The 243,793-nt window shown below is 42.1% G+C and overlaps 1 protein-coding gene and 4 long non-coding RNA genes across 31 annotated transcripts in view; 2 read left to right on the forward strand and 3 right to left on the reverse strand.

Annotated features, from left to right (window-relative positions):
• Nucleotides 1-8,802, forward strand: part of LOC138066091 (uncharacterized) — a 13,971-nt gene extending 5,169 nt beyond the window's left edge. Inside the window, exons 3-6 of one of the 2 annotated variants that reach the window (XR_011139328.1) lie at nucleotides 5,390-5,530; nucleotides 6,045-6,271; nucleotides 7,552-7,603; nucleotides 8,264-8,802. This is a non-coding gene — a long non-coding RNA (uncharacterized lncRNA). The remainder of the gene's footprint in view (nucleotides 1-5,389; nucleotides 5,531-6,044; nucleotides 6,272-7,551; nucleotides 7,604-8,263) is intronic. The other variant, XR_011139327.1, reaches the window with a different exon arrangement.
• Nucleotides 8,803-43,782: 34,980 nt separating this feature from the next.
• LOC138066221 (uncharacterized) lies at nucleotides 43,783-59,323 on the forward strand. Its single transcript, XR_011139459.1, has 3 exons — nucleotides 43,783-43,924; nucleotides 56,390-56,923; nucleotides 57,912-59,323. It is a non-coding gene; the product is annotated as an uncharacterized lncRNA (long non-coding RNA).
• An 8,039-nt stretch (nucleotides 59,324-67,362) lies between these two features.
• LOC138066093 (uncharacterized) lies at nucleotides 67,363-72,938 on the reverse strand. The gene is made up of 3 exons (XR_011139331.1): nucleotides 72,804-72,938; nucleotides 70,061-70,139; nucleotides 67,363-67,422 (listed from the first exon to the last, which is right to left on the reverse strand). It is a non-coding gene; the product is annotated as an uncharacterized lncRNA (long non-coding RNA).
• A 40,312-nt stretch (nucleotides 72,939-113,250) lies between these two features.
• Nucleotides 113,251-129,551, reverse strand: LOC138066092 (uncharacterized). 2 transcript variants are annotated; one of them, XR_011139329.1, is made up of 5 exons: nucleotides 129,092-129,551; nucleotides 124,888-125,078; nucleotides 121,906-122,317; nucleotides 118,100-118,174; nucleotides 113,251-116,253 (listed from the first exon to the last, which is right to left on the reverse strand). It is a non-coding gene; the product is annotated as an uncharacterized lncRNA (long non-coding RNA). The 2 variants fall into 2 exon arrangements; XR_011139330.1 differs by having other exon boundaries at nucleotides 113,257-116,253; nucleotides 121,875-122,317; nucleotides 129,092-129,396.
• A 10,298-nt stretch (nucleotides 129,552-139,849) lies between these two features.
• On the reverse strand, nucleotides 139,850-241,683 carry CYRIB (CYFIP related Rac1 interactor B). Of its 25 annotated transcripts, none has more exons than XM_068933292.1 (14): nucleotides 241,052-241,214; nucleotides 185,309-185,388; nucleotides 173,263-173,299; nucleotides 158,087-158,169; nucleotides 156,954-157,036; nucleotides 150,910-151,031; nucleotides 149,058-149,163; nucleotides 147,827-147,963; nucleotides 147,078-147,155; nucleotides 146,866-146,982; nucleotides 145,647-145,726; nucleotides 144,439-144,565; nucleotides 143,534-143,604; nucleotides 139,850-140,727 (listed from the first exon to the last, which is right to left on the reverse strand). In XM_068933292.1, the coding sequence occupies exons 5-14, from the start codon at nucleotides 157,024-157,026 to the stop codon at nucleotides 140,664-140,666; spliced, it is 975 nt and encodes a 324-aa protein (XP_068789393.1). In that variant the 5' UTR covers nucleotides 157,027-157,036; nucleotides 158,087-158,169; nucleotides 173,263-173,299; nucleotides 185,309-185,388; nucleotides 241,052-241,214; the 3' UTR covers nucleotides 139,850-140,663. The 25 variants fall into 25 exon arrangements, with proteins under 25 accessions (XP_068789393.1, XP_068789384.1, XP_068789396.1 ...); XM_068933283.1 differs by lacking the exon at nucleotides 158,087-158,169 and adding an exon at nucleotides 219,817-219,905 and having other exon boundaries at nucleotides 241,052-241,164; XM_068933295.1 differs by lacking the exon at nucleotides 241,052-241,214 and adding an exon at nucleotides 218,712-218,998.
• Between the last annotated feature and the right edge of the window lie 2,110 nt (nucleotides 241,684-243,793).

Raw genomic sequence — 243,793 nt, forward strand, 5'->3', positions numbered from 1 at the left:
TAGAGGTATAGATATAAGTTATACAGACACATATGAAGGTATCACTAAGAAAATTCAGATAAAGGCCAACAGAACTAGTCATGTACTCACAGTTCATATGTTTTTTGTATATTTCTGAATTGGAGCCACAAAGCAATCATCCATGCTCAGCACATCTACCAGTCTGGAGGAGGACTGACCCAATAGTTAGGATATTGCCCTAGCACAAGAGAGACCTAAGCTGGCTGTTCTCAGCTTGTGTGACAGTTTGTTTAAGCTTTGTTCTAAATCTAAACAGAAGAAATCTGTTGCTATTTCAGGAGACATAATACATATTCTTCACATCTGGTTGCTTCTCTTTTTCTTCCCCTGGTCATGTATACAAGAGAAAGCATGAATAACATAGATGTGAATCCCTGTTGCCTTTCCCCTCTTTTCTTACACAGAATCCTCTGACCACATTGTTTACAGTCAAAAGATGACTCAACACTATGCTAAGGTCTCGCTTTCTATGAATAGAGAGTATACTCAGGCTGTATTTGCTTTGTCAGAGCAGGAAAATCCTCAGGATTATGTCTCAGTTGAGAGAGATGCAAATCACTGTAATTTACTCATAACACGGCACCTAATAATCAGGATGTTTTTTTCTGAGATTGCCACAGTTACATTAGGAGAATGTCTAAATGGAATATAAGACACATGTGACGGGATTAGATAACCTCCTGATGTCCCTTCCAAACTAGAGGTTTTTCGGAAAGCCTTAAAGAAATATAGTGTTATAATAATTTTCAGTTAAGGTGTTTGCTGACGACAGAAGAAACCAATCTGCTTCAGAGTAGGCTGGCCAAACATTTCAGGCAGGGCTGCTGGGTGACCACTCCCCCATTTTAGTGTCACGGAGACTTCAAACCTGCCACTCAGTTTCTGCCTAACCAGCTATTTCCACAAAAAAATTTCTAGCCAGCCCTGTCCATGAGCTAGGAGAAGCTCTAGTCTCTACCAGTAGTGATGGCTCAGGCATCTGGTGAAGTAGCTTGTTAGTATTCTCAGCAATACTAACCTCTGTCCAGACCTGTGTCTGGCACAAATCTGAGTAACAACTTGTAAGTTTGGAAGAAATAAGCCACAAAAGAAGGTCTAGCCACAGACGAACTTATCTATTGCAAAACTTTTTTTGCTGTGTGTATCACACTGGGGAAAAGATAATAGTAACAGCAGCTCTAAGAACTGTTATAAGTTGCATCTAGTGCTGCCAACAGCTGGCATAGCAAACAAGATAATCACGAGTGGAAATATATCCTCAAATTAATTTTAACAGCTTTTGCTGGACTCCTCTTTTCCAGATGTCACAGAGCTAAATGACAGTTGCTAAATATTAGAAAGGGAGCACAAAATTGGAGTTGTCTTTTTTTTTTTTTTTAATCAGTCAGCACATTTGCTTTACAGCAGTTTTGGCAGAGTAATTGTCTAAATAGAGGTTAAAAAAAATTATACTATAATCAGAGATTACATTATATTAAGTTATGGCACTAAAAGAAACTTGTTTGGAGTTTTGTTCATTGGAGTATTTCAGCTGATTAAAACATTTGTGGGACCTTGCTTCCTTTATTAAAAAAATGAGAGAGAAGTTCTGTAAGAACAGATGAGGAAGGATAGTCAAAACTACACGAGGAGATTATTAAATACCAGTACTACAGAGTTTTAATGGAATTTAAGCTCCTGTCTTCTGAAGATGCCACCTGCTCTCCATGCTGCAAACTTTATCAATTTACAATCCACTCTCTACAACACATGCAACGTCACATGTTTGCGTAACATTAGTCAAAATGGCAAAGCCTTTGAAAGAAGCTTGCCAAGTGTGACTGCCATACGTAGTTGGCTTTTTTGTATATTAAAGTACCACCAAGAATTGCACCTGCAATTAGGAGCATCTACATACAGCGTGATTGTGGTCTCTGTAGACAGAGGAGCTGAAAGAGAAGAAAACGAGAACCAAAGAACATGTCCAGACCTTCTACTGTAGGTGCCAGACCAGGGGCTGAGACTAATTCACTCTCCACTGATTGAGGAGCAAAGGTCTAGCAGCTTCAGATAACTGACAGCCAGAGTAGCTCACCGTTGTCTTGAGCGTAGATGGCAAACTAGCAGTCGTAGCATTACTGCACAGCTATAGCAGAAATTCTATATATAGCCTGTATAATCTACCTCCTACTGATCAGCCTCCTACTGATTTCAGAAGGAATCTTAACTGCACTGAAAGTGATGAGCCTAAGTGAAGTGCAATGCCTTTATCCATGATCACCCTTCTTCTTTGGAGATGATTATTAATGATTTTAGTGATGAAAATATTTTAGTGGAAGCAAAGACCTTATATATGTCTTAAAGATTTACAATCTAAGAGCCAGATCCTGCAGTTTGCTCCATGTCAGATGGCCTACTTGTCTAAAGGCATCTTTTTTTCTTTTATTGCCAGGATAGCAAATTGTGCAAAAAATACACAGCACAACCTGTAGGAAGGAAAGAAGAAATCCAACACTTTATTCATATGCTTTGCTCCAGAAAGATTACAGTGGTCATCCTATGTAGTAATGCCCAAACGGTACTAAGTCCCATAATTCAGGTTTGTACTCTAGTGCATATTTTGGAAAGATATGCAGTCTTCATGGTAAGACTTCCAGTGACGGAAAATCTAATACTGCTAACTACGCTCCAAAAGCTATGAAAAATCTTCAAAATATCTATAAATCTACCTATGCTCCAAAAACTGTCCCAGATACCACCCTCAATTCCACACAAAAGTTTCCACTGTAAGTTTCTCACTTAAAGAGTCTAGTAATATCAGCTAGTCTCTTCCTCTTACAACCAATAAGAAAATCTTCTTTTCAAGACAACAAGGCTGAGCTCTTTCTCACTGTAAAAACCTTCTTCACGTTCTGAACGTTCTTTCAACTTTTTAAAATTGTGACCGTGCAGAGCAGGACTCATTTCACCTAACATTAGCTATCTAAAAGTAGTCATGAAATCTAGGCATCTTATTCTCATCACTTCTGGGTTCAGTAGAGAAAAGCATCCCAAGAGAGTAATTCACCTCATTGCCAGATAGTTGCGATGAATCACTCTGCTGAGGTACTAATCTTTCCAGTGACTGTAGAAGGAGCCTAGGCAATAGATTTTGACTAGACATCTAATTTTTCAATTGAGACGGAGCCCATCCTTTAAGTGGTAACAGCATTCCAGTAGGAGTGAAAATACTACTCCAGTACCTTGTCTCCCAGTTTTCCCCAGGAAAGCAGACATTATTTCCCAAAGAGATCGTGGCTGGCCTTCATCTCCAATTAGCTTGTTCTGGCAGGAACACTTGTCCCAGCCATAGATAAAAGACTGAAGCTGACTGGGAAGAAAAAAAAAAAAAATTGAAAAAGGCAGACAGCTCACACAGCATTTGTGAGGCAGTGAAGTTAATTGCTATGTAATTACCACCCAAGTAAATTGTTTAATGTGGTAAAATGTGACCAGGGTTGTTACTTCTGCTGCAAGCAGTGGCTCATGATGCCATCTGCAACCCATCAACAGATCACATAGTGAATTTGCTGCAGATGTAAAGCAAACCCTCAACATCTCCAAGCATGTTGTTAAAAACCTCCATCAAGTGAATACTAACATTTCTGTTGTTTCAGATGTCTCTGTGGCTATTTACATAGGGCTCAATGGTGCCGCACTTGTTCATGTTGATGAGGGAAGAATATGGTTAGTTAAGAGAAGAGCAGGTTGGCAATGGCTTCTGAGGTTAGAAACGAAAATAAAAGGGGGATAAAAGACACATCAGTGTTCAACCATAATTGGAAATCCAGCTATGCAGCGTGGAGAGGGGAGCGATGAGGGGGAAAGGAATGTGGTCTGTCATGAAAGCAGCATTCTGGCAATTTACTGTGGGATCGTGAGCAGTTCGTATAAACAGCAGGCGGCTGTTGCATCAGCTACTGGCTCCTTTTGGGTGTATTCGGTGCCCGAAGCTAGTCGTAACTGTGCCAGGTCAGTCATAACCCCACAGGACACCAACGCCCAGATGTGCAAAGCTGAGGCAATGCACTGAAAGTAGGGTGGCATGCAAGTGCCCTGAGATCCTCCGAAAGGTGCTGCGACACAAACTGCGCGTGGAAAGGAAGCACCTCCAGCACAGCATCGTAAGGGTGCGCAGCGCTCCTCGGGAGTCTCAAGGCTTGGGCACGATCTGCTGCTTCCAGAGTTATACGTATGTGGGAAGAACCCTTATGTCTTATTTTAACAGTCTTATCGAATTATCTTAAATCTTCAGCACAAAAGGTCATTATAAAAAAAAAAAACAAACAGAGACACTTTCAACCCGTGCTTCAAAGCACCGACCAACTTCCCATCGCTGAGCTTCCTGTCCCCAGACCACATATCACTTGCCACATGTAAATACTTGTGATTGTTTCTCACCTCTTTCGGTTTTCTGAATTTTATTTATTTATTATTTATCTTAAAGGCAGCATTCCAGAAGTAGCGCAAGCATACAGGAACCACATTTTATATTGGAACTTCTCGGTGCCTGACGTGCTTTTGAAAATGTCTCCCATGGCTCCCAGTAACCTAGATATCCAGCAAATCTCATTCAAAGCAGAAAGCTGAACCCTGTAAAAACTGCTCTTCCTGCTGAGAGGTCTCCAGGATGATCTGCACGCATAACTTCATGAAACAGAAATGCTTCCCAGTTCCACCGATTGTCACACTTTAAGCCTGTGTCAGGGGCTGTGGCTTGATTTTACTGCTTTGGTTACTACACACAGAGTTGTAGGGAACATGAAGGAAAAAGAAAACAACCTGCAAAGCACTTTTGTCTTGTCCTGTTTTTTTCTGTTTGTTTTTTTTTAACCGAGATAACTATACTGCCTTCATACCACTTTTAAGAATCTGGTGTGAACACTGAGCTCCTTGGAGAACCTATACCTGCAGAAAAATTGGGAACTTCTCAAGTTCATGTGCTTGACTTTATGCATCCAAGTAGGCACAGGTATATATTATCTGATACACACGTTTGCAAGCACAACATGCACATATACTTCCAAAAAATGACCCACAACAGCCTGACTTTTTGATCTCATAAAAAATGAGGCTGAGTTTGACTTACCTGGGGCTAAATTCTTCCTTCAAATGGATGCACACATTGGTATAAAACAGAAAAAGGTTTCTCTTTGTGAGGAATAAGAGTGACTTCTGGATTTTCCCAGTTATTTGCTTGCTTTCTTGGAACTGATTGGAGAAGGAACAGGTGTGCATAAAGCTGCATCATTTTGCACTGCGGGAGAATTTGTCTTAGTGAGAAGGACAGAGAGAGAGAGAGAGAGAGAGAGAGAGAGAGAAAGAAAGACTAATCCACAGCTCTTTCCAGCCCAGGGGAGCTTCATCTGAGTTGGGGCAGAAATCTTCCAATGGAGAACATTGCCACGGTTTGACTGATTACAGTAGCTGGAGAGTTATTATCTCAGGTTTTGGAGGACAGCAGCAGACTGGACAAGCTCCAAATTGTCGGGTAATGCTACATGTTTATAATACTGGCTTTTGGTGCTCAGTTGTGTGCACACTACATGTCATTTTAATGCACAGCATAGACTGGCAATGCTTGACATATTCTAAGAGTAGATAAGGCTTATGCCCTCTCGTATTTTTTCCTTTTTTCTTGGAAGAGCAATTTATAGTGTGCAGTAATGCACAGTGATCTTTTCTGGCATTACTGTGGGAGCAAAGCAGTGTCATAATGATGTTTACTATCATAAAATAAACTAATAAAAAACAGAGACTCTAGCACTTGATGATCTCTTCCATTACAGAGAGTTTCAGGAAACAGCCGCCTTAGCAGATCACGCACCAGGTAGGCGAGTGACACTAGGCACACTCGGATCATGACAGATCCCCTGCAAGAGCCCTAAACATTTACTTTCTTTTATGACTAGTTTTACCAATGGCAGGAAATGGTATTTTGCTATCAAACTCATTGTGCTAGCTGATCAAGCTGTATTCTTGTTTTTATGATCCTCTCTTAATAGGTTGAAAAAGATATTGCCGCAATCCAGACGCTACATCGGCCTTGGGTAGCTGTTCTCGTCCATCAGCAGGCTGGTGCTGCGGAAAATGCAGCGACCATGCTGTGAGCTATGTCATTCCCGTCAGCTGAGATCCAACACGTGACAGATCGCCTGTGTTGCAGAGGTGTACCACTGAATTAAGTGGAGCAGCCCTGAAACTGTAAAAGACAAGGAAACTTTAAACAAATGTGAGTAAAGACAGATCATGCCCACTTTTGAGAAAAGGTGATTGCCTTTCCTGGATCTCCTGGATTTCCTACACTAAGAGTAGTAAATTGGCTTGGAAGAAAATCTATTTTTACTATCTGTAAGATATAACCAGTGTCTTAATGAGAGTAATTCAGGATTTTTATGTATTTTGATGGAAACTAGAATTATTATTTTCAGTGGGAAAACGTGGCATTTAGCCAACCTTTTTTTTTTTTCAGTTTAAAGTCACACAAGAAAAGTCACGCATAGAGAGAAGGTAGGCAGATGGCCGTTTCATGTGGAAAATTGTTTTCAGCTTCAGTGTCAAAGTAAAGAACGTTTCGCTGTTTCCAAGTAAAAATATTCTGCAATATTTTTTTCCACCAGTGATATTTAGACTTCTTACCCTGAGTGAAAACCAAAATGAAATATAGATATTCCAGAATTTCATGTAGGTTGTAAATTCTGTTTTCTGGCTAGGTCTAAGTATAATCAAAAGAAACAAATTAAAGTGTGAATTCTTTTTTCTTTTTCTTTTGAAAATATATTGGTTTTGCACAGAGTGTAAATCAATATATGGTGTGAATCAATCCTTACAATAATTATTGTGAGGAATAACAGAGCACCACGAAAATAAAGACAGATATGTTTATGGCATCTTAATTTTCCTTTAAGAAACCAGAAAAAATAAGCCTTAACAGATGAAGGCCAGTTTTGCATTCTATTTCCTCCTAGATTTTTTTTTAGCATTTTTTAAAGTTCACAAATCAAGGCCAGGGCATTTTCTGTTGTTCTCAGTAGGCAAAGCATATAGTTTTACTGCAAGGGGAAAAGGGCAGCAAAGTTGATCTGCAAATATCTTTCTTGAGCCTTAGTAATTTTAGACAGGTGCCCTTTGCTTAGCGATACTTTTTTCTTGAAAGAATGTATCTTGGCACAAAGGGGAAAAAAAGTAATTGTAGACATCTGGCCTTTAGGAAGCCAATGGTTCACAAATTAATTTTACTGGAGGCTGTAGCAATTACAAGACTTGATACTGCCATCTGGATATTCACCTGAACCTCACTGCAGATACCATTTCTCTGTCCAGGTTTCTATTGCAATTTATTGAGGAAATATAGTGCATTCTGACATGTCCTAAAAGCAAAATATTGTGTCACTGTTAAAGACAATCAAGTTCCCGGTCTCTGTGCTGATACTCAAAACCTCTCAGAGGCTGGCATTCATTACACGAAAGTTCACTTCTCACTGCGCAACTGCTGTTTCTCTCTTTTCACAGTCGTCTCTGCCGAGATCCGTGTTGCTGCTGCTGGGAAGGAGCTCCCGTGTAGGTGAGGCAGACTGCTCTCCGAGGAGCTTGCAACATCTCTAATTAAACCTTTTTTTTTGTAGACTAGAGAGAGAAAAACGTTAATGTCCAAGATGACATCGCCCGTCTTGGAAACAAAATCTTTTCTGAGGAAGATACTAGTTCCAGTGAAAGATCTACCTGTGAGGGTCAAATTTCTGGCCAAAGAGAGGGAAAAGAAAAATAGTTTGAGAACAAGTCAGTAATCCAGAAAATCCTGGTTCAGAACCGTCCTCTGCCCAACAACCACAGCCGGGCCCAGTTCCCATACCCAGAGTGCCCCAGTCCACAGGCCATGGGCAGAATGTCTGTCGCCACTTTTTACGTACAAAACGCCAAGGTGTGGAGAGCCTTCCTCAGAACGAAACGGGAATGTTTTCAAAACGACGAACCATTCTGTATAACGAAAAGAAACATTTAGACCCCAACTCCAGAGCTAGCGCAAATAGGAGACAATACAGTACAGGGCAATACAATACAATAACTCTTTTTCTTGGAAAGAAGAGGAATCCAGAGAGCACTAGATGCAATGAAAGAGAGCGCAGTGCCAACAGCCAACTTAGAGTCTACTTTATACTACCATAATACAAAGCTTCTCCAAATCGGAAGGCCTCTAAATCTGTAATCTTACTTTTGGCTCCAGGACACAGCGACAGCACCATGTCCCACTCCAGAAACTCCTTGACTGTCCTCAGCGCAGTGTGGGACACTGCAAAGGTGATCGACGCATAGGCAGCACGGACCAGTCACCAGGGCCGTGACACCTTTCAGGACAACTGCATCGTGCTCACCCAGTCAATATCCTTCAAAGCCGGGGTGGGCTGGAGGAGATTCAAAGTCTGTCGTGGTTCCCTGGGAACTTCGTCCACATCTGTACTGAAATTGCCTGCATCAGGCATTGTAAACCCAAAACTGATGGCACGTTATGTGAAAGATATTAACATGTCATGATTCCTTCTCATTGCTTAAAACCCCTTGGCAGTATTTTTCCTGGTTACCTAACTCTTAACTTACAGAGTTTGCTTGATGGCTTTCTGTGTTTCTTACATGTTTGGATTCTTGTTACTTCTATGCTTCTTTGGCTTGTTAAACTGTCTGCTGCTGAAGTGCTTTTATTTCTAGTAAATAAATCTGGAATTTAAATAATGATTAAACAGTAATTCATAAAAGAAGATAGTTGTGACATGTTGACTCAAATGTAGGTTTATTTTGCGTAAAAAAAATACGTCAATGTTTATCCATATTTAAAGCTCAATTTTCTCATATAATAGAGTCAATATGAAGGGAACTATCTATCTTAGAAATATATAAGATGCCATTCTTCATTGTCTGGAGATTGCGAAACTGAGAAATATTGCAACTGCTGCTATATGATCATAGCTCTTGAGTCAGCTTCTATAGGAAGGCATGAGATTTTTCCATTAATCATTGTTTTACTGCTACTCAGTTTCAGCCATTAACTTGTAATGCCCAGAAGGCTTATAGCACAGAGGATTTGACTGCTGCCAATGTAAAATCACCGATAAGAGGTTGGAGTTTTTAAAAGATCTGTAGCAATGTGCGAAGGTCTTTTACACCAGAATCTAGAAGGCAAATAACTCTTAAAGGTTTTGAAAAGCATGAAACCAGATATAAATTCTCAGTATGAATATTGATAACATTATTACACTATCAAGATGCTTACATTCAAAGCCTGACTGCTTTTCAATAGCGATGAAACCAGCAGAGGCCTTGAATCAAAATCCTAGACCTATACAGACTGAAGTAATGAGATGTTAAAAAACGCAGCTCTGAATTTCAGTCCTAGCTCTGTTCTACACTTTGGGTCAATTTTGCCTCATTGGAGTGCCAGAATGAAGCCTTACAGTTTGGTCATCCAGGGAAGGAAGAAGGATGTTACTGCTTCATTCATCTCAGCACAATGAGGCAGACAAGCAGTTTTAAACAAATCAGTGTTTCTGAACGCTTAGCTGGTCATTTCCCAAAGAAGAAGAAAATCTTTGCATTCAGGAACAGTATTTTTCTTCATATAGTTAATTTTACCAAATTGTTTATGTATCAATATTGATGAGAGAGTAGCAATCTAAGCTCCTAGGTAATTATTATCAGCCACATGACACAAAGTCATCAAAAGCTACTTTTTTGTTTGCTATCTGGCTAGCATGCAGTTAATAATTGCAGTGTCCCAGTCTGAGCTGAAATTCAGCACTAAGGAGTAGTGGGCAATACCTAGGTGTCATAAGACCAGAAGTAAAGCTGTTATTAATAGCTTTGTGTTTGAGGAGTTTTGCAGGAAAGAATAGTGGCAGAAATTCATCACGCTGCATAGGATTCATGCGAGCCCTCATTTTCCGCATGTGGTACAAAATGTCTTATACGGACCATGTGCACAAGCCTGAATTTCAGGGGCTCTGAATTCTGACACATAACCCAAATAAAAGGCCAAATAACTCCAGATGCCGTGAAATAAATCTATATTCTCCTACTCGTAGCTACTGTTTCAAACAGACCAGCTTGCTGTCGGGGCCAAAAGTGTATGGTGAATTTGATTTTAAGGTGAATGCTCTCCTTTTTTAACCTAGCTAATTTGTATGGAGACCTTCCTGCTGATGGCTATCTAAGGTAGAGATTACATTTCACTCTGGTTTCAAGTGGAGACCTCAAATGGCTCTCCCGCAGAATATGGAGTAAGTAACCTTTCACTGGCAGAGAGATGACAAGAGGCAGCCTAACATTTTTTACAGCAAACATCTGTCTGTCTGTTTTGCCAATACCCGTTGAGTTTTTAGGGACATTAGTGAATTCATTTGTTGCAATTATATGAGATTGCTGTGAAATTCTGAAGTTGTTTTCAAACAGGACCGATGTGACCCTCTGTAAGTGTATATGAGTCCCCAAACGTACAGGAGGCACCAGCCTCCACCAGGTTTCAATTTGACCTTCCTTCAGAAGGTACATTATTATCTACCACAGAATAATATTACTATCAACTTCATCATTTAATGAGGAAAATTTCCCTAATTGTCTCCCACTTTTCCCTAGGAGGATGCAACTATCAGGGCTTATCTCTTATCTCCCTAGCAGTCTGGAGTGCAAGCCCAGCAAAACTGATGCTTTCAAAATTGCACACAAGAGTGTAATTTTTAAAAGCAGATGCATTTGTCCTACCCATGTGGGAGCTCTCCCAGCTGAAAGAAATGTTTCTGCGACATTGCTGCAGCAGGCAAGTTTGCTTCACTTTCTTGGTGAAAGAAAACTGCTCAGCCCTGTTCACAGCTACGCTGGTGCACTTAAGGAGATGGCAATGGCTGCACAAAAACATGAGTTTCCCATATTTCAGCCTACCAGCCAGGTGTGGACGGTTGCAGGACCTGAAAGAACTCCGACTACAGCTCATGGTTTAGATTATCCCTTGCAAACTCCAAACTATTCCTATGTGCACTCAGTTCCTGGAGGGCAGATTTACTGAAGCTTTGTCACATGATGGAGAAAAAGCTGTGATGACTCTCCTCCTCTGTTTGCAAAGTATGTCCCAGCTATCACTGAGACAGTTGCCGGGCATTAGCATGTGAAACCCAAAACAAAAACTTGAGCTGAGTTCAGCCTGCAGTAGGAAGGTTTTTGGTTCACTTCTAGTGACCTGGGTCCAAATCTGCTTCTGGATGGAGCAGGCAGGAACAGGATGGAAGGGATCACGAATCCTTTGCAAGTTGAGCACCACACATCTTTCATTCACACAGCTATTTGGCGCTGTCCTTCAGAGCCAGGCTCCCAGACCAAGGGCAGATGCTCAGAGCACTCAGGGCCCAGTAATGTGATAACTCTGCTTCTCCCAGCATCTGAGTTCAGTATCACAGGGTGGCATAATGGCACAAAGCACACAGAATCAGAGAATCATAGAGCAGTTGAGGTTGGAAGGGATCTCTGGAGATCCTCTAGTCCAACCCCCCCGCTCGAGCAGGGTCCCCTAGAGCATATTTGCCAGGATCGCATTCAGAAGGGTTTTGAATATCTCCAGGGAAGGAGACTCCATAACCTCTCCGGGCAACCTGCTCCAGTGCTCTGAAACTGGCTGATGCAACATCGCCACTCAGATCTGTGTGGCCCTTGCACCTGCCTGTCCTTGCTCTGATAATCAGGGTGGGAGGAAAAGCTGATCGGAGGCGCTTACACAGATTTCATCCTAAACCCCACATGTGGCATGTGGGTAGCGTACACCGTAAATACATAGCCTAAGTTCACCACTGCTCTTTGGCCTTGCAGGTCTCGCTGTGCCAGGCAACAACAAGTCATGGCTATGTGGTTGCCTTCTCCAGATGCATCCATCATCAGCTTCCTTTCCCATTTCTTTCCCACTTTAAGGGCCTTCTTAATGAATCGAGCTAGCTTCTGAGGCTCTTAATTTTAACTCTTTCTTGTCCTGCTGGGGGAAAGCACAATGACTGTCACGATCACCATGGGTGTATTATTATGGGGAATATATTAATAGCAGCACGTACATTATGCAAATGGTACAGGATTATTATTTGAACACAAAAAAGCTACACAAAATCAAAGCACGGTAGGATCCAGCCAGGGCCACAGGAAGAGGAAAGGGATGTTCCTGCAACTGAGGCAGAACCTCAGCTCATCGCTAGCAGGAGATGGGATTCAGGATGGACGTGCTGTTCGAGCCCTGGCAGCACCATCTGGAGCACGTGACAGCCCAGCAGGGAGTGCTCAGGTCATCACTGTCTCCACGGGTCATATCCTCTTCCCTGGATATAAAATGAAGGGCACTGACTCAGGTTCCCTTTTACATTGACTTAGGGTAGAAGAAGTGGCTACTTGCCTCCCAAGCAGGCAGAAGATTGCTTGGGGAATCATCTCATTTTAAAAACTACCTTCTAAGACAGAAATTGAGTGGGGTCAGTTTTGAGGCATCAGACAATATAAAGATATAACTGAGGTGAAGAAAGCAAAGGTTTAAGAAAAGTACCAAAATATGAACGTTTGTGACTTTTTTGTTTTCCCATGCATTTAGTAACGTTTCAGTTCTGTTGCTCTGTTATCAGCAAGATGCTTCATCAGAAATCAGAAGCTGCCAGATCGAGCGTGGAAAGCAGGGGTATGGCTAGAAAAGGTGCTGCAATAGCCTTCAAAAACTGTCCCAGTCAGCCATTACCTTGTGCCTAAGCTGAAGGAAGCATTACATAAGGGAAGGGCAGTTAAAAGAATAAAGGTTTTAAAGAAAATCAGTGATATCTCCTTTCTGTTTTGAAATGCATTGCTGATTTACTTCCAGGAGGAATCAACCAGGTATGACAACCTGGTCCGAGAAACCGCACTTCCAATGACAAGTAATTCTGGCGTTTGGTATAAAAGACAGCTTTTCTTCCTCCTCCACTTTTCTGTAAAAAATGCTTTTATTCAGCATTTGGGTTGAAAGCGATAATTCCCTGTTCCGTGGAAGTGGGTGAAGAAGAGAAGGGTAAAGGAGCTCAGATCAAGCCAGGTGACAGAGTGGGAGCTGACATTGTCACTGGAGATGGTGTGGTCCTGGCCTGAAACCTGGTGCTGTGGGAAAGCCTAAGTTCAGAGGACGGCGGGGCTGGCACCTTCTCATTTTAATGGAGAGGTGAGGACAGGCAAGACAGGGCAAGACAAGGTCTGTGAGAGACATCAATGAGTTTTACTTCCCTTGAACAACTCCTTGTTTGATATTTATTGTGTCTGTTCTCCTCGACTACAGATCACCAGGCTTTCTGACAAAAATGGATAAAGATGCACCGTAACCTTGCAAGTAAACCCCACCACTTGCCCAGCCGTACAGCCAGCTAGAGGCAAAGATCTTAAACGGGCCACAAGGGCAACCACTGCCTTGCATAGAGCAAATATAGCACTGAGTAGGTGGTATCCTGTCTGAAAATGAGGCAAGGATTCCCTGATTCCACCTTTTAGACAGTCTGGAGAACAGGGGATGTGTCCCTTCACAGACGAAAGATGCCTACTTAAGCGAACTCAAGCTAGCATCTCTGCATTAGAAAGTATTCCACAGTGCACCCCTGCTGATTCCTGCGTCCACGGCTCTTTCCCAGCACTGCACTGCATCAATATTGTGTTGATTGCCTGGCCTTTCACCATTAATTTAAGCAAGATCTGGTGAAACATCTTTTGGCATACAGCTTTGCAGACAAGCAAATCTGAGCACATTTGTAAAGTAATTAACTTCCTTACAAATTGCTTAGATCTGCTTCTCTAATCAAAAAAAATAAAAAAAAACCCACAAATTACAAATAACACTGGCTTTCTCATTACAAAAATGACCCTGTTGCTATCCACATTGTTGTCATTCTGCAAGGCCAGACTATAATGCTCAGAAGTTAGAGTTATAAGCAACATTCTTCATCCATCCCTCTTAAAGGTGAACTACTTCTTAGGACAAAGCCCCAGGTTCAGTGAGACTGCTGTAAAACTAACGTAACGGCATTGTATTAAAAGAGGGAGAAGGAAAAATCTCTCTGCTGGTTTCAAAAACACTTGGCCTTTCTTTATTAATAATTAACACAGATGGGTAGTTTATTATTAGATTTGACTGCCAGTTTCTGCAGGAATCCAGCAAAGAAAATCTGCAACGTGGAGACATAATAAAATTAACTGCCCAGGTAAAATGATAGCCTACCAAAATCAAAATACAGCATGAATCCACAAGCTTTATTGTATGCAAACACTAACTTGAATAGCTAACTGGTTAAAAGGAATAGATAAGAAATATTGCTGTGAAAAATTAAAAATAGATTTTCGAGCTTTCTTTTGATTGCCATTCATAAGGCCATTTATTAAAAAAGTTCATTTCAGAGTCTTACCTTTTTAGTAATCCGTTGAAGCAAAGACTCACATAAGCATTGATATTTGTGTGCCAGTTGCCTAGTAAAAAGCAGAATTAATATGATATGACTTCTCTGGAACTCAAGGATATAGTTCATGTGATCGCTTGTGGGTCAGTTTTACCATGCTTATTCCTGGGGAATAAAATTTTTCTGCTTTAATTGTGACTTGAATTATGTAGAGTTAATAAAAGCCTCTGGTTCCTCTCCACATAGTCTTAAAAAAAAAAAAAAAAGAAAGAAAAGTCTCCTGCTGATGTCTCTCCCTTCTATTGTTCTTACGGATTTCCATATAAGCTTCAGATTCATATTTCATCAGTTGGAAAATAATTGTTAGTACAGCAAAAGGGTGCAACATGTATGATTTAAATAGCATGACTGTAGCACAGTATAGTGTCCCTGAACTGAGTTTTACATTCTGAGCTGTACTCAGCATGGGATCGTTTCCAGTTTGCATCACATAAAAGTTACACTGTTGACATCGTTGTGTTACTAACCACACATATCCTTGTGAAACATGACTTCTCTCGCTTTTGCGTTTGGGGATTACTGATACGGTGTCCAGGCTTCTCGTGTCCTACAGCTGGAGCCAGCAGAATTCTCTCCTCTCTGCATTTTCATCAAGTTTTATTCACATTCCACTTAAGTAATCGAGGTCTGAAAAGCAATGAGCTCTGGAGAATTTTATGGGGTTCAGAGGGAGAGTAGGGTGCTATTGAATAGATAAATAAAAAAGTAAATAATCAGCATATTAGTTACCTTGTACGGCGCAGAATAGTCCCATTGGGTCTCGGCCAGTACAGGCAAAGCTTAAGAGAATGACTCAATGTTTCAAAGAGAGTGAAACCGTTGTAAAAGTAGAAAGGCTACTAAGCACTACTACTGGATATTGGATACCCATAAATGTATAGATTAAATCAATGAGCACCTTTCAAAATCAACCTGAACATTGTCACCAATTACAGCAGACCAGATGTTCAGGCAGGCAGGCATAAAACCTGCAGCACTTGTAGGAATGTTAGCAAGGGTGTATTGTATCAAAGTCTTTATGTGTAAAAATACATGTACTTATTAAAATGAGTGCTAAATGACAGGTGAGTCACCAAGTATATACCAAGATTTAAGCAAACTCCTCTTATATTTACCGATACAGTCCTGAAGCAAGTGGTTCCAATGGGAAAGCAATAAGCACATCAGGCTCGTATTCGTCGACGAGTCTAATCTGTTTGCTCTGGCACTTTGCAAACAGATTGTAATGGAAATACCAGGTGGAAGATGCTTTTAGTTAGTGCAGTGTCAGTTATCTATCTGTTTTGTGCGTCTTAGTTCTGACTAAAATCCTCTGGTAAGGAATGGTACTCTAGGATTTGAAGACAAAAGATACAGACAAATGTACCCCACACTCTGGAGATTTCCAGATTACCGTGTTAGTGTGATCTCATCTAAACTTTGAACTAAATGCATCTTAGATAGCAAACAGAATAAACTAAAGAGAGACATCATCCTTCCAAACATTTCTGCCAGATTTACTATGCCAGTTAACTATTGTTACATATACGGACTTAACTGCGATAAGAGTCCTTTTTCACATGTACTGATTGCAGGCTCTGAGAGATAAATCCCAGTGCCCTGCTCTGCAATTAACTCAAGATTTATTAATTTATCAGGACTCCTGAAACAAGCATGTCTAATTGCATTCTTCATTAATATGTTCAAGAATGTTTAACATTTTACTGCCATTTAAACAAGAGTTCTAATAAGATACAGTATCAATTAATGGCCCTGTTAATAGTCAGCTGGTATTTTTACAATACCAGTAGAACTCTTTGTTAGACATTAAACATCATGGAGCAATCATAAGGTTTGTGGGTTTTGTTTGGAAGGTGCAGTGCAATGATACACTGCCAAGATTTTAACAAGGATCTCCCACTAGACATTTCTTCATTAAAAGGATGATAAAATTCCTCTGCTTTGGGCTTGCCCAGGAAAGAGGAATTCCATTAGTTTGTTTTTCTTTTAAAAGTAATATACTATTCCAAAACCCTAAGGATCTAAGTGCAATGCACTGTACTGCTTTTATTTGGTTATTTAAATGTGCTGATTTTACAGTCTGGATTCAGGTTCTTTTGGTTTTTGTTTTTTTTTTTTTTTTTTTTTGTGAGATCATCAGATTGAACTAAAGTGGGATTAGCATATATGACCACCCTAGGGTCCTTACTCTTGGCATTCCTCATCTCTGGAAGTGTTCTGCAGCACCTCAGAGACAGATTGACATGGAAATGCCAGGTGGAAGGCTAGTGCTGACAAACCTTAGTCAAAAACCACAGCTCCTTCCTGTGGATACAGCAAGCCCTTGACAGCTCACTTACGCTAGAGCAGTCTTCTTTTGGAATGAGAAATAATGGCATAAAGGAACAAACAGAGCTGACCAGAATGGCTTTTCAACAGAGTATACTGTTCTGTTGAACCCCATATTTTCTACAGGTGGCTGCTTCCGTTAAACTTTCATTAGGATATTTTTTTTTTCTGAAGCCCGAGACTTGGTGATGACATATGTATAACTAAATAGTTGACTAGGGTGTCAGGTAAGCATTGATCTGTGATACAAACAACACACCACGAAGTCCCTACACAGTCTAGTCACCAGACTGAATGATACATTATGATTTAGCAGTTAAACACTGTTTCTTATTTCAATATTAGTCAACAGACTTTTACTTACTCCACAGACCTACTAAAAGAATTGCTATAAAATTTATGTTAGATTCATTAAGTCATTTGAAAGTATTTTTATTTCCTTTGTGAATGTGTCACATAAGCCACTGAACACTGAAGAGTTGAACACAGAATAAACTAATAACTTGCTAACTCAGCCACAGTAGGTAGTATGTCCAAATACCACCAGCTACCAGGAGCTACCATTGCAGCTGCTGCAGTCCTCTGCAATTTCATCACCTGAGAAAGCCATTTGCAATGGTAGAAGATCCATACCTTCTCTACTGCTCTTGATTTCTAGTTGTCCAGCAGCCTCTTTTTCAAAGGCAGTTTCTGGGATGTGAGGCATCACTTTAGGAGGGAGGGAAGTAAACCATAGACACTTGCGTGTGGTGAGGTGTTGCAGCAGAGACAGGCTAGCTCATAGTAAATATGGTAAGTCTTATAAAGTTCTCAATTCTCAAAACAGCTAGTTCGAGAATCCCACAGGTACACAACCAGCTTCTTACCTGGTAAGTCTGCATTTTCTTCCCCGAGATGTGTATAACCCTCTGGATTTTGGTGCTGGAGATCTTAGGCTTTTTGAGATGTGTTCGAGTCCCTTTCAAGTAGGCCATAATGTGTTCCAATTACTAAAAAAAAAAAATGAAAAGTTTATTAATGAATGACAAGCATAACAACAAATTGGCAATTCTTAGGCTAATAATTAGCTGATGTTGAAGGAATTTAGCTATATCTTCCTCACTCAGACATTTAAGAAGCAACCGGATCTGCGGCTGAGCATACACTGCAGTTGAGCATATATATATATACATACATACATACATACATATAAATACATGTGAATAACTTTGTTTCATGAACTTTGCTGAAGTTTAGGTGTTGTGTTAGGATACTTAGCACCAAGACCTCAAGCCAAGAGGTTTCACCATGACAAAGTTTTCCTCATAGCATTGTGTAATATAGCGTTCACCTTCAAGCTGATGGTCACAAAATTATGAGGCAGGCCAAGAAGACGACAATGCGCCACAGTTAAGTGTCTGCCAGGGAAAATACTTTTCTTTGGACAATGTAGATCTGTGGTCTATTACTTGGAGTACCTTGATTCGTCTCACCTGCGGTTACCATATCCAGTGTAGATCTATCTCTTCTCATACTACAGTTGAGGAAGTCCCTAGCATGACTCAAAGGCCACACGTACCCGTGTACATGGCTTGACGAAAAGATAGAATGATGCTATAGAAATTTTCAGGAGCTACTTGCCTACAGGGGGATTGAGCTTTGGGCCTCCAGCTCTCCCTTGTGCCCCTGTGGTGATGATGCCAGGCAGAAGAGATAGCTGGCACCTTCTCAGGAGAGTTTTACACGACCTATTGGGGCAGCCTGCAGGCTCCTGAGACCACTCTGTCCCTTGGAGAGGTCACTCAGCCCAAAGGCACTATGCAGTGCTGTGAGGAGACACTCAATTCAGCGCTGAATAAGAAACAGCGCAGTCACACTCTGATCATCTTTTCCCATGCTGATGAGCTATCTTTCGGCTAGGCTGACTCACCTCAGTGCACACCACATTAACCTGATTATACCGCCACAGGACCACAAACTGGTTCACATAGAGCCAGTCCTTGACTGGGCCATATAAATAGGCACTGGGGTTTAGAGGCCTCCAAAATCTATCCCTGCTCCAGCCCTTAAGAGGAACAGATTTTTTTTTTTTTTTTTTTTTTGTGGTCCAGGAGTGTAAAGCCAAAGAGAACCCGTTCCCAACGTTTCCAGAAATACGCACACCAATAAACCAATGCAGACCCCAGCTGATCCTTGCCATAGTGTCAGGTTTTACATTCAGAGTGGTTTTGGTACTGAGATTCTATTGCAGTTTGAAAACAAAGCCTACGTAATTGCTGGAAACAAACTGTTTAACTGGGAGCGAATGACTTGTGCTGTTTTAAAACCCATTAAAGAATACTTAGCAATATTATTATCATCTAATTATAACATGATGACCTGTGGAAGGGATAGCCTGCCTGAAAGACTGGGTGTTTTTTCTCGCCATCCCAACTGGTCTAAGAAAAGATTTTACCTCTCGTTATAAAATGTGCTGCCTATGGCTCTCATACCCACCCATAAGAACATACGGTCAAATCCTCTATAACGGAAACGAGGCCAGAATAGTCACTTGTGTTTCTTCCAAAGTAATGAACCAAAGTGCTTGAGATTATATTATCTCACTTCCACAAATGGCTCTTTCTTTCTGCTTGACCAGTTGTATAGTGACTTTTCTTCAGATTATTGCAAAAAAATAACGTTAGTAGGCGATGGTAGTGAATGGGGTTTTAGATGATTTGGGTTTAGTTCCTTCAAGGTCGTACCTGCTTCTGTAGAACTCAAGCTTAATCCATCAAATCCTCATTGGTAAAGAGAGGATAGTAATTTATTTGTCTTACTAGTCTGCTTGGGTTAACACCCTGGAGGAGTTTAAATTCTTCCCTCGCTAAAGGGGCTCAGCTTTTGAAGAGGTTCTAAAGGCGTTATTATAATACACACAATTAATACAAGCTCCTTCTTTCCCCTCAGAGAAAAAGGTTCTTAATTTAAAATCATCAATGCAGTTCCAACTTCTGCAAGCATCTTCTACTGATGATTGCAATGCATGTTACAAATTTAACCTCAAAATAACTAGTTATGGCTGAGATATGTAAATACAGCCATCACTGAGCAGGGGAGCACATGCAATGCAATTTTGATCCCTATTGCTGCCACTGATCACTTCTTCAGTGTCCGTTAGCTTAGCTTTTAAATTGAGATAGTAACAATTACCTGTCCCATAAATCACTTTGGACAATAGACATTTCAATGCCCTGATGCTGATGACATTTCAATGCCAGATGTTCTGAAGAACATCTCCCTGCCCGCTAGTGGAGTCTTTAAAGCCAAGTTAAGCATCCTTGTTGTCTATACATTGAAAGGGATGAGTCAGTCATGTAAGAAAACGATTCATAGTGACACTGGTTGGCAAGCTGCCTCACTTAGCTAGCAGTCAATAGCAGAAAGGAGAAGTTTATATTCTACCTACTACTTAATGGCATTATCATCTTACTTCCAAGTTCTTACACGTCTAAATCTTGTTAAAAACTAGATTTAGTTTTTGGAGTTAATGATAGGATTTTTCTTCTGCTTTCAGGAGTTTGAGTTTCTTTTAGAGCTCAAGTTTTCCCTGCAAAATGTGAAAATGGCATATTTAGCATGAGTATAAATAAAAGTTGCATTTGTCACAGAACACTACTTAACTTTAAAAAGGAGCCATAATATTATGAGACAGAAGAAACTGACAAATTGAAAAGTCTTTTCCACTCCCCTGTGAATCCCTGAGCATCCCCTGTGTTTATAGCTGTCTTGTAGACTCTGAAGTCTCTGAGGCAAGCACAGTATTTTGGTGTCTACACAGCCGAGTGTGATCTTGCCACGCAGATAACAATATGGAAGAAAGCTGTTTGGTGTGTCCTAGGCAAAAGCACTTTGCTTGGGTCCATGACGGGCAGTGCTTGCCCTTTCCAGAGTCCTAGTGATAAGAAATCACTTCCTCTTATGACTGATACCACAAACTGAACGGTCCCAGATACAGGCAAACCTCAGAGTTAAAGGGAGTGTCTCCAGCCCAGTCCACTTGTTCTTTACATAGCCATTTCTCAACTAGCAATATCAGAGCAGCAGCTGATTAGGGCAATATGTCCTCGGCTTTTGGCTGCCTGGCTCAAAAGCAGTATTTTGGGGTCAGTGAAAAACACACACTTGCTGGTGTTCCACAGAGACCATAGTCATATATATGACGATTGGTTCTCCTCTTGGTGTCTGATGGGAGTAGAGGAAGGCTCATGCCAATGGCACAATTCTGTTTTTCAGCAGGGATGGGATGCTCTTGAATTCAAAAGGGCTAAAAATATTCCGCTACCTTCCTACCAACTGTGCTGAGTGTAAGCCATTGTATTCATTCCAAAAGAGTGTACTGTTAAGTGAGGAGTAGCTTATGCCACTGCCAAGGCATGGGTTAATAGCCGTGTGAATACATTGCTATTAAAAGGAGGTCCGCGATGAACAAAACTTAGGAACTACTGGAACCTGGTGGAAGCTGTGGAAAAACATCAGTGAGTCAGTAAATATCTTGGAATGAGTTCAATGCCTAGAAGAAGGGTTAAATGTCAGTTAACTCACTGACATTACTACTTTCTCAGCTTTGTGCCTCAAAAGGATTTAGAGAAACAAGTAAGTGAACTAATGACCTTTGATGGATCCATCACAGCAAACAGGCCATGAGTCACTGCACTTTGAGGTGCCCTGAGGTATCCAAGATGTCCATAGGAGGATGTGAGGTATGACGTAGGACCTACAGCAGACATGATCTGCAGGGTATCCACTGATATGTAAAATGACATTAACCCCCTACTTAGGAGACAACTAAATGACAACAAGCCTTCTTGTGTGAGATGCTCTACACAGTTAGAGAGCATGTCCTCCTAGAGAGTAGACAGACTTACAATCAAAAGGGCTGCATTAGGAGTCAGAGGAAAGTAGTTATCATCCTGATTTACATAAGGGCACACAAAGAAACATGATTTGCTTAGGGTTACTGAGGAAGTCTATGATTTATAGACCAGTCTCATCCTGGTGCATCGTTCACCAGATCACATTCCCATAGCTCCCCCTCTGTGTGGGCACACACCCCCTAGTACAGTGCACAGGCTGGCATGAGACTCTGCCTTACCCAGCTCTTTCTCAAATGGTGTAATAGGGCTGTGGGGATATAAGGGTGTGCAAAAGACAGAGCATCTTTAGGGTCATCCAAATTTCTCCAGTGAGAAGCTGTAACAGGAAGGCAACATAGATCAAGGGAATGTAGATGTTGTTTTAGGTGCCCTTGGATCCTCTCCATGATCTGTGTTTAGTACCATTGGCTGAACATGAGAATTTTATCCCTTCCCTCCCTGTTTTTCTCCTCTGACTGTGATGCTCCCATGCTGCTTTTAGGATGCTGCACATAACTGTCTGTCGTGCCAGGAGTCAGAACGTCCTGACTCCAGCCGTAATGTAGGCTCCCATCAGACAGCATCATTTATGTGTGGTTAACATGGACACAGAAATGCTCTGCTCCCAGCGTCAAAGAGATTCAACCAGCTCATTAATTATTTCCATTCCTTCAGAAACCTCACTTAGAAATAAATAGCCATGGAAGTTCATGCCAGCACTTGGACCTCACAGAGCAGAAGACACCCGGCTTCTCTTGTGCCCATCCCCTCAGGACTCTCAAGTTCCTCCCATGATCATGACAATTAATTCCCTGCAGACAGGATGGGCATTGATGGATTGTGTATCCTCACTGAGTTATTGCTAAGTCTTTTTTCCCCCAATCCTCTTATAATTTAAAATTTTCCCCCTTTGATTTTTTATTTCCTCCCTTCTAGCCATATTTTTTAAGCTTCACTTACACAGAAAAGGGTTTCTCTCAAAGCAGCTTCTCCTCCCCCGGCTCTTTCTCCTTCCTGCAGTACTCTGCTTCCTCCTCCCAGGGCTCACTGAGAATACGATCTTTCTGTCTAAGGCAGCAATCACTGAGGAGCCTCAAGAGTTCCCATTTCTCCGCTTCCTCTTGTTTTGATGCACTGATTACCCTCTTGCCGGATCAATAGCCCATCTGCTTTTAGGAGTTTTCTAGCATTCTGATGCTAAATTAAAACAGAGAGAATCAATCCTCAGTTAATTTCCCCAACCAAACAATTTATTTCTCTCTTCTGATCTGCCGTCATGTGAATTATATAACACTGACACACCATTAGGCCTCCCCAGACAAAGTAAGCACTTTTATAATGCTGAATTACCCTCTTTATTAGTAGCTCTCAAATGTGACAAACCGGGAGATTTATTTTATAATGTTGTATAGTCTTTAGTTGAACTTGTTAAAACTCCCAGCTATTGTAACAGAATAAATTGCTAATTAACAGTGGATTTAGCTTTGTTTTTAATGGACTTTAGGGATACATTTCATACTTAGATTAAGATTAGTGCAAAACAGAGTTCTCCTTAATTATTTCAAATCGAGTGTTATACTAATAGTAAACAATTACTTCTTTCCTGACTGAAAATTAATGTTCTATAAATAATTACAAAACCAGGCAGCTGTGTGAGTACCAAAAGGAGCTGCCAAACTTAGTGGGTTAAGAAACCCAAAGAAAGAGGCAAGGATTTTCTCCATTGCCTTGCACTTTGTGAAAATTAAGCATGTGCTTTGGTGATTTTCTAGCTTTTTTCCTACCCTGGCTGAATATATAGATAGATAGAGAGATATAGATTTATATACACATATACACATATACACATATACATGTAAAAACCTGCAGAGCGTATTTTTGAAAGCAAAGATGCATGGCCTTATGGTTTGCTCCCTCTTAGGCCCCTTCTCAAATAAAAATGCAATCAAAATATTAGCCTCAGTCCCAGTGGAGACTTCTCCTCTGTGGTGTTTTGTATGCCATTTTGCACAGGAAATACTGGGAACACAGAAAACTGAGTTATCACAACTGATACCAGTAGATGTTTAGTTGTTGAGGTATAAGGCCTTTACTCATCACGTTCCAGATCATCTAATTCTCTTGTTGAACCCACTAAAGTTAATATTTTTCTCTTTAGAGCTGCAAAGCTTTGGTGACTCCTCTTAATTTATACTAGCTTTTGACCTGGACCCTGACCTCTGCAGTCTCTTTCATGCCCTTACCGATCCCTTCTGCAGTCAGTGGAAAGAGAGAGGCACCTCTAGTGCCTTAATCAGTTCAAAGGTGGGATTTCTAAAGGCACTCACAGAGTGAAGGATTTCTCAAGATTGAAGGCAAAGTTCCGCTTAGCATGGGAAGCAGAGCAGTTCCTCCAGGCATCAACATCACATCCCATCCCTCACCTTCTCCGCAGATGCAGCCCTGCAACATGCACAGCCTTTTCTTGCTGCCGTGGGACAGACAGGGCTGCCAGGAAAGGGGCAGCTCAGGGGTCAAGTATGTCAGCACTTGTTAGCACTGCTGTGGGGCTTGCTTCATCCTGCTGCACAGAGCTGCGTGGGCCTGGACAGCCCTACCACTATCAACAACCCACCACAGTCCTCTTACACAGATGCTAGTACTACTCAGACACCAGAGGGGTCTCTCTTATTCTGTCTCCAACCTGTAATTTTGCTGTTTTCTCTCTGATGCTCTTGGCAACTGCCTACTTTGCCTTTGCCTTAAGCCTGCTCTAGTTTGTATTTTTGTGTTAGTGCACTAGAAGATAGAAATCAATAAAACTTGCAATAAGTTCTTGCTTCAGTTTTCTCATCATTTCTGAGCATTTACTTGAGGCCTGGCTCATGCCAGGCCTTTCAAAGTCCTGTGATGATCCCCTCCTTCCTTCCTGCTGCCATCTTCATCTGGCAAGAGGGAAGAAGAGATCAGAAATCCTCTGAACAAAAGTGTCATTCAGCAACACTTTGTTTCCTGCTATATCCCTTCTCCATTCAGCTTCCAAACCTTCCTCATGGTCGCCATTGTATTTGATCTTTTGCCTACGTATTAGCCATTAAAAAAATCCCACACCTCCATCACCTCTTATAAACCAGCACTTTGAACAGCCCAGAGACCTCTGTTAAAGTGATGATGACATGATGAGTCTTCATGCCCCTAGAAAGAACATCCAAGCCAAGAGAACAACCCAGTTCCTACACACCCTAGTCAGCATAGCTGCCAAAAAGGCATAACAGTGTTAACACAGAGCTTGATAGGTGTATGAAAGAAATTATTCAACATGAAATTTTTAATAAGATGGAGCATAACCCAGAAAGACCCTCCCAGTCCTAGGTTTCTGCATTAAACTCTCAGCACTCTACCCACCCTCCCTTAAACACCGAGGCAGTAGCAGGGATGAAGGCTAGGCTATGCACACAGCGTCCAGGGTACAGAGAGACCCTGGGAGCAGCAGAACATAAGCAGTAAGCCACGCATCCTTGATAAGCAGCATCCATCCTCTTACACTTGGTCATCACAAGCATGTAGTTCTCTTTAATAAATAAGTAAATTCATCCAGACTCATAACATATGGTGTATTCGCTCTGCGAGGTGATATAACCCAAAACTTTGCCAGTAAAGCAACTGAGTAACACACTGGCAATGAATTATTATTGTTGTATATGGTTCTATGGAGGAATAACCCCCTGCACCAGCACAGGCTGGGGGTTGACCTGCTGGAAAGTAGCTCTGCCGAGAAGGCCCTGGGAGTCCTGGTGGACAACAGGTTGAGCATGAGGCAGCAGTGTGCCCTTGTGGCCAAGAAGGCCAAAGGGATCCCGGGGTGCATGAGGCAGAGTGTTGCCAGCAGGTGGAGGGTGGTGATCCTGCCCCTCTACTCAGCCCTGCGGAGGCCTCACCTGGAGTGCTGGGTCCAGTTCTGGGCTCCCCAGGACAAGAGAGCCATGGCACTCCTGGAGAGAGTCCAGCGGAGGGCTACAAAGATGATGAGGGGCCTGGAGCATCTCTCCTATGAAGGAAGGCTGCGAGAGCTGGGCCTGTTCAGCCTGGAGAAGAGAAGCCTGAGAGGCGATCTCATCAATGTGTACAAGTATCTGAAGGAGGGGTGTTGAGAGGATGAGGCGAGTCTCTTCTCCGTGGTGCCCAGTGACAGGACAAGAGGCAACCGGCAGAAACTGAAACCCAGGCAGTTCCATCTGAACCCGAGGAAGAACTTCTTTCCTGTGAGGGTGACAGAGCACTGGAACAGGTTGCCCAGAGAGGTAGTGGAGTCTCCTTCCCTGGAGATATTCAAAACTCGTCTGGATGCGATGCTGGGCAATATGCTCTAGAGGACCCTGCTTGAGCAAGGAGGTTGGACTAGAGGATCTCCAGAGGTCCCTTCCCACCTAAACCTTTCTGTGATTCTGTGATTCTAAGGGGTATGCTATTAAAGGCTGCCTTTTCCTGGTATTCCTCTCAGACTGATGTCATTCCTGAAGTCCACCTCAAAGCCCTAGTTCTCAGATGGGATGAATTTTATCTGCTCTATAAGTAAAATAAGATTTCAATTTGCTGTCAGAACTTTAATTAAAACACTTATAGATCAACTTTACCATAGCAAATTGTCTGCACCACTATTACAATAGCAAGATGAATGTTAGCTGTGAAAACAGGGAAAGTACACTCCCCTAGACTAATGTGTAATTTCATAGCCATTGATTTTTGACTTTAAAAATTCTCCCACATGCTTCTGGGAATTGGAACTTGTTACAGGTGACCTGGCAGCAATGTTAGCAATTTTTTAAACCTTTTGTGAATGTGGGAGAAGAATCATTTTTGCCCATTCATGTTTTACTTTGGCAGGCATGACCCGCAACTACTCACCTCCCAGGTTCTGAAACCCAGACTAATTGTTGGATGACTATATTTAACAAATAATACATAATTTACAGCTTTACCTGATATGGGTATTGATGAAAAGCCATCACATCCTTTGTAAGATTAAGGATCTAATTCTGCAGTCAGTCTGAATGTGAACTTTCATAATGTCTTTTAGGTAATAATGAAAATTCAAATCTTAGATTAGGGTAGATCTAATTATTGGAATGGGTCTGCTCTTGCCAGTGAGATGTACTAAGAGAGCACAAAATATAAGCAACTATTAATGACTTGAGAGCAGATATATGGTGTAGTATATAACTGGCTATTTCTAGCGATCAAATAGTCAAATCAGCAGTTGTCCTGTAGAATTTAATCATTCAACCCAGATAAACTTTGTGATGGTTTTGGTAAATGCTGAACATTTAAAATCAGTCAGTGCAGCATCTCTTGGTACCTCAACAACCCTAACGTGTCTTATTCAAATCACTTACTTGGAATACCTACATAAAATATGTTTAGTACTTGTCTTCATTGACTCTCCTGTTTGGCATCCTCTGCCTAGGAGGAGGTCCACTGTCTCAGCACTCCATTAAATCTGGAGGAACTACTAGGCATGAAGACTAGACTGTGCACAAAGGGTATGAGGCACTGACAGACAGATATCCAGCTTCCTAGAGATTTTTAGGCGTCTAAGAAATCCTTTGTACACAACAAAAGAAATCAATGGCAGAGCAGCAGTTTTGTTTGAGACCCTGACCCTGTACCATCCTTCACGAGATGGCTAAGCTTTGGCTTGCTATAAGGATGTGTCACACATGGCTCCACCGTAGCAGTGTTCATCCAGGAAGGGGAGCTATGAGACAAAGAAAACAGGAATCTCCAGACGGACAAGGAAAGAGAAGAAGAGTGATCTTTTCTAACCCGAAAAAAAATGTGTTTGAGGTTGTACATTGCTACAGAACTGCTCAACAGTTATGTACTGCAATGACAGTACCACTTGAAAGTGTTTGCAATTAGGATGCAATTCCTGGAAGTCCCCACATGGTTCAGTTGTAACATGTCAAGCAGAATGAAAACAGACTGTGGTAGTTTCAGCATGTTGTTAGCGGTGGTAGGAGATGAAGGCCACCAATTAGACCAGACAAAACAAAGCCAAGGCACAGGACAGGGACTGGGGCAAAGGTTCAGGCTACCTAGAGAGAGTCCGACTTTGACACAAGGAGAAGAGCTGTTCCAGTGTGCAGCTCCCACAGGGCCATGGACAGCAAAACAGATTTGAAGGAGTTGACACAAAGGGCACAAAGGGGTCTCCCTGACCCTATCCACCCTTAGGACTCCTCTGCCACCCCGGCCCTGTTTCAACTCAGCCCAGGGCAGTACGGTAAAGATCAACCTCACTAGAAGAAAGGATGTGCCCTATGACTCCTCCCACAACTGTTGTGTGCCTGGCTTAGAGTAGAGGGTGTAGTAAGCTTTAGGCCTTCCTCATAACACAGGAGGCCCTTCACACCCCAGCTGGTCCACGTATAAAAGGAGTATTTGGGCTTGACCACATCTCCTTGAAGGCCTGTCTCCTTGAAGCCCAGAATGCTAAACCTTGAAAACTGAAGCACATCTAAGGCCTGATTGTAACCGCATTTACCTGAGATGTGAGTTAAATTCATTAGGAGAGAAGACATATCAACATAGATGTGATTACAGTCAAGCCCAACTGGCTAAGGTAAGGTTGAAGACAGCCTGATGGGTATGCAGCTGTCCAGCAATATCCACTGTTGTCTAGTATCCACACACAATTGAAGCAACTATGTATGTGCACCGGATATGCAATTGCATCATTCTATCTCAGCCACTCACTTTATTTACATACTTAACATCAACAGCAATTTTTTCCTTCTGCCATGGAGTTGTCAAAGGCATCCTATCCATCAGCGCAAATGTGAGGACTTATTTCCAGTTACTGCCTGCCTGGCCTCGAGGCACTGATGAGCAGAAAAATACTGTGGTTTGATTAACCTAGTTCCCGTCTATGTTGTCAGCTGAGTCCCCTTCTTGTGCAAACATAGTCCAGCTGTTTCTTGTGTCATTATGCATTTAGTTTTGCCTCTATTATACAATAAATGAGAAATCAAGGGTAAACAAAAAGGTGAGGGGTTTATTAAGCTTCTTTACTGTGACTACTGCTTCTATTGGCATTTCCTTTGACTTTTGACCTTCTCTGATGCAAAGGCTCTGGTCTCCTTGCAGCTAGCCCCGGCTTTCTCAGAAGTACATGGTCTGTAATGTGATACCTGCGGATATGGTACCTAGGGCAATTAAGATGTTTGTTGACTTTAGTTCTGCCCACACCAGTGTAACTATGCCTATAGGAAATCAGTGTTTGCTTGCTGATGAAGTGCCAAAATCAGTGCATAATGTCACCAGCATTCCTAGTTCTTAATGTTTCATGCCTCTTCATTACAAATTGAATAAAGTTAAAGTCAGCGAGTTTGCAGAAGAACACTCAAAGGGCCAGTTTACAATATGGGAAGTAAACATTTATAAATTGGTTATACAGTGAGGACAATATTTGGCTCGCTGTCTGATGAAGAATGCCTGTGGAACCGTAGAATTATGCAGTCTTGCAAGAATGAGATTAGAAAAAATTCATTCAGCCAAATATCAATTTCTACTAGAAAAAGCTGAACTGCACCCTAAACTCTGCTAATGCTACTGACTAGCTCTCCACAGACTATGCGGGAGCTCGTGTGAGTAGCCTAGCCTCACTTTTTGGTTACAGTTAAGTCAGATTAATCTTTCTTTTACATTATGAGCAGTTTTCAGTACCCTAATTTCTTTTCATTCTTCAGTGAGTAGTTTCATACTTTGAGTGCTTCATACACTTACTAACCTTTCATAAAGAGGAAATCAGGGCTTTCCTTATCTCTTGGATCCTCATCTTGCCGTCCAAATAGCCTCAGCCTTTCCCTTCCTCAGCTCTCACTCCTTATCTAACTCCCTATATTGTTACCGCCTATCCCCAGTTCCCAGCCTCTTACCCTCGCACTAATTCTCAGCCTCAGTTCCTTCTCTCATTTTAACATTCCCTTCTGCCACTCTCCAATTGGTCTTCCAGCGTTCAAATCAAGAAGCTTCATAATGTGAGCTGGAGGCATGGGAAGAAGGAAAGGATAAGGAAACCATAAAAGAGAGAATCTCCCTTCTTTCTGGTGCAGCTCAGAGATGCAAATGCCTGGAACATCCTGTCCAGTCCAAGATGTGCGGGACACAACGCATCTGCCCAAACATGCAAACCCACACCACAGATACCCAGAGTTAGGCTTATCATCTTGGAATACCTTCTGGAATAATTACCTTTAGGGTGATACGCGTCTCTAATAGATCAGATAGCTCCCCCGGATGGTGGGAGAGGGCCGTTTAAATGTAAAATTGATGGGCCATGTTTGAGAATGCTACCAGGGCTCATTTGAGCCAGTTTTTTCCATTCCTTCATAAATCTGTATCATCACAGTCCAAGGTGTTTGGTAACAATCAATGCTAGTCCTAGAAGGTGTCACATAAGCCATACATCAGATGAAGGAAGCCTGAGATTATTACGTAATATAGAAAGTTTGGTAGTAGTTGTTAAATAATCTACCATACTGTAGACACATTATAGTTGTGATCTCTACATGATCATTTCTTAGTTACTTAAAGTTCTTATTGTTCTAAAGCAAAAGTGCCTGATCGATTTATTGCCTTTGTAGACAACAGTATCATGCTTTCCACCCAAACCTATAGCTGAGACCTCTTGCCAAGGTAAACTATGAACACAGAGCAAGGTACAGGGCACAGGACTGGCTTGTCCACTCAGTAGCCCAGTGCTACAGTCAAGAACTAAAGCCTCTTCTCTTCCACACCACTATTATGGTGGTGTGCAGGGCAGCCAGTGATGTCTCCTGTGGGGAAAGCTCTGGAAAAGAAATCTCTGGGCAGACCACGATGGACATAGTGCAAAGAAAGTACTGCACTGTGCAGATAGATGCTTCCACACAGAAATACTAGCTCAGATCCCAAAATCTGTGACACTGCACTAGGGCAGAATGAGGCCAGGCTTACATAAGCCTAGTTGTTCAAGCTTTTCCTTGTTGCTCTAGAAGAAAGAAATAATGTGTTTTGAAACTGTTCATACTGTAAGGCATGCCGCAGGTTTTGCCTCGTGGTTTCATTGCATTTAATTAATTGGGGTTAGGAAGCAGTTCCTCCCACAGGCAAATTGGAAGAAACTACGGATGATTTTTACTTTTGTCCTAGCCTGAAGTATGGTCTACTTCCTAGGATCATTTTAGTCTTTCCACAAGCACATCCTTTGTTAGTTTGCAGACTCAGAACATTATTGATGCTCTTGATCTCCTCTGCTCATTTCCTGACTCCTCTCCTCTCTATCTCACTTTCTATGGCATGCTAGTTCTGATAGCTGTGAGACTTTTTTCCTAAAGGTCTTAAATAATTGAGAGAGCACAGAGAAGTTGTCATGGTTATGGTGTGTCAGGAACGGGGCAAACTGGATGCTCCATGGACCTTCCTTATCTGTGATTCCAAGGTCTAGACCAAATGACTCATATGATCCTTTCTGTCCAATGTGTCTAGTGTTTAATGGCATCTGCTAATTTCCATCCATTTTCAGTAGGATCCCATGGGGCTCAAAAATAAAGGAACTGCAGGTATCAGACATGATAGGAGCAGTGAACTTTTATAACCGTATCACCTGGATCTAAGAAATAAAAGTCCTTCCTTTGAGACAAGGAGCTAGAGGAAATGGTTGCAGTTTCTCTAATTGTTCCTGGAAGCAAGCATTACTGCAGAGAAATCAGACAGATTGAAATCTTCTTCAGTATTGAATGCGGCAGCCCCAAAGGCACTGGAAATGTACAGGATGATGTGGATGTTGTGGAGGAAGCATGAGGGGCTACTGCAAACCGCTAAGACAAACCGGCTGAAAAATAACAGTTTAGGAGATGGATTCATTAGACAGCAAATTATTTGTAGTTTAGCTGATAACTAGGTCAGAGCAAGGTTATTGCAGCAATGGACTTGATTCTACAAAAAAAAAAAAAAAAAGGTTGATATTTGTAGATTGAGTCAAAACTGCTTTTTAAATGAAAAGTTCAGTAAGACCAAAAGGAATTTCATTAAAAATGCATATTGAAGTGCAAAGATGGGCTGCAAAGGTCAGAAAATGGCCTGGACCAAATTTACTTGCAGAAAATGTGGCATTAATCACAACAAAATGCAAAGGGGTCTGGTGCCAGACGAATGTGACTGTGCAGAGAATACATAGAGGTTCCAGCCATGGGATTTATTTTTTTCTTCAGTTCTATCAGGCAACCTTCCAATATGTTACTTGCAGATGTCTACCTCTGAGCTAGCTGTCTGGGTTTCCTTTACCATCAGTGGAGAGAAATGCGCTCTTCTGGGGCATAATTCATGCCACAGTGAGGGAGATGCATCAGAAGGATAATGTTCTGAAAGGAACTATTTCTCTCCTTGGACTATGAAGAGAGCCAGGGGAGACTGGTTCATATGTATGTGTTTCTACACTGTGGACATCTGAAGCAAAGTGGGATTAATCAAACTTTTAGTGGAAAGGCATGAGCATGTCTAGCCCATCAAATGCACCAATTCTGGAATGAAAAGTTGTATAACCATCATTGCACCTAAACATTGCAGAGCTTTTGAACTTAGGCGTGAACATAGGAATCACAGTGATGTTATCACAGCGCTTTGGGGACCTGCTCATTTATTCTTCACATACACACAGAAGAACTCACATAGCTCTTAGATTCCCTCCTAACCTGCAGAGGAAAATTATACTTTTGGATTGGCAGCTTACATCCACTACCTAATGCCTAGATTTACGTCAGCTGCCACTGAAAGTCCTCCCAGCTCCGTCTTTTCTCTTCCTCTGTCCGTGACTCTTTCCATACAAGGAGGTGGCTTCACTTTTCTTACACTCTCTCTTTTCACTTGAAAGCAGCCAGTCATCTTTCTCTGAGGGCATAGTCTTTCCTCAGGCTCCCACTGAAGAAGCTGCAGCTAGTGCCTAACTCTCTCCGCCTTTAACAGTAAACAGGTTGATGGAGTAAACATATTGATGGTGAACACTACTATAGAGCATTTCCCACAGCCTTGCTAATCCCCTGGAGCCTGTTAGTGAAGCAGCTGTTGCCCAGACAATTCTGTACTGAATTTTCACCCACTGACTCTACTTGGGTTATCATGAGATTAACAAGGTCCTATGATAAAGGGAGTAGACAAGAAATTATTGCTTTTCTAGCTAACTAGCAAATCAGTTTGCTTTAAATTCTGCACCACAAGTTTAAGAGGCTTAGTTTAATGCTAGACTTAAATCAAGTGGTTTAAATGTGTGTCTGAGAAAACTAGTGTATTAAGGTGAGGAGAGAATGATATGCTACACACAGATGCATGAATATAAAATATACTAACTGTTATCTGATCTTGCTCACAGAGAACACTGCCACCGAGTTCAATGCAGTTAACGAGGGTGAAGAGGGAGGGCTAAAACCACTGCTGATAAAAGGAGAATCTAGTTCATGCTGTTTCAAAGTAACTGAAAAGTGACTGTTGCCCAGCCATGTTTGTTGAGGAAAACACTGACGTGCGCTCGAGAGAAGTAGTATATGTTGATTTGGGCTAAGCCTCACTGAAAGAGATAAGCTCCTTTATGAAACAACTTCAACCCCCACACCTACTAAGTGCATGAGCCCACCCCAGCCACGGGTGTATGGAAAGCATATGTAGGCAACAAGGTTTCCACTGAGAAATGTTTTGTCCAAGAGCGGCTGACAGAAAAACTAGCAAAAAAGCACCAGACCCAGGCCAAAGGAGGCCATCAAAAAAGGTTTACAACAGAGAGAGAGAAAATGCTCATCCAAAAAGAAGAGAAATTGTCAGAGAAGGCACTGTGTGAGGCAGGCACTGTTCAAGCCACTGATTTCAGGCATCTATTTTAGGGAACCTAACTCCTCCAGTGGGAGCCTAACCATTGCCGATATAGATATTCCTAAACTCCGCCCAGGGGTGCCCGCAGGCAGGCAGCTGGGCGGTCTGTCCTCCGACTGAGGCAGTAAAGTTAGGTGAAATGTTATGAACATCCCCAGTGTTTCTTATCGATTCCACCAAGGAAAGGTGATCTGGTCCTCCCTTTGTGCGCTAAGACTATAGCAAAGAGAAACCTAACATCCCTAGTTTCTCCTCCTAACTGGAGCAAGCAGTAAGACCCTGAATTTTGGGCCTCTTCTACAGCCAGTCTCCTGCACCATTAGAAGGAATGACACCCTGATAAAGGTGGTCACCTCCTTGCAGAAAGGATCTTATTCGGGAAAGAAGAAATGTAGGAGAAAGAAGGAAAATCAAAGAAAGGAGTACTTCTTCTTGTTCTTAAGTAAGTGGGAGGATGTGGTTTAAATTTTTACTATGCTAATTTTTAATGTAATGCAATTGAAACAAAGTCAGCCCACAAGACTGTGATTAAATACACACATTTGTCCCTTTCTTTGCTTCTGATCAGTCTTTGAGACCTGTGCAATTCAGCTCACCTATATCTGAATCTGCCAGCAGCCACCTTTCTCAATGGCTACATGAAAAGCCCCAGAGCTTGAGGAACGTTCTGCCCTTTCTTTGGCCATTCCTGTCCATTTTGGTCTATAATTATTCTCTATAGGCTAAAAAGTCATCAATGGAAAGCCACAGTTACATCTTTTGTGTTGATTTCAGTGAGCTAAAGCACATCCTGGAGAAGACAAGGGAGTCTCCCTTGACTGTATCAGCCTAAATCATAAAATCTTCCAGTTTTGCACCTGAGTAAAGTATGTAAAACTGGTGGATGAGCCTAGATATTACTGCTTATGAGTCTTAGGTGTCAGTGCCATGTTCAGGAGAAATTTTCTCTTTTTTTTCATCCTGGATTAAGCCCAGCGTGTTTTAAGGGACATCTCTGTCTAGAAAAATACAGTCGGAGATTTCTGTTTGTCTTAACAGGGACTTCTGCAAGTGTATCCACCTATAAGGAATCAATACTTGTCAAATGGTGAAGGTGACTGAGTGAAGGTTGCACAGGCCGTGTTGAGGGGTGTGATTAATTGTGGGTTGTCAGTTCCCCTATATCCTGCAACTGGGTGAAGGTGGCACTAATGCAAATTGGTCAGCTGGGAATAAACATCATTAATTCCATATGACATATCAGATAAGCAACCTATGGAGAGCTATGCATTTACGAAGCATCAAAAGACTAACTTGAGAAGAGTTTATACTGGGATAGTAATAACAGTAATCAATTTGGATTTAAACAGATTCCCAGGGAGATGATGAACCAATTGAGATGAATGATTAAACCATGTACCTGTTAGCTAGCTTCCACCATCATAGCACCATCAGTCAGTAATATTTGGCACTGAAAGGAGTAAGGTTTATACTCTACTGAATGCCCCTACCCCTTCATCCCAGAGCATTTGTTATGCAATGGTAATAGCCCACTACAATTTCTTTGAAAGCTGACTCCTCCAAATTCTAGGGAAGACAGTCTTAGCCCCTCTCCTTCTGTCTCTTTTCTTTTTCTTCTGCACCCATACAATGCCTAGGACACGGGTACTGAGTCATAACTGGAAATATTAAGTACATAGTTAATAAAAAATGTTTCCCATGAGTAATAAGAACTCTGCTACAGTGTGCTCATAATACTGTAATTAGTATAATTCTGGTGGGGGTCTCTTTGCTTAGGACAAGTGAAAAAATGAGATCTAACACTGGAGCTTTTCATGCCACTACATTTCTTTTATTAATATCTCTTGTTTTATGCAAAGAATTATCTTGCTTGTAGGTGTCCTAACAAATATTTAAAATACCTACAGAATAACTAAGCCCCATTTGTAACTAAAAATCACACACAGTTGATCAAGAGCTACAGACAACAAAAACACAGATGCCATCAGCTGGTGTAAGTTGACATAAATTTTGAAAAGCAGATGCTTTCCCTATCCTTTGTATTTGCAGCTCCTGTACTGTAGCATTCTGATCTATCATGGTGGCCTCTAGGCTATCACAATCACTAGTCCTTTGCTCTCCATCGTAGATGTGTATTTAAAACTCTGAGGATCCAAATGGGGTTATTTTGGAGGTGAAGCATACTGAGAAACAAGCCCTTGTTAGCACAAACAATTTTTTTTTTATTTTGGCTCATCTTTTATTAACTGAATTTTTTTTAACTGGATTATTCGGAGCATAAGAAATCAGCCTCTGCAACAAAAGATCATTGGCTCAGCTGCTTGAAAATTGATAGACTTGTATTAACACTGCAAATGAGCAATGAACAAAGAAGTCACTGACAGTATGTGGCTCTGAAATCTCTATTATCCTGTTAACATGTTCCTGTCTAGGAATTTACACCTCAGCTTGGTACCAGGGATATCAAGATAAAGGAAACAAGCAAATACCTCAGTGGAGAGGGGAACACTTTGCCCTGCTGACTCTATATAGATTGGAAATTGCTTGCTCTCCTTCTGCCCTGAGAACTGATGATTGAGAAAAGACAAATGCTGTTTCACTTGCGCTAGGAAGACACTGCAACGCTAATACGAGGACAGTGAATGCTGATAGTCAATTGGATCGCCTCATCCTACCAAGAATGAAAGAAGAGCTAGTTTCTTTCTGAGGCCTATGTAGGTTTCTGGTCAAGAGTATAATGTAAGAAATAGCGTTTACCCAATTCTGATTTGGAAAATATCTTGTTATTTACCTTTACCAGAGTGGGTAAGAATTGATTTCTGAAAGTTTTCAAGAAAGTAAGAAAGGAAGTCTTACTAGTGATGCCAAAGGCTCCTCTGTTTCCTCATAAAGAGGAAGCCTGAAATACTCTGAAACAGAGACAGTAAAAATGTCATCTCACCTGGCCAGAGGCACAAGAACGAGATTCCTCTCCTCTTACTCTATTATTCAGCAATGTATGCATTTCCATCTGGCCAGAGTGTCCTCTGCAGGGGGTACAACATATGAGCACAACACGTCTGACCAATGTAGATGACCCCCCTTAGGAAGTGCCCTAGACGCCCCAAGCTATGTTGACAGCTCTGAACTGACTGTAAAGGGGGACAAGGTGGCTAGCTCAGATATAGTTTCCTGCACTGTAGGCAACCACATTAGGCAGATAAATCCTCCCCTGGAAGGCCAAACACTCCCTTGAGGCCCTGTGCTGCTAGGAGGGGGAAGGACAGCAATGACCTGCACCACCAAACTTTCTTTGTTCTATAAGACTTCACATATCTGCATTTTGGGGGCATAAGTGATTGAGGGGCAGCTGGGAGATGGTCATTTGCGTCTCTGTTGTAGTGCAGGCATGGACCACATTTTGTGTCTGAGTGTTTAGGGGAGAGGGGAGTGGGCACCTTGGTAACACGGGGTTCAGGAGTGGGTGCGCATAGCTGGATGGTTAAAGAAGGAGATCCAAGGCTGAGTTCTGATTTGAAAGGAGAAAAGAATAGACAAAACCTTCTGCTTACAGAGTAACTGGGAGCCCTGGTTCCTTGCTTGAGGCTCCGCTCTCTAGCAAAAATCAAAAAAAAAAAAAAGTTCAGCTTTATTCTTGCTTCAGTCACCACTAACACACCTAAACAGAAGTGCATAGAACTCTTGGAAGAGTAACTCCTCGGAGATCCCCAGTAGCCCTGCTGTCGGGGGCAACCAGCACTTTACAAATACATAAGGTAAATCAGTGCCTGCTGTTTCACAGTTCATCTCACCAGACATCTCCCTATGAAAGTCATATATGTCATCACAGATCCCCCCTTCCCCTCCTTTTCCATTCACATTTCTGGGATTTGCTCTTTTCTTGCCTGGTTGATTCAAAAAATACAAACTGAGGTTGCACTGCAAATTAACAATTACAAAAGTCAGCAGCAACTGCTGTGGCTGTTACAGTTCCAAAATTAAGGAGAGTTTGCCATCTAGAGGGCAAGTAAGACAGGCATTTGGGTATATGGTGGGGAGCAGCTTTCAATTTGAGTAAAAACAGTTCAGTATTACAAATTAGGCAGCACAACAACGACAGGCTTGCACCAAATAAGGAAGAGGGTTAGTGGTTTCTTTCTGACTGAGTTTGGGAGGAATAGTCTTTTTCTTATTTAAATTGTGCAAGCTGAAATAGCCAGACAGTTTAATTAAGCTCAGTAGATCAACAGCATTCACATTTAGCAAAAGAAAACCTTGCTAGAGTGTACTTTTTTGCCCAGTCTGTTCCACTATGCATGTAGGCAGAGATACGATTATAACCAGCAGTGGTTAAAACCTTGTTTCCAGTGTAATCAGGTCCTGGCTGCAAAGTTCTGCTGAACCCCAAACCTTCATCCCATGAGAGTGGAAAGCTTTCATATTGCAGTTAGATAACATAGAAAAATAATTACTTCTCCTCAGTCCTACTCCTTCCTCTCCTTCCTCAGCTCACTATGTTTTCTCCATGTTAGATATGAAAACGTTCTGTTTTATTTTTCTCTGGGAAAACTACAGAGGTTTTTTTTTTTTTTTTCCTTTTCTTTTCCCTTCCTGTGTTTCTCGACCGCATTGAAATTCTTCATTTGTGAAGGCCCAGAGCTATGGTCCCGTTTATGTCATGGCTCTTCACTTGACACAGAAATAGTCCTGGGTCAAGAGGGAGGAAGAACTAGACAACCTCCAGAGTTCCCTTCCACCCACCCTTTCTGTGACCCTGTGGATAGAGCTAGGACCAGTCGCTGCTCCATACAAAGGGCCATTACACATCATGGGCTCCACATTGAACTAGGCTTGTAGGTCTGTAACAGAGACCATTGACCATTTCAAGATTTTGAATGCTATTGAAGCTTACGCCAGCCACTTGGACATCGGTATATTAGACAGATAGGTTTGCACACCAGAAAAGAGCTGGTTCTGCATACAGAGTTCAGTTGCTGTCATAGCTGTTTCTGTGAGCTTTTAATCTGCTGATTTTGCAAACCTGTCTGCTTTCCCTATGTCTCTTGGCACTCAGCTCTCAATATGCTTATGGGCTACTGCGGGCACTGCTGTCATGACCTGTGCAGTACTAATGAAACCATCTGCTGGGTCAACCTGTCACTTCAGTTGCCATTCCAGGCTCTGATCTCATGAGATCACACAGGCAAAGCCAGTATAGGCCTCACAGAAGTGCTTTCATGGGATTTTAGGAGACTGCTAAGCTACAGGAGGAGTTCTTTTACTGGATGAGACATTAAGCTGCTGTTGTGAGGGCTTGTGACCTTTAAAGATCATACACTGCTTTTCGTAACAGTGTATTAAAGGTAGAAGTGTATTAAAGTTTAAGTTGGAAGTCTCACTTCTGATTGGATAAAGGTAAATTTTGTCTATTTGCTCTTTACTTTCAAATAACACAGTAAACTGAATTCTGAAGTACCTCCAAGACCTCCTCTAGCTTATAAAATGTGTCCAGGGACAGCTAAATGAGATAACAATATAATCATTTAGATCTTTTCCATCACTTCCTTTTGGGCTTGGGTGCCTGAGTGAATTCAAACCGTTAATCAAGCTACTGATTGTCAGCTAAGCCACAGTAATGGTTGGTGCCTGATGGTGCATGTGTCCTTAGCATAATGCAGCTGCAAAGTAAATCATGATAGCTTAGATACTAATGAAAATGAAAGCCACTGTAGAGGCAGTTTAAGCTAACAGACTTCTCACTGGGTCAAGCTTAATGCAGGCACATGGTCAGTTAGCAGGTTTCAAATGATGGGCATCTTCAGTTATTTCCTATTGTGTGCTCAGGCCTGGGAATTTATCCTTTTGAAATTCTGGTGTAAGAGAGGGTTAAAAACTAGCTGAAACTGATCTGCACAAACTACTTGCATGGCTATAATTATATCTATGAGTAATCTTAACTAGAAATGTGGCAGATTCATTGGAAGTCTTTAAATCAAGACTGAATTGGTCTCTCTAAAAATACACAAACACTCAAATAGAAACTCTGGGCCTGATGTAGAACGCTTGGGGTGAGCATCTTTCACCCGTGTGACACAGGAGGTCAGTCTAGACAGCCACAATGGACTCTTTCTGACATTAAAATCGATAAAATTATGAATCACCATGGTTCAATAAGGTATAACTCTGCCTGTGCCAACACTCCCTTCACAACTCCCGAGTATCTCACTCACTGAGGCTACATTTCTGTCCAAAAGCTCTGTGACTTGGTTCTAGGATCAATGAATGGGAGAACGCATTCCAGAACCTTACCAGCACAAAGCTAAGACACCAGCCTCCACTCCCTCACGCACTGGTATGTGGAGCATTAAAGGCATTTGAAGCACAGACCCCACTCACATCAGCTCATGCATCCCCTCTGGACAACAGAGCAACATTCCCATTTCTTACTCTGTTGGTGACCTGCTTGGCAATAGCATGCTGAAGATCCCTAAACTCAAATAATGTTATATGTATAAGCACGCCATCCATCCCTGCCCCAAAGAACCCCCCACGGTCAGCCCAAAGATTCTCAGCTGAACCAGCTCATGTAAGAGACAGCTGTTATTTGTCACAGAAATGCATCATAGAGATACGTGTTTTCAAAATAGTTCAATAAAAGACATTAGCTGGAAAACTATTCTGGTGTCTTGGATTTAAAGGAATATTGTCATTATTATTAGCATTAACTAATAATCCTTTATTAGTCCTTTACTAAAACTATGAAATGAACTTGACTTCTGAACTTCAGCTGATATTTTGCAATTTTACCCTTCAGCCTATTTTTTTTTATTGAAACTTCTAGAATATACACTTTCTGTTCAGCTTTTGCAACTTCCTGCATGAGTGAAATATCCCCTAACCCTGACCAGAAAACCCTTCCACATCTCTTTCAGAAATTCACTTCAGCAAATGTAACATCCTTACCAGAAGGAAACACAAGCTATAAAATATGCTGCAGCCTTCCTTTCTGTCTGGCTTGCTTCAGACTTCATTCATAAAAAAACAGAAAGAGAGAGAGAGAGAGAGAGAGAGAATGAGAAAAAGTGACAGTTGATTCAGAAAGCTGTAAGATGTAAACATTCATCCACAGATGATGCATGGATGGTTAGTATTGCATATCTTTGGGGACAACATATGCCTGTCTTTCAGACTTGTCATATCCTAACGGCCACTGTTATCAGCCTGCAAAAGCTTCCAAATTCCTACCTGTCACTGAAATTCTTAGAAAATGAGAAACCATGACACACTGAGAAAATATAACTGTGATTATTGCTATCCTGCCACTGCTTGGGTCCCCGGCGCTTGCCTGTGCGCACAGTCCTTCCTCAGCGGAGCCATCTTATTGACACCCTCAAGATTTCTTGCTTCTTTAAGTGTTTGCAAAGCCAGATAGCCAAGCAAAATTTTCAGCCTTTTCAATGGGCGTGGTCACTTTCGTGATATTTTCGTCTCTAAGGCACCTTCGTGATATTTATATCGCAGTGGCCCCCTCAAAATGCAAGACCCTGCTGTGCTAATGGACATTAAAACACTTCCTACGTGACAGAGGAAGAAAGCACCATTCTTATTAATTCTCCTAGTTATTACTATTGTTTCCACTTTACAAAGGAATGAGACAAGAGTAACCTTCCCTTTCAGTCGTGCTCAGGGTCAGCGGAGCCAGAGTTGGCCGAGCATCCGGAGTCAGGACTAGGATGAAGCTTTTCACCTGCCCAGAGAAGCAAAAATTGACACTTTCTCCTGAACGTTGAGGCTTTATGAGGCCCTGCCCCCACTTAAGAGAGACATGCGATGCCCTTCGCACCATGCTGGGTCTGAGGAGCCAGGCCGATGGCTGCTGAAGCACAGAGACCTGCCATGGCTTGGCCTCTTGACTTCGCTTCTCCTCCCGACTCCACCTCCGAGGCCCTCTGTGACGGGAGGGCCCGATCTCCCAGAAAGTCTTTCCAGACCCCCTCCACTCGCTGGCTCGGTTTCACCCGCCGGCCAGCACATGGGATTATATTTCCCAGGGCGTTGTGGGGCCGGGGCCACTCCGAGCATCAGAGGTGACCCTCCAGACCCTTCGTCCCACCGCTCTCCCTGCCGTATCCGTCCCCAGCGGCGGGCGGCCCCGAACAGAAAGGAGTGCTTGGCCCAAAGCGCGTGAGCGGGAGCCGTGCCGGCCCCCTTCAGCGGGTGCAAAGGTTTCCTGCAGCCTCTGGGCCGCGGGAGCTGCCTTGTGAATGGGCTCCGTGTCAGCGGGCGGCAGGAATGCGAGGAATGCTAAGCTGCCGGGCAGTCCACTTGGGAGGATTAAGCCTCATGACTCGCAGACAAGAGCCATAGCCGGGAAGGCCAAACCCCACAAAGAGCGGTTTCTTCCCCGGCCCCCCAAGTTAGCTCGTGAGCCGTTGCCGCTCGGGCCAGCACGGAGGAAGTAGGAACTGTTTGCCTTGCATTTAGAGCTTCCTACTTTTCATTGAGAAAAAACGAGAGTGTGGTCGGTATCTGATAGATTATCTCTCCCCGGGCAGAAGACCAGCTCAGGAGACGGGTAGGGATGGTGGGGAGGGGAGGTATTTCTTCAATGAATTCAGTTTCCCACTGCATGTAAAGGTTACTTCCCTCCGTCACCTCGCTGGGTCCTGTCGCAAGCTTCCCGCTCTGAATGAAAAGCAGAAACTGCCTTTCTGAATGAAACCACTTCTTATTTCGCTGGGTTTGAAACGGCCAGGAGCCCCCATCTCGCCGCACACCGTGCTGCGGCTTGTTTAAGCACCGACGTTCCCGTGTCTTTGTCACAGGCCGTTGTGAAAGGCTCTTTGGGAGCTGTTTGCGGATTTTCTTACTACCAAAGTACGGGGACCGGGTTTGCTCTGTGATGCTGCGCTGGGTGCATCACCTAAGCCACCCGTGTCTCTCCCTCTCTCCTGATAAATCCCTGGCATTCCCACCACGCATTGTCCAGCAGGGAGGAAACCCTCTCGCACCTGATGCAGCTCCTAAACTATTTAGCGTGGTGATGTTAGTTAGCACCTGGGATGTGTTGGGGGCCAGCAGTGGGTAAATGGCATTGGTTTGAAAAGCTTGCGGAGAGTCAGGAGATAAAATGGGCTGGGGCAATGCAGGGAGAGAAGTAAAAAGCAACACAATAACCATGCTGGTCTTTCCAACTTTAAAATGTTTTTTTGGGGCGGGGGGGAACTTTGTCTTTTCCTCTCACTTAAGGAGCTTTGTTTCACAAAGCGTTTGCTGTGAAAACCGTAATGATCAAAATGTTTATAATTGCCATTCACGACCTACACCTGTGCTGCCAGCGAGACGGGATGGATTCCAGAGGAAAGGAGCTCTCCCCATCTTTAACATTTCTGACTTGGGGGGAAAAGGCAGCTTGGTGCCAGTTAAATATTAAAGACCTGACTCTCCTCTTTGTTACACTGCCTCACATCCACCAACCGCAAAGGAATCACAACCTACTAATGCACATGCAAATAAAAGCAAATTCACTCTCCAAGTTTTTCTTGGAGATTTTCAGCTCCAACAATTGTTTTGCAGTGGGATAAATAATCGATTGTAATGAAAGCTATATATCAAAGGGACCAAGTTTCACAATCCTACTTGCTTCTTAAGTGCTCGGTATCCAAGAAAGAATACCAGCTGGAGTAAATACACCGGAAGTTTAACATAGCTGAACTTATCTTTGCTGGGCAGAACTGGATAACTTCATGTTTGTAAGCTAACACCCAGATCATATTCCTGCTTGAGAATATGTGGCCACACAGTTTGCCAGATAAGCTACTGCTTTTGTGGGTGATAATTTACGCAGAAAGTGTGATGATGCACATCCATGTGTTAAATTTCATTCATAGATTATTAAAATATTGTTTATGAAGCACAGGAACTGTTGTGCTGGGTCAGACCAAAAGCCCAGTTACTCCAATTTCCTGCCCTGAACCTTAGTCCATGACAGATTTTTAAGGAAGAGAATAGAGCACGTTATGCACAGGATAATCCTTTTCATGTCCATTAGCTAATAAGGGCCTTCCTGAGATCGTAATATGTAATAGCTCCCAACAGAGCCCTGCTCCATGCGTTGCCTAAACCCTTTTTCTAAACACACTTATACTTCTGCCCTCTGCGACATCCTGTGGCAGTGAGTTCCACAACTCAGCGATGCGCTATGTGAAAAAAATGCTTCCTTTTCCTTGCTTTAAACTTAAGAATGTGAATATGCAGCTCCAGACAGCAAAAGGAGAAGCAGCAAAGGGAACTCACTGGAGGAGATCCTGGAGCTGATTGAACCAAACTGACCAAGACTGCGTGGAGGTATTAAGCCGGGCAGGGGTATTGCCAGGGGCGCTGACAGAGCAGACCTCCCTTTGCAGCCCTTTAACTTAGCGCAGTTAATGGCCCAGCGCCGTGGAGCTGAGGCGAGTAGGAGGTTTTGGCTGTGCAGGGGGTCTAAATGGGTCTATAGGCAGCTTACCCTGCAGCTTCATGTTTTCTTTAAACCAGCACAAGCCAGCAGGGCAACCAGAAGAAGTAATGCTCCTCTTCGTCTCTGGCCCCACCACTCTATTTCTGCTCTGGTACCCCCCTGCCTTGCTGCCCGTGTAAGTCTATCTGTGGCTGCCTGGTAAATCAGATCAGTTAAAATGACTTTTTTGTTGTCTTTGCCAGGATAGTTTTAAGCCAGATCACTTCCAAGACCCAGCTGACTGCAGAGCTGACAAAAACCTAGTCCTGGTGATGGTTGCAGGAAGGGCCAGAAAAGGCAGGGTTGCTTCTCCCTGGGGCAATGCTGGCTCCTGGTAGGTTACAGTGAACCTGAAAACCTTGCGCTTGCCTCCTGGGCACCCTCTGCTAGGTGTCATGTCCTTTGACTGCAGATCAGCTTAACTTGAAGCGCTTTGGTCACCCCGCTGAAGCAAATGTGCCAAATCTGCGAGCGGCGTGCTGGAAGCTGCTCCAGCTGGACAGGCGTTTGGAGTCGGGGTGCTCACTCGTTTGCTTCCTCTTGCTTTCTCTGACAGAGCTTTTTGTCAGATCTTCAGAACTGCATTTTGAGCAGTTAATACACTTATTAGGAAGTAACTGCTCTTTATTGGCACTGAATGACTCTCTTAGCCTGGCTGAGACTTGGGAATGTAACATGTCATTTACAAAGCTATCCCCAGAGAGCACAGACAGATTACAAAAATATGCCTTGTGTTCAGTCCCTTTAAATGAGTAAGATGACAGCACTAGCATTATGCTTCGAATCTACATGCTGAATGGTCACACTCAGAAACCTGACACATTGCCTTGGAAAGTGAAATAATATTACCTTAAAGCAGGGACAGTGCCAAGTGCTCGCCACTGGAAAAACTGCAAATACTGAGATAACCTTATCTACTTCAACTGAATTGTATAGTTTTAAGAAGGGTTCTTTACAGGTATACAAGGCACAGTCCCTTTGCTTACTAGTCAGCTGACTCCCAGCTTTAAGATACTAAAAGCAAAAAGGCAAATTCATTCTTGTTTAAATTGTATCCACTGATCTGAATTGGATTTAATAAGCATGGGGATCTGGTTACACAATTGTTCCTGTCTGTTAAAAAAAACCAACCCTCATGTGATTGCTGACACTTTTAATTCAGCCCATGTACATTTATAACAATATCCCGTGTATTGCTTCATACAGCCAAAATATGCTCTTACTCAGTCAGTGTCTAACCCGTGCTGGGTCTGCTGTAATTCAGTCTACAACCCTGTTTAGTATGATTTCACCATGCGATAATATCAGCCTGGAATAACACGAGCGATTAGTCAATGACGCTGTGTATCTAATCTCCACACATTTCAGTCCAGAAAAAAAACCTAACAACATGCCCATCTGCAGTTAGGAAGAGACCCACTGGATGCACGGAGGTGGGGCGCCCTGCACCGTAGCCCTGACTTTTCTTACCAAGAAACGTGGGTGCAAGTTAAAAGCAAAGGTTAACTGCTAAGCATCACTAAGTCAAAGATGCTTGACTTTGCTAAGAATTTGGTCCCAGTCCTTTGTCCTTTTCCACAAAAGGTCTAACTCTGATCTTATTCACAGCAGTTTGCACCCATGTACTTCCCCTGGCTTGGTTTAAATTACTCCAGTTGTGATGGAAATGAGAACAGGGTCAGGCTGGGGAAGAAGACTAATGTTTCAAATAAAGGACTGGTGAAATGACAGAAGAAAATGACGTCAAAACTCTCCCCTGCTTTTTTAATGTAGGTTAATCAAAGGACTAAAAGGACTCTGCAACTCCCTTAGCCAGCAGTGGAAGATCAGTGCTGCCGCAGTTTAGCTCAGACATCTCTCTTACGTTGCGTATGGAAAGCCAAATGAATGAAAATGAAGATATTTATTTACAAAGCACCGTTAAGAGCTGACATGATTGACAATGCTGTACAGAAAGGTGCCAACTCATGAATCAGTTGAATTTTCTTGATGCACAGCAATTCAGAGCAAGTCTGGAAAAGAGAGCAAAGGGAGGTTGGGGCTTTTTGGGGCAACAGCTCCCTCTAATGATGGCTGGGAGTTATTCTGAAGTAAGAAAAGTTCCTTCAATTTAGGAAACGTGTCAGGAAGATCCAAATGAAGTAGGTCCCTTTACGTTAGCCTGGAACCCAGATGGAGCTGGCATCTTTATTTACTGGTCAGTCTTTATTGACATCCAGCAATATAAACAGTATTTTAACAGGAAGAACAGATGAGGGAGTGAACTGCTGTAGTCATGCCTGTGCACTTTTTCACTCTGTCCCTGTCAGCTCGGCTTGACTTTTCTTCAGTCATTGATGGAAGCCCTTTTTACCCACACAGGGAAAACTAAAGAGGTCCCAGTAACAAGGCTGCTGATGAAAAGAACTAAAAGCAGAGCACTGTGTGGTTGCATTGAAGGGCTGCTCATTGCATATTTGGGAGAGGAGCATTTCTGAACAGGCTTGACCGTTTTTGAGCCAGCTGCTTAACAGTGTTCCAGCTTCAGTAAATGCATATTTTCTCTTGCTGCACTCTGCCTGTTTAGGGTAACACTTTGAGGGTTTATTTACAGGAATCAGCTAGAGTTTTTTGAACAACCTCAGGGAGATTAGGGCTAACAGCAGTTCTTGATCCACACAGCCAGGGCAGGTAGAACAAATGAGTAGAGCCTGAAGTAGTGCCCTGGCTGGGGAAGCCCCACATAACTTCTCATACACACAAGAAGTTCATTGGTCTCTAGTCTTTGTCTCACTAAAACCTTTAGGTTGGCTTTTCTAGAAGATTTTTGAACTCTTACTCTCTTTTACTGTCAAGGTTCCCAACTACCCAATGCTAAAGTTACTTTATATTATTAAATGCTGTATGGTCTCCATCAATCACTTAAATGATCTGGGATGGTCCCACCTAGCTATAGAAACTCAGTTAAGATGAGTTAGGAAATTTATCTCCTTTAAGTTTTGGCCTGAGTCAATCAGGAAAGATAGCCACTTAAAAGCTGTGGTACCTTTCAGGAGTGCCTGTAGAGCCCCGCGGACTCCAGAAAAAGCAATTGGAGTCTAGTGCCAAAAGTGAGCTGAGATTAATCTGGACTATGCAGTATGGTTTCCATGACTGTAGGGTAGGTGAGGTTCCTGACACTAGACTAAAGTGGATGTAAAATACTGTCACTGTGATGTCGCCGAACATCACGTTCACCTCGCAGCACTCGGGCACAGCTACTTTACACCCCCATGCACTGCACAGCGGAGAGTATCCTCTACTCCCAGCTATGGATCTTGTCCTGCAAACTGCCCCGTACATCACGTTCACCTCACTGCTCCACCTCCTGAGCGACTGCTGCCTGATTTGAAGGTTCTTATTAACTTGAAAGAAAAAAAGAAGTCTCCTGCAAACTCCATGACCTCCACCTTGGAACAGATCTTCTAGCTAACAGTTTTGACTAGGAGAGAGGATTTAATTAGAATTAGCTAGTTACTTAAAGATAAGTTAAGTGGGGAGGTAAATGCTTTTTTCTAACAAGTGCGTAAACCTCTGATTAACATATAAGTACCCCTTTCTAAAGTTAATTTACAGTATGCGAAAGATTTTTTTTCCATCTTTCCAAAATTATGCATCATAAAACAAAATGTTCAGATAATCTTGCTGAAATGCTTATGGAAGGAAAACTGAGGATTTATAAGAAGTCATTGGCCTACTTTTTTAAAGGATTTAGTGTCAGGAAACTCTAGTGAAAAATGTCTTGTTTTTAAGGTATCTAAACAGGATATCCAAATGCCCGAACTAGTTGCTCAAATCAGCCTTTAAATGCTATAGCAATTACACACCATCTTGATTCACTTGGCTTCCAACTTCATGTCTCCTCCTGGAGCTCACTTCTGGAAACTGTCATGTGGGAATTAGTCCTACATATAGTACTGCCTAGTTCTGCAGACCACAGAGAAAGGAAGGGCTTTTTAATATCCTATGCAAGAAATCCTTGGAAGTGCAAGGTCAGACTACATGATAACAGTCCCTTTTGCTTTTAAAATCAATAAATCCTAGAAAATGTGATCACGTTTGTCATGTAGTACAGGTAATTGATTGCATGTTTACCTCGCACATCATCGCGGGGAATCGCACACAGCTGCAGTGAGCACCACTGTACAGAAGACTCCTGGGGAGAAGGTTGTAGTGTCAACATCTTCTGGTTGCTCCTAACAAATGGCACGACTCACCGCACACTTGTACAGAGGCAGGAGGAAAGTGAGAACAGACAATGAGTGGAGAATGTAAATATCAGGCAGCCAAAGTGTAAAAGGGAGCTGGCTTTCACCTGCTATGTTTTGACTGCGGTTCTGGGATGGAAGGCAACATGTACCTTGAAGCAATCACATTATCACAAATAGCAACCAAAAAAACACCCTCAACTATTGCAGTTGTTGGAATCATTCATCTCAGCAATTCAGCTCCCCATTTTATAGAAGCAAAAAGGTTTACATGGAAGTAACAACGCTGCAAGTCTGACCTTTACCTTTACTGATAGCACTTGCTGCATCCCACTGTACACATTTGCTATGGAGCAGTTTGCCGTCCTAATGAAGACGTGTGGAGCTTCAGTGAACACAGCATTACCCCTGACTTGTTGAGGGCACATATGCACTGAGCTCTACACAGTGTGAGAGAACCTCCTTCCTTTTGTCTGAACTGGAGTGAACACCAAATGGGTCGTACAACGCACATCTTTGTTCACTGACCCAAAATTACAAGGTCTTGAACACTGCCTAAAATTAATATTCATTTTTCAGTTCATAGGCAGGGGGAAACACCTCATAATCTGTGCTTTTTGGAAGGAACCCTTTGGTTATCCTGCCTCATATTGGGCGTCTGTCTATGGGAATGTAACCTTCCCAAGCAGTCCTGTGGAGCAGCTCTGAACTTAGAACATCCACGCAACTGCCTGTGGTCCAAACAGACCCAGTTCATGCACATAAGCAGTTTCATAGGATTTTTCCCTATGTGCAGGCCCTTACGCTGTAGTACCTGTGGGGTAACTGCAGCAGTCAGCTACCACCAAAGCCAGGAAAGCCACATCAGAAGGGACACAGCATCAGATTGTCCTGTCAAGGGGAGTAAGGCAGGACAGCACAAAGCTGGACCTCATAGGTACTTCCTAACGGAGAAGCTACAGGCATGGAGTTGGGAGGTTTCAGGCTGGACGTGTCCAAAATAAAATGTATTAAGGTGAGAGGCAGGAGAGAGCAGATTTTCCTTCTTCTGGGCACTGATCAATAGAAAGGCCAGCACTGTTGAGGGCTGTTGGTCTAAACCTGCAATGAGAGCACTCTTCTCCGTGAACTGGGGAGCTAGGCTCTCTGCCCTAAGAATAGTTCTTCACATTTATGAGTGCTTTTAACAGTCCATCCAGCAATGCCAAATCCCTTGTCCAGCTTCACTGCAGACAAAATAAAATAGCTCTAGCAAGATAAGCATATCCTGGAAGGCTGGGATTTTCCAGCAGATAGGGCCAAGTCTCTGTTGGTGGCAATTGGCACAGTTGTGCTTAACTCCACAATCAGGTGCCAAATGACCATAGCAGAGATTTTAGCAGTAGAATAGTCGTCATAACAAACATCTCTGTGAAGTCTTGTGTGCACTTCACCTAAAGTACTGCAGCTTCCCCTGCCCCTCCAAAGCACTCCAGAAACGTGGGATTGTGCTTACCAACACAATAAGCCAGGAAAAGGCCCATCGAGAGAGTTCAGGGCCACCTTCAGCAGTGCTAAAACAGCAGCCATCTCATCAGCAGTGAGGAGAAACTCCAGCTACTTTTATAGAAGGCTCCCACGGCTCTGGTTCCTGAGCTGCCAAACCATTGGAAGGAACCGCAGCATCTGGGTCAGGCTCCACATGAGGAGAGGTTAGCACAATCACTGCAACCACGAATGAGAACAGTAAAACTGCAGTGGCTTTTGTTCTTCTGGTTGCACACCGAGAGGGCTCCCAGACAGCCATTCTCTTCCATCCCTCTGGGAAATCAGTGTTTGCAGAGAGAGAATAATCACCATGATTCACCATCAAGCCCAGACTTACCAAGGGATATTAAAGAAGCTGCAGCACTTAAGGGGGTATGTGGCATGTGCTTGAGCTGACGTGTTGAAGGAAGACTCATGCTGCTTTGTCCACTCATTGATAGTGTGGCTTTTTCTTGATCCAGGGTCATTCAGACATCTCCCATGCCCACACGTTGTCTAAGCCAGATTGTTCCTTACATTAAATCCTTCTGGAGCTCAGCTTTGTGCCTTCAGATTCCTACAGACATTTCGTTAGGAGTCCTGGATTGGCCCATCCCAAAGGTAAAAGTGATATGCAGGTCCAACCTGACGTTTACCCCACCGCTCCCCAATGCCTCATTGAAGTAGTCAGTTGCTGTTAAATTTGCCTGACAGACTGAGAAGCACAGAAGGGAGCAGGAAACAGGCTTGCCATTTTTTCACCATTTCAAGTGCTCACCATGCTAGGTCAAACCTAAACTGAACAACGCTGAAGAATATGAATAGAGTGCACAGGTGCACCCTTGTCTTAGTGAAGTATGTGGCCCTTCACCAGTCAGTCCCTGATGCTTTACACAAAAATGACTTGTATTCTGCATCCCAAATATACTCAGCATCTGAATATTTCTGAGAACCCCTTGTGTGACTGGTAACATCTTCAGTTGCCTACCTCCTCTTAGCAATCTGCCCCTAGCACCCTGTGGAAGCTGAGCCTCCACTCAGTAACTATAAGCATGATCCTACTGTATTTTATTTAATTAATCTCTACAGGGAGCCAAAGGCCTTCCCTGGCCCTGGAACCAGATCATTAGCTGGCAACCCAAACTTCACAGAAAGAAGCCTCATTACAGCGGTAATGAAAACAAGACAAAAATAAAAAACTGTGACCGTTTTTATTGCCCCTGGAGACATCAGCATCAATAGAGTATAAGCAGAGCTGTTAGCAACGCCTCTCCTCATTTGGGACCCAGTCAAAACAAAGCTCCAAGTCAAATTTCTTGCTTGACCGTTACGTCAAGTTTTAGCTTTGTTCTCAGTCATGGCCTGCCACTGATTGCATTATGAAATTCATTAGGGAAGAGAAAATTGCAGTTTCTTTGATGGAGCTGAGTGGTGCTATTGCAGAATAGCTAAGAGCAACCAGGGAAAACATGCCCATGGGAGGCTGGTGTTATCCCACTTGGAATCACAGCCAAGCAGTCACAGGATAAAGCTGCAATGCAAGAGATGCAGTGACAGATCACAGGGTAACTTTTTAAAAAGGAGGGTGTTATGCAAGACCCTGACTTTGGGGTTATATTGAGAAACAAATCTGCATTTATCTCAAGGAAATGGGAAGAGTGAGAAACTAACTATGTTACCAAGGCTTTCCTAGTGAAACAATGTGTTATAACAGAAGCAACTTGTGGCACATCTTATTATTAGTGGTTTAATTAGGAAACATGTCATGTCACATCAACCCATTCCCACCTCACTGCCATTACGTGGTTCGTTTCCTATTGTTCTCACAGCAAAGGTAGTATCAAAGCAATGAGGTAAATGAACAGAGGCTGTTCAATTTCATTTAGAAAGTGTTAGATGGAAAAAGGCACTAAGATCTTCATTACAGACTGATGCATTCGCAGAGATAAAAAAAAAAAATTAAAATTAAAAATCTCAAGAGAAGCTTTATTTCATTCCCACAGAGTGGTTGTGATTTAGCTCAGGTAGTTTCCCACAAGCTAATGGTGATCTTTGGGGAATTACTTTGAACACTTTCCCACAGAAAAGAGTCACTGTGCTCGAAAGTTTGAAACTGTAGTCTGAAGACCCTGAATTCGCATGACAGAGGAGCACCAAGCCTGCGCGGGTCCTGACCGCCTTGGATAAGAGCGCAGTGCAATTCTCACAAACCACAACTGACAAGGTGCACTGGAAGATTGGAGGGAACTTGTTTCTTCTGTTAGTAACCACAGGAGTTTCTCTGAGTGTCTTGTGGTTGCTAGTTCTGAGAACAGGAAGCTGGACAAGCCGTAGGTGCAGGAGAGTCTCACTGCCGCTTGTGTTACCCACCCAGCCAGAACTCAACTGATTAGGAGGGTATCAGAGTTACATAATGACTTTTCTGGGTTGTTTTACTGTAAAGATGGAGCGGGGTGGGGAGGGCTCTTCAAAGTGGGGATGAGGGTTGTAAATAGCAAAACCACAAGGCGTTGAATTTAAATGGTAGAATAATTTAACAAATTAGGATAATATATAACGTATTACATACCATAAGCACACATATATATGTGTAAGTAATGCCTAACAAGTTAGCATTTAAATCCTGTTGAATTTATTAGTCTATTAAGACTGGAAATTCTGCTTTTGAAATGCTTATAACATCACTTTGGATCCCTAAGGATCCATCTCCCCTAACATTAGACATCTGGAATATCAATGTCTATCTTTGACCTAATCTCTGAGAGCTCCAGAAAAAGAAATTAAAAATCTATTTTTTAAAAAACAGGCACTTTTAGGATGCTTGTAGGATGCCTATTTTTTAAACATCTCCTTTAGGATGCATTGAATTGTGTACTGGTCTCCAGTAGCTATCGAAAGTGCATGGTTACTACTAGCCCAGATGTAGATATCAGTGCTCTAGATCATTATATTTACCCACAGGAATTTCATCACAGATGTTCTAACATATGTTTAATAATACAACAGAATAATGAGAACTTTCAGCAATACTTTAATGGAAACTCATTCAGCTTCCTCTAGAAATTCCATCTGAGGTTTTCGTCATTATAGGAAGAATCTCCAAATTCCTTTTCAAATGGATGCCTTGTGCAGGATGGATTCACCAGAGGTCACTGATTTCAGGTTTTATGGGGCCAACAGGTGTCAGGAAACATTGCCATCCTGCTCTGTGGAGTTACTGCATATCATTTTCACAGCAAGGCTGTGATGTAGCTCAAGTGGTTTTGTGAACCCGGTGCTTTTCTGAGTGGAAGAACAGTGAGAAACTTCCTGCAAAAATGACTGTGAGGGATCAGGCTACCTGAAAACAGCTCAGAGTAGAGTCAGGCTTCATACCCCTTCCTGCCTCCTGAGGACAAGTGCGTGGCAGCAGTTTAAGCAACATACTTTTAGGCTTTGTTTGAACTGGATTTTTTTTTTTCATTATTTAGTACGGAATTATATTGAAACCACCCACATTTTCAAATGAGCCACCCGACTCCATAGGAAGAGCAAAAACTCGCTCATTGTCCTTCTTTCCTGTTAGGTCCTCCATTCTAAAGGAAAATCAAATCTTCCTTTCATATGTTTCACGCAGTGTTAAAATGCATGTATATGGATTTCAGATGGCAACATTCTTTAGATATTATCAACTCACATTGACACAGAGAAAACCTTTCTCCTTAATCTCATTGGATTAGGGAAATGTAACAGAAAAGTTGCAATTGTTTGGAGTTTTTGTGTGATAATACTTTGAGAGACAAAACATTTCCCCTCCCAGCTCAAAAGCTATTGAAGTGATTTTCCTGACACATTCTAACATGATTTATTGTAGGTCAGAGGGCAATCACAGGAGAAGAAGATCAATCACACAGGAAGAGATAAGTTTTTCCTTTGGTCTCCTATTTTTTTTTTTTTTGGAGTGAACAGCTTCTCTTGTAGACTTGTAGTGTTTTAAGAATTATTTCAGGATTCTAACTTCTGCATTTCTGCAACGATCATACAGTTTAGAGTTTGCCTATGGTTAAGCCATTTTATTTCAGAAGAGCTGAGTTCATTGTTCTGACCTTACAAAAGCAAAAATCTAACCAATGCCCTGTAGCAAATAGCTACGTAAGTTGTGAATACAATATTATTAGTGACTGAGAAAAGTTCTCTGTGGACAAAGAGAAAAATATAAACTGGTCTGTAGTACTCTGAAAAACAGCCCAATGGGATTCTCATAGAGTTATGTATTATGGCCACATAGATGCCACACGAATTCATCATGATTAATGTTGCAACAGCCAGTCCTAAGGGCTGCAGTAATGACTGACCACTTTTCATGAAGAGCTGTGAAATGGCTTTTTAGCTCTGCATGCTAAACAGAGAAGTCATTCAAGTGCAATAGATTGAGCAGAATCGATTGCACTCACCTACAGAGCACGCATATGTTTTCTTTCTCTCTACTATTAAGGGAAGAACATTGTCCTTACATTTCTCAGGGAATTAGCCATGCAGATCCCATTGCCTGTTGGGGAGAATAGCACGACTGATTCCTCAAATACTCAAACATAGTCCTACCTAGTAATTGACATTTTTGGTACTAGAAGACTGCAGGTTTAGTACAAATAGGGAGTACAACAGTTCTGCATTCATTGCAGTAACCACTGCAGTTGGGATTACTTTTATTAACCAGACATTACCTGCACAGCTATAGAGTCTACAAGTCCCAACATGAGCAGAACTATAGATGAACTCAGCAAGAGCTGAAATTTCCCACAAACAGTTTAAAAGCCAAGTCAAGAGAAGAATCATGGTATGAAAGCTGTTGTAGAAGCAGCAACAGGTGAAATGACTTACTTACGGCAATAACCTACCTAGCCAGTGAGAGACAGAGCTGATTGACTGTGTAGCCAGGCTCGCAGAAGGCCTGATCTAGCAGTGTTGCTTCTGGCTGTACTTCTGCTTCCCAGTCTCTCCACACACTGGACATCTGGTACTATGCTCTTCCTGGTCCAGGCCAGAGCTGAGGCCTCAGGTAATAAAGTCCAGGGTGTGCAAAGCCAGACAAGGATACTGTGAAGTGTAAGCATTTCTGCGGGGGTGGGGTGCCTGGCAAGGGTACCTTCACGTGAGAATTAAGAGGGATGAGCTTCAGCATAAGCCTGGGGCCAGGCTGAGACTCTTCTCCCAGATCTGTAGAGTAGCATCTTCCCTTTTGGCCCACAAAGAACTCATGCTAAGTAAGTCAGAAATAAACTCACCACTTTCATCCAGATGAGCCACCACCAGACACGTAAACCTGGATCGCTAAGAGTGTTTTGAACACCAGAATTTCATTTTTAGTTACAATGACATGGAAATCTCCAATATTTTTATCCCAGGCGATGCCTCACACATACTTGTTGGCTTGAGCATCACATTCCATGGAATGACATCACACTCTCGCCAAAAGAGTGAGTCATACAGAATTACCATCCAAGCCAGGACAGTATGCAAAGGTTTTACTGATGCTCATTCAGGATATCCCTCCTCTGCCTGGTCCACTCTAGCAGGTTGGGCACCCTCCAAAGAGCACAGGGTCCTGAAGTGGCACTTGGACTGCAAGTGCTAAGAGCCATGAAAGTAAATGCGGATGCTTATAATGCAGGCATACACGTCTGAGCACATCTCCCTGGGCTCCCCAAGCAGTTAGTAGAGAACTGATCAGCATGGCATACACTCTTTAAGGTGCAGTATATCTTAGCTTGAAAAGACTGAAATTCATGAGTCGAATCTCACCTTGAACTCCACTGGCTGTGTTAACCCCATCTCCTCTGACTGCCGTGGGAGTCTACAGCCAGCCAGTCCAGCTGTAGGCACCCACACTGTGAACACCTAAAGTTAGATAGCCTGAAATCCACCCTTAAAAATTGTTCTTATCTGAGTCTTGGTAAACAATGGTGATATATAGAATGAAAGGAAGACCACATGAATGCTGGTTTTCAAAAATTTGTTTTAAAAAGTAAGAATTTTGTATCACTAAAGAGAAAGGCTGTAAAAGGTTGAGCCAATAGTCACTACTGCTCTTCTAATATCTTTAACAAGATGGTAAAGGCATCTCATGAGTTTCCTCTACCTAGCATGTCCACGACTATGTTTACAGCCACTGCTCTCATTGTCTTAGTATTTTCTTCATGATAAATCATAATAACCTTCCAGGAATATTTCTTATTACTAGACTTGCTTTGTGTCTGCTGGCAAATAGCTGAGTAAATAATTTATCCTCTCAGATTTTCAGTAATGAAATAAATAATTCATCATGAATGAGTAAAGACTTACCTCTGCAGTCTCCTTCAGCTCTCTTCTGGAAGCCAGCTCTCTCCTAAACCCCACCTGTGTTGATTACGAGTTACCAAATGTCCAGGTTCACTGGCATTGGTCTTGCACTTGTACCTTTGCACTGTATTTTCGCCAGGCTGTCTATATTTCAGCAACATATGTATGTATGTGACCAATTAGCTGATCTTGTCAGGAGAATGGAAGCAGTTCTATCTCTTCCTGTTTTGTTTTGGTTTAGTTTGGTTTATTTTTTTTTTTCAGTAAGCGAAAGAAAGCACCTGAGTCATTTGGTCACCCTGGATATTTGGAACACCCTATCACATGAACGACCTCGATCAGCTACATCACCCCTCTTATCTGAATCAGTCTCTGCAGCTCAGAGTGGAGTTCAAAGCCCAAGTTCTGAGTCCCAATATCCTTGGACTGAACAAATTTATCAGCTCTGTATTTGTAAAGATAAAATACTTCATTAGAGAAACTATTTGTGATTTTTTTTCTACTAGCTAGATCTGAAATCTAACATACATGTGTAATTTAACTACGGTAGAGGTCTGTCCACATCCATCAATGATCATAACCTCCTGAATTTGCTGCTGCTGCTACTCTTTGCATTGCCTGGCTCTTGGAACACAGAATATGTTCTTTGACAACACATCTATGGTGGTCCAACTAGGCCCCTCTGTGGATGATCTGTGAGGAGAAACCCAGAGAGAATTTCTGAACACAAAGTGGCATGAATGTATTTTCCCAGCATTACATGATAAGAAGTGTGATGACATGATAACATGATGACAGGTAACAAATGTGGAACCATCTTGGGCTGTTCAATGGGAAACTGTAAAGGGAAGAAAGCAGAAAGCTGGGGTAGTCATAGTCCAAGAGTAGCCCCTGCTGATGACTAGAGGGACTGCAGTGAGTGCTGATACAAAAATTCATGATTTTTCACAGAATCACAGAATAGCTGAGGTAGAAACACCTCTGGAGATCATCTGGTCCACCCTCCCCCACCCCCACCCCATGCAAGCAGAGTCATCTACAGCAGGTTGCCCAGGACTGTGTCAAGCCAGGTGTTGATTATCTCCAAGGACACAGCCTCTCTGGGCAACCTGTCCCAGTGTTTGACCACCTTCACAGTGAAGAAGTGTTTTCATGGGTTCTGACAGGATGTCCTGTATTTCGGCTTGTGCCTATTGCCTCTAATCCTGTCACTGGGCACCACTGAGAAAAGTCAGACCGTATCCTCTCTGCACTCTCCTGTCACATATTTATACACATTTATAAGATCCTCTCAGGATTTTCACTTAGCCAGGCAGAGAAGTTGTGTTACTGTGAATTGAAAAGAAAGAGAAAAAGAGGAAGGCTCAAAAACAGTTGGGGAAGGAAAAACTAAAAAGGATTCAGTCAAATAATATGCTTTCAATTTCAGTTGGTTTTGCAATGGGCATTTTTAGGTTTGAAATATTTGAAAATTATTTTGAACAAATGAATTCTTTTATAAGACATAATCAGGACAACACATGTACTTGTGTGGTTTATTGACCTCTATTATAAATAAAATAAAACATAAAACAAATATCATTCATCAAATAGACATAATAGATTGAAAGATTGATGTGAAGGTCTGATGATTTCACATTGACTTAGTAAAACTAAAGAAAACATCACTTGTGTAGAATGATTTTATTTCCTTGCATTTTTATATATTAGCTGTTGAATATCATATATTCCTCTTCTCCTTACTTCTAATTTTATCCTTTGTGTGTCATTACTGTTCTTCATGCAGAGATCTGAAGGCTCCGGAGGGGCAGATTTTCCCAGTCTTGCAAGCATGGAACTGGACCATCGCTCTCCAAGAACCACTAATTTTAACTATAGGCAGCATAATCCTGCTTTTATTTGCTTAGGTCTCACACCGTTCTGACCGTGCAGATGAAATAGGTTGGTTACATAGTTATCCAAAGTCTGTTTATCTGAAGACAAGGGAAGGTCTAAACATATTTGCATTTTTAGTGGTTTGCCCAAGATCAGAAAGGAAATCTGTGTCCCAGGAGAGAATAAAGCCTAATTCCCATATTACCAGGCTCAGCTCCTCCATAGGGTCACAGGGAACATGTGACTGTCATATCTGAGGAACAGGGGCATACCTATGCTGTCCACAGATCCTGAAATCTCCTCATGACGGACAGACAGACTGGAAGCAACAGTGTTCTCCAGTCTTCTCCCTTTCTCACGTGGGTTTATAATCCACATGCAAAGGACTTCTCCTTGCTTACGCACTTGATTACATACAACCATTTCCACCTGAACTTATCTTGTCGTACAAATCACAGATGCATAATGTTGTCAGTCTTTCCCTATCACTGATGAGGAAAGCTCTTCTAGCATCTCAGTAACAGCAAAACATTCTGTTGCCAGTTAAAAGGGTTATGTGATGCCCTCATGAAGTGCTATGTAGATTTAAGGAAAAGATAGTAGGAGACTGTACAATCAGCAAACACAAGGATCATACCTATATATAAACGCATATGCACACAAGTAACATCGCCATCCCTTCCACGCATTGCAATCCATCTTAATAAGGAAAGCATATGGGCAGCAAAAGGCGTCAGAATCCAGATACAATATATAACAAGCTGAAATTCAATGTTTGATTTGGTGCCCAAGAAGTGTTAAAACTTACTAATAATCTGGGCAGGATGGCTAACAGCATCTACAATTCATTATGTACCCCACCTAGTGCCTGCAGACCAGAAGCTCAGAAGATGTTCTGACCTCCCTAATGCTAATGTGCAATCTACAGCCCCGCAACTTCACCTGACACACACAGTCATGGGACCTACTTTCTAGGATGTGTGTGCCATGTCCTCACAGCCCACCATTAAAATGGAGGATCTCTCCAGCTCACATCTTTCTGTGCATGTCCGTACTCAGAAGATGAACGATAAAGTTGCAGATGAGAAGGAGAGCACCCTCATCCTCTTGAGAGATCTTGAGGATGTAAGGGAGGAGAATACAAGTTACAGCTTAGCCATGATGCAGAGACTTGATACATCTGTTCCACTGCAAAATGCCTAAGAGATCTTTTACAAATGTGAACGGTCAGGACTCTCTTTTTTTCTCTCTGGTGTGTTAGCTAGCAGCTCCATCAGCTTTCTACTTTAGGTGCCAGTCTGTGCAGAAAGAAGGCTTCCTGCTATATCACTTCCCACTCCAAAATCTCTTCCATTATTCCCTAGAGACCAGAGTCTTCATGTAACTTGATCTGACTTAGATTTATATCTTATGATGCCAGTGTGAATGCAAATATACAAAGCTGATAAGGTTAAGAGCAAGCAAGATTTTTTTCCAAAATGGAATGATTGCGTGTATGATTACAATTCTACCATTCAACTGACTGCACACTACTCCAAACAATAGTATTAAAAAGATTCTCTAACTGTGTAAGGACTTGGGCATTCTAAGTAATGACATTGTCTGCAGCAAATCTTTTCAGAATTTTGCAGAGGTCACTGGGTCATTTTTCTAAGATTAGAACATACTGGAAAGTTTTCATCAAAACAGTCTGGTTTTTGGAGCTTTAATCCAGGGAAAGAAGACTATAGAAAGTGGATTCCATTAAAGAAATTTGCTTGCAAGTTTACATGAAATTCAATTTGTTTTTTGCCTGCAGGCAAAATCAAAAATTAAAAAGTTTATTAAAAATTAAAAAGTTTTCGTCATGGAAAAAATGTTGAAATTTTTCACTAGAGAATTTTGCAGAATTGTACACTTTACTACCACAGCTGTATTGCAATATGACAAAGAAACTGAAACATATTGGTACCTTTCGATCTGGGCTTTTTGAGCCATTAAGAGTGACTGAATGAACTAATCTTCCCTTGCTCAGTGTTGTATTTATATTGCAATTATTTTTCTACCCTATCGCCACATTTGAAATCAAAATGAATGTCAGCCTTTCCTGTAGGAATGGAAATTCCAAGTATCTCCCAACATAGATACCACCTTAAGTGTGTCTGTCCAAACCTGCTGCCTCCAGCTTCCTGCCCCATCTCTGGACAGGAAGAGCAGATTGTGTTCCACTCAATGCCGTACAACAATGACCTCCTCTGTGACAACTGAGGCAGTAACTCCCGTGTGCTAAAGTTTCAGTTACAGAAAGACAGCTGCCAGAGCGGTCTGTCACGGTAGGCCGAGGTTAAGGACAAGACAAGTAGACAAAAGGTCTAACTGAGGCCATTCTCTTATGGAGACAAAGAGAGACTAACTGAGGGGGCAACCTAGGGGGTCTTGAGCCCACATTCAGACTGGCCACCTTCTGTCATGGCCACCTTCATCTGAGACAGCCCCAAAACAGCAGCAGACTCTCCATCTCCCTGGGGAGGGGATGGTCCACCCCACACTTAATCCAGAGTTTCCAGATAAATATCAGAGGGCATCTGCCAAAGACAAGAGCATGCTTTCGATGAGCCACTGTTACAGCGTGGAAGACTGCGCTGAGAACAAGTGAGTAAGTTACACAACTTCAAGCTCACACGGCTGGAGTTCAGTGGGAAGTAAAAGTGCCATTTTCATGTAGAAACCACTTTTCTTTACATTTTTGGACCTATCCCTTGTAGATATTGAATTACACAAACTAAACACTGACGAGAGCAGGAACGGCCTAGCTACCCACCGGTGGAGACAGTCTCGTGCTGTTGCTAGTTCTGTGAAGACATACATATTTTAAACAAATGAGAAATGCTTAACCAGGAAAATCTGAGAGCAAATTGTCTCCAAAAGTGAGATCTGAGTTGAGTGCATAGTCCTGGGAGAGGGGGAGTCTCTGGAGATTTATGCATACTCATATTACTAGTAATAACAACTGTACAGCTGTTCTTTGTTGCTATTGAAGTATGAAGAAAGCATTTTTATGGATATATATATAATTAATATACAACTCCAGCTGTTTAAAGGGGATCTTGGACTCACCCCACATGTCCTCAACACATTATTCCTTATGAAACAACTGAACCGGAACTTCCTTACCCACAGGAGAGCCAGGGTTAGTGTACTCAGAGTTAGTCAAACAAAGGTGAATTAAGGGCACCCTAACTCTGAATGAGAGTTTCTGTCCTGGCTTTTAGTTCCACTTAACAAATCCATTTCCGTTTCATACTTTTTTTAGACTTAGATTCAGTTCCTCATGTCCTGATATCCTGTGGTCAGGATGGAGCTAGGAAGAGCTCATTAGCTTCAGTGAATGAAATGTCGTGGAATTGCAGCCTTCTTCATCCTACTTGTCCAAATTTAGAAATGCCCAGTGAACCACAGTGAACCAGCTCCAGATTTATCCTGATGCAACCTTTCTACTAACATGCAAATGTGTGACCCTTGCTCACTTTACTTGTATTGTACTTATATCAACCTCTTTGCTTTCCAGCCAGCTCTAGGCACGTGGGTTTTTCTCATGACCTGCGCTACCTGTGCATGGTATTAGAAATGCACTATGCATGCATTAGATCTGAAAGTGAGCCGGAACTGTCACAAATGTTCACCGTGAGGATGCGTTCTCCCTCAACCCCGCTGCACAGCTATTTGCTTGAGAGCATTTCATTCTCTCCTACTTCTGCCCGCCCAGAGCAAAATAAGGAAGCAAACAGTTCTACAAACACTAAATATCGTAAGACGAGAATACATTTAAAATGGCCTTCAAACGATTTCACTCTAGCCCTAGCAGTGTCACCTGGCTTCTCAGTATCCCAGGGACTGCAGCCAGATCAGGCACAAGGCTGGGGTTAGCTCAGCCTTTCAGCTCAGCATGAAAGAGGAGAATAATCTCAGGCCCAATGGGATGCTATGACAAGGGCATAACGCAAGACGCCCCAAAGTCCACCCCTGCACTTCCATTACCAGGCACAGAAAGCCCGGTCCATCTGTAATTTCAGATTTGCAGTGCAGGTGATGTGATACAGAAAAAAACAGAGCGTGTAGTCGTCAAAGGCAGGGAAGTAGGACTGAGAGTTCACTGGCAAAAACCTGGAGAGGTGATACCACAGACTCCTACAGATTGATGTTTGTTCTTGACGCTTCAACAAGCATCGCACACCTTCCCTCAAAGTTCTTTCTTTATGGGACACTTGCCCTTTATTGTGTGCTGGAAGTATACTTTAGTTCCCCCACATCACCCACCATGAAAACTATTTTCAGTTGCTGGTAATCTTTGCTAAATTTATACTACTTTGGCTCTATTTTTCATTTGTAGAGCCAAGGTTAATGTACATTTCTTCCTAGTTACAGAACTGTGATAGTCTTTACTTTGAAAAGTCTTAGTGCTCTCTTGCTTTGCAACAAGAGCATGAAATGTAGGGGTGTGAGACACTGCTTGTGTCAGAAGTGCCTTTTGATAACCCCATGAAGATCCGGAAAAAGCTGACCAACTTTTTGCAAATATTGGTCAAAAAACAAAAAACACAAAAAAACCTTTCTTTTGGTACTAGCAGGGTTTTTTTGTCGTTTTTTAGGAAATTCTGGGATCACACAAGCAATATGCTGAAATTGCAACACAATATAAGAAGTGCAGGTAACTACAACTGAGTGCATCTAGAAATGGGAGGTGGGGGAAAAAGAGCATGAAAAACATAGTGCTGAGAAGGCCAAAATAGCTCTGACCCTCTCAGCCCGCAGCAAGCAACCGAGTTAAGCTTTGTCCTTCATGAAGGCAAGCAAAAAAAAGGGTGACTAAATGCAGCATTTTTGCTTGAGAAGCACAAAACTTGCTTAATAACACACATGTAAGTGAAGATCAAACTATTCATGAGATTATGATCAAGACATCTGAAAAATATCATCATTCCAAACAGAATGAAACTTTTGAAAGAGGTCTTGTGATGTCTTACCAGATATCATATGAGAACTCAAAAGGAAAAAGAAAACCTTTTGAGGCTTTGAAAACAAGAGCTGAGATTGTTGAATCGACTGTGTCATTCGCAGGTCTTGTAAAATTCTTAATTTGAGGCAAAAATCAAGAAGAAGATTACAAAAAAGATTCTGACTTCGATTTAGAGAAGGCAATTAGACCACAAGTGGAGAACATCACTTGCAGATTGAAAGCTCTGAAGGAAAACAGGTCTTATTCAAAGGGCTGGGCCGATCGAAGTAAATCGAAATGAAAACTCAAAAAGGAACAGGTAAACTGCACACAAAAGTTTGAAACTGTACACAAAGTGGAAGAAAACACAGGCCAAATTTGTCTAGCCTTTAGACAGAACTGCTATATTTTTAGCAAGCAAAACAATTTTGTAAAAGCCTGCTGAAAAGACAGAATTTATCTAGGCAGGAATACATTGAATTATCTCTACACAAACAAGCATAATGCCTTATGGGAAAGATTCAAGATGGAATCTTGAAAGGAGTAGATTTTCACCTTAAACTTTAACACAGATCCATTATTAATTTTAAATTGGCTGTTACTGCACAATCAGAGCGATAGCTGAAATACTATAAGGAGTATGAATACAGAACCAATACCACCAATGCTCAGCTCATGCAGGGGAGAAATCACTCCTAAAGAGGTGGCACAGAGGTGTGGTGGGACATTCAACAGGCTGGAGAGGTGGAACTGCCAAACTCCTTTCCTTGCAGATACTGCCCCAAAAACATGTTTTATTTAAATAAAAATATCACTTTTTAAATTAAGAAAACTCAACTTCATGAGATAGGCCAGAAAGAGCGAAACTTACACACAGCCCTCCCCTGCTGACAGCCCCCTGCACTTCCAGAGGGTCTTTGCTTCCAGTCCAAATAATCACTTGCTACGTGGCAGCAAACTGCTAGTGCTCTCTGATCTCTGGGAAGGTTTTCCCATTCCTTCCTGAGGCCGAACCAAACTCATCACAGTCTCTGCACATGGTGCAGCCTCCTAGGGACCAGCTGCAGCCTGGATAATGCCAAGGCCTCTGGAAATGTCTATGCTCCCAAAGGAAAGGAGAAGAACGGGTCTTTACTGTGAGGGTGACTGAGTACTGGAACAGGTTGCCCAGAGAGGTGATGGAGTCTCCATCCTTGGAGATACTCAAAAGCCATCTGGATAGGATCCCGGGAAATGTGTTCTTGGCGACCCTGCTTGAGCAAAGGGGTTGGACTGGATGATCTCCAGAGGTCCCTTCCAACCTTAACTGTTCTGTGAAGAAAGAAGTCCAGGGATAGGAACAACATTCAGCCAATCTCCTTAACGGATCACAGGCATAACTGTGAACACCAAAACAAAACAACTACCCCAGCCACTATGATATATAAGCCGAGATAAAACAAAATATTTAAAAGACAAAGTGTGCAATTCCTTTAGGAAATGTAGCACCTGAAATGTATCAGACTGCCATGGGGAGAGTGCATACTAGAAGAGGACTGAAAAGGGACAAGAAAGGAGAAAGCAAACAATAGAGGGAGATAAGGGGAAGAGAGAACTTAGTTTAAAATATGGAAATAACAAAAGAAAACATCCGGGACATAGACAAATGTCATAAATAAAACAATACAGACTAAAATGCTTCGATAAGAGTCCAAAAAGGTAGTTTAAAAAGAAATACTAAAATGCTCAAACAGAACCAGCCTAGAATGATAACTCCAAAAGCTTTAAATCTGTGATCCAAGACTGATATCAAATCATTTGCGTATGCTGGAAAAAAAAACACACCTTCATTCCAGATTATTTTCCGTTTTATTCATAACTAGCATTATTATAACCACTAAACACGCAATCTCACATGTAACATATTTCTTTGTGAGCAATGGCATAGCAGCTGCAGTAATATTGGGTCACAGACCACAATTGCTATGAATCTAACTGCTTTACAAAAAAACATGTGATGTAAAAGTAACATTATTTTAAGTTCAGGATATCCACTTTTAATGCTGCTGTAAAGAATGTTGTTAAAAGGATTCTTAAAAGAGATGAAGAGTCAAATCCAGAGCTTCATCCGACCCTGCTAAATTTCAGAGTGGTACCTCTCATCTGGGCTGCCACCTGCCACACGGTTGGGTCAGATAGATAACTTTTAGGCCCAGACTCACAGGTTGTGTAAAGTACTGATGTTAAATGCTGGGACATCTTCATGAAAAACAGGAACAGAAAATTTACATGAATTAATGGGCTCGCAGGAGGGCAATAGTCTCTCATGAAGTATCCTCCCTCCTATGAGATGATTACTAGTGAAAGACAGACCGACAGCGTCCATAACAAAAGGAAGACGAAAAAGAAAGAATGAGTCTGAACCCCTAGATCAAACCCAGAATGAGAGAAATATAACAAGGCAAGGGACTATGCTGAGCAACGTGATATTAAAAAACTCATAAGGTGTCTCAGACATCAACATGACAGGCGCAGTCAGCTCAGAGATTGGTTGAGACCTGGTGGTGCCTCATTACGAATTTCAATTTTGCCTCTGAACGTGTGGTGAGGGGGAGCTGATAGAGTAATTGACTCTTCAGGAAGCTTGAGATAAAATAGGACGCACTCCCTTCCAACGTGTCTGAGTTCAAACCAGCTGTCGAGGGAGTCAGCACTGATGTCAGTGGCTTGAATAGCACACAAAGATTCCCTGTCCTTGCTCTTGCCTACAGTGCCTTTTTGCTGATCTCTTGTCGCATTAAAGAATCATCACAGTTCTACACTCCAGCCCAAAACTGTTGTCAGTTCTCACCTAAAAATTCTTCCCCTCTATGGTCAAACTATCTCCTTTTTCAAATCTCATCATTCCTCTGCTCATCACAAACATCTGTGACACTTATTGGCCACACGTTCCACTTCTTTCAAGGCAGTACAGAAGATGAGGACCTGCTGCTGTTGTGGATTACCCTGTTAACACACTTGGCAGAGCTTTACACAGCAAATTTATAGCATTCAGCCCAGCTGATAGCATGTTCAGATTCCTACGTGGTGTCACATGCAGCATTTCTGAATTTTTCAATCTATTAAAAATATAACCTAAAAATACACTCAAAAAGAACAAAAGAATGTTTAATAAGGTTAAAAAGTCAGTAAACACACTCTAGAATAAAAGTAATGTGCCCAGTCACTTTTTACACATATTTTACAAACTCAGTTTTAAATACATAGAGACCTCAACCTGTTTCTCCTGTGTTCATTCAGTGTACAAGATAAAACTGCCCAAGAATGCCTTCTTCCCAAAATATCCTTTCCTGACGTGTGGAATAGCAGAAGGCGGGCAGGGAAGGCTTCAGGGCTTCACATTGGCAGAAAGGAGGTGTCACAATTCAAGCACTTGAGTTTCATCCTCTCTTGGGCTCCGATGATCCTCCATGGTGCCGGACAAGTCATTTAAAAAGGTTCTCACTACATTTTCTTATTTTCCCAAGCACATAAAAATAGCCTGCCTCCTAGTCCTTGACACTGGTTTGTAGAACTGATGCAGTCTCAGCTGTACCTAGAGATGGAGGGACATAAACTCTGAACGCATGCAGTTCCCTAAGGACTCTGAAAAAATAGAGTCTGTAATTACTGGCTATTCAATCTCTTTGTGCCACTGAGAACGGGAATAATAGCTTAGCCCTATCTTTTGGGGTTACTGAGAAAATGTATTCTTTATAGCTAGCAGAGTTTGGCTGCTGCTATAATAGGAAAAGCTCTTGGTAGACAAACGATGCTGCACTCAGAGGACAGTTTGTACCAGTCCAGAAAAATAAGATGTGACCCTCACACACTGACCATGCTGAACTGCCAGGCACTAAATGAGCACTGTCCGTGGAAGCCCACAGAAATGCAGGGATCTGTGATTATATCATTAAAGACTAACCTGCTCACATAAAGAGGTCAAGCTGAGACTACCTAGGCAACGTTATTTGGTATATTTAAATTTGTGGCTACATTTGCCACCATGGCAAAGTTCTTTTAATGCTTGTGAAAATGACTGTTGTAAAAGTTTTAACAAATATTGCGAAAAATATTTCTAAACTACTGTAACTGAGATCACAGGTCTCATCTGTCAGAGCTGATGGCCCGTAGCCACTTCTTTCTGTCTTATGGTTGTCCCAAGGGTTGAAGTACGTTTAGCAGCAGAGAAGTACGCATACCTCTGTATGGCACTAAGAAAATACTCCTTGCCTCTGAGTTTTACCCCACAGACACAGCAAACTCTAGGGGTGGCGGGGCTGCGTAAGGGGATATGGGATTTTTTGACAGGAAGGATATTTCCCCCTTTCAAACGTAAGGGAAGATAGAAGAACAAACGAAATGTACTTACCCTCTCTGGCTCCTGCCAGGAAGGAGAATCAAGGATTAAGTCTAACTTCCGTTTCACCTCATGAGAGAAGTGAAAAATAGAGTGTTTGGTCATTTTTAAATCTCTATCAATGTTATGATAAAGTCATCTTTACAGCACAAGAAAACATTTCTTCACTGTGAGGGTAATTGAACACTGGATAAGGTTGCACAGAGAGGTTGTGGAGTCTCCATCCTTGGAGATACTCAAAAGCCATCTGGACATGGTCATGGATGATGTGCTCTTGCTGATGCTGCTTGAGAAGGGCAGTTGGACCAGAAGATCTCCAGAGGTTCCTTCCAACCCCAACTATTTGGTGATCTTAAGGGTTATTTTAAAGTTACTTTTGTATGACTGAAAGTGGATTAAAGCTGGCTATACTGGTCTCGACCACATCAGATATGTGATTTCAGCTTTGGCCAGGCCTTGGCTCTCCTGAAAGCCCAAGAAGAGCACGGACATGCCACAAAGTCACAGGAGACCACTAGACATCAAACATGTAGCGAGCAGAGAAACACTATTTAATCTGAGGGGAGAAACAGGCAAGAAAACGTGAAAGGATACACAGCAAAGGAGAAACATACCTCCGATACAGAGGGTCAAATATCAGTTGAAAGAGGGTAAAGAGAATTAAATATGAAGTTAGGATGAAATGAAGATAAACAAACAGGTCTGATAAGCTAAAGCAACAGCTTTTTTGTACATGCAGATACCAGAGATTTAAATTTTCATTGCTTTGCAATTTATTTTCACCTGTGATAAGGTGGGTGTAACATAATGAGTTGGTAATAATTTACAGGCCCTTTCAATGAGTGAAAGAGATGACTGTAAATGATTGCCAGGAATCAGGGTGAGAAACGCATTGACTGGCTTTCAACACTAGAAATAGCTCTTTTTTCTTAATGTTTAATAACTTCCCGGAGGGACGCACCACGCTTATTTCTGGTCCTGGGAAAAAACATTTTAAAGTTATGATATTATTATGTATCAAAAAGCTGTTTTGCATCATTTATTATTCATCGACTGAGGCTTGGAGAGCACTTTTGTTCCATCCATGAATAGAGAAAAGATAAAACTGGGTCCCAAGAAATTTATTAGGCAAGACATTTTCTATAACTAAACTTGCATCAGATTTACTTAATAGATTTCCAAATTGATTTAAATGTTGCAAACCTTTCTGCAAATAATGTAAAATTAACTTAAAAGTTACTTACAGAAATTTAGTATTCATAGATTTATGACTGAAACGAGGAAAACTGAACTGAGACTCTCAGATTTAAGATGCTTATTAAATAGGTTGCTATTCTGAGTGGAAAAGTATCTAAGATATATAACTGGCCCACAGAACTGGCTGAATTCCTTTAAAAATAATTTACAAACATATTTCAAAATTACTTTTGGTTCACAGTTCTAAATTACATTTCAAAAAAGGTTCCGAAAGGTTTTAAGCCTTCTTAATATTTGAATTGTTGTCCCTCCCTTTCTTGATAGATTTCTAGGATCTTTTTTTTTTTTTTTTTTTGGCCTACTAGTCACTTTTGCTCAGAAAAAAAAAACAGTGAATGGAGAAAGGATGGTAGTGCAGAAGACAAATACAGAAAAATAACTATAAATACACGAAAACTGTTTTCAAGATACCTTAAAGAATTGAGCCTGATAAATGTCATGCAAAACTTTTCAAAGGCACTATTTCTCTAAAAATTTCAGTTTTGAAAGAAGAAATCTTTTTACTTAGAAAACCTGTTGTAAAACATTAACCATCTTTTATCCCACCATTTTGCTGCTTGGCTTTATACTTAGCTGCAACTGACTAGGTTTTTATAATGCGCTAATATATCTACCCACACTATTTTTAAATCATTTGTCAGAGAAATGCTTTCTCATTCATGCTGTAAAGACTGAATCTGTCTGGGAAGCATTTAGCTGCTGTACAGATGGGCACTGTAGAAAACCCCTTGATAAAGATAACTGATTGTGTTGTAACCAAAAATAGTTTCTGCCTGTATTAAGGACACGCACTGAATGGAAAATCTGACAGCAAAGGGGTGCTTAACACCTGTGCTTGGCACTAGTCAGAGCCAAACCAAACGCGGCTTACAGCCTCTTTGTCCACCCCTGCTCTTCCTCAAATACAAATTTAGGTATAGCTGAAGTCTCTGTGGGGAAGGGGGATGGGCTAGATCACCCCCAAAGTCCCTTCAGGCCCTGATTTCTACTGCTGCAAACTGGGAAGCTGAAGCTTCCTAAGAGAAAAGACCTAGGGGTGGAGAGGGGAGAGAAAGAGGAGAGGGGAGTAGCCAAAAAAAAGCAGAGTACAAAGCATGGCTGATTATACAACAAAGATCAGGGTGCAACTTTTATATGATGACAGGTGATTGCCAGCCCCTACCGCAGTGGAGACAAGCTCTGACCACAGTGTCTAGAAATTATGTGTTTCTTGAAAAGTATGGATGAGATCTCCCTACCTTCCCCAAAAGTCACAGCTGCTTGCTGCAGCGGCCTAGAAAAGCCAGTCGTAGATAGCTGAGCTGAGCTTGTGCTCTGAATGTCTTAATAGGTTTTCTTTTCCATGTGCTTTTTGTTGAGGTATTGGAGTCAAAGGCCTTTATATCATAGTCACGTGCAAACTGCAAACTATGGCACCCCTCTCAGTACACAGACCTGAGGACCAGCATACCTGTGTTAGGTCCGACCACTGCGTTCCTGGGGAGTATAGCTGCCTTAGTGTCTGCCTCTTGAAAATCGGGTATCTGGACCTAGTTCAGAGAAATAAGAGCCATTTAATAGAACCGTCCTTCTATTGGACAGTTGATTAAGTGCTGCCCTAGGTAAAAAATTGTAATGTAATTAAACAACAACTGTATCAAACAGAGTACATGTGAGTTAGAATTTAATTTGAAAAAAGGGACTACGTGTGTATAATTTGGAGATGCAGGGTTCAGAAAGTCCCTACAGGGACATGTTCTCAGCCTAATTTTTCTCCATGTCTCTGTCACTGCTCCCTTCCATCCATTACACTAGGTAGTCACTGTGCTCAGCCCAGCTATTACTGATGGAGCAGGGGCGATAAGTCAGGGGTCCCCACTGCATGCCGTAACCGCTAGGTTGCACAGTCTCACTCACTATTCTTGCTCTCCTTAGGGACCTGTAAATCTTGTATTCTCAGTAGCATATTTCAAATGCAACTCGTGCCCAATCTTGCTGCAGATGCCCTCAAGACTTGTTGGGTAGGATGCTCCCACGAAACACTAATACAGCTCAGATAATACCCCGGGTTGACAAAGGCCCCAGCACAAGCATAACTGGCTGTAAGTCCCAGTCATTTGGTCCTGTGTGAACGTGGGAGAAAGGTATTAACTGATGAAATAGCTCAATAACCAGCTACTGTGTGAACTATGAAATGACACAGTTCTGCATGTGTTCACAGCATATTTTATCTCCTTATCTCACGAAGCTTTCTACATCCTGGTTACGTCAATGGAAACATACTCTACTGTCCCTCCCACCAGTTTACAAAGGTGCCAGTGAAGGTTGTGTTTGTGGAGCAACCTCTAATTTGTGTTGGTGTAAGTCAGAGATGACACCCTTGGCATCGACAGCTTCCTACTCAACAGGATTGTTGCAGTGAGAGTGTTCAGCAGACACGCAGCAAAGGCCAAGGAATTGAGCAGCTCCCCTGGGCTCACGCTATCTGCCTCTTTGCAATTCCCTACTCAGACACTGATCTTGCTTCCATTAAAATAGATGGAAAAACTCCAAGTGCTTTTGGTAGAAGCAAATGCCTGCCTCTATACACTCCAGCCTCCTGGGGTGTGTATACTGGAGACTGTATTCAAGCTACATGCCTCTATGTATTTCCTATGCAGTTTCAGTTTTTATAAACTTCTGGAGCTTGCAGCGTTGTCAGTAATGACAATGAAGAGTTTCGTTCCAACTGATGTGTTCCCAGGGAAAGTTTTCCCAATGAAAAAAAAATTGATCTATTGAAAAATTCTTCACCAGTTCTGTGTTGAAAGACTCCCTTTGCTTTCAGTCAGGAGCTCTGCATGTTTAGGAAATACTGAATCAAAACATCTGAATATACCGCAACGGTCTTACTTTTCAGTCTGCCTTCTACAGGAGTTAAAATGCATCATTGCGGATCCCCATACCAGTTTGGAAGGGATGATAGACTGTCTCAAATCATTTTTCTTGCTCATCTTGCACTGGCAGTTATAGTATAGGCTTTCAGTTCCCTTCCTGGCTTTTTTTTGGGATAGAAGTTAGTAAACTTCGGCAGGTCTTCTACATACAGTGCTTCAGTCCTGTCAATGTCCTCAGTACAACTATGAATCGCCAATAAGTGGCTTTTAAAGTTTAAAGGGAATTTCAAATGGCTTCTTCTAGCTTTGTATATATGCCTGATTTTGGTTCCTTGTACTTAACGCTACTCTCCCCTCTATGCATTTCCCAGCCTCTGCATCTTAATGCATAGCATACGTTCCTTAATTCCTGTTGGCATCATGTTTGCGGCAAAGGGAGAGCAAAATAGTCGATTTGAGAGAAAATATTTGTTTGCAAAACAAACTTTTTTTTTAATATTTGCATGGGAATACACACGATGACTTTGTATTATCTTTTGAGATAGATGGGTGTGCAGGAAGAATATCTTCCATGACCATTCACGATATGAAATAAAATTCATGTTTTATTGGAGCTTTTCTGACAAAAATCAGGCGGAAAAGCATGTGCTAAGGTGTATTTATAGTCACATAATACCTGTGTATTCCAAGTGTGCAGAACCAGTAGAATTCTGCAATGTCACTTGTGTCTTAAAAATGCAAGAAAAATATTACTTGAATAAATTACCTGATCTGCAATTGAAATATTCTTGAAAAATGTTTTAAGCTAACTTTTCAATGTCCATCACCTTTCTGAAAAAAAAGGCAAATCTGCAACTCCAAGTCCCAGCCTTTCTGGACACCTTCAGACAGGTAGGACCAGGAGCCTAAAGAGAGAAGAATGCGTACTAAGAAAGTGCTTGTAAATCTCATCCTTTTGAATGAAGGAAAGAGGTTTTGGGGGCAGGTGCATTCAAAGCCTGGGAAGAGTAGGTGTTAAAAGACTATAAATTGTGGGAGAGAGTAGGCAACTATAAAACTGGGCAGGAAGAATTTAGAATAGCTTTATGTCTCGTTTTCTCAATGATCATATCTTTGAACACTGATGTTTGCAAGGTTTTATCATATCCTACAGTACAAACTGATTCAGACCAGGTCTGGGATATTTTTAGCTGGGTATAAAGCCTCAAGAGTTGAAGGTGCTCTATTGATTCTTAGGATTTGGCCAAAAATGATTACATCCTCCCGCATTGGTTTTTGAGGGAATCTGTGCTGGTAAATACACAAAGAAAGCATCAAATGCACAGGTATATGAGGTACCTTCTTTCTCGAGATTAGGAAACACTCTGGAAATGTCATGGCTTTGGCTCCTGCAGAAATCCCAATGGGACTGATGTCAGACCAGCTCTTTGTAGACCATCCTGGCAGGGAAGGAGGCCTGTGAACTAGTATCACTGCAACCCTTCATGCTCTCTTGTCTTTACCAATATTTCTTGATGCCAAGCCAAAGGGTGGTGGTGGTGAAGGGGCGGGGGGGGGGTCCCTCCAGGGGAATGAAGGGGACAGCAAGCTCTTAATTCAGTTAACGATTGCAGGAAGTGGTTTGCCAGTTTAGAGGTAGTCCCTGCTCAAAGCCAGTGCCCTTCTCAGAAATGAACTTGCAGTTCTCTAAAGATAGATTGCGCAAAACACCAGGGGGCCCTCGGGAACCTGCAGCCACAATTCCCCAGACAAGGAGCTCCAGAAAAGCACTGAAATGCCCCCCCCTTTGTGCAGCTGCTCTGTGGACTAAACCAACGCTCAGTGGAGCGGGTCTCTTGTGCAAGTTCTCAGGTTTCATATCCGCAGTGACCAAATTTTGTTAAAAATATGACAGCTGCTCCTGTCATTTTTTTCCATGTAATTTTAACTGTAACTTCAAACTGCACATGCATTGTCTGCCCTTCAGAGATGTTAATGGGAGGTCTGCATAAAGTGGAGAACTTTTCAGAAGGTGTCAGCCTTGGGACCGAAGGACCAGGTAGCGTTGGCACAACTGACAGATTAGGTAAGAGAGTTTGCAAGTACTCGATCCACTAGGTAATATTCAGAGCAGTCTATTCATGCCTATCATGCTAGGCAGAATTCAGTTGGATATAATTACAGTGAAACAGGTAACAGGTAAGGAAATAAGATGGCACTTTATGGAATAACTCCCAAATTGTCCTGGGACAACAGTGAGTATATGTTCAATACGTCTACAGGGTACTAGGGCTTCTCACCCACACTCACAGGTACTGTAGAGTAATTGCCTTCATTACAGCTTCTAACATGTTCAATGAAAGCATTTTATTTACCAGTAAGGAAGGAATAATCCTAGCTAATCTATTTGAAGGACAACGTTTTGCACTGGGCTAAATTTAGAATATCCCCACAGGTGTTAATAGATTAACTCAGAGCTTAACATCCTTGCAACTGGAGAACAGAATCTTTGTATTATTTTCAACCTGATGGTCTTCAATTAATTTATATTCTTTTTGTTAACCCAAACCACAGAAACTGGTGAAGAAATAAAATGAGTGCTCCATCACCCAGTCTTCCAGCAGAAATACTTCACGAGAAGACATCTTAGAGTAGGTCCATTCTACTTCTCCATGACTGCAGGTCAGACACAGCAGCACTTCACACAACAGAAAAGTGTTATCGGGACCCTTATTGTCCCTTTTCCATCCCTACTCCCACTTCAGTAAATATATATCTGCCTTAAGCTACAACATCAAGAGGCTGACGGTCCCCTCGTCAGCGCAAGTGCTTGTAGGCGGTAACTGTATCTCAGGAGAGGAACATGTCAATCCACCAAGATCCTATCTCTCTCTTCACAATGACATCAGCAGTGACAGCTTGTTTGGTTTTTCTCCCACAGAGCACTTTTACTCTATTGTAGGCGAAACACTTCTGGCAAAAACAAAACAGCTTTGTTCCTTTTTCTGTTTGAGGTTTATTTTTATTTTGGTTTGGCTTTTAGGTCTTTATATTTTACCAATAAGGCCTTAAAAGTTGTAAGACAGAGATGGCAGGGGTTATTTCAAGGTGTAAGACACAAAGGTCACAAAACATGGCACTAGTCCTTCTTCACATAGCTCAGGCCAGAGAACAGCAAATGCTTTGCTGCGCAGACACACCTTCTCTTATGCTGGTTCAAATCCAGAGTTGTCTTCAATAGGCTAGTGTAGGTTTATGCTGAAGGCAGAACTTATCCTAAAAACTCTGCTGAGTAGAGTATTACAAGACAGGGACTTCTTTTGAATTCTTGGCTTCAGACTGGTGAGAACGTAATTTTGTTCTGACTGTTTCATCTCTAAATGTGATGTGCCTCCCTAATGGCTCACTATCCTCTTGCATTTTATCATGCCGACTGTCTTTCTTTGATTCCAGCTTTTTTTGTGAGCTGTAGCTACCTTCCTCTAATCTCCAGTGGCTGCAGATGCATGGACTCTCCTCTTCTCCTAACACCTACTAAGGCTAGTAGAGCCACTAAGACACTGGGGCAGGGGAGAGACATACTTGGGCATTTTGCGAAGAAATGAAGACAGGCAAAGAAAGGTTTTAAAAATAGATATGCAACAGCAATCGATCCAATTTGAAGTGAGTATTCCAGAAAAAGGGATAAATATTAACTAAGGGTTCAATTGGCTTATTAAAATATCTTTTCTCCATGGAAAGCGGGTATCAGCATGGCATCTCCGGCTTGCGGCACCTCCAGAGCCCATCTGCAAACTTTTCTCTTTTCACATCTCTCCTGAAAAATTTACCCTTAGCTTAAAGTACCCTCCTCATTTGAATGTCTTTTCCTTTACCTCTCTGCTTGTTTTCTCATAAACCAGTTATACAGGCCAAGAATCCTTTAAGTGATCTGCCAAAGACACCTGCTCTCGCTTCCCCCTCCTCTTCCCACATGTGGAGGAACTGGCAGACTTTTCCTATTTCATACCCTGAGCGATGGCTCCAGATCGCCCCATGATCCTGGCTGATGAGTCATATTTAGCACATGGGATCACAGAGCAGGAGTGATGCCATAGCCCCTTTCCACCCGGAGGAAACCTCTGGTGAAAAGAGCTCGTGCAGATGGCATAAAATCTCGACAGTCTCTTGGCACCACAGCGCTTTCCATTTCGTGACTGGGGTCCCCAGCTGCATCTCCCAGCACAGGACCTCGTTCCAGCCTCAGGAAAGAAGATGGTTGAAATGGTTCTGGCACACTCAGGACCACAAGCACCCAAGTCGGTTCTCTGTGGGGAGCAGCACATCACACTACCACTGTGATCCCGTCCCCGAATGTTGTTGCTCAAAGGCTATACACATGTGAGTAAGCACTCCACAAACCGAGCTGACACAGTGCACAATGCAGCTGGCAGATGTGTCCTTGAATCATTGGCTTGCTCGCTACCGAACCCTCCCCAAGTACCTCCCGCATCCTTTTAATGGAAAACATTAGCTTTCGGGAGAACTCATAGGATGATCATGTATCAACCCACGGGGGAAGGGAGTCTGTTGCGCTCCCCAGTGAATGAATCAGATTAGCGAATGAGTGGTCTCTGTCTTTCCAGCTTCCACTTTCCCAGTCATGGCCTATTCTTGTGTTCCTCGCTTACGTTAAAATCCCACACTGGGCCCTTCTTGTGTAATTTAGACTCAGATTTTCTCCCCTTTCTTTTCCCTCCCTCTCCTCCGCCCCCCGCATCCTCTGTACAACAGAGCTGGCCACACAGCAACAGAGGAAATGAACAACATCTGGTGAGACTGATTCCTCGTTCTTGTAAGCAGTGTGAGCGAACAGCTGTGTCAGGCATTTCGTCCAGCTCTGGAATAGAAAAGAAATCAATCACGCATTCTCTTTTTTACCACACCTCCTCATTCTGGCATCTGCACTGGTCCTGCGAGATAATTGCCTGGTTTACTTTCCTGAAGATATATACTGGAATCCCACCCTTTGCACAGAGGACACTCCTTGATGCAAATATAATGATTGCTTTAAAGTATAGGAAGGGGGGAAAAAAAAAAAAGGAGCAGAGCACTTAAGCACATGCCCACCTTAAAGCTAAGGAGCCTGCTGGATTAATAAAGCTGTGAGCTTCGAGTTATGTGTGGACTGAAGAAAAAGGATTTTTTTCCATGCTTTCAGATGCCTAATCGTTATTGTATCCTATTGCTTTTGGTAGTATTTAAGCACTTTGGAAAAGCAGCTCTTAAGCATACACATATGAGTGGTTGCATTACGTCCAAAGACGCCATAGTGGTGGCAACACATCTTGTTGGACTGAAACCGTAATGCTGACAGCTCTGGAAATCAGAGTTTGGGGACAGAAAAGATCCAAGACAGTAGTAGTCACAGGATGAGCAGTAGCCATAGCAAGAGAAGGGCAATTTTCTTATAATTTGGAGGTCCTGAGCCAACTCTGGAGTCAACGATTAAGCTCGTCTCTGTGAGTATTTCTGCTGACACTGAGAGGGAGCTTCCAGCTAACATCGACTGCCTGGGCAGTTTCTGAGATATAGAGGTCTGACCACTAAGAACTGGGTGAAGACCTACCACCAAGTCTTGCAGTAATCACTACTGTCCCACAGCCTCAGCTGTGACCATAGAAAGCACAATGCAGCTTAAGAAGGAAGATTCAAAGGTAGATTTTAACAGAGTTCTGGGACAGCTGAGCATCGGGCAGCTTGCCCTGTCTGTCCCACAGCTGTTCAGAGTGTTGCTCTTGCAGATAAACCAGCTGCGAAGAGCCCCAGGCCGGGAGAGTCTTCTTGTCCTACCCCTTGGGGAGCCATTCACAGGCGTGCTGGCATTAGACTCAATTTCATCAGGATTCTGGCAAAATGTAAGACTGCTGCACTCTAGGAAGAAAAGCCTGATTATCATCAGTCTGCCCAGGTATTTGGTCTATAATCAAACACTGAGACAAATCTTGGACCTTGACGGCTGATTAATTGTCCAGGCTGCAAACTGGAGTTTTCCGCAGAGGCTGAGGCAGTCTGTTCTCCCTATCAGACTGCTTTCTTAGGAGCGCTTCAGCGATCCCCAGTCCCAGATTTCCAAAGAGGTCCCCAGTCGCAGGTCTCCTGAGGGCCCTGCAGCATTAGCCACAATTGTGAGCAACTGAAAAGCAAAAAATGTTGCTGAGGAGAGACGTTGCATGCGGCATGCTGCCTTGCACAGTTTTGATAATACTGGAAACAACAAAACAAGAAAGTAAGAAGAATACATCCATTCTTCCCATCCACTCCCAGATATCGCCCCAGGTGTTTCGCATCCCCAAGTCAGGTCAGTGGACAGTGAATTTTTCAATGCCACTGAATTGACCTTTGTCCTGAAAATATGAGTAGCAGGGAGCACAAAACCTCCCTGAAGGAAAATGCAGGACATACATACTATATCTTCCATTTTCTGGTTATATGCACATGAACAAAGTCCTCTTCTCAAAACAATGAGATTCGCTACTGTAAAACAGCACAGAGAATTTAGAACTGGAGGGAGAAAGCAACCTAAGAGAAAGAGGGAAGCAGCCAATAAAGGACGTATATAATCAAGGGAACTGAGCTATAGTGCTAAGGATTTGCTTGGGGTTGAAGATTTTCCAATAAGCAATGTAACAGAACAGATTTATGATTTCACCATAAAGTTGCATGATACCATTTAATGAATTAAACATTCGCATACAGGTTCAGAGAAAATATTACTGACTGGGAGAGCATAAAAGCATTGGGACATTCTTCACGTTTATTACTCATGAAAAGCTAAAGAAAGAAAGCCATCACAATAGCAATGAAACATACTTTTCCACCCGCATAGCATCTGATCAGATATTCACAGACGGAATTTATATAGGGGTTGATGGTAGTTTTTTTAAGTTGCAGTTGAAACCTAGGTTCTGCTAAAATCCAAATATACACATACATCTTAGGTATTTATAGGAGTCCTATTACCATAATAATTGAGCAAATCATCCTTTTTAATGTATTTATCCTCACAGCATCCCTGGAAGGGAGGGTGGGCTGCCATTCTCAATGCTGAGGTGGGAATAAAAATGCACAGAGGCTACAGAAGATAAAATGTTTCAGCTGCCTTCAGTTTGGGTATTGCTATGCCTAGAAAGCTAGACGGCTTCCTAACCAGTCAGCGAGAAATGCTATGTGTGAGCAGAGCAGGGAGAGCTATCTCATATAAAAAGAAATGCCCTAGAACAGTCACATTCCCCTGGAATTCAGGTTCTCCTTTCAGGGCTGCATATGAAATTCTCAACCATGTGAGATGAAGTCCTCTCTTAATGGAGCAGGGTCCTCTCTTAACGTTCTTACAAAAAGATGTGTGCTCTTGGACATTACCCACCCAGCAGCAGCACTCAGGTGGGAACTAGGAGCCCTGTAGCAGCAATACCACCAACCCTGATACAAATCAAACTCACATGTCCACTGCACTGGAGTGGTTTGGCCATCCGGCTGTGGAAGAGTTTGTGTGGGAACCAGGGCTGACACCACCCTTCCTGTGGAAACATATCCATTGTAAAGCAAGGAAAATAATATTAACTGAGCCAGAAGGACACGGTGAGTGCACAGCACGTTAGTTAGGACACTTCACAATGATGGGAGAGTCCTGTCCCTAGGCAAAATTCAAGTAAAATATAGCTGAGGGATTTACGGCTCTAGATAGCAATTGAATTTTTGACCACTTGAGTAGATCACAAAGATCGTTAAGAGGTCTAAATTCTGCCTAAGTAGCCTCTATGAATTTCTACCCTAAAAGTTTCCCTTCAAGAGAGTGAGGAAGCCTGTGATGAACTCACGGTCCCCCAGGAGCAGCAATGGACCCATCAGCTAGAAGGGAAAATGCTCAGAGGTTGCAATCACGCACTACCGCCTTCGGTTCCACACCGTCGCGCCGGTGCCTGCATCCCATAAGCATTCATCTGTGCATTGAACAGTTCACCTGAGCAACCTAACTCAGCTCAGTCACACACCTACATGTTTCCACTCTGACACTCAGACCAAACAGCCCCCTGATGAAATACATTTATAGAAGCTGCCAGACTGCTATTTCTGAGGTTACTGAGTAGGAGCAAATAACTCTCTTTTTGCTGCTTCCAAGCACTTTTTATTTGCTTGGACTCATGTCACGGACATGAAAGCATCTCATTTGAGTATGGGTGACAGTAAGTGAGGGAAATGTTGCATAATGTGGACTAGTTTTTAAGAGCACAAGTCACCAAAGGAATGATGTTGAGCATGCGATTGAGAACCAGGAGGAGTCATTCGAGTTCACAGAAAGGTAGGGTTCGATGCAGATTTACTATGCTGCCATATTGCCAAAGACCTTGTGGGTACGAATTTTGCTCAGAATTGCAGAAACTCATAATCTCACACGGAAATACAGGCCAAAGCATCAAAAAGCAGTAACTGGCTCAGAGCTCCATGGAAATAGGCCAGAGCTATATTTGCTTCAGGCATAGTGGGAAATTATTCAAATCATAGCATCACTATTCTGCTCAGTTTGAAAATGTTGGTAAATTTAAACCATCTACCGTGTCGAAAACAAACAAAAGATTTTTCCTACTCTTCTCCTATCCCCCCTCTAAAAGATAAGCTCAGAACTCTTCAGCCTCCACCATTTAAAAGGGAACTATACTACCTAAATCCACTTGGGCAACCAGAGATTAAAGTACATCTCCATTAGCAAATAAGCTCCCTCCAGTTTCCAGTTATCAAATAGAAAAAGATGATGTACAACAAAACCCTCAAAACACACAGGCAGATGGCTAGAGTACCATCTAGCCTGGAATCATCTGTACTGATTCCTCCCAGACTCGCAAAGGCATCTTATTTGATCGCTGACCAACATGTAATACAGAAGAATAAACACTCATGCACAAGGATGAAGCAGAACGTCATTACTGTAGGGTGTTGGTGTACCTACCGTAGGTTGTCACCCAGCTCAGTAAGAGGTGACGTTGGCCATATAATACTCATGCTTTCAGATGTTAACTTCTGCGGGACACTGCTTTAGACTGCATGGCCTTTTCCAGCATCATATACCCTACAAAACCCTGGGACCAAGGGCTTATGATTCATGGGAGCTCACAGGTTAAACTCGTCTAGTTAAAGGAGGTACCTCGACTGCCCATTCAGCCTCTTTTCCAAAGACTGCTGAACTGCAGTAGATACGGTCAAACTATATGTGATTCAGTTTCCAAACTATCACCTACAACCTGGATTGTTTTAGCACAGCAAGATGCAAATGGCCATAGTCCAAAAGCTATTTCATATGCATTTCAGCTTCCCAGCAAAGGAGAGGAGCAACCTCTGGGAGAGGGAAGGAAGGAAATACTGGTGAAGGCAATTATCTCTGCCATCTAGGTTTAATCTTCCCTGTGCTTGTGAATCAACATCTTCAGGAAAAAATCTATTTGGAACTTCAAACCATCCTACTAAAAAATATCCCATTTGTTATGTTTTTAGCCGTATGTCTCAATGCGTTATTGGTGTCATCTTGTTTGTTATTCTAATTTTAAAAGGCATTTCATTGAAATGAGTGAAGAAGAAAAACCTCAGGCTCTTTTTCTTTTTTTTTTCTGTTCATTGTTTCTAGTCTAAAGTTGCAATACAAAAATCACTTCAGCTGCTTTTTGTCATTACTAGAAATAAAATAATGACTTAATGACTTACTATCACATGGCATTCAGATTACAAAAGCAGCACTTCATAAAAACCAGTGCAACACATTAAATGGATTAAAATTGAGCTAGATTTCTAATAGAGACTGTATGATGTGGTTAATTGAAATAGCTGGGGGTTAGACTCAGTGACCCAGGAGGTCTCTTCCAGAGCTGTACTCCTAAAAAGCAATTGTTAATGGGGAATCATCATCAAAGGAGGGTATTTTCTGTGGGTCCTACCGAGATCTCCTTTTGTCCAAAGTCATTCAACATCTTTAGCCAGGATGGTGAAGTTTGTAGAGGACACAAACATTTAGAGAACAGTAAACAATAATGGGAACGGGTCAATTTTACTTAGAGTTTGGTAAACACAGTATTCCTTCCTCAAATAGCAAAGCCACTCTTAGAGCATGTAAGTAGGTGAAGTAGGTGATCCCAAAAATCTGATATATGATCCTGTAAAATAGAAGATACAATGCTTGGTTATATAGAAAACATATTTTGCCAAAGTGAAATGTTACTACTATCTCTGCATATAGCACTGGTGAGACCATTACTGGAATAATACGCACATTTCAAGGAGGTAGCTGAAACACTGGAAAGGGATCAGAGAAAGGCTGAAACAATGATTCGATGTCTGGAAATTCTGCCTGAGAACAAAAGACTTAGAAACTCAACTTTTTTAACTTCTCTAAGAAAAACGTAAGAGGCAATGGGATCACAGTCTGTATTTGGGGGATGGAAAATATTCCTAATAGTAAAAAGTTCCTTAGTTTAACAGAGAAAAGCATGCAATATCTGAGCAGCTAGAATTTGAAGTTAGATTCAAATGAGGTAAGATACACCTTTTTAGTCGTGAGTTCAAATAATCACTGAAACAACTCACTAGGAAAGTGGTATATCCCTAAATCTCATAAGACCTGAAAGGCTAGGTATCTTCCATAATGACATGACCTGGCTGAGGGAAGAATTTACCTTGACCCGGGAATGGCAAGACCCCTTGACTGAGAGGAAATCAGCATGAAAACCCCTTTCTTGACTTCAAAACCTGTGCACAAACTAATCTATCCATGTTTATGGACCATCATACGCAGTCCCTGAACCACAGTGTAGAGTCTCACAGGAATGGCTCCATCCAAAGAGCATACTTATTTTGACCTCAGTGAGCTCTATATTAGGCCTTTTTTTTCCCTAAAACTTTCCATTCCTTGAGTTCTGTTTTCATATCTTCTTTTAAACCAATGATTCCTCCTTGTATCCCCAAAAGTTGTCATTTCCTTCAGATGCTCAGGCTGATGAAGAAGTGATACCAAAATAAAAGCTAAATGAGGTGAAAATATATCCCATAAAACCCCCCATTAGGGAATTTATAGAGGCATTTCCTACTCCTCCGACTCAGATAACCATATTTTATTCCTTCTATGAAACAGAAAACCCTTAATCCAGTAAGAATGTAGCCAGAATCAAAGAGCAAGAGGAGGCATTAGGCTGCAAGTGAGGAGGGAAAAGAAACAGGAATTTTGCAGTCAGCCCTTCAAGACAGCTTCAACGAACGGGCTCTCACGGCAACTACTGCAAGAAGTGCAGACACTGAGCAGAGTGGATATGGGAGAGCAATATGATAAACTGGAAATCTGTGGGTTAGCATAATGTAATAGACCACAGAGTGCCTAATGAGCCAGACTCTGTTAAAAAAATATGTGCATAAAAAGAGGGTGGGAAAAAAGCTGAAAGAAGAAATAAATGAATCGCTTGTGTTCAGTCACAATTAATTAAGAAATTGAGAGAAAGAGTAGATTTGACAATTTCTTGTCCCTCGGAAATGAAACTGATGCTTCTTCAGAGCAAAATATATTCTGTCCCCCAACTAACTTCCAGGTTACTGCTTCCCGCCTCCCCCCCGCCTTTTTTGTTTGTTTGTTTGTTTGCATCTGTTTTGTTGTTCTAATTGAGGTTTTTGTCTGTGTGAGTGTTTACCCTTCTGTGTTATATGCCTGCCAGTGGTCAAACGAGGTCAGCAACAATTCAATATAACATCCCACATTAAGGAAAACGAATATTTTGTGCAAAGTACCTAGTACAAATGTCACATCCTCTATCTGCTCAAGCAGTTACATAGTTTTGGAAGCAGCTATTTAATCTCTTTTTTTGAAATGAATATATGCGCTTTTTAAATATTTTTATACATAATTTAAATGAGATAAATCAAATTCTTGAACTTGCTCTTTTCAAGTCTTCTCAAGTTAGTAAGAGATAGAGAGGTTAAATCTGTGTCTGCATTTTAGTTAATCAATCAACTATACACTATTTGATACATGCAGCTTTTCCTAGATGTATTTTCATATCTTTCTGGGACAAAATCCTACCTGAATCTCTGGAAACTCCTATTCAAGGCAAGCAAAGGACCATATAGAAGAGACTTAAGCTTCACTCATGATTTGGACTTCCATCATTTCAATTACTTTTCTCCAAAAGGAGTCTTCATTATTTTTGCAATTTTTCTTGTCTTCATTGTTGTCAAATTGCTTCTAAGACACAAACATATGGAATACATTGAGCATAAAACAAAACCCACATTCAATTAGATGTTGACTGTCTTGAAGGATAACAGCAATAAAATGTGACCAAGGGGAAAAACAGTCCATGGATTATGATACACCGACCCAAGTGTTGTGGGCTAAGGGGAATGTTACATAATCAAAACAACAATAAGATGGGTGTGGGGAACAACACTGTCTCCTCCACGCCCTGTGATCACACCACTATTCCTGGAATCGGCTCTGTGATTTTTGAGAAAGATTTTCTCAAATCGGTCCCCCCAAATTTTCAAATTACCTTTGGCCATGTCAATCACAAATTTACCTGAGCTGGGTCTAGCTAGTTCTCTGCCATGAGTACAACACATTTTCTCACTCCATCGTCCACATCCACCTCCCTAGTCAGAGGCCAACAAAGAGAACTGTAGCCCTGTAAGTGCTGTTTCCTTAAAAAAAGATGCATTGCGCCCATGGTATGGACTAACCCAGAGAAGATCACCATACCAGCATCCACATATTACTAACATTTAGCATAGTCTTCATGTCATCTGTCTTTGGTTGCTCACAAAGAAGGTGCCTAGTCTAACTTTTGTCTGGACTCCATCTAGTACGAGGAGAGGGATTAATCTCAGAGCAACTTATCCCACTTAATAGAGAAGTCTCAAAGAGATGCTTGTCTTGCTTTGTCATCAAAGCAATGACAGCTGGGGACCCTGTGTGCAGATGGCCATGTTAGATGAACTGAATTACCTACTTACTTTCTCACTTCAGAGAATAGTTTTCAGTGGATGTGGTAATAAGCCTATTGGAATACACTTCATTGACTTGGCTTTGCTTTGAACCAGAGCAAACATCAGCCAACAGTATGAGGGAGGATGCTTAATCTCTGTTAGACCACCACGATCTGCGTCTTTCCCTCTCTCACTTGGTTATCAAAGGGGTCTAAAGTGATGAGGCTCCTAAATAAAAGTGCCTGAAATGAGGTGGGCTAAATCCCTACTCTCTCCCTCTGCATATATTTCCTTGCAGCATCCAGATCTGTCAGTTGTACAAATTCCATAATATAAGTGGTCGGAATCCCAGCCTCTTTGCAGAGAAACATCCTCCTACCAGGGACTGCAACAACACATTCCTGCATCAGGAATATCTCTAAAACTCACACACCTTAAAGCTCTAAGCATACTTTCTCCTGTATTCTCTTCCTCCAAATCATTTAATTCTTTTCTTCTCTTCTGACACTTTCTAAACCTACACGTCATGAAGTTCCCATGCCACACACTTTCGCCTTTCTCCTTTACCATGCCTGTAGGAGTTTATATTAAAGATTTCAGCCCTGTTGCATTGTGGCCTAAACCACAAGGCAGTCAAAAGGAACGTTCTGTACAAGACTCTCACTTCCTAGAATTCACTCCCACTTTCAGTATTTATTTGCAAGAAATCTTCTGTGGGAACGTATAAATAATTTTCCTTTTCTCCTTCCTATCTTAATAGCATGGTTGATAAAACCTTCCAATAATCCCCTTTCATCCCTTTCATAATATCTCAAATGTGGACCAAACCAAGCAGCAGCAACAGGAAAGTTCTGAAAACAGCTGAGAATATCCCATGCAGTAAATCTGCCAGCATTCACGGTTTTCTTTAGTAACTCGGAAACAGGACCGCTCCATCCCAAGGATTTTGTGGAGTACGGTTTTGTCTTGCTTTGGGATGAGAGGATGGTCCAGTTACAGCAATGATGACTTCCATCCAAATGGGTGCCTGCTCACAAGTTTGTGTCACCAGACCTGGTCTTTGGGGGTTTTGAATACGTCCACCAGCGCTCCATCGTTCAGCTATGAGACCAAGGACTCAGGTGGAAGCTGTCATCTACTGGAGAAGAATTCAACATTCCCACATGATTTCATAGAAATTTTGCAGGATGGGGATATACTTTTCACTGACGTTCTAATCTCATCCATCTCTCCATTGTGCAGCCTCCCTGGAGTCATACGGCTGAAACACTTTGAAGATATTAGCCTGAAGTAGGCGAGTCAAATCCCCTTTCCTGCTACAGACTCACCACTGGAATCAGCAATGCCTTCCCATCCTGTTTCCCAGAGGCAAGTTATGGTCTCTACATCATCCCACTCCACAAACCTGGGACATTGCCAAGGATATCTGCAGCCAAAGGAAGGGAATATAATTTCCTACCACAAGAAACAGAGCTGCTGGTGCAGATGTTTAATGCGTACTCTTCTCTGCAGATCTGTGCTAACTAGGGATGCATAACCCAGTTTCCATCAAAGAACTGACGTGAACTTTCATCCACAACTTAAACCGTCTATATACTGGCCTGAGAAGCATGGGAAAATGTGGACCGAGAGCAAATAACTTGGTCTTAAACACAGCTCCATCCTACTCCAGTGCTAACGATATTTACTACTTACATCTTACTATAAAGCCATTTCAAGGAGTGCCTTAAATCATTACAGAACAGCAGTGGCATGGGGGACATAATTCAACCATATGGTAGACTAGCCTCCTTCCACACTTAGAGATATAAGCCAATACCAGTAGTTAGCTCGTATGTGCAAGTTACCTGCAACACCACCTTCAGCAAGGCTCGGGAGTGAATGTGCGCAATGTATTTTGTGATTCAGACTCTTCTTTTTTAGAATCAGTCATGGAGGAGGCACTGCTCACAGTTTGCAGTACATACTTCACTCCTAATTTTAATTTCAATTCACCCACTGAGATGCATTATTTTGGTCATACGTTATTTCTGTGACTTCATGTAACACCTGCAGCTTTATAACCAACTTTTTCTAAGGTGTTGTGACATTCATGTATTTCTTGAGTCTAAACAATCTCTGTTTACTTATTAGTAAAAGTCTCAGTTTAGGGCTCCACAAATGGTCGCAGAAACACAGTCGTTCACAAAAAGCACATCAAGAAGTCAGGAACACTCAGGCTGATTTCTAGTTTAGGAAAACACTTGCCAGTAGAACTTTTTTTTCCCCCAGCTATCAGAATTCTGTACTGTGGTCTTGGCTTTCATATGTGCAGAACCATATGCCGTGAGAGATAGATCAACCTTCTCTGACAATTTTAGCTAACACATTACAGTGTAAGCAGATACAGCTGAGACGAGCACACTTGTTGTCTTCTGCTTGTCTCTCTGATTCTAAGGAGAACCAGAGAGAAATGTCCTAAAATATCGCATCTAGATCCATTGAAGGCTCATTTTTCAGAGCCTTTTCCTCCGTAGAAGTAAATTCTCTGAAGTATATGAAAATCTACCTATTAACATCAGTTGTCTCTGAATCAGATTTTCAGAAATCATCAAATTTTTGGCTCATGTAATCTCTGTCTCTAACAGAACATAAAGGATACTTACCCCCAATTCCAGTGCCTGCTGATGCTGGGGAATCAGCACTTCTTTAGGTACCTTTTTATCCCTTTGTTTATTTTATGTTATGCAATGCATCAAGGTTTAGAGAGTGATCCTTCACTATCTCACTCTGCTCACAGCCACCTCTACACATGCTGAATAGGTGCAACATTGAACTGAAATACAGTAACTGTCCTTCTCCCATCCATCCCCCACCCTCTTCCAACCAGTCCTGGATGCAAATGACCATACAAATAATTAACATGCTTGCCTCTCTTTAGATTGACTGATGAAATGGAACCAGACAAATGAATTTTTGGTCCCCACTGATCTTTGAGTGCACTGTGTTATGACAGGGTGTGAAGTGACATGTCAGATAACGTATCGTGTCACACTCCATGACTATTTGACGCCATTTAATGTAATGCCTCCTGGCATGCTATGATGGGATGACACAAAATGAGAAAGAAGCTGAACTGGAAATACCAATTACCCACTCTTAACCCTGAGGCAGCAGAGGAAAAATATGCCTGCTCCTGGGTGACCCCTGCTCTGCTTATTGCCTGAGCTTCAGAGTTCAGGGACTTTGCTTCGGATACTCTTCAGTCCAAGGTTATTACTAACTGTTCAGATGGCCAAAATGTCTGTAACCCTCAATTTCATCAGAAACCTAGGAGAAGTAGCAGAGAAATCAAGTGGAAAAATGTAAATCATTGTTCCCAGAGTGTCAAGTTGAGCTGATGTGTTGCGTCTAATGAGCTGCAGAGCCACAGGGTACAAGGAATAAAGAAAAGGCAGGAGAGGGCAGGGAGAAGGGAGACTGCATGGGCACTGAAGTGGAGCCCAACTGCAGGCTTGCATCCACAGGCTGCACGGATAGAAAGGAAAGAGGCTCATGACTCGTTGTCTATTAGAGTCCCCAAAATTTTCTAAGAGCAATCTCCACCAGCACCCCGAATTCCAAACAGATCATAGCATGAATGCGTTCACATTCAGGATACTCCTTCTGCTTGATCTAATCTAGCACACCCTATTTCCTCTTACACAGAACTTGCTGAGTTTGCGCTCTCCAAATACTCACGTGCCAGTCTTAACGACCAGTCCTTTCTCATCCCACTACTTCTTTTCCCCCCTCACCATTACTAATAACCTGAAAAAACTATCTGTGTAATGCCATTGTCTGCACCTTCATGCCTGTGTCAGTATGAATATCTGTGTGTGTTTGCATGTGCCTTGCTGCTATTTGCCCCTCACTTTCCCAAAACCCATTATGACGAGTTGGCTAAAGACACCCGTTCCTCAGAACTGGGGCGTATTTTGATGGGAAGAAAAGAAGTCAAGCTTTTAGGTAGAATGCAGAACACATGTCATACAAATTCTGCCCTGAACATGCATTTCGTAGAAATCTCTAAAGGAAAAAAATCTTTCAATCTTCAGTCTTTCAATTTGAAAGATTATTCATAATTTTCCTTTTTGAAAAACACCATTATTCAAACAACAAGTATTCCTCCATGAGTAATGTCATAAAGATCCGAGATCTGCAGTCAGAATATCGGTCTGAGGTCACCTTTGCCTGTTCCCATGCAGGCTTGCAGCACTCTGGAAACAAACCGTGTTTAATGGTCTATTTTCATTAACTCCCTCCATGGTTGGAGAAACATTACCCTAGCTATAGAAAAATGTTTCAGTGATACTGTGAGAAAGATGGGGAAATGCTCTAGAGTGCTTTCCATTAAAAGTGACAAGAGCATATCTTGTTATATCATTTAACAGCTGGCAGCTCATAACCACACTGGACCTACATATGGACTAACAAAGTCCATGTTGTTCAGAGCTACGCAAAAATTGGAAGATTCCTTATGGCAAAGCTGAGGAAAACACAAATTTAGCTAAATAAAAATTTCTTTTGTTGGACTGTATACTGTAATTGTTCTCTATTTTATTTGATCCTCTTTTTTAAACATAAGTTCCTGTTTTGCGAAAGAAAAGAAAAAAAGACTAGCCAGTCTCCAACAGAGCTGCAGAACTGAATAAACGTCAAAACCATACCATGTAATTGCCAAAAGAAAGTGCTAAAATGATGCAATCAAATTCCAAATGGATGGAATATTAAAAAAAAAAAATCTGTCATTTGAAACTGTTGCACCAAATCAGTGTGGCAACTGCAGGATTTAAGATAAAACCTCTGTGTTGGGTCCTGAACAAATGAGCGTGAACAAGAATCTGCACATGAAATATTCTCATTCAGACAGTGACATAGACCAAGTCCAGTGAGTAACACAGCTCAAAGCAGCAGGATTTTTCAGACCTAGTGATGACAGGATGGGGTGGGTTTTTTTTTGTTTTAGGGATTTTTTTTGAAAATTGCTGTATACAGAATCACACAGAATCACAGAATGGCTGAGGTTGGAAGGGACCTCTGGAGATCTAGTCCAACCTCCCTGCTCAAGCAGGTTCCTCTAGAGCGTAAAGTACATTTAGGACTTCAGTGCAGGCTGATGGAGAAATGAGCTTCCCAGGGATGGCAAATCAGAAAGCTATGGGATAGTCAGAAGAATCCACCTTCATCCAAAGCCAGGCAGGTATACAGAGCAGTGCTGGTCCTGCTGGTCTCCATGAAGCCACCCTTTTGCATCAAGGTAATAAATAACTTCATTCAACATTGCCACATTGCTAACTAGTCAGCCTGCGGTAGCCCCTCTCTGAAAAATGACAGCATAGCCCTAGAATAATCAGTACAGCACACTTTTCTGTTACAGTGTACACGTGTATTAAAAATGGGGCTATATTGACACACAGGCATAAAATTCTTTATAAATGCAGTAAATAGGTGAAGCAAGTCTCACCTACCCCCATGTCTCTCACAAAGCATGTTTAATGTATTTATGAGTATTTCCAGTTCATTTTTCCTTTTGATTCCAGACCTGCTTGTGCTGTGTTTTTCCTACAGTTTAAGAAGAATATCCCTCATGTTCGATACTTAAAATTTCACTTTTTCTAGACTATATGAAATACTATCAAAGCTTAAAGGATGGCCACTATAAAAACAAGAACATCATAAAACTTTCACAGGAGTCTCCTGACTGTCTAAACTTCTTATTTTATTGCAGTGAAACCTTGCATATTTGATTCCTGCATTGAGTCCTATAACTTGTAGATGAACTAAAGCCTACCATCAGCAATATCTTTACTTTCCAATTCTAAATAACCAGTCTTTACCTAAGTAATTTTCACTGCAAGGACAAATATTATTGAAATTAAGAAGTTGCAGATACAAAGTATCATTATTCAAGGCAAGACTTCTATAGGTAATCCTACCTGAATAATTAGTTCGACCATCCCTGGACCCAAAAGTTTTAATGAGCAGGCAGGTGTAAGAGTACATGCATCACCCTCTGATCCTATTTTGTATAGGCTAGATTGCACTGTCTTAGTTGCACAAAAGTAATGACCCAGCCAAGAGACCAATGGAAATGCAAGGGTCTCTGGGGAAAACAATGAGGCATCAAGTCAGTAAGAGCTTTTAATGCTGTGATAAGCTTCCCTAATTATACATCTCCTAAGAGACTGATTTTCCCTACACCCACAAGGGGTGGGGAAAATAGCTTACTTCACTCCTGAGATGCTCAAATATTCTTTATCTAGGGTTATTTGATGATGGATTTTGTTGCTGGATTGTTGTCTTTATTTTTACCTTATCATTGGGAGCCAGTTTGGAAAACGATGCTGAAACGTTCTAGGAAGAAACTGTGAAAAGTGAGGAATCCTCCTCTTTTCATCCCCTGCAAAGCATCTCACAGATCACTTTGGAGGATTAAGCCCTGGAGTCCTGTGACCTGCAGGCAGCTTTGGTAGGCACTTTCCCAGCTGAAAAGCACCATCTCGTCCAACTCACCTGTGACCTTCTCCTACACAGAGATTCTGGCAGCATTTTGAGAAGTCAGCAAAACTATTTTGCTTCTTAGATCAAACATAAACTGCTATTAAAGCATGCCTAGAAAACGTCAGGAGAAGTAGCTGAGAGGAACCATGACCTGATGGAGCACATCTATAAATCCAAATTGATCAGTCATGCAGTTTCCCTCATTTTAACTAAGGCATTTGTAGAGAGAGTGATTAAAAGTATTCTTATACAATGACCCTCCGCTATACTTAGAAACAAAGACACAGATGGGAGTAGAGGGTGCCCCCTGAAGCGATGATTGTTCAGGTATGAGAGGAAAAAAATCCAACATCAAAAAAGATCTTTGTTTTAAAACAAATCTTCTTTCAGCATCAGCTAAGTACTAGCACAGCACATTGTTCTACATATTATTTGTGCAACAGTAGGACATATAGGTCTCCAAGAACGAGGTCTTTTACATTATGTTCCTTACACAAGTACTGTAAGAGATATGATCTGTCAAAAAAGCCTTTCTAAATAGACAAGACAAACAAGGGTCCTGAGGAGAATGCAAAAGTCATAATTTTCCAGACAAAAAATTGAAGAGAAATTAAGAAACATGCTCAAAGGCTTTGCAGAAATCACTTGCAAGGCATAAATGTGAACCCACTTTCTTGGTCATACTCACTAGAGGATGACTACTAATACAGTAATCACCTGGCCTAATACATTAACAACATGATAACCCTGCCTGACTATGGCTCACTCGCTGTCTGTGTGACAGTCTGTCAGACCTCTAACACCTACAAAAGCAGTAAGCAAATAAAGAGTAAGTATATTGCACAGCATTTAAAAAATTATTTGTAATTTCTTGTTTTTCTTATGAACGCTGTAAAAAACATATAAAGAAAAGTAGCCACCTGCTTCTAACAATTCCCACTTACGCATATTCTCTGACACCTTCTTAATTCCTGCTTCCAAAAGCCCAGCTTTCCTTTGACTACAGGCACTTATGTTGTTCACCAAATACTCCTGATTATTTGTTGTGTTACACCAAACATTTGTTCCTTCTTACCTAAATTTTAGAGATCTGCCCACCTTATTCATGTAATTATTGCCAATGTTGGTCTGAACTTATCAGGCAGAATTAGACCCTCGAAATACAATTTTTAAAAGGCAGTAAGAGATCACCACGAGGACAGTCAAGCATCTGAATCCATTGCCCAGAGTGGCTGGGCACTTTCCATCCTTGAAGGTTTTCAACACCCAACTAGAGAAAGCTCTGAGTAAACCTGGTTTGATGTCATGTCCGACCCTGCTTTGAGTAGGACGTTGGACTAGAGATTCCCTGAGCTCCCTTCCAACTTGAACTTATCTCATGATCATATGATATTACTGTGCAAGACGGACTCTGAGCCCTACAGGGAGTAGATTCTTATTTTAAAGCTGATAAAAAAACAAAAAGGCACCAAAATTCTGCAATATGATTCAATTTAAAATACATCTTACTAGAAGCGACAGAAATAAAAATGACTATTTTGTTTACATGAGTTAGATATTAAGCACTAAAAAGTCATTTGTGTTATTGAAACAGTGCAGTGGTGTTCCCAACAGCGGTCAAATAGGGTAATAACTTTCTAATATTGATCTCAGGTGTATAATTACACAGAATCACAGAATGGTTGAGGTTGGAAGGGACCTCTGGAGATCATCTAGTCCAACCTCCCTGCTCAAGCACGGTCCTCTAGAGCATATTTCCCAGGATCACATCCAGATGGGTTTTCAATATCTCCAGGGAAGGAGACTCCACAACCTCTCTGGGCAACCTCTGCCAGTGCTCTGTCACCCTCATATTCAAGAAGTTTCTCCTCACGTTCAGATGGAACTGCCTGTGTTTCAGTTTCTGCCTGTTGCCTCTCGTCCTATCACTTGGCACCACAATGCTTTTTTGGTCCTCGAGATGGTCCTACACAGAGCAAAGTACATTTAGGACTTCAGTGCAGGCTGATGGAGAAATGAGCTTCCCAGGGATGGCAAATCAGAAAGCTATGGGATAATCAGAAGAATCCACCTTCATCCAAAGCCAGGCAGGTATACAGAGCAGTGCTGGTCCTGCTGGTCTCCATGAAGCCACCCTTTTGCATCAAGGTAATAAATAACTTCATTCAACATTGCCACATTGCTAACTAGTCAGCCTGCGGTCGTCCTGTCACTTGGCACCACAGAGAAGAGACTGGCCTCATCCTCTCGACACCCTCCCTTCAGATACTTGTACACATTGATGAGATCCCCTCTCAGGCTTCTCTTCTCCAGGCTGAACAGGCCCAGCTCTCTCAGCCTTCCTTCATAGGAGACATGCTCCAGGCCCCTCATCATCTTGGCAGCCCTCCGCTGGACTCTCTCCAGGAGTGCCATGTCTCTCTTGTCCTGGGGAGCCCAGCACTGGACACAGAACTCCAGGGGAGGCCTCCGCAGGGCTGAGGAGAGGGGCAGGATCACCTCCCTCCACCTGCTGGCAACACTCTGCCTCATGCAGCCCCAGGATCCCTTTGGCCTTCTTGGCCACAAGGGCACACTGCTGCCTCATGGTCAACTTGTTGTCCACCAGGACTCCCAGGGCCTTCTCGGCAGAGCTACTTTCCAGCAGGTCAACCCCCAGCCTGTGCTGGTGCATGAGGTTCCTCTCTGCCCAACTCTCCAGCCTGTCCAGGTCCCCCTTAATGGCACCACAGCCTTCTGGTGTGTCAGCTACTCCCCCCACTTTAGTATCATCAGCAAACTTGCTGAGGGTGCGCTCTGTGCCTTCCTCCAGGTCATTGAGGAATACATTGAACAAGACTGCACCCAGGACTGACCCCTGGGGGACACCACCAGCTACAGGCCTCCAACTAGACTCTGCGCCACTGACCACAACCCTCTGAACTCGGCCATCCAGCCAGTTCTCAAGCCACCTCAACTGGCCACTCATCCAACCCACACTTCCTGAGTTTACCTAGGAGGATGTGATGGGAGACAGTGTCAAAAGCCTTGCAGAAGTCCAGGGAGACAACATCCACTGTTCTGCCCTCATCTGTCCAGCCAGTCATCCCATCAGAGAAGGCTATCAGATTGGTCAAGCATGATTTCCCTTTGGGGAATCCATGCTGACTACTCCTGATCACCTTCTTGTCCTCCAGATGCTTAGTGAGGACCTCCAGGAGGAGCTGTCCTATCACCTTTCCAGGGATAGAGGGGAGGCTGACAGGCCTGTAGTTTCCTGCTTCCTCCTCCTTGCCCTTTTGGAAGACTGGGGTGACATTGGCTTTCTTCCAGTCCTCAGGCACCTCTCCTGATCTCCAGGACCTTTCCAAGATGATGGAGAGTGGCCTAGCAATAACATCCGCCAGCTCCCTCAGCACTCGTGGGTGCATCCCATCGGGGCCCATGGATTTGTGGATGCCAAGTTTGGACAAAAGATCTCTAACCTGATCCTCCTCCACCAAGGGAGAGTCTTCCTTTCTCCAGCCTTCCTCTCTTGCCTCCAAGGTCTGGAATTCCTCAGGACTGGCCTTAGCAGTGAAGACGGAAGCAAAGGCAGCATTCAATACCTCTGCCTTCTCTGTATCCTTCGTCACCAGGGCACCCGCCCCATTCAGCGGCGGGCTCACATTTTCCCTAGTCTTCCCTTTGCTATTGATGTATTTGAAGAACCCCTTCTTGTTGTCCTTGACATCCCTTGCCAGATTCAATTCCAACTGGGCCTTAGCCTTCCTTGTCACTTCCCTGCATACTCTGACAACATCCCTATATTCCTCCCAAGTGGCCTGTCCCCTTTCCCACATTCTGTGTACTTCCTTCTTCTGTTGGAGTTTTGCCAGGAGTTCCTTGCTCATCCAGGCAGGTCTCCTGCCCGCTTTGCTGGACTTCTTCCTCAGAGGGAGGCACTGCTCTTGAGCCTGGAGGAAGTGATGCTTGAATATTAACCAGCTCTCCTGGATCCCTCTTCCTTCAAGGGCCTGATCCCATGAGATTCCTCCAACTATGTCCCTGAAGAGGCCAAAGTCAGCTCTCCTGAAGTCCAGCGTTGCAATCGTACTCATTGCCCTGCTCCCTCCTCGCAGGATCCTGAACTCCACCATCTCATGGTCACTGCAGCCAAGGCTGCCCCCAACCTTCACATCCCCAACTAGACCTTCTTTGTTTGTTAGTACAAGGTCTAGCATTGCACCTCTCCTCGTTGGCGTCTCCACCACCTGGGTCAAGAAATTATCATCAATGCTTTGCAGGAACCTCTTGGACTGTTTGTGCCTAGCTGTGCTCTCTGCCTAGCAGATGTCAGGGTGGCTGAAGTCCCCCAGGAGAACTAGGGCCTGTGATTGTGAGGCTACTTCCAGCTGTCTGTAGAAGGCCTCATCAACTTCCTCTTCCTGATCAGGTGGCCTGTAGTAAACCCCCACCACCGTGTCACCCATGTTAGCCTGCCCTTTAATCCTTACCCATAGGCTCTCCACTTGCTCTTCATCCACCCCGAGGCAGAGCTCCATACATTCTAGCTGCTCCCTCACATAAAGGGCAACTCCACCACCTCGCCTTCCGGGCCTGTCTTTCCTAAAAAGCACAGAGCCATCCATGACAGCATCCCAGTCATTTAAACTATTCCCACCATGTCTCTGTAACTGCAATGAGATCATGGCCCTGCAACCGCACACAGATCTCTAACTCTTCCTGCTTATTCCCCATGCTGCGTGCATTGGTATACAGGCATTTCAGAGAGCCAGTCGAGCATGTAAGCTTCCCAGGAGAGGTGCAAGAGGATCCTCCATAGCCATGTCCCATGCTGTCTCCCCTGGCCGTATGCACCCGCTGGAGGCATCCTGACTTGAGCGGTGTTTTACTGACTCTCCTGCCACTATACCACTCCCCTTCCCCCATCTTGCCTAGTTTAAAGCCCTCCTTACCAGGCTGGCCAACCTGTTGGCAAAAACGCACGTGCCCCGCTTGGTAAGGTGGATCCCATCTCTCCCCATCAGCTGTCGCTCTTCAAACAGGGTCCCATGGTCATAGAAACCCAAACCCTGCTGCCAACACCAGCGGTGCAGCCAGTTGTTAACTTGGAAAACTCGTCTACTCCTCCTCCCATCCTTTCCCCTCACGGGCAAGATTGAGGAGAAAACGACCTGGGCTCCCAGACCCTTAACCACTATTCCCAGAGCTCTGAAGTCCTGTTTGATGGTTTCCAGTTTGTCTTTCGTGTCGTTGGCACCCACATGGAAGATCAGTAGAGGGTAGTAGTCCGATGCATGGACAAGCCTTGGCAGTCTTTCCACGACATCTCTTATTTGAGCCCCTGGCAGGCAGCAAACCTCTCTGGACAAGAGGTCAGGTCGGCAGATAGGTGCCTCTGTCCCCTGCAGCAGGGAGTCACCCACAACAATCACTCGCCGCTTCTTACGGATGTTCCTGCACAGCACAGGGTCTGCCAGGCCAGTTGCCTCCCTTGAAGTCACACCCAGCTCCTCCTCAGCTTGGAGGGCGCTAAACTTGTTCTTCAAGGATAAGTCTTGAGGAGGAGCAAGAGCCTTTCTCCTTCTACGAGAGGTCACCAGCTTCCAGCCCTCTTCCACAGCGTTATGATGCACCTTTACACACGGTGCTGAGCCCTCCGGCAACTCCGCTGCAGTGGGGGGTGGGGACTGCTGGAGCTGCACAGTCTCCAAGAATACCGTCAATCTCCCGCTCATCTCAGATGCTATGCAGCCTACTGACTTCCTCCCGTAACTCCTTTATCTGGTGATGCAACTGGTCAACCACAGCACACCTCACACAGGAGAGCTGACTGTCAGCCTACACCTTGCAGAGAGGCTCTAGGCACTCCCTGCAGCCTGAGACCTGTAGAGCTGCATCTGCTGTCTGAGGGTCTGTCTGGGTTGAAGCCTCAGACACAGCCAGTGCAGCACTTCCAACAGCCACTGGGGAACGTGCTCTGCAGAGTGTCACGACCATGTCTGGGGAAAGGGCACACCACTACAAAAAACAAAAGTACCTCCTGCACAAACTGCTACCTCTGTTCACTGTGCTCTAGGCCTGGCTCTTCTGTAGGCCTCTGCCTAGCAGTGACTCACAAGGGTGCTTGACCCACCCAATCAGGAGCCACCTGAATCAAAAACAGCAACTCCCTGTGACCAGGGCAGCCCAGAGAGCTCGTTAGCAGCAGCCCCACCTAGCTAGAACTTCCCAGGAGAAGTGAAGTCAAGGCCCCCTGCAGGAGTCCTTGCCCAGCTCTCCCTTCCTGCTAGGAGCAAGCACCGTCTAGTTCCTCGGGGGTCCCCAGAAAGTCTCCACAGCTTCCAACAAGGCCCGCGAAAGGCCGAAGCACAGCCCAGACACTGCTGCGCAAACTGCTGTGTATGTTCACTGCCTCCGTTTGCTGCACCCTGAGTAGGAAATTTGATAACAATTAGGTAAAGGGTGTGTTGAAACCTGACTTCCTGGCCAATATAGGGTCTTGTGCTCCCTTTTCTGTTTACCCACTATATATCAATCTGCACCATCCCGCAGAGCCACCTGAAGCGTCGTGAATCGTTAAGCACTATGTGTGCAAACATGTGCAGGTCTCAGACTTCACAGGCACTGAGTCTTTCACATATGGGCAAGGCAGACTCCTCTGCATGATGGTACCAGTCCAGCATGTTGGATTTGCTGCACAGACTTGACAAACTGCAACACATGTGAGCAGCAGAAGCCTCACTGCACCTTTAAAGCTGGCTATCAGGACGTGATAAGGCAGTAGGCCACTAGCTAATAATATTGTGACACTGGTGTCATGCTTTATGTATACTCTTAAGCTATTTAGGGCAGGCAGTCTTTGTCCTATTAGGTTTATAAAACTCCTGCTGCAAAGGGTCTTGAATTTTGATTAGGCTCATTCATTAATATTCAATTCAACTCAAGTTCACTTAACAGTCACTAATCCGCAAAATGGGTCTTCCTGGTTATTGCAGGACATTCAGGTATTGTATTTGTTCAGATACAGCATATTATTTTCCTCTGAAAACTTTACATCAGTGCTGACCATCTTCCCAAAATGATATGGCCTAGTTGCATGGCAAGTTTGACTGATGAAGGGTTTGCTGGATGAAATGGTATGAGTTGTGCTATGACATGTGGCACAAGAGTGTATTGAATGGACTGTGGTTGGGAGCATTATTTACACTGTAGGCTGACAGCTTCAAAGTTGACTCAGATCTAGCCATGCAATTCTGATTTCGGCTTGCTGGAATGTGAAACTATCATGTTCACCACCGACAGTTTAGTTTGATGCTGCCATATAATCGTTCTGCAGTATATTAAGAGAGAGCATGTGGGCTGCCACTGTGACATTTTCTGTGTTACACCACTTCACAGCAGCCAGTAGCCCTATCAGGTACTAGTATCACCAAGGACTCAGTGCGCACAGCTGAGATACAGTGGCTTCACTAGTTATCTCTGATCAGCGGAAGTGTGAGAACTGTCCATATGATTGCCTATCAGCAGATATGTGGGATATTAACTCCAATGTTCTTTATCAAATTTTAAGATAAGAGATATGACCCCCTAATCTTACTAAGAGCATTTGCATGGAGAGTTATGAATGGCAATTGTTGCTCAGCTCTTACACATAGAGGGGCTGAACTGCCATGCCTTCATTGCACTTTTGAGTGCTGGGACTACTTATGTTTGATAGAAACTACTTGAATCCATTGCCTGAGATCCCAGTGCAACGTGGAGGACTACGTTTAGCTCTCAACATCTTCCAGTGCAGTTTGCAAAAACACAAATAACCAGCTTTGATTTTACAGGGACAGTAAAATAACTTGTAAATATAAAGATATTTCAAGAAAAAACTTTGGCACCCCAGGGAAATCATGTTGTGCAATGGCTAAAAGCTAATGATGGTCTACAGTCAAGGGTCTGCAAAAAGTGTAACAGCAATTGGAACCATGATTCTTTCTGTTCCCCTGAGTATCAGAAGACACATCAGATACGCAGCAACAGTTATGTAATAGGAAGCAATAATTTCCGGCAATTTCCACATCAGCATATTATATAATGAACACATTGATGTGGAACTGACCAACGACTAAGCCACAGAAGGATGTAACTTTGGCAAGTAGATTTACAGCTCTTAAAAAAAAGTAAAAGAAAAGCAGACACACACATACACACACACAAAAAGATGTTAGTTTCAATACCATGCTTTTTCAGATAGAAATCTTCCAAGCACTCTGCAAACATTGTGCAATGTATTTCTGCAAAACTCTGTGAAGGATGCTGAATGGGTACAAACGTCCCTATTTCATATTTGTGTGAAGTAAGGGGAGGGTGGGAAGTTGTAAGGTACTGGTATGAGACTACAGAAATTTGTATTCATACGCCAGTCCCACCCGAAATACTCAATATGGCATTAGGAAAGCTACTTTAGGCCAGAATTCAAAGGTATTTAAAAAACTTTAGTTACCCAAACAGATCTTCAAAAGCTCCGTAGCAGGTCTTTATAGATTTTAAAGGAAGCTAGTGCAAAGTCTTTTCAGGGACCTTTGAAAAAAATTCTGTCATCTACTCCTATCTGAATCGGGCACTGGTGATTAGCCCCAGAAATTGTATGTGCATTTCCAGTCATACATATGCCAAAATGAAGTCTTACTATGTTGTACTTAGATCTCTCTTTCTAAACTAGACGTGCTAATATTTTTTGTTTATCCACTTGTCTGTTTAGGAACTAAGCTTTTTGGAGCAATGACCTACACATTTATTCCGTGCTTAAAACAAATTCGCAAAGGAGTGACAGCGATACAAATAATCACTAAGATAATAACTAGTGGAAGTGTTACAAAGGGTATTAAATATGCTTATTTGCTGGATCAGGTCAACACAACTGTCCTTAAGTGAAAACAGGCCTGATTCAAGGAAGGGTGCAATCTCAAAAGGATCAATTAGCTTCATATATGTTCCCTTATCTCTCTAGGATATGAAGGCTTCCCAGGACAGAGTGTAGGAAGTCTTAATCTCTGTGACCTCAGTCTTGCATAAAGTGCAGTCTGGTGTGATTGTTAAACACATGCAAGAGCCCTGGTCCTTCTTCTAAGAAAGACAACAGAAGGTTTGCCATTAATGCCAGTAGAAGGCAACTCTGGTCAAAGTAAAATATCATTAGCCTTTTTTTTTTCCCCCCAGCAGTGATCATTTCCGCCAGGGCACGATGAACGAGAAATATCAGCATATTAGTATTTATCCTGAAATGACAGCATCAGGTTTGACAAGTGTCAGACCAAACGCAACAAGTCTTTGATTCTGGCAGGCAGCTTCTTTCGGGAGTCCCAAAGGTTATGTAAAATAGGAGACAACTATTTTTCTATTCTGTCTGCAGAGTCAGGACTCCAGGGAAATTGTTTTGTTTTACTTTAAAGTCTTTGGAACATTAAATTTTACAGACATACATTCACACCTGCTCCCCCACTTCTAAGACACTTACAGGTGATGTGACCTCTTTTCAGCCTCATTAGACTTACCAAATAATTGCAAGCAAACAATCAGACCCCTCTGAAGGAGAAAAGCATCCAGACAGTGCAAGTAGGATGTATTCTTAATTGGCATATGCATGCACCACTGAGTACTGCTTGGGCTCATTGCCGCCATGTGATTTAGCACAGCAGTCTGTACTTCCCCCTGTGTCTGATAATAACGTGACAAGGGATTTGAAAATGTATGTGTCTGGCAAACATAATAAAGTAAAAATACTGAGGAGAATGTAAGGAAACTGCTGCATATTTATCAGAGGTTTTGCAAAAACACACCCAAACCACAGTTCTACCAAAGTTTGGAGTTGGGTAGAACATGCTGCAAAGGGGGGATTTGGGTAACAGTATATGGCTAAGCAGTAACAGAATCTGTGGGGGCTTAGACCCACTGAAAATCAAGTTGAAGTATCTCAGATAGGGAACTTTAAATGGAGGAATTCAAAAATAAAGACTCCTTACACACAAATACTTTGTTGCTTGGGACTCTACTTAACCACAAGGATCTGCATGAAGAGGTGGAATGCGGGGCTCTATAAATGCTCCCAGTTTAAACCATTAAAGTTCCTACATTCACTTTTCACTCCCTTGTCAGGCACAGCTCAAAAGGTGCCATCAGCAGAGGTGACAACGAACCCGTTTTTGATTTCTTCTGATCTCCAAAGCATTCACCCCCCTGCCTGGAAGGGATAGAAAGGAACACAAAACAAGGGAGAACATTTGAGAAGTCAGGAAATCCTAGGTGAAAAGAAGTCTGGGCAGCGCCTCTCCCCTCACCGTAAGTCGTGGCTGCGTTGGGCAAGTGAAGAATCTGCTCAAGTTACTTCAATGTGCCAACGTTTTTCCTTCTCCTGGGGAGAATTTTCCATCAGCTAAGTGCCTGAACAAAATCTTCATTGTGACATATTATTGAATTATCTTTCCACAGGTATAGGAGTTTATTTATCTAAAGGGACTATATATAGTGGGGTCACACTTCAAAAGCGGCCCAAAGGGAGAAGACTAACACTGCTTTGCATGGACTGGATGTACAGGAAATCCTTGGAAAGCCTAACTGCGCTCACACACTACTTAAATCCTGAGTGTTTTGAGATCTCTCTAGGAAATACAGAAAGCTCACAAATATTTAAGGGTCACACTCGCCTTTAACTTTGCCCCTCTGCAACTCATAAAAAGTGTTGATTGTCCATATAACTGTTACAAAAAATCAGCAGCAGTGGTAATTTTATTCCTGCCCCCAGACACACCACAGGGGTTGGAGGAAGAGCTCGGTTTCCACAGTCAAGTCATTTCAAGGCCTCTCTGCTTGAAGTCATAAGCAGTGCTGCTAATGTAGCTCCATTGCACTGGTCTGTCCTGGGAGGAAAATGCACATGGTCACTGGGTAGCACACAAATCCCACTATCTCACCCCACCTTTCTGTAGCTGCTAAGGGAACGTTTGTCTCCTGCCCGGACGGAGTTGATATAGACCAGCAGGCTGGAAATGAGAGATATCCACCAAATTCTGGTTCCTTATGTTAGCTTGCTCAGGAGCCATCTGTTAAGTGGCAGGGTCAGCTCTGCACTCACTGACACCAGCATGAACCAGGAGCAGCACTCCTGGAGTCACAGAGATTAAGTGTTGTAAGAGAGACTAGAAACCTAAGCAATTTGGGATTACTGTACAGAAGCACTGGAATGCCCCGGAGTGCAAGTCAAAAATATCTCAGAATGTCCTTCAGGTGTCATCAGCACAAAAAGGGCTGTGGGAAGCCCACACCCAGCACTTTAAGCATTAACAACTTCTAGCTTGGAGAAACAAGAAGAAAGAAAGGATTTTCTCTGTTTCATATAGAGATCAGGAGACTAGAGATGTTTAATCCAGTGCAAGAGCCAGTGTCCCATCTTGGACAGGATTCAGTATCCGGAAACGGAGGACGAAGCACAAGGACCAGGCTGCTGAGTGGATGTGGAGCAATGTGTCTCCTATGCACTGTGCCATGCTCTGCTTTCCAATGGCAAACGCTTCTACCAAATCAAAAAATGTCCTTGGTGCCTAGACCAGCACTGGATGTTCTTGAGTGAATGCCAGTTTTTTTACTGATATTATTTTAAATTCGTTAAGTAATTTAGAGGAGAGTTAATCATTTTTTTATTTTCTCTTTTTGAAAGTAAAAGATCCAGTTATCACTGAAGTCAAAGGGACTCTGCAGTCCTTGATGTCTTTTTTGGATCAGGACAGTGAGCAGCAGAACAAGGCCTTATTTCAGGGGAAACCCAACAGATATTCCCTGACAGTGATCAATAGGCCCCCGAAGCAGAGAAAAAGGAAGATCAGGAATACCGATCTCATTTGGCACGCAGAATGCATCTCCGGTTCACTGCATGTCCAGCTCAGTGGCAGAGCAATGAGTAAAGGTCACTTTGGTGACCCCAGCCTCGGTAGCGTCCCCATATGCTGTATGGACACACAGACCTGTACAATGAGCTGTCAGGGGAGAAAAGACTGCACACTTCTTCACATTCAAATCGCACTGTCAAAAACTTCAGACAGAAACATGTATTTTCAATCTCAAATCGCACTGCTCAGAACAAAGAAAATCTGGCATTTGGAAGGCTTTTCAGGGTCTTCTCTTAGTAAAAGAACAAGGAACACTGCACCAGTTCCCCAATGGAAAAAAAAATCACAGCTAATATGGTAAGATTAAATGAATGTGATTATGCAGTTACATAGCATCATTTATAAAAAATACTCTTAATAACTACAGAGTTACTTCAAGAACGAGATCCTTTATATGGGCTGCTACAAACATTGTGGCAAACTCAGTAACAATACAGATGTCAATTCTTCAGTTACATACACAGTCCAAAAGTGCTGCTAACACAAAAAGCTCCCTCCTTGCTCACTGGATATTCCTTCCTTGGTAGAAGCCTTTAATGATCTTTCAGTCCTGTAGGCCAGGTTTGAGAGAGACCTAAAGGACTCTGCAGTCTGTGCATACATGGTTTGAGCACCAGACAGTGGTTTGTGGCCCGGGCATCGCATTCCCATGGAGTCCCTCGTATACAGCACTGATGCAGTGACCTGTCCCGCTGACTTCAGACTTGGCAGTCCCGACCTGTTCTTGGCTCTGTCACCATGCTTTCACAAAAAAACCCAGTGTCATTTCTGCCACGAGTTACCCCATTACCTGAATATCTTTGATACCTGTGAAAGACTTCAGCAAAAGGAGGGTTGGGCACATGCATAAATTCACTCTGACCTAGCTCCTCTCAAAACATTTTCACCTACTATTAATCACTGCCACGGAGAGTAGCGGCTGAGCTCAGGTGCCAGAGGATGAATCACACTGCAAATTGCAGAGATGCTTGATGCAGACCTTGTACCCAAAAGCTCCTTGGCCATGTATGCGGAGAAGAACGTAGCCGTCCGATGGCATGGTCCCTTTCTATGACACCCCACAGCAAGGCTTCCAGGGATGGAGACAGGCCTTGTTATATCATGTCACAACATGCACTTTGGTGGGTCTCACTACTGTTTGTGGGATCTCCTGGCCAAGGAGGTGTGTGCATGGTGGAAGAGGCTTGGAAATTTCACAGTGAAACAGCGCTTGCTGGGAGAGGAGTAATAGGGGATTCAGGGTGCTGGGAAAACCCCTGGGCCAAGAGGCTCTGGAGGTTAACCTAGATGAAACTAGTGCCCACTTGTTTTGGAGAACCTCAGCCTATCTTGAAATCCTGCCTGGCAGACACAGGGCATGGCAGCAGCAGTGCCTTTACCTCCTATAGGCTGGAGCAGAGTTGTGCTCCTGTTGGCACCAGGCAGTCCATTTCTGCTGGGGGAGGACTCATACTACATGGGGCATTGCAGCTGGGCAGGGTTAATGCACAAGCAGTGGTTGTCAGTCTCACATACACAGGTAGCTAAAATGTCCTGTAAAATATGGCCCACCTGGGTCAAACCCAATCAACCAAGGGAGAACTGGCTCCCTTTTGTGCCTTTCTAAAGCAGTGGAGGAGGCTCCCGGGGAACCAGCCCGCAGTACCCTCCTTGTAAGAGCAGGCTGGAGCTGCTTGCGCTATATGTTCACTTTTCATTATGATTAACTCTTCCATCACAGAGAGGGACGCAAGCATCCATCTCAGCACGGCCAACTGGAATCACTGACCAGCACACCCGCTACCGTTTATCATCGGCACTTACGTGGGAGAAACCGACAGCAGGTGCCATTTGTGTCAATGTCGCTGCGTGAGCCAACTGATTAATTAAAGCCATGCAGCCCTCAGGCTGCTGGGAGGGCAAGGAGGAGCACAAGGAATCGTTTGTTAGCTTTCCCTTAGCGCTCGCTGTCTCCTTCAAAGGCCCTTTGAGCAGAAGCACTCGAATCCCAAGGCATCTTTGGGCTGAGGAAGTGGGCTCGGTGAGTCCCCTGGGGAACAGCTCTTGGGGGGCCGCTGTTTGTGGTCCATGCTGCGGGAGGAAGGATGAAGGCTCCAGGGACTCACCCCCAGGTCCTGCAACAGAGCTCTGGCTCCAGTGCAACACACACAGTGAAGTTACTGCCAGACCTATTCAGCCTAGATGTGGACTATTTCCTCCTAATGGAAATTGAGGCAGGGGGAGGGAATATTTTTAAACATACAGTATAAAAAGAAGTGGCAAAGTAAAAAAAAAAAAAAATATATTACAGGAAACACTGAGATAATTCAACAATTTCCCATATCCTGCAAACCAAGATTCTCTATTATTCATGGACCAGGGCTAAATGGGTGCAATTCCATTTCCTTTTGTTATCATGTTACAATTGCATCCATCCTGTTTCAACTATCATTCACATCGCCCCCAGTTCAACCAATTCCAGTAAGTCTGGGCAACTGATGCAAGTGATTCCAGCATGAGGGTCTGTCACAAAACTCACCAGGATGTTTTAGAAGGGTTGCAATGACTGCCCCCTAAGTACTTCTTGCCCATTTTCAGCTAGGCAGATTTTTGTGACTGCGTGAACCTCAATGACATGATGTGTTACGTAAGAGTAGCCCAAGGGAACGAAGTCAGCTCTCTTAGGTATGAGGCAGGGGTAAGCATGACTCACAGCGGATGAGGCTACACATTGCTCTGGAGCATCTATTTGGGATTGCCACCCATTCCGGGCACAGAGGAGATTGCTACTTTCTACAGTGCCATCTTTGTGCTTTCATGCAGAGCTAGGCAGTTTTCCTCATTCTTCAGGGATAAAAACTCCCTTCTGATCCTGCTCGCTGGCCAAAACCCTTTCTCACACTTTGAGACTGGGAAGTAAAAGATGCATTTCACTGTGGAGAGACATCAGCCAGGACCCTGCTACTTTTCAACACATGCTTACGTCATGCTGGAGCAGAGGGCACTCATTTCTCTGTAATACATGTGCAAATCAAAATAAAGAGAATTCCCGATCTTTTGGGACCCTGGATTCTGGAGGTACTGCCTATTTCCCACTCCCAAAATAACCAGTTGGCGCACTTTAGAGGTGCCTTGGACTCAGATTTTTAGCTTGCCAAATAATATGTTATTTCAGCAATCATCACTGCAGTGCTCACTCCTTAGCACTTATGCACATCCACTGTCCTAGTCTTACATTACATCACAAAGCCATAAAAGGAAAATAGGAAGGAAAATATTTATTTAAGGTGATTTTGACAAAGACTGAATGTTAACCCTTCACTGGATTGTCCAGTGGGAAAACTTAGTATTCCAAATTTTTGTGGCTGCTGCTATTAAATTCACCTGCTCTTTCCTGATAAGTTTTCTAAGGCATTGAAAGCTGGAGTGGAGGAGAGTTAGCAGAAGAGTTGCAAAGTGGGTAAATTCCCTCTACTCTCCAGCTGCATTGGCACAGCTACTACGTTCAGGGCCAGAATGAAGGCCAAGATCTGAGATCCTTGAGTAGCACTTGCCTCGGTGTATTCCTCCGCATATCTATTTCCCTGCCCGGTGGGGTTTAGGGGATCACATTGCTTGCAGCTAGGCTAACTTGCAGGAGACAGAGTAGCACATGATCAATACACTGAAGCTGCCCCATCAGTCAGGAGGTGGAAACCAGGCTGAGCAGCAGCGACGCTCCGTGCAGATGTGTCCAGCCTTGCCCACTGTATGTGCAACACTAATCACCAGCCCCAGCTTCATCAGGAGTCCCGTCACTTTGAGGAGCACATATCAGGTAGTTCACTCTAGAGCACCATGTCCCACCCATTCACTCCACATGTCCAACTGAGGAGACAAGGGTCAACCGTCAAGAGATGCTGAGGCACCGCAGAGGCAATCTGGGGGAAGATCCCGATGCTGCATCCTAAACCAAAGGAAGCTTGATATCTGCATAGTCTTCAGTGTATAGTTTTCAGTTCTTCAAGCTATAATGATTGTGAAGTCCCCCTGCTGGGCATGATAATCTGGGTTGAGGAAAAGTAAATTAACAACCATCAGAAATAGAGAAGCAAAAGAGATATTTTACTCTCCTTTTCCCAATCCCCCACCTTGGCAGGAGACAGGGGCCCCGTGCACCTGTGTAGGCAGCGAAGCCCCTCCAGGCGGCAGGGAGGCCACCCTCCACAGCACCAGCCTTGTCTGCGGGCAAGTGGAGGCAGCCAACAGCAGAGACGAGTTCGGTGCTGCTGGTCAACAAAAGCACTTGGAGGCTTTTGCTTATCTGGACAGGGCAGGGGGCTTTCTAGTCAAACATGGGCTTAAGCACACATGAATGCACAGCGCTGCTTTCCTCTCCCTGGTCACCTCAGCCCTGCTTGGAGGACAGATGCTCTCCCTTTTCGTTTTTCAGCCCAAGCAGTGGCTCGAATGCTAAACCTGCCTTTCTTTCCCCATCATTTTCCTACGCACAGGCCGGTGTCGATCTCCACTAGACAGCCGCAGCTGCCTGCTGCAGCACTGTGCACCCTGCCAGCAGACAAGCTCCCCTGGGAGGTGATGAAACCAGCTGAAACCGCAGCCTTGCCTTCCCATCCGAAAGCCTTTGCTGCCATCTACAGCCCCACAAGCCCTGGGGGGACGGGGATGTGGATCAGCTGCTGGGGGTGCGGGTCCCATGCACCCGCGGAGATGCTCGACGGCCGGGCGGCAGCTCACGCCGGTCCTGAGCCCGTTGCCTCTGACAGCCACCAGAAGAGCTCTCCGCGGCCAGCTGAATAATTCATAGTCAGTAATTTAGTTCAGGCAACTCGCCCTTTTTTGTCTGCAGGTTTAATCGTTTGGAGATAAATCGCCTACATCGCTAGCTTCCCGGACTAGGAATCGTTAGGGGCCAGACCTGCAATTTATTACATTTCAGCAGAGTGAAGGTTTCACTGCTCTGGGCGGGGGGGAGAGGGCAAGGAAGGAAGGAGCTGTTAGGAAGAGGGGATCTTTTATGATCGTGAACTAATACTGCTAATTGTCCACCTCTTATCCCATGCATTTGTGGGAGGAATGACTTCAGGCATTTGGGAACAAGGAGAAAATGATGCACAGACCAGTGAGGACCTGGGACACCTGTACAAGACCCTGTGTGTCCAAAATAGTGTGTTTTGCCCTACTGAAGCAGCCCAGCCCTGGCCAGGTTCCCCCCTATAATGTTCTGAATTACCCCCTGCTGCAAATGGGTGCATTCAGCCCTCCCTTCCCTCAGCACCCAGCAGCATCTTGTCACAGGACCACCCTGATATAAAAATAACAACAGCCATTAACTCCTACGGAAAGGATTTGATCAGCAGATCTCCATATCTCCCAGGGTGGTGCAAATATTGCCCTGCTTGGATATAAAAGGGAACAACTCTCTTTAGAGGTCTCTCTCACAATAAAACTGATGGCTGGAGTTCAGTTCTGTGGGAATAGTGCTGGTGCGGAAATAAACCTAGTACTGGGTGTATCAGGAGATACATGCTCCATCTCCCCTGATATTCACACTAAAGAACAGCAGACTTGCAAAATCTTTTCATTTAAAGAATGAATTCCTTTCTAGCGTTTTATGTTATTCATCTTCTGTCACTGTTGGAAAATTTTCTAGGGAGTTGTTTTACTCACTGGGACGACGAGGGAAGACTTACTTCATTTTTATTAGTGGTTTCTAATCAACGTTATTATGGTTGGCAGAATATTATGCAGGGAATGAGGTCCCCTATCATCACTTCATGAAAAATAGTCTGGGTGAAGTTCTTTGGTGGAATATCTCAGGGTCTGTGAGATATAGGAGGATCTAATTGCCCCTCCCAGCTTCCTTCTGCCCGTTCCCTAACCTGCCAGCTCGTCACTGTCCCAGCAACAGGTACTGATGCTCCCTTTAAACATCTTGCTTTGGTCTTCACCCAAAAGGTGCACGTATGTTGAAGAGGGAGGAGTTTACATATCACTTATCCCTGCAGTATGAAATGAACCCAATCTGCCCTGATCTCGGGGCAGACAAATGTTTTGGAGTCCCTAACCCTATTCCCACCGTCATCAAAGCTTTGCCATTGCATCAAGAGAAGTGTCAAAGACTCTTCTTTATTTCTGATCTATTTCTGGAACTAAGGTGACGGCTATGTAACATCATGCAGCACTGATTTAAGGCAAATTCCAATAACCTGAGGAAAATGGAGCCAGGAGGGGGAAAAAGGATACATGTGAGGAACGACTCCTGGTAAACTGTGCAGTCTTGGACTACACAGAAAAAGTCTTGGACTACACAGAAAAGCCAACACAGTTCAGCTCACCAGAGTGCTTGGGGATATCCGGGTTTATGCATAGGCTTCTCCCCCAGCACAGAGCAATGGGACAGACAGCGTACACTCTCTCCTTCGCAAAACAATATCAGCAGTAGCACAAAAACTGAGGTAATCTTGCTAGAGAATTCCCCACATTTGCATGGTCCTACCTGATCACCTAGACCCCCTCCCAACACAACTGGATTCCTGCCATCACGACCATCCACATCAGAACATATTTTTAATAAAAGTCATTTGCTTTAAAAAAGAGGTCGGTATCTTACCCTGGACTTACTGCAGCAGGGAAGCTTACTGAGCAGAAGAGGAAAAAAAAAAAGTTTATGCAAGGAGATTTTCACTTTCGTGCAACTGAGCATGCACACATTGCACAAGTAGTAACAGGGAGGCCACAGCCTCCTCTTGAAAAATCCTCTTAGTGGCTCATTACTCCAGTAGGAAACCCTTCTAGAGAAGCTTTAGCTGAGAGAAAGAAATATTTTCATTTCCAGCCTAAATTTATTCATGGACTATTTGTATCCACCTGACGCTGTTCCAAACTGGTCCTTGAACTAAGATGCTCACTCTTCTCACTTCCTCCATACCTCTTTCTGCACTTCCAGAAAATGCTTTCTATACTCTCATTTCAAAAAAGGACTATTTCACCAGCACAAAACTGAACCATCTCCCTAGTTCTCTGGCCAAGATTGCAAAAGTCTCATGCAGCCATCAGATCTTGGGAGATACCCACTACTGGCAGGCAAATTATAGTGAGAACAATTTGAATGTGAGCCTAACCTTTGTCTTGATTTGGCCTAATCTGGGTTCTGGATCCAGCCGCTTGTTCATATCTTTTGTTTTTTCTCCTGAGAAACAAAAAGCGAGGAGAATTTCTTGCCTGGCCCTCCCAGGCTCTCTTCACCACAGTTAAGAAGGTCTTGGTCCCAATCAGATCCTATATATTTCATCTCCCCGGGTTTTGGTCTCTTGGGTGCCTGCAGGAGTTTATCTTTACAGCAGAGGAGTTTCTAGTTTCTTAGTGATACTGGGGAGGGCGAAGTGTGTTTTCTGCGGATGTCATTCCACAACATGCGTTTTTCAAAGAGACACTGTCCTCCAAGGGCTGGTTCTGTGAATTCACTCTGGTGTCGCTTATCATGCCTGCTCCAGAAGCCTTCTGACCAAGGACACACAGCCTGACCACCACCAGCACAAACCACCACACCTTGCCGCCAAGCACCCCCTGGGCCCTGCTGGTTTGCCCCACCACGAGCAAACTGGCCAGAGAAGACTAGAGAGAAGAGCAAGGCAAGGCTGAGGTGCAGCAGAGGAAGCTGCAGAATTCAGGTTAAAGGAGGAACGGACAGGATTCTTAGTATTGAGGTATTTCTTGGCAGCACAGAAGAAAACACATAAGGGACACCAACAGTTAGAGACAACAAGACAGCCCTCCAAAAAGTGCCGGTGCAACAGTAGCTGCTTCACAGAATCACAGAAACATTGAGGTGGGAAGGGACCTCTGGAGATTGTCGAGTTCAACGCACTGGTCAAAGCTGAGGCCCCTGGAGCAGGTTGCTCTGGGCCTTGTCCAGTTGGGTTTCCATTATCTCCAGGGATGGAGACTCTACAACCTCTCTGGGCAACCTGTCCCAGTGCTCCGTCACCCTCACAGTGAAGAAGTGTTTTCTTGTGTTCCGATGGGACTTGCTGTGTTTCAGTTTGTGCCCAGTACCTCTCGTGTTGTCAATGGGCACCACTCAGACGACCCTGGCTTCAGCTTCTTTACACCCTGCCATCAGATATTTATACACATTGATCAGATCCGTGCTCAGTCTTCTCTTCCGCAGGCTGAACTGTCCCAACTTTCTCAGTCTCTCCTCATATGAGAGCTCCTCCAGTCCCTTAATCATCTTTGTGGCCTCTCACTGAGCTCACTCCAGTTAGTCCATGTCTTGCTTGTACTGGGGAGCCCAGAATTCCGGAAGGAGGGTGACCAGCAATCTAGGATTCAGTTTGTGAATCTCAGGATCTGCATCTAAAATCCATTCTCTGGAAAAAGTCTGATTATACAACTGCTGTCAAGTGGTTGGATATACTGTTGATAACACTGGCTCATCTGGTATGCCAATAGCTGTGCACAAGTTTTAGATCCAGAAGCCAAATCCTTGTGCACATCTTCCCTTGCAGCAAAAGCTCAGAAAAACACAAACACAAAACTGCAGTTACGCCCAGAGCAACACTAGTCTCAAGATACAAGCCAGGCTCACCACCAGGCTATGGTACAAATGCTCTAGCTTGCTCCCCCAGCAATCCTTTTAGTTTCAGAGCACATCAAAACCTAGTATTACACACTCATTGCTCCAGCCGGCACAGCCGCTCCTCCTTGGGGCATGCGGGACTCCCTCACAGCACTGGTTCATGCAAGCGTGTAGATCCCTTTTCACATCCTAAAAAAGGCTGAGTCTGTGCTGACACCACTCCCTTGCAGCACCCCAAAATGGATCATCATGAACTAACACTCGTCGCCCGTGTCCTAGTCATGAGGAATCAGCATTTGCCGTTATCTCTTTGGTGACAGTACAAGTGAGTTTAATAAATCCGCAGCCAGCTTCTCTTGAGAATATGTCTGGGAAGACTCCTTTCAAGGCCTAAATCTGCTATTTCAGAGTATTGTTAGGAACAGGCAGTCTGGAGTTCTTCTGCCTATAAGTCCTATTTATACTGAATAACGAGTTTGTACAGGGCCAGCAGCAGATGCAATGGGTCTTTCAACTCAGGGTTTGTTTGTGGCATACTTCTTGTTTTTAAGAGTAACAGTCATTAACAACACAAGGTGGATGACCCTGTTGGCTTGGAAAGATTACACAATTGCATGTAGCTATCACTCTGTCATGGAAATATCTTGTGCTGACACCAGGGGCCCAGAAAGGCAGTTCGTAGCACTGGGCAGTTATGCTAAGTTCATATCAAGGTCAGATCTAGGTGCTAAGAGAACAGAGGGGCACAAAAGGGATGTGGCTTTGGGCTGAAGCCAGCAGTCAACATTCGCTTTTATTATAGATCTAGTTGCTCTTGTCCCAAATCTACCATTTCTACAGTTTACGCTGAGGGGGATCTGCACATATGGGTAGCGAAAGTTCAGTGTCAGGGGTGCGTCTCAAAGGAAATAGTTTAACAGCAGCCCTTTTGCATAGAGAACTGGGTCCTACTTCAGACTGTTTTCAGGTAGTTTGGAAGGTAATAGACACTTGAATAAAAGCTGCACACAGTAAGCATGACAAACCTATCCCACCTCCTGTTCCTTGTGAAATCATGGTGATTAGTGGCTTGCCATTAGAAAGTGAGACTTTATATGTTCAGAAACAAGGATGGGGGAATTGGTAAGGAGCCTGCAATGTGCAGTTTCACCCCCACATACTTTCCAGTTACCCGTTGAAGTAGGTGCTGGCTTTCAGAGTTGAAGAGTTTGAAGTGGAGGTAAATGGACCAATTTTACACCAAGGCGGAGGCTACCAGTTCTCATTTCCTCTATCTTTTAAACCGCTAACCTCCAAAATAAGAAAAAGTCCAACTCCTGCAGTTCTTCTCATTATTAAAGACCTGTTCTTTTTTGATACAGAATGCTTGAGTGCTGGTGACTTCATACCAGCCTCATTCTGGAACCAAGGAATAGTCCTTATCTGCACCTGCGATGAAGACTTCCCAGTGAAGCAGATATGCATGCCATAAAATCTAAGTATATTCTTAAGCAATACTTTAAGCATATTTGCCAAATCTGAATGATTGACTGCTATATCCAACAGTCCTTCCTTCCTTCCAAAATGAGTATTCATGGTTGGCCACCCTACTTACATCCACCTGAGAAAACTGAACATGGTCAGGGCAGTGGCTTGAGCACTGGACCATGACTTCCCTCACCACTGAAGTGCTGGCGGTCTCCCTGATGTAGCTTTGACCTGTGCCAACCACCTGCCTTCCAACTGATGTTTGCGCACGTGTGATGCGCCACTAGAGGGGTGTCCGGGATTCTTTCGGATTCCAGGGTTAGTTGCACTGAACTCGAGAGATCATAATTTGTCAGATATAAGAGTTTCATTAGATCTAAGCGGTTCTACATGTATGATGGATACTGGACAACACTAAACAATTAACAGCAGACAATCTACAAGTATAACAAAGCTAAGAAGTATAGTAAAGAACTAAAAACAGAATACACATATCTGAGCTCTATGGTTAAGCCACGGAAGCACGGTACAATGACTGTTCTCAGATGCACGGTGTAATGACCGCTCTCGCCCTTTCCTTGTCCTTATGGGCCACCCCTCTGGTATAGTTTTCCCCAGATTGTTCTCACCACGCTCGAGCTGTGCCAAGAGGATTCAGGTTCTCCCTGGCAGTTGGCATCAGGGGCGTCCCCGCTGATGGGTGGGTTGTCGGTCCGCAGGCCAGCTGATAGTGCGTCCAAGTCCACACAGAGGTATGTGGCTTACTTTCTTTCATCCTTCCCGGGCTTAGTTCATTATTCAGTCAATCAGTGCCAGACCATAGCTGGACAACGGAACAGATGGCCTCAGGTGATAACAGTATGGACGCCAGCAGGGTGGTCAACAGAATGCTCAGCAGTATGGTCAACAGCTATCAGTGCGCACATTCAGCAGCTATCAGTGCGCACATTCAACCGCTATCAGTACGCACATTCAACAACTATCCGTACAAAATTCCAAGGTACCTAGATGCTTACAGTGTGAGTCTGTGGTGTCACTTCTCTTTTGCTGACTAGGTTTGCTCAGCACTCGTGGGGTCACTGCAGGGCTACGGCAACCCCACAGTGTGGTAGCTCTGACCATGGTGCACCCAGGGTTCCTCAACTCTTGGGGAGCGCCCCAGAGCAAACTCCTCTTCTATGGCCTGCACCATCCTGAGTCCCATGCTTGCCTGTGTGGTGCCTATCAGCATGGCTTGGGAAATGGTATTTTCCCAGGACTGTTTGGGTGTAGTAGCTGGCTTTGGCTATTAGTGTAAAGATAATTGCTGACTCCAAAACTGACTGACTTAAAGGCCCAGGTAGTGCCCAGTCTTTGTCTTACTGCCTGTCTGTATTGTCTCTCACGCTCTTCCAATTTTTAGTCTACATACACGTTGCTTGCATCCAAAGTTAGGAGTACAACTCTAGATATGTTTTTAAACATATTAAGAAAAATTTGGAAATAGTGTGCATTAGTTATACTCAGCAGCACCTGACCAAACAGTAAGTGTACTTAACTCATCTAGTTGAAGAAATGAACAATTGTTGACTCTATATTTCAAGTATAATATTGTTGGGACTGTCAAGTTTGCCTGAGTAGGTTCGTAATGGCTGTGTAGGCTCTTTCATTCTGGACTCTGACTTTCTGCAAGCTTCCATTTAAACCATAGATGACCACAAAGATGACTAAACAGTTGTCAGGCTGTATTACCAAATTACCTTGCGTTTCTACTCATTAATGTGAAATAAAGACTTCGGGGTTAATCAAGAAGACTGGAGGAGGATGCATAGGCCCATTTGGCCATATCCGTATTGGCATTTGACACTTGATTCTGTATATCAGATGAAAAGATAAAAGAAGAAAGCTGTAGGGATATCAGAATGTCTTTTGGTTGCAGAAAATAAAATAAATTTATCAGATCACCAACTAGCATGATCGTAACTTTTGCTGCAAGAAATCATTTTGCTCTGCTGGAGCAAGAAAATAGGTTTACGTTGAACTGAAGGGAAGAAATTCTCCCTCTTTTACGCTTACTCTTTACCACTTTGACTCTGAAGTGGCAGAATGAGACTTCAAATCTTGGATTATCAGCAATGTTTGATATTTATGGAACCATTCAATATCTTTAATTCAGTAGTAATGCTGTGTGTAAAATACTGTGATAAATCCTTTGCTGATGTAAATTTTCATCACTTCATTAGTTTCGTGTTAAAAAAGGACTGGCTGACTTTTACTGAGAAGAATGACTGGCCATATACTTAGACGATGCAAAGCTGGTAGGTCAACTGTAGGAAATTTGTCATGCCAGATAATAAGACTGGAGAACTTGGAGAGTCGAGAAAAAGCTTTCCACACCTGTAGGGAAATTACAGCTGTCTAATTGGTAATTCAATTAATTTATAGTAGCAGAGAGTCTAATCTTTGTGCCCTCTATGAACTATGCTAAAAAAATTACTTATTTTAAGCATCAGATGTGAGACTTAAGAAAAAATAAAGATGCATTTTCAAGTGGATAAAAAAAATCTATCAGTCAAGAAAAGTGGTTACTTGAATTTTAATCTCATTTTCCAACTCACATTTGGGCAAATCAAAGCGTATGGTATGTGCTTTGATTCTCTCTCAAACATTCTCTCCTAAATATAAGAGCAAAGGCTCTGAGTGGAAAAACCATTTGAGACATAGCTTTATCCACCTCAGTCAGCATCATGGAGTCCTGCATAGGAGCCCCACAGCTGCAGTTAGCAAGGCCAAATGTCTCAGCCAAATATTTCATGTTAGGTACAGGCTTTTGAAGTTGTCCTGCATCTTGCTGAGGCTGTGAAGTCAGGACTCTAGTATATGTGCACCTGTCTGCATAAAACATAGTAATAACAAGGAAATTTCATTACTGATGTGGCGTCTGGACACCCCAGCCTGGCTGTGAAGAGCTTACATGTACTAAATTCCTTATTTACTGAAAGGAAAAGGACTTCTTCATTCCAAAATAGAAAGCTTTTCTATGCAGGGTCTTTTCCCACACCAGTTAAATCAATGGGACTTGCTTACACTTGCCAGAATGGGAGCAGGCTGATGCTTTCAAGGAGCTATGTTCAAAAGCCTGTACTATGGCAGGGACAGGAAAGGACTGGGCAGTGTCACTGGAAAACAGCAAGATCTACAGAGTATTCTGGATATAACACATTCTTTTGCAGGTGCAACACAGGTGCATTTTCAAACATTAACATTCAGTAAGGAGGTTCACAATCAATCAGCAACGACAACCATTACATCGCTGCTACCACACAACATCGTCCTGTCCTGGCTGCACCCCTCAAAAATATATATCAACCTACAATAAAACAAGAGATCGTAGAGGAATGTTATTATTAAAAGGGAAAGAGATTGCTGAAGTGTTGCAGATTAAATCATTCATCTTAACAAACAAGTAGTAGTTTATAAGGCCTCAGGCTTTGTGCAGAGTTGCAATATCAAGAGCTCCCTTTCCTCCTTGCGGATCTGGGGGCAAATTCAGTGTCATGCAACCTGAACCCTAATCTCTACTTTGATTAGATTGTAAATGATTGTACGAGGGACCACTAGCAGGAGGATATTTATCTCCAAGGCTATGATTATTACCATAGATGAGTTAAAAGCATGTTATTCCTTTCCTACATCTGCTACACATGCCTATGGGGAAGGTTTAGCTCTTCCTGGGAGGCTCTAGCTTTCAGTTGTAGAAGTATAAGATTCTCTGTTAGTATCAATGGTGTGAGGTGCTCCACATACTGCACTCCTGTCTGATTTTCATCCAGAAATGTTGAGACTGAAAGAGTCTGGCTGAGCCCTCTGGCAGCCCACAGACCAAACAACCCCACCCAGCAATCAAGCCCATAATTTCTGGGTTTGTGCAAACATGTAGGTGTAGAAGTAGAAAAATGCCAAGGAGTTTAGCATCATCCTTTGCACACGCTCAACCAGCTAAAACAGCTGACATGAGTTTGCGTCACTGCAGGAGATAAACAGTGGCTTGGACCACAACAAACGCGCACAGTCTGGCATCACTGGAGATCTTGTGACTGCTGTCATTCCCACAAGACAAGAGCCCCTCTTTGTGTTTGCCTGCCTCGTGCTGCAATAGGGCCTGAGGCCTTGTTCAAAGGTTTCACATCAGCCATATGAGTGTAAAATAAAAGCAAGGGTTGGCTGCTCTCCAAGGACTCATCTTACTGGTCTCAGCTGTGCCAGTTGGAGTTAGTTATCTAGGAACAGCCACAGGAATGACCATACGTGCTGAAGGGATTGGAAACGTCACATATGGCGTAAAAAGGAACTACAGAGACCCAGCAGAACCTGCTTGATCTTTGTGGTATGGGAGAAAACACGGTGGAGTTTGCTATGGCACAGTGCTCCTCTTCCTGAGCCTAGAGGGCAACTCTCAGACACTATTAATGCAAAAGAGCAAGGGTAAAACAGGAGGCATTTCTAAAATAAAAGTCAGAAAAAAAATGCCAAATCCCTCCAAAAAGAAGCACGTTTCTTCCATGTGTTTTACCTCTGATCTCGGTCAGTGCTTCCCAAGCTCTTCCCTTCCTCACCTACTTCCTTTGCTGCTTTCACAGGCGAGGTCAGCGCAATAGGTTTGGGACTCGCTTTCTCAACTTCCACACCTCCTGTAGCTCTGATAACTAACCTGAAGTCATGTCGAGGGAGGGGACATCCTGCAAACTAGAGGCTCAGTCATAAAGCTACAATCGTATCTGAGACTCTTGTTAACTTTGTCCTCAGGAGCTGCCAGCATCTAGATAAACAGACTGCTTCGCGGGATGAGTTATTGGCAGGCTGCAGATTTCATTGTGATGGGACGACTGTTTATTGCTAGTTCGGTCTCCATCTTGACTGAAGAAGCAACCGATATAACCAGGATAGATCTCTGTATATTCTCCCCTAAGACATATTCATGTACCTTTGCTGGAAAAGCTTCCAACATACATATAAGCCTGGGGGTTTCTTAAATTTCCTGATGTCCTACTCACTGCAGCCTTAGTACAAGCCAAATAGCTAGCCAACCTAAGCTCTCAAAGAGCTTCTACTGTATTGCTGCAGGCTTGGAGTACACACCCCGCCATTCCTGACAGCACCCATGCATGAAGCCGCACCAGGAATCACAAGACAACATGAAACAGGAACATACTGACCTTGCGGATACTTTAAACGCCGGCCAGAACCACAGAGAAAACATATTAGTCAAAAGCGTGGTCTTCTTGGGAGACCTAAGATGAAAAAGAGTAAAATGCACCATTTAAGTCTGACAGTTGTTACCAAACCCACACATCTCTCCTTACCTCCCTGCCACTGATTTATGAATCAGATGCCATGTCCTCTGGACAGGCGCACACATGTTTCACATTGACACAAGTTTTCTTTCCCACACATCGCTGCTGTGTAAGGTGACCGTTTGAACTCATTAATTTACCACACAAAGCAAGCATGTTCTTAGCTGATGTCCTAGATAGCTGGATCTCAAGTTAAGGGCAGGATAGAGAAAAAGATTCTTGGTTCTGGGGAAGGACAGAGGGATGAGAAATGAAAGGACCTGAAAAGGCTGTACTTTAACCCAACACAACTTGCCTTTTCTTCATCTGCAGCATGTGGTGTACACATGATTCGAAAGCAGCAAAAATCTCATTACCTCATGCAATGTCTGTAACTCTGACAAGATCCCAAGGCAACCTGAGCTTGGAGATGCAAGTACCTGCACTTTTTGCTCACCAGAGATACCAGGAGGGCTTCTAGCCTCTCACACATTTCGTTGTGTCACAAACCCAAAGGTAACGCTTGAGAAAAAGATGGCTGAGCTTGGCCAGGTGAGAGAGGCTGAAGTAAAGCAGATTCCCCTCAGCATCACCATGGTGGTGAGGTGCAACGCGGCCTCACAGGTGAAGCACGTGCCCCCGTTGTTCCCAGGGGCCCAGCGGCTGGCCAGCCACGCTCCTGCTCCATCCCTGCACATCCTGGCCTTGAACGCGCTCCCTCAGTGCAGGGCCCAGGCCACTTGCGTATGAGGAGCACCCCTGTCCCTCCCGTTCTGCACTTTGGGCAGTTAAGTTTCTTTTTCAATCTAATACTCGAAGCATTTTTAAAATAGTTAAGGAATTTGCCATTAACTCGGATGGGCTCTGAATCAGGGCTTGAATAGGTAAAATGGACAAAGGATGCAGGGCAAAAACGTATTAATCCTTTTAACAAATAGGAAATAGGGTACAAGAGGCCGGATGATTTACTTATATCAGATACGCAGAAGTCAGAGACAAGTCCGTTTACCTCTATGTAATCCAGGGACCCTGAGAGCAAAAGTTTCGCAAGACTCCTGCAAGCGCTTCTGTGCAACACCAGCAGAAAAGGCAGTAATTGCCCCAGCCAGCCCAAACCCCACAGGTCTACAGGACTCCATCTTTCACAAAATCAGATGTCGAGTCTACAGTTGAGTTTGCACTGGATAGTTATGCAATTTTACTCATTCAAGAGGCTAAAGGACACTCGCGGCTTGTGTATAATGTTGTGCCTTCCTTCTCTGCAGAGAACGTGGCAGCTGAAACGTGGCAATGTGCACCAACTTCAGACTTACTCTCAAACATCTCTAGCAGTAGAGGTTGGACAGGAGTGTGTTAGTGGCATGCACAGAAAGCGGGGGGAAGAAGCAGCAGAAAATAATTGTTGGATGGAATGAGTGTAAGGAAATAAATGCATGGTTAAAACTATTTCCATGTTCAGTAAATGAATTTTTCCAGGAACCTTAGGGGAGAATATCTATTTATGATAAACCAGGGAAAGAGTGAGAGAGAAAAAAAAAAAAAACTTTTTTCTTTGTTAAAGTTCCTAACGTGAGCAAGACGGGTGCCACAGTCTCCCAGGGGACTCTGAGGTTCTTTGTAATATTTCACAAAAAAAATCTGTCACCCCAGGTTGTGATGGAAATGAATAACATCCTTCAAGATACTTACCATGCTCAACTCCCACTGACAGCCCTGTCCAACTGCCTGAAAACCAGGCCCATAATTAGTAGCCATTTACTAGAATGCAGTAACCTTATTTCCAAGGGATTTTGAGACACATCCAGAGAGAGGGAGACCTAACTCATTTCTTATTTATTTTTTTGGCAGGAAGAAGTGGGGAAAGGGGTTAGTCTCAAACAGCCAAAGAGCGAAAATGATAAACCTGCCATGCAAAAGTTGGACACAGGAGGTCACTCACTAAGGGGCATGTGGGGAAATCATTCTGTCCCTTCCCCACACTTCACAATGCCAAAAACCTCAGCTCATGTACATTAACCTTCCCCCTTTGACTTCGGTGGCATCATGCCAGTTTGTAGCAGCTGAGGATGTGACACAATGTTTTTCACTCTCTGTGAACGTTGACAAAGTTATGCAAAAATTCAATAAAATGCATTTGAAAATTAACCAGTTCCGAACTATGTCCTAGTCTGGGAAATTATTTTAAAACTCCATTTAAGAGCTTGAGGTCTAACATCCTGCTGGGATAATGCTGTTCGTGGCAATGGAATTTACACAAGCCTATAAAATAGGCTTCTTAATCTTTCCTTCTCCTGACCTTGTGTTTAAGGTATTACAAGGGTGGGTGATAAACAGGCAAATAAATTCTTACGGCCAACGAACAGAGGAACATCACTGCCACAGTGCTTCTGAGCCCGAGTATAATCTCAGGCAATCAAAACTTTAAAGAGAAAAAAGTCAGCTGCAGCAAAACCACAGGCTGTGAAAACCGCATGTGTCCTTGTGTCCATATGGTTGCAGCGCGCAGAAAGGGGAAATGCCTGCAGTCACTGACACGAGCCCACAAGGGGCCGATTCTCCCAGCACAGCACTGAATTAACAGAAAAGAAATGCAGCCTGCACAGATCAGAAGTGCCACCTTCGCAAATGGAAATTCATCTCCCAGAGAGACCAATTCTTGTCATCCTGGAGGATTCCTGCCAGAGACCCCCCACTAGCACAACACGGACCCAAGGAGCTAGCATCCTTCCAGGGCCCTGTGTCCATCCCTTCTTCTACAGCTGAGATGTTCTTTCTAAGATGTTTCTGGAGATGCTTCTTCTAAGCTGAGGCAGATACACCTTCTAAATAACAAGCTGAGTTTAGCAAACCTGCTTGAACCTGGTGATTAAATCACATTCCCATTCGGTAGTAATGACTCTGTTCAACATCTCTGGAAATTGCTGGCCTTTGCTGTGTTTCAGTAGTGCAAGGAGGCTTCAGCAATATCTGACTCTCAGTCGTGGGCTTGGTGCAAACACAAGAGAGCAACAGCTCCACCTTTCAGAGGTGTCTCTGCTACTCCAGAGACAGAGGAATGGGGAGAGAATGGCATATTCCTGGAGCTGGTTTAAAATACTGGCCTTCTACAATTTTCCATATAAAGCAGAAATCAGAGGGGGGAAAAAAAGTCTTTCAATGAACAGCCAAAAATTTGACAGGCTAAAGACGTCTGGTTCTCTCCCCTAATATTCCATTAATGCAATACCTTTAACTGCCTGCAAGTGAATGCACTCTCACTGTTACCCACAATTTTGAGTCATTTCACTGGCAGCAAAGCTAACTGTGAACATCGCAAGCGGTCCTGGGACAGCGACAGGCTAGGACACAGGCACTGGCCAAACAGCAAAAACAGTCCTTCTCCTGCTATCCCTCCAGTCTAGTCTGCTTCCTGCAGCCTCACAGCACTAAACGAATTCCCATTTTAGGGACAGATTGTTAACTGGAGGCACAAAGACATTTAGCAAGATAACCAAGATAACATTAACAGTCCAAGAGAAACAAAATCCGGGGAGTTCGGCCTGCCCACTATCAGTGGAAAAGACATTTTTGTTGTACAGATTCTTCTTTTACACTGCTGCAGTGTCCTCATATATTACCTGCAAAGAAATTCTAGGAAGCAAATATACACACCACTTACGTAGGAGGAAACCGTTGATACTTTGTCTTACCAGACATCCCCAAAGCCTTTTATTAGTACCGTGCAGGTTTGCTAGTGTTTTATCTCCTTGGATCCCAAACGGAGCTGGAGAAGAACGGCAGCAGGAGCCGGCATCCACGTGTGGATGAAGAATGCCAACAGAGGGGACTGGAGGGTCTGAATGACCTACAGAGAACTAGGAGGTAGCTCAAAACAGTGCTGAGGAGACCTTAATTCAATCTTAGCCTGCAATAAAAGCTGTGCCTATGCACTCTCTGTGCCATCTTGCAGTGCTGCAAACGGACGTCTCCCTCCTTAAGGCAGCGACTTCACTTCTCTCTGTTTTCTTGTACTGCATTTAACATCGATGCCAGACTCCTTCTCCAGCACCTCTCAGATACAGCCACAATACTTGCCAGATGTCTGGGGGAGCCACTGATTTCCTATGGTGGATGCACAGAAAAGTTATCTTTTTAAGATATTATTTAATTTCCTCAGAATTTCTTCCACACCCCCCTTCCCCCCCCCCCCCCCCCCCCAGAACAATTGTCAGGTACGTGATATCTCAACTGGACAAAAATCATATAAACAGGACAAAACTGCTGGGCATGTGAGCTTTCTGTGCAAAATCAAAACACAGAGGGGCAGCAAAATGCAGGATCTGGTGGGCTGAGGCGGCTGCTCGATCTGTGGGTTTTCTGTTTGCAGTTACGTATGGTCGTCTCTTCTCCAGAGTTTGAATCCTCAGCCAGCAGATGCTTATTTAACTCACGTCAAGCTCTTGGCAGGCAGTCTGACATTTTCAGAAGATAACTGCACTTAATAGCGCAGATCTACTTAATCACTTCAGTCAGGACAGAATGACCCAGTGTCATCTTGTGATCTGATTTATGAAATGATGGCATCAAATAGGATAAAGTAACTGGCTGCTACGGTGTTGATGACATGATGTTCCCGCAGTGCTCGAACACATGGTTTTGAGGGGAGGCAGAAGCATACCTAACGAGGCTTCAGAGTCGCGCCTTCCTCAAGGGCCCCAGACCAGCACAGTACCATCTCAAGAGACAACAATATTTTTAGAAGGTAAAATTTGGCCTCGGAAACCAGTATCATCCCTCTAAGAGGGAGCCTTGAGGCAAAGAAAAAAAAAAGTCCCAAAGTGTCAGCTATCCCACTGCGTCAAGCTATCCTACTCTTCCTGTGTCGATATTTCCAGTCTCTTCCTTCCTTTTAACTCTCCTTAGCTACTGTCCCCTTTCATCCAAGGGACAGACACTGCCACCTCTGTTGTGCTCAGCGTGCCATCACCCCACTGAGAGTTCATAAACATGGCTGGCTCCTTACTGCAGTCCCTACACGGTCAGCTTCAGGCCTGCTTATTCAAAGTGACCTTATCTGTTCTTCTGTAGGCTCGAGATCTGCCTGCCAAGAGATGCACAGGTCCAAATCCCCAAACGTCCTCTAAATCAGTATTTTTCAGCCTGTAACATGTGGACCGACCAGTGACAGGCTCAGAGGAACTGGAAATTGGTCCACACAATGCTTTGAGGAAAAACAAACGAACCAAAAAAGGACTTTCCATGAATCTACAGGTATTTGACAATGTGTATGGGGAATGCAGGTGACTGACTGTGCTCGATAACTCTTGGCAAACAAAGGAGGTCATTATTTTTCTGTCGTTGTTGTTTCTCACTTGAAAAGTTTGTAACCACAGCTTTGCACTGTGAACCTTGCAGAGTTCAATTCTGGTTAATTCACTCCAGTCGGAAACCAGTGCAAAACAAGCTAGTCTGCAGACTGTTCTCCTAAAGCATTATGGTCCAATGATCTAAAATCACTGCTCCATCAACTTCAACCTAACAAATCCCTGCTACTTCCAGTGAAGAAAAAAAGAAAATGGAAAAAGCCAGCCTATATTTTTTCACCCGGGTTTTGTGACCTCCTAGGTCTTGCAGACATCTTACAGCTCAGAAGTCTATGGCGTGAATATCAGCTGTACCTTTGGGCAGCGCTGTTTCGAGCCTCGAGCGTGACCAGCCATCCTTCCTGCAGTAAGGGTGCTGGCATACCGTATAAGCATAGGACAAGAGATGTCTCTAGAAGGTTTTAAACTGTCTTCTGTCTTAAACTCAGTGAATACTTGTACTTTACCCAGACTTTTCAGCTATCCCGTTTGCTTCCCTATCAGTAGCCAACAATTTTCAGCTCTGTCTTTTACCATTTATGTCTCTTTCTCTCTGCTTTTGTCTCCTGCTAACCAGAATGGCACTATGCCCAGCGTGGTTTTGTGGGTGGGGAGTCCTGGTCTCAGGGCAGCCCAGTAAGAGACAGTCTGAACAATCTTCAGCTGCTATTTACACTTCTTACTTCAGACTTACCTTCCACCTTGATTATGCCATCAGTCATTTATTCAGGACTTCAAGGAGCTACTTTAAGGGGAATAGTAGGTAACAAGGGCTAAGAACATAAATCTGCACCTCAGATCAGGAAGACACTTAAACACATGCTTTAATCAACTCAAAGTCCAAGTGAACTGAGCATGTGCCAAGGGTTTTTTTTTTTTTTTTTTCCCTGTATTGGAACCATTTCCAAGGAGCACATTGCACCTGCTCAGGAAAAGGAAATTTAAAGAATTTTCTAAGGGAGAATGACTTTGTGCAAACTTGGCTATCAGCTGATGTGCAGAGTCTAGGAAACCAGAGAGTGCTCTTTGAGCACTTTTGAGAAAAAGACAGTAATGAAAGACAGGATTCATCTGACAACTTGAAACGTCTAAGAAATAAAGATGACTGACCATTTAGGATCTCCCTGCAGTCACAGGGAGAGGGAGGGATACCTCGAGAAAGACAGTAGTCTCATCTGCCTAAACATCATAGGATGGAATGAATCAACCTGAAGAAACACCGGTCTCTTTTCTCTGTCATTTTCATAGAGAGAGAGCGAGCCTAGGTGAGAATCCTAACCTTCACATGGTTAAATGTAGGCCTGGTTCATCCAACACAATAAGACCTACCACAAACAAAGGTGCTGAAGGCGGGTGGGGGAGGCACATTATCCTGAAGGTCTTTCTGTATTCGTCTCCTTCCAGCATATACTGCAGAGTATGAACACGTCGTTCTGGACTATCCAAGGGCACAGGAAACGTGGGGTAAGCTCCTGCCTCAGCCAGGCTGCTTCCTCTCTTCACACGGCTCTGGCCACCCACTGATGCCAGGGGAAAGATTCCTCTTAATTTCAACAGATATTGCATCAGGTCTTTTATCCATAACAGCCAAGAAGTGAGACATGAGAACTAGAGATGTATCCCATCTTTCGAGCACATCAATTTACAGTACATTCCCGCACACGTGGCCGTTTTTTTAAATTATGATAATTAATTTTTACTGGATTTTTCTGAAGAAAAGCTACATACTATTTCTATGTACACTTGTGGCTTCCAAGACCATAATGAAGATTATCTAAATGAATAATAAAGGTCATATCATTTCAGTTACTGACTCTTAGTGAAATGAAAAACAGAGGGAAAAAATGTTTCTCTCCTAGTCAGAATTAACACCCCCAAAACTGGGATGATCCTTTGTGTACTTGTTGATGAATCTCATGTCATGGAAAACCGTGTGATAAGGTTCCTGCACAAAACGCCAGGCGTTTCCAGGCAAACCTTACAGACCACGGTATCATTAATTTAATCTTCCACTACTCAACTCTTCTCCTGACTGAAAAATCAATGCTAATAAGGAGCTTTGGGAAAAGACTGTGTTGATGCCTGATCTTGTATGGACTAATTTTAACCTGCTATCAAATGACTAAGTGGCTTTAAAGAACCTATAAACCCAACAAAGAGATTTTTAAATGTCTCTTTCCCAGTGTTCTCTGCTGATGAAGGCATCTAAATGCAAGAGGATCGTTTATTTGCTACTTGAGTCTCTCAGTCAAGAATGCTGGGGACGAAGGCCAAAGTCTGTCTGTACTTCAACTGCATCAACCGCTATGCTGGTTTTTAAAAAAGCGCGAGGTAATGCATCCTGCAAAGAGCGATTTAAAGTGGTCAGAGACACTAACAGGATCCGAAATCAGCTGTAACCCAAAGAAAAAACCTTGCTGCTATTTGTGCATTCAGATAATTTGTCTGCTTGAACCATAACCAAAGCCCGAAGAATAAGTGTAATTTTAAGCAATAGTTAAAATGGGCAGAAGAGCAACATCCTCAGTAATCTCACTGTCACTCCTGAGTATCCCTCTCCAGCGCTGACCTGTATGTCTACCTTTACTTTCAAGGTCTTTGGGGCCACAGCCCAGGGGCCACAGCCCAGGAGACCACAAGGCATCTTTGAGATCATTCCCCATCTCTACGATACCCTGCCTTTCTGAGTCATTTTTTCCCCACTTTTGGCAAACTTTCCACCAAAATTTGCAAAATGGCGATTTTACTCTACTTTAAATCTCAACACAAAGCCTGTTTCACCTAGGGGCCACTAAGTCATTCCCAGAAGACAACAGTTAGATGTATTAGGATATCATCTTTTCTGAAAAACTTTCGTTTTATGACTAGCCAGTTCTTCCAATTGGTTTGTCCCTCCTGTTCCACCTTCTGTTCCCAAAATGTAACGACTAATGGTGTTGATCTGTCCACCAGAGTAGCAACGCATCTACCCTTTATTTCTTTCAACAGCTGTCAGCACTGTGAGGGCTTGATCTTTAAATCAAAGGTCCCTAGGTACCACTTGAATACAAATAATCACACTGAAATTGTTAGATATTTAGAAAGACACAACCAGCTTTGCTTGCTGAGCATCCACCCACTATCAACATAAGAAAGTGCTTATGAATTTTTTAAGGAAATGGAAGGCCTCCCCCGCAGTGCATAGATTATTCACTGAATATTCACTGAACCTCTTGCAAAGTCAGATCAGATTTCTTTTCCCTTCTATTCTGCAGCTTTGACCATGGAGGGAGATACAGGAAAGGCTGGATTCAAGTTCAAATACTCAGACAACCCAAGAAGAGCTCACTCTCCTGTCTTGCAGAATTCCCTTCTAAACATAATAATACATTTATGATATTGCCTGCTATCAATAAACATCAAAAAACAAAGAAACAAAAACAAAAAAAAAGGCTGTGCAACACAGCAGAATTTATCCCAGCTAGACATCACTGCCTTATCACTGTGATAAAAGAGTGAGAAGGAAAGCGAGCTCCACTTCATCAAACCAGCCTTTATCACTGAGATCCATACTGATACTATCATAGCAAAAAATTTATCAGCAAGATCTCTTACATTATTAACTTCAAACAGGGAGTCCGTTAGAGGGAGGTTTTGCTCCCACCGGAACCATATTCGATTTTCCCAGTGCTTTGCTTTCACACAAATACCTTGTCTGACAGATACACCAGCTCAGACCCCGCAAGTCTAATCCCAGAAGGACTAAGGTCCTTCAGAAAAGGGGGTTATCGACTACAGTTTCTCTTGTGTGCAACCACCACCACTTCACACCTTGACCCTACCCATCCCCTTTAGCGAGTCTGCTCTCAGGTGCCTCTTGTATAGTGCCACAGGCTACATCCCATGGGGAAAATAGACATGGCTATGGGGTTTTCTGGCACAATGCACAGTATCACCACTAGCACGGCATTTGGTTGCCAGAAAAGCATCTGCTGGAGGCGTACATGCACACATCTCCAGTCACGCCAGAGGTGTGGAGCCCTGCGTGCATCACCCCAATAGTGATCCTGCATCCTACTCTGCATCACCTCCACATCAAGCCTGGCTGGCTCAGCGTCTCATGTCATGCCTGTATGACTTATTGGCCAGGACTGCACGAGTTCCCTACTGCACTGTGCCCAGTGCTCCCAAATCCTGCTTCCCCAAAAGCCTCTGTGCCTGGGGCTGCAGCTGCCTGCCTACCTGCTCCCTGCTATGCCATGCTGCAGCTCAGCCTGCAAGATCCAGCCCTCTGCAAAACTCAGAGCCTGCAAACGAAAGGCTGGTCTGGATGAGGTCCCGGCCCCAGCACCTGGGGTGGCTCTGACGCAGCAGTTCCCACCAGGAAGGCCCCAGGCTGCGCAGTGTGCTTCAGGTTTTCCATCAATATAGAGCTGTCAGGGTGGAAAACAGCCCCGGGGTCAAGATGCGGTGTCAAAGCCTGCAAATGTGCTTTTTTGCTCCTGCCACAGTAAGCTGCATTACATGACAAATAACTGCATATAAGAAATCTTTGTTGTTTTCTGATAATTTCCTAAAACCTTTACCGTTCTTTTTTTGGTCATTCTACAAATCACTTTTTTCACCCATCCTTAGACATCATGCAGCAGGAAAATGGAATGAAGCTGAAAGATAATAAAAACCGTTGGCAAGAGGCCAAACATGATTAGACATTTCGAAGAGTAACGAGCACAGCCAGAGTTACAGCAGTAAATATTTAAAGTTATTTTTGAAATAAAGTCTCAGGAAAGATATAAACTCTCATGATTTGAGGCATTAGCTAACCTCTAATTACAGAGGGAAGGGGCGGGAGGGGGAATGGAAACTTTTCTGAGATAAGGGATAACCTCACTTCTTATTGCAGGGTTTCTTGGAACACCCTCCGACCGCCCAGTTCTGGTCACTGTCAAAATACCGGACTAGAAGGCTCACAGGTCTCTGTGAGCTTAGCAGTTCCAAAGTTCCTAGAAAAGCAATCGTAACTTATACTTTGCTTGCTACAAACATCTGATTTTCTATAACAAATTTTTAGAAATATATTATTATATAAAATCAGATGTTTTGTTGCAGGCAAACCATTGCCATAGTTAAATTCTTTTTTCCCTAGGAACTGCAATTAATAGTTCACCAGTTACAAACATCTGTTTTTATTTATAGAATATATATGTTATATACACATACGCAAAATCAGATGTTGCAAACTAAGTCTTCAAGCGCTCTCCTTCTAGGGTATGACAAAGCCGGAGTGAAAAAAACAGTTCCCAGGCACAGGAGACCTGGGCTCGAAAGCCTTTGCAGATATTCTGTATAAGGAAAATAAGTAAAGACTACAGTACTTGTTGATTTATAACACTACCTATTCAATACACTGAAACTTTTAGTTTTCATAAAGTCTACTTTACTTCCACCTTTTTCCTCCATTTGATGTCATGTCCATTTATTGCTTCATTCTAATATTTTCGGGAACTTATTTTTACCACCCATTTTATAACACCCAAAGCAATAGCTCTCCTACCTTGATTGAGGCCTTCAATATAAACCTGTCATCAGTTCTTCTGAATTAGGGCCAGACTGAATCCAGTAGTAGAAACACAAGGCAGGTTCAGTGGTAAAGTCACTCCAATGTAAGGTCCAGGGAATATCAGGGCAAGAAGCGGGGGCCGAAAGCAGCCTGCAGGGCAGGGAGATGCAAGGACACTGGCTGCACCGAGCCACAGCGAGAAGTCAAAGCACAGCTGGAGGCTGAGCAGAGGGTGCAGGACCAGGCAAATCAAGCAGAAGCTGTCTTTCGTAAGCAAAAGGCAAGGGTAGACAAAAGATGCAAGAGCTCAGCGATAGCCAGCCGAGGAGCAAAGATCAAGGAGAGGAGTTGCCTCCTGAGCCTGTTAGCAGGGGCCCTGTGGTAGCTGCCTGGCAGTACAGCAGCTACCACGTCAGGTCTGCCAGGTCCTGCTCTTTTAGCGTCCTCTGTTAGTGTCTGAGCCCCTTCTAGCACAGCTTTACGTGCCCAGGCTACACCTCCATTCTGCTTTCAGCCAGTCCTAGGCAGGAACACGTGGAGAGGAGCAGTTTGTTGTGGAAGTGGCTGGGTTTGGTTGGGTTTTTCTGTGCGTTTTTTTTTTTTTTTTTTAATATTCTCAGGCTATTGCATATTTACACAGTGACAAAGAGGACAAAAAAATGCTTCTTAAAGCTGGGATGGCTTATCGTGGTCCTCAAATCCCCAGCTTTAACACAAGAACATTTCACCTCTCGCTCAGACGTGTTTTCTCTTGTTATAGCAGGTTACCAAAGGAATTCAGTGGCCAACCACAAACGTCAGGCCTCAACTTCAAGTGATCCTTTGGATGTTATGGGCTCGGGCCCACAAATCCCCTGCAGAAGGGGTAAGGTTAGGAGTGTCCTGGGAAATCAGCACACAGGGCAGAAGCCAGTAGAGATGTGCTAGGGGACCCTGCGCTGTTCAAGCGACCCGCTGCCACGTTTTGTACTAGTGAGGGCTACCTTTGTGCTGCAGGCTCAATGCCAGATCTACTTACACCTGTAGTCTGACCACAGGTAGGTCTGTTCTGGCTGCAAGAAGATACAGAAATACCCCAAATACCCTCTAAATCAGCTAGCACTGACACAGGGAGCAGACTAGCCTCAGCAGAGATGCCCAGTAAATGTACCTGCCCTCAGCTCCTTTTGGGGACCTGCTGAGCTGTGGATGAACCGCAGCAGGACAGGAGTGGCTGGGTTTCTCTGGGACCTGCTGAGCCCACAGAGCCAGCTGAGCCTTCGGGAAGTGGGGAAACACAAGGGACCCAAGACAGACCACTGAGTGCCACGACCAAGTCTCCCAGGCAAGCGGATGCAACAGTGAACATCGATGAGGTGACCATGAAGTACCACTACTGATAAACTAGTGGTATCAGCCAGCTGTGACTATGCACATCTGTCCAAAAGCTGGTGTGCTGGTAGCAATGGTGTCATCTCTGGTACAGGATAAGCGAAGTGAGATGCGGTCATTACACCACCTGCGCTAGAAGTGGTCCCACCTAATGAGCTTCACTAGTGGTGGCATGCAGGTGCCAAAACAAAAAGGTAGGCAGAGCCTGACTCCTACGGGACTTTGCAAGTGTACTGACTCAATCTTGAGCAGTCTGTTTGTCATTGCTGCTCATTGCATGGACCGCTCTACAAAAAATTTGAATGATTTTCAAACGTTTCCTTGGAACACTCTTCCTCAGAGAGACAGCACCTAACGGTCAGCCGCACCGATAGAAGGGGAAGCAATGTTTGCTCAAAGCCTTGATAGATGATAATCTTCCAATGATGCTACTAAAGAAATATCAGCCCTTTCTCCTGCCCTGAATCCGACCTCGATGCTTGAAATCTTAGGTTCAATGAGTATTATTGCTGTTTGGGCGGATCTCTATGACTCCGCTGAGGGATGGGCATTTTTGGCAATGGGCTGCTGGTTAGAAGAGACAGGACTGCCAAACGGCTGCATGATTGCTGAAGAAAGAAGGAGAGACTCTACTTCCGGGCGCCATTTGATCAGCATCCCCAGGAACGATTGCAGCGCAAGTTAAGTTATTGGCTTTCCCCATTTACAGCCCACCCTGTGCTTCTCAGCATACATGTCATCCTTGCACAAAAATCAGCTTAAAATGAGCGCCCCACTCATCAGCGACGAGGTCATACAGATGTCATTCGGGTTTTGAAGCTCTGCTTGATGCTTACGCCTTACTTGTTTTATCAAAGCACCTGAATCAGCTGCTCTGCTTGCCTGCTATCTGATCTCGCTCCTCTGTTATATCCCTCCGAAGCAGCCTTCACATCCAGCGCTGGGTAGCCCGCGTTTCCAAGCGTCTGGAATCGTCATTGGGAACAGGAAGCAGCCCAGACCGACCAAATTCCAATCCCCTGATACAGCATCTCGGAGCCGCTCCTGGTGCAGGCCAGCACGGCGCTCAGCTGCTCGCTCGAGCTGCGAAAACGCTGCTCGGCTTCACAGTGCCAAACTGCTCGTTTACGAGAGAAATGGAGCGTCAGCGAGTGTGGGATATTCCTAACCTCAGGCTAATCAGGCCCCAGAAATTCCTCGGTATTGGATACAGGCTCAAGCTGTGTCTGGTGTGGCTGACATAACTTTAGCGAAAACAATAAATTTTGGGGGAGAAGGTAAAGTCCCATGCCAGCATGGGACTGGCAGAGGGGATGCAGCACGCTCCCTGTTTGAAGAAATCACTTCAGTTCACAAGGTTCACCTGCGACAGAGGTTTTATTGTAAACTTACAGCATCTACAACAGTGGCACGATAGATTGGCTAAAATACTTAAATACCTAGACAGATATTGCTCATAGCTCTCCTCACAGCAGTAGCCGTGAAGGCTGATCCAGAATCAGATGGCAAAACCTTCCCATCTGATCCCCTGCTCCCCCGCGCTCGAGAAGAAACCTTCCCCACCGCAGGTCGGATGGGCTTGGGGTCCCATCAGATCCGTCTTTAAGGTTTTCCAGATCTGAGCCTCTGAAGAGCTGTCTCTGCACTCACAAACGGCTTTGGGGCTGTGGCGGGGCAGGGCCTGAACCTGAATGGTAAACCCGGGTCAAAACATCATGAAAGCGTTCAACTGGGCGCACCGAAGTGGCCAACGCTGCTCCAAGGACAATCCCCTCCCAGAGCCTCGCCGGCGAGGGGCAGCGGCTGCTGAAGACGAGTTGGCCCTGCGAGGCCGGGGGCCTGGAGCGGCCATGTGAAAGCCTGCCATGGCACAGCTCTACCTGCTCCGTTCGCCAAGCACGAGCTTACCCTTCCACCACGCAGCACCTTTCCTAACCAAACCCAGCCCACGAAAATTCACTAAAATCTTTAATTAGATTTTGATTAGCAGCGTGTTTCAAACTTATTTAGAGTCTTGTAGACTATCAGAAACAGAACTTGGGAGTTTGGGGCCGTTAGTTTTTTAGATGAGCTCCTTGCTTTGGAGCAGACACGCAATTACGCTGCAGTATCAATTGTTCCTCATTTGCAAACGAGGAGCATGAAGCAAGTTGTGCTAATGTGTCGAAACGAGGGGAGAAATAAAGAGAGCAATGGATTGCAAAGTCTTTGAAGGGAAAAGTAATATTGCAGTAATTTATAGAAGGGAGAGTTTGTGGGTGGGACAGTCACTCTCAAAGAACGGTGGCATTTGGCCAGGAAGTGCAGTTCGTTTTAAAAGAGCATCACTGCCCTCTTCAGGACAGCCGGTTTCTCTTCATTTAGACAGGGCAGCTTTCCCAGGAACGCTTTTTGGTTCATGCAGTACAAAAGAAAATATTTTCCACAACTCTGTTCAACGTTACAATTTTTATTCTTTGCTTATTATTGATGCTCTGTGGATCATATTTTGGCTCAACAGCTCCCAGCTTCTGAATTTTGACGCTTCCATCTGTCTGCACGGGAACATTTCCTAATCATAATTTCCAGTGATCTATTTCAGCTTGAGATGGAAAAGACTGGTCAGCCAGTCCAGCCCATTTCAGAGCAGGAAGATTTCCTAAAACCCACCTCCAGCCCTTTACTCAGTCTAGCTTAAAAGTCTCCAAGGAGCCATCTTCCTCCACTTCTCTTGCAAGACATTTATGTCAGTGTAAGAGATCTGTTAGGAAACGTCTCATGATATCAGCCAACTTTCCTTCCCTTAGCATTAAATCATCATTCTTCTAGCTTGAATGCAGACAATCGGTTGATGAACACAGAAGTCTAGTCTAGGCCCCAAAGCAGCATTTCACCGATTATTGCCAGTACATAGTGCTGAATTTAGAGTATATTACCTTAAAAACAACAGTAAGGATGTTAAAGATGATAAAGACAACTTCCTAAAAGCTGGGAAATAGCACAATTAAGACTTGCACATTACTTAAGATCAAGTCTTTCAGCAAATCCACTCCCATACTGCTTTTAGTTACACCAACGTCGATCGGGGTCACATAGCTGGTTAGGGAGACTTCAGCCTTACGCCGCAACATCTCCCCTCCACCCTGCAATCAGATATCTCTCTGACATCCCCCTTCACATGCTGGGTGCATTTCCAGCTGCATGTGATGAGCTGGACGCATGCACACGCTCCCCTTGCAAGTCTGGAACCCAGCCCGTCGTTTGACACAATGGGCACACGCGAAATTACGCAATAAGGGAGGATGGGGAGCCAGGATAAAACAATAAGGTCACAGTCTCTTCTGGCTCCACATCCAAGGGAAAGCTAGGCCACAACAAAGGCCTGATGAGCTGCTCCTTCCAGGCTGGCTCTGACGTGGAGCTGTCTCAGACTGCCATGACTATGGACTTCTCTCTGCCTCAGTCAGCTTAGAGTATACGGTAACCACCAAAAAGGGGGCTGGCTCCTGACTATGGATTTCCATAGCAACTATTTGCTAAGAGACTCTTGGTTCTATTCAGTCTCTACCCATAATGAAGAACGGACATCCCTGCAGGCTTTTACACAGCACTCGCTATTACAGCAGCTATTCCTTTCCAATTTCTTTTGCATCCCCTTAAAAGGTGATGTAGTAACGAGTTTTCCTGTTTTACAGGTAGCAAACGGTAGCCCAGAACCGCATTAGAACTACCCAGTAACACGGGGAGTCAGCCTAAGGTGCCTTTTCTGCAAAAAAAGCAAGCCATGAAGGATGTATCACAGATATCACCAGCAGCAGGAGCTCTCCACCCCTCTGCAAAAGGGGACATCAGTGATTCACACTGGATGGCGAGGAGGGGGAGAGCACATAGAGACCCAACTTCTGGAGACCTCGATATCAAGTGATTTGCCACCACTATTGAGGAAACCCATGGCAGGAGTCAGGAGAGAGTGCAGCTCACCAGTGTCCTGCTTCACCATCACTGGTCATCAGCTGCTTGTAACTCCTTGCCTGCTTTATCAGCCACTTCTTACCTCTGCAGCAATGTGTTGGCCTTTTGGGCAGAGCAATCCAGAGAAAGTACAAGCATGAGCAGATCATGCACATCCCGAAGGCAGGAGCCTGCACGGGGTAGCAAACTGCTGCAGTTCTCTGCCAATGGGGGAGAAGACAAATAAACCTAAATCTCTCTAGCTCCTGCGTGTACACGTTGGGGTCCTAGGAGTACAACCGCGCCTAATTGTAGCAGCACTTGGAAGACAATAAACATTGCCAAAGCATTAAAAGAAGACTTCTCCAGCCTTTACCTAGAGGGAAAAAAAGGTGTAGTGTGAAGTCACAGCTATAACTGTGGATCATGTAGAGACTACAGAGCAGGGTAGCAGTGGAAAACCTCCAGGTGAGCATAGCCCTCTGAAGGCAGGAGCTCTAAGACCATTCACATGCACAGGAAATCTCAGATAATCACAAAGCCCCAGGGCTGTGAAGCAAAGGTCAGTTTTACTGTCCTGAGAGGTTCACCTCTAGCACAAGAGATAGTTTAGAAGGCCACCTCCAGCAACAACATGAAGGACTTGTGCACTCAAGGGGATAATTTGAATGAAGAGGAGAAAAAAAAGGCATTTTGGTTCCAGGCAAGGCCTTCACAGGCAGTGGATTCTTTAACTGTGCAGCATTTCCAAAAAAAATAAAATAAAGAGTAATTGAGTGAGATGATGTGAAGTAACGGCATCACCTAAGCCGGTATTGCAATGTTTTCCAACAAAGCTATCACTGGTGGCAACTACCAGGAAGCTCAAGATCTTTTTTTGAATTATAATTTTACTGCTGAAATACCCTCTGCTCCGGAGCTGGCAGTAACCGCGCAGCAAACAAGCAGCTTTCAGTAAATCGCAAAGTTCTTTGACAGGGAGAAAAATTGTAAGTGCTCTCTCTGGTCACAGGCAAGGCTCTGTATCAGACAGGTCATCACGGAGTTGTCAGAGAAGGAAATAAAACCTTTGGGGCTACATGTCACATCTCGAAGTTAAAACAATAGAAACTACAGAACGTTTTCAGATATATTCAACCGAAAAAGGGAAGTATAGAGTTTACTTTTTTAGATTTGTAATCCCATGAGGTAGATACCTATCTAGACATGTGAAGACAGAACATTGGAAAGAAACTGGTCTGGATACCAAAGAATCAAGTAGGAACTGAGGAGAGCAGTCTTAAAACTAAAGGCCTTTTTTAAGGCATGGGTAATTAATTCTTATTATTTTTCAGCACAGACCCTTTAGTATCTCAGCTTTACAGGGCAGAGCCATTTTGCTAGCAGAGCCTATAAAACTTCTAATAATGTGCAAGAAAACAGAGCAATAAAACTCATTGCACATCCTTTTCACTGCACATCCATTTGTTGCTAGCAGAACCTCAAAATACATTCAGCTCTATATGCTGACAGAACTTGGATTCATTCCAACAGCTAGATTTATAACACACAAAGTCTGTGTAACTTTTGCCACTGGACTGCCATGCAGTCAACTGTTTACCGGCAAAGTAATTATAATACTTAAGAATAAAGCCATCGCTTGTGTCCAAGCCTTGCAAAGCATCTCATGGTAACAAGGAACTTCCCCCATACAAGCTAAGAAACCACTGGTTTGACAGGCTACGCCACTTTCTGTAACTGTGACAAAAGTAGAGCAGAACATATTGCTGCTTGTTCAGATTCAAGAGGGTCAGATTTTAACTTCCTAGATTTTGTCACCGAGTACTGCCCTTCTCGTGTTTTAACTTTTCAGGGAAGCAACAAGCTTGCCCAGGTATCCTTCTTTTATCATAGTCTAACAAAGCAGAAGGATGAAACAAAACTAAAGAAGTAGGGGAAAGCAAAGCAATGTCACACATCCACAGCACTGAGTTGGATGCAATCATTCAATCTTGAATATCCCAAGTGATGACAATATGTTACAAAATTTGGATGCAAATCGATAGCACGAACTTTATACTAGAATTACTTGACTTCTTGCTTCATTGCTCCCAGATGGAGAGCCACAACTATTGGTCAGCAAGTAGATGCTACATTGGGGAGCAAATTAGGAAAAGGAGTGAAAAAACTTTGATTGGGCCAGTAAAAAGACCAAGATAAATACGTGTAAATAGCTTGCTAATTCAGGGCTAGTTCTGTATCTCGACAACAGAAGCCACCTCACCTGAAAATGTTGAGAAATTTGTAACCCTGCTGCAACAGCTATAAAGAGCAGCCTCAAGACACACTCATGACCTATACACGCATGTATCTGCAGTGAGCAGTAAACATCTGAGTTGGTTTCCACATAGATGCACTTTTCAAATACTGTGGATAGCTATAAACTCATTGTGACTTCATAAACCACTACTTATGAATTATTTACATCTGTTTCACAGATAAAACTCTTTTCAGGGGCAGAAAAACTACATTAAATTTAAAAACACTAAAGGGAAGGAAGATAAGTACCCCCCTTCCAGTGAAGCAATAGGCTGAAGAGTCACCCGCAACCCTGCTGTGGAAAATGCGCTGGCAGAGACTTTGCGAGCGGGAGGAGAGAGCGGCCAAGGGAGGGCGCATCTACATTGCGATGCTGGCCAGTGACGGCTCTACGTCCACTTGCAACAAGCAGCAAGTTTCAGGAGCAGATGTCTCTTCAGATCTGCTCCAGCCATAATGAAACTACCAATATGCATTATAACATAGAGTCTCCAGTCTGGCCGTAGGAATTAAAATAAACTCATACATTATGTGCCAAGTAGCCTCAGCAATAGGCATCATTTCTGGCAATATGAAATCTTGATGGGGTTTATAAGCAGCAGCAAACACAAAAAGGATACTTTAGGACAGAAATTTCTATAGCTTATGTATTTTGTATGTGAAGTTTTAAGAACCAACCGACAACAGACAAGCAGGCTGGCAACAAAGAGCTGTGCAAACGCACAAATCCAGGGCTCGTGAGGAGGCACAAACCAACAGCACTGTGACAAGGAGAGGAGCTACGCAACCACTTTACTCTCTCATGACTGGGAGCACCCCTCAACACAAGCCCCTATGGATCCCTTTTCCCTAAGGAACCTGGCTCTGTGGTAAATCCCAGGTCAGGAAAAAAGTGGCAATGGGACTTTATACGTATATTCAGGGGCAGCAGCACAAGCAGAGCACGTTCCACCACAGCTATGAGGCGGTTACAACAGCTCGCACCCAATGGAGGATGGTTAAATCAAGCACAGCATTTATTTAAACCACAGTGTGCCACACCAGCCTGGAACTTCAAGAAGCTCTTACTTACTTCAGGGTGAGTGCCATCCCAAGGTGGGAGTGAGCATCTCTTGAAAAGTTAATCTTCAAGTGGTCAATACTGAGCCACCCAAGCTGCCTTTCTGTCCACACAGTGGACAGAAGAACCAAAAGAGAGAGGGAGACGAAAAAGCGGGGTTGCAAGGAACAGGCAACAAGGCAAGGTAGCAAACGCACAGCAGCTCCTGTTCAGAAATCTGAGCAGCTGACGCCCGATGCGCTGCAAGGCCTACGCTCTGCTCTTGGGAAGCTCAGAGCTGTGGCCCAGCTAACCCACAGGCATGTCAGCTCTAATCCCCTTCCCAGCTGCGTACATAGAGAAACTGCAGAATGGAAATGCTGGAATCAAAAAAAGGAAAGTTGTAATTTTTCTTAGGCCACAGAAAGAACAATACTTAAAAGCAGAAACAAAGAGCTGCCGGAATAGTAGATGTACAAAGTTCTGGCTTGTTTTAGTCACTACCCGTTGAGGTGGGTGAAGGAAAAGAACTCTGATCCTTCCAGTTCTTCAATAACGGCACCCCTCCCGCATTTACTGTTGTGAGCGCTCTTTAATGAGATCTGAAATAAAAGATGGTAAATACCCAAGCGGCGCTTAAAATACGTTCTCTGCAAAATGTATTTCCTCTAGAAAGCTTTATTTCCAAAAAATAAAGCACGGGAGGAATACAATTGCCCCTCTGCTGACTTTTATCTGATAAAATGTATTCACTGTGACAAGGCTGAGATGAAAATAATTTTCTCCTATTGGTAATGAACACAGAAGGTCAGTGAAACTTTCAGATACGCGGTGAGAATGGCTGGTTGCATTTCAGGAACCTGTATACAATTTTTTAACATTAATAAAATTCAAAGAAAAAATTTTTTTTGTTTTAGGGCAAAACACAATTTGTTTTTCTCAGCTGCATTCATCTGCGAGACTGCCAAAAGGACTAGATCACAGTACTAGGTTTAAGTAACACTATTTTATTTCTGTAGACAGCACAACACATGCTTTACTTTCTCTGCAGCTTGGATCTCTACTAAGCATTCTTCATATAAAAATTTTCTATTTTTATATATATACACCCTTCCTAACAAACGTAGAGTCAACATCAACGACCCCAGACGATCTGAACTTCTCAGTCTCAAACTTCTAGACATTTGACAGATTATAGAGGAATCACCATCTCATGAGGAGCAAACAATTGTACTTATGCCTTCTTCAAACTCTTCCTTCAAATATATTATTTAAAATTATGCAGATCACCTTTTACAAGGGAAAAAAAAATCCAAACAATAATAATAAAAAAAAAGAGAGACAGAGAGAATCTTTTCTGATGGGGCATGAGAAGGATGTCCACAAGAAATCCAGCATGGTCACGCTAGTATGTTATAGTTGGAGTCAGCATTCCAGGCAAAGCTACAAAAAGGCATTCGGCCAGCAAATAAATCTCAGGGTGTTCGGGCTTGTCTAGAGGTTTCAAATCTCCTTTCCAAAGTGTTAACAGCTCATTTAGGCATAATCACACAGGGAAATAAGAGGCACAGCAATTTTTGCCCGTTGATGCAAACCACGCCATCTTCAAGAGATGTTCTTGCTAGTAATTCTTGATTCTCGTTTTCCTCTTCAGTTCTTGTCCCCCACCAAAAGTTTTTTCTTCACCTACTCAAAACTTAACATTTGCTGCAGTAAAAAGCTAGTCAATGAGCACAGGAACATTATTTAATATGTTAAGAAGATTCAGATCTTGCACACAATTCAAAATACCTAAAGTTCTAAAAGAAGATACAATGGTAAACTCGGAGAGAGAAGTTAATCTCCCAGATTCCGGTTCTGAAAGAACCAAACTGGCAGCTAAACCTGGAATGTCATTTTTGATGACCCCAGAGTAAACAGGGATACTCACGTTGCAGGTTCTTCAGCAATGTCCACACGGATCTATACAGACTGAACAAAGTTCTGCCTCCCAAGCCCTGCATGAGTAATATTTCTGGGGACAGGGAAGCAGGACAGAATAGAGAGCTAGGTGTAAATTCAGTGGATTAGATTCTAGTGGTTACTGATAATGAAACAGCAGAGTTTTCACTATATAAAATTTATAAATTTATTTTTTGTAAAAATCCAAAAAGCACGAAGACATCTCACTCAAAATACTGGTAAATCAAACCACACTTAGAAAAATGAAAGCTGATTTTATTATCTTATCCACAGCCAATCATTTGACATGAACATGCATACGTAATTTTGCTACGCACACACCACAGTTTAACGTTAGTTATTAAAGGTTAAACATACAACATACATTCTTACAAAAATGAGTCAAAATGCAAACGTAACTTTTAAACAAAACAGTTTTTACTCATTTAAAAAAACCTTTGTGTTGGGTACCATTTGTACAAACACAGTTAATTTAAACAAATCTGCTTTTAGTTTCCTCATGGTTGCACATGAAAATAAGCTGCAATAGAAAATGGAGTCATCAAGGGATTTTTAAATAGCAGAAGTAGGCAGTCTTGCCATGCAGAAGAAGCAATATTAAATATTAGTTTTTCAAAAAAAGAAAAAACCACAAGTTTAAAAATATTTAGTTCAAGTCACAAATCTTTCCCCAGTACAGAGAAATCCAAATGCAACGCATAATTAGCTGCCACTTAGGATGGCTATTCTTGAAAGTAGAATACTTTCCAGAATTGATAATTTTCATTGATTTGGCACAGAAAAGAAGTCTGAGCTTACTTAAGAACAAGAAAGTGATTAAAAAAAGGGTAAACAGGAAGAGAGAAGAGAAAATAAAAAGCAAGAATGAACGAGATAGTAGTTGCAATCACTAAAAAAAAAAATCTGTGCATCTCAGTCATTGCAGAATACTGTCTGTCTACAGCAGGTGCTAATTCCAGGTAATTGTTATTGCAACATGGATTTAATTTGCTTGGAGGTAGTCTCATCATTCAAATGCTTTGTTGTGTACCTAAACAAAGCAAAAAAAAAAATAATCAGGAGCATGATGACAGTTTTATTTTGGCACAGATAGGCTGAGCCAGTAAACGAGGAAGTTACACTTTTGTTAGGTCAGAATAAAGCCCTCACCCAGTGATCATCACACACTCAGTTGTTACCAAGTCCACAAGGAACACATTCTGTTCAGGAAATTCTTTTATTAATCAGAACTACAGCCCAACAGTCTTGTATCAAAGATGAGTTAATGCACCGCAGCTGGGTGTTAGCTCAGGACACGCATAGTCCACTTCCCAGTAAACTTACCAATTGTGATAGCCAATTATGAATACTAATACTGACTGTGAGATCTCCAACCATAGGCAACACCTTCAAACAGAATACGGTTTCAGAAACTTTTCCTCAAAACTTTTAGTGATGAACCTTTCAGATCCCTTAGTGAGAATGAAGTCTATAGCTTTTACAGCCTAATTTCCAGTTTAGTTAAAGTAACTACACTCCTACAGAGTAGATGCCCGCATTTATTTTTGCATCCCCTCCCCATTCAAAATTCTCAGGGACATTAGACATTTTCCATCACTACAAAACCCTCAGTCATCTCATTTTTAAATAGAAAGTACTGTATATCCTCAACTTCGTGATTCCTTCACTATCTTTCTCTTTAGATCGTAATCTAAATGGTAGTTTAAAAAAAAAAAAAAAACACCTTATTCCTGTAATTCAAATTGATCGTGTCAATTTAGCACTTTGTGATTTGCAACTGCAGTGATATTTTATTATTGGTTCACTGCAAGAATATACAATGGCTTTTTGTTTTTTAATTGATATCCATATAGATCATTTTAGTTATTTATACTTTCCACAAACAAGAGGCCTACAGTTCTCTGAAAACTAGAAAAGTTATGGCATTTGATACTTTGCCCATGTGAAAAAGCTGAACATGATTAAAATATCTGTATGAATTTCAAATTATAAACAGCTGATCTCCCTCCAAATCTATACCACCTTCCATTGGCTTTTAAGACAGATTACGTATCTCTTGAGGGAACATGCGAACTTCCCACAGTCCTCCACAATCAAAGACTCAGACTTGAACTTAATTTCTCATTACATCATCTTGAGCCTCTTTCTGCCATCCATGCAGAAAACAGTTCATCAAGTTCTCCCACTTCGGCAACTCTTGCTAGTAATTCCCAATTTGATTTTAAACAGTTTTAAATATCATATCCAAATGAGTAATCAAGTATATGAAATACCAGGATTGCTAAAATACATATGTATGAAACGAGTTAGTGAAGTGAAGGATCAGCATGAGAGCACAGACTAAATTCACACTACAAACTACAAAATAATGCACAATGGAGTGAGAACTTGAACTACACCTTTCTGTATTCTTTGTCAACAGTGTCAGCTATGAGGGGAAAGAATGAAGTACCTGTAAGATCTATCCAACTGCAATCAAAATTCAGAAATTAAATGTTAATACAGCGTTTTTCCTCTGGAAGCTTGCATTTTCACTGATCACCATCTCAAAGACTTTGCTGACTTGCAAGGGGTTCAGAGATGAGTAACAAAATTATTCAGCCATGGAAACAACCACAGAAAGTCTCAGATCAAACCTATAAGTTTTTGTCGCCCCCCCAAAACCCCACCCCCTTTTTCTTTAGTTAACAACGTGGAAAAAATTTGCAAGTGAAACCTGATATAAAACAGCATATTAGTTTACTTACCAGATCTTAATACATGAAAGAGGGAAAACAAAATTAAAGCGGTTTCACTACTGGTAAGAAAAACAAACTGCACACTTTCTCAGGCAAGAGGAACCAAAGTTTCCATGATTCATAACAAATGAGACATGAATAACAATATCCAGTTATAATTAAATGTTATCAAAGTGGTATGGTATTTTTTCAAGCAAGGATGAGAACGAAGCCTTCATCTGCCTACCATGGCACCTTTTGCCACTTGTCTGACACTGGACACCAATGTAAAGAACAGGTTAGTGACTAGACAGAGCTTTATAATCCAATTAGCAATTGTTAGGTTTCTATAGGAGAATTACTCATTTTTATTATGTCTCCATTTGATGCATCATGTCTTGTATATTCTTTAGCAAACTTAGACTGTGCTGTTTCAAGTACCTCTCTTAAACAGTTTGAAAACGAGGACTAGTTTTTAGTTACACTCCAAAAACAATTTGCCTTACATGCTTGAAGCTATCTGTGAAACATGAAGTTACATTACATTACTCCTATATTCCACTAATAAACAATCAAATCAGTAAGTCACGGCCAAACTACAGCGCTACCTCAGCTAGCCGAGGGTATGGCCAACGGAAACTAATCCAGCCATTTCTACGGTAAGTGAACAGAAGTCACAACGTACACACTGCAGCTGGTCATTTGCTTGTTTAGTAGTTCAGTCAGTAGATGCAACCACAAAACTACAGAAGGCTGCACCCTAGTTAACTTTTAAGACATATTACACTTTGCCCTCAGTTCTAACTTCAGGTACGATGGCCACTCTGCCACAATTACCTCTACAGACTCATTCTTATCCTACACGCAGTTAAAGCATACAAAAATGTTATCTTAGGATAGCAACTTCAAGTTTGCAGCCTTGCTTTTAAGGCTCAGTAGCTTCTTCATGTCTCCACATCTCAAGACACACTGGAAGAGAAGCTTGGGGGGGGGGGGGGAAGGAACCCCACAGACCATTTACGTGTTACACTGACTGAACACCTTACTGCTGAAGCAAAGGCCCTGGACAATTTCTGCAAATTCACGTTAGATTATTTCAAGTAAAAGAAAAAAAAATACCTGAGAGCATTTAGAAGGCCTTCTACACTGTTAGGAGGCTGATCTTTAAGAACTTTGATGCATCCTTTCATCTAGGAGTTAAAAAAATATTAAACATTTTTTCATGCAAATATCACACAAGCTTACAAAAGTGTTTTATATTCAGCTTCTCAGACTAAAAAAAAAAAAATTGTTTAAAAACTGCAGCAGTGTGAAGACACCTTCTTGATACTGGAAAGGAAGAAAGCGTTCTGTATTCTCACATTTTCCTACAACAGAATGTCTCAGCTATTCAGAATTCTACTTCTCTATGGACAATGCAACTTTGATGTCAAGCTGCTGTATAGATCTTAAAAAAGGAACTGTAAACAAAATCCTTATTATAGGAACTATTACACTCAGCCAGAGAAATAATAACAAACTGTAACTAATAGAATAGGATAACTGTTCATTCAAAACAACCACTAAAAACTAAACGTTAACGGCACATATTCCATAGATTACTACCACTAAACAAAAGCAGAAACTTAAAGACTTGAAGACTCTTTGAAGGACAATGAAGCTAGTATTATGAGATCATGAGGAATAAGCTGGATTCCGCTGCTATTTCCAGTCATTCTAATTTTGACTTTTCAACACAAACATTATTTTATATTATTATTATTATTATTCTATGTATTTATAAGCATTTAAAGACACTGGCTGAATTCCAGCAAAACAGATTTTTGCATGTCTTAACAATCATTTATGCATCTGAAGGTCTAGCCTGTATTTTTCACTACTTAGGTATATCATATGCTGACCATAAATATCACCCACTTACTATCATTCCAAAGTGTACATCTGTTATTAGCACCTGGAGGAAAGAAAAGTAGTCTATACACAATTTAAATGCCCAAAAGATTATTTAATAACAGTAAACTTACATCAATTTTTGAAGTTTTGGCAAAAGCGCCCACCGGATGCACGTGGTCATAGAGTATGATGACACCCACCATTACCCTCAGACAGAATGATACTGTGTCCTCATTTGTAAACCTGCTTCTATATTCACTGTAATTTAAAAACACAGAATATCATCTGTCAAACACAAGATCATGGCATACACTGGTAAAGATGGAAGAAGATTAAAGAGATAAATCGTGACATAAATCCTCAAGAGCAAAGAAAACGTTTTGAGGTTTTTCCTTTTCCCTTTTAATAATCTGACTATAGCAGTCACACTACTCCTTAGAAAGAATTAGCTGGAGGTTAACAAAGAAAGATTCTCAAACCTAAAATAGCTTTCTACTGCTACATGATTTCAGTAGTAACTTTGGCTTCTTGTAAGGTGAAAAAGATTAAGACAAGACACACTAATTTTGCTTTCAATGCTTCCTATCCTTTCCGCTCCTACCGCTGATAAACAAGCGTCCCAAACTTCCAAATTAGGAAAAAAAAAAATCAAGCTTAAGGAGCAATGCTCAACTGCTTTCTTAAGCAGGCTAGATCATTCCTAAGCACGGTAACAGTACAAACATTTGGAGCTTGCAGAGGACCTCCACAACAAATGTACTATGGCATTCAGTTCAAAATTTACTTAAATGAGACATCATACCACATGCTTAAATAGTTTTACCAATGGGAAACTATTTACATCCCAGAAGAAATAGATAAAAACACTATGCTTAGCTTGACTTTTTGTTCATACTCCCAGTGCTTCATGAATTTACAGTGGTGAATACACTGTCTTCTTGCCTAAAGTCATTTCATAATTCCCCAGACAGGGTTGCTATTACTGGTGGCAGTCAAACTCGTAAGGCGGTACCATTCAATGCATTGCCCAGAACCCCTCTTTCAGGAGGCTCTAGGCAATTGCTCAGAGAGTATATTTTCCTGAATTATATATGAGAAAGCCATTTATAAAAAGTGCCAAGAGGCTGTCTAGCTTTCATAGCCATCCTACTTTTAAATATTAATTTGCTCAGAAAAGTAGACCGCATGATTTGCATAGCTAGCAAAATGAGACTAGCTAGTCTCATGCCAAGGTTAACAACTAAGTTGGTAAAAAGAAAATACCACTATTCCTAGTTTCTCAATGTCTTAACTGTATCAGAGATGATTCATACACAAGACAAACACTGTTCATACTCACGGGGTTTCCAGCATGACCCTGCACACACTCGCCATGGTGCTTAAACAATCTGTAGTATTCTCTATCGGTAAATTTTTATTCTGCAGAAGAAGAGAAAGCAATTTCCAAGTCAATTATGCTGTAAGATTATACTACAAAAATCTAAATCAAATCAGTGATCTGCTGCATGTCAATGGGGAGAAATTAAAAATATCACCACAACTATGGTAAGTTAATTAATGCGGCACTAGTTTTAAAAATGTTCTATTAAGAAGAGGTAGCTTAAGAGCAATGTCCACACTACTGAAGTCTATTGTACGGATTTTTTTGTGTATTTGTTTTTAATTAAAAAGAAACATACTATTGACCCTACTGACCTACGGAAAAGTTCTGAAGAAAAAATCTATTCTGGTCTTTAAAGACCGAAATTTCTATAGCTAAGTATGTGCATCAACTGCAATATTAAGACTTACAATTGTTTCAAATGAACATCTTACTCGTGAAGAAACATAAAATAAGAGACAATTCTTCTCAAGGCATTTCAAATTTAAAGAAGAATTTATGGAGAAAGCTAAAAAGTTTCATAATGTAATTATGTGATGAACAATCATTTTCCCCCTAAGAAATGGGGTGTATTCTTTACATGTAAGACAAAATACACCATAGTTATAAGAAATCAAGCAAAATACTTGCAATGATCAGATTTTATTACTGAGATTCAGGTAGTTAAAGATAAATAGGAACGTATCAACATGTTAAAACACTTTTTCAGTTCAGGCTTCCCACCCTTATAACGTGAGCATATTTGACTTTACATAGCAAAACAAAAGCCTCTTGAAAAGGAGACAAGGAAGCTGCATTTCAGTTTCCTTCCCTTTTTCAAGCACAGAGAATCAAGCTGTTTCACTTTCAGCTTTCTGAAGCACGGAAATCATCCCAACTACCACCAAAACACAGGCAACATGTGCTTAGCTCTCCCACGTTCCCTCCTCGGGGGAAGCTTTCAGTACCAGTGTTGCAATGTTATCTGTGCAACACCTCCACAAGGTGGCTAGCTGAAGTTATTCTAACTTCTATAGCATGTGAGAAAGACATTTCATGTTTCTTACAGCTCCAAAATGCAAGTTCAATTTCTGGATGACAGATTAGGCTTGACAGAACAGTTCTGTTTTTCTAAAATGATGTCCTGCCCCGCAGGGCTTTGAAGTGCACTGTCTAAGCCATGCATTTATATTCTTACCTCTGACACAAATTTTGTTGTAGCATCGCTTAAGGTTTTCAACATTGGCGTTGCTTCAGCATAAAATAAAGACATTCTGTTTGCCAACTCATTATTTACTTCATTTTCTCCCTCTGCCTACAAAACAGAAATAAAGAGAGTAGTTCTGTACATGAAAAAAGATAAGCAGGAGTAAAAAGACTACCTTTTTTCCTCATCTAAGGGTTACCTACTGGGACATTGTTAATCCTCATACGGCTCAAAGTTCTTCTATAGTAGCTGAAGTCATTCTGTATAGCAGGATTTGTCATCTAGATAGACATGGAAGCAAAACGGTTGTGACAAAGAAAAATCTATAAACAAGTTTTCATAAAATTCAATGATGAGAACAAGAACATTCAGCCTTCTGAAATAAAAAGGCCTGTGAGATAATGGGAAGTGAGATACCTAAAACACAAGGCTTTCTGTTTAAAATTTCGGAACAAGATACAACAGGAACAAAAAATGGAGTAGTAGTTCTAACTGAGTTTGAGATCAGTAGGTTTACAAAAAAAAACAAAAAACAAAAAACCCACGCACAACCAACAAAACACAGTTTCGCCGGTTTGACTCCAAGAATTACACCAGTACATCAACCTCATTTCAACTTGGTTCTTTGTACATTAGCAAGAAAATCAGCTGACGTATGTAACATACTAAACGTAGCAACAGCTTTATTGCAACAGATAGGCCGAATTCAACTGAAGAAGCATGATTAACATGAACTGAAATATATCAAGTACATAGAGCTAATGCGATATTTTATCTGCATTCCAGTGCAGATAAATCTTGCTCTAGGTCACGTGAACCAGCCTAACATAGTAGAGATGTGTATCTACTGCATTTCCTACTTCAGGAGAGGCCAGGACTCAGACTGCTTCACTAAACAGTCTAATTTTCTTTTTCCTAGCCTTTGTGCTTACTAACTACAATGAGTCCTTACCTTAAGCTCATCAAACCGGAGTGTAAAGTGAAGGATTTCTGCAAACTGTTTAGCAAGAGCCTGCTCTCGCTCCAGGTGTTGCGTTGGTGAATATGGAGTGCTTGTCAGGGCTCCCAAAAGACCTCGCAATCCTGCCTCTTAAATGAGAAGAGAGTGTTTTTCAACACATAATTGCACCTGCTTCTCCTATCTGTATTCTCTGATACTCTGCATGATAGATTTAAAATATCTAACTGCCAAAATACATGCTAATTAATAGTGCAAAAAGGGGCTTGATGAATTGCTTCTGTGTGCCACTGTTACTACATTTACTTACAAACTGTAATAATGTCAAGACTGGGCCTAACCAGCACTATGACAGCCATGAAATAACTTTAAAATCTTTATTCCAATCTTTGCCTGCAATATTCACGCAAAATATATTTCAGTAACCTGTGTTAATAGACTGCAGACTCTTCAAGAAGATAGAGCCAAATTTAAGAGAAACGTACCCAACAGTAGAAGCAAAGTAATGCTTTAATTAAGACAAACTGATAATCCAGTTTCTTACTCTTCTTGTGAAAAGTACCTTCCTTCTTTTTCTAGGAAAGCAAAACTCCTGCAAAAAGTTACTTTTTTTGAACAGCAAATACATTTTCTTTGTGAGCTAAGCTAGTAATGCTACCTAAAATGGAGATCACAGTAGACAGTTTGTGAAGAATCAAATCAAGTCCAACGGGTTTTATTAGCTTAGACACATCAGTCGAGCTGTTTTTGTAAAAGGTGTGAAGTGCCATCTTTACACAGTATCGCACCTTTGTGGAGCAAGCTCAGGCACTTCCACAGACGAGATAATTTCCAGAGTTCACAAAGCATAAGGGAGTCCCTTTTAAGTACTCTTGGTATCAGAAAAGTTTCTTAACTAATAAAAAAAAATTCATACCCAATGACTTAGTCTACCAGCTTTCAAAACAATCAGCTGGTTAGTGCTCTCCACAGTTACTAGAGGGATAGGAAAAGACTCATTCTCTCTCATCTCTCAGGTTCCCGCTGAAGCAAATTGCTTTCACAACCGAGAAGGAGGTTTCTAGAGACAAGATCTTAAGTCCAGTGTCTGAAAGGAACCCATAAAGCAAGAGCTTTTATATACTAACAAGTGGTAGACCTAGATGTGATCCACGTCTGAATATGCCTATTGTACTACCTAATGGGGAGTGGGGGGAAAGAGAGAGAGTAATACCACTCAACTTACCTAGCCTTTGAGAAAATTCATAGAATTTTTTTAGTTTGCCTACTAGTGGAACCACTGCACCCCACGCCTTCTCTTGCAGCTTCTCATCACTGGGATGCTGTATTGCCTTAAATTAAAAAAAAAAAAAGGGGGGGAGGGATTAAAAGTATGCTTAGATTAATAATAACTGAGACTTTACTAAAAAATTTACCTGGAGCAATTGTTCGAAGAACTAGAAAGAAACAAAAGTGCATGCTCCCTCTCTTGAGGGAGAAAAGGTTCTCTAGTAATTGGAATTTTACCTACTGGTATGTTTCCAGTTATGAGACAAAGCCTGAACTAACCCAAGACTGCTCCAAAAGCTCTAAATACTCGTGTTGAATGTAATTATTTTGAATAGATAAACACCGTCAACAAAGTAAAAAATAAATTGTTAAAAACAAAGCTACTCGAAATAATGAAATTTACACAATCAGATCTAATTAGTTTAAATCAATGACTTTTTTGGGGCATCTCCACGCAAAACTGTTTAGTGATCAAAAAAGGCTCGTTCTGATGGCAATACCTACTACCAATTTCTGAAGTTGGGAAAAAAGATCAAACACATTCAGCTGTGAAAGTCAGGCTAAATATTAAGGTAAGAACATTTAGGCACAACATTAAGCACCATCAAGACTTGGTGTAGTCCAGAGCTTTGAGGTACAAATGCCTAGAGCCTGTCAGTGCCTAAACCTTTACAGTGAGCTTCCCAGGAAAATGAAGCCTTAAATACAAACTCCCCCGGTTTTTAAGATAGAAATTAAAACAGACTAAAGACTTAACAGCTCAATTTACTAAGAAAATAGAAGTAAAAATGCTCATTAGGATGCTCCTGCTGCATCTTCACAGTCACGTCCTTCCTTTCAGCTTCTGTTTCAGTCAGCTTTGGGCAGCAAGTTGCAGCACGCTCCTCCTCCTCCTCTCAGGAGTGTCTCTTTTCTTTCTCCATGGGAGCTGTGACATACACTCCTGCCAGATCCTACAGACTCTGAATCTTCCTCTCCTGAACATGCTCCTTCCTTGAAGGACAAATAAGCTACCTCCCCTGCTGAGGGTTTTGCATGACCCAGTTACGCTTCTTCAACTTCACATATGAATTAAACAGAAACAGACTGAAGAAAAACTCACAATACTTATGAAAGCTGAATGACTGTGAGTATCTAAAATTCATCTGGATTGAGCAGAGGCTCATCTGCCTCTTTATTAGTGCTAAGGGTTAGGATTTATTAGTGCTAAGGGTAACCTCCTCACTTTAGGAGTCCCTGATGCTGCATCTGAGGCAGAAGGAAAGAGGGTTATGAGAGGATTTGTTCCAACCTTACCTGAAGGTAAAAGGGCAAGTCTCTTTTAAACACTTATTGTTAAGCACATACTAAATAAAAGCCAGTTAAAGGCGTATGAAAATAGAACGCCTTTTGTCTTAGGATTCACACACATTGGACTTCCCCAGTAAGCATATAAAACAATAGCCAGACTACTCTGTATCAGACTGTAGCCACATCACGTTGTTTCCAAATTAGCCCCCAACTCAAAAAGAGGTTCTTCAGCTTAGGCAGAAATATAAGGAAAGTCCCAAGAGTAACAATTCTATAAAAAGTTTGAGGAACATCTTTTGCTATTACACGTATGCATTAACGTTACTCAAACAGCGACATCTGTTTCTTTACTAAAAAGGAACATCGCAGAGCAGAGCTTCCTTCAACACAGCAATTTCAAAAAACAAAATGCTCTGCCAGAACAGCTCCTGCAGGAGAAGTCACAGCCCCGTGGTGCTGAGCAAGGATCACACCACGAACAATCACAGGTCAGGTAGAATCACAACGTTCTAGCTCACCTCTCGGATTTCATGGCCAGCTCCTCTATACGACTGCAAATCTTCCAGTATTCCTTCTGCATCCTTTAATACTACATTCACCTGATTATAAATTTCTTTTTCCGATTCTGTTGGTTGAGCATCTAAACAGTAGAACATATTAAATATACACATTTTTAACAAAAATACGGAGTTCAACAGGCACGCCATCACCTACGGGACAAATTCTTCACACAATTCGTTAAGAATTTTCATTCTCTGAAGAGCTACTACAATATACAAGCAACTCCAGGTGAATAACTGCATTTTAGTAGTCTTTTAGCTTCATCTAGTATTCCAAACATCAAACTAGAATCTATCCTTCCCGATTTATTTAAAACTAGGTAAGGAAAGGGAGTTCTGATAAGTTTTCTTTCATAATTCTATCACATCATGACAACCAATCCTCATCTTTAGAGTGCAATAACAATTCACTGGAAGAGACCTAGGTGAGTACTTGAAAAACACACTCACTACAGAGACACTAACCTGTATATGAGGCATTCATTTATAGTTTTATACTAAAAGCTCTGCATTAAATAATTTTCCTTCTCCCCCACCTCCCTGTTTAAAGGTTGGGAATGGAGCTATATCTCTTTACTTCTAAATATATTCAGTTCTCAAAACATGTTGTAGAAGATCTAGGATAAAAAAAAAAAAAAAAAAGTATATGCTGTCTCCTAGTTTTTCTATAATTTGCTAAAGACTTTCCAGAAGGATTTTTGAACATCAGTTCAGAAAGCTACACATACCTGCTTAAAGAATTGGAATTCACTAAATATATTTTGAGGAAAAAAACAAAATTGATCCAAGAAAAGGCTTTAACATTTAAAATTAATCACTTATACAAGTATCTCGCACAAGGTTTATCTGACAGGAGATCAATTTTTCTTTTAAAACCTTGATGGAAGCTATAACGTTAGCTCCTTTTAGATTGAGATTCAAAAAGGATTAGTTACGATTATTGTCATTATTGAAACTTTCAAAAAAAATTCTTCTCTGTTTACACCGGCAAAAAAAGTTATGAAAAACATACTGGGATATTTTAATCCATGATTTTCCATGACAAAGGCCAGGGTATTAACAATAAGCTCCCCCTCCCCCTTTTTTTAAACAGGGACAGAGTTATCTATGCACAATTTATCGTCATGATTTTGTGCAGTTTAGAGTCTGCAAAATGTCTTTTTAAACAGAAGCAGTTTTTTCATGATCCATACATACAACTCCCACTAAGGGTAATGGAAGTTAGGCACATATTTCAAAAAAAAAAAAAAAAAAAATCACAATATCCTAGTGTTACACACTAGGAAAACATTACGAAACAAAGGCTGCATTAGGAGAAAACAGAAGTTTCACATGCATTGCTTGTCTGGATTTTGCAGCAATCCATTTCGCATAACACTATTTTTCTGGTTTGATGCATACATGATTGGGCATTATTAGTAAATATGCCTATATAGACCTTGTAACAGCTTAACTGAGATATTTTGAGAACCATCAAGGATTATCTTTGGGTATTAAAAGCTTGTCGCTTTAAAAAAAAAAACAAAAACACACACACACACACACAATGTATAAGAGCATCACACCGATTAGGCATCGAGTAAAAGTGGCCAATGCTTTTTAGATCATCACAAAGGTCACATTTATAATTTTGAAAGCTGCTGAAGACTGCTGTAAGAAATGAAGACGAAAAATGAGGGAAAAGAGCAGACAGGAAAGCACCAGTTGACTGGCAGCAGTTCATGCACAAACATGAAATGCTACAGTGGAATACAGACTGAAACGTGAAGGTCTGTAGCATTCCAGACTGTGCTGTTAAATAATGCAGTCAAGACTTGCCACTTGGATTTGTCTCATGCTGAGCACATCTCCTGCCTATTTAATTTTTCAAGCCCTTTTCCTTTACTCTCTCTAGTAAGGAAAGTTCATTTTTTCAACACTGCAGGGACAGCAGAAGGGTCCATCACAATTCCTCCTAATACTCTTCACACACAAGCAAAACAGATGTACTACTACTATCTTCTGAGCTTAGAAATGAAAATCATTTTCCAGATACAAACTTGGGGTCTTTATTGAATGGCTGGCTCTTGCAAGTCAACCCCTCCGCATCTGACAGTCTGCTTCACTAAGAACGTAGTCAGCCAATTACTTTATTTCATTTCCCTAGAGTGTTTCTGGAAATCTAAAACAATGGTTTACACTTTTTTTTTTTTTTTATTACAACAAACTAAATATGTCTGTTCTAAAATTCAATGGGCATTTGGATTTTTTCTTTTGGTATTAATTTCATTTTGGTGCACCTAATCCTCTTCAACTGAAGAAAGCTGTAAAACCTGATTTGTCCCAACTAGTTCCTCTCCCGTTTGCAATTCTTCTCTGTCTAGAAATGCAACGACGATCACGTTTTTATTTAGCAGAGAACTCAAATTAAGAAAGTGAACTATTTTTTTTTTAAACATCCTTTTTACATTCACTTCACAATCCATCTAGGATGTGTGAGGATAGATTGATAAGACACATAATGTAGAAAAAGTTCAAGTCTCATTATGGCTTATTTGCTTCTCTGTGCTGCTGAGGGCACTGTATTCTTGAAGCCCACCCAAGAAGGAGAAAAAGGGAAGGGCTCCTCTTTCCAAGCTGTGGTAGAAATGTGAACAGATGGAGGTACGTTCCCATACCACTATTTATCTGCAGATTCAGGCTACAGGACTTTCCCTTAAGAATCACTAGTTGTGGAAATCATTTCCTCTCAAAGCGTAAGGCTCAGAACAAGAAGGTGGGTTATACTAACGGAATTCATTTTGACAACTGAGGCAAAGCAACCAGCAAGGCCGGGCATCCAAATGGCAGGAGGAAGAACGCACACCACTGCAAGGATCCCTCCCCTTCCTCTTACATGAAGGCGAGTTCCAGTTACAGCTTTATGATAAGGTTTTGCATTTACCTGGCAACGTTTCCCATTTAAAAAAATAAAATGAAATAAAACAAAACAAAATAACGAAACAGCAAGCACAGCACAGCTCACCGACACGTTCAGAGGTTTGATGTTGTTGCCGGGGGAGGCGACCCCTGGTTATTTAGAGCAACTTTCCCATATTTAATCCAATAATAAGAAAAGGTGAAGGCTGAGGTTCCTTCAAGCAAGTGAGGACTTTTCATTTTATCGCTTTATTCAGTCTTTCAGCGAATTTTAAATTGAATAGGAACGTGACTGCACTAGATGCAATATACATTTAGAGTTCAGAAAGCTCATACAATAACGTATTAAAGACAAAAGAGTAGGGCTGAAACAATATACAAACGCTGCTATGTGAACTAAATGCTGTGAATGTATGACAACATACTGCATGCTAGGAACATACACATTTAGTGGCTATTTAAAAAAAAAAAAAAAAAAAAAAGTCTGGCTAGCCTGTAGGGACTAGTAGGGACAGAAATTTAGGGTTAGAGGTTTATACTGCACAGCAAACACTATTTCAATTGATATTTTTCCCAGGGAAGAACAAATCAAGTCATCTAAAACTGGCTGGGACAGAGAAATTCCAGACTGCTGCAGATGAAATAGTTTAAGTAACTTTAGCTTCATTACTATAGAGAATACTGTCTTTGTGGTTGTTCTGAAATCTGGTCATGTCCTCTGGAGGTAACGCAGAGCACTGGCAGCGCCAGCTTCACATTACCGCTGGCTACCAGAAGTACTCTGCATTTTAGCTACTGTTTGTATCAGTAAATTTGAAAAGGATTTGCACTGTGACAGTAACGACAGCAATGTTAACGTTTGAGTTGCAAGTTTCCCATGTTTCATGGGCCCGTTTTTAATTTAACAATAACGTTCTTGCAAAGCTGTGCACTTTCCTCTGGTCATGTTAAAGTGGTACTGCGCACACATCAGTTGAAAATTTAAGCCAATTAATAATGTTTCAACTAGCTAAGATGAATGCCCAGGGAAAATACAAGCTTAACCAGCATTAAGGCAAGGAAGAGCCAACAGCCCATCATAGCATTCAAAACATTTTTGCAAGTACTCTGACAGTTAAGTCACACAAAATCAATGGAATCTAACACCAAATAAAATACCTGAAAAATATCAGAAGCTCGTTTAAAACATTTTCTAAATTCAGTGTCTGCATCCTTACAGTGCTTTATGGAGATTAGATTTTGGCTGTGTGAGAAACTTAATTAGCCTGCTCGCTCCAAAGATCTACATGGATTTACAGAATAGAAGATCAAAAATTGTGCATTATTGGGCCAAGCATAACAGAGCATTGGCAAATTTGTTTTTAATAAAAAGCTTATTTGCTCATCCGCATAAAAACATAACATTGAGAATCACAAGATTAAGTGCCAAGTCTTGAAGAAAGATCTTGACTGTGTCAAAGCCAAGATTCTGTCAAGGCAAGCTATCTGAAACAGTAGAAAAAAGCATGGATACACAGTATAGCAGCAGAAATAAATGCAGGACAGAGTTCAAAATGAATAAAGAACAGCCTAACAATTCAGCCATAATATAAGGCACTTAATTGGACTGCATATATAAACATTTCATGTCAGCAACCTGCTTACTCTCATGCCAAATCTTGTTCATGCTCAAAACATGCACTTTAAAATAAAATTGACAGCTAAAGAATCAATATTTTAAAAATTAGCAACAGTTATCATTGCAATTGATTTTAGAAGTATGCCCCTTGCATTCAGCTAACTTGAATTTAATTTAGCCCTAACCAACGGTCTAGTATTTGAAGACCAATTTCAGCTGGAGCTCCACAACATTCTCCCATACAAGTTGTCGCTACTTCACTAAAGCATATATGTCCTGACAGTAAAATATGCAAGATCTGAAATGTTTTTAAACAATAGTTTTGCTTTCTGATTTTTGAACAAGGAACTTTGATCATCTTCCTTTTATAAATAATTTGTACACTTTACCATGCCACTGTCTTGCAGTAACAATATATTCGAAAAAGATAATTGACAAAATCCACAGTACAGGACACGGGTTTAGAAATGTTATAACTTTAAATGTAATTAAAACATAAGCCTAGTTCTCCAAGCGTTCTCTTCCACATTAGAGCTAATATAACTAATCGCCACTGTTTTACCAAACACAACTGAAAAAAATTTGGAATTAAAAAAGAAAAGATACAGTGCATCTCAAATTATCCATATCAAAATAATTTCATTTTATTACACTATTCCATTGCATTGTATTTCATGGCCAAAGCGCACTTGAACATTAGTTTTCTTATTTTATGTTTGCTGGTGTGCAGCTAGGTAAAGCAACAGCATATCCCAAAACAAAGTAATTAAACATGCATAGCAGCAGCCAACAGCACTTACCTGCCACTCTTAGACTATATTATTTCATGCAACAAAAACAAAAGCAGAAATACTACTATGTGAACCTTGCAGAACGCTTGGCATCGATCAGACAAGCGTCTCTTCTTTTCAAAAGCAATTTGGGCTATATACTCTCCAAGCCAACGCTTTAAGGACGCATGAAGTTAACTGTCAAATTCCAATGCCAGATCAAATAAGGTTCACATATATACCTTTAACATGATGATGTTAGAGAGCTATGAATAGCTTTTGCGAGTCAGTCAGTGTTTTCAGCATTATTCAGCACACAGCGGTGCACTAGAAGTGCACAAAAGAGAATTAGGTTTCATGTCCAGTCCTTAAAGATGTGCATCTCCTTGTAATTTTACTAAGTCTTCAGTAATTTGAATTCTTTTTGAAGTTCTGATTAAAGACCAACAGAATTTCGGCTTAAAACGAGAACCGTATCAGACTCCGTAAGTTAAACGTAATCTGAAAGCCCTGCCCGAAACAAAGATTTTACATTTTTAGAAACTGCAGTTATTTTAATACAGATAATTATTTTCCACAAATGTTCACTGAACTATTCATAGCTCCGGCATGCAAAGCTGTTAGAAATGTGGCAAAGTGAAAACATACATTTAGTACATGACAAATGCAGTCTACTGCAGGCAAAGAGTAATAGATATATAAAATCATCTTCTCACTTTCAAAATCAAGGAAAAAATTTGGCCCCTGCTCAAGGTCTGTGCATGTCAAAACTTTAAGAAGGTTCCCCATGTTAAGGTACCTGCCAAGACAAGAATGAGAGAAAAGAAAATATCCCTTTATAAGAAGGAACAGCCCAAACAGAGTTGAATGAAGTGGTGGAAGGGGGAAACCAAGGAGTTCCATCAGGCACGACCCCGTCCTTCAGGCTCCCGCTACGATGCGCGACGGCAGAGGGTCACCCCCACCTCGAGGACGTGCAGCTGGCGAGCCTAGAGACGCAACGCAGCCCTCCTGTAGGAAGTGACATACGTCACCAGTGTCTTCACAGCCTCCCCTCTGAGCAAGGGGCAGAACTCCAGCTGCAGGCCTTAAAAGTGACCAATTCTGCCCCGGTACACCGCTAGCACCAGTGTCCTGAGCAGAAGTACCATATTCAGGGCTGAGCACCCTATCTGCAAGCACTGCCAGGGTAGCCATGCTACAGATTTTTACCTGATGGGACAACAGAGGTAAGGAGCTTTAATTTTTTGAACCCTGATAATTTTATCAGAAAGCCATTACAGAAAGCTGGACCAGGATGCATTATTTCAATGTGCAGAAAATGGCTAATACAGGTATGCCACAGATCTCTTTTTACACAAGATGCCTAAAACATTTGTGAAGCTCAGTCACAGTTCCTTTTTGGATTTTTGGATGTAAAAATACACATTAAGTGCACCATAAATGAACAAACCAGGATCAGGCATGATTTAGTACTCACTCTCATATAAGACAGCATTACAGTGAACAACTGCTCAGCACAGATTACTATGGCATACTGACAGAATTTTTCATTGTATGATTACTTGATTTGCAGGCAGATGAACAGACATCACTGACCACAGAGACCCAAAACGACTAAGCACGAGAAAATAAAATTTACACAGTAGCATGATGGTGGCTTGGCTACTACTGGAGGAAAAAAAAAACAATAATAACAACAACAAAAAAAAAAAAACAAAAAAACATGCAACCCTTCTTCAAATTGCAGATTTGCAACTGAGTCCCCCTAGCCTTCACTGCAGCAGGTATAAGCAAACCTATTGTTACCATTTTAAATGCACCAGCTGTGAAGGGCTGAAAGACTTACTTTCAAAATCCAAGAAAAAATGTGCTGCATTGTGGTCTATGTCCCTGGTTAGCACCTTAATGAGATTACCCATGCCAGCAAACCTAAAAATAAAAATGGCAAAATAATTTAGTTCCAATAATCATTTCCTATTTTAAGTACACGCCTGGGGCTCAGCTGGAGCAGGGCTCCCATCCAGTTTTGCACATGGCAGATCCATCACCTTGTGGTGGGAAGTAGAAAACGTGCACTTTACAGGGTATTTCCTCTCCCCTTCTTCTGAGGGAGCAGCAATTATTGAAAAATGAGGAGTAATTGCTTTCACAAAAATAAATGTCTGGATTACTGTTTCCTTTTCATCTGCAGTTTAATATAATTAAAGAATTACAGTTATTTATGACTAATTGTTTTGTGTAACTGCAACAACCCACAGCCAATAAAATCATTACTGCTTGGGACTAGAGCCACCTCAGATGAGACTGGTTTTATTATAAACCTGATTTTGACTATCTCTATATAATCCAAAACAAATGTAATTTCAGAAAGCCTCTTAGAAGTAGTCATCTGTGGCCAATGAACAGTTTTTCCATCAAATCAGGTAAAATGACAAGTCAAATGCAAGTCAGACTTTTCCAAAAACAGCAGAAAATCAGGTTTCAGCAGTTCTTCTTATGTTTGCTGTCACATCCTAGCTAAAAGAAAAGCGGAAGAAAAATTAAATAGTGATTAATCTAGTTCAGATAAATTCACAATACAGTTTCAAATATGACTCAAGTTTCAGAAATCAGTATCTTCAGTAGGATTAAAAAAAACAAAACAAACAAAAATAAAAATAAAAAAAACCAAGCATTTCATAGAAAGCCAGCCTTTTCAATGACCCTCCTCTGTTCTAGCGACTTCAAGATGCTGAAAATATGCTTTAAGAATTATCACCCCGAAGTATCAGTAGGCCAGCAGGTGCTGCTGCGAGACAAATTCAAGACGCTAACTTGCAGAATTACCCCATTTCAATGTCTTCCCTAAAGATCAGTTTTCATGTTTCAAATTAGTGTGACTCTACCAGCCTATCAATATCTGCTCTTCCATTTTCTTATTTAACTTAAGAGTGATGCTTATTTGGAGGGAGGTAGCATGATACTAAAAATCATGACGAATTATTCTGAATCAAGAAAAGTGAAGCAATATGAAATCAGAAATCATTTTGGTAAAACAAGTTTTCAGATCCTGTGCTGCCACATTTTTTGAATGCCTTAAAAAAAATGCAACTGCTGCATCTGGGAAGAGCAAACTAAGAAGAGCAAGTGATTTGGTTTTCGGAATGCACAAAATTTGGCAAGAACACACACAATCAACAAAAACGAGAGAAGGAATGGGGAATTAATCTCAGATTTTTGAAAATTGCTCAGCACCAAACTAGCAACATTAGTCTTAGCTCCACAGTTAAAGAATAACTGAACAACAGATAAAGAACTAAATTTTTACAGAAGCTATTTCGAGTGTAATCCAACTGATCACAATGGATTCGGCAAATAAAAACTCATCACTTGCTTATTTGTGCCCTTTAAACACCAGAAAATACATGTCTTGCTTCCTAAACATTTTGTCTTAGTTCAGTGGAAAGGCAGGGCAAATCTCCTAGCTTGTGAGAAACACCCGTTACTTACGGAAGTTTCAAATTAGAGTTTCCATTTTAGATTCTTAGCTTAAAAATGAATCCATCACAACGCGTTTCTTCAAGGAGACAGCTTTTCCATAGCATTCCTTTCCACAGCTGACTGAACTCCTCAAATGTTACATGTGTGCCAAATGCTGTGGAAATAAGCAATAGCAACAGCAGAGAACCACTATTCGCTGTCTCACAAGCGGATTCCCTACCAGAGGGCAGAGACTCCCTTAGTTCCATCCACAACAATGAAGACGTTCATAATTTGGAAAATGCTCAAATATACAGGCACCCTTTAACAAATTATTTCAACGGGGTAATAAAAAGGTAGAAGTACAAGCTGCTCAATGCAAATTAAGTCTGTACAGAGCCAGATTTAAAAGCCAAGTCTCAATCTCAGACCAGTGCCCTAAGCATATCAATTCGAACGTTTACGAGCAAGTTAACGAATGGTTAAAAGCAAATTTGATAAAATTCGATAAAAACGAATGGTGTCAAAGGCCTGAAGAGAACTTTAACTGTATGTGCAGTTACTGACGCACGTTTGCTCTTCAGCTGCACTATCCCCTCCTCCATAAATATATTTTCAGTCCCTCAAGTGAATGCCTCTGTGTATTTCGCCTTTTTTGACCACTCTCATACTAGTTTACAGGGTCATGCAAGTGGTTTAAATATTATGAAGGTAAGTTTACAGAATAGCAGTTAGTAACTGCAGAACAGATTAACTGAATCCATACCACTTCCTAAACGGGGTGAAGACTCAGTTTTGCAATATAAATACCTTCTTACAGTCTTTCTTCCTCTCCTAGGAAAGCTTGCTACTACCAATATATGGTTTCTTTTTTGGGAGTGAGGTTAACAAATAGTGTCAAACCTTTTATTGTGCTTTACTATTGTGAAACCGTAAATATGCAACAAGTTCAAACAGAAGATGCAACTGACCTAAAGGTAACAGGTCAGCAAACTTCCTCTTTCCAAAAAGGAGACAAAGAAGAAGGAATTAAATCAATTACGACAGCAACAATTTAAAAGGACATACAATGTAGGGACACATTTCAGTTCAAATGAATACAGAGGTGTATGTTCACTTCTTAGTGGTGAAGTTTGTGACAGACTTTTTTTCCTTGTGTATTAAGCATACTGAAAAAATCTTTGCAACTTCAGTCACACCACCGTTCCTCTTATGAGAGATCACTTCTGCTTTCTTGGTGGCAAAACTTTTGCTACTTAGACAGGTTTTTATTACGTAAACGGAAATCGGACAGAAGCCGGACAAGGACAATACTATTTTATGAAGATGAATGCTAATAGCTACTCAAGGATCTCAAGTACTCCTAAAGATGAGAAGCCTATTTGTACTTTAAGAACTGTGAAAATGATCATTTCAAGTTGCAATCTGAAAAGTTAACGCATTAAGCAGCTGGAAGAAGAGCTTAAAAGCTCAGTTTGGACAAAAGTTAAGATATAACTGATCTAGGTAGTAAGTTAAGGTATAACTGATCTAACATTACACGACTGCTGGGAGAGGACAATTTCTGTGTCCTTGATATTCAAGGAAATGAATGCAAGATCCAATAGATATGAATTTACTCCACTGGTTATGCTAAGAATTAGGTACTCAAGTTCTGAAATGGCTTTCTAAAAATGAGACAGTAACACAATGTTTCACAGTATGGAACTTCAGAGTCAGGGTAGAAGTTATGTGTCCACACACACTGGTTCAGGTTAGATTGCTTTACACTTCTCGTACGTTATTTTGCTTTAAGAACTACAAGTGAGCACCAACAAGGAGGGCTGACCTGTTGCACTCCATCAAGTGGATTCCTACACACAGAAAATGAAAACTGACCTTTCTGGAGAATAACTGAGCCTGCAGACACTTACTTACAGCCTTCTTGAGTGGCGTGAGACAACCTGGAAGATTCCTAAACAGACTAGATGCACAAAAGCTTCAGATGTAAAAGAAAGATGACTTTCCTAGGCACCCAAAGGAACGGGGTAGAGACTCTTCCATTTAGGAAGACACAGAAAGAAATTGGCCTAGAAAGACAGACTCAGGAAAACACTCATCTGACAAGGACACTTATCTCAATGTCTCGTCCAGCAGATGAGTTATCAGAACATAAAACAAACGAACACGACAAAGTTTTGGACCGGATCCTATGGGCTCTTTGGCATCTCCCACTCAAGATAATAAGAAAAAGGGCACAGTTTCACCTCAATACTCTAATTTTCAGAGTCCTGCAACAGAGAGGCATCTTTGCACCAACAAGAAATTTGATAAATACAATGCAGTACATGTATTTAAAATCCCCAGAGGTTCGACTCATCAAGAAAACTTTTCCCCTTGCTGCATGACCATTCTTCAACTTTTGTCCTCTTCTAAAGCACTGAAGATTGTCTAATATTCTTTTTGTAATAATAGATACAGTGAGGCTACTGCTCCTTAAAGGAGTGAGAAATTTCATGCCTGATCAGGCTATTTTGCTTATATGCCCACAGTTAAACTAATTATCAGATCTGGTTGTTGGGAAAGGATTTACTCCTCCAAAAAGAAGTCTGAGAAGGAAAAACCAACAACACCTGCTGTTCCACATAATATGGAGTATACTTTCTGGGAAGCCCTTGGCACTTGCCTCTGCTCTGAGGTTCCTGTCTTCTACCTTGCTTTTCTCCCACATCACATTACACCTTGAGACCCTGCCATAATGCACCCAGAAAAAGAAAATATGATTACAAGAAGACTGGTCTTTAGGTAATTCTAAATTAAAAAAAAAAAAAAAAACCTCTCTGATGAGCTGATAGGCAGTTGTCTAGGAAACACCAGTCCAGCAGAGTGAACAGAGCTCTCACTGAGCAGAACCGAAAATATTACACCTCGGTATCACACAAGTAGTTGAAAACGTTTAGATTTAATGCCTGAACGAATCTAAGACCTTCTGGGCTTCTCTGTGTGAAGAGCGTGGTCTGGAAGGCTTTTTTCTGCTTTGTGTTCTGATCTCGTGAATTTGCAAGAGGCTGTTTGCCCAGCTGTGGAATTACCAGGTTAGAGGCAGAAAGTCAAGAAGTCATAACAGAGGCGGGACAGTTTGTAGCAATATCAGACCTATTTCAGTCGGGAACACCAAATAACAGTCACAGATTATTTCATCTTTAGAGTCATCCGGCAAATCAAGAAAATTTTTATACAGTTTTACTGCAAACACAAACTGTAGCATCTGGCATTATTTTCTGGGCTGTGTCTTTCCTGAAGGATCTTTACTAAATCTAATTTTACATTTTATGTCTGTACAAGAACAAATAACAATCACAAATAATAACTGTGTTATTTGCACAGTTATATACTTCTGTCAACTCCGAATCCTACTGCCACACCATTACAGTTGCAGATGGTTTCAGAAATCATGCAGGGGTTTCACAGAACGGTCATAAGGACTCAAGGCAAGGCAGCGCTTGGAGAAAAAGGCAGTTCAGGAGAGCTCCTTTAGTGTCCAGTACCCATGATTACAATCTGCCGTGAGGAAGGACAAAACATACAACTTTCATAGGCTTCCTCGATCTCAGGAAGAAAAAAATAATTAAATACCTCCTGGAAGAAACACCTGTGGTATGTGGAAATGTGAAACAACTTGCATTATCAGCCTATGCCCCCGCTTTCTGTACCTCCCGCCCCACCGAGTCCCTCCATGTTAGTGATCTCCTGCGGACTGAGTAGATGGCCATCCAGACATATCCACACGCTGTTTCACCATTAGCATTACTATTTGGTATCCTAGGTACCGCTATATATATTTGTTAATCTTCACCTTTAAGATTCCATGGGAACTGCACCATGCAAAGTTTGTTATCAGTGTTTCCTTACCCTTTATTCCTAAGAAACCTCTCACTGTACAGAATAATTTCTGTTAAGTTCACACAAGAAGAGCTGCTGGTAAAGAAAGTGTGAGTTAAAAGAGAGGCTGCTCCGTCAGCATAGTAACTGGATGAATCCCTGTACAGGGCAAGCTAGCTCAGAGTGTCTCCAGCTCCTAATGGGCTCTAACCCACGCTCCCGATAGAGTCAGGGTTACCACAGATTCTTGTTCTGCTGGGCCCACATTACACAGAAGGGATGATCACCACTGGCTTTAAGATTAGAGGGAGAGAGGAAAGGCATCCTCTTCACACCGAGACAATTGCAATCTGCACACAGTAAAATGTAACAGTCCACAACTGGACTAGTCACAGTCATCTTTGGGGGCCCTCTTCTGCTACCTGATGATTTATTTGCAAAAGTATCATCAGCAAGGAAGGTTTTGGCAGTTTATTATAAAGACGTGTCTTGGTAATTAACCACCACGGTTGCACGCCCAGTTAGCACCGATCTACTGTTCTTCTGACTTCACTGAAGGTCCACATCTTCAGCTGAAATAAGCAGAATTACTTCTTTTTAGAAAGTCAGACATGGTCCCACTTAATTAGCTCTGATGTTGAACCGTCAGTGTCTACTTAAGGACGCTTTCCAGTGAAAACAGTGTCCTTCTTGAGCACAGTGTCACATCAGTCAGCTCGGATTCAAGAAAGATTTAATTGTCTGTGTAACAGCCAAAGACAATACAAAGCTACTACTACTGACCGCATTTTCTATCATGCGGTTTGACTTTGTCCCGGAGCTGAATCATTACTTGCTGACTCAGAGCATTCACTGAAGATGACTCCCTTGGGTGGTATGATCTTTCGATCCACAGTCGTTCAAGAGTAACTGGAATAAAATCTACACTGAAATTATAATCCTTATCAAGGAGAATTTTGCGTATTGCAATCACAAAATCAGAACTATTCACATGCCTGATCAAAAGTACAGTTTAGGATACTACCTATTTGATCTCCCACAACTTCCGAGCCTGGATCTCTGTCCAATTTTGTTTGATATTCTATTTCAGAAAGAGAGACTATCTTACTTGCAACACTGTAAAACCAGTAAATATTTTTTTCCTACAGTGAGGTCTCATTGATTTCAAGATTTTATAGTACGCTTTCCAAAGATAAAGGGAAGGTGGAGGGTATTCTGTAAAAATACACTTTTGAACATGGAAGTTTTTGTTACCATGAATCCATCATCATAAGGTCAGAGTGGGGGGAATTAAAAATAATAATAATAATAATAAAAAATACTATTAGTTTCTGTCCAAAAACTAACTGTCCCTGTGAAGCTGCCCAGAATCTCTCCTGACATGCTCTGTATTCTACCAAAATACGCAAGTCATGTGTAGCAAGTTATGGGAAACAGAAGGGCTAGCCAAGAACATGGTTTCAAACTTGACCTACTTGCGCAGAATAAGACATACGGAATGCCACATTTGATTACAATGATTTGGCCCATTACAGCCTTATGGGGTTGTATGATGTTGCATGCAGTGTCATGATCAGACAAGCGGAAAGTAAAGGCATATTTTCAAAACAAATCTTGCACGCATGCCCTTCATGCTGAAAACATCCCTGACACATTTCCCTTTTTTTTTTTTTTTTTTTCCTCCTCCTAAGCTAAGCCCAGAGGGTATTTAATAGAAATACATGATGCAACTAAATTCAGCAAAGCACCAAAGACTTTTCCCCCTCTCTCACCTGAAAGAGGAACTGATTTTGTTTGCAACTGGTAAACAGCTGGAAAAATTACTCTTAGTGAAAGATGAAATACTAGCAAGACATTTGAAAGTGATACATTTCGAAATTTGCGTCATTCTGTTGGAAGAGCAGCATATTTTTAGACTAGTAAAAAACAGTTATATGAGTAGGTGTAAGAGATTTGTTTGTGATCTTTAAGAAATGTCTGCTTAAATAAAGTATCAGTTTACCTTTTAGATGAGCATACAACATTCCCGTGACTACTTTTAATGAAGCTCAAGACTCAACAGGAACATCCAGAGTGTGAAAACTGTAACCCCATTAAAACCTCTCATCTAAGCCTTGGAGGAAATTTCAGCATGATACAACAAGCAAAGCACACACAATTAAAGAGCAAATATTTTTTCAGGCAGGATTGTGTTTTTGGTTTTCAATTGGTCAGCCATGTGTGGCACAAACCTCTCATCCAGACAGATTCTGGTAAAATAATATTTTGTAAGTGAAAAAGAACATAAGCCCCTACATAAATAAAAACCTAGCTCGACGTCTCCCTATAATGTTTTTCTAGCGCGATAGTCTTATCAGCCTCGCTATTGTTTCAAGGCTTACCGAACATTTTCTGCCTGCAGTATCTTCCAAGGAACAGAAAAAAAAGACAGGGAAGAAGTGGCTGCCCACATTGGCTGAATCAAAGGAAGCCCTTAGCAACACATGATAGCACAAAGCAGATCGCCTATTGGACTGAGAGCCGTTTTCCTGAAGAAACAGTTAAGCTTCACAGACAATGACAGTATTTCCACACTCAACCTTAAGAGCTAACAGCTACAGAGACAGAAATAGGCTTGTGAACTACACTGCAGGAATTACTCCTTTCAAAAAGTCTTAGTATTTTCATTGGATCAAAATAATGTTTTTCCTACAGTCCATTTCTCTTCTGACCAGTGTAAAAGAAATGCAGATGCTCTCTGAAATGTTCTACTCCGCACTACTGATATTATTAACAGAGTTGAAAGTATTTAAAGATTTGAAGTTAAACCAAGCCAAACAAGTAATAAAACACATTGGTCAGATGAAAAACAATTACTGAAATAATACTAAAAAAAAAAAAAAAAAAAAGTAATTATCACTCAATTTGGAAAAGAAATCAAGTGACAATTCTAAGTTTTAGATTTCGGAAGGAGAAGCCTGGTACTATCAGCTTAAAAGAAGTTATCATTTGGATAAGTTGGTCTCATTTTCAGGAGTGACATTAGCGACAGTAATGTTATTAAAATAAAAGATTTTGACTCGGATATTAACACTCAAATCCAACTCATAATCTGAATTAAATAAGTATAGGAAGGGCCACATTAGGCGTTACTTTTACATAACACATACAATTTCATCCACTGCTGAACAAATTGTTCTACAGTAAATTTAAGATTTCATCAGTTTCTGTGTCCACTTCCCTACCTAAACCTATGCAAAGACCTAGCTGTTTTCCACTACTGACATCTAGTGGTTACTCTTCCACATGCTGCTAATTACAAATAATCCACAATTTCTTCCCCTGAAAAACACAAATATTCAAGCAAAAAAACACCAATTAATTCCAGGGCTTTAAAACAGCAGTATCTTACCTCAATAGTGCAAAGAGTTTATACAGCCACACAAAAAATATTCTTGTATATAAAAGCAATTATTCAGGTTACTCAGTAAAAATATTCCTGAAAACCTATGTAACGCTACCTCTTTTGATGGCAGGGTTTTGGCTAAACTGACTTTGATACAACTGATTGTTTCAGTTGAAAGTGAAGTTACGTGTGTGTGCGTCTGTGTGTGTGTGTGTGTGCGCGTGCGTCTGTGTGTATCATCACACATCATCAATAAAGTCTCCTTTCTGGAGAAAACTATGAGTTCAAAAGCTGTCGTATCAGGAAGAGAGAGCTCTGCCAGGCAACGCAGTCTAGCGACGAAAAGGTTCGCGTTCCTTGAAACCAGAACTGTAAAGTCTGGTTGGTGTTTATTCATTCCATTTTCCCACTTTGAGGAAACGAAGGAAAAGACATCAAAGAATCCACCGTTCCTCTTGAAGAAGCGGTCTCAATGTCTTGTTGATCTGGGACCACTTTAGTGGCACAGCTAATATTGAATGACCTGATATGAGTTATGATAAAATAGCTAGTTATGCACACACAAGTCAGGAATGAAATATATTTTTGGTATGGAAGGATTAGCCTATTTTTAAACACAGAACTGAAACTGAAAAGGGAAAAGATTAGGCTCTGCAAATCTGCTCTGATTTACCCTTCAACAACTAACTGCAAAGGTCTTCCAAGAGTGAATTTGGGGCTGAAAAATCATTAGGTACACCTCATCATTAGGTATGCCTCTTTAACAGGACGCAAGCTCATTGTGCTTTCTATCCGAATTCTGAATAATGCTTTGTGTTTAATTCAATTGTATAGCAACTGTCAGAAAAATACTTTGGCACAGGCTCAGGCACGTTTACATTCCAACGCAAGGTACTCCTTGCCTTCTCCTTGAAAGTCGTCACTCTTTGCAATGCTGCAACTCCTCCAACAGAGGTCACTCCCTTACAACTTGATCTTCCAGATAACACCAAGCTCATTACAAACCCCTTCAGACTACCTTACTGCTTTACAAGAATGACAGCAGGCAATTTCCTTCCAGTCCAAACGCTGCATCTAACCAACTGTGACATTATCATGAAAACAGACTGGCAGATCTTAAAGTCCCTCTTCTTTTAAAGTAAGCTGAGACCGTTTGACTTCCATCAGCACTGGGGGAGAGGGAACAACAACAGGAAACGAAAACAGAGATCCAAAAAATGTAACCTTCAACAAGAAAAAAACACAAGTCAGTCATTCCGTATAATACTGCACGTTTCCATGGCTGTTTAGTACTTTATGCGACAGAGGTAGGATTTCAGCCTGGATCTGCACTGATGCTGGTCATTCCTCAGCCCAACGGTAAGAATTCAGTATAGCACACTACGCCTGAGTGTTTAAAAGATACTTTTGCAGCAAAAAGTCCGTGTTCTATGATTGTTGGCAGCTAAAATTTTGAGAAAAAAGTAGCATTATGGATTTTTTCATTGTTTTACAAAAAACTTTTTAGCCTACAAAAAGACGATGTGCCTATTAAAACTGTGGTATACCACACCATTAGTACGAAAGTGCCATATTTTGAGGATGTCAGTCTGCAATTTAACAGTTTCCCTCTGAAAAAACAAAAACAAAAAAAAAAACTTGTGATAGGTTCTGCTCCTGCCAACTCTTCCATCTCATTCTTTAAGGGAAAAAGAAAAAAAAAAAAGCACACACACACACAACATTACACAAGTCTTATCTAAATGCTGTCTAGGGAAGAAATATTTTCAATCCCTACCTTCATTATGGAAAAAAGCTCTTTCCTCTGCAAGCCTACTTTTATTTGGAAAAGTGTTTTTCTTTCAGAATAGCTAAATTCTCATCTATATGAATTAAACTCCAATACGCTTCAGTAATTGAGCCGGACAACGTGCGCCACTGAAGCTCTGACAAACTGCCTGGCAATACTGCCCTCTAATGCACTAAGACAAGGAGTAAAATTATCTGCACTGTTCTTAAATAATATCAGATAAAACCTTCTGCTTTGGTCTGGCTCCCAACTGTTGCACCCTTTTACTGCCTTGGCTCCTTTATGCTCCTACACTAAGAATGTTATGACACATCATCTAGTCATCAAGTTGATGGATATAAAGATCTCATTTACATTTGCTATCTCAAAGGAATTTTTCAGCGTGTCAGCACTGAAATGCAAACCTTGTTTGTGCATACTACCCTGATGCTACCGCATCTGAGAACGTATTTCAGTGACACACTAGCTCTGAGTTCCCAAGGGGACGAGGAAGTCCTATGGCCTTCCAGATCACATCCCTGGAAGGGCTGACTTCTGCACTTCAGGAAAGCTTTCGGAACACCCTGCAGAGTTTTCTCTTTCCAGGACACCAGGTGGATGAAGTATGTTTGCAGAATGCAGAAGCTACTGAAAGCTACTAGCATCAAGTTACTGATGATACAGTACAAGATGACTAGCAGGATGATATTCTTTTCCACCTCATCTGTTCTCAAAAGCAGTAACAAAACTGGATAGGCATTAGGCTGGGGTGGGCGGGAGCGAAGGGCGGGAGGAAATCTGTCTCTACATGGTTGGTTGTTCTTCAAAATTTCTCAAGAAGACTTCTTGCAAGCTCAAGAATCTACAGCAGTCTGACATTTTCAGTTAGTTCTTCAGATACCCTCACGAGGCCATAGTAGCAACTACTTTTCTTGTTAGAAAGCAAGTATAAAAAGAGACATTGTTCTAGCATTCTCTAGCTAAATCTTATTATCTTGTATCTTATTTTCTACCCTCCTCCCGCCGCATATTTTCCTTTAATCTTAAAACGAAACTAAGGTGGTCCCATAAATATGAGACATAAGATAATTTATTTTCGTCCACCTGTTAAAGATACAGAGGAATGTCTGCTGTTTTCCAGTTATATTATGCTACCGATCTTACGAGACTGTAAGGTGCAAATACGGAGAATTTTCTGCAGAATTGTGATTCCATGCACCATTCCCTCTTGGAATTTGGAAAGTCCATACAGTCTCAGGTACCAAGAAATGTGCTCTGATTTGCAGGCCTGAATGGAGGGGGCCTAAAGTCCCTAAACAGCTGACAGAACTTTTTAGCAGGAAGTTATATGGAAGAAAACACTCTTCTAGTGGTATTAGTAAAAATTAGAGCTATTAAAGCGCATTTGGCTAAGCAAATTAATAGGTAGTAGTGATCCAGCTGATTACCTAAGTGGATTGGCAAAAGTCTTTTGTCAAAAGATGCTCAAGAAGCCTTTTAAAGGAAACCAAGAGCAACCATAGAATGAGAAGGAAGACCCCTGAATAAACGGTTAAAGGGACAGAAACAGAGGGAAGGAGCAAGTGATCAGTTTTCACAGTGCAGGGAAGTCACTGATGGAGTTTCACAAGGATGCTGTTCAACATATCGACAGATGACCTAGGAAGGCCCAGAGCAGCGAGATGAAAAAGTTTGCTGTGATTCTGTTATTCGGAATAGTGAGGACAGAGAGGCAGGAGAACTACAAAAGAATCTCACAAGACTAACATGGCTGGATGATAAAATTTAACGTAGGGAACGGAAAGGTGATGAATCAGGGAAAAGATCTTAAACTCATGTTAGTCTTAACTCAGGTTTGCATGTAATTATGTCCATTAACAGTTAAAAAAACCAAACAACAACAACAACAACAATAGATTAAGTGTTCAGAATTAAGAAAGGAACAGAAAACATCATTATGTCTCAGTTTTGAATCATTCATTCATAAAAGGAAATTGTGGTCCCTTCACCTCAAAAAGGATATGGAAGAACTGGAAAAAGTTCAGAGTAGGACTACAGAGATGATCAAAGGTCTGGAACAAGTTCCATACATGGAACAACTTAAGTTGTCTTGGACTCCTCATCTGAAAGACTTTGGAGGTGGGGAGAACATGACAAACAGCTATAAAATCGTAAGTGACATGGAGAGTGCATAATCAGCAAAAAGCAGATTCCTAACAAGAACTACTGGCATTGAACGAAACTAGAAGGAATGAGGCTGAAGGACAAGGAATGACTCTTTACACAACAGGTCAGTGCAAAGCACTGATAAAGGGTGCTAGAAGTCCGCAGCAGTTCTAGGGGTGAAGAGGTAAGCGTGGGGAAGAGAAAGCCATTAAAGAACACTGAGTGTAATATAATACTCTCATCTGGTTCTGAAAAATACTTCAACTGAAAATATTTCCATACTAGAAGCACTAATACAGGCTCTCCCTGTTCCTGCTCTTCCCTAAGGCTAGTGTTTGAAGGTTTGGGTTTTGTCAGATTTTAAGCTTTTTCAAAGTTTTAACTTTATTCAGAAAGTGACATCTAGTTCACTTTGTCCCATTCCTGGAAACTTTTTAATTAAAGTTTTTAATGGGCTTTGGAACTTTGCCATTGTCATCTTCACTGGTGCTTTCCCATTCACAGTGGTGCTTGGGTAGGGCTTCAGCCAATCTTGTCAAACCCTTCAGACAGGGGAGCCTAGGTAGCTGACTCAATAGCATCTTAAGCTAGCTTGAAGCACTTGGCAGCTGCTTTGTCTCAGCATGGCTGGAGAAGGAGAAAGCATCAGCAGTCAGAAACATCTGAACTTTAAGTTGCTGAAGTACCAACGCTTTGTTGGCTTGTAAATATTTCCCCTTCAGTATGGGAAATAAATTTTTCATTCCCAGTTACTTCAAAGAAAATTGAAGCTCTTGTCATCTGTTGTCACTGGTCTCTGGACAGCCTTCCTCCTTCTGCAGGCAGTCCTGTTCACAGCAATATCCCTGGAGTTTTGCTAGCTTTCATCTTCCTGAGCAGAAGCAGCATTGTCTTAGTAGTGGAATATGCGGGTGAGGGGGGAGTTGGGGGGGAAAAAAGGCACAACAAAGAGCACAAGAGCACACATGCAGAGGGAAGCAGGAAGATGACCCCTTGGGACAGCATACTTGGCTAGACAGACCCATGGTCCAACCTAGTAAGGTGACTCTTGCACTGTATCCTTTACGAATGCACAGCAAGCTGTAAAGGTTTGCATTGGTTCAAACCGTAACTTTGTTACTTCCAGAGTCACAGATAAATGTATCAAGGGCGGCCAATTAAAAATGCTACCATCTCTAGCATTGGATATTTTCCATTACAGTTTCTTACAGATAGGGAAAATATCATTACATGTTTGCTCTGTTCCTAGACTCCTCCAAAAACCCACAGAGGCAAAATATTGGGTAAACGGACTGTTGGTCTGAACCTGCACAGCCATTAAGCTCTCCTAAGAATTACAATAAAAATTTGAAATAAATCTCAACAAAACTACTGATTTTGCCAAACAAGTATTTTAACATATTGATCGTGTACTGTAATTCACGGGACAATTACTTCAGTTACATATTTGTAATGCCTCATAATCTTATTTCTTCAATAGGGTATTCACACAGCTTGAGAAGCGGGGCTCAGAAATGTTTTCCGCTAGTGTCAACCAAATTGATGTCAAATCAATTCAATCAGTTCCTCAGAATTCAAAGAGCTTTTTGATGGATCATTAGAATTGAGGGGGGGGGGTGGGGGGGGAATTCCTACCTCATATTTAGTACCATTATCTTCACAACCTGACAAGATAAAAGACAGCTATGCTGGCACAGCACAACGAGCATGAAGTATAACACACTAATACTCTGTACAGTAGCTTATATGACAAGCAACAGGTTTTAAAACTAGAAGACAAGCAGCACGTTTTAAAGCTAGAAGGCAAAACCATCACGTAACGTCACGTCCCACTTCAGCCTTACAAGCTGGTCCAAAATACTGGTTTCTGGCTTAGGGCATCTGGCCCAGAAAAGATCTGAAGTTACATAACTTCAGTAAAGGGAAAGAATAAATAGATAAATTCTGAAAAAGAATAAAATAACATTCTCTCCTCATTCAAATCTTCTAAGTTGAAATACAATCTTCCACGAGAAGCTCTTAAATGTTGCCAAATTAGCATGCTCTGTACACACTGAAAATGTCTTTTACTTCAAACGGAATTTCTTCACATTGCTACAGTGAAGATTCTTCAAAGCCATTGCTGTGCTGTCTGTCATAAGATACTGTGCAAAGAAGAAAAAAAAGAACACCTGCAACACTTTATCATCTTTAACTAAGGAGAAAAAGATCAGGTTATGGATCAAAATACTTCCTAGAGAAAAGTAGATATTTCAGAAGATATAGAAGCAACTGGGAAAAAAGGAATTCTTGAAGAGCAGATTGGTAATATTTGGCATAATCCATTTTTCTGTCCTTTAAGAGATTAGGAGAGTTTTTAAGCAGGGTAAGCTTCAGTTCTTACCTACAGCCAGTGCTGCTCTCTGTTCTTGGCCTCCACTCTGTTTCAAAAGAAAAATAAGATTATGAAAATACATTCTTCTGCATCAAGTCTTTAATTTAATGTAATGCTATATGGCCTGGTAAAAGCGAACACACATCTGTTCCAGACACTGTACTATTCTTTTCAATCTACTTCATAAATGTAGTACTGGATCTATACATCACTATGATTTTTGGAAAATATGTTACAAAAAACTAGAATGCAGAACTCTGTTTTATCTCTAGGCACAGGAATAAACAGAGACTGCAATTCGATTATCTGGCAAACTTGTTTCTAGGGAAAAGGTTGCTAGCATTAGTTTCTATCTGTAAGAACATACATGCCATAATTAACTTAATTACCAGGTCAAAGCTGCAATAAAATATAAATGGCAAAACGTTTCACTTGCAGTAAGAGACAAGCCTTAAAAAGACAGGTAGTAGTAACATGGTATCTTTAACTCAGCCACACAAACTAGCTCTTGCAAGTCCATGGCCTGTATGCTGACCTCCAGAAGACGGATGTACTAAGCATTCTCAAGACATCCCTGGAAAGCATTTATTCCGTAAGAAAAACCAGCATTCTTGGACAGCTTTGGTCTCTTATACGCAACTACTATCTTACAGTTAGTTCAATAATTATGTCAAAATTACACTGTAAAAGAGAAAACATGGAGTACACCAGCATCTAATAAAGCCTCACTGGGAATATTATAGAATACTAGCGTAAAGTTTATCATGTAACATTAGCTAAGGGAGGCTCTGAAGACCTGCAGGGCCACAGGCGAGCGGAGAACGGAGACCCTCGTCAGAGCGTTTCTTCACAGCCCGCAGAACTGAGCGGACCGCGCGCGAGCCAACGAAGGACGCCAGACGCTGCGGGAGCTGCAGAAATGTATTTCCCGGTTCTTTCCGGTGTACGCACGGAGGCGTCTCTCAGAGCCTTACCCCTTGACTGTGACTTCTTTATATTTCAGTAGCACCTGCTGCTTCCTTTGCCAACTGGCTTTGGCTTCCTTATACTCTCTCAGTAAGGGAGAACGTAAGAGTACGAGACAACGTGGTTTCGAGACAAAAAGCCAGTTAACAGCGCTATCTTTATAAGAGTTGCTGTGATCCCATAAATCCCATCTACTCTCATTAGAAACATTTTAAATATGTTTTTTTGTTCCTTGTGACTGCTGACTGCCCAGGTCATGTTTTTGAGACAAACAACAACAAAAATTAAACACCGACTGGGAAACGCTGTTGCCTACGGGCCAGTGATGAATCCAGCTCACATCATAAACAGAGAAATCAAAACCTAAGTCAGGTCCGACAAAGAAATTATTTGAAAAAACTGATTTTCTGAAAAAAAAATGATGATGATGATAATAATAATAATAATAAACATGACAAAATATACAAGAACATGAAAATTTCTACCTAAAAAAAGATTGTGGAGAAGCCAAGAGCTCTGATTAAGGTAATTTTGGCTGAGAGTCCAAGTTAATTCACTGAGCTGTACACAAACAAGTCCAAATTCATTTGAATAACAAGAATATTAAAAAAAAATTAGTATCCAGGGTGGGATTTATACCAGCAAGGCTAGGGACTTTTTTCAGAAAATGTGTTTAGTAAAAGTATTAGTTTGTTACTACATAAAGATGCTTAAAAACTTCCTACTGATAGAATTGTGAGAAAAAACTAGAATTGCTCAGCTCTTCTTCCCAGACAGGATACTGCATTTGTAAACGCAAGCACCTAACACGCAAAAGAGAAGCGTGCTGATGCTTAGGTAGCTTGTCCTGAAGACTTTTAAGAACAAATTAAATTTAAACTTAACAAAGTCTTGCAGAACTCTGATGATAACTATGGCCCGAGGAGACAAAGAGGGCTGGTGTAAAGCCATTAGGCAAAAGAGAAGCAAATAGAAAAACTGAGAATTATAGGTCACTTAGACTAACATCAATAACAGGCAAATAGATGTTAGCACAGGAACCTATTAATCGGATTTGTATCTTAATAGCAATGAGCACGCCATCATGCAAAATAGATCAGACCGAGCACATTTGATGCTATCAGTTTGGTTTACACTGGCAAGCTGATAGATATTTGATTCTTGCACAGTGTGACTTCATATTAAGTAATATTTTAAATTTAGAAGTTAACACTAGGCTATACAATAAAGTACAAGCTGAATGGATAAGGAATCGACTTGCAGATCTCTAGCCATCAGTGGGGAATAACCATTGAACATCCGTTGAAAAAGGCCAGATGTTAAGTTAATGGTGTGATGGATTCTCTACATGATTCATTTTTGGAAGATGCACCTCAATTCAGACACAAAAGAGCATGTGAATAAAGAACAGCCTGCTATTCGGAGCGCATTACTTGGGTTCTCCCAGTCAGCACATAAGATCTGCTCTATATCCGAGCTCCCTTCTGACGGCTTCTTAAGGTTTGGATCTGCAGAATAATAGCTTCCTGTATCATCTACAGGCACAAGAAGAGACATGTAGACTACACAATTTAACAGGTAGTGCAAACTGACTCATACAGAATCAAGCATTCTTCCTAGCATTTGCCATTCTGAGGCGGCCAAATATTTAACTCAGGTTATGCAGAGAAGCAGTTCTGGGCAGAAAAACTATCTTTTATTCTGTGGGGTTTAACCTCATGAGTTTTTTACACCATTTTATGGAGTCAAATAGCAGAAAGATTAATACCTCTCACTTCAGCAATCTTTATTTCATATATATGTTTCTTATATATATATATGCACACATACATACACATGCATATATATACATATATAGTTTGCACCAATCTTTTCTCATGGATCTACGACTTCCCCGACTTCCTTACAGCCTAACTTCCGTACAACAGACACAGGCCAAAGCATACGCTAACGTCTTAGGCCAGCTACAGTAGGAATTCAAAGAGTTGCCACAGCAGTTGGAGGAGAAATGTCTTAGAGAGGGGCAGTGAATCATCTCAACCGCAGCTATCCATTTTCAGAAGAAAATGAAACCAAATATCATTCAGTTTGCCAGGGGAAAAGCCTGAACTTGTCAGCAGTTAAGTGTTACCCAAATGTAAAAGACTCACTACGTAAACTTGCCATCACTGTGGATAAAGAAGTTTGAAAATATTTTTTAACAGGCTGAAAAGATTTTTTAACAGGCTAACCACTGAACAAGCCCTGTGTTTCGGGTATCCATCTTAGACTGGAACTGCTACTGCTCAACTCAGCAGCATGTGAAAACACATTTTGGAAGAGCACAAGCTAACTAGTAACTTCCAACACGAAACCAATGTCTTCCGCCCAACCCTGACTGAACTGAGAAGTCTCTACACATAAGCGTAGACTTGGCTTGATGGTTGCTGACAAGATCTGCTTACAAGAAAGGTGACTTTGCAGCTAACATTCAGGTTCTTCTGACTGCGAAGAACTGATACCATTGAGTAGACGGCAACTTTGTAATGAGAATCTAGATTACTTTCAGCGTAACAGATACGTATACCAGCTCACCAGAAAACTTGAGAGTAAAGTACTTCATAAAACTATCAAGCTTATAACACAAATCAAAGAAAGCCCACAATGGCTTGATAAGTACGACCAACTTGAAGAACTAACTAGGGCAAGCCAGAGGAGGGCTACGGCACAGGTGTTCTCAGTTCACAAATCTCAACTAAACTGTCTTCATATTACTGAACAAAATAGGACCTGGTTCACAGACTGTAGTGCTCAGGGCAATTTCCAGACACTCCTGCTCTCTTCCTTCAGTCACAAGCTTGAAATTAAATTCAAGGTAGCCACCCCAAAAACTAGGTACTCTTAGAATTAGAAGCATACAGTAAAAAATACAACAACAACGCAACTTAGAACAACGCATAGGACAATGCAACACAGAACCAACCCCAAGTCACGTACATCCTGCATCTTGTGGGTAATGAAAAAGAATGTCAAGAAATGTTTGTAATAAAACTTACATTTTATATTAGTAACAATAACTAGTGGCTAATCTACAGAAAGTAAATCAAACCTAAGATCAAGATCATGTTTCAAAGAAACTTTCAGGGCATCTGCAGAGGAACCCCTGTTTAATGCTAAATGGAAACCAGCTCCTAGATTAACACTGGTGATTCTAAAAGAAGATTCTGCTATATATGTAGGGTTATTAAATGTTCAGTTAAGTCTATGTAATGGTAATAAGTACATCTGTCACTAGTACACAGTTATCTTAGTTCATACAAAAGAGCAAGTCTACTGGCTGGCTGCTGTAATACCAGCTTTCTGACCTCTGGCTGTGGGAAAGCTTCAGCTTAAATCTTTCTTCTCTGTTCATTTCTGGCCATCCTTCTAAAGCTAAATTGGATCCTTAAAGTCTATGTGTTATATTAAGCCTTTTCCTAGCCTAAGTCATTTCTCAAAGCTGTTTTTTAGTCTCTCATATTAATTACTCCACTGAAGCCTGTTTTAAAGGGTTTATAATTCAATGATGGAAATGGCAGTCCAATAACAACTTTCTTGGGAGTTCGGGACCTGTATTAGACATATGCCAAAAGCACAGATGTTATGCTTTTGGTCTTCTGTTCACAGATTAAAAGACAACACAATTGATAGGAACGCTTCATACCCTCCATCCAAATGCCTATCGGCACGTGCAATTCCATGTCCTAAATTTAGTGCAAGTAATTCCTCAATGTACAAGTGAGGTCCACAAAGCACTATTTCAGTTTCTTTGTAACTTAGTCTGAAGATTTAGTTTCAAAGTAATTCAGCAATGAGCTATCAGGTTTGCTTTGTAGTAAATATTTCACGGAAGTTCAGATGCCGCACTACAGATTAACAACAGGGTGACTGGGTTATACCCAGAGGAAAAATAATTAAGAATCTTGTATGGCATAAAAAGACATTCACAGAAATATAAGCCTAAAATTCAGTATGAAAATTTATATTACATCTACATCTAATAGGAATTTAATTCATTGGAATGGGAAAACATCTCAGCAGGTTCTTTTGGAGAACTACACCATTTAACACAGTTAAGAGTTTCCATTCTCTGAAAGCAGTTTAAAAAAAAAGAGTCAGGATTTAACATAACGTTACATGGACATGAAGAATCATAAGGCAAATTATAGAATTTATAGAAAGTTACAGTTAACACCCATAATATACAAGCTACTTATAGCTATATTTTCCAAAACAAACTATTACCTTGATAGATAATTAAATCGTTAAAATTCAGGCAGCAAACGATGCTAGCTAAGGCACAGAGGCTTAGTGCGAATGGTAGAATGAACCATCATTATCCTGTTTTTTGCATATAGCCAAAGCTTTACATAGGGGAAAAAAAAAAAAAAAGGCATGCAAGTTAAAGTTCAAGTAGAAAGCATTTTTCACCAAATCAGAAAGTTAATTTGAATATTTCCAAATAATTCCTATTGATTTCTCAAAGCTAGATATTAGGTAACCAGAAGAAAAACAAAGACTTTCAGATAAGTAAAGACTGAGGGGGAGCGGAGGGGTGGGGAGGAAGGGTGGAAGGGAAGTAGAACTGATGCGAGAGTCCAGGCTACTAACTTCCTGTTTTGCTGCAAACTGCAACAAAATTGCTAACAGTAAATTATTCACACAACAGAATTTGCTATTTCTGACAGCATATTACCTCCTATATTTCTTCTGAACTGTCATAAATCTATATCCTGAAGTGATTCAGTACTGCATATATTATGCAAGCAGAACTTTGAAGACCTATCAGTCAGGTTTTCCCTATGCAAAACTACTCAATATTCCTACACTAGAAATAGGTATCGAGTATCTTTATAACACTAAATGATGCTGCAGTTTGCTGTCTATTGCACATTCAACTCCCGTATGACTACTTAACACTGCTATTTCTCTACAGCTGATGCTCGCTTTGATGTTAGGCTGCTGAAAGCCATTTGTGAAGTGTTCCAGGATACCAGTGAAGTGATTCAACTACTTTCCATCTGAGCCATACAAACAGCATCATTTCTTAAGCATACAACAAAGTTTAAGATGGAAAGTTCTGAATGACTCATTAATAGCAGCCTAACAGAAACAAAACAGTACCCTGTCCCAGGAAGTTTGCAGCAGGACTCATCAACTCGTGTGATGAGAACGATAAGGTGAAAAGTTAAAAGATCTTTCCTATTCAATATTATTACTAGTATATTATCAGCTCTGAGTAAGCCCAGTTAAGGCCCTATTTAGTAACACTTACACAGAGGGGTCTTTATTTCTTACAATCACGATTTCTGCACTCGGAGTACTCACCGAGTCCTTCCTTTGGGACAACATTAGGTCATATGAGCAGAAAGAAATGTTTATCATAAAAAGAAATCGAAATAAGAGAACAGAGCAACTTACCACCTAAAGCGCATTTTTAATTGGTTTTGGTGAATTCTAATCATAAATTGGTATCTGGACAGTATCAGAAATTGAGAGTTGAACGGGTACACAAGGCAGAGTAAAAAAAAAAAAAAAAAAAAAAAAGTCTTAGTAAATGCTCGTATTGGCGAAAGTATAGGATGAATCCAGACCTAAGAAAACTAGGCTAGAGCTACATTAGTACTGCAAGCAGTATCTTTGCAGCTCTGAGGCAACAAGTCTGCTTTAATCCAGACTACAGATTAAACAGGCTGTTTTTTAAGAAGCTTGGAAAGCCCTTCTTACCAAAACCAACCGTGGTAAACTTTGCCACACGCTTCTCAGCCCAGATGGCTCAGTAAGTTGGAAGGGATAGGCAAGTGGTTTAACTCCCTCTTCCCCAGTCCCTACTATTGCCCCACTAAGCAAGCAGAGAAAGCTTGCTTGTAGCACGTCATGCACTAGCCAGGAGACAACACTGTGCCTGAGTCTTGACTCCAGGACAGAGCTCTGGGCCCAGCAAGAACGTGTGCCGAGAGCCTTCAGGCATCCCACGGCCACATCAGCTCCGCTCCGGCCACAGTAACCGCAACACGGTGCGGAGGCTCTTGAAAGACCCTCCAGCCTGCCTAAGTGTGGTCCCAGAGCTCTAGGTGGCCACCTCTATGGAAATATCTGTAGCAACTGTTTCAGCTTTTCAGACATACTGAACAGTAACAACTCGCTAACAGAATATGAGAATTATTTATACAAAGAAAAACATGGGTGATTAGATGCAGGGACAAATGTTAAGGAAGAACACTAGTAAGAACTGTAGCAATCATTCCTTATAGGATTGATATGATTCCTTACTTTGCTACCCATGTAGATGCACACATTAATCCTAACTGTCCAGAAAGGAACAATCTAACCAACTCATTTTAACCCGTGACCTGAAATGTTCAGACGTCCAATTCCTGCAGCTGCAGCCCCTGCACTCGTAGGAGCGCCCTGAACGCAATGCGTCCCCAGCAGCAAGCTGAAAATCAGATCTGAAGTGTTAGTAGCCCTGCTCCCTACTGAAAGACGAAAAGAAAACCAAAGTCCAAGCAAAATCCCTCAAGAAACTTCCTTTAACAACCATTGAAGAGCTCTTCTGTAAGTCAGGAAGTGAAATAAGCAGCATTTGGCATTAACCTAATAGAAAAGGCCACATAATACGTAATGTGAAAGCCCAATCACCTGCTCAGCAAGCACAGCTTTTTAGGTCAAACGTCTTCCTCACGAAAAAAGTTTACATATTTTGCAGGTCTGTTTAAAAGTGACTTTTAAAAAGTCAAAACAATCCTTAAATTAATGTATTTGATTTGAAGGTTCACTGAACAAACAGAACTAAACACTTCACGTTGTCTTGAGCGATTATTTACAGGTGAAGAAAAAATAGCAGCTTTCCTCCATAAACAAAACGGCATGCCTAAAGGCTCGAGCAGAACACGGAGTTACTGTGCAAGCCATTAAGTCAGAAAAATTCACTTTTTTTTTTTTTTTTTTTAATTTACTCTGCTAAGCGCTGCGGTAGGACTACTGCATTTAAAGAAAGGGTATTTTGGAAGAATTTCACACTGACAATTCTGTTTCATTACAGTCTCAACTGCTACTGATCATTTTCACAGCTACTACCATTTTCATTTAAGCTTTCAAACAATTACAGGCCAACTGTGGGAGCAGAGATACCGCATTACACCACCTCAGCACAGACAATTTTACTTGCATTCAATGATAATATGCACTACTACAGTTTAAAACACATAGGATTGCACAGATTTTTTTAGGCCCAATGTATTCCAATGCTGTTATGACCAACCACATTAAACAAGCCCCGAGATACACTGCAGGAATAAACAGCAGATAGCTCAGCTTGGCCTAAAACACCATCAGCTGTTCCCATTTCTTGCCTTAGATACCAGCATTAATACAAAATAAAGGCACGCTGGTAAAATATGAGTGAAACGATCAGAACTTCTACTAAAGTATTGTCTCGACAGTGACAAAAATACAAAGAGAAATTGTACTTAACATCCAGATTCCAAAGAAGCATTTCAATAAACCCATTATTACATGGACGAGACAAATCAATTCCACAAGCCCTGCTGAACTGTAAATAGAATTTATCGGTAAACCTATAGCAATATATTTACAATACTACTATCAAAGGAGATTGTTTTTAAACCCGTGGCACAAATGGGAAGTACAAGTGGTTTCAGCTGTCAGAAAGATGCCCCATTTTTCTTCATGCATTTACAGGACACGACCTCATTGTGAATGATTTTTCTTTTACCTTAATGGTTCTCATATTATCCTACTGCCACTATCCGGTTGGCTCTATGAAAGCTTTTCAAGTTATCCAAAAGCGCTTTTAACTTCACTGCTTTCTATATTGGTTACATAACATTTCCCCAGATAAGAAACCTGCTTTTGAAAGCACATGTTAAAAGCTGCACATTTTATTTAACACCTATTTCCTGGTTTAATAGAGGAAACGTTTAAGGCTGAGCAAAATAAAACAGAACCTTGCATTATATCTCTTGCAGCACGTTTGTTTAACTTTTATATAAACTTCCCAGACAGTCCAAGCCATACAGAAGTCTGTAACATATGCAAGATGGCCTTTCTCAACACACGACCCGTTCTGAACGAGAACACTTGCTACTAACCTCATGTGCACATAGGCATGGGGACAAACAGAAACATCATCCACCCCACCCCACCCCACCGCCTTTTTAAGTCAACTACAGGTTAAGGGGTTTCCACCCTTTAACATTGTTACAGAGAAGATTTTAAAGATTCTGTTCAAAAGGAAGCAGTACATTCAAAGTTTTGTCAGTCAGTCAAATGCTGCTCTTAGAAGAGCTACAAAAGCCACAGCAAAGAGTTCTCACAATAAATAAGACAACTGCAGGTAATAAGACAATTGCAAACGTAATACTGAAAGTGTTTTCATACTCATTAATTTAAAAGGCAAAACCTGATAATCCACGGATAGTACAATATCAATGCTGGAACAGAGACTGCATAACATGATTAGCAGTTGGCTCAACCCCCTCTCCCCATCATTATAAGGGAACAATTCAAAGTGGCACAGAAAGATTTTTAAATCTTTGCACATGCAGAAAAGAGATACAACTATAAAATAAGAATGAATAATTATCAGAGATTACACTCAGAAGTAGGAGATAATAAAGATCTTCTCTAAAAGACCCTGATACTCTGAAAAAAAGTCTATACAAGTCAGCTAAGATGATGAAAACGAAAAGCTACTACAGGAAAAATACGAAAAACATTAAAATGCCATATGTTCTTCAGTGTCTGTGATAACGGGCAGCCAAAATGTCACAACCAAAAGGAATAAACCTGGATAAAATAGGCATGCTTGTCCTATACAGTCATTTGGGCCACTCTGCACCATACCGAGGTCCACTAGCTCAGCATTAGTCACACAAGACCCAGGCACACTCTACCCTAAGCTACATGGTATTTGTAAACCATAGTCTCTTTTCAGCATACTCCCAGAGGTGGGGGCCTGACCCAAGTCCTGGATCAAGCCTAAAATGTGGTAGAGCTTAGTAGTATCTCAGCTGATGTTTACCCAGACAAATCTGATGCTGTAAACAGTGTAACCAAGTTTGTGCAGCAGGATCCAGAACAAAGAAGCCCTGCTTGGCCCTAAAAAAAAAAAAAAAAAAAAAAAAAAAAAGGCTGAAATAATATAAATTCACTACTGCTGCAGACAAAGAGCTCCTTTACAGAACTATCCGGTTCCACTCAGCACGGCCATCTCATTTAACTTCTCCCTCTTGGGGTCAGAGGGAGGGATGAGGGAATGGGAAGGGAAGCTGGAAGTATGGAAAAGGACAGATCAATCCTAGCATTCCTCTTAACTGCTAGGCTAATTAGCTTTTCAATTTTCCATACAAGGCAAGGTATGCTGTCAATTTTAGTGACAGACATACACAATTTGTTCATATCATATATGATCAGAATAATCCAAATAATTAATTTAAAGCTGACTCTTGATAATTACAGTGTGGTTCAATACTTGTTTTGATAATACAATACTTTGTTATCTCAAACTGTGACATACTACGTGCCACAGGTCCTTTCCTCTCCAAGTTGAGGGCCATGCATTTTCAGACTTGGGATTTGGGAAGGAGTCCCATACAGATCTTGGCGTCAGGAGCCGCCATCTTACAGAGTCAGGCACCAAAGGTCTTGAAATTAGTGCATCCAAATAGCTGTACTACGCAAACCATCTTTACTTAAGATAGACCACATAAAGACAGACACTGTTTGCACTAGGCTGTTTCTGACAGATGCACACTATTGACCACTGCAAGCCTTCAAAACTTTGCTGATATTAACGCAAGTTTGGCCAAGTAACCAAACAAACTGTTTGAACATTCTTTATCAATGCTGATTACGGCAAAGGCTACCCAACACACCTTTATAACGCTATCCTCAATAGCTTGCAAAACTCAGGCAAATTAACTGGCACCGGAAGCTTAACAAAGCATCTGTAAATATCTGGGTCATGAAAGGTTAATACTTCCTTACCGGTGAGGATGCTGCTTCTCTCCACATTTAACCTTGGACCCAGCTGTTTGTCCCATTCAGGACTAAGAACCTCCTACTACTGACACCAATTTACCTAGTTCTGTAGCTCAAGTGGAAGCAGTAATAAAAGTTTAAGTTTTATACATAGTATTTAGTAAGGGATAATCACAGAGGAAAACTGAACGCATAATTTACCACTTTGTGGATGTTTTTCCCGCCACTGAAGGATGCTACTTCATTTACAATATGATGCATTTGAGAAGAGAGCTGTAAATCCAGTACCTCCTGTTGATGTTCACATATTTTCGCTATGTCAAGTCGTATTCTAAAGTCTCATACTTTCCTTATGTTTCCCTGTGACTGATTTGTAGAAGCTTTGCTCAACCTCTTATGGCTTGGTAAACTGCTAGTAAGAGGTCAGAGATCTCCACTGAAAATCCTCTTAGCCTTCCGAACCTAAAGGCAATCTACAGATGCCTTGTTAATACCTGTGAACAAAGACACCTCCTTGCCTATATTATCACATACTCTTTTCAGTGAAAATCGTTTCTCATCCAACACCCAGAAAAAAGAATGAAAAGGACATTAATTATAACTTCTAAAGCATCTGAAATTAGCATGTTAGCCATGTTCTATACTTAAACTGCATTTCTTTAAAGTTTCCTTTTTCTCTCCCTCCAATCTTCAAAGCACCAGATTTGAAGTTGCACTGTTTGCACTATTACACTTCAAATAGACAGTCTTTTCATAGCAAGAGACACAGACGTGATATATTTGTCAGAATAGAAAATATATAGAGATAATATTTAATAACCTGCTACAGAAGCAAAGGCTAGTCTTTCCTCCCCCTCTTTCAGTGGGAGGAGAGAGATTTATATCACTTTGTATCCTGACTTAAATACCTACAAGTTAAACAGCAATATGCTGTCTTTTTTGCCATTAAACTACATTTAATTGCAAAAAACAATTATTGTATAAACTGCTTCTTGCTTTCAATAGACCATATTAATGGAAAACACAGAAACATCCTACAAGCAAAGACACCTAAAGAAGCGTTTACCAGTTGGCAGTATCTTCTTGCAGTCTTAACAGAGAACTCCTCTTCCTCAAATCACTGATGCAGCAGCTTGTCTTCAGAATCTGAACAAACAGAAGAATATCATTAAAAATAAACGGTATAGAGAATTTTAGTTACGTTAGTTGGGGTAAGTCAAACTTAATCCTATGTCGCTGTGACGTCACTGAATATAGTTATTTAAGAATCCAAATAAAATACACTCATTTCAAAAACAGTTGTGATTTTATAGAAGTGACAGTAGAAGCAAACGGAAAGGCGTCCTTATAAACTCTTCTGTTGAGTCAGTAAGGCAATTAGCTATCCATGATCACAAGCATCAGAAATAGAGCATTGCATCTCAGCATTACTGAGCAAAGATACAAGTAATTATAGCACTAAAAAAATAGAGCATTACATCTCAGCATTGCTGAGCTAAGTTGCAAATAGTTACAACAGGGAAAGAGAAAAAAAAAACCCTAGAGTCTCAGTTTAAGTTTTATTTACAATGTTATATATATTTCATACACAGAAAAAAAGGCTGCATTTCTACAGCTTTCCCCAGTTAAAGACAAATATGGTCAATGAAAGTTTTTATCATTCTGAGCTTTCTCTAAGATTACTTGCATTTCCTGCTTCAAAACAAACTCTCTCGTTTACAAATTTAGTACTTGTATAGTCAGACTAGAAGAACGTTTCTGATGGGAACTCTCCACTGAGATCTGTTCACAGCATGTTAAATGTTAAGCTCATTTGGAGTAGTTTTCATATGGCAAACAAATTACACCTTTTTTTAGTACAGTAACTGGATGACGAACAGGCCAAAAAGGCACCTGTCTGTTGTCATATTAAGCAACCCTCTCCTTCCTGGGTTTGGTAGGCTTTTTCCATTTCAACTAACTTAAACACTTCTGAGTGTTCTCAGTTAAACTCGCTCCAATAAAACCATTGTAGCTCTCACTCCTCCTCGTACCAGAATCCACCGTCAATGTTTAGCATTTCAAGGTTTCTTCTAAAGAGCAATCTTCCCATTTTGTACTATGAAATCACAATTCTCTTTCTGCTTCAATACCAAACTCAACTACATTCTGCAACGAAACTGTTTTTATCACAAACTTGTTTTAGAAATATAAAATGCCTGTTATGCTAATGATGTGCAGATCCAATTCAAGAGGCATAAGATATTCGATGTTAATTTGTATTTAATCAGCTCTCAGCCACTCCTCATGTTATCTAATCCTGATTAAAAAGCACTTAACACAAAAGTATGCTGTCTTGCTGTAAAATTTCTAATCACGCAGTACTACTTGAGGGGAGAGTGGGGGGAGAAGGCGGTTGTGATTTTAGTTACAGTGAGAACTATCATCAAAAGTTACTACCCATTGCTCTGCCTGCACAGAAGAACCCTGCAACCCAAACAGCACTGCTAAGAGAAGTCAAAGAAGCAAGCACTCTGAGGATTAGTAAGAACTATTATGCCAAACCAAACAAACAAAATGAAAAGGTCCTATTTGAAGCTACCCTAGAGGCAGAGTTGCAACAGACAGTTTGAAACTGAAAGCAAAAAAAAGAAATATTAGTTAACTGCAAGGTCTGGCAATTTGTGTCAAAGGCAGCAACTCAGGTAAACAGATGCCTGGCAAATTAAAGCTTTTTTTGTCATCGTACAAAGCACTACTTCTCTCTATGCAAGAGAGAGGAGATCCAAGGCAGTTTATTAGATTTGTTAAAGCAAGACTTTGCTTTTAAACAATTCCTCTGCCACCCTGTTTCAGTCCCCTTCAGTCATGGCTCCTCTTGCCAAGCAACTGCGTAGGGTCAACAACTCCTGCCGATCCAGTTGTTAAAAACCCCTGAACGGAAGCATTACGATCCGATACTCACACGCTGCTTGGTAAGTCGCTGAGCAGAGCGGCACTTCCCGCTCTCTGCGGACTTCAGAGTACAGCTGGCAGCAAGCGTGCAAAGTTCTCACGGGTGAACGAGCATTTATGCGATTGCAACGTGCATAATTTCCTTTAATACACTCAACGAAGCACTTGGATTCTTCTACCGTACTACACTATAGGAGAAAAAGCTTCCTATTCAGTACCACAGAATGGATTTTTTCAAGCATGGTTGATGATTTCATTAAACAGACAACTTGTTTTACATTTCCACTAGACCAACCCACATACCACCACGTTGCCAGTTCTGCACGTTCAGACTTCTTCATAATTATTTGGAGTAGCACGCAGGATTTTGTTTTACTGAAAGCATATCTAAACCAGGATGAAGAAGTTCACCCCCAAACTTCATCCTGCCACAGTCCCATGTTACCCCTGTGCTGCTCGGTATTACTTCCTCTCCTGGCTGCCCAGCACCTCTCAGGCTGTAGTTTCTCCGTGAGGACCCATTCCTCCAGCTTGGCCCTTCAGTGAGGAAGGCAAGGAAGCGTCAGGAGTTACACCTAGGCAGAAATTTTTGCATAGGACTATCCTTTGATTCATTCGTTTTGTCACTTAATGGGAAAGTGGAATCAAATTCTGCAGCACAGTGCCTGGCTAAATCTTGTTTTCCATATGAAATTCATGCGCAAGCAAATTGATATCAACCAAAAAGATGCAAAGAGCTGCTTCTGTGAATTGCAGGATGCTTGTTTTTCTTTGGTGTACACGTTTCAGCAGGTAGAATCTCAGCCACCGCTTCCCAAGCCTCCAGTTTGGCACTTAGGTACTCCTCCTTGATTTGAGCTACAAGGAAGAACACCCCTGAAAAGTTTCCTTAATGGTTACACTCCCGAGAGAGAGCATACGGGTTAACATGTTCACTGAAAAGATTCAGAGTACTTTGTGTAACATAAGTCCCTGAAGCAGTGTGGTAAAGCAGCTCAACATCGCTAGTTACAGCACTTTGTACGTAGCAGCTTAAAGTTTTCTTAAAATTTTTTCAGGCTTAGCCACTGCTACAGCAAGGCTCCCTGGTAAGCCTTGTGTCAGAGGTGCCTATAAATCTTCACAGTGAGGTAACGGAAATGAATTAGGACTGAGATGCAGAGGAGAACAGAGATCAAAGCATCTCCTCAAATTCTCCTCGAAGTATCGCCTGCTGACCTAACAACCTGCGCTCCGGTTCTCTGTCTTGTTCCAGTCGAGTATTGTAAACATTCGTCTCTCAAAGGTACTACTGAGGTGAAAATCGGATGCCGTCTGATAGATGCCATTTCATTTATCTATGGATAAATTACGCTGTATCTTCAAAATCCAGAGAAATCTACGTTTTCACAACTCAATATAGCAAGTTACTCCAACAATCAAATATTAAAAAGCTTTGCCTGAAGTATATTTAGGAATAACTCCAGCTAGCATTAGCCTGTATACCCAACACTGCTGGACAGACATGATGCACATTTAAAAATCACACATTACACACATCTTAGCCTGCTTCTGACATTTATTTATCCAAAACACAGAAAGTAACAGTGATTTAAGATGATGCATCCTCCCCAACACAGAGCAAAACAGACTGTTAGTGATAAGCCCATCAACAGGTTAAGATACAGCTAAAGAAGAGTATACAGAACTTTGGGCTTTAAAAAAAAATCCTCATAAAGAGCCTTAAGGATAAATACATGTCAGAAGGCTTACGGTAGGAAGGTAGCAAAACCTATAAACACTAGAATTCACATAGATTGCTCTATGCAAAACAAAATTTGTTAGAGAAGTTCATCCTTCATTAAACTATTTTTTCCCCTACCAACATATTGCCAAAACTTTAATTCTAAGTTAAAAGAGGAAGTTCTCCTGTGATTTCAGAAATCAGCAGTCAGGGAACTATTAAACTATTCCCAGTAGTTTACTCCTACACAGTTAAAAGGGGAATAATTTATCATCTACTTACTTTCAGGAGAGTAATGAAACTGCATATTTAAGATCAAAAGAATTATGCTAAAACTCCATAGCTAAAGCTTCCAGCGTGCATCACTGACAATTAATAATCGTTATGTTACAACACATTACAAAGTACAAATTAATGGAAAGGCTTTTTTTTCCCCTCCTTGCTTCCAGAAAATTGCCCAGCTCTGCTTCCACACAACATACCACAGTACACAAGAGATACCCTGCTATTTTTTTTTGCCCTCAAATGACTACTATTCTTCATTCGCCAGTACAATTTCAGAATTACAGGAAAGCTAATTTTGTCCGACTTGAACATAAGATGATATTCTTTATAGGTTCTATCTGGAAAACATCAAAACATGCTCAAGTATCAGAAGTTAATTTTGTACATCAGATGAAGATTGTCCCGTTAAAATTAAGGGTTGCAAGGACAGAGATGTAGAAGACCGATACTTAATCTTCCCTTTCCCCCCCACAGTAAACATCTGATACAGGTTTAAAGCATTATCAATCCACATTTTTTTTTTCATGTGGCAAAACATTACTCAAAATTGAAATGCAATTTACTAGGAAGAACAGTGACCAGTTTTTCCTCTATTGTTCCAAAATCATGGAAATGAATTCTAATTTTAAACACTTTCCCGCTTCCAGCTGTATCTCAGATTTCAACATTGGACTTTACAACTCAGTAGAGTTACATGACTTGGTTTAGCCACTTTCCCTTAACAATACAGGTTTTCAAAACCACTCTAAGTATTACTGAAGGTCTGAAACTGGAAAGACTACCCTTACCAGCTTTTTTATTACTATGGGGAATATTGTGTGCTCGAGATTCAGCAGAGCCCATTTACACCTCAGAAGTTTTGACTATCATAATACTGTTTCCTATCTTCAAAAGCTCTGGTTCTCCCACCTCCTTGCAGCTGTGAAACCTATGCCTATGTTTATCACAAATGCAGCAGAAGGAAGAGTGTAACTCTTGGGTTAAGCAGAAAACAAACTGCTAAACACCAATTTCATTTACCCATACAGTGAGAGTAATAAAAAAAAAAAAAGGTGGATTAAGGATCCACCTTAAAAGGATCCACTCAGGTGGATTAGAAGACTAGCAAGCAGGAAGATGAGGGCATCCAATAGGCTTGTGCATGTGGCTGTGGGTGTCATAAACCAGGTCTGGGATACCAAGAAAAATACTCGCATGGGAGCGAGTTACGGAGCTAGTGGCAATGCTACAAGATCCTCAGAGTCTTTGGTATTTAGCTGTGAAAGCCCATTTGTAGATGAGTAAGGAAGTGAGAGAAGATTTAGGTGGAAATAAAAACTGTATTGAGAATGGAAAAGCATAAAGTTCAAGCCATTTCACAAGCAAGTTCAGAGACCTGGTATGAAGAGATACATTTTCAGGGAATGACAGTAACCAAGTAGTATCTAATAATTGAAGGAGAATATCCCCCCCCCCCACCCCCCAAGACCAAATTAAATCAAGAGGAGTACCATCTGGGAGCCCTAGTTGCCATCAACTTCCTGCAAAACACAGCTATTTCTAGCTTATCTCATCCCACTTTCCTCCCAGTCTGGCCCTCAACCTCTGGACAGTAGGACTTCTGTAACAGTCTTAAGAGTACTGCGGTCTCAGACTGACATCCAAAACCCAGAGAGTCAGCTGAAATCACTAACTGTACTTTTAAGAAATCTACTTACTAGACAAAAAGCTATATTACAGGGTTTTTTTTTTTTCCAATGGTCAATGTTCATTGGAACATGCAAATATTACAAATGCATGTTAAGCCGCTTGAGAAGATATACCTTGATAAGATCTACTCACCGCTGTGGGGGAGAGAAGGAAGGTGCAGCTTCACCACTCCTCCCTTTCTTGACGGCCGAACTTTGTCAATAGTGAGGCTCACCACCCTGCAGTGAGTCAACCTGGAGATGAACTGGCAGGGCACAGACGAAATGGGCTTCTACTTAGTTATGAAACTGATTTTCATAGCCATTCCCATGCAGGGTGAAAAGGGCACGTACATACAACAATACACAGACTGAAATAGGAGTACCCCTTTCCTACCACTGTATCGTATCAAGAACATCCTCTCGCCACAGGAGGAGGACAATAAGTTCAGATTGCCTACGTTACAAAAAGCTGATCAGAACTGCATAACCCTTCTTGACAAAGTTCTCAAAAATCTGGCAATCGGATATCACAAGCAAGTTATTGGCATTATGCTTTGATATACAATGTTTCAGTCACATGGGACGAAAGAGAACTTGGAAGATTTCTTTATTCTGACAACACTTAAGCACAAACAGCATGTCCTTTGACTCCAGTCCTCAATTAATATATACATTGCTCCTTGGATACACTACATCTGGCCAAGGGATTCAGTAAACTACATTGTATAAAACAGGAATTAACCCATGGAATGAACATAGGACCAGTTCCAATTTTGTTCATTCTCTACAGAGGGCACAACAAAGAAGTCTGTTTGTAACAAGAATCAGCAGAGCAGTAGGACTGCTATCAAAAAGCCGAGCTTCAGTGGTTAAGGGCACGAGTAATCTACATGAACTCTCATAGGTAAGGCTTATGAGAGCGCGGAAGTCAGCCATACTGCAAGGACAGTTTTAAGGTTTCCACTGGACAAAATTCTGTTCTCTGCACTGGGAGCAAGGACTAAAGCCAAGAACTCTTCCATCCCATCAGGTACTGTTCAAAAACCCTGAATTCTGAAACTTGGAGGGCAGGGGGGATATGCTGTGAGGCCCTGAGTCTGGTTATTTGGTCAATATATCTTTTTTTCCCTATGTTTCTCATTAGTTAGCTTTAGACAGGCTTGTTATCTAGTTCATGGAGGGGCACACAATGTTTCCAGTTCTTAGTCGTGTTTATAGATTTCTCTGTCTAATGTGTAAATAGTTAAGCTCCTAGCTTAAACGGTCTCAGTTATCGTTTTAGGATCCAACCCATGACCATGTTTGAGACCTTGAGTAGGAAGTCTCACCCTTAAAAGGTTATCTGCAGACTGCCTCAGATTTTTACATCCGGTTCTCACTGGAGAGACACTGCTTAGTGCAACTGGTCGCCTATTTCTGCACAGGAAACCTGATGAACTTTAGAAGTCATTCTTCTACTCCCACACCCTCCCAACATTTAGCTCTCTATCTATAAAGGCCTTTGCTGAAAGTATTTGCAGATGCCATCATCTCCAGAGGCTTTAATCCATTTTTACTACATTTAGTGTAGTAAAAGCTAAATCAATTATTAGCTAAATCAATATAGGAATTTAACTTTTTTTTTTTTTTTTAAATATAATTCCCCTTGCCTGGTATGATAGAGGAAGCATTTAAGGGCAAGTCTTTCCTGTATTTTTCTGCTGAAGTGAGAGAACATACACCAACATGCAAATGTCCGTGTACATGTTTTAGAGAAAGCAGCAAGAGAGTCAGTTCACCATTTTCAAATCAAATATCCTCAAACAGCAGACAAGTAGGAAAAAAAACCCAAAATACTATTTTTATTGACAGCCCGCTTCGTGTTTCAAAGTCTTCCGCAATCACAAATGCTGTAAATACTTATCTCAAGACTAACAGATTCTGCAGTACAGTTTTTCATTAAGAAAAGCAGATATAAACATGAAATTAAATATGCACATGAAACAAAGGCACTGTATTACATAGAATTCACATTGTAACATAAAATCCACATTCTAGAGCCACGCCCAGCACGAATTCAGGTAAAAGTAAAGTTGCTGTTCATAGTTAAAATTGCAGAGACATGTATAACAGTTTCCTTCCATCCGCTTATGATCAAATTTATGAGCGGATGGAAGCACGTGCAACAACACTAACACTGGTACAAATGCCGCACGTCTGCAGTCTTCAAGACGCAGTTCTCGGACCACACATTTCAAGAGTAATAGAATAACAGGGAAAAAAGGCACTAATAAAGTGTAACCTGACTTGAAATTAAGGTGTCTGGCTTCTGCAATCTCCACATTTCCATCAGGGAATTCACCTGTAAAGCACTTTCCAGCCACGTGACAGGGAGCTGCTCTACAGGCGTAGCTTGCTCTGGGCTGCTCCTTCATGAGAAACTCACAAAGCTCTTTACCACATCACGAGACCAGAACACGGGCAAGCGCCACATGACAGGTTTATATTCAGTAAAATGAAAGGCAGGGACTAGTGAGCTCTTCAGAAACACGGCATGCAGGACAGTGTTACGTGAATTGTGTAACACAGCCTTAGAACAAGCTGTGGCTTGGCATGAGATTTCAATGGAAGTGTGTCGCACATGCACCATATACACGTGCCTTCTAGGAAGGAACTGGATCTATCTTATAGTGCCAAAGTACTGATCTGTTCAAGGCTATGATTCAGTGCCTACAGGGTGTACTACATTTGGTACAGATGCACAGATTAATTGTGCACCACATCTGTGTCTGGCTGCCGACAGGGAAGGGCTACACGCAGTTAACAGCATTCAGAGAAGTAAAAGGTCTGCCACAGCAGGACTGACTAAACCCTCCTCGGCCTCAGTTTCACTCAGTGCAACTACAGAGATCTTCTGTATCCTTTGTTTTGTAAGGAGTCTCAGGATAAATGAAGTTAGTTAACTTTCACGATGGACATGATTTAGTTCAAGGCTTGTCATGCCTTGCATGAGCTAAAACAAACATTACCTACTATGGAATTATTTGCATCGCCATTCATGAACTTACGTTATTTATCATGGACATCTCCTGTGGCAAAGACTTTGCCAAAGAACTAGATGATTTATTGATGTTCTTCTAGCAGAACTTCCTATAGCAAGAACCTTCCAACACAGCAGACAACTTCTGCCACTAATCTCTGAACACTGGAATAGGAGAAAAACCAAGACAGAAGACATGAGGAGACTTACAGAACTATAAATCTCATTAACGCAGATATGCTTGTCATTGTGGCAAAACCAGAAGATTACTTTAGCCTAACGGTACTGTCATGAATACCACAAAAAACATATTAATATAGGCAAGCCAAGCTTTTAAAAAGTAATGCAAGCACTCTTTTGCCAATGGCGTGGCTTTCTGTAGCTTTATTTTTTGTCTTTCAATAAAAGCGAGTTCCCTTTTTAAAGATTCAGTAACAAGACAAATACTAAACTTAACTTATTCGGTGCTTTATCACCCAAATTTAGAAACAGATATCACCTTTCTAGGCCCATTTCTCCTATATCTTTCTGGAAATTCAGTTACTTGCTTAAAAAAAATGCAAATAGCAGCAGCAATAATATTGGGGGGGGGGGGGGGGGGGGGAAAGAATGAGATCTACCAGATCTAAGAAAATAAAAATTTTTTGCCTGGATATGCTTTCAGTCAGTGTTGTACTTACAGAGAATCTAAAGGAATTTTACATAGATTTACTAAGCCTGCTCCCATCTTACAAGTGTCTTTTATTAGGAGATATTTAATTACAGAAAGTCAATCTAATGTTTTAGTAACTAGAGAAACATGCATTTGAGCCTAGCTTTTACTATAAACTTCCTACACGCTTTCAGTTAATTAACACTGCTGTATCTCAGTTTCTCATCTGTAATGAGGCTAAATGTATAACACTTCGCATAACAGGACTTTAGCCAAGTCCGTAGTCTTTGATTTCTGCTACAGTAGGAGTCTTTAAAGACAGAACTGGGTGAAGCTTGAAGGGGATAAACTTTGCAGAGTCTGTTTAGTCACCTTCAAGATAGCCACTGAGAAAACATCAGGTGAAGCATACATGCAGCATACCTCTGAAATCTCTGTACTACTGCACGTTAAGAACACAAGTTACTGCATCAGAGCAGACTAAAAACAGATACTGCGCTCCTATCTGGAAAGGACACTAAATTCTGAGGCCTCAGTCTGAAAATTACTGGAAATAGTAGTTTTATTACTGAAAATTTAAGCATGGTCATTTATGCATTACAGATGGGATGAAGTTAAATAATCATTTGAGACCGTCCAGTATAATCCTGGACATAATCGACAGTAACTCCACTTCAATATGCCAATTAATATTCTATCTAGAAGATCTATTATTAGGACTATTTTGAATCAACAAACCAGCAAGTAGGTGTCCCAAATTGCTGATGGAATCATCCTTCCTTGGAGATGACAAATAAACATAATAAAAGAGGAAAAAAGATGTACATGTTAAATATAGCATGCATGGAAAGAAAGAACTTCAGTCCAGGTCAGCCTTGGGCAAGTATCAACTCTTCTAATTAATGCTATTTTCCAATTACAACATTGCCTGCCGTTGCTGGATTACTACAAAGGCACGGCTAAGACGTAATGCAGTTAGCAAAAACATTCTAAAAAAAAAATCAACTAAATTACAAAAAAAAAAAAAAAGCACTATACTCAACTTGTATTAGGATAGCTTCCTAAGACAGGAAGTGCTCATAAAAACGTGAAAAAATCTCACATTACGGCTAGTCAAGAAACTAAGTAGGGAAACAAGCCTAGTTCAGAAAGGTGGGGTCTCTGTAACCCTGGGTTCCACATCACATTCCTAATACACAGTAGAGGCCATGAGCAGCTGCACTTTCATTGCCAATTTGGAAGCTTGCAATTAAAATATACTGTTCCCAAAAGAAGGGGCTTCAAAAGTAGCAACTTAGGGCATTCAGGGTTTCATCCGGATTGCATCACATCCTAGTGGTGCTGGAAAACACCACAAAGCAGGAAGTCCATCGATGAGAACTAATTCATGCTAGCTGTGAGGAAACCCCGTACCTGTAAATCAGCCTCTCAAGCCTCCTTCGCTCCCTTTGCACACCTACCAATGCAGAGCACAGCAGCACGTCGAACTATACAGAAGCAATTCCTTCATTACCATAAACACCAGCACACACACACACACTATCAACATTTTGATTCTCATAAGGAATTATCAGTCAGTATTTTATAGACATCCAGCTTCCACAGTGAGCAGTCTTTCCATAATATCAGATAGCTAATATCCAGCACTAACTTTTATGCCAAAAAATACTGTTCTGAAATGGTACAATCAGGATAGTACCAAACTAATGACATACACTTCAGGAAACCTTGCAAATTTTCCACTAGCCAATGAAAGCCATTACCTAAGGCAGCGACTCTCACCCTTTCTCAACCGCAGCTTTTTGTTCTCTTTCATAAACAAATATTCTTTAAAATCAAAGCCAGAATATTTGCTTCATTTTCGTTGAGATTTCTACATCACTGCTGAGAGCAGGTGAACAGCAGAAACAGCTAGTTTTTCAGCACCCAAGTCTCAAATAGACTCAAGTCATGTTTCCACACAATGAGTCAGAAGTTCAAAAGACACACAAAACAAAAAAGGAGAAGTGTACTTCAGGATCAAAAAAAAAAAAAATAATCCCAAAACAAAACAAAACAGAAAGAGGCTTGAATAGTCAACAGCCTCCAGAAATTTCACCACCACCAAAAACACAGAGTGTGGAAAAATAACCTCCACACAGAACGAAGCTCACACACTCTTGGAAGTGGACAGTACCGAATTCTCTAAAGAAAAAGGAAACAGCCTCCTAATGGATAGACCTGATCTACTCTAACCTCTGAACACTCCTGCTGATGAAAATACTTTCAGGTACTGCAAACCTGGACTGCAAGTACCCCGGACTCCCTCAAAGCTGCTCTCACAAAACAGTACTCATCTGGGAAATTCACGGTTTAAATTGAATCGCTTGTTTCACGCTATCAATTTCAAATGTGTCCAAGTTCAGCGGAGCGCTCTGCTCAGTGAAGCAAAGATACGCATTTCATAGTTTATTCTGTTCTAGATATCTCTAATGGAAGAAGCGATGGGACAGTCCTAAACAACTCAATATCTTCTCACGCAGAAATTACTCTAATCTTCACTCACTTCAACCACTTTCGGTACTTTCAAGAGCTGACAGTCAGAAACGTGTTCTACAGGACAACAATACCACAGATGACCACCTTGATCAGACTCTATCAGTGCATTTAATCAGAAGTCAGACTCTCCACAAGTTTTTATAATAAAAAAGCTCTGAAAGTGTAAGATCTGGCAATACTTTGGGTAAATGAAATTATCTGCAGCAATGTTCATGACTCTGTCAAAAGCAAATTTCATCTACCATCAAGCTGCACATACACTCACCCTTAAGAGGCTTCTCCAGTGTGCAAGCATTGTTATCAGAAATATTCAAATGAGTAATTAGACATTCAGAAGTGTTGCAACACAGTTCAAAGTCACCACTATTAACACAAATCCCAACATGCAAATTTGTAGCTTTCAGTCTTCTCCTTAGCCTGTAGTCCTGTGTTGAAGAATGAAAACTTATTTCTGACCTCTTTACTCTTTAAAATTCCCAACTGGGTATTTTAAGGAAAATGAGTACTTTTGAAGTGACCGACCATTAACATCTTATTTGGGCTTTCAAACGTTTCAACTAAGTCTACTTCTCCCTATTCACAAAACAGATACTCTGAGAGACTGCAGTAGACACTACTTTAATTCAGAGAAACCAAAACCCGTCCACAGAAACCAAAACCTGTCCACACACTTAGATGTTTTTCCACTTCTGAAGTCAAAGGGCAAGCAGTTCCAGATCCACGCTAACGCACAGGATTTTGGCAAGTAACAGAGTTAACTATACCTGGTCATTTTCACTCCTGTCACTTGGAAATCAGAAGGCACAAATGAAGTTGCCAAGAATCCCAAGCCACAACTCTGGGTTTAGCTGGGATAGACATCAAACACTGTCCCAAAATTACTGGTAGAAAAAGTGACTGGGCCAAAAAAATAGAACCTTGGGAGTAATCTCAGCATACTAAGGTTTGACTTTATATCAAGGCCTTTTCCAAGGTCTCACTAGCAAGTTATTCAAAGGAATTATGAGGTCCGCTTGGAGCTTACCTGAGATGCTGTGTCAGGATGAAAAGATATCTGAAGCTTCAAGCCGCCTTCTTACAACCCTTCAAATTCAGAACTCAAACATTAAGACACACAGTTGTGTTGCATTAAAGCTAAATGCAGGCAGGCTTTCAGCGTGCTACTGTTACTTGACTAAAAGGGGAAGTTAAGCAAGACATTAAGTCATCTGCTTCTTCAGTCCAGCATAATCTACTTCTGGTTTTAGAACATTTTCTAATTCATAACATCTTTATATAGCTATATTCACAGAAGCGCAGAAAAGTGCGCTTCTTGGTAGAAAAATCTACCAAGTGCGCACTGGTAGAGAAATCTTGGTGGTTAATTCCTTTTCACAGCAAAATAGATATGAAAATCAAGGAATACCATTCCCGGACACCTTCAATGCTGCTGAGACAGCAAGCATTCAAACTGTTAAAAAAAAAAAAAAATAAAATAAATCTTGTTGTAGCATTTGCAAGGCAAAAGGGAAAATGAAAACTTCCTTGTAGGTGAGAGGAGCCTGCCATTATATCCTAGAGTACACACAAATCTTAAATTAAAAAAACTTGACGTATGCAAAGAATTCCAAGCCAGGCTTCAAGGCAATCAATTCTGTGTTACTTCTGCAGTCACACGGACAGTGGAGTTGCTTGTGACAAGATCACAGGATTAAATCTGTCTACCAACTTTTATCTCCAAACTTTTCCTTAATGCATTTGTCTTCAACACTTTGAAGGGAAGATGTCCCTTAAAAGGTATTTGCAAGACAATAAGTGGTTCCTAGCTTAAAGGCTGCTGTGCCATTATCAGATCTGAGACTTTGCCTTGTCGTTCCCCCTCATCCCTTCAGAAAGATCAGGTGGCCTGACTGACTACCTTTCCTCCTTTCCTTAAAGACTTTGTCTACTAGCAGGAAGGATGCTGGAATTTCATAAGACAGTTATAGAAAGACAGGACACAGCCTAGTGTAGTAAAGCTCCCCATGAGCAACTCGGGTCAGTGTCAATAGTTTAGCAAAGTTGGTTTAGTAAGAATTACTGCTCCTTCTTCAAGAACTTTACTGATATTGTCAGTAGAAAAAGCTTTCAGATGTGTGGACCTAAAGGAAGATCTGGAACTGAAGATTAACATAATTAACAAAGTTGGGAAGAATTGCTATGAGTTTATTTAAGCTTAGAAGAAGCAGTTAGGCAGAGATAGAGGCACAAGGGAATATTAACCACTTAATCACCTGCCCCAACTATCTCTCAGGAGGAGAGGAAGACATGTACCTTATTGCTATAGAAGACAAAGGATTAGCTGGGAGAAACAGTAGGAAATTAAAAACAATCATATTATAGAAACTGGGGGTAGGGGGGAGGAAAGAGAGTTGTTGTTGTGCCAGAAACACTGTTAGAGTCAAGCTATGAATAAGAACAGAAGTGTAACTGGCTCCATTTTAGTACCTTATCTTTTTTACTGACATCAAGCTCTCATCAGTTTCTGGTTTATGACAGTTTATTCAAGGAGTCCTGCCTGCTAAGTACACAGATTTTTATGTATATATATATATATTTGTATGTATAAACATATGTGTATCTATCTGTAGAGAGAGGCAGATACAAGTATACATACACACAACATTTCTGCCATTAAAAATCAGAGGGAGAATTCAAACAAATTTACATCTCAGCTTCCGGCTTTGCTGGTGACTTTCATCACCCCTTTTATTCCAGAAGTTTTATCATTCATACAAATAATCACACTGAAAAGTAACTTACATTCCAAAAACGCACAGCCCTTAATTCAAAATGCATTATATTTGACAATCAACACAATACTCTAACACACTTAAATCTCTTAAAGTTTTACTTTGCATGTTTATTCAACACCCAGTTCCTCCTAACTCCCAAAACTAACAATTTCATCCCTATTTGCTTTATCCTATAAAGAACGCAACAGCACTAAGATTGTTAAGCACACAGGAATTGCCCAGAAAGCTCAGTTCTGCCATAGCGAACACCACATTTATGCAATTAAAACTGTACCTTACCTTTTAAGTTTAGAGATCAGAGATTTAGTCTCATTTGTCCCCTTCCCCTCCCCCCCTCTTCCTACTCTTTCATAGGACAGAGCCTGGTCCTTCTATTTAAGATAAGATCCAGCTACACCACGAGGAGGAAAATATTGCCCATTCTTGTGAGATGATTTTAAACGTAGCCATCTAAAGTCAGTGCTAATCGAATGATGCTTAATGAATACCGAAATACACAATTAAAAAAAGGCTTTGTCACTGTACAACTGAAATAAAAGCAAAAAGAATTTGCTGGAATATCTAAAAAAGGGAATCGTTCTCCTCAAACATCATTGATAGAACTAAGACAGTTGATTAGAACAGTAGCTAGCCCAATAATTTGTGGTACAGTTGCAACTGCAGTTACTACCTGCTAATCTTTATACACACGCACGTCCAGTTGGTGCTCAGCAATGAGTTTTTTTTTTTTTTAAACAACTTAAGTCACTAATAAACATTTCTTCTGCCAAATCACTGTTTTAGTTACATACACAATACATACCCCTGTAAGGTAGTTTAGAGTTTGGGTTTGTTTTTCTTAAGAATATGAAGCCACCACAAAGATAAGCTACCCAATTCATCTTTAAACAAAACACAGTTTGTCAAAAGTACCCAGGGAGTCCAGTACTTCCTTCAAGTTTGTTTTAATAACCTGCTGTCCCAAAGTGAAGTCTTAACTTAGCTGACAATAGTTCAGGTGCAAGTCACGTTTGGAACAGATTTCTGAAAAGATCAGAAGCGCAGCCTTATTCTGAAACACATCTGAATTCGAAAGAATGTGCGAGTTAACTTCTGGGTAGAGCTGATTTGTTAATATGAAAATTAAGTCATGGCAATGTCTTGGCTCTTAAAGATATCATACTAGTTGGCAGCATGGCATATGGTTACAATTTCCACGGCTCCTTTCACTAGGAGCATAGTGTGGTGAGACAGTAACAAGCAAAATAAGCATTTAAAGGTGAGTTAAATTGTGGCTTTCTTCAAATAACAAATGTTATTTGACTGTCTTTTTGATGACCTTTAGATTAGGGCAAACTGCTCACAATCTTTAGACAGAAAGAAAAATTAAGATCATCCCAATTTAGCTGTTAGAGCAAGTTCAAGTATATATGTTTACGAAACTTGGTCCTACCTTGCTGAAGCTAAAGGAGGCTAGAAACTGCAGTACTGACTCACACACTCCGTGTCCCGAATTTAACCGGCACACTTCTGAAAGTTTTTTCAATTCTGAAAACTACTCAAACTGAGCAAAACAAGATGGAAATGAAATTCAGACTATGAATGAATAATGCAATGCCAACTCAAATCACTAGATCAGAGAAACATCTGAAAACAAGTTTTCCCAACCTATCATTTACTGCCGAGAAACGTACTGAAATAGACGTAGCGCTATTAAGTTCAGAAAAAGGTGAAGTCACCAGAATTACTACAAAGAAATCAGTCCACGCAGTATTTGAATACAAACAGGAATGACTATGCCTAAATATTAACCTGAACCACTCCTACCAGCAGAAAAGTGACAAGCTTCAAGTTAAGTTTCAAGCAGGCAGCACCAACATTCAAGTTCTAAAGTTATCCACACAAAAGGAAAAAAACAACAGTAGTGGCACTGAAAAGTATCTCCGCATAAGCGGCAAACCATTATCTGTAAACTGTGCAGAATTTCAAAGTTCCTCACTAAATAAGACTGCCTAACACTGAATAACGTTAAGTGCAGCTCTGTTTGAAAGCTATTGTAGCTGCTAATGGGCAAGCACATTCTTCCTGCCCTCTCCTCCCCTTTTAGTACTGTTAGCTTCACATAAACAAAAGGAAGGAGAACTTGTTTCTATTCCATTGGACATCTACAAGTTAACCTGAGTTTCTCCTGCTGACCAGAAAGACTCAGGAACTGAAATGTAATTCAGTTATGAAGTTTGGGTTTGCAGAGCAAGATATGCTTAACTAGTAAACTGATCCAAGTGATCTGGGGGAAAAAAAAAACAAAAAACAGTTAAGACGACTTCTATGTCGGCAGCTTTAGAAAGTCACCCTCCACACAGCACAGAGACAAATGAATACTCATTTAGCATCCTTAATAATGACGAGACTGCCACAAGAAGGACACCATACACTGATTTAGGACTACTTTAAAAGCAGCTCTCAAGGTACAGCATTTCATATCTCAACGTGCGCTTTATCAGGATAATACAACAACTAGCTTACATACCCCTCTATTTTTAGGCCTCAAAAGAATATCACAACCACTATCACAACCTAGCACTACCACTAACTTCAAATATCTTGATTTTCAGCACTGGTAGAAGAACAAGTAAACACATGTTCCAATTGTAACAAAAGCAATAAATAGATGTGTTAGTTAAAGCTGAACACTCTTTTTAACAGAAGGCTCCTCCCATTTTTTTTTTGGTGCCCTTTATATTTCGTAAAACCTGAAGACAAACAAAAGCCCTGAAACTTCCTCCTTAAAAAGTTTATTCTGCTACAGCATCAAGATTCTTACTGACACTGGATTTAGGTCATTATCTACTATACTCGTAACATTTACTGAATCCTTCTAGTGTTTTTTTTTTTTGGCAAGGAAATAACAATAAAAATGATTCACACCAAACGTCCATTATCGGGACAGCAGGCGTTTAGGGAAAAACACCTCAGTACCACTTCACAGAAGGTGCAGAGGCCTTCTGAACTAGAAGTTGAATCTGCACGTTTAATAGCCCTTGTATGACTTCTCATGATACCTACACATTTTTGTATCACTTTTCACTATAGTTACACATCTTTTCAGCCTCTACAACCATTCGAGCACGTGCCATAGTGTGATTAATTATTCTGTGGAAAAACAGAAGTCTGCTTTCATTTATATTAAGCTTGTTGCCTGATAAAGGGATGCCTGTTTCAAGTACCGTGAAGAGAAGTTACTCATCCCCTGTTAGCCTGTGCCATCTCACTTATTTCATATACCTTTGTCACATCACCTCTCAACTTCCTTCAAATCAAAGCATAAGATACTCTGGTGAGTAGCCTATCTTTTTGGTCTGTTTTTGATCTGCACTATGCAGATCAGTTTGGTCTATGATTAGATTTTTACAGAAAGCACGTGTATTAATTTATTAGCTAAGAGGCTAGCTAACCCATTTTCTCAACTCTACGCAGATTCAGTCTCTACACAGAAAAGCAGAAAAAGGTAATGGGTATATTTAATTACTCTTTGGCTTTTTTTTTTTTCCAGCAGCTATCAGCAATTCCGTTCACGATTTTTCTTTATTCCCTTCATAAAGTCTAGTGCTCAAGCAGACTGTACCCTTTGAAAGTGACATCTGAACAGATCTTTAATCTGACATCCAACCAACGCTTGGCTGTGTACCTCTAACAAAGTCAGTCTTCTGCCACCTGCTGCCTTTCCCATCTCTGCATTCCTAAAGGTCTCTTCCTTCCTCACTTAGCCTCCTCCTCAAAGAGTAGATTTGTCAAACAGCACAACAGACCACAGAGGGCCGAAGTCCTGGATCAGCCGCTGATCACATGTCTCAATCATATCCTGACTTTTTGTTCCTACCCCAAAACCTTGCAAACTTCCACTCTTTGCAGCTCCAATGAACACCTAGAGAACCATTCGTATGGCTGTGCAAGCCTCTTCCCAGCTCAGTGGTGACCAGCCACACTTTAAAAATAAAGTCCTGCTTTCCATAGGTAACTTAAAAATAGCAGTGTTACAGGTAACTTAGTGACGAGTTCGTGACAGGTAGTTTTGGCCCAGCTTGTGGAGCTATGGACAAGGCTTGTCCTGTTTTAACACAGCAAGATCAGTTCAGTCATCTATTGGCATCTGTACACTATGCATAGGCATCCTCTTTACATCTTGCCCAAGGAGCGAGTACAGGACTTTCAGAGGTCCTAATGCCTCTCAGTCTAAGGGCTTTACAATCTTTTGCAAAGCTGTACTTCAGAACACTACCCAGATTCCAGCTGGAGGAGAGGAGGAAACCCTTGCAGTAGCACACTGATGAAGATATTCCTTTGAGTATGGAAAGCCTATTTGTACACTAACCATACAATAAATGGAATAAAAGACAAAAGTGTTCAACTACCTTATTTTCTGTTCTTTAACTAGCGTACTAACTACTTCTAGACAAAATAATCTACCATAAAACCAGCAGTTTAATACTGATGCTCACCGCTTAGGCTTATAAATTGGTACCGAGTACAAATTCAACCTGGATCAACAGATGATAGGAATCATCATATTCGGACCTGTAAATGATAAAAGAGATTGGAATAGCTATAAAAAAGGAGAACAAACAGTATTATCGTTCTCTTGCCCACAGAGGATCCATTTGCTAACTGAGACTGCCATGAGCAAACCTGAGGCCAGCATCTCAAATTACATCTGATACCAAGATTCACAGTATTTCTTCCCTACATCCTAAGAAGGGAGCAGGGGGTGCAGCTTCATACTCCTTTGAATTGGTCTAAATTGGGGGGAGGGTGTTTTGTGTGTTTGGTTTTTTAAAAATCTTATTCATTTGGAAGGTATCATTAACAGCCATGGCTTACTCAAAGGCAAGGACATTCACATATAGTTATGCTTTCCTTATTTTCCACACAAACAGTACAGCAGTACCACATTTATTTAGCAACAATACTGAGCCCTCCGCAATGGTTTGCTGTAAGTTCAGAACATGAGAACAGCCTACATTTCATATTTCCTTCCTTCTGCAAGGTTGAGTCACATCCTCAGGTCTCCTTTTAGAAAGCTATGCTAAAAGAAAAAAATAACTTTAATGGAGAAGTCTGGCATTCAGGAGAACATAAGGCATTGACACATTGACACAGGCCACAGTTCAGTTCCTAGTCTAATTTTCTACAGTCACACCGACAAGAGAACTACACACCTTTTTTTTCCTGTTAGAAGCAAAACCTGATGCTCTTCACAGACAGGCAACTTAGTCAAAGGTTTTCAAAGACAAATGAAAGGTTTTAACATTTATGAGAAGTGAATCGGTGCAAACCAATTCCTCATAATTAGTGAGAGGAACTGTATCCAAAAAACTCCAGGCAGATGGCAGAAAACAGAAAGTTCAACCACCTTTAAAGACCACAACAGAGCACCTTTCTAAAGGTTAAGTTTCTTACAAAATTAAGATCTGCACTTGCTTTCTTCAGTCCCTCTCTAGCACTTTAAATAAAATAAAGCTTTTCTTCCCTTATACTTTAAGCCAAGAATGTCAGCAGAAGAAACAGTCCTGGCCTTCCCTTATTTCCTCTAGTGCACCAACAGGAACACCACAGAGTTAACACAGAGAAGTTCACTGGTGAAAACTCTTGTAGCCACAGAAGCAGCTTGAAACCTGGACCACTTTCCCAGGTCAGTTTTGCACAGCCCAATTAGCACTCACGATGGAACAAGCAAAACTGACAACTTAAAACAAGCAAGTTTAACTAAGCCTTAGATGGCTACTTTCTCTTGATGCAACACACTACTACAGACCACGTCACCATGGTGAAATGGATGGACCTCTTGAAATCATCCACATTACCCACTTCTACCATGGTCAGAACATCATGCCATGATGATCAGAGCCATTAGGATTAGAGAATCCTGGCCAAAGATGACCAAATAGCGTCCCACGTCTGCTCCTACTGAAATGAGTTATATTTGCCAGCACAACTTTCAATCCCATACTCAATCTACCAGATTCTGAAACACTATCAGTTACCTACATATTACAATATTTAGTATCATATCTTTTTACATATTATGCATATTTTATACATATACATTATAAACGTTTATATGTATTATAATTACACAGTGTATTGTGCATTACTATCAATGACTTCCAGTGAGTCATAAGCAGGGCAATAAGGTAAATGCAAATGTAACAGTTTTCTTATAAATATGATAACCTGACAGAACCGACTCCCTGCTACCAGGCAAACAGACTAGCCAACACATTGCCAGGCTTTCCGCCTTGGACAAGCCAAAGGCCCCGGTATACTGTTTCAGTCTTGACAGGCCTTTTGTTTTTCTACAAACTGCACACTGCTTTAGATAAAACTGATGCATGCAAGTCTGTTTTAAATGCTGCTAAGCATGAGACAGTTCTGGGGCTGTAATTTTTAGAACTAATTTCTCAGAGAATTTCTTTAAAGTCTAGGTAGCTATCAAAACAGCAACATAACATATTTAAAACACTAACACACTATTCCTATTTAAAGATTAAATTGGTGCCATTTTGCAAGGTACATATCGAGTCAATTATTTGGAGCAGGTGCTATACAGTAGAGGAGGAACTAATTGCTAAGTTTCTAGGCTGAGAACATGGCTGTTGGGTCCGAAACAAACTTCCCCAAAAGGGTTTTTTTCCCTCCCCTCCACACACAACTAACCTACAGAATAAGAAAAAAAGCTGTCTGAGAAATTAAGACAATCTTTTTCAAACTTGCTCAAGATAAACAACAAAATCTCAGCCCAGTCAGGTTTCCAGAATTACTCCTAAATAACTATGAAGCGTCAGGCAATAACACACCCTAACAAAATGAATGATGCATCTTTCAACAAGTACTACCTATAGTCTGTAATAAACACTACTACTCTAGTCAGCTAATAAATAAGAGATGCTGAATTTACTCCTAAAGCCCGAATCCTACTAGGAAAGCTTATAGTATCGACCTTGAAGCCCAGTTTCACTGCAAATGTGAGATTTTGGGGGTGGGGAGAGGGTATGGAATGAACAAGAGTAGCGCTCATTGTTCTTGATCACAAAGAAATTACAGTTCACCACTTCTGCACCATAAACTCTACTCAGCCTCAATGGAGCATTTGCAGAAACACCGAATACTACCAGCACACGGAGCCTGTCCTGATTACAAGCAGTGAGCAACCTTGAGATCCACAGTGTAAAGGGAAAAAAAAAACAAAACAAAAACAAAAACCATCTCTTGTTCCACAAGCCTTCCCCGATTCCAAAGCACAGTTTGAGTGAAATCCATTGGAACTTGTGGAGACTTGCTCTGCATTAAGAGCTGCAGAGCAGACCCTAAGGAGAACTGTCCTAGACAGTGCATGGTGTGCTTCCAGGAGATCTCAACCTGGGTAATTTGACAGAAAGCAAAGGACCCTAAAAAAAAAATCAAATGGTGAAGATGACAGACAAAATTCAAACAACCTCCTTTTCAGGCAGTTCTAGCCTCAGCTTTGTAGAGATGAGTACAAGTATTAATGCTGCTAAACGAAAGAAGCACTAGGATGACGCCTAGAGCTACGGTTCTGCTGAATTAGGCACTACTAGTATCAGTACTCTAAACATTTGTTTTCAGAAGCATTCAAGGGAGAACAAAGCAAAGCAAAATGCGGTTGATCAAAAGAAAACACGAAGAATGTTCTCTAGGTCAGAAATGTCCTCAATTATGAGAAAAAGAATATTCTAAGTGAATGTCAAATAAAAGAGGATCAGAAAAGACCAAGCAGTAAGAGTGAAACTATCTGATTAAACGACATAAAAGCATGATCCCTACCTTCCAGTATTAATTACACTGTCCACAGATAGGAAGGACATAGCCTGACTTCAAGTTTACATTATAAACCTATCCTATAATATCAGTCTTGGCAATTTATGAAGCAGAATACAGCTGATAGTAACAAATAAAAGATGATGTTACACAGAACAACTGATTGATAAGAGAAAAAAACATGCTTATTAAGCGCCCTCCTTCAGTGAAGGGCAGCAAGTGAAGCGTAGAAATCAGTACTTTGAGACCTGCTAATGAAAGGGAAAGCTAGAATACCTTAACTAAAGCAGCTTTAAATGAAATAGAAAACTAACACAAGAGTGTCACAATGTATTTTGAAGAATATGAGTATTTATAAAATACTCACATAAGACAACGATTCAGACATATCTAACAAGAATTTCATTATCTTCATTTTGTTTCTCTTTGAGCTTCCACAGATCAGCTGCAATATTAGCTTAATTTAAGATTGAATATTGTCCTTGAAACAAGATAAAGTTAAGTACAACCATAAAATAACCTCCTTTGTCTTATAATTATGTTATTAAAGAGCACCTTGAATTGTTCAATCAAATTTCTGCTTCTTTACAACACATGATAAAAACGAAACACCCAAGACTACTCTTCTTGCCAAGAAGACTAGTTCACCAAGACTAAAATAAATATATATATATTTTTAAGCTCCGATTCCGAACCAGGAAATAGGCCAATTCTGAGCACAGCATTTATGCTTCTCAATTTAAAGAAAGCATTTGGCCTTCACACTTTTTAACATGCAAAATTACTGAGACTGAAGACACCGTGTGCTCAGAGCAAGTTATAACTTCACAATTGCGGAAGCTAAACACATTTTTTGAAGTTACTATGTGATTTTTAGTTCTTCTTTCCTAAAGCTGTTACATATACATCAACAAGATAAAACTAAGCAGTACTGAGTCATTCTGCCATTGTGGTAAAGCCACAGCATGAAAACTGAACTATACTGTACCCAGTATGTTTTATTTCCTGACAACTGTCAGCAGCACATAGTGTGCGCTGATGAATACATGCAAGCTTGTCCCCTGGCAAAGAGGCTTCTGCCCTCAACAGATGGAACAAAAGCATAAGCAAAGCCTATATCCTTGGTATACTTTCAAGCCTCTATTTCAGTCACTTATTACTTTGGCCCAAAATTAAAATATTAGTTTCCTGAACATATATGTTGGTTCTACATCAGCTCAAGTTTCTTTGGGATACAAACTGCCTCACTGGAGTACTACATCAAGATATAATACAGCTAACTATATTATACAGCATTTGGACATATATGTTAGCGTGTGGGTATATATGGGTGCCTATATATCTATATATAAATAGATATTTAATCTATATACACACAACACACACACACAAACACAGAGTTACTATAGGATACTAACTGTATCACCTTATTGTGTTTCCATCCTCTGCAGACAGACCGTTGGTGGAGTTTGTTTGTTTAGCATTTAAAAAAAAAAAAAAGTTTATCATGACTATACTTAATTTTTTTTTAATGGCTGCTACTTCCAACTCTTGCCTGACTCACCCACACATAGCTATGCTTCAACATGTTGCACTTTATGTTCTTTTATAAAGTGTCACTACAATTCTTACTTGAACTAAAGATACTTAAATTGCATAAATCCACCCACAGAGGTAAAGGTGGTAGAACCGACAGATCACACACAAAAGCCTACATAGTAAGGCCAGAAAACAGCACCTGAGGCTCTCATTTTTCAAAGTCTGTGTGTCCTTTTCTACATGAAGTACTTCAAGTTTAAACAGTGATATGCAGCTTGTCTGCCACTTACCCCATATTCAGAAGCACAGCTGGCTACTGACTAAGAAACCCAGCATTCTCATCAAGCTTTCAGATCAAACACACTCCTGTGATTGTTCTCTTCCCTAAAAGAGAGATTTTTCTACCCTATTAACACCTGAAAAGAGATTTTCTACAAGTGAATAAAAAACTTCCAAGAGAAAGCAAGTTTCTGCAAAATTTAATCTGCAGCCAAAGGGCTCTTAGTCCCACTAGCTGCAAAGATGATCAGCCAAATATTAACTGAACATAAGCCAACACAGTAGGCCTGGCAAGAAAAGGCAAAAAACCGCAGCTCCATCAGCAGAGGCTGCTGTTCTTTTCTTCAGCCAGGAGTAAACTCTTTCTTCTGCTTTCTTCTGTTTTTTTTTTTGTTTGTTTGTTTTAATTTCTAATCGGTAAAAAAAGAAAAAAAAAAGCAGAGTTGCAAAGCGTTTTTACCCTTCCTTCCAGTAACAGAAATAACAGTAGCTTTAAACTTCTTATATTGGTTGATACAGTTTCTCTTCTAAAGAGAAACCTGAGAAGCTCCACACAGGGGTCTACAAAAAGCTTCACATCACAAAACAAAAAGAGCTAAAGGTTCCTCCCTTCCAGGGGCTACAGTAGGACAGAACTATCTGTCAAATTAGAGAGCTAATCTCAGCAGTATGGAAGACTGAAACAGAACCCCTTTAAAACAACAACAACAAAAAATCCTTCAAAATAAAGAAACCTCCTCAAAATCCCAATTCATTCCTTCCTCCTTCACCATAAAGGGGGGAAGGAAGCCCTCTTAGATCATTACTGAAAATTCTGTTAATAAAGTTGCACCATCACTTTTGATTTTTTGGTAACATTTAATCACTAACAGGTGCCTTCTTCCAATACCTGGAAGTTTGGCTCTTTATCCATGAGGAATACAACTGCAAAGGCAGTACAGCTAACAAACAGCACAATCTCTATCAGTGCCTAAGGTACGTGAGGAAAATGAATTATGTGATCATATATGGCATTTTGAGTTAACACACACATTAGTTCAGAAATAAATTTGTCTTTTTCACAGTGAAACAGCTATATTTTCCTGCTACAACAAACAGAACGACCTTGAGCATTGCCATCTTCTCCAATTAGTTTATGGTGGCTACAGGTCCGAAGAGACGGTAAATGAATACAAGGACAGATGTGAAGTCAGAATAAAGTGTTAAAACGAACATATTGTTTTTTTTTTTTTTCTTGCTGTTGTTCCACTGAGGATGTGGTTTCAATATGTAAACTAGTCTAAAAAGACTCAGGGTTCAGTCACTTCTAACCATGCATACAAAGCTAGCTGAACTTCTCTTCGTGCCTTTGCTGCTCGTGTAAAATAGGAAGCAAATCACTTCCTCATCCCACTACAGCATTCTGATAATAAATAACTGCACAGAAAGCAGTACAATACTATCCAGCAGGAAATTAATTATATTTCTGGAGTAAAATCTAGCTAAAACATAGCAAGATATTAAATAATGAAGACAAATATTAAGCATCTGTTCACTAAACGAGCGCTAGTCACTTCATACTGGTGATAAAGTAAGAGTTCTAAAGGAAGAAATGGCATACAATTACGTGTCCGCAAACAAGGAATATTTAGCCCTGTACAGGCAGCCTTCCTTCTATATTCTTTACTTTTGAGCACTTGGCACCCTAGCCCAATAGAAAAAAAAAAACAAAAACAAAAAAAACAAGTATAAACTCGAAACTAGGAGATGAGTCTAGACACTTCATCCTTTTGGCCCTATAGCAGATTACTAGATTTGCACAGATGTCTACCACTTAGGGATACGTATTAGGCTAAACTAGTGAAGAAGACACACTGACTACACCAATGGCAAGGGGCCAGACACTGGATCTTTTATTCCACTGCAGTCCATTCCCTACAGCTTTTCCAAATATAATCTTACCCTCCCAACTCCCTTGGACAAGATACCTATCGTCTTCCCAGGTTCTATTCTTGCTTCGCCTGTCAACGCTTCTTCAGATCAGCCTCTCCTTTCCACGTTCTCCTCGCCCAGCAAGTCCCCATTTCCATTCACGTCCCCAAGGTGCTCTGTGAGAGATTAACATCAACTCTCTCACACGCTCCCTCGCTACCTGGCCGATATCCTCTGCATAACCAGCAAGCTCCCAACTCAAACTCCCCACTAGTTTTTGAACAAGTAGTTCAACTCAGTACCAGATTCTAATTAGTATTACTTGTTCCTACTTTAAGCCCCAATTAGTTCCTTCTCCTAGTTTATTGCTATCACTCCTCACTTCAACTGCCATCTCCATTCAAATCTGCTCCCTCCCCCATGCTGTACTTCATTAGATGGAAGCATCTTTACTAGTGCATGAGGTTTCACAAGACTGCAGTGGGGTCCAGCCAAAGCACGTTCTGGGTTAGGAATGGGAAGAGAAGCAAAACGAGGCATAAACCCTGCAAAAACACTCCACTCTAAAGCTGAGATACACAAGATTTTTTCAAAAAGCTGTCAAGAATTTTTAAGAATACAATTAGAACATCTGTTCCCAAGCCTCACTTTTGGCAGCTATTAAACTACTTTGAGATTTTTTTGAAAACTTGACACAATATTAACACCGATATCGTATAAATTGTTTACTCAAAGTATTAGGTCTTAATCAAAAGTGTCTCACACTGCCATTTACTAGACTTTATGGCCAGTCCCACGTACAGTAAGTTCCCAGCTGGGACAGGATTCTCCACCATATTTATTAAAAAGCCATACTTACTTAACAATGACTAGTTTCTAGAGTAAAAGTTTGAACACTGTTAAAAATAGAAACTTCAGAAAAGATATGAAAACGAGTTGGGATTTATCAGGATACTTAAAAGAAAAGCTATAGTAAGAGCATCCTCTGAACTTGAAGCTTGGAGACATTACACAGGTTGGATTGTTCTGTTAGTACTACTACAGGAATTCAGCTGTCAATTCAGAGATGCAAAGTTAAGAACAGCTAAGTCATTGAAAGTAATATTTCGGTATTCAGGAGACTATGGCTTTAGCCAGTTGCACACGGGAACAAGAAGAGAGCGGTCTTCCACAGTAAGCAAAACATTTGAAACCATCCTTACAATTCAATAGGCTCTTGCACTGACAAATCCACATCTCTTCACATAGAACTTCCTCACAGATACAAAGAAAGCTAAACCCTAAATCAGTTAAATGAACACTGTCTATAACCAGTCCTTATATAATGCTCTGCCTTTTTCATTTGTTCTTCATTTTATATAAAAGGGAAGCAATTTGAAGCAAGATGAAACCTCGTAAAGCCTAGTGGTTACATAACTTCACTTCCACGTTAGGAAGGAACAGCTTCAAATAACCATATGTCTCAGCACATAAAAGGTGTAAATACACCACACAGAAATGAACTGGCTTTTCAAGTTCTTGCTCAGAATACATTTTCCCTAAGAAGTTTCACTTTCATGGACATTAAACAAGGAGTTTTTGTTTGTTTGTTTAAGAGCTATGAATATATTTCTTAGCAACTCTTACAGGTTTTTTTTTTTTTTTAAACAGACTACCAGTACCCGTGAACAGCCTACCTAAGATTCAGAAAACTACATTTCTTGCAGTAAAAAGGCCAAATTAGTTTGTACATCAGCAGAAGTTGAAACAAATACTTTTCTTGTCCAACAAAGAAAAAATAAAATTCCCTTCTCCATGAGGATGTTATGCTCAAGATTGATTCTGCCTTTATTTGGAGTTATAGCAACAATCATCCAGAGCCACACCTGACTGGAAGCATACTCAATTACCTCTAACTTTTGCAGTTATATAATTGCTAGATCCATTAATCACAGAAACAGGGCTTTCCAGTCCGCCAATTTAGAACTAGGACTCCTAGGAACTCATCCATTGCCTTGTATAGTACAGCAGAAAAAGTTACTCATGCTAACACTCCATTTAATTTAATCATCTAGAACTGAAGGAGAAGCAGAATTGCCTCATGGCTGAATTTAAGAGCCTTTTAAACTACGCCAGTGAAATAGAATTCATTCACAGAACTGCTTCCTGTTACTGGGAGGACTGTTAAGCATGTAGTATAAAATGCTTTTAAATATGTATCTAGGACAGCATTCGTTCCATTGCCTTTCTTACATAAAAGTGATTACTGATATAGAACTTTTTTGCCTGGTGGTCACTGATTCGGGAAAAGTGTTTGCTGAGGAAATTCAGGCATCCAGACAAACGTATTAACTGCCTGCAGGATCAAGCTTTAGGTTTTGGTGTGGGTGGCAGACAGAAGGCCTGTTCTGCAAAGCTTGCTATTTTTGTAGCTACAGCCACACCAAATTGAATGCATTCAATCTCACAAGCTAAGCCATCCCAGACCCAAATACTATTTGCATGGAGACCACCTGGAAATCCCAGGTGCTGTAGATATAAGCCAGAAAATCAGCCAAACACTTAGTAAATAAAACCACCTAGAGTATTTCCACCAAATATAAGTTTAAAAAAAAATATATATATATATATGTATATATATATATATATATATATATATAATGCTGCCATACAAACACATCATTTGAAAAAATTAGTTTATGAGTTTGAAGGTTGTACTTATTTTGTTTCAGATGTTTAGTCACCAACTTTTACTACAGTTCCATGAAGATTTTGTGTAGTAGAAAGAATGCTGGGTCTGTGGTCACTCATTCATCATTCCCTAAATGCAATACTAAAATTTCAATTTAGAGCAAACAAGGCAAACAACAGTCATTTCTGATACACACAAATTAGCCAATACTTTTCTAGGTCTTAGGAAAGCGGAAATTCTTTTTCTAGGCACTGTAAAAGTAGTGTTAAAGAACCCTCAAAAAGAAGTCGGGGACAAGACTGTAACTTCATGGCTACTTTTACCATACCCAGAGTTAACCAGAAATAAATTATTAAGCATTTAACCAAGACCATGCAATTCCGTCAGCAGCAATACTAAATGAAGAAGGCAGCATAACGAGATGACAACGGCTTTGAGAACAGATGTGAGCACATATGACACATACACACGCACACTGAGCAGGATATTGTCAACCTTTACTTCACATCTTTGACTGTCCTACAACTACCTCGGAATTCAAGTTACCATGACCGAAAAGCAAATGATTACAAGATTTTACTTTGATCTTTCAGTATGCTTTGTGCGCAGCTAGTTTCCTGTGAAGATTGTCTGTGTGTGAAGCTTTCACGTGACAGAAGAGAAAAAGATATTTCTAACAAGGAGAATGCAATTAAAACCATAGGAGATGAGCAACACAGGAGAAAGTGCAGTAGCTAAAAATACTTTCAGCTTTACCTAGTCAATTCTAAAATTACTCTTTGTTTGTTCTTGGTTTCCGTTAAGCTCTGCTATTTATATAATTGCAATACTTACTCTGGTAAGCACTGGAATTGCAAATGCAGAACAGCCTCTATACAAAACTGCCCATTACTCTCAGCAAATTTTAGTTTGAAATGTTCTGCCAGCTGCAGCAGCCAACTTGTGGTACTCGAGAGAACATTCCTATATAACAGCAGTGAATCACAGGAGTGGGGAAACTGAAGTTAATTTTTAATAGATCCTGAAATTAAAGGCAATCAAATTAGTCTTCATATACAAGAAGAAAAAAAAAAAAAAAAAAAAAAAAAGACTTCTCCATATTGGGTAGTTAGAGGTCTTAAGCTTCCTACAATCACAAAGAAGAAAATATTAATACCCTAAGCAAACATGATGCATCCATTGATTAATATTAAAGGCACATTTATCAGGTATGTAAGAGCACATTCCGTTTATCTGTGAGTGCTCTTTATACATGCAAACGAATAAGAGTAGAAAAGCAGTCAAAAGATGCATACAACTGATCATCATCTACAGCTAGAAAAGAACTTTAAATATATCTCATCAGTCTTATTGATGCATATATATCAGCTGCTAGTAAGAAGAGGCAACGTTTCACATTCCTTGGCACTTAACTCTCCTTACAATCCAAGTATTTTTCCTTCATACCCCCAGCTCAGGGCCGTCAAAGCCATTGCCATCATCTTCCTCTCACTCCCGTCACCTTTGAAACCACAGCGACGCACAGAGGGATTCCCCTGGACCAAAACGACGGCCAGGATGAGTCTCTGTCTCCGCACCACGGCAATACACATAAGAGTGTGGCACTGACATCCAAGACTTGCATGGACTTAACTTGAATATTCACTTAGGCTTCATACTTTGCTTGTAGCATGTTTGCTTGACAACTGATAGTTCATAAGATGAAATTTGACATTGCTCAAAATATTTCAGCTTTGAAGAAGTACTTGCAAACATTTTATGATGAATAAGCCTCATAAAATTGATTGATAATATCCTGCAAGGTAGCTTAAGAGACAGGACTCATTTTTTTCAACTTAGGCCTGTCTGCTTCAATGACTAGAAGTTTTGGTGTAACTACATCAGAACTTTTAGAAAAGACAGGGAAAGGTGAAAACCGGGATTCACACTAATGCATTTCTTAAAGAACAAATATGACTTATTAAAAAACAAATTTGACTGCTTGCACATAAGTTTTAATCTTGCCTGTCTCTATTACAGGCTATGCACCAGTTCAATTTATTCCCCCAGCTGGCAGGCAATAGCAAAAAATGGTACTGCAGGCTGTTTGTGCATCCGTATTTTCCTAGATGCAGAGTGAGGGGGGAAAAAAAAAAAAAAACACATGCATTTTTGTTTACCATGTCTGAAGAGCAACAGAACTCTGAAATGGCTCTCTACATACTATCTTCCAAATGACACAGTCAATTTCTATTATTGTATCACTCAATAATTCAGTAGTGGGCAAAGCAAATATTCCTCACCCTTCTGTCTCTTTACAATATTAATACCAGGTTTCTTCCAAACAACGTTAAAAGTCTGGAAGCAGACACCTTGCACTAAGTTCCCTATATACTGTTTTCAATACTATTTTAAATATTACATTCAATTAATTTCAAAATTAATTATTCTGCTAAGATGCATACTAATCACGAAGAGATATAACAAAATATTTTCCTTTTTTCTTTGTGCAGATGTTACAAGACTCACGTGGAACCCAAGTAAAGCAACAGAACACTTATCTATGCAAGAACAGAATCGTCTAAGGTCATGCTTCTAAAGCCAGTGCAGTTCCAGCAGGAAACGTTTCATATGAAGATGCAAAGAATTTCAAAAGACAATCCTTTCAATAATCTTTCACCTCAGATGGCCTCAGATAAACTGCAAACAATGAAGAAAATTTGGAGCACCTGATGAAAAACGCAAGTTATGTAACAGAAAGGATAAAATTAATTCCTTACAGTTATACCAGAGTGACAATGGAAAGGATATTTTAAAACAGATTCTGAGATCACCTCTTTCTATGGCCTCTATTCTCTGACAGTTTATATATGTAGTAAGAAATCTCACAGCCTGACTTGGAAAACATGCTATTTACTCTCTTACTAAAAGCTTCTGTTTCAATAATAGAATACTCTTTGTACGCCAAACACAGAGCGTTCCTACTTCATGGAACAGCAACATATTATTCAAGTGTTTTGGGTTTTTACTATTAGATTTGCCACATGAAGTTGAAGATATGAATTGCAAAGTCCAATAATAACGTACCTTGCTAAGAGAAGGCATTTACCAGGTAGAACCTGAAAAGTCTGAATTCATGTTCCAACTTTGATTTACATTACTTCAGTTTAACTGCTGAATGTCTCCTGTTCAATTCCCCTATCTGCCACTAATCCACTATAGAAAAACGTATATCCACTTACAGGTGCATTTAAAGTCTAACAGAGCTTTAATGCACTTGTTTGTGTAAAACCTGTTTGTGTAAAATGGGGAAAGAAAGGGGAGGAAGGCTTGAGGAAAACAGACTTCTCAGTTTATAACAGAAAAGGTAATAGAGAAAAACAAAGATTATTCAAGTGACTTTAGGAAACTTTTTACTAGTTTTAGAATTAACATACATGCTAATACAACACTTGTATTTCACACACTGCATTATCAGAAATTCAGAATGACAGATTTTAAACGTTAGCGATACTCTGCTATCCCAGCAGAAGGACAGCTGTCAGATCATTCCTGACATTTGGATCCAGGACGCTGATGCAATGGAAAAGAAAAAGCAAAAGGACAAAAAAGCATCAAGAATCTTCACAACGCTCTCATGTGATTTCTTTCATATCCGTTTCTGTGAAAAAACTGGTTGTATTTTATCACCGCTTTAGATACTACACCAGACTGCAAAGTCACAAAGTAGACCTGAGCTGCGCTTATCCTTACTCTTAAGACACGCAGGAGAAAATTAAAATGCAATTAAGAAATGATTTTTATCAGTTACTTAATGACTAGGTTAGAAGCAACACCTTCCTCATACAGCCTCTGAATTCACCTCACCCCTGCGTGGAATGACAGTCCTAACATCACAGCCACACTACGCACCCTGTAAGAGTTGCACAAAACTGCAGAGCGGATCCTTACCACCACAGATTTGCAGCGATTTCTGCATTCTACTTAATTCATCGCAGGTTTTAACTGGACTCTGAAAGACACCACATGTCCCTTCAATAGGTGTCCTCCTGGTTAAACATCAACGCTGTCACTCCACGACTCCCAAGCCCGGAGCGCTCCGCGCAGCCCGACGGGGCGAGGAGGACACCGCTCCACCACGCACGCAGCACCGCTCAAATTCAGCAGGGGAACAAGACGTTCCCCTCCCACCACCAGCTACCGGCACAGGCGGCCCGACCCGCTGCGGCCGCGGACTGACCTGGACCCCCGGGCTGCAACGCGCGGGGTGGCGACGCGCGGCGGGCGACTTAACAGCCGGCGGCTCGCCGACCATTAACTTAGTTCCCCCCAGGCCAGACGGGCACCGACGGCCCCTTCTCGCCCGCGGAGGTGGCGGAGGCCCGGGGCTGCCCCCCGCCCCCCGCCCGGGTCCTGCCCGCGGGGGGAGCCGCGGCGGTTCGGAGGGGAGGGGAGGGGAGGGGGTTGGGGAGCAACAGATGGGAGCCGGCGGGGCGGGCGGGCGCGGCAGGGCCGAGGCGGGTCGCGGCGGTTGGGGGTCGCGCGAGCCGCGCTGCGGAGGTGGCCGGGAAGGGGGGAGGGGGGGGGAAGGAAGGACACACGGCGCGAGCCGCCCGGCCCGGCCAACGGCCCCGCCGCCGTCCCGCCCTGCTCTGCCCTCCCCGCCGCCGACACACTCACCGAGCCGCCCCGCGGACGGCAGCGGGCGCCGGAGCCGCCGCCTCCCCCCGCACGGCCGGAGGCAGCGCCAGCAGCCGCAGCAGCGTGGCCGGAGCCCCCGCGAAGGGGAGGGCGCCGATGGCTACAGCGCCGGAGCCGCCCGCGCCGGGGGAGGGGGAAGGAGGGGGAAGGGGGAAGCAGGCTGCAAAGCACCACAGGACACCGGCCGTGCGGGCGGGCGTGCGATGACCCGGATGTACCGGGCCGGGGGGGGGGGGGGGGGAGGGAAGCAACCAGCAGGTGACTGCGCAGGCGCGCCGAGCTGCCAGCGCACTGCGCATGCACCTGCTTTGACTCCGAGTGTCTCCGGCAGGGGCGGGGGAGCGAAAGAGAGGCGGGCGGGCGAGACGGCTCAACCCCCTTCAGGGGGCGGCGGCCGGGGTCAGCCGTCGGCGCGGACCGCCATCTTCCCGCGCCCCGGGGCCCGCCTCGGGGCTCCCCAGCGCCCGCGGGAGAGCGGGCGGGGGCGCTGCGTGGGGTCCGGCCAAGGCCACCCATGGGGCAGGCGTGGGGCCAAGCCCCACGGACTGGGGACCCGCGAGCTCCGTCCGCGCCCACCCGCCGAGGGCGGACGCGTTGGGCTCCCCCGAGGGCCGCCGCGGGCCCGGGCGGGAGGCGAGGGGCACCGTGGCACGGCGAGGCGCCGCTGCCCGCTCGCCCGCTCCCCCTTCCCGGGAGCTGCCGGCCGACGCGTTCCACGCGAGACGCGGCGGCCGCGGTTCGGTGGCGCCATGCTGTCCGCTCCGCGCTGGCGCCTTGGCGGCTGGCCGCCAGAAACCGCTCTCGTCTACGCCGCGGACGCGCGCCCCAGCCCTTCTCGCCCCTTTCGTCCTGGGCAAAAGCAGCGTCCTCAAGTCACGGAGCGCGGCCCATGTCCGTCAAGAGATGCCCACCAGTCGCGCCTCCGCCTGCCCCGGCACCACGATTAGCACAGATAATTTTGATATCTTTACTTTCTCTTGTTCTTTCCTCCCTTTTAGTCCAGCAGCACGTCCCTTCCAGGGGGATTTCCGAGCTATACGAGGAGACAAGGGTTAGCGGTGGCAATACAGCCTGACGATCTCACCTCATACGTGGTGCGTTTCAAAGTCCAGATGTTGGCCTCATGCAGATGCCACAACTTCAGCTTTCATTTTTTTGACGCTTACGGTCTTCCTGGTTGAAGGGTAAAAACTTAAAAATCATAAAACAAATGACCACTAACTTAACAAAACGTATCATAGCTTAAGAGCTTAAGTCATCATCAATCACACACAGCTTGTGTGATTTTTTTTTTTTTTTAAAGAAGGCCTGACTCAGGCATTTTAAATGTTTGATGTTGGCAGAATTGGGCTGGGAAATAACATAAAGCTCCTACTTTCCTCAAAGCAAGACTTAAAGCCATACATAAATTTCTTCCCAAGTGGATCACATTGTAAGATCTAAGCAAAAAAAAAAAAAAAAAAAAAAAAAAAAGAGGAGAAAGAGAAGGTAAGTGCTTCAGTGAACACTGAGCTGCAGGAGCCTCGAGCCTCACGCAGGAAGAATATCCCACTGCTCAAGTCCAGCTGCCATAGTAACAAATATATTGTCCTCCACCTCCAATAAAATGAGAGATAAGCAAAATGTGTTTAGAAACACCAAAATATATTTTAGCGTCTTTTCAATGACTTAATTATATAATTTATTCCTCGCCATGTATATATCCTAGTGATATTTGCATGAAAAAAAAAAAAGTATTTCTGAAGGTTTCACTGTTTCTTCACCTAGATCATAATTTTCAGTTGCTGATGTTACACTGTTAAATTAGTTCGACATCACACACCCTGAATTACTTTTACTTCTGATATAGACTAATTTGCAAAAACAGGAAGATAACAAAAATACTGTTTTCAGGCCTGTGTCTTTAGTAAAATGATGCATATACACAGAAAGAAAGAAAAATAAAGTTTTGCTTTTTTCTACAAAGTTCTCTGGAATATAGATTTAAAAAAAAATGTTTTCCCATGAAGTCTCATCTGGCCTTTATGTTGAATGGTTCTTCTGAAGCCAAAGAATAATTTACTCTACTTTTGATATAACTTCACTTGATCCGCATAAAATAACCGCCTAAAGGAACAAAAGAACTACTACAGATGCCAAGGCCTCAACCATGGTAACTTCAGTATCGCCATGTACTATACGTTAGGAACAGTTCAGAGAAGGAGCAGGACATTTGGGCAATAAGACACAAATACAACAAACAACGGAGGAAGGTGCCTCTCCTTGGATATTCATAGGCACAACATTCAAAAGGGGAGTATTATCATAGGGAAGGATGATTATTCAATCTGAAAGAGCCATACAAACCACCTGAGACTCTCACCACTTCTGCTACTTTCCCTTCAAAAGCCAAATGCCAGTTTGATCACCGTCAAATAATAGTGAAATAGCTCCCCCAATCCACTTTGAGAAAGAATGAAAATGGCAAAGTCCTCAGAGATTTACATATGACAATATATTCCCTTTCCTTTTATTTTCATGCCTCTGTATATGTTAACTTCAATTGATAAGCTTAGTTTCTCTCCTAACTTGGTGGGATTTAAGAAATATGGATTCAATAACCTAAAACTTTAAAAGTATTATAGATAAAACAGTATCCTAGGGCATAAGGGAAGCAATTTGTGAGTACAGCTCCGCTGCAAAACCTGTCTAATGCACTCACAGGAATTCACTACAGTGCAAATTTGGTCCTCATGTAACATTCAGGCAACACCAGGGCTAGTAAACCATGTACCAAATTATCCTTCACCTTCACCTGAGCAGGGAAAAGGGGAGCAGCCAGGCAGGCATTAGTGATCATTAAAGATTAGCGTAGATTGGAGCAAATAGTTGAGACCAAGAAGACCATGAAAGAAGATTTTCACAGAAGAACCTCGTGAGCAGGAGGGCTGAACAAGTCATACATCCACTTATGTTTAATCAACCCTTCTACACAAATGAAACTGAAGTGTTTGATCCTAACTTATCACTTCTGTCACAGAATGGAATTTCTGAAACTTGTGGTTAAAAATGTTGAGCTGCAGGAGATCAATGTACTGAGAGGGCAGGTCACTCCCACCTTCTCTTTCTTTCTCAAGCCCACAGACATTGGAAAGTCCACGTTCCAGGTAGGAACTGACCAAGCTCCCACTAAACTCTGCTTCCCGTGAAGTGAGTAATTCTCAGTTTATGATGGACTCATAAACCTGAGGGCTGTCACCTCTCATCCTTATACTATGGCATTTTGTTTCTTATACAAATTGCTTCTTATGCAGATATAAGAAAACCATACAACCAGCCTCAGTGATGGAGGAATTTTGACATGAAAATATTATAAACACTTGCAGGGGGGTTACCAAAAAAAAATCTCCTACTGAAAGAATAAACAGGTTTACAGTAATATTCATTTACTCTTTAGGGCCCTCCAAAATTTTAAGATGCACTTGTTTTGGATCTTTCGTCTTTCAGGAGTACGAGTGAGAATGCTCTATCACGGACGCTTTCACTGAAGTTGCGTACTAAGACATCCACATTCCAGGTAATACTGAAAATCTGAAGCATAACAAAAATTGCATACTCTGAACATGTTTCATGACAAAAAACACCCATTTTCTATTACTTTTGCCTTGACTTTTAACTTCTGAATTGGTCCATCTGAACAGAAGGCGATTTTAACAGGTTATTACTGGGATAAAGGTAAAAAGTAAAATCAGAGATGACACTTGCCAGTCGGTATCATAAAATTAAGGAGTGGTAGTAGGTCAGGACTGCTCTGACAGCGCTAATTGTATGTGCATGTACACCAATGACAAAAACATGACTTTATATTATAGCTACACAGATAGCCAGTTAAGGTAAATAAAAATACAGAAGCAAACGCTCTGCCCCTCAGTGTCAGGCAGTTACAATACTTCTGCTACTTAAACTTAATGGTAGCCTAAGGGAAAACATCAAAAGGAGCAAAGGAAGCCATCTTCTCTGGTTTGTACTCAGCAGTAACAATGCAGTGCCTTGTCCATTGACAACAGAGCTGTTGGTGGAGGGGGGGGAGGAGGCCACTAACTTTTCCATTACGTGGATGAAAATGGAAAGTAAGCACCCCATATCCAAAGCTACGTTTTTTAATTATTAGAGAGACCAATTTTCTTGCAGTAAAATTTCAAGAATGAAAGACAGCAGCAGCTTTTGCAGGGAGCCTTTGTTTATACCATAGTGGTTCATAGCACCCTTCACTTCAGATAACGCTTACATCAGGTTTCGCTCTCCCCCTTGCAGATTTTTCCCCCTTTTCGAGTGTAGACCTAGTAGATGAGATATTGCAGAAGCAGTCACGTTCACACTACAGCATCCCTCCATTTTCGATAGTACAAATCCTCCGATACAAATGTAGCTCTTCAGAAATATAAACAATGGCAGCAAAATATGAATGATCTACATACATTTCAAAAAGCACAGACAAAACAAAAAGCCAAGGTCAAATAATTGTATGCCTACAAGGATGCCTGAAGTGTTTCCAGATACTGTAACGGCAAACAATTACAATGTTTTTTTTTTACTTTTTTGGAGACAGGCAGCCACAATCTCAAAATGCCCACAAAGGCCATTTTGATATCGAGGTGGCAAACAGGGAAACTGAGGCATTTCAGAAGTTTTCTCTCTTCACTCTAACAAACCTGGAGAAAGTTTATTGTCTCCTAGTGCTGCGCACTAATCACTTCACATGACTACTTACATAATCATCTCTTTCTCCAGCACTACAAAGTCTGAAATTATTTTCCACTTCTCTTATCCGCTGATGCAACTGCTCCTAACAAACGAGCAGCACGGTCTCAGTATAGCACGGTACAGTATGCCTTAGCTAATATATGCAGACTCTCAATTAATAAACAGTTCCCTTCAGTCAAATGACACAGGAACGTTCTCTGTTGGACAGTGATCAAAGATAATGGTGATTTTATAACATAAAGCTCTTTTGTTTTCATATTTTGTTGCCTTTCCTCAGCAGTTCTGCTTGCCCAGATGTGACAGGGGAAGCAAAGAGGAATAAAGAGAAAATGGCAGGTGTTAAACATGCATTTAAAAAAAAAAAAAAATGTAGACCAGAAAGCATAAAGGACGGTGGAAAGAGGAACTGTAGCATTTATTTCAATCCTTTTGTCTCCATTAGAAAATAGATAAATTATAGTAGTAGACCTATTACAGAATAGAGCAGAAAGCTGTATTAGATGCTGAGAACTTTAGCTGTTTAAAGTGTGTGAAGTACAGAATTTCTTCAGCAACCCGATGCATGGGTACCGTTGCACTGAAGAGACGCACTCCGAACAAATAATTGCTGTGGTCAAAACGACCTCGTTAGGAAACAGGTGAGCTGGCCAGCAAGAAGCCTGTTGAAACAATCAAGATAATCCAGCACTATCAAGTTCAGGAGGTTATGACTACAACTGCAGATCCAAATTTATGGCTCTCAGCTTAAGGAAGAGAAAAAAGGGGGGGGGGGGGGGGAAGAGAGATGCACCAATTCTTCTCATGTTCTACTCAACAAAAGTCTGGTCCAGCTCACTCAATATAGTGGAAAAGCTACAATCACTTCAATGGGCTCTGGGTCATCACCTCTGCTTGTACAAAAGCCACCTTTTCCAGCAAAACACCTAAAATGTCAATGGATTTATTTACTCTGGGTAGCACTTAGTAGATTTAAATAAGTGCTTCACTACGGCAGAACAGGCTGCTGAACTGGGGTACAATGCAGAAGGTCAGGCATCTCACTTCTCCTCCCACCAGCCCTCAGTCAAGTCAGTTCATAAAACTAAGTTAACCAGCAGGACTACCACAGGAATTGAACAATATATCGGGACTGGAACCTCCTCACCAGCCTCTTTCCTTTTTTCACAAAACGTTTCAAATCAATCAGCAGCTTAACAGTGTTGCAGTTAATGGATGGAATCAATGTTTCAGAGAACGGGGAAGGCAGGATTTAAGAGGGCTGCACTGTTTCACTACCCTCTGGAAGAGAAAACAGGTTTTTTTTTAAGCAGACCCAATCCTGCAGCTCTGATGGAAACAAATATTCATTGATTTCATTGAGAATTGTGCTTACCTCAGGAGCAGGAGAGTATTTTACTTTGATCATATCCTTTGCAGTTATGCAGTCATTTTTTTTTTCTTTTTTTTCTTTTTTTTTTTTTTTTGCTTTTTCCCCCAAAGTGCTTAATTCATTTGTTAATAGAACAGCGCCTGGTTCATAAGAGATTTTTGGGCTGTGTCTAGTTGTTACCCAGGGACATTGTCAAGAGGCCACTTTGTGTTCCCTTTGATACAGTTGGTGCTAACAGTTTCTTCTTCAGATCACTGGGGATGCTGAAATCTTTCAGCAGTGAAAGAGGTAAGCTGATTAAAGCACCTCAGTGAAAGACTCTGGAAAAAGACTCTTGAGAGCCAATTTCAAAATTCACTGAGTAAACTCAGACTTCACAACAACCACCGTATTAGGCACCACTGGGCGTGACATAAGCAAGGACAAGTTAAGGTCACAGGCTGCAACCCCACAATATGTGTTTCTCCAACCTCCGGTGGCACGAGAGGGAGCTGAGGGTGCTCAGCACCCCACAGGACCCCACTGTCATTTTTGCCACTATTCTGGCCTTGCACTACTAGCTCAGTTTGGAAAGACCTGGCTATTTATTCCCATTTGAAAAGTAAAGCTCAGTTCAGCTGATCAACACCCGGACTGGTTCTGTAACGTTCGCTTGAACTACTGTAAACCAAATTCATCTTCACTTGTGATCCAAGTGAGGTTGACTACAAGATAGCTGAATTATGAGGGAAAAGGACAAGGCCTTAGTGTTTGGCTCACCAACTACATCTACCTCTTTACAATACACCATTAAGATACAGTCATCTGCTATATTAAACTGTTTTCTTCAATGCAATTCCATCAGTATGCTCCTAAAAGCAACAGACGTTAAAAGGACTTCGGTACACAACTGCGGAATATAAAGAATTTTGAAGAAACCCTTTCCCCACCAATACACACATTTTCTTGTGGAACGTTCAGTAATCTCGCATGAAGCGAGTAGGGAGCATCCTTTTTCTGTGGGGTAGGTAGTTCCCAATTCACCATCACTAGCATAGTAGATTTAGTTTCCAAAGTAAAGTCTTTGAGCGTGACTATTTCAAGCACAGGGAGCTAGAAGGGCAGAAGCAGAATTCATACTGCTCACATAAGCAGAAAAATCTAACTGTAAAGAAGAGCAGCAGATGAAACAGAAAGCCAGGACTTTTTCACGTACTGTGATCTGTGAGGGACAGACTGGGTGCAGATGAAGGCTGCAGTTAAACTAAGCATTTAGGCATTTGCTTAAACATTTCCTTTGCTGAGCCACAGAAACAGTGCAGACCAGACATCTCTTTCTCTTCCTTTTTCCTGAGCGTGAACATAGTGCCTATGACTAAATCCAGCACCAAATGCAGCTGTTTAATATTCTGCTAGCAAGAAAAGGGAGTAAAGCTGACACTGCACATTTCAATTACTTAAAGTTATTCTGAAATTATCCAATTAATGAAAAGATAATATTTTTTTTTTATGTCCCCACACATGAGCTGGGAAACATTCTGGGCCTGCTCATGCCAATCTGGATGCGTTCCCATTTGAGGCGTCCAGATTCCTGCTGTCAGAGCTTAGGTGCATATTTCGTTAATGATGAGACTACAACCAGCAGCTTCCGACTGTGACCGTGCTGCTCTACATGAACGCTTCACAAACCAGGTTTTCCTGTTGACGTGATCATATACTCCTTATTCTAAAGGATTCCCATCTCAGGCAGGGAACGAGCCAAAAGACTGGAAGACTCAAAACAGCGTTCCCTTGTGAGGTACTGCACTGTAACTCTGAAGAGTTTAAACCATTTTTCTGGCCTTGGCGTTCTTGTATAGCGTTAAATGAGAATGGGCTGTGCTACAGTTAGACTATTAACTTCCATTCCAGTAATTCCCTATGCCTAAATTCATAACATTGAACATCAGTAACTTTATATGTAAAAAAGTAAGTTGCAGAGATCTGAATGGTACTTCACCGAAACGCTGGTGTAACGCCTGCTCCAAGCTGCTTACGGCCCAAGTCAAAGATGCGAGGAGAACGCAAACACCGAGATCTGTTGTACTTGCAGGTTTTCTACCTGACCAAGCCAGTCCTAAGCAAACTAACCTCAGTGCAAAAGACAGCACAGCTGTGCCAAAGCTGCACGGCATTTGCACTACGTGCTTCCCAGCAGGGCTAATCGTTCAGAGCTGGCTCTAGTTTGCCCGGGGACCCTGGCCTGTGCGGGATAGCAGTTTTCCCTGCACCAGGATATAGTCTGCTTTCCCCCAGGAAATTAGGTTTATGATGCTGGACACTAATGTGTATACTGCCCAGTCCACCAGCACATGTCATCTCTTGCCCGAGTGGCAAAATAGAAGGTGTTAGAAGAAAGACGGGGGAAACTGCACTGCAGGCACCAGGAACATGGCAGAAAAGAAGGCAGCCGGGAACATGGAAGGGGCTGGAGGTTTTGCAGTGAGAAAGCTAGGGAAAGCTGCAGTGGGAAACGAGGGGCACACAAAACTCAGATCTGTAGGCAATTAGGATTCATTAGTTACACTGTTCACTGGACTTTTTTTTTTTTTAAACCTTTTCTTGGAAGAAAATAAGACAGAATTAAAAAGAAAAATAGTACCTGCTTCTTCATGCTCTATTATTCTTATCCTATTTGTTGATCTGTCGAATTTTACTTCAAAAGCACGAGAGGGTCAGAGGTAGGAGAAAATAAGATTTCTATGGTTTGCTCAGAGAGGACAAGTCTAAGGAACGTGAAGGGGTCAGGGGAATACCACGTGGGAGGAAAGCAGAGATAAAGAGACATAAGGGCAGCGAGATAGTCCTTCTAAGCATGCATGCTTCTGAACGGTTTAAATGGGGTCACTTCTGTCCTAAGGCAAAACACACTATAGTTCGGATGACAGACTCTGGCCCTAAGCTTGTGACAGGTTTTCAGATGAGTATGACAAGTCGGGGCTTAGTGCAGAGGGGAGCGCATTCAGAGAGGACTCGAACGCGGCCAGATGGCAAAAAGGGGGTATGTTTCCTCACTGGGAGACTGAATGGCTATCATGAAAAAGGCAGAGAATAGGAAACTGCAGTGTAGGAAGAAACCTCCTGCCTGACTGAGGCTGGGACAAAGGTCTCGGAAGGAAAGGATGGTTTTAAAAAGCCTGCAAAAGGAGGAATCACTACAAGGTAATGACAGTCACTGAGCAGGAAATGGCCACTGGTTTACAATGCAAATAAACATTCACTTGTTCAATATAGAACATTTTAAAGCCTTCCTCATCCACAAGAAGTACAGCTCTGCCACCCAATGATTCAGCTTTCTCTTTTCAGTGTTCCATGTTCTCCTACTATTGCAAAGAAACAGAAAATACACTCTTAAATTAGGAAACTTTGCATCAGGTAGATAATAAATAACATGGGGCAATTCAAACACTTAAGTTTGCAGCTCTCCTCAGATAGAGCTCGTATTATAAATGTATCCACTGAAGTCTGTTCTCTCTGCAGTATAGTTCTCCTTACAACAATGAAGAAACTCAGACGGCCCTTAGAGAATTTTCTTAGAATTAATCTCAGATTAACTCCTTGTAAAGATTTTATGTAATTGAGAAATGGACTAAGGAAAAAATATGCACATACATACTTACACACAGAGCTGTAGGACAAATGAATTAAAGATATGGTCATACGAGTTCCTCTCCAATGGAAAAAAAATAATGTAGGCACTTACCAGTCAATAAGAATTTTTTTTTTGTCCATTTACTTTCTGCTTTTTTTCAAAAATGCTTACTACACTGCCTGGGAGCTGCATTTTTCACTTTAATGCAGAGATAACCATTGCAATTCATTAATTGACTTTTATGTTGCCATTAAATTTCACAATCAATTCAGTTTCGATATTCTACACTTTTATCTCTGCTATAAAAATGCTCTATTAGCTTTACTTGGCTTAAAAACAATACAGTGAACTACCCTCAATTATTAATAATCTGTTTCCCCTTCAATAAAGCTTTTTAGATCTTTACTACAGTCCGATGATATATTTATTTAGCGTGTAGGGATCAGAGCAATACAGTGCACTCTCTCTGGGAAAGGACCCAAAAATAACTATCTACTTGATACCAACCCAAGGGATTTCCTAAGGGAATGAGGGCAGGTCATCAGTGGTTTAGGGAAATTAGACAAATCTGTGTCTGGGGAACAGATGTCTTAGGGTTTGTAAATGTGCGATAGAACCTTTCCCCTCTCAGTCACCAGTTCAGTCCATCCAGTACAGCATTAACTGGAAGCTATTAAACATCTAATGAACTTCTGAGAGCCTCCTGAAACGTGGAGTAAGATTCCTAACAGACAGTTACTTCGTATCTTGGAGGCACTCCTGCTCATGCTGGAGCCTCAATAGGAATACACAGACACAGAAACCGAATGATCCATCCTGAGATAAAAGCTTGGAAGAGTGAACAACATTTCATCTGCCAAATGCAGAAAGCAGGCTTCTTCTGCATTGACAATCCAGCTTTAGATTTACTTTTGGCATTTTTTTGTTCTTTAAAATAACATAAGACAAAGCACTGTATTATTACCTTTCCTCATAAACTTCACCAGAAGGACCCAGAATACTTGCAAACCCACATTTGCAGTTTCTCAGATCTTTGAGAAGATAAAGGAGTAAGGAAGGATTTGATTTCATTCTTGGAGGCCAATTCCGGGAGCCCTGAGACTCCAGAACTGCTGCATGCTGCACATCTAACTGATGCAGGTCTGCTAGAAGGAAGAGCAGACAAATGCTGAGCATTACAACCACAAACCGCAGCTGTTGATGGGAATTGGCAAGAGACCAGGGAATGCTGGGAAGCATAGATGGCCAGCAGCAAAAGGTAGGAAACTGAGCAGGCCTCTCTAATACTGGAGCTCTTTTATTCAGCCCCCGGTGCTTTTCCATCCTTGCATCTGCTTTCCTTGATAGCGCATGGGAGGGACTGTATGGTGCAATTTTATGGTATGCTCTCCCAGGTGATGTTGGCACTTCCTCGGTAAACATGCCTTAGCACAGACTGAGCTTCATCATGCCCCCAGGTTCAAATTATTCACAGCTACGCTCTCCACTTCAGCTTGCTGATAACTCCAGGTGCCTCCATATTTCATTTGAGGAGGAGAGGATGGATGCTTGTCAACTATCCTTCTCCTTTGCTCTCGCTCAGGACCGAGCTATGCTGAGGAGCAGGGACAAGCTGGGGTAAAGCCCTGTTGGTTTGCATAGCTGCAACCAGAAAGATACGTGATCGGGCTCATTGGTCTGTAGTCCAGAAGGCCAGCGCGGGCGTCAGGAATGCCGGAGGCAGGCTTTGCGGCTGCTGCTCAGCTATGAGACCTTGGACATACCCTCATGCTCCCATTTCTTTGGGCCACGACCTTTTGAGTGGAAGCCTTTCAGGGCTTCCTTTATACACTCATAACGTACATGATTAAACTGTGACCAAATTCAAGTGGGGCCTTCGAAATAGTGCAGTAATATAAACTGCAAAGTAAACGCAAGGTTTCACGGCCCAAGAGGAAGGAAAAAAAAAACCACACACAAAAACACACACACACACCATATGTGACGCATGACACATGAGAAAAGGCAAGGACTTCTGTAACGACATCCCCAGTCACCCTCTTTTGTTACCAGTATGTGCAAATCTCGCTATTTCAGCCCATTATATTTGACTGTCTTACACTCAGTGGCAGGTGAAATGTCATACCTCAGGGTAAATTTTCACTATCGTAGGCAGGGAGTTTGTCCTTTAAACACCCTTAGTATTAATGGGAAATTGATCCAGCAATTTAAACTGCAAGAGATACAAACCTCTCATGTGGGACCATTTTCAAATGTGTTGACATTTTGATTCACAAAATGAGACATTTTTTAGAAACAAATGCAGATTCATTTCATTCAGGATTTAAGAGGTCAGCTGGGTACTGGAAGTGAGATGTGCAATGAATGTTTAGTATATTCATCACGTATCTTTTGATCCCTGTATACGCAAGGGATTAAAGTGACATTAGAGAAAGGAAGGGCAATTTCTGAAGTTCTTCATATTAACTGAAACATCTTATGGGGCTGGAACCTAAATTCATCTACAGTACTTGCAATAATAGCGTCTAGGGCAAAAGGAGGCTTTGGGATAAGGGACTGCATTTCAGTGACCTTCTGTAAAAATGTCTTTCACATTAGCAGATATGCTTTCATCTCTGAAAAGCTCTGATCCTGCTGAGCTCGACCTGGGGGAGTTGTCAGTGTTTTACTGATGTCAGTGAATTTCACTGTAGGACTGGAGCCCAACAAAACAGCGCAGGAAATAAAACACAACCAGAGGGGGTCGCTCATTTGTTCCCGGGGGGTGCACAGGCTCTGGCCACTCCTCCAGTGAAGAAATTACTCAGCACACCGTGAATGCTACAGGAGAAAGCCAATCTAAGCAAAGTTTAGGACACATCCACAACGGACTTATGCATGAGTTCCTACTAGCTCAAAACTTAACTAAACACTTTGAAGTGAGAATATCAGTTTGGGCTCCATCCTGCAGAAGAGGGCAGGAGAGCAGCCTAGGAGACAGACTGACTTGGCAAGTCCTCACATCTCAGCTGGGCATTAACTCCAACCCCTGTGCTTTTCCCAGGACTCGCAATGCACTAGCATACGTGGGGGCAGAAACAAGGCTCACCTTTCTCCCCTCCGCCCGTACTTCCATAGGTGGTACCAGCTCCCCAGCACAAGGGAGCAAAAGGGGCATCTGCTCCCTGTGCTCCTGCACCCCACCTGGCAGAGCAATTGGGGCTACCTCTGCATTTCCCTCAGCAGCAAGGACACCTTTTGGCTGCCCCCCCCCCCCCAAGTCTCCCTCGTGACAGGGCTGCCAAGAGGCAGTGGTGTGCCAGCAGGGCAGCTGTAACTCAGAGGGTACGTTTATTCTGTTACTTAACAAGGGGATTTCATAGGAAGTGGATTGCTCCCCTCGAGCGGACAGGAGCGTTCCCTGGGGCAGAAACCACAGCTGCCTCCCAGGAGAGCATCTGGCGAGCACGCTGCACTAGGGGGAGCTCAGATAAGCTCATGCATGAGGAACTCATGGAGGAGAACAAGGAGAACAAGTGGGCTGGCAGTTCCTCTCTGAGGCTCCCCCTGCCCCCCACCTCACCCTGCAGAGAAGTCTCTGCCCTTCCCCTTCCCCAGCAGGACTGGGGGAGATGGATTTGCATTTCTGGGAGCCACTACTTAGAGGAAGTTACACAAACTTGGCCACTGACTGAGAGTGATACTCTCCTCAGACGCACATAGGACAGCGCCTAATAGCATTAAGAGGAAGAGGAAAAGCCCAAGCCCTATGCAGTATGCAAACGAGTCAAGGGCAGTTCAGCTCTGTGAAAACAAGTGCCTAGGAACATCACAAACCCTCTGAGGCATCAGCTAACATGCTAAACCCAGAAGTGGAAAGTCGTGATCCTTCTGGTGGCCTTGTGTCAGATTGTCCTCTCCATGGGCTCTGGACAAGCCACAGGCCTCACATGCTTGCGCCTGCCCAGTGGGATGAGTAAGGGTACAAGGTGTTCAGGTCAGTCCTTTCCTACAGGGCACGCTCACTTGAACACAGTACTTTCCTTTGACTCCCCCTTTCTCACTCTCTTAAACAGGCTGATGTGCCATGAGACTCTACAGAGAGAAGCAGTTACTGATCCTGTATTAGCTAAAAGATCTCACAAGAGCCCCATGCAAAAGCACACAAGGACGAGCGATCTCAGCCCGACCAGCATTCTCCAGCAGAGCGTTACTGAAGAGTGCATTAACCAATTGCTTCTCATATTAAGTAATTTATTAAAAAAAAAAAAAAGCCAAGATGACAGATTAAACAGAACCGCAACACATTAAGTAAAAAGATCATTTTTTGTACGTACAGACACTGCAAGTCCTAAGCATAATCATACCACAAATGCATAGATGTACTTTAGAGGCATTATGATTCACGCTAGATCAAGGATACAGCTGACAAACGTATCTAAAGCAATTTTTGCTCATAAAAGCAACAGTATTAACACTAACAACCAGGATGTCTGATCAACCGTGGATTCTGGGTGCAAGAAATCTTGGTACAAATTTAACAACCTGGAGCCATTTCTAAAACAATCTTCTTTCAAAGTGGTAATCCTGGGAAAAAAAAAATTGGCCCTAACCCTTAAATAGGGATTTGAGTGGCTTCGTCATTCCAAGGGAATCCTACCAGTGTTCCCGTTTGACAGATATCCACTGGCGATGCCCTAAGGCAATCTGTGATACCCAGAGCACACTAACAAGAGAGCATTGCCACATACAGTAAATATTTCTTTAGGCCTCCACGTAAGCAGGAGGCCAGACAGACCTACTAATGCACAGAAGATCATATTTGGTCAGACAGCCAATCCTTCAGAGGGAGTTAGCCATCTCTGGGTTCAAAGGCAGGAGCATCTGCCCTATTCAGTTATGTGACTGGCAAAACACTCGTTGGAATTGAGCTTACCCCTCCACCCCCTTTTTTTCTTTTAAGTTTTGTCAATTAGTCCAGACCTGCTACCATGAAAACCAAAATCCTCCCAGGAATTTGCAGGCTGAAGAGAGATTCACCATTGCGCTACTCCCTATCCTAATGTCTCTGGCAAGACACCGAGTCGCAGGGGAATAAATCATTCATCACGTAGCTCCACCACAAGGACAGCAGCTCTCCAGCGTCAGGAGTGTGTAGGAACGCGCCTCTGGATGTTGCCTCAAGAGGCAGATTCTGCACTGTGCCTCCACGGGGCAGCTCAGGGAACAAAGCTGAGTCCAGGTGCTCTGGAGCCTGCTGCTACTCTCCGGAGAGCAACCCAACGCCTGTTCCCATGCTCGGGCAGTCCCCCAGCACTGCCCTTTGTCCGCAGCAGCCTAGGCACTCAGCAAGCCTCCAACGTGATATCTACCAGGGCTGCAGGGCAGCAATGTGCGTGTGACATAGTCCAGCCCTCCCCGCTTTCGTACCCAGCGTGTTTTAACAGGAGCAGCATGAGGGGGCAGAAATCCAGCCTTGCCATGTACAAAGTTCTGCAGTCGCTGCCGACAGCCGAGCCAAGCCCTCTGTCTTGCATTATTATGGGAGAGAGCTCATCAGTTCAGCTGCATTGGAGGAACGCCAGCCCTCCAAATAAACTTTTCAAAACTGCATTAAGGCATTGTTTAATTTTGATTTCTAAGTGACCTCCTACTCCTCCGAACAGGTTAGGCATGGAAGAATATCCACTCCTAGCAGTTTTTCCCCTGGCACTGGTGGCAGGGCTTAACCCCTTGGTTCCCAGACCAGGGGTGTAGACCACATCCCAAAACAAAAGAGGAGAGGCGAAGACCCTTGCAGCCTCCTCGCAAGTCATCCCAGCTTCCCACTGCCTGCTACACCTAAGTCAAAACTCAGCCTCTGAGCCCGTTCTCTGTTTTGGATTTAAATAGTTTCAAGCCCTGACCGCAACTCGTTTGGTTCTAGGTTTCAAAATCTTCTGTCCCTCCTCTTCCCCCACCCTGCCAAAGACCATCAGCAGCACATCCCCTCCACCAGCACGGCCAAGCAACCTAGTCCCCTTCCCCCCTCAACAGCTCAGGATCCTGTTTTCATCTCATTTTCCTCTCCACAGGGAAGTTTCCACCCTTTCCCACAAGCGTACTACCCTCTTTTACTTGTCCAAGCACAACTGCACAACTGTAGGCCATGCTGCAAATCAAAATTACGCCAGCTTATAAAATGAAAAATGGACCTTTAAGGAGCCGAACAAATCTACAGTTATTCTTGTAATCTGAACTCTTTCAGCAACTGGTTTATACTGCAGCCCCAGTAATAGTACCATAAGTACAGGGGAGGAGAGTAAACCACAGCTGGGGAGAAGAAAGCAGAGTGAGTGGCTAGGGGTACCTTCTCCAGAGGAGGAAACGGTAGGTGGAACCAGGCCTCAGAGCGTGACTTGGGCCAGATTCAGGGCTCTGACAACAAGTAACCTCGGTACAACGTGTCCAAAGTCACATTTGTAACACTCAAACAGAGAAATTACAGCAGTGTGGTAAAAACACTGTGGGTATTGCGAACATTTCACAGTGCTGGAAGTATTAGTATCAGCACAGAGCAACATTTGCATAGCTCTCCACCAACTACTGACTGAGCTCGAAGGGCAAGAGAAGCTGCAAGGACAAGAGCAGGACAAGGCGAAGGAAGCGCTAGTTGCAAACCTTCGCTTGCCTTTCTCAGCCATCAGAAGAACGTTCTCACTAGCCTTTGGATAGCCACAGATAGATCTTTATACTAGTTTTAGCCATTGTCTAATTTAAAACTACAGACAAGTTACTTTCATATGGTTTTATTTTTTTTCCTCCATTTTGACAGGCTGTGAGCGGCCAGATGCACCCAGTGTGACTGGGAAATAGATGCTGTCTGAGGGGAGGTGGGAAGCTTTTATTAGGAATAATAAGCAGATCGATAAAATGCACATTAAAAGATGCTATTAAAGTCCAAGAAAGAGTCCTCAAAACAGACCAGCCTGTCCATGCCGGGCTGAGGAAGGGAGCTCGGCCTCTGGCCTGACCGCGTTCTGCTACGAGGACGCCCTTGACAGAGCCTGAAGCACACGTCCTGCCTTCTCAAAGGCTACAAAAATGCACCCCTGTGCAAATGCTTTCCTTCAGCTCTATATACACACAGCCATCAGGCTATACCCCATCCCATCCCTGAATGGGCATATAGCCATCCCCCCTCTTCCACCTTCGTTCGCTCAACCCCGATAACCACTGCCTGCTTTTGCTCCCACTCTCCTGATACACACCTGCATCCCACACCCCCTCTCCCTGCCTCTGCACCTTTGCCCCCCTACAGGTGCGCTACCTTTTCCCTGCCTCTGCTGCCCCTCTCACACACGGATCTGTCTCCCCTATGCCACTCACCTCTGCAAGTGCTGAGCCTGTCTGAAATTGGTGGTATCCTGTACGTAGAGTACGTGTGGAAAACTGGTGAAGTGAGGAAACATTTGTGACAAGGAAGTGAGTGGGTGGAGGGAAAAGCCTGGAGCGAACAGAAATCAACAAACACCACATTGAAATGTGAGCACCAAGTGCCCAGCATGGGTAAACGGGCACTGAGTTTATAAAATAATATGCAAATACATGTATTCTATGCCTTCCTGCGTGCTGGGGAACAGGAGGCAGAGGAAAATAAAGAGGAGGCTCAAACTAAAAAGTTTGAGAGCTGCTGCCCTAATAGCAGCATAGGTAGCCTCATATAAGGGTCAACAGGACAGCGTAAGACCACAGAGTGCTGGATTTCAGACACACAATTTACCAGATCCTAAAACCAAGCTAGTAAATAGAAGGTTCCCAAAGTCCAAAGCAAGCAACTGATCTCTCACTAAGCATGAACACAGGTCTTAGCAGTTATTAATAGACAGCATGCCCCTCAACACTTTTAGTAGTTTCAAGTAGAGCATTTTAGAGATTTTTTTTTTTTTTTAAAAGGAACTGTTATTTCTAGAACAATCAAACAGGAAGTCCAACTCTGCTGTCAGTTTTTGATAGAGCAGTAGTTCCTCAGTCAAGCTGTCTCACTGTCAGATGTAGCAGGGCTAGGAGCTAGGAACATGATTTCCAGTTTATCAGTCTATTTGCTGCATTCCCAATCTGTAAAACTTTCCCTCTTTGCCTGGGCTTGCAGAGCAAGATTGGCAGTGATACAGTTTCAATAACAAACCATAGAAGATCTTGTTTTCCCCTTAAACAACAATTTGACTAAAAGAGACTGGGACCCAAAGACAGCAAATTTTGTCCTCTGAGAATTAGCCCATAAAACCCCAACTCAACTGGTAAGAAATTATTCAAACAAGTTGCTCCTCTGCTTGCCAAGCAAGTTGGTTGTGTCCAAGTCACTGCCACAGACAAGCGGTATGAACACTTACCAGGTAAACAGCTATTACAACAGGCACAGAAAACAGTCCCGGTCTCCTTCTCCCAACAGGTCAAACCAGTCTGCTCCACAGCGACTGCTTGTAGAGGAGATTCACTTGTATATGTAATACCATTACCTGTATTACTTTAATTTTAAAAGACTAGAACGATCCGAGAGTTGTCCATATATTATTCCTCAAATTTGGCAGTGGAGGATTTCAAGCATACACACTTGACGTTACACTGCTCTCTCGGAGGTGACTAACTGCGAGCTCTTGGAAAGCAGACAGTGCGTCTGCTCCACGCGTTACAGTGATTGCTACTGACAGGTTCTTCATGGTATCATAACAAATTAGGTCACAGATTAGATTTTCATAGCACAGATTATGTGTAGTGCCTATAATTTTTTCTTCAATAGAGAAGGCTGTGGCCAAGAGGTTTGAGCTCAATGCTGGGAACAAGGCAGATGCAGTGGAGTGGTTTTCCAGTTCTGGCTGGGACTAAAGACTGTTTTAGTGAGATTCGGATAAAATTCTTAATTTCCTAGTGCAGTTAGAAGACTATGTTCTTCCCTTTCTATCCAGTATGCCTTTGAAAAAAAAAAAATAAAGGAGAGTTTATTCACTAGATACCCTGGAGTAGATGTTACAGCATTTCAAAGGAGATATAATGAAAAGCTGCATTTTTTTAAATGCACTTTTGATGATAGAGATGCTGTTTGTATGATGTGTGTGTGTGTGGGGGGGGAAGTTAGGAAGGGAAACCAAAGCTATCTATTAGACTTATCCCACCTGATGCCACAAAGGTCATTCATACATTCAGTTTCAGTGTCTCTTGTGTAGAAAGATCCTAAGGAATAAGAGCATGAGCACAGTTTGTTTTTTTTTCAGGGGAGGGGTAGGGTTGGAAAAAACCTATGGGGGGGAACAGTTTTGAAAATACACCAAGCAAAGACAGTCATAGAATTCAGGCACCAAGAAAAAATTTAAACTCTATCAAGCTCCACACAGAGATGAGAGAAGCATAGAACAAAGGTTTTGAATAGCTGAGTAACTGTAGACACTGTGCAAAGTGCTCTCTGTGCATTGTGAAATATAACCTGATGGCAGAATTGAAATCCCTGCTCCAAAAACTGTATTCCAAAGCACTGTCAGCAACGTGGCCCACGCTGAGCTCCCTGAGACTATCTCCTAGCCCAGGACTGGGCTCCTGGGGGAGTAGTACTAAGAATCTAAGCAATCTGAGCAGCTAAGAATCAGCAAGCCTGATTCAGATCCTGGTGGAACTGTATAGGTCTGCAAAGAGAGAAGTAATTTGGCAGATAAGTAAGCTTACTGCCATGGTAAGCACTAAAGGAAAACCTAAACCAGATGATTAGGAAGATAGGTCTTAGTCAGAGCTAACCTCAGAGACAAGCCTTTCTAAGTCAGGGTTGAGACAGGCATTGCAGAAATGACCTTCAGCTGGCAGAAAGAGTCCGTGATCACACCCTGAACTCGTGTTGCTCCGGCAAACAAGAGACCTACGCTGACTCCCAGCTAAGCCTCTGGAGCGTACATGTTGCCAGCCAGACCAAGCCAGTTTATACCTGCAAACGAACCTGTAGTCTCTAATGAAGTTCTTGAGGCTATTTCCAGGCAGAGGGAACAGATTCTCTTCCTGTTCTTAGTGAAGCAAGAGGAGCACATGATGTCGTGCCTGTTCCCCATTTGCAGGTTTGGGCAGGCTGGTGCTCAGCACCCTTCACTCTGCATCAGACAAACCATATAAGCCCTTTTCAGATGTCTGTGTGGCTGGCCTGAATTACCACAGCTGTGACTTTAGCTCTAAAATGGTCTTGTCCTCCAGTGCAGCAGAAGTCTTTCACAGGAAATAAGCTTTTACTTTCAATATACTCTTGCCCTTCTTCTCCAAGCAGCACAGGAAATCTCTCAGTTGAACATCAGTCTTTATTCTCACAAGCTACTATTTATCAACTGCTATTTCTTTTTACCCAAAGGTAGCAGAGAACAGTGGCCATGCCCTCCTACGCTTACAGCCTGCATTAAACTACCCTCAGCACATCAACTTCTTACACTGTTGTTACTGGGCATACTCACATTTAGAAGCACAGAATGAGGTCTAATTATTTTTTCCTCAAGCCTGAGCTGTGCTGTGTACATTATTGAAAATCCATTGTATGTGCTCCTTGCTGAACAATCTGAACCATCAATTTCATTTAAAAAAAACAGATGCTCTAGACCGTACTGGAAATATTTTAAAAGTATTTGCTGTTCACAAACCTGGATCTGCTGGATCCACAGCACTTCCCAGTTTCCATACAGAGCGTTGCTCTGCCTTAGACCCCGCTCAGAAACTCTTTCAAGCTTGGGAGTGCTTCTCCTTCTGAGTCACCGAAGGATTCACATCACTGACACTTAGTATTTTTTTTATTTTGCACCCTGAGAAAGCTTGCCAGTAGCTGTCAGTGAAAATATGCTAACTAGGCCTATTGATCTGATCGATGCTTGAAGCGAACAGAAGTGGAGCAGCAGGTAGAAACTCCTTTCTGTAGGAGCAGCTTGAGGGCATCCCACTGCCGTGACACAAACAGGCTCCCGGTTTCTGCTGCGCTGGGAACCCAGCGGGAACCATGCAGCTGAAGCACTCTCTCTCACTCAGGCAAGAAGTCCCCAAGTGGCTCTCCTGTGCAGGCTGGTGCACCAACATGATCCAGGGTGCCCCCCTGCGCATGCACCCTGGAGGGTCTCTCAGAGCTCAGGCAGGTACCCTGAAGGCTTCCCCCCACCCCACAGCATAGGGCTGGCATCTTCCAGGTTAAAGAGTCTGCTACCAGACCTGGCTTCAGACAAGCCCTAAAAAAGGGCATCTCTGCACTTCTGCTGAAACCTCAGATCGCTTCAGAACACCTTTCTGTTTCGGGTGAACACATGTAGCTTGCCTTGTTTTGATGAAAAAAGGGCCTCTCTCCCATTTTTATCAGACACCTAGTGAAACATCGAATAAAACATGTATCCATCATGCCTTTTTGATCTTGCTTATACTTAAATAACCCTTAGTTTTTCAGAGATAAGAGCTCATTTCTAAACAGCAAAAGGATAACATAGCTCTAAACCACACAGCCAGTTCATCTTCACGGTTTAAAGGTTGCTTTGTGCTATTTCCTCTGTATTTCACCATTAATCCTTTTGAAATGCTGTAACTTACTTAAGAGACTGAAGTAGTTTTCACATAGTCAGGATCACAACCACACCACCGTCGCTGCCCAGACAGGAAGTACAGAATCCCTTAAAGCAGAAATTCTTTCCTCCTTGCTGGCCAGTCTAACACATTTTTGGCTGCTGGGCCAAACTTCTACATGCTCACTCAGTAACAGGTGCAAGATTTGCATGAACGACAACGATTTGAAAGTTTCAAGCCTGGCATCTGTCCGAGCATAAAGGGATAATCAAATGAAACCCACCCAGGCCAGCGCCTGAAGTAGCCAACATCGTTACCACTACTCTGAACCCTGCGTAACCATAAGCAGCATCAGCAACGCCACTGCACACGGACGCATGATGCAACGTTAAACTGTGACTTCCTCCAAAAACCAACTACGCCTCAGCTTACTGCTGCTGTGCCCAATCTTAGTGGGAAACTGGTTTTTTTTTTTGCTGGAAAGCACACTGATTGGTGCCAAGACCGTTACTGCAGTCACTGGGGTGCCACAGGATTTATCAGGTTCTGCACTCAGGGGGGAAGGGGGGGGGGTTGCGGGAAGGATCTCACTTCCCAAACATGCCACCTCCAGTCACCCCCGCTGACACAGGGGGCCTCCAGGTCCCCTTCTACAAAGGGGGAAACCGAGGCAGCGGGCTCAGGCCGCTCTGGGTGCACGATCCGCAGCTCCAACTCGAGCCTTTCACCCCCAGGATGCGTTTCCTGCCCCAAACCCCCTCCCCTTCCCCGCGGGCCTCAGGCCGGGCACAGCGCTGCGCCCGGAGGTGGGGGGGGGGGGGAAGGAGAGGCCCTTCGGGCGCTGCGAGACCTCCCCCCCACCTCAACACGGGCATCTGGCGGCACCGGCAAGGTCGGTCGAGCCCGCCCGCTGCCTGCGGGGCAGCGGGGGCTCGGGGAGGCCCCTCCCCGGCCCCGCCGGGCTGCGCCTTCCCGCCCTGAGCCGGCACCGGCCCCCGCTCCCCTCAGCCGCCAACGGCCGCCAACGGCCGCCGCGCGCGCGCCCCCGCCCGCCCTCAGCGCGGGCCGGCCGCCTACCTGGGCCGGCGGGGCAGGGCAGGGCAGGGCAGGGCAGGGGCAGCCGGCGGCTCGCAGCCTGGCCTTCCGGGTTGCCGGCGTCGCTGCCACAGGTTGGCTGCCAGCGAGCACGGTTGCCGCATCGCTATAAAAGGAAGCGGCGCGGGGGCGGGGGTGGTGAAGGAAGAGGAGGCCCCGTCACCTTGGCCGCGCCGGGCCGCCCCGCCCCGCCTTCCCCCCCTCACCCGGCAGCCGCTGCCCCTCGCCCCGCGGCGGAGAAACCGCGCTGCCGGCGGACCGGATCCGCCTGCCTTCCCCCCCCCCCCCCCCTCCGGGGCCGCCTCACGGAGGGGGCAGGGCGCAGCGGGGCGGGAGCGGGGCGGTTGGCCCCGGCCCGGGAAGCACCTGAGGGCGCCGGGGGGGCCGAGGCGGCGGCGGCCGCGCTGCTCATTTTCCTAACTCGGGCGTTTGCAGTACCCATGGGGTGGCCTTCGTGGGCCCTCTCGCTCCTTCCTCTTCTCTCCGCAGCTCTCTCGGGGTTGTTTCCCCCTCCTGGCCCGCTCCAAAGCTGGAGCTGTCACTGGGGCGCTGCGCCGGCGCCCCGGGCTCGCAGTCCCCGCGGCAGGAGGCTGTGAGCAACTCTGCACGCGGACAGCTGACAACGGTGGTTGGTCACTACAGCCACAAGAGTTGCACAAACATCTGAATATCTGGGCTGACAGCCCAGCCGGTTCAATAAAGTGTTACCTTTAAGAGTGGTCCTTGCAAGCTGAACTAGAAAAAAATGAATTAAAACTGATTTTTTTGTCTTTCAATGCCAAACAGCTCCTCTAATTTCTGAAGATGTGTTCAGGTTCCGGAGCTTTTGTGACGGCCCTGACGCACCCTGCTCCATTTCATGTTGGTTGGTCATATATTCACAGCATCTTGGTCACAGAAGGGGCAGGGATCCCCTGGGAGATGAGGATCCCACCTCTGAGGTGAGGCTCCTGTTCCCTAGGAGATGAGGTTCCCCATCTCTGCCCCAGCAGGAAGGATTAAAGCAGACTGTGAGCTTTCTCTCCAGCAACAGATGCTCTTGTTCTGCACTGTCAATCCCTCTCAGGAAGAGAAGGGGATTAGACGAGGGTAATACATCTAAGGTAATTTCTCTAAATGGCATTTTGTTGCCCAGCTCTACTATCTTACTATCAATAACTCCAAGGGGGCTTTGATGCTCTGTTAGCCCCAGAGAGGTCTTTCTCTGCGGCACATGTCTCACTGCAACATCCTCAGTGACTACAAATCCCATCTTTGGCCCTAAGTGGATAGAGACATGGCAGCAGCAAGGCCTGAGCTCAGAGAATTAAAGCAGGTCACAAGACTACTATGCAAATGTCTCTTAAGTGCCTCCTCTTACATTATTCCATCAGGAGGGTAACTAAAGCTACCGGCTCATTGGCAGACGAGGCTGCTGCTGTACAAACAGGGAGGCGATAGCCCCAAAGAGACCCTAGCCTAAATAAACATTACCAGGGGGCATGAATAGCATTTAGGCAGAATGCTGCCGTGGGAAAATGAGAGGAACAAAATCCTACTCATGAAATGAGTCTTAAAGTAGGGAATTTTTTCCATCCCCAAATTTCTCTTTTTGCATGGCTACTCTATGCATCCAGGCAGGGAAGGGGGACAGAAGGAGCTGCTCTGCTCAACCTGGTAGCGTCTCGTATAGACCTGGCAGGAGCAGAAATGCCAGTTAAAGGTTGAACTGAGCAAGATCAGGCCCCAATCAAGGTGACCATGCCAAATGTGCTCCAAAGAAGCAGTGGGGGTGCCAGAATCACATGAGGGGGGCTCTACGCTCTGCGTGCAGCTGCCTCCAGGGACTGGTTTCAAAGGCTGGAAGTCACATGGAGAAAAAGGGCTGCCACTCCTGTATCCCAGCTTGAGGCAGTTGCTGCTGGGAGGCAACACTCCAGCTCCTGCCCACCATGCCTCGGGAATGGTCTCTGCCCTGCAAATCTGGTGTCTTCTGCCCTTTCATAGCTGTGGCAGCCACTTTGACACCTCTAGTACTGTCTGGTTCTCACGGTTTCTCCTACATATGGGGCCTTCACTTCCTCATGTCTGCTGAATCACTGCAGTCTTGAACTCTAAGGAGAGAATATAGCCCACTTATAGGCAGTGCTCAGAGGTGAGGTGCTGGCCCCTTATAACTGGTCTTTACATCAATGCTGGAGCCATTCATACTCTTTCGAAGGTGTCCAGTTTGCTGTTTGAGTCCCCATCCCCCCGGCTTTTCTGCTCTTGCACCTCCACCTTATGGCAGAGCTCAGATTTGTTCTAATAATCTGCAGAAGACTCGGAAGTCCCCACCCTCAAGCACCATCAAACATAAGCTCATTTCACATGAAGCCCAACACTGGAAGCTCCTTGCCTTGCAGGTGTCCTGGGTGCTAAACATCCTCTGTAAGCAGCCTACCAGCTCCGTGCAGGTTTAGCGTTTGCTTTCCAGCTTCTTTCTGGCACAGTTCCTGCAGAGAGCATAGTGACTAAGACCCTGGATTGCGAGTTTGCTCTTCATCACCATACTTCTATCCACAGAGGTCAGAACTACTGTAATGCTCCCTGAGTTGCACCAGATGGCTTCTTTTCCAGCTCCTGGACAGCTTTCCGCACAATAAAAAGTCTCACGAAATGAGAGCATGCAGCTAGCTGGCAACTTCGGGAGAGACCTGCAGTTCACTTACTGCTCAGCTACAAAGACTCTACCTGGGGCTCGTG

The sequence above is a fragment of the Struthio camelus genome, chromosome 2 (genome assembly GCF_040807025.1).
Source record: "Struthio camelus isolate bStrCam1 chromosome 2, bStrCam1.hap1, whole genome shotgun sequence".
NCBI lineage: Eukaryota > Metazoa > Chordata > Aves > Struthioniformes > Struthionidae > Struthio > Struthio camelus.

Excerpts from the sequence above, each read along its gene's own strand:
- CYRIB (XM_068933278.1), bottom strand. The coding sequence starts at position 235,951 with ATGTGGTGTTTGTTGATTTCTGTTCGCTCCAGGCTTTTCCCTCCACCC. Across the intron at positions 185,389-235,801 it reads CAGGCTCAGCACTTGCAGAG|ATTCTGAAGACAAGCTGCTG; the intron begins GTGAGTGGCATA and ends CTGTTTGTTCAG. Across the intron at positions 140,728-143,533 it reads GGCCTTCTAAATGCTCTCAG|GTACACAACAAAGCATTTGA; the intron begins GTATTTTTTTTT and ends TGCTTTGTTTAG.